Source organism: Haliotis cracherodii, unplaced genomic scaffold (genome assembly GCF_022045235.1).
Source record: "Haliotis cracherodii isolate W230 unplaced genomic scaffold, xgHalCrac1.p SCAF_11, whole genome shotgun sequence".
NCBI lineage: Eukaryota > Metazoa > Mollusca > Gastropoda > Lepetellida > Haliotidae > Haliotis > Haliotis cracherodii.
This window is the reverse complement of record NW_027266266.1, coordinates 15,078,775-15,310,051: the sequence shown is the minus strand read 5'-3', so window position 1 is coordinate 15,310,051 and position 231,277 is coordinate 15,078,775. Positions and strand designations below refer to the sequence as shown.

At 41.3% G+C, this 231,277-nt stretch overlaps 8 protein-coding genes across 10 annotated transcripts; 2 read left to right on the top strand and 6 right to left on the bottom strand.

Moving 5' to 3' along the window:
• Positions 1 to 10,391: 10,391 nt before the first annotated feature.
• Positions 10,392 to 21,853, bottom strand: LOC139456251 (tripartite motif-containing protein 2-like). Of its 2 annotated transcripts, XR_011652515.1 has the most exons (3): positions 21,797 to 21,853; positions 12,890 to 16,968; positions 10,392 to 10,502 (listed from the first exon to the last, which is right to left on the bottom strand). XR_011652515.1 is itself a non-coding variant. In XM_071237868.1 (2 exons), exon 2 carries the CDS (start codon positions 16,944 to 16,946, stop codon positions 14,781 to 14,783), a length of 2,166 nt encoding a protein of 721 aa, XP_071093969.1. In that variant the 5' UTR covers positions 16,947 to 16,968; positions 21,797 to 21,853; the 3' UTR covers positions 10,392 to 14,780. The 2 variants fall into 2 exon arrangements, 1 of the variants encoding a protein (XP_071093969.1); XM_071237868.1 differs by having other exon boundaries at positions 10,392 to 16,968.
• Positions 21,854 to 29,049: 7,196 nt separating this feature from the next.
• Positions 29,050 to 56,152, bottom strand: LOC139456250 (histone-lysine N-methyltransferase SETD1B-A-like). The gene is made up of 15 exons (XM_071237867.1): positions 55,955 to 56,152; positions 55,694 to 55,830; positions 53,748 to 53,843; positions 52,492 to 52,662; positions 51,642 to 51,741; positions 47,677 to 49,532; positions 46,752 to 46,982; positions 44,686 to 44,761; positions 43,903 to 44,007; positions 43,359 to 43,524; positions 41,652 to 42,808; positions 37,887 to 38,005; positions 37,174 to 37,305; positions 35,079 to 35,336; positions 29,050 to 33,866 (listed from the first exon to the last, which is right to left on the bottom strand). The coding sequence occupies exons 1-15, from the start codon at positions 55,983 to 55,985 to the stop codon at positions 33,693 to 33,695; spliced, it is 4,809 nt and encodes a 1,602-aa protein (XP_071093968.1). The 5' UTR covers positions 55,986 to 56,152; the 3' UTR covers positions 29,050 to 33,692.
• A 287-nt stretch (positions 56,153 to 56,439) lies between these two features.
• Positions 56,440 to 81,910, top strand: LOC139455442 (nucleolar protein dao-5-like). Its single transcript, XM_071236993.1, has 15 exons — positions 56,440 to 56,523; positions 59,498 to 59,618; positions 60,269 to 60,387; positions 61,919 to 61,989; positions 63,317 to 63,435; positions 64,722 to 64,766; positions 66,522 to 66,585; positions 67,825 to 67,919; positions 69,223 to 69,363; positions 72,290 to 72,392; positions 73,877 to 74,041; positions 74,655 to 74,795; positions 75,668 to 78,196; positions 78,979 to 79,010; positions 81,390 to 81,910. The coding sequence occupies exons 1-15, from the start codon at positions 56,469 to 56,471 to the stop codon at positions 81,415 to 81,417; spliced, it is 3,828 nt and encodes a 1,275-aa protein (XP_071093094.1). The 5' UTR covers positions 56,440 to 56,468; the 3' UTR covers positions 81,418 to 81,910.
• Positions 81,911 to 93,252: 11,342 nt separating this feature from the next.
• On the top strand, positions 93,253 to 133,757 carry LOC139456249 (protein HIRA-like). Of its 2 annotated transcripts, none has more exons than XM_071237866.1 (27): positions 93,253 to 93,384; positions 95,107 to 95,169; positions 96,964 to 97,074; positions 97,724 to 97,814; positions 98,495 to 98,583; positions 99,655 to 99,750; positions 100,695 to 100,777; positions 101,170 to 101,247; positions 103,169 to 103,336; positions 104,270 to 104,320; positions 105,160 to 105,216; positions 105,857 to 105,927; positions 107,263 to 107,368; positions 107,922 to 108,116; positions 114,447 to 114,538; positions 114,992 to 115,244; positions 116,806 to 116,897; positions 118,089 to 118,266; positions 118,871 to 118,963; positions 119,532 to 119,692; positions 120,923 to 121,084; positions 121,767 to 121,825; positions 122,401 to 122,503; positions 124,828 to 124,950; positions 126,675 to 126,838; positions 128,766 to 128,857; positions 129,561 to 133,757. In XM_071237866.1, the coding sequence occupies exons 1-27, from the start codon at positions 93,348 to 93,350 to the stop codon at positions 129,666 to 129,668; spliced, it is 2,976 nt and encodes a 991-aa protein (XP_071093967.1). In that variant the 5' UTR covers positions 93,253 to 93,347; the 3' UTR covers positions 129,669 to 133,757. The 2 variants fall into 2 exon arrangements, with proteins under 2 accessions (XP_071093967.1, XP_071093966.1); XM_071237865.1 differs by having other exon boundaries at positions 107,922 to 108,140.
• A 4,598-nt stretch (positions 133,758 to 138,355) lies between these two features.
• Positions 138,356 to 151,395, bottom strand: LOC139455441 (uncharacterized). Its single transcript, XM_071236992.1, has 9 exons — positions 151,358 to 151,395; positions 150,445 to 150,522; positions 147,527 to 147,768; positions 145,877 to 145,977; positions 144,380 to 144,559; positions 142,708 to 142,994; positions 141,777 to 141,921; positions 139,351 to 139,978; positions 138,356 to 138,678 (listed from the first exon to the last, which is right to left on the bottom strand). Exons 1-9 carry the CDS (start codon positions 151,393 to 151,395, stop codon positions 138,356 to 138,358), a joined length of 2,022 nt encoding a protein of 673 aa, XP_071093093.1.
• A 7,188-nt stretch (positions 151,396 to 158,583) lies between these two features.
• On the bottom strand, positions 158,584 to 169,181 carry LOC139455440 (uncharacterized). Its single transcript, XM_071236991.1, has 8 exons — positions 169,147 to 169,181; positions 167,427 to 167,537; positions 163,752 to 163,917; positions 162,771 to 162,965; positions 162,042 to 162,221; positions 161,233 to 161,528; positions 159,433 to 160,205; positions 158,584 to 158,909 (listed from the first exon to the last, which is right to left on the bottom strand). The coding sequence occupies exons 1-8, from the start codon at positions 169,179 to 169,181 to the stop codon at positions 158,584 to 158,586; spliced, it is 2,082 nt and encodes a 693-aa protein (XP_071093092.1).
• A 46,820-nt stretch (positions 169,182 to 216,001) lies between these two features.
• LOC139454875 (acetylcholine receptor subunit beta-like) lies at positions 216,002 to 216,898 on the bottom strand. Its single transcript, XM_071236490.1, has one exon. It carries the CDS (start codon positions 216,896 to 216,898, stop codon positions 216,002 to 216,004), a length of 897 nt encoding a protein of 298 aa, XP_071092591.1.
• An 11,803-nt stretch (positions 216,899 to 228,701) lies between these two features.
• Positions 228,702 to 229,796, bottom strand: LOC139454874 (neuronal acetylcholine receptor subunit alpha-2-like). The gene has a single exon (XM_071236489.1). It carries the CDS (start codon positions 229,794 to 229,796, stop codon positions 228,702 to 228,704), a length of 1,095 nt encoding a protein of 364 aa, XP_071092590.1.
• Positions 229,797 to 231,277: the final 1,481 nt, after the last annotated feature.

The window sequence follows — 231,277 nt, the reverse complement described above, 5'->3', positions numbered from 1 at the left end:
GTAGAGAACAGTCAAGTACATCTTCACAAGGTAAAGCAACTAAGGGCAGACAACCATCATCAACTGCATTTGCTACTTCAGTTAATTCCAGTTCCTCAACTGATAAACCAAGAAGACCACTGTCATGTTACTTCTGTTCAAAGCCGCATTATATTGATGACTGTTTAGAATTTGCTAAAAAGACACTCATTGAGAAACGAAGCTTAATGATGGAGAAGAAAATGTGCTTTTGATGTTTTGCTTACAACCACACTGTTTAAGGATGTTTGAAGAAAAGACTCTGTAAGAAATCCGAGAAGCGTCATCCAACTTCACTTCATGATGACAACTTCACCATGAAATCAACACCGCAGTCAACAGACACTCAAGCCAAACAAGTATAAAGGTCAAATGATGGTGTAACCACGTCCTGCAGTGCAGCAACATCAGATTCCATGGAAACAGTTCTCCAGTGAATTCTTCCAGTTACAGTGCATCTTGAAGACAGTGGTGTGAACATAAAGACATATGCTCTCCGGGATAATGGGAGCTTAGGGTGTTTATGACTGAAGATCTTCAGTGTCAGTTTGGAGCTCCATCAACACAGACAACTTTAAAGCTTCCACAATGCATGGTATTGACATTGTGCCGACCTCAGTGGTGACTGGTCTTGTGGCTATGGACATTGATTGTGCTAATCCTATTCCAAAGACATTTGTGAAAAATGATATCCCTGTCAACCGTAATCAAATTCCTGATCCAGAATTCTTGACAAAATGGCCTCATCTTCGTGACATGGCAAACAAGCTTCCAAGAGTGTATCCCGATGGACTGTAAATGGGCTTCCGCATGTGAAATATACATAAAGAAAAAAGGTTAAGCACACCCCTATTTCTTAACCATGACAAATGGCAAAATCATGGCATGGGATAACTGACCACAAGAGCTGGGTGATACCAATGTCATCGGATAGAACAAACATTTGACAAAAAAAGAAGAAGATATTGGTGACTTATGATTGAACTTTACTGACAAAAACATCATGGTAACACAGGTACTGTTTTTGACCTAAAAAAAGTAATGAAGGTACAGGATTGAGTAAACGAGTAACGTTTGATGTTTCATTTGAAAAATTTCCTTGAAGCCTCTATTTGACATGACACGTGAAACAGATCAGTAGCGGGTATAACCGCCACATGCCCGGATGACGCATTCAACCCCAGGTCTCATGCCTCCAGTCAGACGTTGGATCTGTTGATGGGTCAACAACAACCACTCCTGATGCAATGCTGCTTCCAATTGGAAGCCTGTACGCGCTGCCCCTCCAAACTCGCTTTCTTCACTGGTGGAAGAACTTTCGTCTGACCAATGGATCGGTCTCCAAGTTCTAAGGTTCCAGTTCTGCCGCGCAATACACCATGCTAAACGTGCAATTTTATGGTGATCTCTCGACAAGTGACGCTTTATGACTCGTCTAGCCCTCAGTTCTGCTGCCTTCAGCCGGTTCCTGACAGTTCTGGTCCTGAAATGACGATTGGGCAACCACAGCTGTTCCAGACGAGTACTTGTTAAAACTGGTCCTCGGCGTATGAGACGAAGAAGGTACTTGTCTTTGCGATGTGTCGTCACAGGAGGTCTTCCGGATCTGGGACGGTCCTGTACATCAACGGTCTGAGCATGTTTCTCAACTAAACGGCTTACGACAGTGTGATGATACCCCAAATTCCGACCAATGGCATTACAAGACATTCCTGCGTTATGCATGCCGATTATTTGCCATCTTGTGGCGTTTGATAATCGCCTTCGTGCCATGGTTACACAATGTCATGGAATAACTGTTTAAAACCGAGCTTAAGAAAGCAATTGTAACGTTTGGATATACTGCTTTGAAAGGTACTCGAGAGTAGCATGCTTTGGTTACATCATCTCGAGAAAACATAATTCTTCCCGTAATTATATCTTTCATGACTGTTACAAATATTGGGACCAAATGATAATGAAATAAATTAGGGTGTTCGTAACTTTTTTCTTTGTGTATATGATCATGTTTAGAACTCTCTTTACTGCAACAGAGTGATCTTCACTGACTCAACGGCCGTAAAAGAATGTTTAACACCGGACACTAATGAAACCCCTGGAGACGGACTTCAGCGAACAAGACATTGGTGATCTTCGTGGTCAACGTGGCTATTCCAGAGAAGACAAGCTGCTTACGGATATAGCTAAACAGTATTCCAGTTATATCACGGCATGCCAGTTTAATGTGGTAGGAAAGCTCGAAGTGATGCAGGTCTCAGACGTTTACCACTTCGGTGAAACCCACGAGCACGGGTATGGTGCTGATAAACCTAGAAACATAATCGGAGCGAACCGGGAATCGAACCCACAATCATAGGTTTCTGGCGCGCCAAAGGGACGCAACTCTGCACAGCGAATTGCGGCGCCTTAGAGGACTGGGCCACCCGTGCCCCCTTATATATTTTGAATAGAGAAGGGATTTTTGTGCAGTGAGTTGTATGGTAACAGTCATTCAAACACCTTGTAGGATGACTTGCCAACTGTAAAATCGAAATCATTGAGTGAATCCGTCATCACATCACTGTCATGCAATGCAGAAGCTTGGATGTCATCTGAAATCTTTCTACAAATGTCCAACCGTTGGTAGTTATCAAAACGAAATTGCAGAAAAACAATAAAGTTCACTTGATATTCCTTGAAAGCCACTTTATCATTATTTACTGACAATTATGATCATATTTGTTTCTTCTCTTTGACATGATTGTTCCTTTTTTAAAAAAAATCCATTTTAGATTTGATGTTCCATCTTCTTTGGTATCAAAACAACCCAAGGGGTGTTTACTTCCTATATTTTGCTGATCTATTGCAAATTAAGAACACAAAACAAAACAATAGTCCTGATATACACTATACTACAACCATATTATAAATAGGTTGTTGATGAGGGTTTTTTTAATAAAAAAATTGTTCATAATTACAGTTGTTATGATATACTGAACCGCAAAACAAACGTCACCCCAAGTAACATTGCATGAAAAGTTGTCATTTAAATATCTGGGTAACTTTTGTCAAAGTTTCGAAAATTACACGTTACCTTGTCCGGACAAATAAAATTTGATGATAAAAAACAAAGCAGATGACAATAAAACCGATCGCCCAAAAGCATCACGGCAACGGCCATGGTAACTCGATGCACGTGAGTTCCATGCAAATTGAAATGCACATGCGTTCCCCAATTGTTTGCCCTATAAAAACTCCAAATCCAGATTGACATGAAATCAGCGACACCAAGCCCTTGGACGATTGCAAGCTGGACAAACCACCCGGCAAGTAGCCAATCCACGTAAGGACCATATACAGGCTCCAGCAACGGTACCAGGCCACCAACACTACAGATGACCGACCACGCAGTGGAAGGCCAAAGGTCACCACCCGACGTCAGGATCGTCAGATTGTGCGACAGCACCTTCAAGATTGCTTTGTTACTGCTGCGGAAACTGCCTGACAGACCATGGGGACACACCAGCGACACATTAGTGCGGACATCGTGCGTCGACGATTGACGAGCCGACACCTCCACTGTCACAGGCCACACCGAGGACCCATTCTGACACCACGTCATCGCCGGGACCGTCTTCAGTGGGCAACACAGCACTAGCATTTGCGTCACCAGCAGGGGAGAAGAGCCGTTACTGTATCTCAACAGCAGATGGCAGAGAGAGAGAGTCTGGCGACGCAGTGGGGAACATTATTCGGATGCATGTGTTGTTGAGAGAGACTCGTGGGGTGGTCCGAGCATCATGGTGTGGGGTGGAATTCCAGAACATCGGTCCAGGGGAGGCAACGGTGTCACAGCAGCTCGGTATATTGATCAAGTCTTGAGACCACACACCATGCCTCATTTGGCACATCGCCGCAACCACGAGTTTCAGCGTGATAACGCCCGTGCCCACACTGCGACTTCCTCCAGCAGAATAGCATCAGAACAATGCAGCGACCTGCCCTCAGTCCCGATTTAAATCCCATTGAGTACCCGTGGGACCAGATCCAAAGACGACTGAATGACGTCCGACCAAGGCCGACAACTGCAGCTGAACTGCGTCTGGCGTTCGTCAGAATGTGGGTTTAAGTGCCTATGGCCTTCATCAACCGCCTCATCCATTCCGTTTATCCACGTTGTACGGCAGTCATCAATGCACATGGCGGACACACGAGATACTGACTTGTGATGTCATTTTCTCAGAGACTAGTGTTGTGTTTCACTTTAAGAACATTAATTTGACAATTTCATTTCAACCTTGTTGATCAGTTTTGCTAAGTTTCATCTTTTTAATATGTCTCAAAGTATGTTTTACAGTGTTTGGACAAATAAGGGCTTTCATATATCTATCCATTGTGACGTTTCTTTTGCGGTTACATACAACCCTTGATCTTGATTTTTCGCATCGAAATACGTTTAAATACGGATCTGAAATATTATTATCGAATTCTTTAAACATTTAGGCATAGAATAACTTAAAAAGACTCGCTCCTCGTATATGCGACCACAGACGTAGAAACTACACAGCACGTTTCTAGGTCACAAATGGGTGCGATTTGAAGTTAAATTACTGAAATAGTATCGAAACAATAAATATATTAAGGATTGTTTATGACCACTATTAGGTTTTTTAAATATTGAATCAGTGAACCAAATATGATTTTATTTGCTTCTCACATACCAAGCTGTAGAGTTCTCGTTATCCTCTAAATACAGCCTCATGTGCGTACTGTTCACAACACGCGAGTACCTTCTTCTATTAGATAGGTACCCTCCTCGATGTAAGTTTTTGGTATTGGTAAATTACGAGTGAGTGGGAGTGAGTTGGGTTTAACGCCGCTTTTAACAGTATTCCAGTTATATCACGGCATGTCAGCCTAATGAGGGAGGAAAGCTCGAAGTGATGCAGGTCTCAGACGTTTACCACTTCGATGAAACCAACGAGCACGGGTAGGGTGCTGACAAACCAAGAAATATAATCGGGGCGAACCGGGATTCGAACCCACAATCATAGGTTTCTAGCGTGCCCAAGGGACGCAACTCTGCACGGCGAAGGTAAATTACGAAACTATCTTAGTCAATCTGCTGCATCCACTTTGGTCCTGTCCCTTGTTATGTCCCGGATAGACTACTGCAATAGCCTTCTCTCTAACATCAGTCAACAACAAGTAAACCGACTTCAACTATTACAGAATGCTGCTGCAAGAATCGTCACAAGAACCCGCAAATTTGAACATATAACCCCGATTCTAGAGAGCCTACACTGGCTGCCGATACCTGCACGACTTGACTACAAACTTCTCCTCTTTGCCTACAAATGTGTCAACCATCTAGCTCCAGCCTACTTGAAAGAACTGATTCCACCTTACAAGACTGTGCGCTCTCTGCGGTCCCAAAACCAGCTCCTTCTAACAGTGCCACCTGTGAAGACATCATCATTCGGCAAGCGATCCTTCGCCTACACAGCAAGCTCCAAGTGGAATGAACATCCTCTCTCCATAAAGACTTCCTCATTACTCTCCTGCTTCAAAAGTACCATCAAGACCCACCTGTTCAAAAAACACTCTCACTGACTATAAGTTTCATTGCAGAGCACTTATGCACGGTGAATGCTGCGCTATACAAATCCATATATTATTATTATTAAGTTATAGTGGGGACATGGTATCCTAGTAGTTAAAGTGTTCACTCGTCACGCCGATGTTCTGTGTTCGATTCGCCACATGGGTACGATATCTAGAGCCAATTTCTGGTTTGGGGCGTGACAAGCGAACCACAAGGTTACCCAGACTGCATGTTATTGCACTCTGGTGGCCTCGAACGTTGCTCATACTATCCATCACTGGTTTGCCTTTCCATGGTACTGCTTGACTCCTGCTTGACATATACTAAGTATTTTTGTTTATACAGCCTTACCAATATCATCAGCCTTTAAGAGAAACTCCACATTCTCTGGATACAACGTAGGTGTTGACCGACCATGCTGCTACGGTTGTTCCTGTGTGTGAATGTTGTTGCCTCACAAGATACACACAATAAGTACATGTAGCCTTGGGTTAAAACCTCTGGACAGCAGACAGACCTATTTCAGTTTAAGCGGATTTCTACTGATCCCCGAGTAGAATGCTTGGCAAAGAAAAGTGAGAAGATAGGTGTGTGTCTTCGTGTGAATGATCCTGATATTAAAGCTGTAACTTCAGCAACTGCTGAAGCAACATGGCCTAATCCACATTCAGACCACTCACCATCAACTGATAAGGTAATATGTGTCCAAGAAGATGAAGAAGAAGGACTATATACACTGGACTTGGTCCAACGTAAATTCGTGAAAACAATACATATTAAGCTTCCCACAAATCCTGGTTTCTTGTGTATTTCAAACGCTGTCATATTATCTTTATCCAAACCGACGAAAACGGCTTCACTAAGGTAGACATGTATAGTCTTAATACTGGCAAATTTCTTTATAGGATATTTGAGGCCTCCTAAAAAGTGTTTGTTTCTCATTATGATAGAAATACAAAGAATACAAGTATACAAATACTTAAGTATACTTATGTGATCTACAACATGTCTGACAAAGTCAAACCACACGCCTCTTTACAAAGGTGAAAATCAGGGTTAGACCCGTGAAGATCCGGGATAGAATAGGTCTTCAGCAACCCATGCTTGACGTAAAAGGCGGCTATACTTGTCGTAGGAGGCGACTAACGGGATCGGGTGGTCAGGCTCGCTGACTTGGTTGATGCATGTCATCGTATCCCAATTGCGTGGATCGATGCTTATGGTGCCAATCACTGGATTGTCTGGTCCAGACTTGATTATTTACATACTGCTGTTTTATAGCTGGAATATGAGTTCGGCGTTAAACAACAAACAAACAAACAAACAAACAAACAAACAACAATGAGTTGACATTTGCTTTTGTCGTTTCAAATGGGTCAGTTTTTCTTGGGGACTACGCAGCAATAAGTGTCGTTCCTGACTTATCCGACCCGTGAAGATTCCGGGGTAGAATAGGTCTTCAGCAACCCATGCTTGCCCTAAAAGGCGACTATGCCTGTCGTAAAAGGCGACTTACGGGATCGGGTGGTCAGGCTCGCTGACTTGGTTGATGCATGTCATCGATCCCAATTGCGTGGATCGATTCTCATGATTTTAATCACTGGGTTGTCTAGTCCAGACTTGATTATTTACAGACCGCCGTCATATAGCTGGATTATTGCTGAGTGCGGCGTAAAACAACAAACCAACCAACCTGACTCATCCTCTGGGGTGACACAGTTTCTACGTAGCTGCAGTGAGGATGAAGAAGATTTTGCAGATATTGGTGTTTTAGGATCATTTCTGTACATGACGTATGTGGACGACAGTGCCGATGGTCATGTCGATATTTTGGATGTTAATAGTAGGATCATACTCTCAATTACTGACCATATCGGATTGGTTATTTTCAACAGTTGGATGGTGGTTTTCCTCTCAATTCAACAGTAATAGTTTTTCTAATGTACTCTTAGCTCATGATAATTAGACCAACGTGCCTGCAGTAAATACACTCTTCAACAAAAAGAAACGCACATGTAGATTGTTAGGAAATTTATTGTACCTAATATAGTCGATATATTTAATTTAATATCATAAATACAAATATGAAATTTTGGAGCTCGATAGTCACATGTTGTACAAAGGCATTGAAAACTGTTCATTGTCATGTCACGTAAGGCCACAAGGTGGCGCTGAACTCAGCATCTCGTGTGACCGCCCCGGGCAGCAATCACGGCTCTGCATCTCCTCGGCACTGACTGGATAAGTGTACGAATTCTGTCCTGTGGAATTCTGCGCCATTCTGCTGGTAACGCGTTAGCCAGTTGTGGGAGTGTCTGCGGCGTGTTCTGACGTTGACGTACACGTCGAACGAGTTAAACCCAGAGGTGTTCGATTGGTCAAGACGTTCATGTTGCCATTATGAAGGTAGTCTACCGTGACACGAGCGTCGCTGTCGATGGATCTGTTGCGAAACAGGGACGATAACTGGTCTTCTGGGTCGGATTCCAGCCTCGCGAAGATGGTTCCTGACAGTCTGGTCCGATATCCTGCTCAAACCAGGGATGCGTCCTGCAGACTCCGTAGCTGTGGCATTGCGATGACGTAGGTGGAACAGTCGAATGTAGCGATCCTATGCAGGAGTGGTAACTCTTGGTCGGCCGGTTCTCGGACGGTCTGCAGTGGAGTTGAACTGTGTGTATCGGTCACAAAGGCAGCAAATGGTTCTGTGGTCGACGTTGAAGTGGCGTGCAACAGAAAACTGCGATTCTCCTCCTTGGATACTTACTATGGCGATGTTCCGATCGGCATTTTCGAACTTGAAAACTGTTGACAATTGAATGACACATTATTGGCTTATGCTTGCCTTTTAATAGCCACTATCACGAGTTACGAATGCCATAACTTGCACGTGCATTTTGCTTTCAAGTTTTGCTCCATGACATTTTTTAACAAGTGTGAAAACAATGCCGTTTAAGACATTGCAAATCGACAATAGCTGCGTTTTGACGCTCTGTTTGTCGAATATGAGGCTACTAACATTTTTTAAGAGTGTACATTGTATGTATCCGAAAATATTGTATACATTCATGAACAAATAAGCCATTTATATCTCCATTTACTGTCATTCGTAGATCTTGACCTCTATTTAATTGTCATTTACTAAATAGTCAAATTGAAATAATTGCCTAGTTACTCTTTTCATAAAGTTTATTCCGCTATATTAAATACATATTTATTTATTGGGTATTACAAACTTTTAAGCACGCTGAGTTCAAAGGCTTCTGGCCAGAAACCATCTAGATTCATCATCTCTCGTGCGAATATACGTCTTTTTTAATTTGACCAGGCTGATTTTTTAAAAGTGATTTGCAACCATTGATACATCTTGGGCTCACTACTATCAGCCAGTATCTAAACAAAAGTCAAAGCAGTGGGACATCTGACGTACCCTCCTCCGAACAAGGGAAAGTTTGTCAGCAGCAGGCTAGGCGATGGCTTCGGTTTTCTGATTTTGTAAGATTTTTCCAAGGAGTCCTACTTGCTGGCCACATTCCCCTCGAAAGGTAGGATCCTTAATGTCTAGTAGTATGCAAATCTGCTTAAATCTACTGCACGAGGCTGAGGCTAAACGTGGAAAACTCACTAAATGTGTTTTGTTTCACCGGGACAATGCACCTGTACAAAAGTCTGTTGTCGTGGCTGCAATGCATGGCGGTGGTTTGAGCTCATTGAAAATCCATCGTATTCACCAGATCAGGCACCGTCAGATTTCACCATTTCCTAAAGAACTGGCAAACATTATGCAAATGATGACGACGTCATTTCTGTTGCGGGGGTATTTTCACAAAAGTGGGGTCAGACACACCAGCATCGTTGTCATAAGTTTGTGGACCTCGGAGGGGATATGTTGAAAAATAATTGGTAACCAACTCCATCAACGAAATCCATCCCAGTTATGCTCAGAACGTTTAAGCCACCCCTCGCATGTTAGAACTTGGAAAGACTTCTAGTTTTATGTCACATTTAGCAATACTTTAGCAATATCGCGACGGGGAACACCTGACAAGGTGATAGTAACCACGTTTTCGGAATGTCGGACATGTAAATGCTTAACAGGTCTTATTTTTAAGGGACCGCCAGGATAAACCTATTACGATATGCTGACTGCGATGTTTGTTTGTTTGTTGTTTAACGCCGCACTCAGCAATATTCCGGCTATATGACGGTGGTCTGTAAATAATCGAGTCTGGACCAGATAGACCAGTGATTGATGTCATGAGCATCGAGCCACGCAATTGGGATATGTTGACATGCATCAACCAAGTCAGCAAGCCTGACTACCCGTTTCCGTAAGTCACCTCTTACGACAGGCATAATCGCCTTTTACATCAAGCAAGCTGAAGACCTTTTCTACCCCGGATCTTGATGGGGCACAAACATGGGTTGCTGATGCTGAAGACCTATTCTACCCCGGATCTTCATGGGGGACAAGCATGGGGTGCTGAAGACCTATTCTCCTCCGGGTCTTCATGGGGGACAAACATGGATTGCTGAAGACCTATTCTACCCGGGGTCTTCATGGGGGACAAGCATGGGTTGCTGAAGACCTATTCTACCCCGGATCTCCAGATGTACGACTGCGTTGTGTAAAAACATTCCCTCACTCACAGACAACACTCAGTGACAATGTGGAGGCCTGTCAGTGAGAGGCACACCAGACAGTATATTCGAACACCTCAACATGGCATCATTAATTCCACTGTAAAAAAAATCCAAACAGTTTTGTCAGCACTTGTTTAATGGCAGTACTGGTGAAAGAATATGGCAATGAATACACACATATCACAGTTCGATCTCTTCTGGCTTCTTCTTCGATGACTGGTTCAGCTGATTCCAAGCACATGCCCATATGTCATGTCTGCAGAGAGATGTCTAGTCCATGATTAACAGCAAAATTCAATTCATTCAACTTATTATACACGCGTACATGTAGATGCTAAACAATATTTCGAGATAATCTCAGTATCTACATGTATAAATCTATGGTCTCTATATCAGGGGTTGCATACATATATTTCCCTATGATGAAGATCGGAATGTGGGGATGGCACGTATACTTTGTAATAACAGTTGTATTGCTATAATGGGATGTTCTGCTACTTTCGAATTCTTCGAAACATTATGTAAAATATAATAAAAATATGATTCCATCTACATATTTATTTGCAGGTAATGTGTGTTGATTGTCAAAAAGTGAAAGAGAATCACTTTAATTTCAGTATCGTGGATGAGGTGTCTGGAAATTAGGGCTGGGTCGAGTCCAAATTTTACTACCCGGGTACCCGACCCCCCTATAACCGGACCCAACCCGGGTACTCACTGCAAATCTCAAGAGTAGGGAACAAAATGTCTGATTACTGCAGCCCTGGCTTAAACTAATTAGATCATGCATTCACTGAAGATGACTGAAGATTTATCTTTACTCAAACATATACAAGTCAAAAGGAATGTGTGCATCGTCAGAAAGGAACAAGTCAAAAGGAATGTGTGCATCGTCAGAAAGAAATGCAAACATCAACATGAGCTTTTGTCATTAAACAATATATCACGTGACTAACCACGGGTCCGGGTAGTCCTGTCGGTACCCGGGTCCTACTCAGGACCCACCCGACCCGAGTAATCTCTATGATGATCTGTTCGTCACGGGTGGAACGAGCATTCATTGTAACAGCCATCTGCATAATGCTACCCCTTCGATCACAGGGCCATATGACACAGCTGTTTCAATGAACGCTCGTTCCACCCGTGACGAACAGGTCTGGTTGTTGATGAAATATAGTGATAGCTAAATAGACAGATTTTATATTCATTCACCGATTGTCTTTAAATGTAATATCCAGTTATGACTGTTTAATAATCTCATACCAACTTTGACTGGAGTAGGTCCAATAGTTTTTCAGATATTGTAGTAAACGTCGGTACCTTGAATTACCTTCCAGACTATAGTATGAGTGTGGCAGAGTTTAATGTCACGAGGTCACTTGTTGCAAGGCAATATGATAGCACAATAGACAGCAACATACGTTAAAAACACTTAATACTTAGGATTTATATGACCATACTTTATACTGAAAATGCATTAGCTATTCAAGGTCCAAAACCCGGGGACCAAAACGACATTTTAAAGGTCCCCTTTTGTCCACTGGAAATGTCACATTTACAGACATAACATATATAGGTATGACTTTTATCAAATATGTTCAAATGGTTTGAAAGCTTGCTTTTGGGCATCTTGTCAACTGACATAATCAAGTACACACAAATGGCAAAAATGAGCGAGAACGGCAAATGTTTCCAACTTCAGGGGGCAGTCTAAAAGATCAAGTCCTTGACTTTATTTACATATCAAATTAACTTTGGTCAAGGTATCACCCTGTCCAAGTATTCAACAAGTGCTTCCGGAAACCCTCCAAACCTGGCCATTTTGAAACTTTTTAGCTACACTGTTAAAAGCAAAAAGTCCTACAAATGCAAATTTGGAAAGTCTAATTGTCACCTCAATAAAAACAACTGACAAATTTAATAAGTATTACCCAAACCTTGTTCATTCTGCGGATTCTTCGTGAGAAAAGGTCCCTTACAATACTTCCTTTCATATGTACAAAGATTACAGGTAAGAATGTTTAATGTAAAACAATCAGCTCCGAAACTGATAAATATGTAAATACAATGTCATATAAAGTCCTCTACAATGAAACCTCATTACATCGAAATCCTAGTGACATCTGAAAATACTTGGTGATATAAATGTTTTGAGACATGCAGACTGTCGATATTAAACAATCATGCAAATACAACCTCGATTGTCCAGTGTTTTATATCTCATTTTCTATTATACGTTCCCTGGATCCGTTCGCTACATCAGCCTCGCTTCTAGCCGAATAAAAAGATTGATGATAAAAATAGCAGTCCAATCAAATTGCACTCACGAGAAACAGGAATTGCTAAACTTGTGACGAGAGAGATTGACATGGTGACGTTCATTCCAAAACGAAGCTTTGATGATGAATAGGTTAAAGGTATTTATTACACCAAGGTATAATACCCTGGAGAATCGAAGATGTCTGCGAATAAGGATTTTGCCGAAACATTGTCTTTATGGACCTTACCTTTGACACTTCATCAACTATTGTCACCTATTTCGACTAATCCCAATATTTGGATTGGTCTCCGTTGTCATTTATACAAAACCTACTTTGCCTGTCTGCTATTTCATTAAATATATTCGTAAAAGTAAATGATTACCCTTAAAAACAAAGACACGGGGCTCTGACTGCAAGGTCTTGGGCGGAACAACTCGGCGTTTCATTAAATGGGTTCAAAAGCTAAAAGGCTCCAAGCTTGCTGCGCGAACCAACAGTTGAACCAGTTTTCATTTTGCAGTGACACTGTAGTTCTCAGCGAAGCAATGGAGTAGTGAGACTGCACGCTTGCACTGTAACTTGTGAACAAAAGATTATGGCAGCAATATATTAAGAAAGCTTTTTCATGGTATGAAAAACTAGGTATACAAATATATTTCAAGCAAACATTAATATAAAGTCACGACTGTAACCAGAATGTGTAATGTAAATTTCACGTAAACTAGTGAAACTAAAAATCCAGTTTTACGTGAAGACCGTTGAGCACAACCCCTTTCATTGCAGTGTTATACACAAAACGTATGTCCATGTGGGCTTTGAATTAGCGAGGAGGTAAGCCACTTTTTTCTGCGTTTTACTCATATCACACGTAGGAGGAAAATCGAAAGTGGCGCAGACATTATACCTCACGCGAGACAGCCCAGAACGAGTTAGATCACGAATTCTGGGCGAATCTGTGAATCTTAGAATTTGGGAATTGAGTGCCCATGACGATCAGAATTGAAAGGTTGACAAACTATCGTTGTTTCATCATCACCTCCATATACTACTGAAGTCTACACCAAATGAGTTGTACCCTTTCATCATCATAATCACGGCTACTGTGTAATGCTGACTATAGGAATAGTTATCAATAGTATTTATCACTTTCACAAATATCCTCTCAGGGGGACAATAATTTTATATTACTTCAACCCCCGTCCCGGGCACATCCACAAACAAAGCTCAGTTAATAATTACCCAGAGCATTGTAACTGTATTCTAACCCCGCCCCTCGCTTGAACCAGGCCTTGGCTTGATCTGTTGTTTTACAATAGTAAGAATATTCTTCACAGAATACCAGACGTATGTATTCACAGGCGATGGATTAACGTGGTGCATACACACCTGTCATGTACTGACGAAAGTGCCTAACAACGCAAGCTTTTCTCTCTTACCTCATGTAATCCGACACATATATAGCGAGCATAGACTTACGTTTCTGTTCATACAGAATAATAAGGCACATATCACAGTTGTCAAGTCCGGAATGTCAGCCATTACTTCACCTACAACACGTGGCTTTCTACAAAACAGGAACACGTGCCAAATTCTTGAACTGGATCCCAAGTCCAATGTTTCAGGAAGCATGTATATACAGTGGTTCATCCTTCTACCCCAAGAAAGTTGGAACAGTGAACATCGCTCAACACATGTACCGGTTTTTCACATACAAGACAAAAACCAAGATCCATCTAAGCCGTGACAATATTATTGTGGACAGATCAGTCAGTCATGTCTTGGCCCCAAAACCAAATCTTGTTTCTCATTTGTTTATCATACGGGTTGGTCTATCGATGTCCCATCCACTCGCAAATTCACAATGGTAACTTAACGCCCTCCAAGGCTTCAACACATCGCAGCCATTCCTGATTTTCAAAATCCTGCCTCTCAACATACGTCATGTTTCCGAAGGTGAGAGTGTTGACAATCTTCCCCTTGATATTGATCACTTTGATGCTGTTATTGAATCTATCCGACACAGCACACATGTTCCTTGACATCGTAATACCTACGAGTCCACCTCGCCTCTCAACATACGTCATGTTTCCGAAAAAAGACAGTGATCGCCACAGAGTCATGTCGAAATCATCGGTTGTTCGAGACTGAATGTCCCTCGATAGAGCAGTCGAACTTACGGGCTGACTGGAAGGACTGGTGTAATTTGATGACCGTTGGGGTTGATATTGTCGTCGAGGATGTTGTCTGCTCATGCAACAGTGGACATACGCAACTCACACATGAGTTGGGCTACGCGCATTTTCAACAGAATACACGTGGACACCGTTCTGAGAGTCCACGACCACAAGAGCCTGTCCAGTCCGACTCGATTCAACCATTGAGATGGTCCTTGGATCCGGAACACCATCCAGCGGTACCACTGTTCGGCACTCACCTGTCTGTCCATGCAGGATGTGGATTTTGCGGGTCTTGTGATCCAGAATGTACACATTCCCATTGGTATCCTTAGTAATTGCATTGGGTTCCTTCAGTTCATCGCCTCGGACCCCATGGTAGGAGTGTAGCACGGCGCCATTCGTCCCAACCATCACCACAGTCTTATTTTTCCAGTCGCAGATGACCAGCTTCCCGTCACTCAACGCCTCCACTGACCGCGGGTACTGACACTGAACGTCGACGTAGGAGAGGACGTCTCCGAGGTTGTTAATGACGTCAACTCTCGGGTTGCCGTGAGGTCGACACATGCCTACTACATACGTGTCATTTCTCAAGCTTGAGATTGAGGAATAGGGCCTGGTTTGTACGGTTTGGCGGATGTAGTAACTGTTGTTGTCGGCGTCATCTGCTACAAAAACCAAAAAAGACTGGTTAGGACAGGTTACAACCAGTTGTCTGATGGAATGTGCATAAGTTATATCCCAAGGATCCATGTTTCCGAAGGTGAGAGTGTTGACAATCTTCCCCTTGATATTGAACACTTTGATGCTGTTATTGAATCTATCCGACACAGCACACATGTTCCTTGACATAGCCGTGATACCTACGAGTCCACCTCGCCTCTCAACATACGTCATGTTTCCAAAGAAAGACAGTGATCGCCACAGAGTCATGTCGAAATCATCGGTTGTTCGAGACTGAATGTCCCTCGATAGAGCAGTCGAACATACGGGCTGACTGGACGGACTGATGTAATTTGATGACCGTTGGGGTTGATATTGTCGTCGAGGATATTGTCTGCTGGACGAATATGATTCCCCTGGGCGTGGTCTGAGGGACGCTGAAGAGAATCCCTGGAGACAATATGGCCGCTCTTCAGGTTGTTGTGGTTTTGGTGGTGGTGGAGCGGAAGGTTCTACTGGAGCTGAAGCTTGAAGCCTTTCTTCCTTTGCCTCTTGATGTGTCTCAACCTCCTCCTCCTCCTCTTCCTCAGCTATTTTCACATCAACATTCTCGACCCGCAATTTGATCTCTCCTATCTTGACTCCAGCCATTACCTCCTCTACCTCATTAACGAGAGGCTCAAACTCAATGGGACTCTTCTCGCTGGAGGACTGAAGTGTCTCCACAGCGGTGGTGTAGTTGGATATCTGCTCTTCAATGTTGTACAATGCTGTGAGTGCGTTTATGGACGAACTGCTCATGAGCTTGTCAAAGAGGTCCACCGTATCGTGGAACGACTTTATCAACGAGGAACATTCGTTCACTGAGTCAGGGATTGCTTTCTTCTCCTTCTCTATAATATCCGCCAGTTGTTCGGCTACCTCCTTTTCCTTCTGAATGAGACATTTTACAAACTTACTTTTCAAGTCTGAAAAATGTTCTGATATCTTTAAAGCAAGTTCTTCTTTCTGTAACCGGAGTTCCCTTGGTTTAGAGAGCTCAAATTTTTCTCTTGCTCTCTCCACGTCATCTTTGAAGGTCTCCATTTTTGTTTTAAAATCTTTCAACTTCGAGGCTGCGACGTCTGCAGCATCGTTAGTGTTAAGGTGATGGTTTCCACAATCCTTGTGTTCCGCCAAACAACACTGTCCGCACACACCAACACGTTTCAGAGTACAGTAAGCTTCACACTTGTTTGAAGGGTGTTTAGTACACTTCTCAGACACTGTGTTCAGGGTCTTTTGTATGGTGAGGACTGCCGATTTTGAACTTCGCGTATTTAACGTCTCCATCAATCCCAGAATAAAGAAATTGTCTGGGAAAGCGTCTGCCCATTCTTTCAATCTGTTTCCATCCGGATTGGCGGGTTTTGTGACCTTTCGACACACGGGGCACGTGAAGGACAGTGTTCGACCACGTGGGACGTTGTTGGCGATGTGGTCTCCCAAACACTTCCTGCAGAAGCTGTGAAGGCATGGCAGTTGCTTTGGCTCCTGGTACGGATCCAGGCAAATACTACAGGTCAAATACTCGTCCGAGATCTCGTCAGCCAGATCCATCCTGGCGACAGGGATACTTCAACTGAAAGAAGACACATTGCATGAGTGAGATTAACTGTAACATCGCATCATCACTGAGGCTGACCACCCGAATCCGTTAGTTGCCACCTACGACAAGCATGGGTTGCTGAAGAGCAATTCTTACCTGGATCGAGGGCCGCCAGTATATACGATAGCACACTTCCCCGTGCATCTTTCCAGTAACATGGGATGATGCATGGATGAGTGAGCGAGTTAGGTTTAACGTGGTATTGAATCGTATTTCAGTCATATCACGATATGTCAGCTTAATGTTTTAGTATTGTACTGACAAACCTGGAACATAAAAAGGACGAATGTGGAATTCGAATCCACGATAATGGTGTTCTGTCGCAAATCTGCACAGCGAGCTACGACACTTTAGACAACTGGGGGGCACGGGTGGCCCAGTCGTCTAAGGCGCCGCGATTCGTTGTGCAGAGTTGCGTCCCTCGGTTCGCCCCGATTAAGTTTCTAGGTTTGTCAGCACCATACCCGTGCCCGTGGGTTTCACCGAAGTGGTAAACGTCCGAGACCTGCATCACTTCGGGCTTACCTCACACATTAAGCTGACACGCCGTGATATAACTGGAATACTGTTAAACCCAACTCACTCACTCACTTCAGACAACTGGGCCACCGTGTCCGAAATCGTACATGAGATACGTAGATTTATGTGGAACAGTTTGTAATAGTGTATCATGTCGTCCTAAAGTGTATAATGTCGTGTGTGCGGTGACAAGCGGGGCTGGGTGGGATGGATGTAGGGTCTTGCAATTATTAAATAACCAACGAAGTACGAGTGATTACTGAAATTAAGTTGACACGCAGTGATATAGCTAAAAAGATTGCCGAAGACGTTTTCCACTTAAACACTACGAGCAAGGGTATGGTGCCGACAGCCCAAGGTTCATAACTGGGGCTAATATGGTAAACGAACCAACGGCACGACTAAGATCCGACCAGTCCTTGTTTTTGCCCCTTAATGCCGATCGAACCCCGGATCTTGCTCTACAGGCGGACGCTCTACCACGGAGGCATATTATTTTTTCAAAAGGAGCATATTTAAGTTATTGTTTATATGAGTTTTTTTCCCTGCGACACAGTTTTCAGGAACGATGCTGCAAGCTACTTTACTTTTTCTACAAATTTTAGAAATAGTTGACTGGACGCATGTAAATTAAATATATGTTCACCACAACTAACATTTAACTTGTCCTAATAATAAAAGCCCTTTGTTCTGTAGCCATTACGTCATGAGAAGGCGACTTGGCTCTGTCTAGTTTTACGTCATCTTCCCTCGGTAAGCGTGTACACTAGCCTATCATTCGTGACCAACTCGTGTTATTCCGGGACAAGCCGAATAGCGACTCGTGCCCCTCTCATGGCAATTTTTGCGACTGGGTTCCGTCTTAGCGCAAACGGGCATACCTAAAACAATTGTCAACTCGTTGCGTAATGGTTCACATATATTTCCCCATATGTTATATATATTTCAGATGCAATTTAAAGCACACAGGGAGGTGCGGAATTATAAAGTATGATTGAACACATTTAACTGTGTCTTGTGTATATCTTTAGATGCAAGACATATGTAAAATCAAAAAATATTTATGAGGGATTATTTGACAAAGAACTCGAAATCATACGCCCATTCTGATTGGTTTGTCGTATTTTCGCACAAACAGTCATCGATTGGGGGACGAGTCTTCTTGCAGGTTACGGAAAGGGGCGAGTGGTGACGAATGACTAGCCTATATCAAAGCCTGGTGAAAAGTAGGCTTGACATAGGCTTGTGGATTCTCTTGCAACAGGAAGATGGTCTTAATTGATGAATCATTTCTCAACCGATATTTTTCAGAACTATTCTCGAAAACCAATTCTTCCTGGTTGAGCAGATAACATCTAATCAGCAGTTTTCAGCGTCCCAAGAAGGAAGTAGCCCTCATGGAGTGTTTTCAAACAACCATGAATTCACTTTTAAATAATTATATTTATAATGTACTGAGTGATGAAATACTATTTTTATAAAACACTTAAATACATATTATTTACTGGATAATTTCCAACATAGTTTTTCACTCAAACGACGTAACACTCGATGATGCTTTGATAGTTTGTGGTTAAACGACGTAGCCGGCAATATTCCAGCTATATGAACGCGGTAAATAAAGTCAGGACCAGACAATCCAGTGACTGACATCATGAGCGTCGATCTTCGCAATTGGGATACGATGACATGCATCAACCACACCAGCTAGCCTGACCACTCAATCCGGTTGGTCGCCTCTTAGAACAAGTATGGGTTGCTGAAGACCAAGTCTAACCTGAATTTTCAGGGGAGAAAGTACCTTTTATACATCATAAAACAGAAAATTTGACTTAAAGAAAACCCATCATTGACACAGTTTGTGTCGGTGCCACTTATGAACCATAAATATTGTGAGATGACCCCATGAGATAAACATGTTATTTGACATCAGTGAGTGTGTATGGTTTTAACAATATTTTTATATCGCTACCGCTAAACAAAGGCCTAAGAGCAACCCATTACGGGTCACGTCAGACCAACCTTTCACGAACTTTGACCGACCAATGACTGACAAGAAGACGACATTAACCAACCAGAAGGCAGCTTTCTCGTGCTTTACGGCACTAATTTCAATTGGCGACTACGCTTCGAAACATATTTTGACAAATTCTCGATTACAAATTTGAAACCTGAACAAAAGGATATTCTGGAATGGCTAATAGATGGTCCAGATTTATAGATTCAGTCGTTAAGCCCGCAACTATCGTTCGTAATACCCCGTGTAAACGTTTTTGAGGTTGCATGATTAGAAATCACATTTCGACTGTGACTTTCATAATCTGGTAAACGACGCTCTGATTGGTCGGATAAAAGGTCGTTCTGACGTGACCCCTAATGGTATGTTCAGAGATCTTTGTTTAGCGGTAGCGAGAACTAAGATCTGATTTTAATGAGATTGATATTTTGCCCACAATATGTGCAAATAGGTGAGTAGTCATTATTCTGATAGGTCTCGATACAAGGAGTGAGTTGGGTTTAACGCCGCTTTAAACAGTATTCCAGTTATATCACGGCGTGTCACTTTAATGTGTGAGGAAAGGTCTACTACTTTGGTGAAATCCGTGCTTCAATGGATTTGTTTGTTTGTTTAACGCCGCACTCAGCAATATTCCAGCTATATGATGGCGGTCTGTAAATAATCGAGTATGGACCCCGACAATCCAGTGATTGATATCATGAGCATCGGTCCACGCAACTTGGATACGAGGACATGCATCAACCAAGTCAGCGAGCCTGACCACCCGATCTCGTTAGTCGCCTCTTTTGACAAGCATGGGTTGCTGAAGATCAATTCTAACCGGATCTTCACGGGTTCTTTCATATAGTACTGACACCTGTGACCATAAATCTTGTAGCAGCTATTTTTTTGCGTTACAAACCCTAGGATATATCCATGACAATATTAAAACTAGTTGTTGAAATCGATACTACGCCATATTTCGAATAGTTTCGATGGGTATAATTATTATTTACTAGCAAAATATTAATTATGAACATTTTTGGTATTTAATACACTCCCCCTCCCCCGACCCCAATAAAAACAACAACACAAAACACCTGGTTTGAAGACATACATGTGTATCCTTTCAGTACATTCAGATGTCAACCGAACATTGGAATGGTAGACGAGTCAGAAATTCTGCATTGACAGACGTCACAAAGCAACTCAGTATTCAGATAATCTTACAATTAATTTCATTCGCAGTCGAGAATACGCATTATATATCAATAAAAAATAGTCCCTGTTTCGTCAATTAACGTTTGCATGAAGCTGCATGCGGAAGCATGTCAAAGGATGAGCGAGACAGCGAAACCAAATGGGCCAGGTTCGTTAAAGAAACGACTGTTCCAAGGGACGCAACTGCGCATACAACTGCTGAGTTTTCGCAGTTGGCAATCGTCAGTTGCCAAAGTATGCAGGCAAAAATACAATGTGTATGCATATCACATTTCCACACACAAACTGTCGTATTTCATTATAATTACATGAGATGTAGGTCTACAACTATTACAAATTTTAGCTGAAAACGCTTTTTCGTAGCATTGGATTTGAACTATTCAAAATAATTAACACATGTTGTTATAAGATGCCATGTACCGCAAGTTTTAAACAGTATTTCGTGTTTGACAAATACTACAATATCGATAAGTCAATATCAATTCATAGCGTTGTGTATAAACATGAACGCCCCCTACCGAGGGAAAGGGCTATACATACTGCAGTAGTCTATCCAGCTCCGTAAGAAAATTTTACCATTTGAAAAAGCTGAGTTGAAACATGACAAACAAACTCGGTTTATTCCATGTAAATGATCGGCAAAACTCGGGTCGGCTGGTCTGATATTTGCCAACCGCCAGCAGCCAGTCACGCTTTCCTCGACTTCGTGGCTGACCTAATTTACCCGTCCAGCAAGGGCAAATAATATTTGGCTTATATCCGTTGACACGGTGCAATATACAATCAGCTTTGATTACATGGTGTCACCTTGATTGTCACGTGGAATGAAAATGACGTCACTTGACCTTTCGATCCCCGACATCGGGTATATGTGATAAGCAAGGTACTCTAAACATGCCTTATCGCAGATCAAATTACACATCAATCGCTTGTTGAAATCACCCCAAGGATTTCAGGTATCGTTAAAATGGATCAATGGAGATGTGATACGAACTGGTTGTCAGTGTGAGTAGCTAATGCGACCCGATGCTACCGCTACGAACTGTGGAATAAATCATTTACCTGGTTTTGTTCCGTGTTTACGAAAGGCTTTGTCGGTCGCCTTCTCCTAGAGTTACTTCCCTTAGATATGTTTCCTGTGTGGGATATATCAGTTGAATCTCTGGCCACGCCTATGTCATGTGCTTTTCGGCATTCAAGTGTCGTGTGTGTGCCAAAACGTTACATTTACAAGTATTAAATTTAGTGTGTGTGCGTTTTGCTATTTTTATAATGCAAATATTTAAGGAGTAGTTTACAAAAGAGATATTATTAAAATGTTAAGAAACGTATTTATATTATCAGTCTGTTAAGAGATTCAATAATAATAAAATTAGAAATATGAGACATAGGATAGGATATTAAATCGATGACCAAGGTATTGATTTAACAAAATCGATTTTAGATGTACAAAATACATTTATTGATAAAAATAAGTGAATGAATTATTGATATTACAAATTCGTTTTTTCATATCACTGAAAACAAGTTCGAAATGTATTCATTGATATATTAGAGTCGAATTTATGATATCTATCATTCACATCTTGGTTCCTGAAAATAATGAATTCTCCATGAAATGTCATTCCGCAGTTGGGGGCACGGGTGGCCCAGTCTAAGGCGCCGCGATTCGCTCTGCAGAGTTGCGTCCCCTGGTCAAGCCAGAAGTCTATGAATGTGGGTTCGAATCCCGGTTCGCCCCGATTATGTTCCTACGTTTGTCAGTACCATACCCGTGCTCGTGGATGTAATCTGAATGGAAAACGTCTGAGACTTGCAACACCTCGGGCTTAGTCTCCTCATCAAGCTGACACTCCTAGTGAATTTAGGCCTGGAATACTGTTCAAAGCGGCGTTAATCCAAACTAACTCACTCATACCGCAGTTGACAGTATAGTACGAACACGCCAGCTAGATTCCCCACACGGGTATAATATGTGAAACCCATTTCTGATGTCCCCCGCCATGATATCGCTGGAATATTGCTAAAAGCGGCGTAAAACCATTTATCATCCCAAACTGGCTCCCACAGGAGATATCGCTTGGATCAGATCAAGCGATATCTACACTGTAGATATCGCCTATAATGAAATTACATCACAATGCTTTGCAGACCATTGTGACGTCACTGGTGACCATAACGTCACAATCAAATGACATCACTAATGGCTCTGCTACTGAAGCTGTTAGCAGTACTCTTTACACTGCAGACGCTGCTAATTACTGTCTACAAATTGAAAAAGTTGGAAGAATGATGGATGATAAATAAAATCTCACCCTCGTGTCTTTTGATATCAAATATATCAACACTCTTTGATAAAAGTGGCAAAAATCCTCGGCAAGCCTCGGAATTTTTCCACTTTTATCAACTCGTGTTGATATATTTGATATCAAAAGACACTCGGGTGAGATTCTCTATACACACTCCATCGTCACATTGAGGATCCACGCCTCCCCAGCTCACACGCCGTAAACATCCAGGTTAGAGTTGCTCTTCAACAATCCATGCTTGTTAGAGGCGACTAACGGGATCGGGTGGTCAGGCTCGCTGACTTGGTCGATGCATGTCATCGTATCCCAATTGCGTAGATCGATGGTGATGCTGTCAATGACTGGATTGTCTGGTTCAGACTCGATTATTTACAGACCACCGTCATATAGCTGGAGTATTGCTGAGTGCAGCGAGCCTGACCACCCGATCCCGTTAGTCGCCTTTACGACAAGCATAGTCACCTTTTACGGCAACCATGGGTTGCTGAGGACCTATTCTACCCCGGATCCCATGCTGACGGGAGTAATAGGACAGATATACAGCCCTGAACAAGGTCACACATGCTTGTCTGTTAATTTTTCGCATTTTCTAAAGTGTTATCGAATAATTGCAGTATAGTTTGTTTGTTTGTTTGTTTGCTGTTTAACGCCACACAGCTATATGACGTCGGTCTGTAAATATTCGAGTCTGGATCAGACAATCTAGCGATCGATATCATGATATATCATCGATCCACGCAGTGGAGATACGATGACATTCATCAACCAAGTCACCGAGCCTGACCAGCCGATACCGTTAGTTGCCTCTTACGACAAGCATGGGTTGCAGAAGACCTATTCTCACCCGGATCTTTAGGGTAAATTTTAATATGGGACAACATAATGTAACACAACAATATGCTTTATTTTCTAAGATTTCAAAGATCATACAACTATTTGAAAGTATTTGATAGTGGGTTTCACACTGTTCTGTATCATGTTGCGCTGTAGCCGGGATCGGTTACGACATGCCCTCCCTATTGGCAAAGCACTATCGGGAACCCCGTGAAGATCCGGTCACAATGCATGTGTCGCCGCGAGTCATAATGTTAGCTCCCTGGTAAGGGATGAGATCAACAAGTTTTTTTTGCTCTTTATTGTGTAATAATGTTTCCCTATGCTTCTAAAAAAAGTATATTCTCAAGGCAAGGAAGTTAACCGACTATTAAAGTCCGGTTTCCACCCTTACCGAACTAGACTGGAATTTCTGGGCTCGGTCGCAGCGCCACCAGGTTATTACGAGTAGTGTCCCTTCTATGCCTCTCCTATGGTCCAATAAGATTCCACCTCTTGCGTCATACAAAATGGCGGCGCCCAGTCTAGACGATGTGATCAATAATCAAGATATATATTGTGATAAAACGGGTCATACAACGCAAAGTGCATCAAATCACGTGAGCACATTGATTAAAAACATGAAAAGATTTGAAAAATACCTGCTTACGCTGAGTTGGTGGTGCACATCCTTTGCAAATCCTGCAATCGACCGAAATCTGCACGACTGTTTTCAAACCGGATTTCGACTTGGTTACGCGATTTTGATTGGTCTATGCAAAGACTTGTTAGTCCATGCAAAAACTTGTTAGTCCAGCCAAAATATAACTCCATAATACCAGCCTAGTTCGGCAAGGGTGGAAACTGGACTTTTATAGTCAGTTAACTCACTCGCCTCGGGAAGATGGTGAAAGGTGACTAACCGGATCAGGTGGTCAGGCGCGCTGGTTTGGTTGATGCATGTTTTAGAAAATCAATGATCATGTCAAGACAGGTTTGAATTGTCTAGACTTGATTATTAGTAGACCTCTGTCATGTGACTCGAATACTGCCCAGTGCCGTGTTTAACAAACAAAACTGCCTGGTTACTTAGGTGCTTCAAACATGCCTTTCATTACATTTTTATTACCAACAAAATACTCATGACCTTCCCTCATATAGTAGGGACCTCTTTCAGTTTTAGAAGCATGCATTACCAAAACATCTAAAATGTGCAAAATTTGCATTACCTGAGTGCAGTCATAAGGGATTGAATTGTTTTCACCTAAAAGAGCCCCCATATCAAGGCTCGGGGTAGAATAGTTCTTCAGCAGCCCATGCTTGCCATAAAAGGCAACTATGCTTGTCGTAAGAGGCGACTAACAGAATCTGGTGGTCAGGCTTGCTGACTTGGTTGATGCATGTCATGGCATCCAAATTGTGTGTCAATCACAGGATTATCCAGACTCGATTATATACAGACCGCCATCATATAGCTGGAATATTGCTAAGTGGGAGACCACATGGTGTACCCATGTGGAGGAGGAGTGAGTGAGTAAGTTGGGTTATACGCCGCTTTTAACAGTATTCCAGTTATATCGCGGTGTGTCAGCTTAATGTTGGAAGAAAGCCCGAAGTGATGCAGGTCTCAGATGTTTACAGCTTCGGTGAAACCCACGAGCACGGGTATGGTGCGCACAAATCTAGAAACATAATCGGGGCAAACCCGGGATTCGAACCCACAATCATAGGTTTCTGGCGTGACCAAGGGATGCAACTCTGCATGGTGAATCGCAGCACCTTAGACGACTGGGCCACCCGTGCCCCCCATATGTGCTTCACACAGTGTACCCATGTGGAGGATCAGCTGGAGTCTTGGTGAGACAAGCCTTTGCTTTAACCACTAGGTTGTCATGGTTACCCAACATCCCCTTCCTCATACACAGAAAACAAAAGATTTACACAAGAAATATTATGAATTTTATTTAAAAATAATTCTTATGAATACACTGTACTACAGGTCTCTTTGAGTGTGGCCCTAAATGAGGGATGTTAATTTACAATGAAGCACTTTGTGTAAAACATGACTTTGTGTGAGATAACACCATACAGGGAGGTGTGTACATATAGATGCTCAAATAAATCACTCGCTGTACAAGAAGTATACAGTAACTTTCCAGAAGGATGAAGTGGGAATTTAAATACATGTAGTTGGTGAGACTGAGCGAGCGAGCGAATGGTCTTACCCTGTTTTACTTTTTGAATACGGTATGTCTTTTGTTCTCACCACTCAGCAATATTCCAGCTATATCACTGCAGTCAAAATAACAGTGTGTCAGATGAACCAGTGATTGATATCATGAGCAACACCCACACCCTCAGCTTCGATGACACATCATCCACCTGATCCATGACAGTTGCCCCTTCTGATCAACATGGGTTGCTGGGGTCCAATTCTAACCAGGAATCTAAGTTGTAGCACTATAGAAGTTTTAGCACATTTTTTTTTATGCCAGGTTTTTCCCACTTATGTCTGCGTAAATGTGGAAAGACAGCCAAAAGTTATTCTGGTCATTGACACATACCACTCAAGTGAAACAAGAGCTAGTGACCCCCAGCAGACCGGACATAGAGCATGAAGAGGATGTGCTCTTAACTCAAATCATCTCCTCTGGTCCTTGGAGACATAACATGTTTTCTTTCATTTTTCCTCCTTTATTTATTTGGAGCGATAACATGATAATTGTCACATTCTTCAAACAGTGCACTGGGAATCCACATAGAGAAGCGATGATGAATGCATTTTCAAACTCACAAACCCATGCAATTGCAGCTGCTACAAAGGCCAAAATCAATCAGTTCTTTGATTTTCAACTGAGTTGTGTGCTGCTTGACGCCACACTATTCCAAATATTTGACAAAGACTTGTAAATAAGCGAGTCTGAACCAGATGATCTAGTGATCGGCGCCATTGGTTACAATGACATGCAATCGACCAAGTCACCAAGTTGACCACACAAACCATTAGTTGATTCTTAGGACAAGCATGTGTTGGTGGGGAGCAACTCAAAACCAGCATCCCCTTGAGGGGCATCAAACCTGTGAGGCAGGGGCCAGTCAATTTTCTACTGTTCATATTTTGAAATAAACTGTACATTTATTGTCGACTGATGTTTAAATGATGCATAAGTGTTTTTTGTAAGTCAGTGAATATGGTGTATTTCATCACTCAAAGACAGGAGTGAAAAACACAAGTAGTGTTTTTCGTTCGTGAAGTGAGGTGAAATGGGGTTTAAGGTTGCGTACAAGATTATTGCACTGATATATTGACGTACATGCACGTGTGTGTGTGTGTGTCTGCTTGTACTAGTCTTGACTAATGCTGATTTTATATTGCAGGTCTACTTAGACCAAGCCACAGTTTAACATAAAAAAAACCACTCAGATACAGTATACTGACTCCAGGCCGACCAGTCCTTGTTTTAGCCCCTTAATGCAGAGCACCAGACAGGGTAACAACAAGTACCATCTTTTAACATCTTTTAGTATAATATGGCCAGGGATCGAACCCCTGACTTTCCGCTCACCAGGGGGACGCTCTACCACTAGACCACAGAGGCAGAATGCAGAATAATGCATAGCAAGATACCAAGGGTTGTTCAAAGGAGGTTGGTGTGTCACATTGTGAATTATTGTGTGTGGTGATGTCACGTTTAAACTCTTGTGGGCGGTGATGGTGGTGGTAGTGTCACATTTACAATTCTTGTGGGTTGTGGTGGTGGTGCCACATAATAAATTCTTGTGGGTGTTTGTGACGTCACATTTTGAATTCTTGTGGGGTGGTGGTGGTGTCACATTTTTAAATATTGTGGTGGTGTCCCATTTTAAATTATGTTTGGTGTTTGTTGCATCCCATTTTGGTGATGGTGGTGTCCCATTTTGAATTATTGGGGATGCTTGTAAAAGAGTCACATTTTAAATTCAGGTGGATGGTGCTGTCCCATTTTGAATTCTTGTGGGTGTTTGTGGTCGTCCCATTTTAAACTCTTGTGGGTGCTGCCATATTTTGAATTCTTGTGGGTGTCGTTTGTATTCCAATCATACAAAGGTATTACATCTTGGTTCAAGTCATTGGTGTCTACATACAAATTACTGAGTTCGATCCCCATAAATCCCTTAGACGCACTACTGGTAACGTAGAGGGGTACTCCCTGTACACAACTCCCTGTACACAAGCACAGGTCCATGTCCGTCTATGTATAACAGCACACAGCAACACCACCCTTCCGTCAACACTATGTACATGGCCATAACTTGAACCTTATGTACACAACAGGGGAAACCTACCTAAATGCAGAACTAAATGTTTCCAGAATGTCCACTTGCTAAATGCTGTAAATACTTGGCGGCAATGGTAAAGACATATGTTGAATGAAATGAAAACAGGAACATATTCAGGCACATGTTAGAGGTAAAAATAAATGTACCTGAACAATATGAAGAAAATAGCTACAGAAATAACTGTTGGAATACCATTAACGCCATTCTGAAAATATTCAAGAACATAGTTTTGACAAAAGGAGATCAAACCCTCTGCAATGCTTTGCACACAAGCTTCATTTTATTTGTGAATTACTGGGATGAGAAATGTTGAAATGAAGAAGGGACATAACTCTCGATGAACATATTCTGTACACAGTCAGACTCTATATACAAAGCTAAAAATGTGAGCATTTCAACTAGTGTGTGTACCATGCACAATGAAAAATGAGTGACACTTACACTAACAATGGATTAGATTGTAACAAATTTGTACAACTGTGCAAAAATATACAGTCATTTACAATTAAATTAAATCCGTATTTAAAACCATTCTTATTCACAATGTTTATTTACAATACAAGGGCACAACCTGCATTGTAAGTGTGGTGGCTGTTTGTCTACTTGTCTATTTCACTCAATTTGTACAGCACTACAATAACTGCAGAAAGAAGCACCTAGCCTGTCTTGTTTAAAGCATCCCAAATTGATAACCAAGGTAACCTCTTTGTAAATAACTACAAACAAATTATTTCATGAATTCACATAAATTAATTTGCCTGTAGCATCTATATGGTCAAAATAACCAAGTTGAATAAAAAAAGACCCCAAAAGAAACACCCATGTAATTATCAATATTTTCTTAAATTTATATGTTAAACTTTAGATTCCTTAGATACTAAGTTGATATAGCAATCACATAACATGGTAATGCATAACCTGATACATGATAAGATAATGTAATTGTTTCTACTTCAAAATAAATGATAATCAATGGTTATCAGCATTGGATTTCAAAGCTACAGGGATTTATTCAGGATTCTAAACTAAGTGCCCTTGGCAGGCAATTTGGGGAAAAGATAATCATTTTGCTCAAATTGGTCTGTAAAATGCAGGTTTCCTCTATTAAGCCATAGCATTAGTTATTACTATGTAACATGAATTGAGAAATTTTAATTCTAATTTGGGAATTCTTACAGACATTGCTGCAGACTTGAGGCCAAATATCACCTCTGAGCACGTCAAAATAAATCCCTGAGCCAACAAAAAGATGATGTCAAAGTCATCCCAGATGATTACAAGATGAGGAAACCTTCGAAAAGTACACAAATCGGGGTGCTAAACTCAGGACCAAGTCCTACAATGACAATTGCAATACAATCATATACAATGTGCGTTTCCACTGAACACGTCTGGTTCAACCTTTGAGGACAATTTGGAATGAGAACACTAACTCATTCTGGTTACATTGTCATATCATGGACAATACCTGCAGCAATGTGCATTCAGCTTTAACAGTTCAGGATTCAGATCACCATCATCTGAATCATGACAGCATCTTTACATTTTGAAACATTAATGTTTGATAAATGGGCTGTGGACAATACCATGCAAGATATGATGAATGAAAGGACCCTGGGCCCCGTTCCACAAAGTGATCTTAGCGCTACGATCATCGTAAGTCTATGTTAAGGTATGAGAGATATGATTGCCTTTGTGCTAAGATTGCTTTGGGGAACGAGACTCCGATCATGAAATAAGGATTAGTGAGAGATTGAGTTGGGTTTCTTCACCTTGTTTGTTTCAGGACACATTCAGTAATTCCAGCCATATGATGGCGGTCTGTGAAAAGTTGAGTTTGGGCCAGACAATCCACTGACTGACATCATGAACATCGATCTACGTAATTGTGATACGATGACATGCATGAACCAAGTCCGCAAGCATGACCAATGTCAGTCGCCTCTTACAGCAAGCATGGGTTGCTGAAGTCTTTACATATTATTTCTGTCACATCACAATGTGTTGTAGCTGTATACCATGCCAGTGAAATCCATGGTCATGGTTATAGGACAGACAAAGGATCATAAACAGGGTGAATCCAGTATTTTCACCACAATCAGCGGATACTGGCATGACTAAGGGAAGCAACTGCACAAAACATTGCAATGCCTCAGACCAAGTCCACCTATGTCCTCCAGTAATTATTTGCAGTTGTGGTAATGATTGGAGAAAAAATTCCAAAGAGAGAAAAAACGCAATGATTCCAATGACAACATTATAAATGGAAGAAAGTGGTTCATGCACTAATTCCAGAATGCTTTTTTTTATATTATTGTTCTAATGCATCTGCAACATTGTCTAATTTTCTCACTTGATATTGTTACCATGGTAACAGAAATAAGTTACACATATATCATAAATATAACAATAACCAACAATTAGAGTAGCACTTTTGAAGCATAATTGAGATGAAGATCTCCAGATAAAGTTTAGGCAATGACATGGGCGTGGCTTCATCTGAGTGAAAATATGTTACCAATTCACAGCATGCATCGGATTTCATTGCACAGGTTTAAATATAATTCAAATCAAAATAAGAAACTGAAGACTGTCCCAATTCCACACGGGACGTTCAGAGAACACTTCATCAATATCATAAAAGATTTGTGTGAATGAGTAAGTGAGTGAGTTGGGTTTAACGACGCTTTTAACAGTATTCAAGTTATATCGTGGCGTGTCAGCTTAATGTGGGAGGAAAGCCCGAAGTGATGCAGGTCTCAGACGTTTACCACTTAGGTGAAACCCACGAGCACGGGTATGGTGCTAACAAACCTAGAACCATAATCAGGGCAAACTGGGATTCGAACCCACAATCATAGGTTTCTGGCGTGCCCAAGGGACGCAACTCTGCTCTCAAAAGATTTGAACAATTTACAATTAATTTTAGTTAGAAGCGTGTTCAAAGATCAATATCGTGTGAACTGTGATTAGAGAAAAACTTGACCATGTTGACCATTTTGACATACACTTGTTGCATGTAGACAAGTAAGGCTGCAATTTTCAATAATAGATTGCACTTGTGCATGTCTTTTATAGCTAATCAAGCCCTGATATACTTTGTTTTGCCAGGCAGTTCGTAAGGGGGGGACTAGACTCATTGGCAGGCCCAACAAACTTAACACAGAATCTCCCAACCAATACTTCCTTGGACTGCTAGTTCAAATATACGGTGTATATCAACCCAGCTGTTACTGATTACCCTACACAAGACAATATCCCAAAATCAAATCTGGACTTAACATTGAGAATCTCACCTGAGTGTCTTTTAATATCAAATATATCAACACGAGTTGAAAAAAGTGGAAGAACTCTGAGGCTTGCAAAGGATTTTTTCCACTTTTGTCAACGAGTGTTGATATATTTGATATCAAAAGACATGAGGGTGAGATTTTATTTATCATCTAACATCATTCTTCCATCTGTTTCAGTTTGTAGACAGTAATAAGCAGTGTCTTAAGTGTAAAAAGTACTGCTAACGGCTTCAGTCTCAGAGCCATTAGTGATGTCATTTGATTGTGACATCATGGTAACCAATGATGTCACAATAGTCTGCAAAGCATAGAGATGCAATTTTTTGGCAGCGATATATATACAATCTACATGAGGATTGATCTACACGATTAGGATATAATGACATGCAACAAACAAGTTAGCGAGTGTGACCACCAGATCCTGTTGATACATACCCTTTGCCTATCAAAGCAGAAGTTACAGACTTGGTATAAGGTAGGAAACTGTCATGACACTGAATATATGGATGATGCTATTGAAGGTATTGACTAGACTATGCCATGAATTTCCCTTAGCATGTTTAGACAGTGAGTGAGTGAGTTATATCACGGTGTCAGCTTAATGTGGGAGGAAAGCCGGAGTGATGCAGGTCTCAGACATTTACCACTTCAGTGAAACCCGATAGCATGGGTATGGTGCTGAGAAACCTAGAAACATAATCAGGGTGAACCGGGATTCGAACCCACAATTATAGGTTTCTGGCGTGCCCAAGGGACGCAACTCTACACAGCGAATCGCGACGCCTGAGACGACTGGGCCACCCGTGCCCCCTGTTTAGACAGTACATAATATCAGCATAGGGTGATAGGAATGATAGGATAAGCTGTGGTTTTTTCATCTTCCTGACATGAAAACTACGTAGTTCGAAAAGCAAAAGTTGTGAATGATTACAAAGGTTCATCTTTCACCTTACCATAAAGAAATAAAGTACCATATAGGATTTCTGAATCAAGAGCCTCTTTCAAAATATTTCCTTAAAAAAATAATAAACCAAAAATCTTTAAAATCTAAAATATATGGTCACAGTGATTGAGAGAAAGGGGTCCATGTCGTTAAACAATTCAGGCTGAGTGAGTGAGTTTGGCTTTATGGCGCTTTTAGCAATATTCCAGCAATAGCATGGCGGGGGACACCAGAAATGGGCTTCACACATTGTAACCAGTCAAGAATCGAACCCGTGTCTTCGGCGTGACTAGCAACGCTTCAACTACAAGGCTACCGAACCACCCCTAAACATAATAGAACTGGGGGGCTATAGAATTAAATACTACAGCAACAAACCTCAAGGACACCAGGGCCCCCTTAATTAAGAACACTGTTGCCGTGTTGTTTAATGTCTCAACCTCTGAACCTTCTTACTTCTCAACAACACGAGTCAAAGATATTGACCATGAAACAATCCGTGCATCGCTCAAGTATCTTCACTATGGATGTTTTGGTTATAAAATAATGGATTTGTTTGTGAAAGGATTTATGAATTTCATCACAATAATCTTGACATGCGTTGATGTTGTTTCAGGAAAATGTTTGGAGCCATCACTACAATTGTTCTTGTTACCATGGTAACTAACTGAACACAAGGCCATGTTGAGGGGTGAGCTCCGTCACCATGCTAACCATGCCTCAGTTGATTCATCATCTTGACTGATTGGAGCAACTTTAAAGTTAATATACTCGCTGAAGCCATTTGAAATGCTACCCTGACCTTGACCTTGAACTTTGACCTCAAGATTTCATGTTGTTGACACATTTTTTTACAGGATTCATGAGTACACAAGTTCCAATTACACATAAGCCATTCTTTTTTTAACCACTATGCTCTTTCTCAGCAGTCTGCAGAGTCAAGTAGTGTCTGCGTGCTCGACACACAGACCAAGCATCAAGAGGGCTGACTGTATGGTATCTTGGCCAGTGGCTATCCCTGCTTCTTTCTGCATATCCAACCTTCACCTTGCACAACCTGTTGTTCTGCCATCACACACAGCAGGCCGACCCACGAAGCACAATTGAGAGGCAATTGAAGCACATGGGGAAAGACCCTTTTAGCACATGGGAAAGGCCACCATGAGAAGCCATGTTTTCCTTTTTGGTCAAACCCCAGCATATGCCATATCACAGATCAATCGTTTCGATATAAGGCTGTACCACCTATTGAACACATCCCAGAATACCTGGCTGTTCCATCAGTTGAGAGTGCCCCTACAGCCAACAGCGCCACAGAGACAGGGAATTTTCTCATCCTCAATGGGAAACTTGTAGTCATATGTGATTTCCTCATTCACGTCAATGTCTCTTTTAGAATAGATTACAATTTTCTTTTGAGTATCTACAGTGATGATCTTTGCATAGCAGTTGGGCTGAAAAGAAAAAAAATATGTTATAGTGGTTTGGGGTCAGTATCATGGAATTCGCATTGCAATACAGCAAGAATGTTTTCAGTACTTAAGTAAGATTTAACGCCGATTTGCAGTTATATCACGACGTGTCAGCTTAAAGTGGGAGGAAAGCCCAAAGGGATGCAGGTCTCAGATGTTTATCACTTTGGTGAAACCCACAAGCACTGGTTTTGTGCTGACATTTACTTACACCTGATTAATTAAGCAAACTAAACACAATTTATGGAATACTTCTTTCTGGAACAATTATACCAACATTTTGGTTCAGATCCTTACTCTGTTGTCAAGCAAGGCAATGGTATAAGGACCTGTACCAAAATGTCACTATGATAGTACAATAAAGAAGTTGTTATCCATATATTTTGTCTACTTTGACGTGTCAAGTTCTAAGAAATACCTATCAAACAATTCTGAAAATATAAGTTCTGAACTCAACAATGGTTCATATACCTTAGAGGCCAAACTGGCCAGTTCACAGCAAGGCCATGATACGATACATATCATGATACCTAGGTCATGATACGATACGTATCGCAATATGTATATTTACGTCAAATCCCGTTGAAACTTATTAGCAATATTAGCTAGATCACATTGTGACCATAAAGCCCTCATTTGAAGCAGTTCTCTGTTAAGCATGGGGTGTTGGGAACCTCTTCTGCCAAGGAATGTCCAATACTACAGAAACCATCATTGTCCTAACTGTGACTTGTACATAGCTGCCATCTTCCCCAAAATACAAGTAGTATCATGGTATGTTCGGGACACAAAAGCCAATAACAATGAAACGTCTACAGTACAAGACAGCCATGTGATTCTGAAACTCAGCTGATAATTTTAATTCCTTGACTGTGGTAACTTCTGATCATATGAGAGGAGTGTCACAACAGTTGATAAACAACACACGCTCCCGTTGAGGCCAAATAATGATCCTCTCTCACTAGCATCTATGAAAACTTAGTCCTTGTGATGTTCTTTTTGTAGAATGGCATAAAAAACTATATTTGAGTTGCAAATTCGTAACAACTACGAAATACTTTGGACAACTGGCAGTTATGTATATAAGTTTGTATGTTTGTTGTTGAATGCCGCACTCAACAATATTCAAAACATCAAACAACGACATGGAAATGTCCAGACAATTCGGGGTAAAGTTATCCGAAAATTGCTTACATTGCAGCTGTGATTGATGAATCTGGCGAGGTTGCCGCACTTGGTGGCGTCAATAATGGTCTCTCCATCGACCCGGAACAAATAGCTGCTGCCGATACCGATGTTCTCATACTGCTTCTCGCGTAGGTCGGCCATCGACTGACGAACAACCTGCCCCACATATTCGATAACCATTTCGTCAGCTGCAATAGGCTCCAGTGCAAACAGTCCCCAGTCGTGAATGGAGCTCTTTGCAAACCTCAGATGCTTCTTTCGGAACTGGAATAGATAGTTAGACAATTACCACCTAGATCATACAAGGAAAGGGGTGGAATACTGGGGGCCTTTTCTGCCTGGAATTCTAGTGTGTTTTTGCTTAAAGACCCTTTGAACAGTATTCAACAGCTGTGTCACTGCTGTCAGTGTGAAGTGATGCAGTCATTTGTGATGGGTATTTACTTTTACTTTTGTATTGCAATGTATTGCAATAATCATCCATACATATCAGAATAAACTGCATGGGTTCTTTCATCTGTTATTTGTTATGAATCTAAATAAAAATAACCCATGTGACATCTTCACAGTCGTCTGCCATTTTGTTGGATGTTGCTGTGGTCAAAACACATCCATAATAGTACATTATACACAGGAAGCTGTTCGCTAATGGTTTTGCTTTTTCGATCACAGGAATCAGTTGCTAATTTCTGAATTACTTAAGTTCACATCTACTTGTTACTTATGTAAACTTTGCCAACAAGAAGTATTGCATGATTTTGACAAATGCAAAATACTTGTATTTTCCAAACATATTTATTTTTGAATGAGGGAATACCGGAATACCACTGACCTCTAAAGGTCATAGATGTTTACTACATTAGTGAAACACAAGCACAAGTATGGTGCTGACAAACCTTGATACAATCAGGGCAAACCAGGATTTAAACTCACGATCAGAGGTTTCTGGCACACCAAAGAGAGGTAACTCTGCACAGCAAATTCCAGCACCTTAGAGGACTGGGGCCCCTATGCCCCCTTTTGAATTATAAGTAGGTTAGTGAGATCAGAATCATACCCCCTTTTCTCAGATACCTAATGTCAACCTGTATCAGACCATCTATCATGGGTTCATGACTTCACGACTTCGAGTCTACAACCCTCCAGGATCTGTACTTACAAGAGTCTGAGACACTCTGCCTTCTCTGTTTGTATTGTTTGTTGTTTAACGCCGCACTCAGCAATATTCCAGCTATATGACGGTGGTCTGTACATAGTCTGGACCAAACAATCCAGTGATTGACAACATTAGCAACAATCCACGCAATTGGGATCGATGACATACATCAACCAAGTCGGAGAGCCTGACCACCGAATCCCGTTAGTCGCCTCTTACGACAAGCATAGTCGCCTTTTACGGCAAGCATGGATTGCTGAAGATCTATTCTACCCCAGATCTTCATGGGTCTTCTCCAGAAAGGGTTAGGTTCTATTCTGGTGCCTACATCTCACTACATTTTGGACATTACCAAGTTCTGATAGTTCTCCCAAAACATCAGCGGTTTACTCAACTGGATTTTCAACAGAACAGAACATGGGCCAACAACATATACCACTCAAAAAAATCAAAGGACCACTTGATTCTTTTATATTACCATACATCACGGCATGACAGTTTAACTGTAGTAATAGGAAAGAATCGATTGGTCTTTCACTTTTTTTAGCAGTATACATGGTATATACAGTGTTTGCATTTACGGCATCCGGTATACAAATATATGCACTGAAAAAACTGGGACACAAGAAAAGAAAAAGTTTACTTTACGCATAACTTTTGCTGTTCCGTTTATAGTTTGTCTTGCCTCCCAAAATCTGTGTGATATGCACATAAAAACAGACACTGAAACATTTCAGGTCTATATTTGAAGGAATTACATGGGTGGGGGGATGCACCCAAATTCCCAAAGGTAGCTTCGAGTCTGCGCCCCTTGCGGCTTACCCGTCCAAGGGGACCCCATTATTTTTCAGACGCAAACACTGATCATGCTGATATATATTCTCATTACAAGCTTAAACATGTTAAATGAACGTAGTCCATAAAATGTGAGTATTGAGTACAAACCTTAAGTTGGTTGAATTTAAACAAGTCCGACATTCCCATCTGGTCGGAGAAATCAGAGAGAGCTGTCTGTAACCTTCTGTTTTCACTCCTTGCTTCCCGAGACGACACCATGTTCTTCTTAGCCTGCTCAGCCTGCGCACAAATGACAGAGAGTGAGCATGTGAGGTGAAATGGGGTATAACGCTGCATTGCAGATTATTGCAGATTATTGTATGAATACTTATCTTGATCATGTTGACAAGAATCTTTAGTTTTCTCAGTCTTAAATTGGGCAAAAATGAGAATAGATATCACTAAAAGATATTAAATATGATCAATGTTTCTCATAAACATGATATTACCCTACTATTACCCTACCCTACTCTACCCTACCCGGGTACCTGCTGTAGGTCTCAAAGAGATAAAATCAGAAATGATATGGTCATGCATACACTGAAATTGACTGAAGTTTTATCTTTATTCAAACATATGAAAGTCAGAAAGCAATGCGAACATAATTGACTTGTAATGTAACCAACTGAGTTCTAGATTTTTGTCATTAAACAATATGTCACGAGACTGACAACAGGTCCAGGTTGTCCCGTGGGTACCCGGGTCCTGCTGAGTACCCACCCAACCGGAGTACCCGAGTTACCCGTTCCAGCCCTACTGGGGACCAATACTAACCCGACATGTGGCCCATTTGCAAGTGTGTGTCTGTCATCATTACTCACCAGTGTCTGGTTGATGCTGTCGGCCACCTTCTGCTGCATCTTGGCATTAGGACCATGCAACAGGTACTGAGCCTTCTCCTCCATCGACAACTTGTAGTAGCCATCTGTCCTGGCACAGCCTAAACACAGGGAACACAGGAATATCAAGACAGAGCTGACAGAGTGACACCTGTTTACTGTGTACTATGAAGCACATCAATGCCAGTACTTGGCTGTGAAACCCCATTACTGCATACCATGAAGCACATCAATGCCAGTACTTGGCTGTGAAACCCCATTACTTCATACCATGAAGCACATCAATACCAGTACTTGGCTGTGAAACCCCATTACTGCATACCATGAAGCGCATCAATGCCAGTACTTGGCTGTGAAACCCATTACTGCATACCATGAAGCGCATCAATGCCAGTACTTGGCTGTGAAACCCCATTACTGCATACCATGAAGCGCATCAATGCCAGTACTTGGCTGTGAAACCCCATTACTTCATACCATGAAGCACATCAATACCAGTACTTGGCTGTGAAACCCCATTACTTCATACCATGAAGCACATCAATGCCAGTACTTGGCTGTGAAACCCCATTACTGCATACCATGAAGCACATCAATACCAGTACTTGGCTGTGAAACCCCATTACTACATACCATGAAGCGCATCAATGCCAGTACTTGGCTGTGAAACCCCATTACTGCATACCATGAAGCGCATCAATGCCAGTACTTGGCTGTGAAACCCCATTACTGCATACCATGAAGCACATCAATGCCAGTACTTGGCTGTGAAACCCCTTTACTTCATACTATGAAGTGCATCAATGCCAGTACTTGGCTGTGAAACCCCATTACTACATACCATGAAGCGCATCAATGCCAGTACTTGGCTGTGAAACCCCATTACTGCATACCATGAAGCACATCAATGCCAGTACTTGGCTGTGAAACCCCTTTACTTCATACCATGAAGCACATCAATGCCAGTACTTGGCTGTGAAACCCCTTTACTTCATACTATGAAGTGCATCAATGCCAGTACTTGGCTGTGAAACCCCATTACTTCATACCATGAAGCGCATCAATGCCAGTACTTGGCTGTGAAACCCCATTACTTCATACCATGAAGCGCATCAATGCCAGTACTTGGCTGTGAAACCCCATTACTTCATACCATGAAGCGCATCAATACCAGTACTTGGCTGTTAAACCCCATTACTTCATACCATGAAGCACATCAATGCCAGTACTTGGCTGTTAAACCCCATTACTTCATACCATGAAGCACATCAATACCAGTACTTGGCTGTTAAACCCCATTACTGCATACCATGAAGCGCATCAATGCCAGTACTTGGCTGTTAAACCCCATTACTTCATACCATGAAGCACATCAATGCCAGTACTTGGCTGTGAAACCCCATTACTGCATACCATGAAGCGCATCAATGCCAGTACTTGGCTGTTAAACCCCATTACTGCATACCATGAAGCGCATCAATGCCAGTACTTGGCTGTGAAACCCCATTACTTCATACCATGAAGCGCATCAATGCCAGTACTTGGCTGTTAAACCCCATTACTGCATACCATGAAGCGCATCAATGCCAGTACTTGGCTGTGAAACCCCATTACTGCATACCATGAAGCACATCAATGCCAGTACTTGGCTGTGAAACCCCATTACTGCATACCATGAAGCACATCAATGCCAGTACTTGGCTGTGAAACCCCATTACTGCATACCATGAAGCACATCAATGCCAGTACTTGGCTGTGAAACCCCATTACTGCATACCATGAAGCGCATCAATACCAGTACTTGGCTGTGAAACCCCATTACTGCATACCATGAAGCACATCAATACCAGTACTTGGCTGTGAAACCCCATTACTGCATACCATGAAGCACATCAATGCCAGTACTTGGCTGTGAAACCCCATTACTGCATACCATGAAGCACATCAATGCCAGTACTTGGCTGTGAAACCCCATTACTGCATACCATGAAGCGCATCAATACCAGTACTTGGCTGTTAAACATGTTAAACCCCATTACTGCATACCATGAAGCGTATAAATGCCAGTACTTGGCTGTTAAACCCCATTTCTGCATACCATGAAGCGCATCAATGCCAGTACTTGGCTGTTAAACCCCATTACTTCATACCATGAAGCGCATCAATGCCAGTACTTGGCTGTGAAACCCCTTTACTTTCTACCATGAAACTCATTAATAGGTTGCACTGGTGCATGGTAGAGCCAAATGTCATATGTGGATCAAAAATCAAAATATGCCCCCCCAAAACTGCATATCAAATTTCCCAATGACAGTTATGGCTGAAAAAAACTATTTCAATGTGGCTGCCATGGCGACCAGTGTTTAAAAATCAGATTTCAATTCTGGGAGCACTTTTCGGAGACCCCATAGCTAGGATCACTTGCACAATGTTTCACTTCCATGGGCCTTGTAGTTTCAGTGATGATGTCGAACACTGAGTAAAACCAGAGTGAGTGAGTGAGTTGGGTTTAGCGTCGCTTTTAACAGTATTCCAGTTATATTGCGGCGTGTCAGCTTAATGTGGGAGGAAAGCCCCAAGTGATGCAGGTCTCAGACGTTTACCACTTCGGTGAAACCCACGACCACGGGTATGGCGCTGACAAACCTAGAAACATAATCGGGGCGAACGGGGATTCGAACCCACAATCATAGGTTTCTGGCGTGCCCAAGGGACGCAACTCTGATACGACTGGGCCACCCGTGCCCCCGAATAAAACCAGAAAAACTGGGGTATGTAAAAGGTCATAGCTGGATAAAAAATAACAAGAGTTTGCCACTAACGTGGCTATATGCATGATATGCCCCGCCCCTGTTGCAGAATTAATGACATAACCTTTTTTAACCGAGGTGGAACTTGTCTTGGAAATTGTAAAAAAAAGAAGAGTTTGGAACCTAAGTCCATCTTGTTGCCATGGAAACGTAAAAATTAAAAATGTCTAAATTTTATAAATAGCAAAAGGCACCAGTTCAGCATGTACCTGTCAAACCTGCAAAGTTTCATGAAAAAATTTGAACAGTTTATGAGTTATGCTCTGGAAACGAACCCTACCCTCACAGAACCTAAGCACATCTTGATGCCATGGAAACATAAAAAATAAAAATTTCTAAAATTTCTAAATAGCAAAAGGCACCAGTTCAGCATGTACCTGACAGACCTACAAAGTTTCATGCAAAATTATTGAACGGTTTCTGAGTTATGCTTCGGAAACGAAATGTGACGGACGGACGTATGCATGGACGTATGCACGGACGTTTCTATATCCCCTGCCAACCCCGCCAACTTCGTTGGGCGGGAGATAAAAACATGCCAATCTGAAAATCACACACAAAACTGAAAATATGTTACCACTTGTATTTGTACATGAATAATATCCATCAAAATACTAATTTAGCGGGAATGTGGGGGTCGTTGTGATACTGCATGAATCCCACATCGTCCATCTAACTTTTACATCTGCACTGTGTTTGCAACTTTGCAAGTCTTCCTATTGGAAATCATTCTGGGTTTAATCTTGGATTTCAAACAGAGTGACTGTGGCATTCAACATGTTCAAATTATGGAAAATATCAACATACATAATTAATTCAATTTTGAGAATATTACAGACTTTTGTGCCGACTTTTGGGTCGAAAATGAGCCTCGGGGCAGGCCTAAAGGAATCTCTGTCATACCTGTTCGTATATTTGAAACTAGTTTCCTTCTTACCTGATATTTTTGTTTTGTATTGTGCTTCGTCTGTTTTCCGCCGTTTCTTTGACGGTGATGGATCTGGAATATTTGTGACGGGATGATCAACCCACAAAATGTCGTTAATCCAGTAAAACATGGGATCATCGGATGACATCAAGTCTTCATATGTCCGTTTCAAATACTGAATGTCTTCTTCATCCATACCGTTATGGTACATTTCGAAAAACTTTTGCCTTTCATCTTCATAAGACCTAGGACTAAATGACACTTTTGGTTTGGGAGGTGGTAAAATACTGGATAATTCACGACTCCCTCGACTGTTGAGGGTTGCTGTAATGTCTGCCAATGCATCTTTCTTTTTCGAACGCTTTTTTGGCTCTTTTTGTTTGCTTTTCTTCTTTGCCGGAGAATCGGACGAAATGTCGGATTCACCGGCATCTGACACACTTTTGTCTTTGACTTTTGACACTTTAGACACAGCACTAGTCCTTTCATCACTCTCTCTACCCTCCGGGACATCTATCTCCGGCAATTCAAACTTGGCTGGGGGGAGACAGTAACTGTGGTCCATCCACACTTCACGGGACAGACCGGCAGATTCCTCATCAGCAGAGGCTGTGGCATCTGAATCGGCCTCATCTGCCACGGGTGGGGGAGCTGCAAAATAGTCATGTTCTGCAATAGCAGGATTGATGTAAGGACGCCGATCTCCATCGTCCTCAGACCGAGGGAGTGAGAGCGTTTCCTCATTGCCGACTGGAGGAGGAATATCTTCCTCCTTCTCAGCCACATCATTCTTCCCCTCTAGCACCTTGGAATCAGGACTTAATGTCTTCTGAATTAGCTTGGCTAACTCAGGCGCCTCTGCTGATGGTTTGGATGGTTTGGATGGCTTTGTGATGGGCAGAGGAGTCGGAACCTTCTTTGGAGAAGAGGGATGCGGTGGAGAAGAGGGTTTGACCTCGGACACCTTCTCTTCTTCCTTGGCATTTGTGGCGGTTGGTTTCTGTAGAGGTTCTCCGGCTTCCATCGTTTCCTCTTCCTCCTCCTCCTTATCACTAACTTCTCCTTCTTCTTTCTCTTCATCTTCCTTTTCTTCCCTGATTGGAGACAGAGGCCGAGCGTCTTCCTTTGCTTTCAGCTCCACCTCTTCAGTGCTGCTTACCGAGGGCCTGGGAGATTCACAAAGAAAATACACATTATTATCATCAATGCTCATGTTTGTTTGTTGTCTAACGTTGCACTTAACGTTCCAGCTACTTGATAGCGGTCTGGAATTAATCTAGTCTAGACCTCACAATCCAGTGACTGACGTGAGCATCGATCTACGCCATTGGGATACAATGCCATACATCAAGCAGGTCAGATATTCATGGGCCTGAAAGATCATGCCAAAGCATATGGTTACACAAGGCCTAAACCTGCTTAGAACAGTTTTTCAGCAACACAGCATAATAATCGTGAGTCATACACATTACCATCTCAGTGAAACCCACAATCATTGTAAACCGAGGTTTGGTCCTGGTCGCTAAGGAGTAACATTGAATGAATTGCTGCGCCTTAAGTGTTAACAACAAGGGGGAAAAACTAATAATTAAGCAATCTCACCCATAATTTATTTTTCAGCAACAGGTGATCATTGGACTCTGTCCTTAAATGTCATACATACATTGGAACTGTCAAGACTATGAAATTATTTATGTCTCACAAAGCCAAACTTACTTGTCTTTCTTGAGGAGGTCAATGTCTGACTCAGTCTCAATATCAACATCCTCCTCTTCGCTTTCACTCTCCTCGTCCTCATCGTCATCACTATCGTCATCTTCATCCTCATCACTGTCTTCCTCGTCACTGCTGTCCCCACTCTCTTCTTCATCTTCATCCTCATCTGAAATAATATGATCAAACCTTTTCTTTAAATGTCGTGACAACATACTTGAAACAAACTATTCAAAGAAAAACGTAGTGAATTCCAACATTTCTATGAAATATATTCTGGCCTAACACATTTCTTGTCATAACTTGTATCCCAGGCAAAGTAGGATCCTACTCACTCTTGCATATATGCTGAAGCAGTTAGGGATTCAGTTCAGTTCAGTTATCTCCCTGAAACTAGTCAGAATGTTATGATAAAGAACCCTAAAATTTCTAAATGAATGAATGAATGAATGAATGAATGAATGAATGAATGAATGAATATGACAACATTGGTGAAGTCCATTTACCTCCAAATAAATAAATAAATAAATAAATAAAGTACACTGACCTCCAGATTGAGTCTTGTCTGCCTCTTCATCATCTGATTCATCCTCGCTATCACTGACCACTGGCTTCCGTGACGTCCGTGTTGGAGACTGACTTGCTTCTCCATCTGAATACATATCACATTTCCTTTAGCTTACCAATAAAAGATAACTCACAAGTTTTTGTTCTGGATACACATTTGAAAACTGTGGCGACAATAATACATGTAATATTCAAAATAACAGCCTGGCATACACGAAGGGGAGACAAGTGAATTGAAAGTTATCTCCCCTTAGGTGTTAACTGACAGAAGGTTGCATGAGAAGTAGTCAGATCAGGATATGGTAACAGCAGAAGTAAATGTCAATGGATAATGTACATATGTTAATTATATCTGTCATAACATATTACATTACAAGTTGTAGCAGGATCACCAGGGGTACATTGGATTTTATGCGTCCTGTGTTTGGTTTATACCACGAGCATTGTAGATGACATTGGAAAATAATTAAAACAAATACAAAGTTGATAGAAAACAGCTGTTCAATTGTGTGGAGGTTAGCTTGCGCTCTGTCGCGTGACTTTCATTAACTCTGAAAAAGCGTGTGTCTTTTTGCATCAAAACGGGGCATAAGAGATTTCTTCGGCCTCTCAGAAATCCACATGCAGCATGTCTTGCTCATGGCGGGGTATAAGAGATTTATTTACCTGCTGAGAAATATAGTATTTTATGAAGGTCACATGGACCAATCAGACCTCATTATTTTGACATGGAGGAAGGATAATACTGATTATGACACCCTACCTGACCACGCCTCTTCCTCTTCATGTTTCGAGGTATGGCCTTCTTCTGGTGGAGGGGAGGGAGGACGGAACTTTTTCTGCAGAGATAGAAACATGTTACAGTCACAACGCATCCAGGGACATACCTGGATCTTTCGTTTTGGGGGGATCCCATGCATAAAAACAAGAGATACAGTTTTATCACTGTGACTACTTGATGTCAACCTGTGGCACACCACACATAAAATAACGTCATATAAATAGCACTAAAGTCCGGCACTGGCTATGAATCCCTGCACTGGCTATGAAAGCTGCTTATTTTGTTTCAAACAAAACTCAGTGAACGAGTGAAGAAAATCAAAAATGGAAAGTCTGAACTTCCCTATTTTTTTTAGTATTGTGCACACGCAAATATAATGCGCCCAACTCTCTAGCGGATTCAGTATTTGGGATTTTCTTTTTAGGATATTATTCGCAGAAAAAAATTACACCGTATACCTTCAGCGAATTCAGGTAAACAAACGGCTGATAAGAAACTTAGTCAGTACAAATTTGAAATTTGAGATACAAAATCACCAGACATGTTGATTTACCGTTGTATTTTTTGTTCTGCTTGACATTGTTTTACATCCAGGGATTAAGATTACTTTGTGTATTTTCTTGTAAACTAAGCCAGAAACGGCAATCAGCTAGACACACATTATCTTGGAATCTACTGGTGTTTCAGTTAAAATTTACCCAATGATATAACCAATGATATAACCAATGATGCAAGGATTGGAAAAAATTGTATCTGAAACTGTTTTTTTATCAGGGATAATATATTCCAATATCATGTTATTTTAGTTGCAGCTTTTACTGAATATATTTAAAATAATAATAACCCTAAGCGTAGCACTACGGAGCAGCTGATTGCCGGTTTGTTTTTTCACATGGAACAATTTGACCAGTCACAGTCGAGGCTCCTGTGATTGCGAGAACTACATGTTGACAGAGAATCGTCAAACTACAACAAATATGACTTTTAATGAGTCAATGTATGGCATTTATGATATATGTATCCATTCTCTGTCAACTAAAGTTTGTTTCAAGGCGTCAATAGCGGTAATCTGACAATGGTGGTTATTAATAACGGTGAGTTGTGCGATCTTCTGATTGCTCCACACATGATTTCACTGAAATTAATTAAAACAATATAAAAAGGAATTTTGAATAATATTAATGAAACAAGTTACAAACGGAAGTCAAGACACACAATGAACACTTTTTTATAACCAGACAGTGAACCAAAGAAACTACACCAGAGATTAGTAAAAAAGCGTGGTAAAAAAAGCTTAGAGGTACTGAATGCGTTGATAGATCAATGTTGTGTGGACAAGCAAGGATAAGTCACACTGAAATTTGAAATTCCTTTTACATGCACTTGGTGCATGAAGGCTAAAGAAACATAAGGTTGAAGTTTTCAATAAATGGTTGCTTTTACCGAGCTAAATCTAGGCCTATTACCAATTGTCCGAAACCAAACCGTAACCCAAAAAACTACACCAGGGATTCATCATTCATTCCAGACTTGGCGGGCAAACTTGGTAAAACCTCTCAATCTTTTCAAAATTGGAATTTTTGTTAAATTTCTCATTTTCTCTGCTAAGGTATTTTAACACTGCATTCAATGCAATAGTGTTAAACTAAGCACTAAATTTGTTCCTCTTTCTTGGAGCTGTTCTGAGTGGAACACAAAGTCATAACATCTCTGATAGAAATTGGAATCGTCCTATAGTCCTTGCCAAACTACCCAATAGTTCAGGTATCATAAGGACTAGTAGAAATTTGCCCTTTTGATAGGTTCTGCTAAATGTTTTCATAACAGGACTAGAGGACTAAAAATGTTAGTTTTGATCACAGAACATTGGTTATCATTGGTTAAAACTGTAACTACATGAAATGGCAATTTGTAATTCTAACGTGGGAATTTGTACTGACATCGGCCTCTGAGCTGATCTAGTTACATCCCTGCTACATTGACCACAGATAAGCAACTTCATCTCCTACACATGATAGTTCCTGTGACAAGCAGAAAGAAGAACTAACCTTGAATGATGGCATCTTAGGCATTCCTCCTCGAATACCAAGAAGCCCTCCGCTGCCGAAGCTGCGATTAAACCCACCAAAACCACTGTCCATGCCTCCATCTCGAGACCAAGAAGGTTTGGACTCGAAGAGTGAGGCTATTGTTGAACTCATGGCATTCTGACTTGTAGTTGGTGCTGGAGCTGGCGTTGGCTTAATTGTCTTCTCAACACTTGGTAAAGACTTTGTAGGCTGGAAAAAAAGACATCGTTTTTGTCATGATTGTCACACCTAGTGAAAAATGATTCAGGCCAACATTTCCAGAGCTCCAGATAAGCTTTTGGTATTGTGGGTATTTTACCCATTCATTTTAAAATCATTGGGTATCAGTAATTCTATCTGGGTATTCAAATTTCTGTTACCCACTAGTATTTACACCTGTGGGTATTTAAGGTAAATATTTAAAAACACTATTCATCTAGTCCCTGCAACTGGTGTCGTGTGGGTTCGAGAGCTTTATCGGACTCAAAACCCCACGATTCTTCCACAAGAAAGTGTGATGGCAAATGATCATGATGTAACTGACATCGTGGAGTTAGGCAAGGTTGACGGAATGCCCGTTTATAATTTCAAAAAAGATTTCTGATTTGCTAATCGAATACACAGGGTTACTTCACAATATTTTGATGATATGATTTTGATAGTCTAGGCCAAGTTTATGAGTGAGAGAGTGGCTGTGTTTAATGCCACTTTTAACAGTATTCCAGTTAGTTGAGTTACATCATGGCGCGTCAGCTCCATGTGGGATGAAAGCCTGAATTGACGCAGGTCCCAGGCATTTACCACTTTGATAAAAACACTTAACTTAATTGGAGCGAACCAGGATTCATGATACCAAGATTAACAGATCGGTTTATCAAACTGTCCATGTTCTGAAATTCCTCACCTTCGTTTTCTCTGTTTCCTTGTCCCACCATGTTTCGAAGGACTTGAACGCTGAGCTGACAACCATCTTTTTACACAAGTCTTTTTGCATCACCTCTTTCAGTTCCTTCACAAAACTATTGAGCACCTTGGCAAACATGGTCTCATCAACAGGCAGCTTGTCCGCACTTTCTATAAAGTCTGAAGTGCCACTCACACCATTCTGATAACCATAGTAGCTCTGATTGTATGTTGGATTAAACATATTGTTCGCATTGGGTGGGTAGGTGGCATAACCTGGCCACGGATTCATATTGGACAGACCCTGACCATACACAGATGCTGTTGGGTTGAAAGATGACAATGTGGATGCTGATTGCATGAAAGATGTGGAAGACCCTTGCTGGGCCTGGGTAGAGTTCGTTTGTGGGTTGATTTCAAGCTTCTGTTCACCACTGCTGATGGAGGAGAGAGACATTTTGTCATCGTCATCATCATCAACCTCCATATCACTTGTCTCTCCTGCAGGAGATGCCTGTTTCGCAGAATCTGCATTGACTTCTTTGGAAGCCGGGAACTTTCCTTGGGCGTCATTGTTTCGGAAGTTGTGATTTCCCAACGGCCATGCATCTTGGTGAGCACCAGGTTTCGGCCATGTTCCTTCTGCAGGGGTTTGCTGATGTGAGTGGGGCGTTGACCAAGAGTTGTCTCCTGGGGTGTGATGGCTTGGTGTGGGCCATGAGTTGGTGTCTTGCGTTGATGCACCAGGAGTACCAGAGGAGGGATCCCAGCTGCGGTCACTAACTGGTGACAACTCACTTTTCTTAGTCTTTGCTGGTTCCGGTGGGGGCTCCTCGTCTACAAACCCTGTAAGAAGTTTCTGGATGCGAGAATCAAGACTCATTGTTCTCGGTTCCTCTTCAGCTTCTGGTGTCTTTGGTCTTACTGGTTTTTCTATTCTTTCTTTCGGCTTCTTTTCCTCTCTCTCCCTACCCTTGGCCCTTCTCTCATGGTCTCTCTCCCTCTCATAATCTCTATCATGGTCTCTCTGGTCTCTCTCATAATCCCGGTCATAGTCTCTATGCCGGTCTCGGTCCCTATCACGCCCTCTATGATGATCCCTATCCCTGTCCCGCTCACGATTCCGATCACGGTCTCTGTGATCCCGATCCCTGTCACGTTTCCAGTCTCTGTTTTTGTCCCGATCTCGATCTCGATCCCGATCCCGATCCCGATCTTTGTCTCTCTCCCACTTTTTATCTTCCCCTCTCGGCTTCCCCCAACTCCTGCTGTTCTTATCATGGTAATCTGTTGAACTATGTGAAGGGAACGATTCCTCCTGAATCGGAGGCTGGGCTGTATGCAAAGGAGGCGGAGGTCTAGTCGGATCAAAATGAGGGATGCCTGGAAATCCATCTTGAACTGGTGGATGAGCTGGTGGATGAGCTGGTGGATGAGCTGGTGGATGAACTGGCGGATGATGATTCCCAAACGGAGGCTGAATGCCATAGTTAAAGTCCCCAGTCTGTGGAACATTGAAATGCTGAATGTCATACTTATTCCCAGTTGGGAAAGGGGTATGGTTATAAGCATCTCCATAGTTTACTGAAGATGTGCCCGAAGCATAACCCAGGTCTGAATGGCTGGAGTAACTAACATCAGACTTAGGAACAGAGTGTCCGCCTTCACTGAACAGCGGATGGTCGTACGGTGGCGGAGGTGGGTGGCGTGGAGGGAACTCGTTATCGCCTGGGTCATATGCGTCATGCTTCTTCGGGAAGTCATTTCGGAAGGGTTTATGACCATGACTCATCTGTTTATCCAGGCGTTGCTTGGGTTCCGCCAGCATCTCTTCAATGATCCGAGATCGCTCCCGCCCTGAAGAAAAGAAATAAAGTTTACAGAAACATTTTTTCAGGCAACTAGTCACAAACTCGACTCTAAGCATAATTTCAGTCGATTTTAGTGTTATTAGGACTAATATTTCTCAGCTGATTAGACGAAACAGAATGTTACTAGACTTATGCTTCAGACTAGTGGCTAAAATCACAGTCTGTGAACATATTCATACATCCTACATTTTCACTTACAGAATAAAGTCCTGTATTCACAAGATCAATTAAAAGAAACTATGCAAAACAACTGTAAAAAAATAATTGACAGGACCAATTTTCATACACAGTCTTGACAAGTATCTCATAGATTAGTATGCTAAGTTTCATTCATGTAACTTCGGTAGTTTCTGAGAACACTTGTCCCCATTTCACAACAGGGGCCATAACTCTGTAATAATTAAATTCACAACATCAATTTTTCAATCTCATTAAAATCACATCTAAGTTCTCACTACTGCTAAACAAAGATCTGAAGACATCCCATTACGGGTCACGTCAGAACGACCTCTCGCGAACTTTGACCAAACACTGAAATGACTAACAAGAAGTCGACATTAGCCAATTAGAAAGCAGCTTTCTCGAGCTTTACGGCACTTGTTTCAACATGGCCACTTCTATTTCAGACGATGCTTAAAAAATATATTGACAAGTTCTCGATTAATATTTTGAAAACTGAGCAAACGAACATTCCGGAATGTCTAAATATATGGCTGAGATTGTATGGCAGTGCTTCCCATGTACTGTGCAACGCCTCCTCCGTTCAAATGTTTATTCCACGGAAGCGAGAGATAGACGATAATTTTGACGGAATCAGTTGTACGGGCTGTAACTGTCATTCGGAATAGCACGTGTTAACGTTTTCAAGGTTGCATGATTAGAAAACACATTCCGACTGTCACTTTCATGATCTGGTAAGCGACGCTTTGTTTGTTCGGATGAAAGGTCGTTCTGACGTGACCCGTAATGGGATGTCCTCAGATCTTTGTTTGGCGATAGCAAGAACTAAGATCTGACTTTAATGAGATTGTCAATTTTTTAATTCATTGAGATTATGACCAGTAAGACCAGAGTGCAAAATTTCATTCCTCTGACTTAAATAGTTTTTGAGAAAATTTGTTACCCTTGAGAACCTGACGGACGAGCTCCATCCAATATCCGCCGCCCCACTTTGTGGCGGGGGATAATAACAAGGAGGTTCGGGGTCTAAAATACTAATTTTCCAGCAACAAAAGCCAATAACTAAAAGCATGTTACTGCATGTTTTTTTCATAATAATGAATCATCTTTTACTCTCAATCTGACTATCCATAGTCTTCACAGCATTAGAAATTGGCACTTGTCTTGTAGTCCTTGAGAAACTGCCCAATAGATAAGGTATCATAAGGACTGGTAGAAATTTTCCCTTTTTAAGGGTTTTGCTATATGTTATCATTATAAGGACCAGTGGACTAAAACTATTAGTTTCCACTGCTGATTTAACATCTGAAAACCTTTCTATCACATGCTGCTAAGTGATTATCAATTGATAATTAACTGCCTGCATCTGTTACACGTCAAATTACTGATGTCATGTCTGAAATGCAAGCTCTCTGTAAAGACACTTCAGCTACTTTTCAGTTTGAGCGGATTGCTTCAAACAAGGAGTAAATTTCAATAATATGAGTTATCTCCCTTGGGTTGAATGCTTGATTGAGTTAGCAATATCTGTCTCAGCTCAACCCTTAACAGTGTTTAAAGTGAGTGAGTGAGTATGGTTTTAGGCCGCTTTTAGCATTATTCCAGCAATATCACGACGGGGGACACCAGAAATGGGCTTCACACATTGTACCTATGTCGGGAATCGAACCCGGGTCTTCTGCGTGACGATCGAACGCTTTAACCACGAGGCTACCCGACCGCGCCCCAGTGTTTAAAGTTCACAGTAAGAGACATCTCAGTCAACATAATATCAGCTCTTCTCTTTGCAAGAAGTCAATACAGATTCTTCAATGCAGGCATCTCCTGCGGGAGACAAGTGATATGGAGGTTGACAATGATGATGACAAAGTCTTCTGTACTACAGATACTGTAAACTGTTACCATGGTTACTCACCCATGGTGTCTATGACAACCGTGATGATGTTGCCCATTTGAGATGTCTGGTTCAGCTTCTCTGCACACGTGCGAGCTGCTTTGGAAGATGTAAACATGACCTGAAATGGGGAACTGCATTGTTCACATATGTCATCACCCATCCTCATTTGTGACGCATCTTGCGACAAGCATTAGGGTTGAGGAAGTTTTTATCAACAAAAAATATACACCGAACGTCAGTCGGGGGTCTTGGAAACTATATCATTTTAAATGATATAAACACAACCTACGACTTAGGGCTGGGACGGGTAACTCTGGTACCCGGGTCAGGTGGGTACAAAGTAGGACCCGGGTCCGGTGGGTACTGAGTAGGACCCAGGTACCCACAGGACTACCCGGACCCGTGGTTAGTCACGTGATTATATTGTTTAATGGCAAAAACTATCTAAAACTCTATGGTTACACTTAAAGCGATAAATGTTCACATTTCTTTCTGTCTTTGCACACATTCCTTCTGACTTTATATGTTTGCATAATGATAAAACATCAGTCAACTTCAGTGTATGCATGACCAGATCGGTTTATACATGTATCTAAATTTCTCTTGACAGGAGTACTGTCCATCTATTCCGAATTGGACATGTTTTACCTATCTCTTGAGACCTACAGCGGGTACCCGTGTAGTGTCGGGTAATAGGGAGGTGGGTACCCGGGTAGTGTCGGGTAATAGGGAGGTGGGTACCCGGGTAGTAAATTTGGCCTCGTCCTAGCCCTACTACGACTTGTACATCAGGTCATGTTATTGGAAACTTAAGTTTTATTTGTGTCATAAGCATGTTAAGTAACATATTTCTGTTTGAATACATCACCTTGCCAATGCCCATGTGCTTTTTTGTCTTGGGGTGGTAGTAGATTTTGCATTCTTCAATCTTCCCAAAGGTTTTGCACATGTTTTCCAGGAAGTCCTTATTGATGTTATCATTAAGATTTCTGAAAGTGATTTCCTTAGCAGGCGGCGTTCCAACATAGTAGCAGTCATACTGAAAAATACATTGTTATACGAGTGAGTGAGTTGTGTTGAATTCAGTATTCCAGTTATCTGGAAGGGAAGCCTGAAGTGATGCAGGTCTCACACATTTACTATTTTGGTGAAATCAACAAGCACAGGTATGGTGCTGACAAACCAAGTAACAATGTGGGCGAACCAGGATTCAAACCCACTGTCATAGTTTTCTGGCGTGGCCAAGAGAGAACTCTGCAGTCAAATACGGCATCACAGACGATGTTGTTATATGAGAGTTCAGCACAAAATAGTACCTATCTAAAATTATATTCCATTCGCAAGCTTACATCTTCAAGAAGATGTTCAGTACAATATTAACAACCGAAAAGTTTCCATAAATAGTATGGATCTTGTCATATATATTTGTAATATCGCAATGATAAAACAGTGTTATTTTTGGATCTGTCAAACAAGTAATCGTTTCATGTGTGAAACTGTCTGTCCCAATACAGATCATCACCTGCTAGATTGATATATACAACTCAAAAGAAGTTAAAGAACATGACAGACTAAATATAGTCCTATAAAAAATTGGGTGTTGTGTAACTTCTTTGAGCAGTATACATCACAGTATTTTGAGTGTGTAGACAAGTTAGGCGGGTTTTGAAAGGATCAAATCAAATTAGCTGGTACATCCGACTCCAGCCAAGTTGCCCTCTAACGAGAGAGTAAAATCCAAACAAAAAGCTGGGAGGTAGATGCTGGGATGAGAATGGATATTTTCCTTCTACAGCTGAAATTTCTTTGAAACAAATTTGTGGTCACTAAAATATGCAGATCGGATCCGAGGAAGATTCTAACCCTTGAAGATGTTCTTATCTTTGTGAAACCTACAAGCACAGTGCTTACAGAGAATCATAATCTTGGCAAATCTCAGATATGAAACCAAGATCAGCAGGTCCTCAAATGACTAAGGGAAGTAACTCACACAGCATATTATGACACCTAGGACGATTTGGCCAACTGTACTCCCACCATAGTACAGTATGCAAATGAAAACAGATCAATCATTAAATAGAAAGCATCTTCAGGCATTCTAAATTATGTTCAGAAGATTAATACCTTGAACCTTGGTATTGGCAAATCTGCCACTTCCTTCCTACTCCATATCCTCTGGAATCGGGATCGGGGATCACGGAGCTCAATCGTCCGATTTTCCTGGAATAAGATATAGGTCATAGTTATAAATGAATAAGATAACTTTAAGCTTTGACACTAAAATATCCATAGCAGGGTTCAAACATAAAAAGTAACATAAATATACAACTTCATATGGCAATGAGAGCAAACAGAATTTGTGAAACTGAAAAAGTTAAAATTGTCAACCAGTATTTTTTGTGTGGTTATATTCCAATTGGTTAGATAGATGTTGATATCACATGGAATAACAATGATAAACATAAACCAACCTTGCCAGTGATGTGGATGACTATTACTCAAAGTATCAGCAACCTTTATTTTAATGATGGTGAATAAACCTATGATGACCGTCAAATATTAAAGGCAGTAACAAGGTTATGAAACATCTAATGTGTTAAGGTGTATTCATTAATTCAAAGAAATGGAGATTCATAACAGCATCTGAAATATTGCATCATCTTCTTCACGGTGACAGACAACATGATGTACTTTTGTTTTCCTCTGTAGTTATAAACATAGTTTACAAATTCCATATTTCAAGCATGAATCTAGCAAATAAGGAAGAACATTAAACCTACTCATTGAAGCATAAATCTTTTACCAATATGTAATATGAAAGATTAACTTTAGTAAAATAAAGGAATTGGGTGCTCTTTACTTCTTTTGCGTAGTATATTTCATGTTGATCATATCTGGATAAATTTAGAAATGTTTTCAAAATGATGAATACATGAATCATGCTAAAGTAGCAATATTCACAAACTTCCACATTTAGAAAAAATTTTCAATCACATTGGATACAACTAAGCTTGAAAAAATTAAATGCTTAAATTTGCTCAAAACCAGGGTTTTCGATTGGTTCATTATCTGGGACACTGACAAATTGTTTTCTAAATTGTCTTAAAGATATTTTGAACATACTGTGATGATATAGCCAAAAAAGCCCTGTCCCAAGTTGACAAAATCATGAAATTGTCCTCATACCATGGCTCAAGCAAAATCACTGCAGAAATCAAGCAAACCTCATTATGATAGACGCATACAAAGGTTCTATGTAAATGGAATCATTATTCTTGAAAAGCAAGTACTGACAGTTGAAACAGATCCCTTAATCACATGTGCATAAAGAATGCTTAATGATGCTTCAGTAATTCTTAAACGTATCATTAGATGTTGGTTATCATTTGGTATTGTGCACAAGCAGGAAAACATTCTTCAGGCATATGAGGTAAGGCGAAATGGGGCTTAACGTCACACAGGCCACATAAACATGATGAAATAATGTTTCACGGTTCAGAAATATATCTGCAGGTTTACTCATATACAAAACTCTGAGGCTGTGAACAGTTAATTTATTGATCAATGTATACCCTGAACAACTTGAACTTGTTAGAGTTGGTACACATGTGACCTTAATAAAACTTTCAGCCAAATAGATAGTTTGATGTAGAGAATATATATGAGTGAGTATGGTTTTACGCCGCTTTTAGCAATATTCCAGCAATATCATGGTGGGGGACACCAGAAATGGGCTTCACACATTGTACCCATGTGGGGAATCGAACCCGGGTCTTTGGCGTGACGAGCGAACACTTTAACCACTAGGCTACCCGACCTCCCCCGAATATATATGACAGATTGGTTATGTTAAAGTAAATCTGACAAACATCTGCGAGATCAATGATCATATGGTTTGATTAATAGTCTAACTGAACACATTGGAGACGTTACAGGTTTTAACAACCAAGACATGATGCATAAAAACATCATCAGCCGATTGCGCACAAAACCATCTTGATTCGCTGAGCGTAAGGTCTAAATCTGCAGTCTCGTCTGCTAGAGATGAGGGTTCCCTTAGACATTCTCACCCCAGGAATCACGCCATCAATTCTGTAGACTTTCTGTTGCTGACCTCGATGGAGAAAGGGGTCAATAACAAGTTTATAGTTTCTTTTCTTCTTGTCCAACTGATCGACTGGAAGCCCCCTCTGCAAGCCATTAAGGTCTGAAATGAGAAAGAGTTGAATTCATTAAGGAGATGCTGACATAACTCTACCAAATCGAACGCGATAACTGAGATACCGGCTTCTGTTCGTTTTCTTCACACACAAAATAGTGTTTTCTCTCACATGGATCTGGAGGTCTTCTGTCATGTTCCATTGTGTCCCGTGCCAATCTAAGAAGATTGGAATACAAAGTACGGTGGAAGATTCACTTGCATACAATTGTCGATCATTATATGTTACTAACTACTCGTCTAGACAGTTTGGAGCCAAAATATATCAATGACCAAACAACAACACATCCCTCTGTGTTGTATCAAAATTCCCTGCTATCCCACAATTCAACAGGCGGATGTAGTGGAAACCAAAAAAACGATAGTTTCGTTTTATTTATATGTTGTTCTCCATGTAGATTATGTTTCAGGTGTACGATATACAGAACATATCTAAGATAGTAATTCAAAATAATAAAATGATTATTTTAGAATTAGTATCAAACGAAATACGAAACTAATCTTGCATTTGACTATATGTTTCGTTGTTAAATGATCACCCATTCGTTATATTCTTGCTGGAATCAACCAATCAGCTCCAATTTTACACCCGCGTGTTGGACGCACGTGTGTAAGTTTTCATAGGGATGGATAAGAAGGCTAAATTGTTCACCAAACGTTTTGCCGAAAGATTGGCAAAAGGTAAAGAATGAATCGCACCATTAAACGAAAACAGTTCCAGCGTCTATATTATTTTCCTGACTGGTAGTGTCTTTGCAACTGAATATTTAACTCATTTTCACGTGGTGAGCCTTTCAGCAATTCGTCAATTTCTGTCCTCGTCAAAATACGTGCACTAAGCCTAACTTGGCCGCTGAAGGTAGGCTGGTAGTAGCCGACGACATGAGCCTTGTCAGATCTGAAACCTGCATCACTTCGGTCACATCAGGGTGACACACCGTGATAGAACTAAATATTTTTCCAATCCTACTCCTTTACTTTATCACTTTCAGTTTCACAACGTAAAACTGGAGTACGACATGGGACTAGATATCTTAATATCTTTTAACACAAATGAATACATGACACATTTTTATGAAGAGCAACTTCTTTTATTCTTTGTACGACGTTTCAGAGCTATTTCTTTCTCCTTCGTCAGGTGAATGCCAAGTAAGTGCATAGAGTATTTTTATTTGTAAATCATGATGTTTACATAACATAAGGTGGGATGAATGTACAACGATAATAACATAATGAAAAAGCCAATGACATAAGATTAATGTACAACGATAACAATGTAATTATAAAGCCAATTGGGATAGGATTAAAAACAAACAATTCATGCTTTTTCCCAATTCTACCATTCCCAAAATAAATAATGGTCTCAGTTCTAATTCATTAGTCGTAACATAATATATTTGACAAATGAAATTTTTTTATGAAGTCCTACCCTCAAATACTTGTCTCACTGATTAAAGGGAAACAGCACTCCAATTTTGAAAGTATTAATGTGGATCAGCTTTTTATTCACAGATTCAAAATTTGCTTTTCATGGACTATTAAGTGACTCCTATCGGAGGGTTGGAGAATGAAAAGCTGTATGTCATAACAAAAGATGTACAATAAACGTCTGAAGCCAACTGACTTGTGATTTTGTTGTTGATTGATTGATGCAAGACCCAGTTTATTGGGTCACTGATGCTAATTATCATCTGCTGATTACTCAAGTTAATTAAAACGGCGCCGACTAGACAATTGAGAATTTGAGTGTTTCCTTTAAAGGTAAACAGTAAAATACCTTGAGAGGTACCTATCTATGATAAGCTGTATGTCTATATGACTTCATTCTCATCCATGTGAATGAAGAAATATGAAGACATTAATTGTTATATTATAAATAAACAATTGATGCCAAGCAAATGCATGTTGGAAGTTAAAACATTTGATGAGAGTGGCGTTTTAGCATTGTGAACAAAATTTTCACCCCATGAAAGTGGAAACTTTACGAGTAACAATGACACAAAGATACAGGGGACCTAAACGTAATCATTCACACTGTCATTGTCAAAACACATGTGTAACAACAGACTTGTACATCAATGCAAAGTCATAAGTCACTGGTTTAATACTAAGTATGTCCACATCATGCATCAATGCAGGCAACAAAACGTCACCGCTCTCATGCTGTCAGCAGGAATCATGCCTTGCCTGTCAAATAATCCTACAAGTTTTTTATAGGGTTTATGTCAGGAGAACATGCAGGCTATGACTAAACAAGGGGGCATGGGTGGCACAGTCGTCTAACGCGCCGCGATTCACTGTGCAAAGTTGCGTCCCTTGGGCACCCCAGAAACCTATGATGGTTCGAATCCCAGTTTGCCACGATTATGTTTCTAGGTTTGTCAGCACCATACCCGTGCTCGTGGGTTTCACTGAAGTGGTAAACGTCTGAGACCTGCATCACTTCGGGCTTTCCTCCCACATTAAGCTGACACGCCGCGATATAACTGGAATACTTTTTAAAACGGCGTTAAACCCAACTCACTCACTCACTCACTCACTCACCATGGCAAAACTTTACTGTTCATGTTGGTAAGGAAGTATAATACATGTCAGTCTTGCAGTTATATTGCTGGTAGACTACTCTGTGTGGTTGTAAAACTCCATCCTGATACCTCTGTGCAGTAATCCTTGAATGCTAACCAGCCTCTTCTTCAAGTTTCCACAGATTCTTCTCCAGACTATACGCCATCATTTCATTTCGGAGATATGGCGACTATGCTCATCACAAGAGGCCACTAACGGGATTGGGTGGTCAGGCTCACTGACTTGGTTGATGCATGTCATCGTATCCAAATTGCATGGACTGATGCTCATGATATCAACCGCTGAATTGTCTGGTCCAGACTCGATTATTAAAAAATGCTGTCAGATAGCCGAATTATTGCTGAATGCGGCGTTAAACAAAAACAAACAAATATTTCGGAGATGAAGTCCACGGATGTAACAGTCCTCAACGGTCACACAGGGTCTCCCACTCTCAGGCCTGTCTTTTGTCAGACCTGTCTGTCATTAAAGTCGCATGAACCTGGTTATGCAAACACAGATGCAGCTGAATGTTCTTGCCATGTCGGCATGTGTTGCTTCGTCCGGGGCCATACCACCGCATCTCCCTGGATTTGCTGTGAAACAAGGCATATCTTCTGTGCCCTTATTGAAAATGTTCTGAACATGTGCTGTCAGCAGCTGTTTATACCTGTTTTGCACAACAACATTTTTGCAAAATGCACTTTTTAAAAAAAAATGCTTTCAATGCTTTATTTCATCAAATACATTTGATTGTATTTCACCATGATTTCATCTCTATGGTTTACTTTTTGATGTAATAAAACAAAACAAAAAGGTCTTTTTTACTTTCTTTTGGACATCAGTTTAGATAAACAAGAAGTTACAATTTCTTGCTACCACCTTATAACGTTTTCATGACTTTTAATTAATCTATTAATTCATATTTAAAACAAATGTAACTAAGAATAAGTGAATATGAATAAATTCTTGAAGTTGACTGAAGAGTTAAAATATGCATATGAATTGTAAATAACAATAACCTTTCAACCATTTGTAACCATGGTAACAATGATTCGGAAAGGTATCTTATCCTGAATTTCTATTTCAGGAAAGCCAAAGGAGGTCAAGAAAAAGTCTCTTCTTCTGAAGAGTATACAGAATATTTCAAAAGAATCTTTGAAAAGAGAACTAAAAGATAACATTGATTTGTATCTGAAATACTTGAACAAGTAAGTAAACCCAAAATAAGAATCCATAATCAAATTTGTTATTGCTGCACATTTTTCACATTTGAGCAAGACCCGTGAAGATCCGGGATAGAATAGGTCTTCAGCAACCCATGCTTGCCATAAAAGGTGACTATGCTTGTCGTAAGAGGCGACTAACAGGATCGGGTGGTCAGGCTTGCTGACTTTGTTGAAACGTGTCATCGATCCCAATTGTGTGGATCAATGCTCATGATGTCAATTACTGCTTTGTCTGGTCCAGTCTCGATTATTTACAGACCGCCGTCACATAGCTGGAATAGAGCTGAGTGCGGCGTTAAACAACAAACAAACAACTTTCAGCTTCCGTGCCAATGTAAACTTATCAGAGGGGTAATCAAAGTGATCTAGACTACCAGTTTCTGACTCCATTGTTTGTGGAAACCTCGGTGGCTGAGTAGATAAGATCCCTGACTTTGTGTGCGGGTTTTTAGGTGCCTCACTCTGGGAGTGTGGGTTAGAATCCCAGATGGGACTCAATCCAAAAAGTACTAGAATTGGTACTTTGCTAAGAAAGTGTTATCCAAAATAGAATATTTGTAAGATAATTTGTAGACGCATAATGACTTAAAAATACAGATTTTCTTGTTTTTATTTAATCTATGACATTGCAGATGTTTGAAACGGTTGTCTGTGGATACACCAAGATGCAGCCAGGACTTCCAGCTGATTCAGACATGGGAAGACTGCCAGAGTGTTGTTGGTCTCACCAAGGAGGCCAGCAGGCATCTGTGTAACTATCATACTTTTTATTTGATTTACTTCCGAACGTTTGTCACTTGTCCTAGGAACCCATGGGGATTCTTGGTAAAAATAGACCGCCTCCCAGGTCTAGTGGTAGATCGTCTGCCCGGAGAGCTGAAAGGTCCGGGGTTTGATCCCCATTCGCGTCATACCAAAAGACGTTAAAAGATGGTACTTGTTGTTACCCTGTCTGGCACTCGGCATTAAGGGGCTAAAACAAGGACTGGTCGGCGTGGAGTCAGTATACTGTGTCTGAGTGGGGTGTTCATGTTAAACTACGGCATGGGTACAGTGTGTGAAGCCCATTTCTGGTGTGCCCCGTCGTGATATTGCTGGAATATTGCTAAAAGCGGCGTAAAAAAAACCTCACTCACACACTCATTCAGTGAGCTATCATCGTATCACTTTAAGTTGGCATCAGTCCGGACTAATACAAGCAGTTGCACACACGTACACACATGCACATGCATGCACATCGCTATATAAGTGCAATAATCTTGGACGCGATGTTAAACCCAAATTCACCTCATGTCACCACACCTTGGTAAAAATATATGTCCCTGGCAACCTTGGCTTCTTGTAAGAGGCGACTTGATGCATCTGGTTACCTGTTAGGATCCGGGTTAGAATTGGTCTTATTCAACCCGAGCTTGTCATAAGTGGCGACTAACGGGTTCAGGTGGTCAGACTCGCTGACTTGGTTGATGCATGTCATCATATCCCAACTGCGTAGAGACCAATAAGCTTGATGTCAATCACTGGATTGTCGGGTCCAGACTCAATTATTATCCGACTGCCATCATATAGCTGGAATATGAGTGTGGCGTAAGTCAACAAATACCAAATGGATCGGGTGGTCAGGCTTGCTGACTTGGTTGATGCATGTCATCGTATCCCAATTGCATAAATCGATACTCATGATGTCATTCATAGGACCCGTGAGGATCCAGGGTAGAATAGGTCTTGAGTAACCAAAGGTTGCCGTAAAGGGCGACTATGCCTGTCGTAAGTGGTGACTAACGGGATCGGGATGCTTGATGTATGTCATCGATCTCAATTGCGTGGATCGATGCTCATGATGTCTATCACTGGATTGTCTGGTCCAGACTCGATTATTTACAGACCTCCGTCATATAGCTGGAATATTGCTGAGTATGGTGTTAAACAACAGACACACACTTATCCTGGGGCTAATTTTGCATGTGTTCTAGCTCCGTGGAATCCCTGGCTTGAATTGGTCCACAGCAGTATATGATTGTTGTAAGAGGTGACACTATAGATCTGGTAGGCTCAATAACTTGGAAGATTGTGTTTTGGTTTGGAACATTGCTTATGATGTTAATCATAGGTTTGTCTGGTCCACTTCAGTTATTTACAATTTGTCTTATTGTTGGAATGTTTGCAGACTGCAGCGTTAAACAAGCCAATAGAGTGTAAAAGGTTCTTTTTGTTTCCTTGTGTATGACATGACTGTGTTTTGCCTTAAACTACCATGATATTAACTGATATTCTATGATCAGGTACACAAGTGACTCTCAAGGAACTTGGAAGTGACCAGAAGGATTTTGTAACAACTTTACAGAAATATGAGGTAAGTTTTCTTATTTTACAATGATGAAACATTTGACTTGTAAAGAAGTTCAGATTGATACGACCAGCAATTTGAAAATGATGAGCCAAAGGATCATTTTATTGTAATGGATGAAGAACGAGAATCTGTTGAATCTGTAGGAGAATCTGCAAGCTTCAAAGGGGAATAGTTTGAGAAAATAGAAAATTATATTGTTTTGCAGTCATGAGAAAAATGGTAATTTGATACGAGGAGGTTGAATTCTGACATGATATATACCTGTTTTTAGATTTTGCCCTGAAGAACTGGGACCATATAAGTTGTAGCCGCATGACGAGGGGTACAAGTGCTTTTATGATCCCGCGTTAGGTTTTATACCATGAGCACACAACTTTATCTTACAAACATGTTTAAATCTGCTTTTGTGAAAGATAAAATACAAATTCAAAATTGATAGAAAACAGCTGTTCGATTGAGCTGAGGTTAACTTGTGCAATGTCACGTGACTTTTATTGACTCGGAAAAAGCCTGTGTCTCTTTGCTTCGAAGCGGGGTATAAGGGATTTATTCTCCCGCTGATAAATCCACGTGCAGCCTGTTTTCTTTGTGGCGGGGTGAAAGGGACTTACACTCCCTGTCAGAAATTTATTTCTCTCGCATGCGGGATACATCATATTTTATCATAACCACCAATGAGATCTCGACATTCTGACATGGAAGTATAATGGAACTTGTTCTTTTTTATTTTGACTAAGTGAAAAGATACAACCCATTTATTCTGCATATTACTTTTAATTGCATTTTAAAATACAAGTTGATGTGAGAAATGCGAGTTTTGATGGCAATGTTGTTTCGTTACTGTGTTGAAAGATTCTAGAAAAATATTTGCTCTTCCTTTTTGGGTTGGCTCTGATAAAATATTGTAAATATCTTTACTGTTGTTTTTATTTCTCCTCTGGGTCTGAGGTTTCGTAAACCAACTTAAGAAAAAGTCTAATATCATGGAAAATTGTATTATACCCTGGAAAAGATATGGAAATTTGTCAGGTGAATGGTGAATGAACCCTGATCTGGAAATACTCTTTTAAGTAAGGATAAGATGTATCAACTTCTTTATTACAGTTAGTAGCGACGTTGATAACGGTGTTAGAACCTACACTGAAACGTCGCTCCTTATTCATGTTATTGTAATAAAGGAGTTGTTCATCCATATATCTTATCCTTACTTTCTCCAACCTCCAAATGCCTCTCAAAGAAGTTATGGAATAACTCTATAACTGTTTTTCAATCATTCATGTGTTACCATGGTTACCAGATGATTTGAGCTATGTTTCTGCATGACTGTCAGGATAAATGTGACATCAAGTCGAAGGAGATGGTACCAGCCTGGATGGCAACCACCAAGCACCTGCTGGCATCAACCCGGAACACTACCATCATCACCAAACTCATGATGTACTATCTCAGGTACTTGGGCACACTCATTATTTTTCTAGGGATGAGACGAGTCCAAATTTACTACCATGGTACCCAACCCCCTATTACCCGACCCTACCCGGGTACCCACTGCAAGTCTCAAGAGATGGGTACAAAAGGTCTGATTGGTAATTGTTTTACTGCAGCACTGGCTAAAACTGATTAGATCATGCGTTCACTGAAGTTGAATGAAGATTTATCTTTACTCAAACATATACAAGTCAAAAGGAATGTGTGCATCGTCAGAAAGAAATGCAAACATTAGCGATTTGTAGCGTAACCACCGAGCTATGGGGAGCTTTTGTCATTTAACAATATATCACGTGACTAACCACAGGTCCGGGTAGTCCTGTGGGTACCCGGGTCCTACGCAGGACCCACCCGACCCGAGTACCCGAGTTACCAGTCCCAGCCCTAACACAAAGTTATGTAAAAGGTGAAATATGAATAATTCCATGTTACATGGAGTCTTGCCGACAAAGTCATCACGTGGTTGTGTAAGTGCAATAATCTGCAGCGAGATGTTGAGGACCATTTCACCTTACAACTAACTGAAGAAGGGCCAAACTGCTCACTTCGTCCTGATCAGGAGCATGGGTGGCCCAGTCGTCTAAGGCGTCGCAGGACTGTGCAGAGTTGCTTCCCTTGGGCACACCAGTAACCTATGATTGTGGGTTCGAATCCTGGTTTGCCCCGATTATGTTTCTAGGCTTGTCAGCACCATACCCGTGCTCATGGGTTTCACCAAAGTGGTAAACGTCTGAGACCTGCAACACAGTGGGCTTTCCTCCCACATTAAGCTGACACGCCGTGATATAACTGGAATACTGTTAAAAGCGGCGTTAAACCCATCTCACTCACTCACAATTGTCCTGAGCAACGTTACTGCTACATATATGTCAATTTGTCCTTGACTGTTTGTAAAAACACATCATTATAGTGGTTGTTGACTATTAATGGTTGGGGGTGAAATTATAAGGCAAGGTCGCTATACGCATATTTATGTCAAATCGTGTGGAAACTTCTTGACAGCCTCTAAAGGAATAGCTAGCTGTAGACACATGATTGTAGCAGCTGTTTTTTAATAGTGAATAGAAACACTGATACGACTCCTTTTGTGACATTTGACTGACAAAAGTGCTGTGGTCTTTAAACAAGTAAGTAATTTATCTATGCAAGTGTATCCTCTTGTATCTATACAGAAAAGACTTTACATGTATCGTATCGACACTTGAAAACTCACAATGCATTAATGGTCTCTCTGATTACAATTTCAGCAAACTACAGAGTGTTGCAGAAGACAGCATAGCTAATGGAGAAGAGTGAGTGAAAAGCTGTTTTTTTGTGTGTAAATTGTATTGTACCAGTACCTGTTTAAGTGTTCAACAGTCCTGACAGTAGTCATTATAACATTGTTATCACATGGTGTCTCACTAAAGTACAGGGGCGGTCGGGTAGCCTAGTGGTTACACCGTACGCTCGTCACGCTGAAGACCCGGGTTCAATTCCCGACGTGGGTACAATGTGTGAAGCCCATTTCTGGTGTCCCCCACAGTGATTTTGCTGGAATATTGCTAAAATATTGTTTCCATGGCAACGACTTTGATTTAGACAGAAAATGGCGGTAGTCCTCGTTTCCAGAGCAGATCTTGAAAACTGTACCATATTTCTTCACCAAACTTGGCACATAGATAGATCTAGTGGTGAACTGGCACCTTTTGATAGTTTTGGATTTTTCAAAAATTATTTTTCAAGATTCCATGGCAACGACTTTGATTTAGACTAAAAATGGCGGTAGTCCTCGTTTCCGGAGCAGATCTTGAAAACCGTACTATATTTCTTTACCAAACTTGGCACATATTGTCATCTCACAGTATTGAATACATTTCCATTCTTGTTGGTAAGTTCTGCATTGTTTGAGTGTATGTTCCTCCAAAAGTGTCATGGACACAGTTGTTGCATTCACTGACTAACTTCATGCAGAAACACAACTCATTACAAATACAACAGTGTAACTGATCTTAAACCTACTCAACTGTATAAACACTATATATTCTTGTCAACCATACTCTGTACTTCACTTGCTTGATAACGGTGTCAGAACCTTCACCGAAACCATCTTTCCTAATTGTAATAGAAGTTGTTCGTCCATATGTCTCATCCTTACTCATTACAAATTCAGCTACATATTCTATCATAAACTGCAGATGGAAAAACAACACCAGTAATAACTTATTTTAGTGCTGCAATTAGGCCATTTACATTGCACACAACCCGACATGTCATATTGGCGGGGGATGTGAGTATTTCATGCTTGTTTTATTTGACATACATATTTCACATTTTACTTTGACATACATATTAACTTTGACAACTTACATATTTCACTTTGACTTACTTGTTTCACTTTGACTTGCATATTTCACTTTGACTTACATATTTCACTTTGACTTACTTGTTTCACTTTGACTTACATATTTCACTTTGACTTACTTGTTTCACTTTGACTTACATATTTCACTTTGACTTACTTGTTTCACTTTGACTTACTTGTTTCACTTTGACTTACTTGTTTCACTTTGACTTACTTGTTTCACTTTGACTTGCATATTTCACTTTGACTTGCATATTTCACTTTGACTTACTTGTTTCACTTTGACTTACATATTTCACTTTGACTTACTTGTTTCACTTTGACTTACTTGTTTCACTTTGACTTGCATATTTCACTTTGACTTGCATATTTCACTTTGACTTGCATATTTCACTTTGACTTGCATATTTCACTTTGACTTACTTGTTTCACTTTGACTTACTTGTTTCACTTTGACTTACTTGTTTCACTTTGACTTACATATTTCACTTTGACTTACTTGTTTCACTTTGACTTACTTGTTTCACTTTGACTTACATATTTCACTTTGACTTACTTGTTTCACTTTGACTTACTTGTTTCACTTTGACTTACTTGTTTCACTTTGACTTACATATTTCACTTTGACTTCCATATTTCACTTTGACTTGCATATTTCACTTTGACTTACATATTTCACTTTGACATTTTTCTATTATTTCAGTGTTGAAAGCATCACCAGTAATCTGAAGCAGTTCCTCCTAATGGCCTACTTGAGGTCAGGCAAGGTATGAAACATTTAAACACAGACGGGAATTTGTCTGGCCCTGCTGAGAGGCCAATAATCAGCCCCAATTCTTCAGCAAATGGCAGTAAATATTCCGACTTTATTGACCTCAACGCACTTATCCCACTGCTTGTTATTGATGATAACATACTTATCCCACTTCTTGTTATTGATGATAACATACTTATCCCACTGCTTGTTATTGATGATAACATACTTATCCCACTTCTTGTTATTGATGAGAGTGTACTTATCCCACTGCTTGTTATTGATGATAACATACTTATCCCACTGCTTGTTATCGATGAGAACATACTTATCCCACTGCTTGTGATAGATGATATAAAGAATACTACACGAGCTCCTGTGTAATACCAATTTTATGAAACTCGTGAATATGTGTGGTATCTGACGAGCGAAAGCGAGTCAGATACACAACTATTCACGAGTTTCATAAAATTGATTTTACATGGGAGCGAGTTTAGTATTTTATTTATTACTGGCCATTTATAACGTTTTTAGAATTATACTGATGAGTATGAATAGGCTGACACCTACACGATCCATGGCATAGTCCAATTGAGTTTAACAGAATAATACTTCAAACACGTCAAAAGTTGAAACGTATGAATTTAATACCATACAATGGACCACCTTTAGAATTCAGGCGTCCGTTCCACAAAATTGTAGTAGGGCTAATCGCAGCTCACATACTTTAACTTAGACTAACGACTGTCGTTGCGCTACAATACGATCGCCTTGTGAAACGGGCCTTGCACCTGAAAGTTTACAATCACGTCACAATACCCGTTGATGTAAATTGTGGAATTTTGTTGCAAGATCCAACGGCGAAACAATGCCATGTGACGTCAGCCTAGCAACAAGGTTGCTGGGGTCATCGAGTGTGCATAAGCTCATCTCAGTGATCTATTATCTCAATGTCGTTGAATAAGCCAAGGGATGTTGAGAGCTTTCAATATTTGTTCGTGAAACGTGTTCCGAGAGTACATTAGCACGCGTTTTGGTATTACACAATGTGTAATACAGCTGTATGTTTATTAAACAGGTGATCTCTTCACGGGCAAGTAATAAAACATACTTATCCCACTTCTTGTTATTGATGAGAGTGTACTTATCCCAATGCTTGTTATTGATGAGCACATTCCTATCCAGCTGCTTGTTATTCATGAGAACGTACTTATCCCAGTGCTTGTGATTTATGAGAACATACTTATCCCAGGTGCAAGCAGATGAACAAGAAGAATCTCCCAAGAGACAAGATGTCCTTGCATCTCTCCTGTCCATCTACATTGACCTGCTCGTGTACTTAAACCGGTGAGTTCACCATGTTGACTTGCTCGTGTACTTAAACAGGTGAGATCATCATGTTGACCTGCTCGTGTACTTAAACCGGTGAGTTCACCATGTTGACCTGCTCGTGTACTTAAACCGGTGAGTTCACCATGTTGACCTGCTCGTGTACTTAAACAGGTGAGTTCACCATGTTGACCTGCTCGTGTACTTAAACAGGTGAGTTCATCATGTTGACCTGCCCGTGTACTTAAACCGGTGAGTTCACCATGTTGACCTGCTTGTGTACTTAAACCGGTGAGATCATCATGTTGACCTGCTCGTGTACTTACACAGGTGAGATCATCATGTTGACCTGCTCGTGTACTTAAACAGGTGAGATCATCGTGTTGACCTGCTCGTGTACTTAAACCGGTGAGTTCACCATGTTGACCTGCTCGTGTACTCAAACCGGTGAGTTCACCATGTTGACCTGCTCGTGTACTTAAACAGGTGAGATCATCATATTGACCTGCTCGTGTACTCAAACAGGTGAGTTCACCATGTTGACCTGCTTGTGTACTTAAACCGGTGAGTTCATCATGTTGACCTGCTTGTGTACTTAAACAGGTGAGTTCACCATGTTGACCTGCTCGTGTACTTAAACAGGTGAGTTCACCATGTTGACCTGCTCGTGTACTTAAACAGGTGAGTTCACCATGTTGACCTGCTCGTGTACTTAAACAGGTGAGATCATCATGTTGACCTGCTCGTGTACTTAAACAGGTGAGTTCACCATGTTGACCTGCCTGTGTACTTAAACCGGTGAGATCATCATGTTGACCTGCGCGTGTACTTAAACCGTTGAGTTCACCATGTTGACCTGCTCGTGTACTTAAACCGGCTAAGCTTGTCGTAAGAGGTGACTCATGAGATCGCGTGGTTAGGCTCACTGACTTGGTTGATGCATGTCATTGTATCCCCATTGCGTAGATCGATTGCATAGATCGATGCTCATAATGTCAGTCACTGCATTGTCTGGTACAGACTCAATTATTTACAGACTGCTGTCATATAGCTGAAATATTGCTGAGTGCCGCGTTAAACAACAAACAAACAATCATTGATCTTGGTGTTGGGAGCCTGAAGCCCAAAATTCAATTTACTTCATGGGTAAAGAATCTTTTATTTAAGAGAGAACTGCTCACTAACAGGTATTAATAATGTTTCATATTTTAATCTCGTTTTTGTTCTCTGTAAAGTTCATCTCTTGACACAATGGCTGTGTTCCTGGAAGTAATACAAAGGATGTGACCATGTTTTGAAGGGCTGACATTATCACCTGCAGGAATAATGAGAAGAAAAAGGTGTCAAGGGAGATAACTGGCTTGACGTCCTACCTACTTGGAGGAGATTTGCCTATGAGGCTTGACGTTCTAATCCAGGTGTGCTCTCCAGTTGACTCAACCCATGTCCTATCATTAGCCAGGTGAGAACTTGAACAGTTGGCAGATTATATGTCTGTGGTACTGTCTGCAGAACATTGGCTTAAGTTTGCTTGGTTGAGAAAGGATGAGGAACATTTCCTGTGCAGAGCTGCGTCCCTTGGCCATGCCAGGATCCATTGATAAATTCTCCCTTATCTATGTCTTTTAACACTGTACCCATGATCATATGTTTCACTGTAGTTTTGAAGTGGAAGGGACTGTGTTACTTTGATGTTTACTTCCTCAACTTCAGGCATGATTGTGATGAATGGAGGGTGTTTCCATGAGCTCTCCTTGTTGTCTCCACGAGCTGTCCTTGTTGTTTCCATGACCTGTCCTTGTCTCCATGAGCAGTCCTTGTTGTCTCCATGAGCTGTCCTTGTTGTCTCCATGAGCTCTCCTTGTTGTTTCCATGAGCTGTCCTTGTTGTCTCCATGAGCTGTCCTTGTTGTCTCCATGAGCAGTCCTTGTTGTTTCCATGAGCTCTCCTTGTTGTTTCCATGAGCTGTCCTGGTTGTCGCCATGAGCAGTCCTTGTTGTCGCCATGAGCAGTCCTTGATGTCTCCATGAGCTGTCCTTGTCTCCATGAGCTGTGCCTGTCTCCATGAGCTGCCCTTGTTGTCTCCATGAGCTGTCCTTGTTGTCTCCATGAGCTGTCCTTGTTGTCTCCATGAGCAGTCCTTGTTGTCTCCATGAGCTGTCCTTTTTTCCATGAGCTGTCCTTGTTTCCATGAGCTGTCCTTGTTGTCTCCATGAGCTGTCCTTGTTGTCTCCATGAGCTGCCCTTGTCTCCAAGAGCTGTCCTTGTTGTTTCCATGAGCTGTCCTTGTCTCCATGAGCAGTCCTTGTTGTCTCCATGAGCTGTCCTTGTCTCCATGAGCTGTGCCTGTCTCCATAAGCTGCCCTTGTCTCCATGAGCTGTCCTTGTCTCCATAAGCTGTCCTTGTCTCCATGAGCTGCCTTTGTCTCCATGAGCTGTCCTTGTCTCCATGAGCTGTCCTTGTTGTCTCCATGAGCTGCCCTTGTCTCCATGAGCTGTCCTTGTCTCCATGAGCTGCCCTTGTCTCCATGAGCTGCCCTTGTCTCCATGAGCTGTCCTTGTTGTCTCCATGAGCTGTCCTTGTCTCCATGAGCTGTCCTTGTCTCCATGAGCTGCCCTTGTCTCCATGAGCTGTCCTTGTCTCCATAAGCTGCCCTTGTCTCCATGAGCAATCCTTGTTGTCTCCATGAGCTGTCCGTGTCTCCATGAGCTGTCCTTGTTGTCTCCATAAGCTGTCCTTGTCTCCATAAGCTGCCCTTGTCTCCATGAGCTGTCCTTGTCTCCATGAGCTGCCCTTGTCTCCATGAGCTGTCCTTGTCTCCATGAGCTGCCCTTGTTGTCTCCATGAGCTGCCCTTGTCTCCATGAGCTGTGCCTGTCTCCATAAGCTGTCCTTGTCTCCATGAGCTGCCCTTGTTGTTTCCATGAGCTGTCCTTGTCTCCATGAGCTGTCCTTGTCTCCATGAGCTGTCCTTGTCTCCATAAGCTGTCATTGTCTCCATGAGCAGTCCTTGTTGTCTCCATGAGCTGTCCTTGTCTCCATAAGCTGTCCTTGTCTCCATAAGCTGCCCTTGTCTCCATGAGCTGCCCTTGTCTCCATGAGCTGTCCTTGTCTCCATAAGCTGTCCTTGTTGTCTCCATGAGCAGTCCTTGTTGTCTCCATGAGCTGTCCTTTTTTCCATGAGCTGTCCTTGTTTCCATGAGCTGTCCTTGTTGTCTCCATGAGCTGTCCTTGTTGTCTCCATGAGCTGCCCTTGTCTCCAAGAGCTGTCCTTGTTGTTTCCATGAGCTGTCCTTGTCTCCATGAGCAGTCCTTGTTGTCTCCATGAGCTGTCCTTGTCTCCATGAGCTGTGCCTGTCTCCATAAGCTGCCCTTGTCTCCATGAGCTGTCCTTGTCTCCATAAGCTGTCCTTGTCTCCATGAGCTGCCTTTGTCTCCATGAGCTGTCCTTGTCTCCATGAGCTGTCCTTGTTGTCTCCATGAGCTGCCCTTGTCTCCATGAGCTGTCCTTGTCTCCATGAGCTGCCCTTGTCTCCATGAGCTGCCCTTGTCTCCATGAGCTGTCCTTGTTGTCTCCATGAGCTGTCCTTGTCTCCATGAGCTGTCCTTGTCTCCATGAGCTGCCCTTGTCTCCATGAGCTGTCCTTGTCTCCATAAGCTGCCCTTGTCTCCATGAGCAATCCTTGTTGTCTCCATGAGCTGTCCGTGTCTCCATGAGCTGTCCTTGTTGTCTCCATAAGCTGTCCTTGTCTCCATAAGCTGCCCTTGTCTCCATGAGCTGTCCTTGTCTCCATGAGCTGCCCTTGTCTCCATGAGCTGTCCTTGTCTCCATGAGCTGCCCTTGTTGTCTCCATGAGCTGCCCTTGTCTCCATGAGCTGTGCCTGTCTCCATAAGCTGTCCTTGTCTCCATGAGCTGCCCTTGTTGTTTCCATGAGCTGTCCTTGTCTCCATGAGCTGTCCTTGTCTCCATGAGCTGTCCTTGTCTCCATAAGCTGTCATTGTCTCCATGAGCAGTCCTTGTTGTCTCCATGAGCTGTCCTTGTCTCCATAAGCTGTCCTTGTCTCCATAAGCTGCCCTTGTCTCCATGAGCTGCCCTTGTCTCCATGAGCTGTCCTTGTCTCCATAAGCTGTCCTTGTCTCCATGAGCTGCCCTTGTTGTCTCCATAAGCTGTCCTTGTTTCCATGAGCTGTCCTTGTCTCCATGAGCTGTCCTTGTCTCCATAAGCTGTCCTTGTCTCCATAAGCTGTCCTTGTCTCCATGAGCAGTCCTTGTTGTCTCCATGAGCTGTCCTTGTCTCCATAAGCTGTCCTTGTCTCCATGAGCTGCCCTTGTTGTCTCCATGAGCTGTCCTTGTTGTCTCCATGAGCTGTCCTTGTTGTTTCCAGGTCATGTTTAGAGAAGATTCCAGAAATGATGGACCATGCCACATACCTCAGGGTCCTGCTCTGTCTCAGGAAGTTCCATGACAGCATCCCAGATATAATTGAGGTACGTATGGAGCCATTGTTGAAAACAGATCTTCAGATCACTCATGACTTCGGTGCTCTTGCTGCCAAAGAAGAGAGTTATTTGCTTTGATCCCCCATTTGTTTTCATGCATATGTGGGGCCGGTTGGGTAGCCTAGTGGTTAAAGTGTTCACTCATCACACAGAAGACCCGGGTTCGATTCCCGACATGGGTACTATGTGTGAAGCCGATTCCTGGTGTCCCCCCGCCGTGATATTGCTGGAATTCTGCTACAGGGCAGCGTAAAACCATACTCACTCACTCATGCATATGCAGTATATTTGCGAACCGGGTTCTATGAAAGCAGAGGGCGGTCGGGTAGCCTTGTGGTTAAAGCAATCGCTCTTTACGCCGAAGACCCAGGTTCGATTCCCGATATGGGTACAATGTGTGAAGCCAATTCCTGGTGTCCCCCTGCCGTGATTTTGCTGGAATATTGCTAAAAGCGTCATAAAACCATACTCACTCAATCACTCACTCTTTGAAAGCAGAAGGACTGAACACTCTTTTAGCCAATGTATTCAGCCCAGGATAACTAGGTTGTAAGTAGACATGGGAAATACCTGTACATTGTGAAATGTGTGCTTTCTTGACCCCAGTAATGCTTTTATCTGGGGGGTGACTTAATGGATCAGTTGGTCAGACTCTGTGACTCGGTTGATAGCTTGTCATCTTGTCATCAATGATATGGATTGTTGCTCATATCAATCACTGAATTGTCTGGTCCAGTCACATTGCTGGAATATTGCTAAGGGTGGTGTTAAAGAAGAAAGCTTTTTTATTTTACTTGACGTTATAAGAACACTCAAATATTTTGTGTTCCCTGTGACCAACAGGATCTAATTCCGTGATGAAAAGATCATATTTATCGATCAAAAGACCAGATTTACTAGTCAGGCGATCCACTGTAGTTGCTGTAAGAGCAGTCGAATATGCAGTCTGACGTTTCCAGTTCTGTAGTATTGAGACCATCTCCGTCGTTGTGTGCTGGCTCAGAGAGTGGGATGTAGATGGTTTGATCCCCGACCTTATGATACCTAAAGGTGTTAAAAGTCGATGCTTGTTGTTACCCTGCCTCTGTGACATGGCATCTCAGTGTTATAGCTCTATAAAACTGGCATTAGTCTGGTTTAGTATAAGCAGCCACCATTCACACTCACACTCACTCACTCACTCGCTCACGTCACAAGAAAGTGCCATAATCTCGAACGTGACTTTAAACCCCATTTCGCCCCATCTCACTTGTATTATTTGACTAAACACAGTTTTGACTAATTCTGAAAGAGATCAATTTCATGCTGTTCAGCATATTCTCATAGCAACAGCACAGATAGTTATTTGACTCCAGTGTTTTCGTTCTGATGGGCTGCCTGTGTTTATTGTTCAGCTCCGTCAACCATACTTTTGTACTTGTTTTCGAAATAAAATCTTTTATCTGCCTTACCCTCTTTTCTAAATGCTACAGAACAGCTGGAAGCTAAGAGCTCCCCTTGGCTTCATTGACTGGCTGCGAGACAAGAGTCCCGAGGCCATGACACAGATCCCAGATGACATCCGCTTCAAGGGGAGACAGATCACTCGCTTCCTTCTCACAAACCTCTCAGAAGACCTGCAGACTGTTCTTGAAGATGTAAGGATGTGTCTTCTTGCTAAATATCCACCCAAACAAATCATGTTTACCACAAGGGGGTCCCAAGTGCCCAATTCTTGTGTTAACGACCTGAAAGGTGGACCTAGTGAGCACAATGGCTGCTTGTTGTGGATAGTGTTTGGATTGGGTTACTACTTTGCCTTACCAACAATTTGTAAAACTATGAGCCTAATTATACTTGAAACAATGTATTTTTTGTTGCAGACAATGTTGATATTTGTTGCAGAGTTGCGTCCCTTGATTGTGGGTTCGAATCCCGGTTCGCCCCGATTATTTTTCTAGGTTTGTCAGCACCATACCCGTGCTGGTGGGTTTCACCAAAGTGGTAAACGTCTGAGACCTGCATCACTTCAGGCTTTCCTCCCACATTAAGCTGACACGCCGTGATATAACTTGAATAATGTAAAAAGCAGCAGCATTAAACCCAACTCACTCACTCACTAAATGGCATTGTGTGTTCAAATATGTTTTTGGTAAAATAGCAGGCTCTCCTTTGTACATTGTCTTGGCGTGCACCAGAAAAGGAAATTGGGCTTATGTTTTGTATGAACCAAGTCAAACCCTTATCTCACGTATTATGTCCATTCTCCAGGTACTGACAGACAGGCAGGCTGTCAGTGCATTGATGCCTGGGGATGACCTACTGGATGAGGATGGTGGTGGGGACCAGTGTGAGACTGAGGCGAAGCAGCAACTCTTTGTCATGGACAGAGGGAGGACAACTGATGATCGGGTGAGCTTCAGACTTCATGCAGGGAGTGGGGTCGAGTGGTTAATGGGCTCACTTGCCCTGCAGGAATTCCGGGTCAGAATATGTCCCAGAATCACATGCTTGTCTCTTTATGCAGGGGGTGGGGGTCGAGTGGTTAATGGCCTTCAGGAACCCATGCTTGCCATAAAGGGTGACTCTGCTTATCGTAAGAGGCAACTGATGGGATCTGGCTCACTGACTTGGTTAATGCATGTTATCTGATCCCAATGGCGTGGATCGATGCTCATGAAGTTAATCACTTGTCTGGTCCATACTTGATTATTTACAGACCGCCATCATATAGCTGGAATATTGCTGAGTGCGGCATTAACAACAAACAAAGAAACATTTGTCCTGTGGGAATTCTTGATCAGAATATATCCCCAGAAACTCATCCTTGTCATATCAGGTGATGGATGGTCAGACTCTGATGGCTGCCCCAATAGAGTTGAGGCTGGAAATATAACAACAGACATTATTACATTACATGATATATTTACCCAGCAGTAAATGGGTACCAAGTAGGATGAGATTGTATTGTGACTGCCAACTTTCAAGCTCCCCACCAACAGCTTGGGTTGTATACTCCCCAGGGAGCTGAGAATGTAAATCAAGTGCACATTGATCCATTGCCAGGTGTAATAATGTTGGGCTTTATGCAAGCTTTTTGGTGTGGATTTGGAACATTATAAATATGCAAGTTATTAATGTTATTATGTAAATTAGATAATTCAGTGGGGGCGGTACAACTGAGATAAATGGTTTTTTTTGTTTTTATTGGCTCTGATTTTATTGATGGGCATAACCTCAATTTATTCATTTACTTTATAGGAATCTATCAATTTATCTTCCAGAAGTTAAAACAGAAGTCGGATGGGAAGCATGAAAAAAATTCAAAATCATCCACTGACCTTGACCTTGAAGAAATGGATGTTGAGACTGAAGATCTCGAAACTTCGCAAACTGTTGACAATACAGCTGAAGTTGAAGTCATAGATCTGTCAAATGTCCTCAGTGCTATATACGACAGCAAACCAGACCAGTGTATCGGAACAGAATATGTGTCCACTTCGTCACAAGATTCCCCAAGGAAGAAGTCAGTGCCAGGGTTTAGACTGCCGTCTGCTAAGGCAAGGAAGGGCTCCAAGCCCGAAAAGTTGAACCAAGTTGATGAGATTGTACTGGACACATCTGATGCTGATGAAGCAAAGGATGTGATAGTCCCCAACCTTGCTGCTCACATCAAGCATGCCGAGCAGGTAGTTCCTGATATTTTCATTGTGGATGATGCAGAGGTTGAGAAAGCAGAATCTTTCACACAGATGAAAACGAAGGGAAAGAAAGGCATGAAAATGTCAAACACTTCACCAGAAATTATTGAAAGCGAATCAGACGATTTCACTTTGGTCCAGATGTTATCTCCTCCCAGAATGTCCAAGGTTGATAATTTAACTAACAGTGAGGTTAAGAAGAAGAATGTAGAACAGGTTCCTGGGAAAGGAAAAAAGCGTTTGAATTCAAATTCATCTCTTGAAGATAATGTCTTTTCTCCAAAGAGAAGTCCTGGTGCTAAAGTCAACGGAAAATCTCCCAGTATGTCGAAAGGGAACAGTAGAGGACTTCAGTCCCCAGGCTCTGTGATCGAGATAGAAGATACAGATTCAGCAGTTGACACTGATAAAGATAAGGATCTGCTAGGCAGTCCAAAATCCAGCTTGTCTCGCCGCACAGCTCCTGGTCCCATAACAAGGCATGTTCTGAAGGAGACCATTGACTCTGATAAGGAACAAATGAGGATGAAGACAAGAGATTCTGGTTTGAGAAAACCAACGCCTGATGTCTTAGAGCAGGATGGGAATGCTAGTGGTGTGGGGTTGAGATCTCGCAGACGTTCGGCTTCTGAGTCTGAGTTGGCTAGTTGGTCATCAGAGCAGCAGATGTCTTCCCCCAAACGTGATAAACCAAACTCCCCAATCAAAGGTTCTGTCTCTAGTCCAAGTTGGGGTTCGAAGAAAGTTCCAGAGTCAAAGATTCTTTCCCCGTTCATTAAACCAAGCTCAACTGTCCGTGATGCAATGGCCAGTGCTAGGAGTTCAAAGAAAACTTCTGATGAGGATGATGCAAGTCCATTAAGAAGTCCTCGGGGATCCAAGAAGAATTCTGATAAGGATATTGCAAGTCCACAGAGAAGCCCAAATTGCTCAAAGAAGAATTCTGATGAGGATGTTGCAAGTCCTCTGAGAAGTCCTCAGGGATCCAAGAAGAATTCAGATACAGGAGATGCAAATCGATTGAGAAGCCCACAGCGTCTAATAAAGGATTCAAGTGAGAAGGTTGCTAGTCCAGTGAGAAGCCCGAGGCGACGTAGCTCAACGTCGCTGTCAGTTGAGGAAACTGAAGAGTTGACAGAGACCCCAAAAAGTCCAAGAAAGAAACATGGACGTGAATCGTCTGCTATTCCCAGAGATCAAACTCCCTGTTTAGAAAGAAATATTCCCATGTCCCCTGGAAAATCTGAAGGTAGTAAAAGTCCAGCAAAACCACAATTAATGAGTCCTGTGAAAGAATCATCACCTGTAAAGAAGAAGGCAGCACCTGTAGATGAGTCTGTCATCCTGAAAACCCCAAGTCGTACACCACGTAGGAAGAGTGCCATGTCTGCTCAGCAGATGTCAAGTGTTGCCAAGGAGGCCAAAGTTCTGGACGCTAGCGCCACACAAGATGAGGATGATATGCGTAAATCTTCCCGGAAAAGGAGATCATCGCGATTTGGAACTGATGACGAAGATGCTGCTCCAAAAGTCAAAACTCCAAGGAGAGGAAAGAAAGGATCAAAATCAGATGAGAGTCATGGCTCGGAGTCTGGTGACGTATTATCCTCCCCTGAAAGAGGGAGTGGTAAAGCATCTTCTACTTCACTAGACCGGAGGACAGATGGCGGCTCAAAGACAAAAGTTAAGGAAAACACACAGGCCACGCCAGGCAGAGTTACTAAACTTAAATCTTCGTCTGACCAGGACATTGAAGCGAGATCTCCGAAGAGTGGGAAAAAACTGAAGAAGTCAGTGTCTGCTTCAGATGGTAGTGAGACAAATGCCCCAGAGTTATCGGCCAGTATAAAGGACAAGACCAGCTCGAGTGCTACACCTGGTAAGAACACTGTGAGACAGACCTCCACAAAAGAGGATGCTAAAACTCCAAGGAGAAGTTCAAGGTCAGCATTTGTAGACTCCCCTATGGTCACAAGGTCAGGGAGGAAGGTGAAGATGCCCAAGAAAGGGAAGAGAACTCCAGATACCACCCCTTCATCAAAGCTAATGACAACTATTAGGGAGGATGGGGAAGATGGAGAGGTGGTCTTCAACATGACGCCATCAAAACAGGTAATCAGCAACCTTCTAATAATGTGTTTGAATTTATAGACTCGGGTTTGAAAAGCTAAGACATGTGTTTGAAATGGTTATTTGCTTATAACAAGCCATGTTTGAGTAGCACTGCAATATCATGGCCAGTTGTATCACTCGGGCGGTCGGGTAGCCGAGTGGTCAAAGCGTTCACTCGCTACGCCAAAGACACAGGTTCAATTCCAGACATGGGTACAATGTGTGAAGCCCGTTTCTGGTGTCCCCCACCATGATATTGCTGGAATATTGCTAAAAGCGGCCTAAAACCATTCTCACCCACTCACTCACTCACTCACTCACTCGCTCACTCACTAACTCCTGTATCACTAATGGGAGCTAAGGTGCCTCCTTGGACTAGTGGACAGAGCATCTGCTGGAAAGCTGAAGGTGGGTTGGATCCCCTGGCCACGTCATGCCAAAAGACGTTGAATGATGCTCCTACTTGTTACCCTGCCTGAAGCCTGGCGCTCGGCATTAAGGGGGAAAAACAAGTACAGGTTGGCTCATTATACTGTTGTTGGTTGATGCATGTCATCGTATCCCAATTGCATGGATCGATGCTCATGTCAATCACTGGATTGTCTGGTCCAGACTTGAATATTTCCAGACCGCCATCATTTAGCTGCAACATTGCTGAGTGCGGCGTTAAACAACAAACAACCAAACTGTTGTGGTTAGAAATGTTGTCTGTTCTAAAGGTTCGCATAGCCAAGTGAAACAGTCACCACCCCATGTTCTTAAATGCCACTTTATGTTTACAGAGGAAAGGTGGAAGTGTGTCCACACCGTTTCAGTGAGTACAGTATTTATACCACAGGGTTGCACAGGCTTTGAAGGCCTAAATATGGTAGTCCGACCTCGAAAAGGCCTTCCATTTGGCAAGCTTTATTAACTCTGGTGTTAAATAACATCACTATTTTTTTCTCTCATGTGTGACATCAGGAGTTACTGATCGTAATAGTCCCGTTTCCACCTTCATGATCAAAATTGCATAACAGAATGGACATTCGGTTCGTGAACATGACAACTGTTGTGTATATTTCGGTCGATTACAGAATTTGCAAAGCATAACAACCATAAACTTGGTGTCGACATATATTTACAACTTACTGAAGTGATTTGATGCACTTCACAAGGTAAAACCCATTTATTTACAATAGCGATCTTGATTATCGATCAGATCATCTTGACTGGGCGCTGCCATTTGTTTGAAGCAAATGCAAGTGATATGAGAGGTTTAATATGATCTGTCACTGTGGACCTGTGAAGATTCCGGGGTAGAATAGGTCTATGCTTGTCGTAAAAGGCAACTAACAGGATCGGGTGGTCAGGCTCGCTGACTTGGTTGATGCATGTCATCGATCCCAATTGCGTGGATCGATGCTCATGATGTCAATCACTGGATTGTCTGGTCCAGACTCGATTATTTACAGACCACTGTCACATAGCTGGAATATTGCTGAGTGCGGCGTTAAACAACAAACGAACAAACAAAACAAACTGAGAGGGAGATGGAAGGGACAAAACTCGTTAAAGCCACTGGTGGCCCCAAGCCATGACATTCCAGCCTGGACTTTTATAGTCGGGTAACTCCCTTGTCTTGGGAAGATAGATATGATGTAGCCAAATATTGGTCTATAAGTTTGTGGATAAGTAATATTGAAATACTGGTGTGAGGATGTGAATATTTATGTAGATAAGTGTAATTGGCAATGAAAGAAAGTAGGCACACAGTCCTGTTAAGCCTTGAAAAGCATGATCTTTGCCTATGAAAGGTAAATGGATTCAGGACTTTTTTATGAGCAATGTACTTGAATATTCTAATTAACACACTAAGCTTATAACGGCAGTACATGACACTGTGGACTCTGCCAGAATGAAGAGTTTCATAAATACTAAGATCAGTACGAAATTGCAGAAATAACTTAAGTTGTAATCACAACATTCATGTCTCAATACCCAGGGCCCTAAAACCATTTTTAATTACTCCATGGCACTGGAACCATTTTTAATTACCCATGGCACTGAACCATTTTTAATTACCCATGGCACTGGAACCATTTTTAATTACCCAGGGCACTGGAACCATTTTTAATTACCCAGGGCACTGGAACCATTTTTAATTACCCATGGCACTGGAACCATTTTTAATTACCCAGGGCACTGGAACCATTTTTAATTACCCAGGGCACTGAACCATTTTTAATTACCCCAGGGCACTGAACCATTTTTAATTACCCAGGGCACTGAACCATTTTTAATTACCCATGGCACTGGAACCATTTTTAATTACCCATGGCACTGGAACCATTTTTAATTACCCAGGGCACTGAACCATTTTTAATTACCCCAGGGCACTGAACCATTTTTAATTACCCAGGGCACTGAACCATTTTTAATTACCCAGGGCACTGAACCATTTTTAATTACCCCAGGGCACTGAACCATTTTTAATTACCCAGGGCACTGAACCATTTTTAATTACCCAGGGCACTGGAACCATTTTTAATTACCCCAGGGCACTGAACCATTTTTAATAACCCCATGGCATTGGAGCCATTTTAATTACCCAGGGCACTGAACCATTTTTAATTACCCCATGGCATTGGAGCCATTTTAATTACCCCGGGGCACTGGAACCATTTTTAACTACCCCATGGCATTGGAGCCATTTTAATTACCCCGGGGCACTGGAACCATTTTTAATTACCCCATGGCATTGGAGCCATTTTAATTACCCCAGGGCACTGGAACCATTTTAATTACCCCAGGGCACTGGAACCATTTTAAGTTACCCCATGGCATTGGAACCATTTTTAATTATCCTGGGCATTGGAACTATTTTTAATTACCCCAGGGCATAGGAACTATTTTTATGGGCGCCTTTGGCATGTAACTGTACAGAGTGGTCTGTGTTATGACTAAAATACTTGCAAAAATGTTTTTCGAAACTCACTCACTCCAAATATCTTGATCACATTTATTTTGGGGGTGGTCAGGTAGCCTAGACCCAGGTTCGATTCCCGACATGGGTACAATGTGTGAAGCCCATTTCTGGTGTCCCCCACCGTGATATTGCTGGAATATTGCTTAAAACGGCGTAAAACCATTCTCACTCTCACTCACTCACTCACATTTATTTCGGTTAATAAGTTATTGCTTCTATTTTCAGCTCTGGTCGCAAGAAGACTGATGCATGAGTGATAACTCTACCAAGTCAGCATCCCAGGGTCTTTCATTACATAAAATACAGCTTGTCTCTTTTGTTTAGAAATATTTAAGAGTAACTTATAATGTCAATTTAGTCACGAATAATCAGTTACCTGTGTAATGTAATTGCAGATGTTTTGTCTCTTGGTTAACTGGTTTACTAATGGGACCAGGGGTCAGGCACGGGGTCTTGGTTGATGCGTGTCATCGTATCCAAATTTCATAGATTGGTTCTTTTAATGTCAATCACTGGATTGTCTGGTCCATTCGATTATTTACAGCTGTTGTCATTCAACTGGAATATTGCTGACTGCTCAGTTAAACAAACCCAAAGAGATTTCCGATATGTTTTATCTTGCAACAAGTTGTCTGAAAATGTTGCCATGTTAGTAAAGCAGCTCTTCCAGTCTACCAGTTTCAGCTTCATATGCATAATACATGTCCCATATTTGCTGTAATAAGCAACCCCTGGTGCTTAGAAAATTGACGCAGAATGGTGCTTATTAAAATCACACACAACAAGTTAAAATTGCTTTTAGAGATCGAGGGGTTTAGTTGAGAAGACGAAGCTAAAACCGTTTTATAATAGTTACTAAAGACGATTATATTCCCTTCTGCTGGTGGTGTATGTATAAATAATGTGTGATAAACGCAAGTCATCTACAAATTTTGGTCTTTTACGGAGGCGCTTATATGGATTACTAACAGATTTATCTAAAAGTTTGCCGGGGGCGTTTACTGGAGCAGGGCATGGATTATCTTGAATATGGTAATTTGTGTAAGTTTGAGATGTAGAATTACAACCCTTTCCTTAATGAAGTAAGGAGCTTGAAGATGGAATAAAAAATAAAAAACAGGAATGTGTTTGATATCCAATATTTGTATTATTCGGCTAATCTTCAAAACATATGATGTTTGGATTCAGCTGTTAAGAACAAAAATACATTTGATCTGTAAACCAGTTAAGAATCACCAGAGTCTGTAACTGGTCAACATTTATGGTAAATATCAAGTTCAGTGTCCGGTCTGTGTATGTGTTGATGATCAATATTATCCAGGGTTTTTGCAACTTTTTTCCAGTTATATTTGCAATTGTCTGTGCAATGATGTGTTGTATTATGAAACGTGTAAAACAAAGGTTTACAGTTTCAACGATAAGTAATTGTGATACAGGGTTGGACATAAATCACATAGACAGTCAACATTTGAACTGCGCCGAATCTGATCCATGATAATAGGGCTACATGTGTTAACACCCTGAACAATGGATATGTATGCACCCAAATTTCTTTCTCAGAGCTGCCTGTGAGGCAGGGGCACACCAGAAACCTATAATTGTGGGTTTGAATCCCAGTTCGCACCGATTACGTTTCCAGGTTTGTCAGCACCATACCCGTGATGCGGTATACGTCTAAAGGCTCTCCTCCCACATTAAGCTGACGCGCCATGATATAACTGGAATACTGTCACTCGCTCACTCTCTCACTCACTCACTCACTGTGAGGCGCCTGAAGGTTTACAATCACATTATCATATCATCCTACCAGGTACCCATTAACTGCTAGGTTGACTGAGACTTATTTCATTTGCCTTGGGAGACCCACATGTAATATATACACAACAGTGTTGTTAGGGTTGTTTGAAGTGTGAAATCAATTATGTGCACCAGACTCTTATATAGTACTTGTCATCGATGAGGACCGCCTCCATGCTCTGCCCGGAGAGCCGATGGTCCGGGGTTCGATCCCCGGCCGCGTCATACCAAAAGACGTTAAAAGATGGTACTTGTTGTTACCCTGTCTGGCGCTCGGCGTAAAGGGGCTAAAACAAGGACTGATCGGCTCGGATCCAGTATACTGTGTCTTTTGGGTATTTATGTTTAACTGTGGCATGGTATCTCGGTGAGCTAGCACTATAAATCGGCATCAGTCCAGACTAGTAAAAGCAGCCACACAAACACACACACGTAAATGCACGTCACTATATAAGTGCAATAATCTTGGACGCGACGTTAAACCCTATTTCACCTCACATGTCATCAATGACCTAACCTTTTTCCATGTAGCATTTTCAAGAATTTCCTGACATCACTGTGGTCCAAGTACACGACTCCCATCCTTTCCATTCATTATCTCTGCCTTTAAAGAACCAACTGGCAGCAATTTTGTACTATATTTTTACACATAAAACTCAAGGGACCCTTTTCATAAACCTTAGGCTGAAAAAATTAAAGAATTGGTTCACAGGCAATGAGAGCACGGGTGGCATAGTCGTCTTAAGGCGCCGCGATCCGCTGTGCAGAGCTGCCTCCCTTGGGCACCCCAGAAACCTCTGATTGTGGGTTCGAATCCCGGTTCACCCCGAATATGTTTCTTGGTTTGTCAGCACCATACCCGTGCTGGAGGGTTTCACTGAAGTGGTAAACGTCTGAGACCTGCATCACTTCAGGCTTTTCTCCCACATTAAGCTGAAACGCCGCGATACAACTGGAATACTGTTAAAGCAGCGTTTAACCCAACTCACTAACTCACTCAGTGACTCATTAAACTGACATGCAGTGTCATTACTGAAATGCTGTTCAAGGTGGGGATGAAGGCATCTTGACTTGTTATGGTCCAGCGAGCTAGAGTCCCTTTACATCCATATACACTTCCTTGACTTGTACTTGACTAGAAATTGACTAGCTGGCTAGTGGGCTTCTGTAACTTGTCCTTGACCAGATTTGAGTTGTACTAATGTTGTTTTATGTTGAAATTGATGTAAACTTGAAGGAAATATATTGTTCATATCAACCAGTTGTTTGTCTTTTCATGAGGATTTGTGGTACAAGGACTTGGTGCAGTTCATGGGTAGCCTAGTGGTTAAGGCATTCTCTTGTCGCTCCGAAGACCTGGGTTCGATTCCCGACATGGGTATGATGTGTGAAGCCTGTTTCTGGTGTACACTGGGGCAGTTGTGTTGTCGAGTGGTAGCGTTCACTCGTCTCACCAAAGACCCGGGTTGGCTTACCACTTGCGTACAATGTGTGAAACCAATTTCTGGTGTCCTCTGTCGTGATATTGCTGGAATATGCTAAAAGCGGCATGAATTCAACTCCCTGACTCACTCTTGACTCTCTTGTGGGATGAGGCGGTCGGGTAGCCTAGTGGTTAAAGCGTTGGCTCGTCACGCCAAAGACCCGGGTTCGATTCCTGACATGGGTACAATGTGTGAAGCCCATTTCTGCTGTCCCCCGCCGTGATATTGCTGAAATATTGCCAAAAGGGGTGTAAAATCATACTCACTCACTCACTCTTCTGAGATGTCTCGGGACATTGTCCAGTGACATGAATGGTTAGGGCAAAGAGTAAAAGCTGTTTTACCAAGTGTTCAGCAATATTTTAGCTTTGGTACTTGGACCAGTGTTCTCTGAAAGTGTGAGTGCTTGCCTGGTGCCAGGGTGCAACAGCTGTGTTGGGATAAGAGGTGAGTTGAAATTAGATAATGGTGGTTCAAGATTGTTGCACTTGCCTAGTAAAGTCCATGCATGTGAGTGTGTGGAAGCTTGTACTCTTCCATACATATGCTGGTTTTATAGTGCCAGCCCACTGAGATATGGTGCTGCAGTTTATACTGACTCCAGGCACCAGGCATGGTAACAACAAGTACCATCTTTTAATTTCTTCTGTTATGACATGGCTTGGATCGAACCCTCAACCTTTGGCTTTCTGGGCAGAATCTCTTTCCCCTTGACCACGTGGGTGAGACTTTGTTTTAAGAAGTTTTGACAAAGCTCCTAAAGGTTGACCATTGCATTTCATACCAAGGTCATGGTCTAGTGGTAGACCGTCTGCCCGGAGAGCGGATGGTCCGGGGTTCGATCCCCGGTCGCGACATACCAAAAGACGTTAAAAGATGGTACTTGTTGTTACCCTGTCTGGTGCTCGGCATTAAGGGGCTAAAACAAGGACTGGTCGGCTCGGAGTCAGTATACTGTGTCTGAATGGGGTATTCATGTGAAAGTGCGGCATGGTATCTCAGTGGGCTAGCACTATAAATCGGCATCAGTCCGGACTAGTACAAGCAGACACACAAACAAACACGTACATGCACATCGCTATATAAGTGCAATAATCTTGGACGCGACGTTAAACCCTATTTCACCTCACCTCACCTCACCTCACCTCACCTCACCTCACCTCATCACCTCACCTCACCTCAGCAACCCATGCATGTCGTAAGAGGCAACTAGCGGGATCGGATGGCCAGGCTTGCTAACTTGGTAGATACATGTCATCGTATCCCAAATTCGTGGATTGATGCTCATAATGTCAATCACAGGCTTGTCTGAATCGATTATTTACAGACCGCCGTCAAACAGCTAGAATGTTGCTGAGTGCGGGGTTAACCAACCAACCAACAAACAAGTGAACCCCCAACATTGATACATTGACATTCGCACTTCAAACAATAAAATAAAGATCAAATTGCGAACTTATTTTTCACATATTTTAAAGAATACAAAACGTAAGACTTGTATTCTCAAAATTATTTTTTTTCTATTTACTCTTTTTCGCCGGATCAGAACCCCATCATGGAGATGAGAAACATACAAAATACACTGACAAAAACAAAAACTATACCAAAATAAAATTTATGAGAACTTGTATTCGAACACGAAATAATGTTCCCTATATCGATCGCAGACATACAGCAGACACGCATGAATTATGTTGAGAATGACTTTATTCTCTTTAATTAGAAATGCACGTGCAGCACGATCACGGGAAGCACGTGGGCGTGAAAACGACTCAAAATGTTCGTCAGTGAGGAAAACCGTAACATGTCACGTTTATCGGCAAAAAGAGTCGTTGATATGCTGCAGTTGAGAGCCAGACACCCTAGAATCCATTGATCTCGGTGATAAAAACAATAATACCACAGCTGTCGTCTGCTGACAGCGAATGGATTCCCCTGGGAAATAATGACGTCACTGGGTTCCCCCCACCCCACCCCACCCCACCCCACCTATTATATGATCATAAGACAATTAATTAACGAACCGATTAAGAACGCTTTGTGTAAAACCATTTTAATTTCGATCGTAAATTTTAACAATATGTGTAAATTACGAACGCTTTCAGTTTGTGGACGAGTGAAGATCCGGGGTAGAATAGGTCTTCAGCAACCCATGCTTGCCGTGTAAAGGCGCCTTTGTTTGTCGTAAGAGGCGATTAACGGGATCGGGTGGTCAGGCTCGCTGACTTGGTTCATGCATGTCATCGTATCCCAATAAGGTGGATCTATGCTCATGATGTCAATCACTGGTTTGTCTTGTCCAGACTCGATTATTTACAGCCCGCCGTCATATAGCTGGGATATTGCTGAGTGCGGTGTAAAACAACAAATAAACAAACAAACGAACGCTTTGGGGATCGGGCCCTTGGGCACTCTGGTTGCACTCGTGCAACTACCATCATGCTGTTAGGGATGCTGATCCAGGGGAAGCAGACAACGTGTTGCCACATCTTCACACCCGGGGAGGTCGCGTATCCTAGTGGTTAAAGCGTTCGCTCGTCACGCCGAAGACCCGGGTTCGATTCTCGACATGGGTACAATGTGTGAAGCCCATTTCTGGTGTCCTCCGCCGTGATATTACTGGAATATTGCTAAAAGCGGTGTAAAACCCCACTCACTCACTCACTCACTCTTCACACCCCAGACATGGCCTCATCAGTATCATGAATAAAGATTGATTGACATGTCACCAATTGAGCACATCTGGGAACACCTTGATCGACAGATTGGAACACGGCCTAACCCAGTTTAAGGGGCGCAACCCTGCCGAGCGAATTGCGGCGTCTTAGAAAACGACTTGGCGTGTCCCCTCTTGCGCTTTAAATGTTCGATGACCCGTGAAGATCCGGGGTAGAATAGGTCTTCAGCAACCCATGCTTGCCGTAAAAGGCGACTATGCTTGTTGTAAGAGGCGTCTAACTAGATCGGGTGGTCAGGCTCGCTGACTTGGTTGATGCATGTCATCGATCCCAATTGTGTAGATCGATGCTTGTGATATCAGTCACTGGATTGTCTGGTCCAGACTCGAATATTAACAGACCGCCGTCATATAGCTGCAATATTGCTGAGTGCAGCGTTAAACAAAGAAACAAACGATAAGTTGTGAAACTCACAGAAGACTAGACCTAAATACATTGAAATGATTATTTTTCAACATTATCCCCTTCCACATTGATACACCTTTGACAACAACGTTGGAAGGAGATTATCCCAGTGTTGGAGAAGTCCTTCTCTCGGCTGTCCTCAAAGTTCTCTGCAGTTGCTATGACGTCATCATCGAGTCGAAATCGGTTCCGGTTGAACTTTCTTGATGTTTGGGAACAGATGGAAGGTTTGCGGAGCCTGATCAGGAGAAAGCCACACTCGTAAACATGTCAGTGACGGATTTGTGCACTGGAGCATTGTCGTGAGAGCACACATTTTCACATCTTCCCACGTCTCGCCGTCGTAATTCCATTCTGAAATTGCCTCAAAAGTTTAGCATAATATGCTCCGTTTATTGTCTGGTATTTCCGAAGATAGCCCCCAACGATGACACCCTCGACTAGAGTCATAAATTTATTGCAAGAACCCTTCTGGATTAGCTGCAAACAGAGTTAGATTATCAGAGACAGTTTGTGCCTGGTTCGTTTTTTTATCAGACGTAAGAAACTTTGCAACCAAACGAGCTGATACTTTCTTCACTGTCAAGGGACGCAACTCTGCACAGCGAAACACGGCGCCTCGGACGGCTGGGCCACCTGTCCCCACTATCGTCTTCAAGACTCTCCTTGCCATGCTAAAACTCTTCTGCCCACCTCTTCACGGTGGCATAGGAAGGGGCATCTATTCATATCTTCATAGACGGCTTTTGGTGTTAAGGCCTTTTTTTTGCATGTAGTATATTGCTGCACGTTACTTAAGTTTGTTCATTTTCCAAAGGTCACAGATCCCTGCTCATTTTACAGCGAAACAATCTGTTCAATTGACTAACCACACCATGTAACGTCCTCAAACGTCCACAAACCCTACCACACCATATAACGTCCACAACCCCTGCCACACCATGTAACGTCCACAACCCCTACCACACCATGTAACGTCCACAAACCCTACCACACCATATAACGTCCACAACCCCTACCACACCATGTAACGTCCACAAACCCTACCACACCATGTAACGTCCACAACCCCTACCACACCATGTAACGTCCACAACCCCTACCACACCATGTAACGTCCACAACCCCTACCACACCATGTAACGTCCACAGCCCCTACCACACCATGTAACGTCCACACCCCCTACCACACCATGTAACGTCAACAACCCCTACCACACCATGTAACGTCCACAACCTCTACCACACCATGTAACGTCCACAACCCCTACCACACCATGTAACGTCCACAACCTCTACCACACCATGTAACGTCCACAGCCCCTACCACACCATGTAACGTCCATAACCCCTACCACACCATGTAACGTCCACAACCCCCACCACACCATATAACGTCCACAACCCCTACCACACCATGTAACGTCCACAACCCCTACAACACCATGTAACGTCCACAACCCCTACCACACCATGTAACGTCCACAACCCCTACCACACCATGTAACGTCCACAGCCCCTACCACACCATGTAACGTCCACAACCCCCACCACACCATGTAACGTCCACAACCCCCACCACACCATGTAACGTCCACAACCCCTACCACACCATGTAACGTCCACAACCCCTACCACACCCTGTAACGTCCACAACCCCTACCACAACATGTAACACCCACAACCTCTACCACACCATGTAACGTCCACAACCCCTACCACACCATGTAACGTCCACAACCCCTACCACACCATGTAACGCCCACAACCTCTATCACATCATGTAACGTCCACAACCCCTACCACACCATTTAACGTTCACAACCCCTACCATACCCTATAACGTCCACAGCCCCAAACACACCATGTAACGTCCACAACCCCTACCACACCCTGTAACGTCCACAACCCCTACCACACCATATAACGTCCACAACCCCTACCACACCATATAACGTCCACAACCCCTACCACACCATGTAACGTCCACAACCCCTGCCACACCATGTAACGTCCACTGCCCCTACCACACCATGTAACGTCCACAAACCCTACCACACCATATAACGTCCACAACCTCTACCACACCATGTAACGTCCACAAACCCTACCACACCATGTAACGTCCACAACCTCTACCACACCCTGTAACGCCCACAACCTCTACCACACCATGTAACGTCCACAACCTCTTCCACACCATGTAACGTCCACAGACCCCTACCACACCATGTAACGTCCACAACCCCTACCATACCCTATAACGTCCACAGCCCCAACCACACCATGTAACGTCCACAACCCCTACCACACCCTGTAACGTCCACAACCCCTACCACACCATGTAACGTCTACAGCCCCTACCACACCATGTAACGTCCACAACCCCTACCACACATGTAACGTCCACAACCCCTACCACACCATGTAACGTCCACAGCCCCTACCACACCATGTAACGTCCACAACCCCCACCACACATTTAACGTCCACAACCCCTACCACACCATGTAACGTCCACAACCCCCACCACACATTTAACGTCCACAGCCCCTACCACGCCATGTAACGTCCACAACCCCTACAACACAATGTAACGTCCACAACCCTACCACACCCTGTAACGTCCACAACCCCCACCACACATTTAACGTCCACAGCCCCTACCACACCATGTAACGTCCACAACACCTACCACACATGTAACGTCCACAACCCCTACCACACCATGTAACGTCCACAACCCTACCACACCATGTAACGTCCACAACCCCCACCAGACATTTAACGTCCACAGCCCCTACCAAGCCATGTAACGTCCACAACCCCTACCACACCATGTAACGTCGACAACCCCTACCACACCATGTAACGTCCACAGACCCTACCACACCATGTAACGTCCACAACCCCTACCACACCATGTAACGTCCACAACCCCCACCACACCATGTAACGTCCATAACCCCTACCACACCATGTAACGTCCACAACCCCTACAACACCATGTAACGTCCACACCCCCTACCACACCATGTAACGTCAACAACCCCTACCACACCATGTAACGTCCACAACCCCTACCACACCATGTAACGTCCACAACCCCCACCACACCATGTAACGTCCACAACCCCTACCAAACCATGTAACGTCCACAACCCCTACAACACCATGTAACGTCCACAACCCGTACCACACCATGTAACGTCCACAACCCCTACCACACCATGTAACGTCCACAGCCCCTACCACACCATGTAACGTCCACAACCCCCACCACACCATGTAACGTCCACAACCCCTACCACACCATGTAACGTCCACAACCCCTTCCACACCCTGTAACGTCCACAACCCCTACCACACCATGTAACGTCCACAACCCCTACCACACCATGTAACGTCCACAGCCCCTACCACACCATGTAACGTCCACAACCCCTACCACACCATGTAACGTCCACAACCCCTACCACAACATGTAACGCCCACAACCTCTACCACACCATGTAACGTCCACAACCCCTACCACACCATGTAACGTCCACAACCCCTACCACAACATGTAACGCCCACAACCTCTATCACATCATGTAACGTCCACAACCCCTACCACACCATGTAACGTTCACAACCCCTACCATACCCTATAACGTCCACAGCCCCAACCACACCATGTAACGTCCACAACCCCTACCACACCCTGTAACGTCCACAACCCCTACCACACCATATAACGTCCACAACCCCTACCACACCATATAACGTCCACAACCCCTACCACACCATGTAACGTCCACAACCCCTGCCACACCATGTAACGTCCACAGCCCCTACCACACCATGTAACGTCCACAGCCCCTATCACACCCTGTAACGTTCACAACCCCTACCACACCATGTAACGTCCACAACCCCTACCACACCATGTAACGTCCACAACCCCTACCACACATGTAACGTCCACAACCCCTACCACACCATGTAACGTCCACAACCCCTACCACACCATGTAACGTCCACAGCCCCCACCACACATTTAACGTCCACAGCCCCTACCACACCATGTAACGTCCACAGCCCCTATCACACCCTGTAACGTTCACAACCCCTACCACACCATGTAACGTCCACAACCCCAACCACACCATATAACGTCCACAGCACCTACCACTCCATGTAACGTCCACAGCCACTACCACACCATGTAACGTCCACAACCCCTACCACACCATGTAACGTCCACAACAAATCAAACCAATGCTTGTCGTAAGAGGCGACTAACGGGATCGGGTGGTCAGGCTCGCTGACTTGGTTGAACCATGTCATCGATCCCAGTTGCGTGGATCGATGCTCATAATGTCAATCATTGGATTGTCTGGTCCAGACTCGATTATTTACAGACCGCCGCCATAGAGCTGGAATATTGCTGTGTGCGGCGTTAAACAACAAACCAACCAACCAACTAATTTGGAAACACGTTTTGCCTTTTTCAAAGAGAGATTGTCAAACTAACGCGAATCAGCGTACGTCAGCTTCAAACATTAATCAGATAATGTTAGGTTGGGTTGTTGTTGTTTTTTTAAAAAAAGGGTGTGTGTGAACTTAAAATTAAGAAAATGCTAGATGACCTTCAAACATTAGTTAAATAATTGTTGAAAACATATTAATGATTCAGTTTTATGAGAGAGAGAGAGAGAGAGAGAGAGAGAGAGAGAGAGAGAGAGAGAGAGAGAGAGAGAGAGAGAGAGAGAGAGAGAGAGCTTGTATTAGTCCAGACTATTGCTGGTATTTTAGTTCTAGTCCAATGAGATACCATACTGCAATTTAACATAGATCGACTCTCAGGCACAGTATAGTGATCGAACCGACCAGTGTTTTTTTTATATATTTGTATCCCTGTCGCACTCCAGACAGAGTAACAAAAAGTACCATCTTTGATTGAACGTCTGTTAGTATGAAGCGGACAGGGATCGAACCCCCTGACCTTTCCCTTACTGGGCAGACGCTCTATCTACTCACAGGACCATGCAAATAATAATAATAATAATAATAATAATAATAATAATAATAATCATCATCATCATCATCATCATAAGCAAATTCGCAAAAAAAAACTCGTAGACGAGGCGTAGTCTGTTGGTTTGTTTGTTATTATTATTAGTTACATGGTCCTGTGATCTACTGCACGGAAGCAGTAGCTAAATGTGAGCTTTTAATATTGAACAAATCATTGTAGGGCAAAGAAAAACGATTTTTGAAGGTTTCTGAGGAAAACAATTGGTGTGAAGGCTTTATGAGTTTGGCATTATTTTCTGTTGTGATTTCCATTTTTGAATGCTTTGTGTTTTAAAAAGCATGTTATTATATATATGCGCAGATGTTTGGGAGAAGAGGTTTTGAAAAATTCAGTTGAACGGAAATTATAAACGGATAATTGAGAACTTGTTATTTTCCTATTTCCCTTCTTTGAATTTGTATTTTCTTCTTTACAACGGATGGCGAATCTGGAGATTATGATGAAAAAACCCAACAACGTATGCAAACGTTGTCGTAGTAGTCCAGGGGAAGTAACTCGATGTCAAGACGGGCACCTGTCCCTTGATAATGACCTTCACCTTTGACAGCTGAACCTCGCGCGGCCCGAGATTTCAGTGTAAACTTCAAACATGGCGGGACCCATTGCAGAGCGTGACAAATGATTTTGTAGAAAATACACAAACCGAAAATATTTTCGGGAAGTTTCATGTGCAAGAATGCGTTTGCTGAAGCCAAACTGGGTATCCCACGAGGGTAAATATGCATATATGTATTATCTATAGTTCAATGAAATGTCTTTTTTGAGGAATTTCGAAATTGTCAAATTTATGCAAATTGAGCGTAATTGCACAATGCGTAACAGTGACAAAGAAACGCAGATGGTTATGACAACATTGTTACTAGACCAAATAAACATGGCCACAACAGATTACGCATGGAACAAATGTTACATTATTATTTTTATTGTTGACGATGTAGAAATGTTGTGTTGACATTGAAATATTATGTTTTGAATAAGATTTTCTAAAATCACAAATATGTTGTTTAGGAGATGACATTTGTAATAAGAGATTTAGACACCCCAAACATTAAACCTTATATCCCAAGATTAACCTTATCACAAATCGATTTGTGCCTCAATGTTTTTGTACCTATACATAGCCCAGAAATGATCCGTGGTCACATTAGAGATCAACATAGCATGTGATGGGTAGTATTCTGCTATTCAGGTTAATGATTTATGTCAGAAAAGACCTGCTGACTGGACGAGTCGATCTGTATTGCCAACCTCTGCATTAAACAAGTATTTTGTGCCCAGAAGCCATACATGATATTTGTCTCTAAGCATCCTAATTACGAGACGCACCTCGTTTTCAGCCCTGCCTTAGAAGTTTTTTTGTTGATTCTGAATTTATTCCAGATGATACTGCATGGGTTTATGGAAACGTTGCTGTTGGTTTTAGAACAGGGACCTTCTTTAGAAGGAACGACGTCATTATTTTACATCTTTTGTAAAACTGCTCATTCGAAATTTGGGATTGTTGTATTATTCCTGTTCATGTTAAGTTTTCTAGGAAAGTTGTAATGAGAATGGGCACATGATCAGATACAGTATTTATTTTGAAGGGGAGGTGGGGTAGCTTTGTGGTTGAAGTGTTTGTTCGTCATGCCCAAGACCCGGGTCTGATTACCCACATGGTACATTGTGTGAAGCTCATTTCTGGTGTCCCCCTTCCTTGATATTGCAGGAATATTGCTAAGAGCAGCGTAAAACCATTACCCACTCCCTTACTCTCTCACATGATATTGAAAGTTTATAATAGAAACAGTGTAAATAGATATACAGGATTCGATTGTTTTAAGCCAACATTTACTGACGAAAGCTTCGTATCATGTAATGATGTAAACTATCTTCTTATATGTTTATGGCACACACCAAAAAATCGTAAGTAAACTTTTTATCGTGTTAAAAAAATAATATTTTGATTGATGCCAAAATTCTAAGTTTCCACTGTCACTGTGTCAGGCACTGACCGACTTATTTTCTTCAAAACTTGTATTTCATTTTGGCTGGAAAAGTATGTCAGATACCATTTATCAAACGACTCGTTTCACAACGTATCTAACAAGTAAAGACAAATGGTGCTTGAAAACATCTCACGTTGTAATCTCATTTAAAACATTTTGATAAATGTTCTCTCAATATGTCATAATCGTGCCAATACTGTCATCTTAGCACTGCTTACAAAGCAGTCATGTAAAACAAAGTATCAATGCTGTTTTCTCTTTCTTGGCCCTGTTATCAGTGATATAAACAAGTCAAATTTACATAGGTAAACATAGGTCCTCATAATAATAACCTGAAATCAATCACAAGTTGTAATACCAATTGGGGAATGGTTACATTATTGACCTTTGACAATACTTAGACAAGTCCCTGGTCCTGTATAACATGACATGTTTTTTTCATTCCAGGCAAACCAATTTTCTCAATTGACATTCACCCAGATGGCTCAAGATTTGCAACGGGAGGTCAGAGTAAGTGGAATCTTAAATATGTTTGCCAAATATTTCTCTTGTTTAGTTGGGGTTGTTGGGTGGCTTAGTGGTTGAAATGTTTGCTCGTCACGCCGAAGGTCCGAGGTTGATTCCCCCAATCCTGAAACCAATTTCTACTTTCCACCGCCGCTATGCAGCTGGAATATTGCTAAAAGCCACATAAGATCCATCTCACTCTTGTTCAGTCATATTAATTCTTCTTTTTCAAAATTATTTTTTGTTTACAAATATAGATATTTTTTCCTCAAAACCAAAAGGATGTGGTTATAACTGTTATATAACCTGTTATTTACAGGTGCATAAATACAATTATGATGCAGGTAATGTGTGATATTACAGGTGATGATGCAGGCAATGTGGTGTGTGATATTACAGGTGATGATGCAGGCAATATGGTGTGTGATATTACAGGTGATGATGCAGGCAATGTGGTGTGTGATATTACAGGTGATGATGCAGGCAATATGGTGTGTGATATTACAGGTGATGATGCAGGCAATGTGGTGTGTGATATTACAGGTGATGATGCAGGCAATGTGGTGTGTGATATTACAGGTGATGATGCAGGCAATGTGGTGTGTGATATTACAGGTGATGATGCAGGCAATGTGGTGTGTGATATTACAGGTGATGATGCAGGCAATGTGGTGTGTGATATTATAGGTGATGATGTAGGCAATGTGGTGTGTGATATTACAGGTGATGATGCAGGCAATGTTGTTTGTGATATTACAGGTGATGATGTAGACAATGTGGTGTGTGATATTACAGGTGATGATGCAGACAATGTGGTGTTTGATATTACAGGTGATGATGTAGGCAATGTGGTGTGTGATATTACAGGTGATGATGTAGACAATGTGGTGTTTGATATTACAGGTGATGATGTAGACAATGTGGTGTGTGATATTACAGGTGATGATGTAGGCAATGTGGTGTGTGATATTACAGGTGATGATGCAGACAATGTGGTGTGTGGTATTACAGGTGATGATGCAGGCAGTGTGGTGTGTGATATTACAGTTGATGATGTAGGCAATGTGGTGTGTGATATTACAGGTGATGATGCAGGCAATGTGGTGTGTGATATTACAGGTGATGATGTAGGCAATGTGGTGTGTGATATTACAGGTGATGATGCAGGCAATGTGGTGTGTGATATTACAGGTGATGATGCAGGCAGTGTGGTGTGTGATATTACAGGTGATGATGCAGGCAGTGTGGTGTGTGATATTACAGGTGATGATGCAGGCAATGTGGTGTGTGATATTACAGGTGATGATGCAGGCAGTGTGGTGTGTGATATTACAGGTGATGATGCAGGCAGTGTGGTGTGTGATATTACAGGTGATGATGCAGGCAATGTGGTGTGTGATATTACAGGTGATGATGCAGGCAGTGTGGTGTGTGATATTACAGGTGATGATGCAGGCAGTGTGTGTAATATTACAGGTGATGATGCAGGCAATGTGGTTTGTGATATTACAGGTGATGATGCAGGCAATGTGGTGTGTGATATTACAGGTGATGATGCAGGCAATGTGGTGTGTGATATTACAGGTGATGATGCAGGCAGTGTGGTATGTGATATTACAGGTGATGATGCAGGCAGTGTGGTGTGTAATATTACAGGTGATAATGCAGGCAATGTGGTTTGTGATATTACAGGTGATAATGCAGGCAATGTGGTGTGTGATATTACAAGTGAGGATGCAGGCAATGTGGTGTGTGGTATTACAGGTGATGATGCAGGCAATGTGTGTAATATTACAGGTGATGATGCAGGCAATGTGGTCATCTGGAACATGGGCCCGGTCCAGGATGAAGAGGTGGAGAAGGATGAGAATGTCCCAAAAGTACTGTGTCAGATGGACGACCATTTAGGTAGGGTTCTTGAATGTTTCCATTAGTTCAATCAATGTAACATTTCCTCTCAATGTAGCTCTGAAAGTAAAGTGAAAATTGTCATCTTTAGAACGGATTTTTGGGTTCTCGAGTGTTTATCTGAAATTGTACGAAAAGAATCGTGAGAACATTTACTTTCAGTTTTTTCCCTACAGTAGAACATAGTTATAAAGCCTTATTATGCCCATTACCAAGTATTTTTAAATTATAATGGGGCTTATAATTATGATAATGCGGGTTATGAAGTATTTAAGAATAGAAGGGCCTTATGACACAGGTTATGAAGTATTTAAGAACAAAAAGGCCCTCTGAAGCAGGGTATGAAGTATTTAAGAATAGAAAGGCCTTTCAATGCAGGTTATGAAGTATTTAAGAATAGAAAGGCCTTATGACGCAGGTTGTGAAGTATTTAACAATAGAAAGGCCTTTCAATGCAGGTTATCAAGTATTTAAGAATAGAAAGGCCTTATACAGGTTATGAACTATTTATGAATAGAAAGGCCATATGACGCAGGTTACAAAGTATTTAAGAATAGAAAGGCCTTATGACGCAGGTTACAGTGCTAATACCTATGATGTTGTCCACATATTGTCTTGGAAGTAACGTGACGTTGTTTGGTGGTTCCAGCTTGTGTGAACTGTGTTCGCTGGTCTCACAGTGGCAAATTCCTTGCTTCGGGAGGTGATGACAAGCTTATCATGATCTGGCAGCACAGCAAGTAAGAGACAGCTTAAAGCCCGTCTTATCCCTTCTTAATGAAGAAAGGGTGTCACCAGTGAACTATTCAACTTTCTCATGTGATTGTTCCTGCCATAGTGTTTCAGGCACAGGTTACATGTACTCCTAGTGAAAAAGAGACCCGTGAAGATCCGGGGTAGAATCGGTCTTCAGCAACCCATGCTTGCCGTAAAAGATGATTATGCTTGTCGTAAGAGGCGACTAAAGGGGTCGTGTGGTCAGGCTCGCTGACTTTGTTGATGCATGTCATCAATCCCAATTCCGTGGATCAATGCTCATGATATTAATCACTGGATTGTTTGGTTCAAACTCGAATATTTACAGACCGCTGTCATATAGCTGGAATATTCCTGAGTGCGGCGTTAAACAACAAACCAACCCACCTAGTAAAAGATGACTTACCATATTCACCAGAATAAGCGCCCTGGCAGCTTAGAAAACATACATAGGGACACGTATTCAAGCCATGTGTAGATCAAAGCTCATGATGTCAATCACTGGATTGTCTGGTCCAGACTCCATTATTTTCAAACCACCGTCCTGTGGCTGAAATATTGTGCGACGTTAACAACAAATAAAATAGAAACAGTGACTACATTACGGATGTTTAATCGGACTTAAGCATAGTAAGAGTGTATTATTCTGTTCCACTGCTTGTAGGTTTGCCCGGCCGTCATCAGTGTTCGGGTCAAACGTTGTGAATGTCGAATCATGGAGGCCTGCATCTACACTGCGGGGGCATCTCGGAGGTATGGCGTTCTTCTTTCTCATGTATTGTGTGTCTCACAACCCTTGCTATCCCTGTTATTGGAAGGAAATTTATCCATATTTGCATAAACCAGTCGTAACAAAGTTTATCCAACAGCATGTTTCACATGTCAAGTATTGCATGCAATAGTACTAACATGCTTAAGCTCCTGACAGGGATATCTCAGGATGTGATTCTGATAAATGCTCATTTAAAATTCTCATTTAAAATGACGAGATGTTTGTAGTCTCTATGTATATTTAATGGTGTCTCTGAATCTTTGTTAGTCTGTCTGACTCTTTACTTGTGTTTCTGAATATTTTCTGGTCTCTCTGAATTCTTCTTGGTCATGGAATTTTTACTTGTCTCTCTAATTATTTACTGGTCTCTCTGAATATTTACTAGTCCCTCTGAATTATTACTAATATTTTACATACACAAGTGCATCTAAGATAATTGTACTTATATAGCAATGTTAAACCCAATTTCACCTCATATATTCATACAAGGAAATCGCCATCACTATTAGACTCTCTGTGTCACTGTGTGTTCATCTTTGCTCTGGATATTTCTTTTATTTGCTGTTGGTATGTTGGTCACCCAGGGACCCAATTGCCTGCCTAGGACCTCCACAAATTATTACTGAAAACTCCCTGGACTCAAAATAGTTCCCTGAGTGATCATAGTGATGTGATGTGATGTACTGTTTCAGATATTGTAGTGACCTGTGAAGATCTCGGTGGAGAATAAATCTTTAGTATCCATGCTTGCCGTAAGAGGCGACTATGCTTGTCGTAAGAGGCGACTAACGGGATCGGGTGGTCAGGCTTGCTGACTTAGTTGATGCATGTCATGTATCCCAATTGTGTAGATAGATGTTCATGATGTCAATCACTGAATTGTCCTGTCCAGACTTGATTATTTACAGACCACCGTCATATAGATGGAATATTGCTGAGTGCGGCGTTAAACAACAAACAAACAGATATTGTAGACTTGTCGGGGCTTCCCAAGCACTCATAAATAGATAGTCCCTGAGACAATGAGCTGTACAAGTGATGCTCTGTTTCAGATGTGCTAGACTTGGCGTGGTCCCCCCAGGACATCTGGCTGGCTTCCTGCAGTGTGGACAATACCATCATCGTGTGGAACGTGCACAAGTTCCCTGGTGAGTTAACCTGTTCTGAGGTAGTCATTATACAGGGATTTGTCTTGACATGCTCACATTAATTTAAATAAGAACTTTGCCAAAATCTCAATTTCAAGCAAAATAACCCAAGTTTTTTTTTAAAAAATTGCCTGCCATTTTACAAGGATTCATGTAGGATTACAAACTAAGTGGCTTAGCAGGAAAATAGGGGGAAAAAGAAATATTTTGTTCAATATATTTTTTTTTTCATTGCAATGTGCATGATAATTTCAAATCCGCTTTGAGCCTCTTCCTCTTTATTGGTGCAGTTAGACTGCCTCCGTGGTCTAGTGGTAGAGCGTCCCCCTGGAGAGCGGAAGGTCCGGGGTTCGATCCCCGGCCACGTCATACCACAAGACGTTAAAAGATGGTACTTGTTGTTACCCTGTCTGGCACTCGGCATTAAGGGGCTAAAACAAGGACTGGTCGGATCGGAGTCAGTATACTGTGTCTGAGTGGGATATTCATGTTAAACTGCGGCATGGTATCTCGGTGAGCTAGCACTATAAATCAGCATCAGTCCGGACTAGTACAAGCAGCCACACAAACACACACACGTAAATGCACGTCGCTATATAAGTGCAATAATCTTGGACGCGATGTTAAACCCCATTTCACCTCACATGTCATCGATGACCTAACCATGCATTTCTTTTTCCATGTAGCATTTTCAAGAATTTCCTGACATCACTGTGGTCCAAGTACACGACTGCCATCCATTCCATTCATTATCTATGCCTTAAAAGAACCAACTGGCAGCAACAGTGCAATAATCTTGGATGCGACGTTAAACCCTATTTCACCTCACCTGTTGGTGCAGTTACCAGTGAAATGCAAGTCTCCTCTACCTGCATCACTGCGGGCTTTCCTCCCACATTAAACTGACACGCCATGATATGACTGGGATACTGGTTCTATTTCAGAGCAAGTTGCAACGTTGAAGGGTCACTCAGGCCTTGTGAAAGGGGTTACTTGGGATCCAGTTGGAAAGTACTTAGCCTCACAGGTAATGCTGCTTTCCTTGACACTAATTTAATGACAGTGAATTACTGATGAGATTATCAAGATTAAATATGTAAACGAGTGTTTGCGGTGTATTCTGTGATATTGCTAGAGATGGCTTTGGGACATTCTCATTGTTTTTTTCTTTTGATAGGACTTTCTTCTATATCATTACCAACATTTAAAACATCTTTTGGACAAAATGGATGTCAATCAGTGTCCCAGAACATGTAGAACCTGTGTGTAACAATAATACACCAGTGCTTGAAACGTCTTGGTTCTGATGCTTCAGCAAAAGCCTTTTGAAAGCATTTTGTTCTGGTATTAAGGCAAGGGGGGAGTAGTAGAGGTGTACTAGGGGGTTGTGACTGTACGGCATTGATCCACGTGTTACAGTCAGATGACAAGACACTGAAGGTGTGGAGGACGTTAGACTGGCAGCAGGAGACTTGCGTGGCAGAGCCTTTTAAAGAGGTGAGTTGTCAGTCACAGCTTGTGACCAAAAACAATGCAGGTGTGCAATACAGACACACAACTCAGCTGTGCAATACAACTGTGCAATACAGCCACACAATGCTGCTATGCAATACAACTGTGCAATACAGCCACACAATGCTGCTATGCAATACAACTGTGCAATACAGCCACACAATGCAGCTATGCAATACAACTGTGCAATACAGCCACACAATGCAGCTGTGCAATACAACTGTGCAATACAGCCACGCAATGCTGCTATGCAATACAACTGTGCAATACAGCCACACAATGCAGCCGTGCAATACAACTGTGCAATACAGCCACACAATGCAGCTGTGCAATACAACTGTGCAATACAGCCACACAATGCAGCTGTGCAATACAACTGTGCAATACAGCCACACAATGCGGCTGTGCAATACAACTATGCAATACAGCCACACAATGCAGCTGTGCAATACAACTGTGTAATACAGCCACACAATGCTGCTATGCAATACAGCCACACAATGCAGCTGTGCAATACAGCCACACAATGCAGCTGTGCAATACAGCCACACAATACAGCTGTGCAATACAGACACACAATGCCGCTATGCAATACAGACACACAATACAGCTGTGCAATACAGCCACACAACCCCGCTGTGCAATACAGCCACACAATACAGCTGTGCAATACAGACACACAACTCAGCTGTGCAATACAGCCACACAATGCTGCTATGCAATACAGCCACACAATGCTGCTATGCAATACAGCCACACAATGCAGCTGTGCAATACAGCCACACAATGCAGCTGTGCAATACAGCCACACAATGCTGCTGTGCAATACAGCCACACAATTCAGCTGTGCAATACAGCCACACAATTCAGCTGTGCAATACAGCCAAAAAAACTCAGCTGTGCAATACAGACACAAAACTCAGCTGTGCAATACAGACACACAACTCAGCTGTGCAATACAGACACATAATGCAGCTGTGCAATACAGCCACACAATACAGCTGTGCAATACAGCCACACAATACAGCTGTGCAATACAGACACACAACTCAGCTGTGCAATACAGCCACACAATGCTGCTATGCAATACAGCCACACAATGCAGCTGTGCAATACAGCCACACAATACAACTGTGCAATACAGCCACACAATACAGCTGTGCAATACACCCACACAATACAACTGTGCAATACAGCCACACAATACAGCTGTGCAATACAGCCACACAATACAGCTGTGCAATACAGCCACACAATACAGCTGTGCAATACACACATACAACTCAGCTGTGCAATACAGACACACAACTTAGCTGTGCAACACAGCCACACAATGCTGCTATGCAATACAGCCACACAATGCAGCTGTGCAATACAGCCACACAACCCCGCTGTGCAATACAGTCACATAATACGGCTGTGCAATACAGCCACATAATACAGCTGTGCAATACAGCCACAAAACTGAGCTGTGCAATACAGCCACACAACGCAGCTGTACAATTCGAACAACAAATACACAATTCAACAATTCAGGTGCACAATAAGGGCACACAATAGGCTGCACAATACAGGTGCACAATAAGGGCACACAACAGGCTGCACAATACAGGTGTACAATAAAGTCACACAATAGGCTGCACAACACAGGTGTACAAGGTAGCTGACATAAGTTGGGTCTGAACATCAAAGGGTCGGAAATAAAGGATGATATATGAATGGTGTGACATCGAACACTGCCGGCTCAGGAGTTGCTCATAATATCAATCACTTGTTCAACTGGTCCAGACTTCATTATTTACAGAATATTTGTGACTGTTAGGCTACACAACAAATAGGACACAAGAAGCTGTTGCTCTACTTTGCCAATTGTTGCTTGTTGGTACACGATTGTCTGTCTATTCAGTGTGGCGGTACGACCCATGTACTTCGTCTCAACTGGTCGCCAGATGGCCACTACATCGTCTCAGCACATGCCATGAACAACTCCGGTCCCACGGCGCAGATCATCGAGAGAGATGGTTGGAAGGCAACGCTCGACTTTGTTGGACATCGGAAAGCTATTACTGTTGTTGTGAGTCATCACTGCCTCATGAACTCATTTGTAAACTCAAACATGAATCTTCAGCTTGCGATTTAGCTATGCTTATAATTGAGCAGTCTGGTATTTTGAGATGGTTTATGCAATAATTACAGCTTGGTCCTTCAAAGAAATGTGTTTCAAGAATGACAATGATCAACAGGGCTTGATTTTGCTCTATTAAACATGCACTAGTCCACCCTTTTATTGAAAAATGCAACTTATATTTATGTCTACGTGCACCAACTGCTTGTCTAAAAAGTTTGAATTTAAATTTGACTAACCCTTATCATGCCTTATTGTTCAAACATCAGTCTTTGAACATATTCATGTCTCTAAACTTCATTCACCACACTATATCACTAATCACAATGTTATTTATGATTCACGACACATGACACAGTCATCAGAGTTCCAGGATTTTACTTATTTAGACTAGCTTATGCATGTGTTTCAGTTTTGAAATAATTATGAAACCAGGGTGCAACCTGGTTCAGTTTGGTGCAACTAGCTATTCATGTCAACTTGCACCTAAGCAGGCTAAATCAAATTGCTTGAATCGAGCCCTGGTTGATATCTGATTCATTCATTATGAAAGTATTACTTAATAATAACACTACTTTGTTTCCTTTTCATTACTTCTTAGAATAGGTCTTCAGAAACCCATGCTTGCCGTAAAAGGTGACTCTGCTTGTCGTAAGAGGCAACTTACAGGATTGGATCAGGCTCGCTGACTTGGTTGATGCATGCCATCGAATGGATCGATGCTTATGATGTCAATCACTGGATTGTCTGGTCCCCACTTGATTATTTCCAGACCGCCGTCATACAGCTGGAATATTGCTGAGTGTGGCGTTAAACAACAATTCTACCATAACAAACAAACTTAGACCATATGTTTACATTAACACTTTATTTTTCTTCCAGAGATTTAACCCTCAAATTTTGACCAAAAAGATAAAGAAAGATTCAGGAAAGGTAATTTGGATTAGGTTCCTTAGTATTACCAATTATGAAACATTATCTTTGCAACAAATAAGATGATTTCATGTCATTGTATCCCACTTGTGTGGATTGATGCTTATGTCAATCTTTGGATTGTCTGGTCCAGACTCAATTATTAGAATAGGTCTACAGCAACCCATGCTTGCCGTAAAGGGCAACTCTGCTTGTGGTAAGGCGAGGCGACTAACGGGATCGGGTGGTCAGGCTCGCTGACTTGGTTGATGCATGTCATCGATCCCAATCGCGTTGATCGATGCTCATGATATTAATCACTGGATTGTCTGGTCTAGGCACGATTATTTACAGACCGCCGTCACATAGCTGGAATATTGCTGAGTGCGGCGTTTAACAACAAACCAATCAGTACAGTAACCAGCTGGCTACAGCATGGCCCCCAGGGCGGTCAGGTGGCCTTGTGGTTAAGCGTTTGCTCGTCATGCCGAGGGCCTGGGTTCAAGTCCCGACATGGGTACAATCTGTGAATGCCCATATCTGGTGTCCCCTGCCGTTATATTGCTGGAATATTGCTAAAAGCGGCGTCAAACCAAACTCACTCACTCACTACTGCATAGCCCACATCAAATGCACTGCGGATGATCCATGCTACAAGACTGTAGTGATGTGAGAGACGTGGCTGTGTGTGTCACCGTACCTTTGTGATGTTTTCGACTACTGGTCTTTATGACACAAGATTATTCACTGGACACAATATATGAATGGGCTGTTACGTAAAACACTTTCTCATGCAATGATGATGCTTCAAATGGACTCAAGACCTGTATCATGAAATGTTTTGTTTTTTCTTTTTGTAGAGTCAGCAATATTCATGTTGTGCTATTGGAAGTAAAGACAGATCTCTCTCTATATGGGTAGGTACCCTGTCAATACCTGTACATGTTGTTGAACCCGTGAAGATCAGGGTAGAATAGGTCTTCAGCAAACATTGATGACATGTTGATGACAGTGATTAGTTAGGCTCATTGGAAATTGTATTGATTATAGAAGGCTCTGGAGACAGTTTGGGATTCCCAGTTAGAAGAGGTCCCATACAACCCTAAGCTGATTGTAAGAGGCGACTTAATGGATCAGGTTGTCACGCATGGATTGTTGCTCATAATATTAAGTTACAGATTTGCCTAGCCAAGACTCAGACTGCCATGGAATATGGAATAGTATGGTGTTAAACAACAAACAACAGCAGTACAATCTATAACTACCAAAACTTGATCAACATGATCAATGCCATTTGATTTGGATGGGTTTTGGGTTGATAAATTTACTTAATACCCAATGAATGCTACCGCCTCTGTGGTCTAGTGGTAGGGTGTTTGCCCGGAGAGCAGAAGGTCCAAGGTTTGATCCCGAAAGACGTTAAACGATAGTACTTGTTGTTACCCTCCTTGGCGTTTGTTTTTAAGGGGATAAAACAAGGACTGGCATGTATATACATGTATATAGATGGAATAATTTTGATTTTACAACATCTGACCCATATATTCTTTATTACAGTTGACTGCCTTGCGACGACCACTGGTTGTCACACATGATTTGTTCAACAGCTCAATCATGGATATATCATGGTGAGTAGTGCAGCAAGTAGTATCAAACAGATACTGTGATACTGAAAACTATTTACAATTGTGACTTCTTCATCCCTTTTCAGATTTGCTTTCAGCATTTGAGTTCTTCACATTACACTGCCAGCAAGTTCTTAACATGCTTCATTTCTTAAATTTAGAGGTATTTTAATTTAGTATTTTGAGATTGTATAAAACCTAACATTAAAACCTCTACCAATGTGCTGATCCTATTATCAGTGAAAAGCAGGTCCGGTCTACAATACCATAAAATTAGTTATCATTTATATATACTGTCAAATTAAAAACTTCACATTTTTAAACGTAATCCCATATATGATATACAACGGACAAATATATCAGAGAAGGTAATTTTTAATCATTAATGTCCAAAGAAGGATTTTAATTAACGGTGGTAACCATAATTTGTTCCAAGCACCTACGGTATTCGGTAATAACATCAACAGTTTAAATCATAAGTCCCAAGTCTGATGGCACACAAGTTCAGTAGCGTGTATGGCCATCATGTGCGTTGACAACTGCCACACAACGCCTCCGCATGGACCTTGTGATGCTTGTGAACACATGATTGGGAAGACGACGCCATTGTTGCTGCCAAATGGTGCCAAGATCTTGCAAATTCTGAAGTCGGTTCTGGAGAGTTCGCAGACTTCTGCCAAGAGCATCCCAGACGTGTTTGATGGGATTAAGGACGGGAGACCTTGACGGCCAGTCCATGACATTGACTCCCGCATTCTGAAGGAAATTCCCTGTCAAAATTGCTGTGTGGGGTCTGGCTTTGTCGTGTTGGAAGATCAAACCGGGTCCATTTGCTGCCATAAAAGGCAGAAGTTCTGAAGTTTTTACTAACATTTGGAGTAGACTTTGGCCTGAATATCAGCCCCTGAGCAGGTGTAAATACATCCCAAATACTGGTCAAAGCTGCATTACTTGTGTCTTGAGTCCCGTGAAGATCCGGGGTAGAATGGGTCTCCAGCAACCCATGCTTGCCGTAAAAGGTGACTGTACTTGTCAAAAGAGGCGACTAACGGGATCGGGTGGTCAGGCTCACTGACTTGGTTGATGCATGTCATTGTATTCCAATTGCGTGGATCGATGCTCATGATATCAATCACTGGATTGTCTGGTTCAGACTCGATTATAGACAGCCCGACGTCAAATTGCTGGAATATTGCTGAGAGTGGCGTTAAACAACAAGCCAACCAACATGTTGATGACATCCCCTGACTGTGTCGTACCAAGACATTGCGGTGTCAAACAACAAATAAGCAAACAAACAAACTTGTGACTTGACTCTCCTTTCTGTCTACTTCCCAGGAGTCAAAACGGCCTGGAGCTGATGTGTTGCTCTATAGATGGTTCCGTAGCCTATGTCAACTTTACACAAGAAGAAATTGGTCATGCTTTGTCAAAACAGGAAGTGGTGAGTGATTTTGTTTCATAAATATCATGTGGATTGTCGCTAATAATATCAATCCGGGAAGATCTTGGTTTGAATAGGTCTTCCGCAACCCATGAATGTCGTAAGAGGCGACTAACAGGGTTGGGTGGGCAGGCTTGCTGACTACGTTGATGCATGTCATCGTTTCCCAAATGCGTAGATCGATGCTTTTGACGACAAGCACTGGATTGTCTGGTCAAGACTCGTTTATTTACAGACTGCCGCCATATTGCTGAATGCAGTGTTGAACTACAAACAAACAAGCAATCACTGCATAGTCTAGTCCAGATTTGATTATCTGCGGGCTGCCGTCGTAAACCTGGAATATTCCTGAGTGAAGTCTTAAGCAACAAAACAAACATGAGCATTGATGATAATGTGTATATTCTTCGTGAATCTCTGAAAAGGTGGAGCTGAAAACAAAGGATGACACTCAGCCTCTGTCTGTTAAACAACAAACACAAACACAAACAATTCTGTATTAAGTCCATACTTGTTTGGTTGTCGGGTTTATGAACAGTTGTTTTTCTTTCAGCAAACACTATTAGAGAAGATTTACGGCAAGAGTCTACCTCTGCAGTCCAACCTGGCCGCCAATGCGGCGAGTCAGATAATCGAGTCTGCAGCACTTTTCAATCTTCAGCTACAACAGAAAGAGAAGGAAAAATTCAACGACCTTGAGAACAAGAGCAACTCGTCCATGAAGGTCAACGGGGAGACGCCATTCAAGGTGTCACAAAAACCCAACACTGATGTAACGAGAACCTTGCTTATACACTACATAAGTCTGTCGCTAACATGACTGTCACTCTTACTAACAGTCTGCGTCTGTCTAGATTTGTCTCAACAGTTGTCCAAATTCAGAGGAATGTTAAGCTAAATTTCTGAGGCTACAACAGATACTCATGTTAAAAAAAGAGAAAATTACATATATATTTTTTATTATTGGTTTATTTCCTGTTGAAATGAGAATTATTTTGTTGTGATCTTAAAGAATAACTGTGATTTTTATGATGAGCTCTTATGAGTTTTTTGGCAGGAACATATTTCCACCAAAGTCCTGAAAATGACCCCAGAAAAAAAGTCCTGTTGCTAAGTGGGTAATGCTTTGTGAATTCTTGGTCAATAAATAGCAGTTAGCAACTATGAGAAAAATTGAATTAAATATATAATTTCATGTCATTTCAATTTCGACAACAGAAATATTGATACCCACTGTCATCAAAAATCATACATATTATTAATCAATTTGTTTTGGCCTGAGGAATAGTTTCAACTTCAGTTTTTAACTGTTGATAGACCGCTGATTTCAGTTCTGAAGATTGGCTATGAAGAGTTATTAATAATGAAATCTGCTACAATGACTTTTCATTTGCTTAGTACCACTCTTTGGACAATAATTGTAATGGAATTTCTTGTACAGTCAGTAATTACAAGTTTCGTTGTAGCCAGACTTATGATGTATGTAATTGTTAAAAGGAAAGAAATTTGTTAGATTTTACCCTCTTTCTACTCTCGCTTTATTAGTGCATTACTAAACAGTCATTACCATTGTTAGACATCGTCAGTGCTTCACAAGCTTGTATACACTACACACCTCCCATCACCTGTCAGAAGGCCTGTCAAGTGACGGGGTAGAATTGGTCTTCAACAAACTATGCTTGTCTTGTGGTAGAGTGTCCGCCCCGAGAGCGGAAGGTCCGGGGTTCGATCTCCAGCCGCGTCAATACCAAAAGACATTAAAATATGGTACTTGTTGTTACCCAGTCTGGCGCTCGACATTAAGAGGCTTAAACAAGGACTGGTTGTCTCGGAGCCAGTATACTGTGTCTGAGTGGAGTATTCATGTTAAACTGCGCCGTGGTATCTCATTGGGCTAGCACTATTAATGGGCATCAGTCCGGACTAGTACAAGCAGCCACACAAACACACACACGTACATGCATGTCACTGTATGAGTGCAATAATCTTGGACATGACTTTAAACCCCATTTCACCTCTCCTCACCTTAAGATGCGACTAATGGGATCGGGTGGTCAGGCTCAGTGACTTGGTTAAAGCATGTCATTGTATCCCACGGCTTCTGAGCAGTGTCATATTAGTCAAGGGGGCACAGGTAGCCCAGTCTTCTGTGGTGCTGCAATCTGATTTGCAAAGTTGCATCTTGGGCAGGCCAGAATAATGATCAGAGTTTGAATCCAGGTTTGTCCCGATTTTGTTTCTGGGTTTGTCTGCACCATACCCGTGCTCGGGGGTCTCACCAAAACGGTAACGGTCTGACAGCTGCCTCACTTCATTGTCCTGACTCTTTAAGCTAATGCACCTTGATGTAACTGAAAAGGCATTAAACCCCACCTACTCACTCACTTAGATCAGATCTTATTGCTCGCTTCACAAAGTTCTCAGGAAATCCCATTACAGATCACATCAGGAAGACATTGCGAACTTTGACCGACCAGTGAAATGACAAACAAGAAGTCAATGTTAACCAATCAGAAAGCTTTATGGCACTAGCTTCAAACTGGCGACTTCCATTCCATACTACACTTTGTAGACTGTTTGGACAAAGTTCTCAATTCAAAATTTAGAAAAGGCGACTATGTTTGTCGTAAGAAGCGACTAACGGGATCAGGTGGTCAGGCCGGCTGACTTGGTTGATGCATGTCATTGTATCCCAATTGCGTTGATTGATGCTCATGATGTCAGTCACTGGATTGTCTGGTCCAGACTCGATTATTTACAGACTGATGTCATATAGCTGGAATGTTGCTGAGTGCGACGTTAAACAACAAACAAACAAACAAAATTTAAACAGTGAACAAAAGAACATTCTTGAATGTTGATGGCTGAATAGCTCGGCAGTAATACCTACGGGCTGTGGAAAGTCTCTTTCAGATCAAATATTTATCCGATTGAAGTGAGAAATGGACAATGATTTTGATTGAATAAGCTGCAGAGGTCGTAACTGTAGTTTAGAATACTTGAATGGCTTGATTCGTAGGTCGAAAATAGCAACTACACAGAGAGACGGAGAAACATAGACAGGTGACGGAGGAACGTAGACAGGTGATGGAGGAACGTAGTATATGGAGCCAATGAAGCACTGACAATGTCGTTAGATTCCTTGGTCATTTGTGTCTGCGATGTTTGTTGGTGGAGTAGTGGTATGTACAAGTGGTTGTTGGGGAGGATCTAGGTTCAACTCCAAACAGGTACCGCATGTGAAGAAAAATATCCTGCACAAAAAAAGTTAAAAATACACCCGATATTTTTCACATGACTATAGTTAATCTTTTAAGTATTATACATTGAATATCTAACATGAGTTCTAAGTCACCCCTGCTGTGATATGGGTGGATCATTCTAAAATATACAGGGGGTGGTCGGGTAGGCTAGTGGTTAAGGCGTTCGCTCATCACTCCTAAGACCCGGGTTCAGTTCCCGACATGGGTACAATGTGTAAAGCCCATTTCTGGTGTTCCCCGCGGTGAAGCGTGAAACCAAATTCACTCACTCACTCATTCACTAAAAAGTACAGAGATCTTCCTCGTATGCATTGTGTTGATCATTGTGTAGAGTGTGTTTCAAGGTGTTTTCAGAATTTAAACACTAAGGTTGACCCAGAAATAGCTACATACAGAATTAAATTGTGAAATCAGTAAATAACTACACAGGGTCAATGAGTAATCAATAAATTATATTGAAACACACAATTTTGGGTTTACTGACCTTTACAATAAAAGTAAGTACAATTTTTAAATAAGTGGCAGAAGCGAGAGGAAAGGCCCCCAGAAGTAATGTTAGTGTGTTCATGAATGTTCAGAATTATGTCACTCTCAAGTGTCTTGAGACCAGCCTTTCTCAGCTCTTGAATCCTGAATATTGTTGGAAGCTGGCATGAATTTGCGGTTTACAGACACCAATCCAATCCACACATGACAAGTGGGTAAAAAGGCCTTCAATGGCTTTGGAACTCATCTGCTGGTGCAGCTGTCCTAGAAACTGTCCAGAAGCCTGCCATGTTCTTGTTTACTCTAAGTCTTGACTATAACTCTTCATTCCTCGCTGCCGCAGGGCGGTCGGGTAGCCTTGTGGTTAAAGCGTTCGCTCGTCACGCCAAAGACCCGGGTTCGATTCCCGACATGGGTACAATGTGTGAAGCCCATTTCTGGTGTCCCCCGCCGTGACATTGCTGGAATATTGCTTAAAGCGGCGTAAAACCATACTCACTCACTCACTCACTCCTCGCTGCCGCCATCTGCTATTAAAATCTGCCACAACAGCACACAAGGTTGTACTGGCACTTCAATCATTGCTGCCACCGATGATTTCAACAAATGTTTCTTAATTTCAACAAATATGTTTGAAACAGTCCCTAACCCCAGATTCTGTATCAGAATAGGCCCTCAGCAACCTATGCTGGTCGTCAGGGGTGACCAAATGGATAGCGTGTTCAGACTCAGTGACTGGTGATAGCGGTCAACATATCCTGACAACATGGAATGTTGCTCACAATATCGATCACTGGTTTGTCGGGTCTAAACTCGATTTGTTCAGGTCATGACTTAATTATTACAGGTCACTGTCATACAGAAAGAGATATTGCTCAGTGCAGCATTAAACAGCAAAAGAAAAATGTTATAAACTTGGCATGATGTTTCGGTCATTTGGTTCAGTTGAAAAAATACATGTCAAATGTTATTATTGTACAGTATGGTCAGTACTCTAAACAAGTTCTGGCAGTTCGTTGATTTGGTCGATTGCGTAAACCAATAAATATTTTAAGACGTAACAGTATCACGAGGGATATATGTGGTTTTATGCATCCTGCGTTAAGTTTTACTCCATGCTGGAGAGGCTCTTGTGATCTGTCACGTGACTTTCATTGACTAGTGGTCAACGTGCAGCTTCTTTGCTTTGTAGCGGGATGCAAGATATTTATTCTCCCGCTAGGAAATCCACATGCGGCCTGTTTTCTGGGTGGCGGGTAAAAGAGATTTATTCTCCTGCTCAGAAATTTATTTCCCTCCCAGACGGGATGCGTAGTAGTTTATCAAGATCACGTGAACCATTCAGATCTCAACATTCTGACAGGGAGGTTAGATAAACTCTGTTTGACCATACTCCCTCACTTGAAAGTACCACAGCCAATACAGAGTACAGACCATTGCAGACATGACTGTCCATTGAATCCACGAGGCCACCCTGCCTTATCTAGAAAAACTCATCAAAGAACTCACACAAGATGTCGCCACTGGATTAGCACAGTGTCAGAGATTTTGTTCTCGTGAATTTTTGAAATTCCTATGGAGTTACTTTTGGATGATTATTTTATCAGGCAGACTGATTTTTATAGCTGAGTCAGCAAAAATGACGAGTTGTTTCAAACATGTTTTGATTGGACATGTTTGGAACACCTTTTTTCCTCAACACCATTTTTGATCCATGTGCAAAAGTTGTTTAATTTGTGTGAAGAACATGAATGTTTGCCTATTATACCCTACTCTAGCTTGCTTCCTATTGCATTGTATACTGGCCATATATCGGGGAAATTAAGAACGCTACGTTCCCACGTCTACTTTATATTCATGTTAGTTAATATTTACCAGAATAATTGATTGTGGTAAAATATCCAACCAAATCATGGCCACGTGTTCATCTTTATACAAATTTGTGGTTACCATGGTTACCTGGTTATGTTCCTGCAGTCAGTAATACAGTTGTCTTGTTTATTAGTAACTGTGTTTGACTTTTCCCTTATTTCGATTCACTTTGATGTACAATCTTTGATTTTTTTATGTTGGTTGTATGTTGCTAAGAGCTGTGATGTAGGTGGTATGTTGCTAAGAGCTGTGATTTAGGTGGTGTGTTGCGAAGAGCTGCAATGTAGGTGGTATGTTGCTGAGAGCTGTGATAAAGGTGGTATGTTGCTAAGAGCTGCAATGTAGGTGGTATGTTGCTAAGAGCTGTGATTTAGGTGGTGTGTTGCGAAGAGCTGCAATGTAGGTGGTATGTTGCTGAGAGCTGTGATGTAGGTGGTATGTTGCTAAGAGCTGCAATGTAGGTGGTATGTTGCTAAGAGCTGTGATGTAGGTGGTATGTTGCTAAGAGCTGTGATGAAGGTGGTGTGTTGCTAAGAGCTGCGATGTAGGTGGTGTGTTGCTAAGAGCTGTGATGTAGGTGGTGTGTTGCTAAGAGCTGTGATGAAGGTGGTATGTTGCTAAGAGCTGCGATGTAGGTGGTGTGTTGCTAAGAGCTGTGATGTAGGTGGTGTGTTGCTAAGAGCTCTGATGAAGGTGGTGTGTTGCTTAGAGCTGTGGTGAGGGTGGTATCTTGCTAAGAGCTGTGATGTGGGTGGTATGTTGCTAAGAGCCGTCATGTAGGTGGTATGTTGCTAAGAGCTCTGATGAAGGTGGTATGTTGCTAAGAGCTGCGATGTAGGTGGTGTGTTGCTAAGAGCTGTGATGTAGGTGGTATGTTGCGAAGAGTTGTGATGTGGGTGGTATGTTGCTAAGAGCTGTGATGTGGGTGGTATGTTGCTAAGAGCTGTGATGTAGGTGGTATGTTGCTAAGAGCTGTGGTGTTGGTGGTATGTTGCTAAGAGCTGTGATGAAGGTGGTATGTTGCTAAGAGCTGTGATGAAGGTGGTATGTTGCTAAGAGCTGTGATGAAGGTGGTATGTTGCTAAGAGCTGTGAGGTAGGTGGTATGTTGCTAAGAGCTGTGAGGTAGGTGGTATGTTGCTAAGAGCTATGATGTGGGTGGTATGTTGCTAAGAGCTGTGATGTAGCTGGTATTTTGGGGGAATGGTTCAATGGCTGAAAGTCTACTAGAAGATGATGAAAGTACCATGGGATTTCCACATCATTTCTGATTTTCTTGACAAAAAGACGCTTTTAACAAGAAGCAAGTAATAAAGTTTCCATCGTTTTTGCTGATTCACAAATGACAATTCTGTGTGTAGAGTCATTCAGATCTCCCTGTTCCCGATCCAGTCTTTGATGAGGAGTTCACAGGCACCCAGTCTCACCATGTACTATTGTTAGTGTTTTCTGTTACAGCCGAGAGATAAACAGATTGAGACGAAGACGGCTGATGGAAGGAGGAGAATCACGCCTATCTTCCTTGCTCCTCAGCCAGAGATCGGATTTGAGTAAGTTCCGGGGGGATCCTGAGGGGATTCTACGCCAGATCCCCATTAATGTGTTTGTTGTGTCGCTGCATTCAGCGATAATCCAGCCTTATGATGGTGGCCAGTGGTAGATGCTCTCAGCAAAGTCCTAACTGTTCGGTACAAAGAGACACCATGCCTCCTGCCACCATCATAGACAGCGACTAAGGGGTGGTCAGAATCGCTGGCTTGGTTGAGGCATGTCATCATATCACAATTGCGTAGATCAAGTTCAAGATGTCAATCCCTGGATTGTTTGGTCCAGATTCGAATATTCAGATACCAATGTTTTACAGCTGGAATATTTCTGAGTGCAGCTTTATCTTCACGGTTCAAAGGCCTTCACACAAGTAAACTGGGATCTTTGACTTTGCCTGAACTGAAATTCCTCTCTCTCCATCGTTTACTCATCATGAATCTCTTCATCCCACGCAGGGAGGCTCCTCTACCCTTCACAAGCAAAAAAATAGAATTTGCTTCGTCTGAGAGACAGAGCTCCATACAGATAGAGAAGCAGGATCGAGTGACGGGCCCGGGGATACAGTCCTCTCCCTCCCAGTCCCTCCAGTCCCCACCCCCGGGCAGCAGCCTAGGCTCCCAGGACTGTAAGACCCCCTCCACCAGTGACCCACACAAGGCCACAGACGCCAAGACACCTGCCTCTTCTGCCTCCACTGCTGTGTTTCAGGTACGGGAGTCTTAGGCTGGTAATTTTAGCATTGATATATGAACCAACAGTATCACAATATATCAAGTCTTTTTGAAATTCACAAATTCAGAAATTACGGTTATCAACAAAGCAAAACTAATTGCGACCGGCTTGCTGTATATATAGTGTCTGTTACACATGCTTTGTGATCTTAGCAACATCCAATAAAATGACGGATAATTAGGAAGTGGAAAATATTGTGTGGGGATAATCCGATATATGGGTCCATTGGGCACCAAGACATTTGGGTTATTTTGTTTCAGGTTCATAACAAATTACAGATAAAAGAATGAATGCAGTATAGTGTGGTTCATATCGCAATACATAAATTATTGGACCCGTGACGATTCCGGGGTAGAATAGGTCTTCAGCAACCCATGCTTGCCGTAAAAGGTGACTATGCTTGTCGTAAAAGGTGACTAATGGGATGGGGTGGTCAGGCTCGCTGACTTGGTTGATGCATGTCATCAATCCCAATTGGGTAGATCGATGCTCATGATATTAATCACTGGATTGTCTGGTCCAGACTAGATTATTTACAGACCGCCGTCATATAGCTGGAATATTGCTGAGTGCGGCATTAAACAACAAACCAAACCAAAACATAAATTACTGAATACAAAAGTCAGGCCATCACTGTTTTAAAGTGATAATCTTCTTTGTTCTGGTTCACATAACTAACACATTACTCCAAGCAGTGCTAGACTCACTCTCTCAATCTACATCAAGGTTCGCACAGGCTTGAATAGACTTGAATTTGACAGTCCAGGGTGGTTTTCAATCCTGCCGTGAAACTGCCTTATGTTGTAATCTGCCTCCCTAAAAATTCAGTCAAATGCATCAAACAGACCTTGTATTTGGCTACTGTGGCTAATTCTGTCATAAGCTAAATAAAGTTCAACCATATTTTTCGCTAATAATGCGACATGGCATTTAGCAATAGTTTGAGTATCGATGAAACACTGGCCTGTGACTCGAGGAATCTAATGGTGTAGTTGGTCGTACATGTTGAGCCATTCCAACAATGAGTGAGTGAGTGAGTAAGTTTGGTTTTACGCTGCTTATAGCAATATTCCAGCAATATCACGGCGGGGGACACCAGAAATGGGCATCACACATTGTACCCATGTCGGGAATCAAACCCGGGTCTTCGGCGTGACGAGCGAACGCTTTAACCACTAGGCTACCCGACCGCCCCTCCAACAATGAAATACATACATGAAATCTGTTTGAAAGCACATTTGGGGATTACTTTTTCACCTTGAAGAATGTGATGATTGCCTTGAAAAGTTTTAGCTTTGATGCCTCAAGTTTGTATGTGGTCGGGTAGCCTCGTGGTTAAAGCGTTCGCTCGTCACGCCGAAGACACGGGTTCGATTCCCGACATGGGTACAATGTGTGAAGCCCATTTGTGTTGGCCCCCGCCGTGATATTGCTGGAAAATTGCTAAAAGCGGCATAAAACCATACTCACTCACTCACTCACTCACTCACTCAAGTTTGTATGTATCCTTTTTATCAGTGAATTCTCTGTATTTCAGCCGATGAAAGCCCTTGAGAAGACGCCCACTAAATCAGAAAAGTCGAAGTCTGTCCCAGCCCCAAGCACTACCACCACCACCCCAGCAGAGAAGTAAGTGTTTAATGTCCTGCCTTCAGGTTCAGTTCCTGCCTCTGTGGACCAGTGGTTAGAGTGTCTGCCTGGAGGGGCTTGTGGTTGGATCCTCTGTCCCAGATCTGTTTATTGAATGGCCACAGTGATATACAGTCGAACCCCCTTATCTCAAACCCAACAGGGGCGGTGGGGTAGCCTAGTGTTTAAAGCGTTTGCCTTGTCACGCCAAAGATCCGGGTTCGATTCCCCACATGGGTACAATGTGTGAAGCCCATTTCTGGTGTCCCCCGCCATGATGTAGTTGGAATATTGCATAAAGCGGCGTAAAACCATATTCACTCACTCACTCAGTCAAACCCAACAGAACCGTGTTTTAACTTGTCGTCGTGATTCTGCAATACCGGGGCCATTTGAAGCAGAAATATCTTTGGCATTATCAGAACTTGACTACCATATTTGCAAAAAAAAGTGAAAGCTTGATTCTTATTGGACCATTTGTGACTTTCAGCCAATGAACTGATAGTAAATTTAGACATATTAGGCAATGAGAATTAGGATGTTTACATGCAATAATAGAGGCAGCTTTCCGAGTGATGTAAAAAAAAATTGAGACAGCTAGTGACTACCATAATAGTAGTCATCTACAAGGATGGGTCAGATGTCCCACTGAGGGTAAATATAATGCTCCTATCAATAGATTATTGCAAGAATCCCACAAGGCTGCGCCCTTGGCAGAATACTGATGTGGCTAATGCCAGCTTCGAGATAAAGGTACAAAATTCTATAGCAAAGTCAAAGTTGGGACCTAGTCCAAGGTTTGAGAAAGCAGTATATATATTTATCTCGAATTCAAAGGAAGCAATCAAATTTATATGTATTAATATATTGGTGACGTCAGGACCGGAGAGCTGGTTTATTGGAGATAACCAGATTCGAGATAAAGAGGATCGACTGTTGCTGGAATATTAGGGATTTATCGAGACCTGTTTAGAGGCTGATAGTTTAGCATTGAATTCAGTGTTAAAATTCAATGTTAAAATATCTCTGTATGTAGGAAAATAATTTTTTGAGATAATTCCAATTTTGAATAACAAGTATTCCCATTTTACCTGACAAGGGTACTTTACATAAAGACAAAGGGTAGATTAGAATCCAAGATGAATCCCTGAATAGTGCTGACTGGCTTGACAAGCATCTCTCACTGTACAGGTCAGTCGAGGACAAACAGAAGGAATATCATCGTGCAAAACTGGCCTCTGGGCTGTCACTAAAACGGAAGATCGATGACCGGCGGCCAGGGAAAGTGGGACGACCCCGGAAGGCTGATAGGGAGGCAAGGGAGGCAGAGAGAGCAGCTATGAGCATATCCCAGTCAATCTCTACCCCGGTGAGACTTAGTACATTTTTATGTGGGGGACCAACTTCATAGCATGGGTTCAATTCCCTGAGATGACAACCATTACGATTTTGGCAAAATCACGACAATGTTATGAACCAATTATTGCCAGTAGGATTCAATGAAATAATGTTATGAATTTTGTCAAAAACTTAATTATTTCATTAGATATTAACCTAGCGACAATGGATTATTATGAATTATTAATAATCACTTCTTGTAGCTTTTGAAGGGATGTTGACAGATTTTGAGCTGTTTGGTGATAAAATATAATGCAAAGGATATATTTTCATCAGACATACATAAAATGATTACTAATGTTTTTTGTAACTTACTAACTTTAGAATCCAATTGTCTCAGATATTCCTGACTGCCTCTCTTTCAGATTGGCATTTCTAAGTTGCCCACATTGGCGTGTGTGGTGGCTGTACTTTGTCTCCCTGCAGTGACAGGTCTGAAATATCACTGACAACAGGACACAAAACATTCACTCACTCGCTCACGAAGGGGCCAAACTTCATCATATTCATTAGTAGTTAGTGTATTTTGTTTAGTAAATGTGTCATTTTCTAGCAAGATATGTTTATAATTGCAGCTTGCCCCTGACCGAGAAATTGTACGTCATGTGCCGGTGCCTAGTGACCTTCACCTTCCCGTGCCAACCATTGAAAAGGCATCGAACAAACAGGTGAGGAAACTGTAAATCTTTTTCTTTGTTTGTGAAATGAAATATTTTGAAAAGGGCGTGGGGTTTGAACTCCTTCATTTTCAAAATAACAAATCATGGAACCCAATCACCCATAAAAAAATAATTCAAAATTTGAAATAAAAACGTTATATTGGATATAACAAATCTACACACAAATTCATTTACAAATGATGTGGGGGGGTCGGGTAGCCTAGTGGTTAAAGCGTTCGCTCGTCACGCCGAATACCCGGGTCGATCCCGACATGGGTACAATGTGTGAAGGCCATTTCTGGTGTCCCCCGCCATGATATTGCTGGAATATTGCTAAAAGCGACGTAAAACCATACACACTCACTCACTACAAATGAGGTTTCCTGAAATTTATTGATGACATGATGGAAATGCAGAAGTGTCCAACACTTTAGCTTCCAATATGTCACAATCCAAACTTTCTGCCAAGACACAGCCCAACTCACTAAGCGTCAAATAAAGAGGATCTCCCTCCGACCATTGTAGCTTGAAAACTCCCGTGCTCCTCACTAGTAACACATATATGCTGATGTTGCAGATTCTAGGCAAGGCAGGCGACCCTGGCTCTGTAGCTCTTGAGGTGGAGAACTGCGTGGGCGGCGGCTCTCACAAGCTGCACAAGGTCAGGTGTGTCAAGGATGGAAATGTCACATGGGAGCAGGTCATGACCTCCAAGGTCAATGCTGTAACAGGGTCAAGGTCAGGTCATTTTCTGTAATGTTTATTGACAGTTGCCCTTACACTGATGACATTTATGTGTCTTCATCGCCATGTAGTTATTTGTCTCATCACCAAGATTTGCACAGGCTGGAAAGGGCCTTGAATTTGACGTGTTGGAAAATCGTAACATTTCGGAGGTACGGATGGCCCAGTCATCTAAGGCACTGCAAGTTGCTGTGCAGAGTTGCCTCCTTTAGGCATGCCAGAAATCTATGATCGTGGGTTCAAATTCCAGTGCGTTGCGATTATGTTTCTTGGTCTGTCAGCACCATACCCGTGCTTGTGGGTTTCACCAAAGTGGTGAACATCCGAGACCTGCATCCCTTTGGGCTTTCCTCCCAACATTATACCCACATGCCTTAATATAACTAGAATACTGTCCCAAGTGGTGTAAAACTCAACTCACTCCTGGGATTTCGATAAAAAGCCTTGAATGTGGAAACCAGGGTTGACTGTGTTGTTAGATTGATATAGTACAATTATGTTTTCTCAAATAAGCCTTAATGACTTCATGTCAAAAGAATAATAGTGTAATTGGACAAGCATTCTCACAATTGATATAGTACAATTATGTTTTCTCAAATAAGCCTTAATGACTTCATGTCAAAAGAATAATAGTGTAATTGGACAAGCATTCTCACAATAAAATCAAGTAGAATGTCCAAAACAAATCTGATTCAGAGCACACTTGGGTCTTACCTTTGGCCTTATTATAATTGCCTTGAAAAGGTCACAAAAAGGCCACAAAAAGGCCTTGAATTTGTTGGCTTATATTTTGTATCAACAGACAAGCTTTATGATAATATTTTAAGGACAATCAATGTTAAAGTTCTCACCAATTCACACCCTCACCCCCTCTCCCACCCACAAACCCTCACTCACTCACTCACTCACTCACTCACTCACGTGGGGGCACGGGTGGCCCAGTCGTCTGAGGCGCCACAATTTGCTGCAAAGTATTGCGCCAGAAACCAATGATTGTGGGTTCGAATCCTGGTTCGCCCCATTTATATTTCTAGGTTTGTCAGCACCATACCCGTGCTTGTGGGTAAACGTGAGACCTGCATCACTTCGGGCTTTCCTCCCACATTTAGCTGACACATCTTGATATAACTGTAATACTGTTAAAATCGGCGTTAAATCCCACTCACTCACTCACTCTCACTCACTCACTCACTCACTCACTCACGCCGGTACTTCCTGTTTCAGCCATGTGTATGGAGTTAGCTGTGAGAATCATTCCGTGTCCTTCTTCAGCGAGGGAGGGAGAAAAACCCTCCCAACCATCGTGCTGAACTCCAATGTCTCAATACTCAAGTGTACCAACTACCATGTCATGGCAATAACTCGCAAAGGGAGTCTCTATGTCTGGTGAGTCATCTTGTCATTTGCACTTTACAGATTCCTAGAATGTACAGAATGAGCTTTTAAAGTGAAATAAGTTTTTTTAGTAAGTGTAAAGCTATTACTCATCTTGTTATTATCTCCTGAGATCAGAGTTACTCTATTCATCATATTTGATTCATGTTTTGTGATTTAAATTTTCGTTATGGATACCTTCATAGAATTAAATTTCTGGGGGAAAAAACTCTGCATATTTAGGCTAGTTAAATTTGAAATTGGCTGGTAACTTTTAGATTAAGGTTAAAACATGACTCCTAAGGGTTTGGCTAAAAATGTAGCACCATATGCAAGGGAGATTTTCCCTGGCTCGAAGTTTTACATAATCAACCAAAACCGAGGAGGAGTGTTTCATCCAACTTATGAACCGTCTACATGCAAGACATGCATGAAAGAAATAGAAAACATAGGTTTATATACCTTATGGTGAAAGAATAGTATTAAAGGAATTCGATCAAAGCATTCTAGAGAAAGGCCATGTGCACATAACTGAAGTCATGACATGTAAAATTGAACAACCTTTCATCACCTGCCCCGAAACCTTAGTGGTTTTGTCTGTCAGCTGTCTGTGGCTATTCACATGTAGCTGGAATATTGCTGAGTGCAGCTTAACTAACCAAAAATATAACACTTTCTCCTTTTCATGATCCAGGAATCTACAATCTCGGTGTGCTGTTATAAAGAATGAATGTCTGGCATCAATCATGACAGGTAAGCAGCTCTTTCTACAGAATGGGTCCCCAGCACTCTAAGGGAGAAGGGGCGGTTGGGTAGCATAGTGGTTAAAGCGTTCGCTCGTCACGCCGAAGACCCGAGTTCGATTCCCGACATGGGTACAATATGTGAAGCCCATTTCTGGTGTCCCCTACCGTGATATTGCTGGAATATTGCTAAAAGCGGCGTAAAACCATACACACTCACTCACTCTAAGGGAGTAAGAACTGATGTCCTCAGTACTGAGAGGCAACTAATTGGGAACCAGTGGGCATTCTTAGGACCAGGAAACTTAATGGATTGGGTGGTCAGATTTGGTTCTTATCTCAAAAGGACCACCTCCTAGGTCCAGTGGATAGAGCGGCTGCCTTGGAAGCTGAAGATCTGTACTTCAATCCTTGGCCGTGTTGTACGAAAAGACATTAAAAGATGGTAATTGTTATTAACCTGCCAGTCACTCTGCAAACGAGGATGACACAAGGACTGGATTATTTTCAGACCAGGGTTGGTAATGAGTTGGTCAATGTTTGTGAATGTTTGTGAATTTTTGTGAATGCTCTCCTGTTGTGCAGGCTCTGACAAGGTGGAGAAGACTGCTCTGACAACTGATGGGATACCAGTCATTTCCCTCTCCAACAAAAAGTCCTACACATTTGCCGTGGACCTGGGAACATGGTATGTACATATCAGACAGTCCCTTGAAGATTCCAGCAGAGAATTTGTCTTCAGAAACCCATGCTTGTCGTAGGAGGTGACAAGTGGGATCGGGTGCTCAGGCTGGCTTACTTGGTTGATGCATGTCATTGTATCCCAATTGCGTAGATCAATGCCCATGATGTCAATCACCGGAATGTCTGGTCCAGATTCGTTTATATATATTTTATAGCTTGAATTGTGCTGAGTTTGCAGCGTTAAACAACAATCAAGCAAAAACATTTCCTGTACCTATCTCAAAAGTGGTTCACTTTTTCTTCACAATCTTTACAAATGTTAACACTGTGATTTAGGAGTGGGTTTTCAACGGAATCCAGCTGGACTGGTTTGGCATTTCCCATGGTTCCCACTGCCACTGGAAAACCTGGAAATGTGTTGGAAAAAATTCCAGTCAGGGAATTTTTCGGAAGGAAAAAAGAGGGAACCATGTTTCCATATGTCATTTCCAGTTGAAACTACTAATTCTTTGAAATGTGAACTCATTAGACCTGACATCATGTCGAACAAAGCCTGGAATATATACAAAGTGTACTCATCTGATCATACTATCTTGCTACTGCAAAAATAAGTAGGCACCAAAGTGAAAAGGGGAGATTGAACAGGGAAGGGAGATTGTATTGGGAAGGGGAGATTGAGCTATTGGGCACTCAGCAATATTACCAGACATAGAGACTTCCTTTGCGAGTTATTGAGCCGGGAAGGGGAGATGGGCCGGGATGGCAAGATTGAGCATGGAAGGGGAGATTGGGCTAGGGAGGGGAGATTGGGCCGGGAAGGGGAGATTGAGCAGGGAAGGGGAGATTGGGCTGGGAAGGGGAGATTGAGCAGGGAACGGAATGTTGAGCAGGGAAGGGGAGATTGGGCCGGGAATGGAAGATTGAGCAGGGAAGGGAAGATTGAGCAGGGAAGGGGAGATTGGGCCAGGAAGGGAAGATTGTGCAGGGAAGGGGAGATTGGGCCAGGAAGGGAAGATTGAGCAGGGAAGGGGAGATTGGGCCAGGAAGGGAAGATTGAGCAGGGAAGGGGAGATTGAGCAGGAAAGGGTAGATTGAGCAGGGAAGGGGAGATTGGGCCAGGAAGGGAAGATTGAGCAGGGAAGTGGAGATTGGGCAAGGAAGGGGAGATTGGGCCGGGAAGGGAAGATTGAGCAGGGAAGGGGATGTTGAGCAGGGAAGGGGAGATTGGGCCAGGAAGGGAAGATTGGGCCAGGAAGGGAAGATTGAGCAGGAAGGGGAGATTGAGCAGGAAAGGGGAGATTGGGCAAGGAAGGGAAGATTGGGCCAGGAAGGGAAGATTGAGCAGGGAAGGGGAGATTGGGCAGGAAAGGGGAGATTGGGCAAGGAAGGGAAGATTTGGCCAGGAAGGGAAGATTGTGCAGGGAAGGGGAGATTGGGCCAGGAAGGGAAGATTGAGCAAGGAAGGGAAGATTTGGCCAGGAAGGGAAGATTGTGCAGGGAAGGGGAGATTGGGCCAGGAAGGGAAGATTGAGCAGGGAAGGGGAGATTGGGCCAGGAAGGGAAGATTGAGCAGGGAAGGGGAAATTGAGCAGGAAAGGGGAGATTGAGCAGGGAAGGGGAGATTGGGCCAGGAAGGGAAGATTGAGCAGGAAAGGGGAGATTGGGCAAGGAAGGGGAGATTGGGCCGGGAAGGGAAGATTGAGCAGGGAAGGGGATGTTGAGCAGGGAAGGGGAGATTGGGCCAGGAAGGGAAGATTGGGCCAGGAAGGGAAGATTGAGCAGGAAAGGGGAGATTGGGCAAGGAAGGGAAGATTGGGCCAGGAAGGGAAGATTGAGCAGGGAAGGGGAGATTGGGCAGGAAAGGGGAGATTGGGCAAGGAAGGGAAGATTGGGCCAGGAAGGGAAGATTGAGCAGGAAAGGGGAGATTGGGCCGGGAAGGGGAGATTGGGCAAGGAAGGGAAGATTTGGCCAGGAAGGGAAGATTGAGCAGGGAAGGGGAGATTGGGCTCGGAAGGGAAGATTTGGCCAGGAAGGGAAGATTGAGCAAGGAAGGGGAGATTGGGCCGGGAAGGGGAGATTGGGCAAGGAAGGGAAGATTTGGCCAGGAAGGGAAGATTGAGCAGGGAAGGGGAGATTGGGCTCGGAAGGGAAGATTGAGCAGGGAAGGGGAGATTGAGCAGGGAACGGGATGTTGAGCAGGGGAGATTGGGCCGGGAAGGGTAGGGAACACAAGATGATATTAATGTTTGAATCTTACTTTTTGTGTCCCCTGCTGAAGAGTTCCTGGAGCATTGAAACTCTCACTCACTCACTCACTCACTCCACAGGGTTCTTGTCAACGACAGAGAAGACACTCTACATCTGTGTTCCAACCATCATGGCTGCCTGCCGTCTGGGAGCGTCAACATGATAGCCGGACCCCTCACATCACTACAGGCCAACCCGGACAGGTGAGAACTACTACTGTCATGCAGGTTTAGGGTGGCCTACCCAGAACTTAGTGGCCTACCCAGAACTTAGTGGCCTACCCAGTACGAAGTGGCCTACCCAGTAATTAGTGGCCTACCCAGTAATTAGTGGCCTAACCAGAACTTAGTGGCCTACCCAGAACTTAGTGGCCTACCCAGAACTTAGTGGCCTACACAGGACCTAGTGGCCTACCCAGTACGAAGTGGCCTACCCAGTAATTAGTGGCCTACACAGAACTTAGTGGCCTACCCAGTAATTAGTGGCCTACCCAGTAATTAGTGGCCTACTCAGGACTTAGTGGCCTACCCAGAACTTAGTGGCCTACCCAGAACTTTGTGGCCTACCCAGTACTTAGTGGCCTACTCAGAACTTAGTGGCCTACACAGGACCTAGTGGCCTACCCAGTACTTAGTGGCCTACCCAGTAATTAGTGGCCTTCCCAGTAATTAGTGGCCTACACAGGACTTAGTGGCCTACCCAGAACTTAGTGGCCTACCCAGTACGAAGTGGCCTACCCAGTACTTAGTGGCCTACCCAGAACCTAGTGGCCTACCCAGAACTTTGTGGCCTACCCAGAACTTAGTGGCCTACCCAGAACTTAGTGGCCTACACAGGACCTAGTGGCCTACCCAGTACTTAGTGGCCTACCCAGAACTTAGTGGCCTACACAGGACTTAGTGGCCTACCCAGAACTTAGTGGCCTACCCAGTACGAAGTGGCCTACCCAGTAATTAGTGGCCTACCCAGAACTTAGTGGCCTACCCAGAACTTTGTGGCCTACCCAGAACTTAGTGGCCTACCCAGAACTTAGTGGCCTACACAGGACCTAGTGGCCTATCCAGTACGAAGTGGCCTACCCAGTACTTAGTGGCCTACCCAGTAATTAGTGGCCTACACAGAACTTAGTGGCCTACCCAGTAATTAGTGGCCTACCCAGTAATTAGTGGCCTACACAGGACTTAGTGGCCTACCCAGAACTTAGTGGCCTACACAGGACCTAGTGGCCTACCCAGTAATTAGTGGCCTACCCAGTACGAAGTGGCCTACCCAGTAATTAGTGGCCTACACAGAACTTAGTGGCCTACCCAGTAATTAGTGGCCTACACAGGACTTAGTGGCCTACCCAGTAATTAGTGGCCTACCCAGTAATTAGTGGCCTACACAGGACTTAGTGGTCTACCCAGTAATTAGTGGCCTACCCAGTACTTAGTGGCGTACCCAGTACTTTGCGGCGTACTCAGAACTTATTTGCCTACCCAGTACTTAGTAAACAAGGGGAATTAATTTGTATTTTTTGAAGGGCGGTGGGACAGATGATCCCAATTATAAGTTCCCTTTAGGTTATTCTGTTATTTACCTGTCAACCTTTTTGTAAGGAATGGATGATGTCATCTTCAAATATTTGCCTGAATACACTGATCTGACCCTTGCTGTGAGTGACCCATGAAGATCCGGGGTAGAATAGGTCTTCAGCAACCCATGCTTGCCTTAAAAGGTGACTATGCTTGTCGGAAGAGGTGACTAACGGGATCAGGTGGTCAGGCTTGCTGACTCGATTTTTTACAGACCGTCGTCATGTCACTGGAATATTGCTGAGTGCGGCGTTAAACAACAAACAAACAAACAAACAAACACTAAAGAAACCTGCTTGCACATACATGGAAATGTTCTGAAGATCCCAGTAGAACCCTAGGTGTTGTTTCAGACCCGGCCACAAGGCAGCAGGCATGCTTGGCTCCTCATCAGAACTGAAGCAGACGGCCACCCTCAGCCACCTGGAGTCACAAGTTGCCGTCTGCCTCAACCTCAAGTCGACATCGGAGTACAAGTTCTGGCTGCTTACTTATGTCCGATATCTAGTCCAGGAAGGTGAGACTTACTTATGTCGGATGTCTAGTCCAGGGAGGTGAGACTTACTCATGTCGGATGTCTAGTCCAGAAAGGTGAGACTTACTTATGTCAGATATCTAGTCCAGGAAGGTGAGACTTACACATGTCAGATATCTAGTCCAGGAAGGTGAGACTTACTAATGTCAGATGTCTAGTCCAGGAAGGTGAGACTTACTAATGTCAGATATCTAGTCCAGGAAGGTGAGACTTACACATGTCAGATGTCTAGTCCAGGAAGGTGAGACTTACTTATGTCAGATATCTAGTCCAGGAAGGTGAAACTTACTTATGTCAGATATCTAGTCCAGGAAGGTGAAACTTACTTATGTCAGATGTCTAGTCCAGGAAGGTGAGACTTACACATGTCAGATATCTAGTCCAGGAAGGTGAGACTTACTTATGTCGGATGTCTAGTCCAGGAAGGTGAGACTTACTTATGTCAGATATTTAATCCAGGAAGGTGAGACTTAATTATGTCGGATATCTAGTCCAGAAGGTGAAACTTACTTATGTCAGATATTTAGTCCAGGAAGGTGAGACTTACTTATGTCAGATATTTAGTCCAGGAAGGGGAGACTTAATTATGTCGGATGTCTAGTCCACGAAGGTGAGACTTACTTATGTCAGATATCTAATCCAGGAAGGTGAGACTTACTAATTTATCTAGTCCAGGAAGGTGAGACTTTCTAATGTCAGATATTTAGTCAAGGAAGGTGAGACTTACTAATGTCAGATATCTAGTCCAGGAAGGTGAGACTTAATTATGTCGGATGTCTAGTCCAGGAAGGTGAAACTTACTTATGTCAGATATTTAGTCCAGGAAGGTGAGACTTACTAATGTCAGATATCTAGTCCAGGAAGGTGAGACTTACTTATGTCGGATGTCTAGTCCAGGAAGGTCAGACTTACTTATGTCAGATATGTAGTCCAGGAAGGTCAGACTTACTTATGTCAGATATGTAGTCCAGGGAGGTGAGACTTACTTATGTCAGATATCTAGTCCAGTAGGTGAAACTTACTTATGTCAGATGTCTGGTCCAGGAAGGTGAGACTTACTTATGTCTGATGTGAGACTTGTTTTCTTCTGTATTATTGCCTTCAACTTGTCAGTAGTTAAACTAAAAGTCAGTTGAGATTATGTTGTGCCGCATTGTTTATCTGTCGTTAAGTTTTAATTTTCCGACATCTCCTTTGAAACTACAAAGCCCATGGAGCTGCTTTTTTTTTATTAATGATTCCGGCTTTAGTATCTCTAAACAATGCTCACAGAATTCCAAATTGACTGTGAACATGGCTGCGATTATTTGTGCATAATTCAGGTGAGCTACAGAGCCTTATGGCCCTATTTATATATTCGGTGATCCTCTGTGACTTGCAGTTTTCAGAGGATAGGTGAAACTCATGGGTAACAAATATCAGTCATATAGCTGGAATATTGCTGATGGTGGTGTTACACAACAAGCAGAACAAGCTAACAAATATATCAGAAATATCTGGAGCTGGTTCCAATTCATTCCATGTCCAGGGATACAAGAACTGAGAATAGAGGGAAAGTTGTCTTGTTGATCTTGATCTCAAGAACTGAGATTATAAACCTACTGGCTGTTTGTGTAACTCGATATGGAGTTTTGAAATTGTGATAACACCTCGTAGGAGGTATTACAACGATTGTAACATCTCACAGGGAGGCTTACAATCATTGTAAACCCTTGATAAAACAAAAACTACGAACAGCCTACGAGACGCATGTGCAGATTTCACACCTTTGCGAAACCCGCTTGCTGAGGTCTCTAGTAATCCCTCGGAGACATGGGGTCTCCTACACATAGAGAGGGAAAGTGATCTTGTTGAGAACATAAAGGGAAAGTGAGTTTGTTCTGTTGAAGCAGGCATGTTTCTGCTCCAGGTTTTGAAACCCAGCTACGGGAAGTGTGTAACGATCTTCTTGGGCCGCTCTACAAGTCCAAGAAGTCCTCCTCATGGCAGGAACAAGTGCTGGTAGGTTGGATGTGTGTCTTTACACCAGCATACAGTGTTCAGTCTTAGACAAAGACCGACATTCTATCTCCTATGTTAGAGATTACAGATGTTGTTGTGTTAAGGCAAGACTTCAAAAGAAAATTGTTTAAGGATTCTGCCGACCCTACAATCAAAAACACTATTTCCTCCTTGATTTGTATGAATACTCTGTCAATCTAGGAAAATATACTAACAAGGACTACATTTTTGTGGATGCTGGTAAAGAGAGGGTCATTATTTACCTCTGTCTGCTACTTGCCTTTTGAATCGATTTGTATGACTTGTGTTAACAGTGTTGCAATTGAGACACCCAACTTGTGCTCCCACGGTGCTTTTTTTTTAATTGTGTTCCCAAGTATATACCAGTTGGCCATTAAGTTTCATGAAGATCCGGGGTAGAATAGATCCGGGGTCTTCAGTAACCCATGCTTGAAGTGAAAAGTGACTATGCCCGTCGTAAGAGGTGACTAACAGAGTGGTTGGGCTAGCTGACTTGGTTCATGCATGTCATCGAATCCTAATTGCGTGGATCGATGCTCATGGTATCAATCACTGGATTGTCTCGTCCAGGCTTGATCATTTACATCATATAGCTGGAATATTGCTGAGTGGGGTTTAAAACAACAAACAAACAAACATTAAATTTCAGAAGTACATTTGTAAAGTGACTTGTCTTTTACAGGGTCTCAACAAAAGAGATGTTTTACGAGAAATCCTCCCAATAATTGGCAGCAATCTCCGATGGCAGCGCCTCTACACAGAATATCATGAGCAGCTAGAGTCAGTCTGAGTCGGCCTACCTCCTGGTTTCATCTTCTTGCTTCTCTTCCTTCATCAGCGGGGGCACGAGTGGCCCAGTCGTCTAAGGCGCGGGGATTCGCAGTGCAGAGTTGCGTCCCTTGGGCACGCCAGAAACCTATGATTGTGGGTTCGAATCCCGGTTCGCCCCGATCATGTTTCTAGGTTTCTCAGCACCATACCCGTGCTCGTGGGTTTCACTGAAGTGCATCACTTCGGGCTTTCCTGACATGCCGTGATATAATTGGAATACTGTTAAAAGCGGCGTAAAACCATATTCACTCACTCACTCACTAACTCCTTCATCTGTAGCCTGGAGCGTGGAGGAAGGTCAGCCAGGCGCAGCTCATGGAATCATTGTACATATTCATGGGATGAAAGGACCACCGTGAAACGATCAATACTTAAATGTTGTGCTGTAAAAATTGTAATCTAAGATGCCAAACCCATTGTTGAGATCTTTATGAATTCATCTTCTGATGATCATGTATTTGGTATATATTGCTTCCCCACCCTTACCTTGCAATGATATCATGAAATATTGCAACCAGGTTCTCACCTTGCAATGATATCATGAAATATTGCAACCAGGTTCTCACCTTGCAATAATATCATGAAATATTGCAACCAGGTTCTCACCTTGCAATGATATCATGAAATATTGCAACCAGGTTCTCACCTTGCAATAATATCATGAAACATTGCAACAAGATTTGTATACCTTGCTATAATATCATGATATCTTGCAAACTGATTCTAACTTTGCAAGACATATATCATGAAATATTGCAACCTAATTTTTACCTTGCAATAATATCATATCTTGCAAACTGATTCTTACTTTGCAAGACATATATCATGAAATATTGCAACCTGAGTTTAACTCTATGATATATATATATCATGATATATTGCAAATTGACCTGTAGCTTGCAATGTATATATCATATATTGCAACCTGAGCCTTTTGCCTTCTGCTGTCAACATTCATCATGATATATTTAAACTGATCTGCAGCTATATATATATGATTCACAGTCTGGTCTAAGATCCTGTGATTCAATGTGCAGGGTTGCATCTCTTGTTATGCCAGGATCCGCTGATCATTCGCCTTGGTTACGATCCTTGTTTTGTCAGCACCATACCAGCATCATCTCCAAAGTGGTAAACGTCTAAGACATGCATCACTCCCACTATAGACTGACACCCTGTGATACAATTGAGATGTTGTTCACATATTGAACTCCAACTGACTTTTGTGACTGAGGTTGATTCACTGCCAGACCTTGAGAGGGTCATAAGAGGAAATGTGAGGAATAAAATACATAACAGTTTACTGCAATGAGACATAAGGATATTGATCGCCAATCACTATGTAAATACATCAGCATTCCGCAATGCAATTCATCGATGCTGTTTCAGCAGTGGTCTCTAACATACCATATATCGCCATCTATATTGCGAGGTTTGGGACCCTAGAATGACGGGGGTATGAAAGGGGTATGAAAGGGGTATAAGATCTAACATTGTTTTCCAGCTACTTCAGCAGTGGTCTCTAACATACCGTATATCGCCATCTATATTGCGAGGTTTTGGCCCCTAGAATGACGGGGTGATGAAAGGGGTAGAAGATTTCACATTGTTTTCCATCTGCTTCAGCATCCATTGGAAATCGGAATCTTTGCACACACAAATGAAGATGTAAATACATCGAAATATATAATATCGATTCATTTTAATGTTCAGATTTCATTTGTCATTATAGATGTTTGATGAATGAAAGTCGACGTTGGGGGGAAACATATATATATATTACAAATAAAACATTATAAATAAATTACCAATATTTGTTACAAATAAAATCTAACATAAACAGTCCCCAAATGCAGGAAATAGGGTTAAAGAGAATCTAATTTAAAAACATTTTTGGGGAGTTTGCCTCTAGCGTTGCATTTGTAAAGTATATTTTGCTTACAGTTAAAATTAGCCAAGTTGCTCCCCTGATTATAGACAGCAAAATATGGTATGTCTCCATGGCAGCATCTTGACCAGTTATTGGTTCATCTCATCAAAGGTCAGGGAAGAGCACAGTCAAGGTTATTCTCATCTATTGTCTCAGGGGATTTTGTATCCAGTCCCAACACTGGTTAAAGCAGCATGTAATTTTTTTTAATTTGACAATCAGCCTTTATTTTCTGGAGGAATCAGTTTAAATTTGTGCGACTCAATGGATTGGTTGGTCAGACTCAGTGGATTGGTTGGTCAGACTTAGTGGATGGGTTGGTCAGACTCAGTGGATGGGTTGGACAGACTCAGTGGATTGGTTGGTCAGGCTCAGTGGATTGGTTGGTCAGACTCAGTGGATTGGTTGGTCAGACTCAGTGGATTGGTTGGACAGACTCAGTGGATGGGTTGGTCAGACTCAGTTGATTGGTTGGACAGACTCAGTGGATTGGTTGGTCAGACTCAGTGGATTGGTTGGTCAGACTTAGTGGATGGGTTGGTCAGACTCAGTGGATGGGTTGGACAGACTCAGTGGATTGGTTGGTCAGGCTCAGTGGATTGGTTGGTCAGACTCAGTGGATTGGTTGGTCAGACTCAGTGGATTGGTTGGACAGACTCAGTGGATGGGTTGGTCAGACTCAGTGGATTGGTTGGTCAGACTCAGTGGATTGGTTGGTCAGACTCAGTGGATTGGTTGGACAGACTCAGTGGATGGGTTGGTCAGACTCAGTGGATGGGTTGGTCAGACTCAGTGGATGGGTTTGTCAGACTTAGTGGATGGGTTGGTCAGACTCAATGGATTGGTTGGTCAGACTCAGTGGATTGGTTGGACAGACTCAGTGGATGGGTTGGACAGACTCAGTGGATGGGTTGGTCAGACTCAGTTGATGGGTTGGTCAGACTCAGTGGATAGGTTGGTCAGGCTCAGTGGATTGGTTGGACAGACTCAGTGGATGGGTTGGACAGACTCAGTGGATGGGTTGGACAGACTCAGTGGATTGGTTGGACAGACTCAGTGGATGGGTTGGACAGACTCAGTGGATGGGTTGGACAGACTCAGTGGATGGGTTGGACAGACTCAGTGGATTGGTTGGACAGACTCACAGGATTGGTTTGGTAGACACTGATTTGGTTGGTAGCACGCATTGTACCCCAATGGTGTGGATTATTGCTCATTATATCAATCACTAGTTTGTCTGCTGCAGTCTTGATTATTTACAGGCTGCTATCATATAGCTGGAATATTGCTGAGTGCAGTTTTCAAGTCACAAAGAAACATAGTTGAATAATAAATGAGTGGGTTTCAATGCCTGATTCTTTGGTTTGTCAGGACTACACCCATACTATACCCTCCAGACCCGTGAAGATTCCGGGGTAGAATAGGTCTTCAGCAACCCATGCTTGCCGTAAAAGGTGACTCCTTGTTGTAAAAGGCGACTAACGGGATCCGGTGGTCAGGCTCACTGACTTGGTTGATGCATGTCATCGATCCCAGTTGTGTAGATCAATGCTCATGATGTCAATCACTGAATTGTCTGGTCCAGACTCGATTATATTCAGACCGCTGTCATATAGCTGGAATATTGCTGAGTGCGGCGATAAAGAACAAAGCAACCAACCAACTATACCCTCCAAAAACTAGTTTTGCTGTGCTCATATCTGGTCTGAACTGACCTAATTCATCTGAATAAAAAAACAAGTGGTCAGGTTCTTCTTTCCCACCTGAGTCCTATGAACCATTGTAGCAGCCAGGTTGTTCATACGTCAAGGGAGGTATGCTGTTTATGCAATGGAATAGAAGGCTGGAGTGAGCTTGTCTCATGACTATAAAATGGCATTAATAATGCACTTTTGCACTTAGTTATGTTCACACCCCAAGGACATAGTGAACACCATCACTTTAGAAATACTTTAAACGCTAATTCATCGCCCGGGCCATCATTTTAGAACATTTTTCTGAATGAGGTGTGGAGTGATATCAATTCAATAGCTTGCAGAACAGAAAGCAGGAATGGTGACTATTGGAAACAGTCACTTCCTCATACATGCACTGTCATTCAGTGACGAATCAGACCAAAACCAAAAATATCTATTGAATAAGGCTTTAGGAAATAAAAGAATTGGTTCTCGGGCAATGGCTTTAGTAAATATAGTGCGGGCAGGCGGTGTTTTTTTTTTTTTTTTAAGGTTGTTCAAACAGGTATGTAACCAAATAAAAAGTTGTGTACAATCAACCTGGGAAAGGGCCTCCCTACATATATGTATTCCTTGATGAGTAAAATACTGGAATACAGTATTTGACTACCATTGGACTTGGATTTCTTTTTTCTTCAAAAATGGAAATAAAAACGAAACGTGGGGCTGACTTCATGATCATGTGGGCAGTGCCTGAGAACCAAGACTATTATTTCTTTCAGCCTAATATCCTTATTTGTTTTAACACCAATTAACTTTGGTCTGCAGTCACTTAGGTGTATGAAGGAACCTGCCATGTGTATTTTGATGTGGAGCAGGAGCTATACTTGGGAATGGCATCAACTATAAATCCCCATCACAGATTCACAACCTCATGACAGTCTCAAAGCAGGGTTAAAAGTACCTGAGAAATTCTTGAATTTATGAAACTTGTAGGCATTCTATTCATGTCTGCCAGGTTAAGCTTGTTTAAAAAAGTTTCAGGCTCCTAATATTTTTATCTCATCTGCCTAAGGGTCATGTGACTTGCCAAGGTTCGATCCCTAACAGGAGAACTGTGTGAGAGGCCTTGTGGGAGCCCTGCAGTGTTAATGTCTTAGTAGGGGCGGTCGGGTAGCCTAGTGGTTAAAGCGTTAGCTCATCATGCCAAAGACCCGGGTTTCGATTCCCGACATGGGTACAATGTGTGAAGCCCATTTCTGGTGTCCCCCGACGTGATATTGCTGGACTATTGCTAAAAGCGGCGTAAAACCATACTCACCCACTCACTAATGTCTTAGTAATACATTCAGATAGACAACAATAGTGTTGGTTTCCACATGCAGTTCGATCCCAGTATCTTGAACCAAGCGAGCGTGTTGTAGCTTTGAGATACCTGCATCTGGACAATTGAGACCCTGTTATATAGGGTAGTGTGATTATGTTTGTCGATGACACTTAGTGCTGTATTGCTATGTTTTATACCTTACAATACCATTTTGCCATATTTCTACACTATGGATGTGAACTTGTTGAAATGTTTTTTTCATATGTTGTATATACGAATTGTATATATTTTGCAGTTGGCGAGATTGTTGCAAGATCAGTGATAGTTGTTGGTACAGTGACTCCTCTCCTCTAAAAAAAAAGCCTCTGTGGGGGTTCTGGGTTAGAATTGGTCCCCAGTAAACCCTGCTTGTCGTTAGGCGACGAAATGGAGATCGACCGGTCAAATTTAGTGACTTGGTTGATTTGCTTATATCAGTCACTTATTTGCCTGGTCCGGATTTGATATTTTCAGGCCACCATCATAGTGATGAGTGTGGCTTTAAAGGACAAGACAAGGAAAAGAAACGTCTCCAGTGTCCTAAGTTTTGAAAGCATATTCCTGGGGTCAAATGAATTCTTCAGAAAAACAGGTAGTGGTCATGATGATAGTGAAATAAATTAAAAATAAGATTTTCTAATGGGCTATTCATGTTACGTTTGTCTGTTACATGATCAACTAGTTGGTCTCCTTTAGATATTGACTTCCCAAATAGAATGTATCATGTAGTTGCGTGCCAGATGGACATTTTGTACTGATTGCCCTCACCAAAGGTATCTCTTCACCAGTTGTAACAGGCGCTGTACCAGCATTCGTATGTGGACATGATTGGAAGTGTTTGATCCCTCACAGGAGAACTACGTGAGATACCTTGTGGGTCTCCCGCTGTGTTAATGTCTTAGTAATACATTTATAGAGAAAACAATGGTGTTGGTTTCCACATGCAGTCCGACCTTAGTATCTTGAACCTTGCGAGCGTGTTGTAACTTTGCATGGTTCAACTTCACATGTGTATGTGGACATAATTGGTGGTGTCACGTGTGTGTATTGACCAAGCATCAATGCCTGTCTCGGTATTATTACATCTCTTGAGTTGAGTGTACCAAGTGCTATGCAAAGAGTTGTCGTGGTTCTTCTCCATCTACATATCTTGGTGGATTCTAACCGATTATCCTGTTTGAAGTAATAAGATAGGTATGCTATTTTTAGTGGCCCCATTCCATGAACACGTTTAGACTTTATTATGTTTCTTTTCAAGTTTTTTTATTAAACAAATTTGTGTTCTCCTTGAAGGATATGCTAGCTGCAAATGTTCAGGAGGGCTTTCCAGGTCAAGGGCAAATTATGAAATGTTCTCCCCCACCAAACTGTTGAGATCGTGGGAAACCGTGAAGGGATTTGTTTGTCTGATATGAGTTGATGAAATGAAATTGTACAAGTCAAATATACTTGTTTGTTATTTTTTATTACCATTATGTAGCGAGTCACACTGTGGACAAACATTGGACGACAAGGTTGGATCTGAACAGTGTATTTGAATCCATATTTTTGTTTTGTTTGTTTTGCACTCATCAGTATTCCAGCTATATGACGGCGGTCTGCAAATAATCGAGTCTGGACCAGACAATCCAGTGATTCACATGACCATCGATCTACGCAATGGGGATACGATGACATGCATCAACCAAGTCAGCGAGCCTAACCACCCGATCCCGTTAGTCGCCTTTTACGCCAAGCATAGGTTGCCGGAGAGCGTAAGAGCCGCCTGTGATAAGGATCGGGCGGGTCAGTGCTTGACCAAGACGCGTTCCTCCGAAAGACCCACAGTCGTTAGTCTATGTAGACAACGCAAGTTGCGACTCTCGTATAACTAGGAAGTCTTTGTGGAACGGTGCCTGGCACATGGTGTGGATCGAGGGGTCAAACGATACAGCAAGGCCACGATACGATGCATATGATACCTAGGTCACGATACGATACTTATATACGTCAAATCACGCGACAAAAACGCTGGGTTGGGCGTCAGTAAATGAGTGGTAGGTAATTAACTTTAGCAATTGTATCGATACAGAAAAAGCGTATCGTGTACCGTATCGTCGCAGGAAATATTGAGCTGCGTGACGGGGCACTGGTGTATCGTTTCCCCCCTATGAAGTGGCATCGCACCCCGACAGCGTGAATCGGTGCTGGTTCCGTCGACCACTGATTTACCTATTCTATGTCCGATTATTCTCAGGCTGCCCTGAGACTGGAATTGTGAAAAGGGCGAGGTTATAATTCATTCCCTCGTGTATTTATGAAGCGTGTCAAGCATGCGCAAATTGACTGTATGGTAATAGCAAGGCTCGCTGCCAACCAAACAGACTGTCAAAGTTAATCATATTTTGATGTCCAGGCACGAAGTAAGTTTTAAATATTTAGGTCATTGTCAAGATGTTTTATTAAATAATTTTGTCAATCCGTTGATCTGGAAGTACACATACACTGTATGGTGCTCATATGCTTCAAATAAAGAAAAAAGAGAAAATACCCCATATGGTTTATGCTTAAAGCCAAACACATTGCCTCATTTCCAAACATGTATCTTCGATGTTTCAGCCAGTTCAATTAGATTCATTCCTATGTATAACATTCAAACGACTTCAGCTGCTATCACACAATACAGGGTTATATAACGGGTAAATGCCAGATAATTTGATCACTAAAACAAAAAATTTCTGCTCTATTCACGTTCCCAGTGGAGAATCCGGGTCAGAATAGGTCCCCAGCAACCTTTGCAGGTTGTAGGAGGCGACCGAATGGATCAGGGCTTGGTGTGTTGGTTGAAAATGTGGATCGTTAAGTGACAGTGTGGATCGTTGCTCACTATATCACTGGATTATTTACGGGTTGCGGTCATATGGCTTCAGTATTCCAGCGTTTAACAACCGACAAACAGGCATACACCTGCGTTCATCTGTAGATGCTATGTGTCAACACAGAAGCCCAGTGTGGATTCAGAAGAAAAACGCACGTAGGTCCTTAGTGCCGTGCACTGAAACTGAAATAAGGGAAGGGTCTGTCAAGTTGTGACCTACCTGACTTTGTGTCATGTTCCCCCCAATGTCCTGGATTGTTGCTCGTGTTCTCAGGCACTGGTACGTCTGGTCTAGACTTAATTACTTATGAGCCGCAGTGATATAGCTGGAGTATTGCTGACTTTAGTGAAACAGCACCGACCCACCCACCCACCCCTGAGCTTATGGCCTAAGCATGACACCGATAGTGTTGGTCCACTTCGGCAGATCATGAGCAAACTGAAGATTTTAGCCACTTGCTTTGGTCAAGCTGAACATGCTTTCATGCGGTATGTCTGTCTTCACACAAACGGCCATTAATTGGTTTAACAGTATGTCTGCCGTATTAGGGATGTCCTTAAAGTGGGATGAAGGTCCAACTTGAGGCCGATTCAAACCATAATTGTCGGATCTACGCAAGGCTCAGAAAGTTTCTGCGCCGTAAACTGCTTTGCAATCTATGCCCGAAAATATCTCGATGATAATCAGCGTATCCTGTCACGACTAACGTAGTAACTCGACTATTGCGCTACCCTTCAAGGTGGAGTAGGTATCCGCCACTGTATAAGGTGTCTTGTTAAATCTTCTTGTGGCTTCTGATATGGTTGATGCAGGATCTCAGTTATGGAAGTCCCTTCTCCTAAGCGGTAGTCGATCTTTTTCAGCCGCAATTAAAACATCCGCCAGATCGTTTCGGGAGAACTCGCGAAAGGCACAAGCGAGGTCATTGATGAGGTCACAGTCGGATTTGCCGCTGTTGGTAGCTATCCACTTGTGAAACATTCTGAAGGCAGGGCTGATGTGACGTCCACTGGCCTCTTCTGAGATTCTCTCCACTTGGGTCAAGGTCATCCCGAGTTCAATGGCCGTCTTCTGCCACTCAGACCAAGGCAGCTGCTCACTTAGAACCAGAAGGCTCTTCTCGCACAGAGCTGGGTGCCCTGCGATACAAGGAGAAACAGAACATCTCTTATACTGAAACACTGCAAAGATACACGTTATTCTACATGTAATTATGTCTATGTCTGTAGAATATTGAAATGTGAGATAGCTACGTAAGAGCAAGCGCAGATAGAGCCGCTTGGAAAAAGGGAGGTGGTGGCGTTTTGGGATCTCAAGTTCCATATAAGTGTTGACGACATGCAATTGTGTCGCGAAGAAATTTGCGTTTTTATTTATTCACAGTTGAAAACGTATCACCAAATGATTCAGGAAGCATCCACTTGATTTTTAAGGAGGCGTGTTCACTATCAACACATAAAAGCTATGGTAATTTTCATTGAAACAAACTATTCATTTTAGGCATATTGTTTAACAAGCTATTCATTTGCAACACACACACACACACACACACACACACACACACACACACACACACACACACACACACACACACACACACACACAGAGAGAGAGAGAGAGACACACACACACACACACTGAAATCAAATAGATTCTCATTAAGTCGATGTTAAAAAACGTTTAACTATGTGTAACATGCTTTCTAAAATGGGTGAGGGGTCACTACAACCCGGGGTACTGAGAAGATATTCCCTCCCGTAATATCAATGTTTATAAAATATTGATCGTAAAAGTATAAAGAAACAACCTACTTTTCTCCTCGAACACTCCATCTTCGGAAATTGACGACAGTGAAGCTAGAGATGACATCATCGAAGCCGTTTCAGCGGATGATACACTGCTACAGCTGACCAATCGCTGACGTCTGTCCGGAACATCCGGCCTACCTACCATTGTATTGGTCGGTCTTCTCTTGCCTTCGGACTGAACCGACCCCGTTGCAGAGCCTGAACGAGACTGGCTTGAGCCAGAACGAGGCAGTGCTGAGCCAGAGCGAGACAGGGCTGACCCTAACCTTTGCCGAGGCTGACTGAGCAGATTCTTGGAACTCTTTGTTCCTCGATTAACATTGAAGTGCACCCTGTGCGTCCACTGTGATCGGTTACCAATAAACGTAATGATGCTGAAAGGTGTTGATGACACTTTGACTTTCATTGGAAAGGTAACGTGGTTTTTCTTGGCAGCTTTAACGAACACCAGTGCGTACGCTTGTCTTGGGATACCGGGCGCGTATGTAATATCTCCACTCAATTCGATCCGGATCCTCTCCCTGTCGGCTACAGGGATGTCACGTGACCGACTCATGCTGATCTCCTCAAGCCCGGCACGTTTGTGTTCCTCCGCCACGACATCTGCTCGACACGACTCAACTACGTCGACCTGAGAGCAAACGACGAGTTAGATGTGCTACCCGCATGAATCATTAGTGAGTGAGTGAATTGGGTTAAACGCCGCTTTTAACAGTATTCAAGTTACATCACGGCGTGTCAGCTTAATGTGGGAGGAAAGCCCGATGTGATGCAGGTCTCAGACGTTTACCACCTCGGTGAAACCCACGAGCACGGGTATGGTGCTGACAAACCTAGAAAAATAATCGGGGCGAACCGGGATTCGAACCCACAATCATAGGTTTCTGGCGTGCCCAAGGGACGCAACTCTGCACAGCGAATAACGGCGCCTTACACCACTGGGCCACCCGTGCCCCCCATGAATCATTAAATTAATGTACTAACAAGGGAAGTGCTTATGTGCTTATGTGCTAAACTCTGAAAACGCACAAGGGTCATGACAACTCACCAATGATACACAATGAAACTAGTTTTTGTATGTTTAATATTTCAAGTTATTTTTGGAATTCTTATTCCATACGTCCCTCGGGCGTAGAAGGATCTTTTGATTGTGGGTTAGAATCCCAGATTCGACCTGAATATGATCCTTTGTTTTGCGGCACCACTTGTTGGTGTCACCAAGTGAAAGAAGTCAAAATTTGAAATCACTTTTTGGATTCAGGAAGAGAATTTATGGATGTCAACTTCTTTATAATGAGGAACACAACGTTTCGGAGTATTTGCTTACTCCTTCATCAGGTGCATTAATGCTATGATGCAGAGAGCATATACATGTACATTTAAGAATAACAAAACTAATACGATAACAAAAGGTGGAAAGTTAACAAGGGAAGCCAACACTTCACAGTAATTGGCGCCGATAGTTATGGACAGCAGGATTTTCTTCCACATCCGACACGCCGTGATATGACTGGAATAATGTTCAAAGCAGCGCTCTTGGCAGGCAGAAACGTGTAAAGGATCCATGTAAGCACGCGTGCTTCAGGGGAGTGCCCAGGACATGGGCATGTGTATCGGAGGGTACCTAGCTTATACAAGGAACCTGCATCACTTCTGCCTTTTCACCGACATGAAGCTGTATAACTGGTTTTACTGTAATACTGCTCAAAGAGGCGTTAAACCAAACTCGCTCAACGACAAGGCACACCACGAGGTTTTAAATCTAAAAACAGTAATTCAGCCTGGCCCAATACGACTCAAAGCTTTAAAGATTATATCACTTTACTTAAAGCGTCGTGCATGCATGTGTGTTTGGCTGCTGGTATTAGTCCAGACTCATGACGGCTTTGCTTTTTTGTGATACCCAACTCTAACAGAGTATACGGATTCAGAGACGGCCACTTCTTGTTAATGCCGAGCACAAGGCAGGGTAACAACAAGTACCATTTCTAGTGCTATCTCGTATGGCCGGGCCAGGGGATGGAATAACCTACCTTCCGCTCTCCGGGCTTTTGTTTGCTTGTTTTTTAACACCGCAATCAGCAATATTCCAGCGATATGACGGCGGTCTGTAAATAATCGAGCCTGGACCGGACAATCCAGTGATTAAGATCATGAGCATCGATCCACGGAATTGGGTTACGATGACATGCATCAAGCAAGTCAGCGAGCCTGACCACCCGATCTCGTTGGTCGCCTCTTACGACATGCATAGTTGCTGAAGACCTATTCTACCCCGGATCTTCAAGGGTTGCTCCCCGGGCAGACGCTCTACCCACTACACCTAGTAAGGATTCTCTCATCACAGGATGTTTGAGATGAGGCTCTCATAGTGTTGGAAATATACCACTGACTGACTGAAGAACTGATGGTGCAACGTTTATATTTACCAGCAGTACTGGCAAGCCGACGAGGGCTTTGTTGTTGATGAAGCAGAGAAGGGTGCACAGGTTTTCCCTCCCCGACAAAAACCGGGCCGCCGTCAGAATCTCCGACCTTGACACCGACGCTGATCTCACTCGCACAGCACTGTATCTGGAAGAACACGTTGTGTATTAGCTGTCTGGTGTACAGGGCACGCATGCATAGTCACCACTGTCCGATTGTCGTGGCTTCGAATATCATTTTCGCCATGATTACGATTCTTGCCTCATGGTTTTGGAAAAATATGAAATATTCGGTCGATGTTCTCTTCGTTTCAGCTTTTTTTAAAAAAAAAATGTCCTCCAGCAAATATCAGAGACCCCCTTTATTCATGACTAATGGGATTGTTTTGGAAGGTTGTACGATTTATTTTTTTTGATTGTTGTTAAACGCCGTACTCAGCAATATTCCAGCTATATGACGGCGGTCAGTAAATAATCGAGTCCAGTGATTGACATCTTGAGCATCACACAATAGAGATACAATGACATGGAATCAATCAGTCACCGAACCTGACCATCCGATCCATTATTCGTTACTTGGGATCTATATTCCCCCTCCCCCGCGAATCCTCAGGGGTAACGAGTTAGTAACATGGGTTAAACGCTGCTTACAACAGTATTCTAGTTATTTCACAGCCTGCCAAATTGATGTAGGAGGAAAGCCCGAAGTGATGCATGCCTCAAACGTATACCACGATGGTGAAACTGAAACCCACGATTATAGTGCAAACTGATCTGGAAACATAGTCGGGACGAACCGGTATTCGAACCCACGATCAAAGGTTTCTGGCGAGCCAAAGGGACGCACCTCTGCACAGGGAATCGCTGCGCCTTAGACTACTAGGTCACCCCTGCCCCAACATATTAGGAGGTTGTTCGAGTAATGTGTACTTACGCAGAGAACCCTTTCACATTGATGCTGTAGCATCCTTCTTCCTTGGTAGGAACGTCGTCTACGATGTCCACTTTACCATCATGCCACCGGAGGAAGACCACGTCTCCATCACCGTCGTCGTCGTCGTTACATTCGTGAATGGGCAGTGTCACCTTTGCCCCTGTCTGTAGCTCTCCTTTAAGGTTGTGTTCGATGTTGACGGTTGTGGAGAATCCCATAATGCTTTGAAATGTGTTGGGGTTGTAGTTCCGGTATTCGAATGACCTTGTTGGATCAACCGTTTCCGTCTGAAATGTATTGGGTGAGTGAGAGAGCTAGTTTGGTTTAACGCCGCTTTTAACAGTATACAGTTATAACGCGGCATGTCAGCTGAACGTGGGTGGAAGGTGACGAAGGTATCAGACGTTTACCGTTTGATTATTGGGAAATAGCCTGTCCGTAAATAACTACACAATGATTAATTGATCCTGACATCGAATAATATTATATACTACTCAAATGAAGTTAATATATATGACTACTTAATCTGTCATGGCTGGTGGGTATTGCAACACACAGCCTTTCAATTGTGGGTGTTTTTTTCTGTTATGAGTAGTATGTACATATGGCGTCCATTTTAACACGTGGCCCGAACGGGATTTAACGAGGTTACCTTTATGACCGAATTTGTACATAAATGTTCAGGGCGAAATCCTTTCCGTACAGCAATTACACCTGAACCGAATTTTAGGGTATTTAAAAAAATGATTTACTGGCTTTATTCGCCATTAATATATCCCTGTTTTAAAGAAATCTTTTAAAAACACAAACATTGATCTGATTCAATTTAATTAGGCTTTTTGGATGCCAGTCGTCGCCATTCATTGTTGAGAGTTGCGTCCCTTAGACGTGCCAGAAACCTATAACCATGGGCCCGAAATCTTGTTACCCTGATTATTTTTCTAGATTTATCGGCACCATAACCGTGCTTGTCAGACAAGATCGTCCGCTAATGTGCCATAGCAAGCCCACCTTTCTATGCTAAATATGATTGGACTATAGCACATATCGATAGTTCAATCAGAAAACGTTTCACAAAATCAACATCTTGGTTCCGAAACCATGACATAGCTTTACGAATTTGCGCTGAACATTTTCAACAATTTAGCAAAGACAAGCATTTTCTAAGTTTTAAATCAAGTTGCCCAATACTGCACTTGTAAGCCGTACGATGATGAGAATAGTCACGATTCCAAGAACTGATGCAAACTGGTATGTAGGGATTACCGCTACCTGCCTTTGGTGACACGAAAATGTCTTTTCGCGAATATTTTCGATGTTTGATGGAGCCTGTCTTCGCCTATGCTTGTCGCCATCTTGAAACCATAGGAGCTAAGAACAGTGATATGATTGGATATCGAATGTTCATTACAAGGGCACAACTATTAATCTACGGGAGGTGGCGCCCCGGTCCAGCCTAGAAAAGTGGGCTTGATGTGGCAAGGGTAGAGACTAGGCTTTGAAATATGCTAGTGGACACGCTTGACTCGGGTAGATGCGTTTAACCAAAGATGCGTTTAACCTGCATCACTGACCTGACACGCCGTGACATAACTACGGTTTAGTGCGGCGGTAAACACAGCCCACTCACTCATTGTTTACGTGTCTGGTTGCCTGGTAACACAATACCCACCACAAACCGGAACTCCGCATCCTCTGCCACGGCTCCTTTTGGGAATTCAATTTTAACATCCGGGTCTTTGTCTGACACAAATTCCACGCCCTCTGGCGTGATTATTGTCCGCTCTGGTTTAAGCCTGGCCACCACTGTCAGCAACTGTAGGCTGTCAAGGTGCGCACGCGCACATCCGTGCTGAAAAGTCACAAATATTGCTTTTTACATAAATGTGTTGAGTTTAGAGGGACTTTGTTGACCCAGTTGGCTGTCCTAGCGAGTTCAAAGCTTGTTAACTTAACATTGCGATGTTGATCGATCTAGCCTTGAATGATAACCTTCCTTAGACAGATGCAATGGTTCAGTTTGATGCGAGACACAAATTAATATTTTTATCTAGACCGGATTTGAGCATCGGCGTAGCCGATCCCTGAAGATTCGGGATAGAATAGGTCTTTAGCAATCCATTCTTGCCTTAAAAGGCGACTCTGCTTGTCGTAAGAGGCGACTAACGGGATCGGATGGTCAGGCGCGCTGACTTGGTTGATGCATGTCATCGGTGCTCATGATGTCGATCACTGGATTGTCTGGTCCAGACTCGATTATTTACAGACCGCCGTCATATAGCTGGAATATTGCTGAGTGTGGCATTAAACAAAAAAACAAAAAAAAAACATTGGCGTAGCCCTCCTCTAATCGAAAAGAGTTTGAAATTATGATCAAGGTAAGAACATTCAAAGCTTTCAAAATGTTTTATGTTGGACATGTGGAGGACATTTGACGCATTCCTATTTTGACTTGTACCATATGTTCCTGTGTTTGTTAAGGTGAACACTTTACCTGCTTTTACGTGTGTTTGTGTTGATAGTGATACATATGCTCATGATTTAGTTAGAATCGTACAATAGACTCTGCTTTCAGCAGAGATTTTTCTGTGGCTATAGGGAGGGTTTTGTCCCTTTTATTTAGACAATAAAAGACGACTTAATACCTGCCAGGTTCAACACCACGACTGTGGAAGTTGTATTGGAGTATCCAAGATATTTTACAGAAATAAGTTAAACTGGAAGCACTGATGCTTATTTAAAATATGCAAACAAAGATTACATTTGATGGGGAAATTAAGATGTTTTAACTGAAACTGAAACTGTTTTAACTTTTTCCCGTCCGTGTTGGTATGGAGCTCTGTCACTTCATAATAAATCACATCTAAACAAAATTGTTTTATTGGCTAACCAAATTGCCGGATAAAGTATTGTCATTATCAGTATGTCGAGCTGTTGTAGTAACTGTGTTTTATAAATAAATACCCATTCATCAGCAGCGTGTTGACATTGACATTGAATTGAAGGATTTGTTTTAATTTTGTAATGACACATTTACCTTCCGGTTAAAAACAATTAAACAAAAAACACGTGATCCGATCTTCTACTGGTACTATCTGCACGAATATCTGCTAGTTGTTACAAGCAGGGCTGAGACGGACATCCACGCCCATCCGTGGCCATGTCTTACCTTGTAAACAGCTGGAACGAAAACCCATTCCCCGTTTTCAATGACCTTGAGGTAGAAGTCGTACATTTCTCCTGGAGGGACGTAGCTCTTGGGTATATTTACTGGAAATACAGCTACGTCTTGGTCATGTTCATAATATAGCAATGCTTTTCAAGCTAGTCCTGGTAGTTGTGAGTTTGGTTTAACGCCGATTTGAACAGTATTTCAGTCAAATCACGGCGTTCCAGCCTAATGTGTGAGGGAAACACGTAGTGAAGACGTTTACCATTTGGTGTGTTTTACCAGGGTGTGGTGACAAATCTAGAGACATAATCAGGGCAAATCTCAATCTCATTAAAATCAGATCTTAGTTCTCGCTACCGCTAGACAATGATTTGAGGACATTCCATTAGGGGTCACGTCAGAACGACCTTTCTCGAATTTTGACCGACTAATTAAATGACTGACAAGAAATCGATATTAGCCAATCAGAAGGCAGCTTTCTTGAGCTTTACGACACTAGTTTCAAACTGGCGACTACGCTTCGAAACATATTTTGACGTATTCTCGATTAAAAAATTCAAAACTGATAAGAAGAACATTCTGGAATAGCTTATAGATGGCCTAGGTTGTATGGATATAATCATAAAACCCGTAACTATCGTTCGGAATACCCCGTGATAAATATTTCGTGGTTGCATGATTAGAAAACACATTCCGACTGTCACTTTCATGATCTGGTAAGCGACGCTCTCATTGGTTGGATGAAAGGTCGTTCTGACGTGACCCTTAATGGGATATCCTCAGATATTTGTTTAGCAATAGCGAGAACTAAGATCTTATTTTAATGAGATTGGGCAAATCTGGGATCCGAACTCACCACGACAGTGTGTTTAAAACCCCTAAGGGACGCAACTCTCCACAAAGAATTGCGGCAGCTGAGTCGACAAGACCGACCACCCGTGCCCCGACCTGGTAAAATAACTGCGCAGGAGTATCTCAGCTATGTATGGCTGATAATAACACCCGGACAAGGTCATTCGTTAATATTAGCTTTGTATTTTAACAGCGTTCGCTTGTCACGAAAGTCCTTGTGAAAACAGTTTTGTTTTATGTTTCAGATGTTTCTTGTTTAAAAAGATAGTTTGGTTCCAAATTTCAGATTTATTTGTGTAAAAATAATTTGCAAGTGATTCAGTGGATTTACAGTTTGTACATCGATGTTTACGATTATACCTCCATAAACACCAAAATGTTCCACTAATTCTTAAGAATTACATTTCTAGGTATAAGCGTAAAATACCGATGTTCTCCATAACTCCATAAACGCAAACATATTGAAATTAATTCTTATAAATATATACGTCAACAATAATAACTTCACAGACTGCCTCTTTTATCACCAACTTACAAATAACGGATGACAACAATACGTTCTGTCCAATGATGCAACACAAACCCCTCCCATTCTGTTGTCAGCCAATCAGGACACAGTAGTCTGTTAGCGGGCGTGGTCTAAATATGTTTCAGTTTTTGGAAACAAACGATAACAAATTGTTTAGCTAGCCAATCAAATGCCACGGACCACTTTATTTATTATGTCTTTCTCCAAATTGATGCAATCACGACTACTGCTACTACTACTACTACTACTACTACTACTACTACTACCTGGGACGTTTATTGTGACGCCATCGTGCAACACGAGAGGCTTTGATCGCACTTCATAGATGTCGCTGCTGAGGATGTCGTCTGCCGAGAGGTCCAACTCTTCCAGTCTCGTGTTTCGCGTCTGCACGTCCCAAACCTCCAGACGACATTGCAAATTCTCATAGTCGTCTGCAGCCGCGCCATCGCCGAGGTTGTCATGGCACCAGTGGTACCCATCACCAGTCAGAACTCCAAATACTTCGCTGTCGGGGTGAAAATGTAGGTTGTTTTACATGCAAATTCACACAAAATGTCAGCATTATCAATCAACAATCTTTATTATTTTTTTATATTATAAATTGTCGTTTAACGTCGCACTCGACAATATTCCAGTTACACAACGGCGGTATTTAAATAATCGAGTCTGGAGCAGACAAGTGATTGATATCAAGAGCATCGATCCACGCAATTGGAATACGATGACCATCTTCCAGAGGCAAGGAAGTTAGCTGACTATAAGAGTCCAGTTTCCACCCTTGCCGAACTAAGCTGGAATTCCGGAGTTACATTTTCGCTGGACGAACGAGTCCTAAGTCCTATCAAAATTGAAAAACGAACTAGACATCCGGTAAGTAAGCAACATGGATTTCAACGTGCAGATTTCAGTCGACAGCAGGATTTGCAAAGCACGTGTACCGTCAACTGGGCGTCGACAGATATTTTCCAAATCTTTTCATGTTTTTAATCAAGGTGCTCAAGTGAACTGATCCACTTCACGAGGTGAGACCCGTTTTATTACAATATAGATGTTGATTATCAATCAGATCTTCTTGACTGAGCACCGCCATTTTGTGTGAAGCAAATGGAATCGGATTGGTCAATAGGGGTGACATAGGAAGGGCCATGACTCGTAAAAGCCACTGGTGGCGCTATGATCGGGCCACAAATTTTCAGCCTAGTTCGGCAAGGGTGGAACTGGACTTTTATCGTCACTTAACGCCCTTGCCTCGGGATCATGTACGATGACATTTATCAGTCTAGTCAGCAGGCCCGACCACCCGATCGCGTCAGTCGCCTCTTACGACAAGCATGGGTTGCTGAAGACCAATTCTCAAGCCAGTCTTAGCGTTAACAGACAAAGCGGAAGATTACCTCGCGTTTACTGCAGTGCTGCGAGTGAGAGAGTTATTGAGTACGGTTTTACGCCGATTTTATTAATATTCCAGCAATTTCCCGGTGGGAACACCAGAAATAGGCTCACACATTGTGCCCATGTGGGGAATCGAACTGGGGCCTTCGTCGTGACAAGCGAACGCTTTAACCACTAGGCTACCCAGTGGGGATCCCGGAAGAAAAAAAGGGTCCCCGGTGCATCATTGTTGTTGCGAGAACCGATTCGGGCGGGACTTCGAGAGAGAGAGAGAGAGAGAGAGAGAGAGAGAGAGAGAGAGAGAGAGAGAGAGAGAGAGAGAGAGAGACAAGATATACTCCGTGGACAAGTCACAGTTGGATAGACCTTTGTTCATTTTGATGCGGTTGTAAAAAATATCGGAGTACAACATGATACGTTATTTAGCTTGGAAAATCAGATCAGACGTCTACTCAAGCAATGCAATAGAACAGGTTATTTTTTATATTCTTATTTTATTTGCATATGAATGCCCTTCAAAGTACTACAGAACCTGGGAAGGTACGTTTAACGGAATAATTACCTTAGCCTAGATCTAACCTGAACTTTAGAGTGAGTGAGTGAGTTGGGTTTAACGCCGCTTTTAACAGTATTCCAGTTATATCGCGGCGTGTCAGCTTAATGTGGGAGGAAAGCCCGAAGTGATGCAGGTATCAGACGTTTACCACTTCGGTGAAACCCACGAGCACGGGTATGGTGCTGACAAACCTTGAAACATAATTGGGGCGAACCTGGATTCGAACTCACAATCATAGGTTTCTGGCGTGCCCAAGGGACGCAACTCTGCACAGCGAATCGCGGCGCCTTAAACTGGGCCACCCGTGCCCCCTGAACTTTAGAGACACCTTTAGAGAATGAGAATGAGGTGTAACTGCACCCGCCAGGGCATTGCTTCGTTCAAGGCTAGACTAGTGCAATATCAAGAAAATCCAAAACACGCATTGTGGCAGGCATTGTCAGAAGATCACACCGAGACTGCCATATAACATATATGCTAAAATCCCTCACTAGCTTCCCGTCAACCCTGCCGATGTGTAAAGAAAACAGCCCCAGCCTACCAGTGTGATATTGTTCACAAGTACGCCCCTTCAAGACCCCAGCTCAATCAAAAAGATGGAAGTTCCATAACCAATCAGAAGACCTTTGGAAATCGACCCTTCACCTATGTAGCAGCTGATCGATGGATTTAAAGCTGACCCTCATTCGCTGCTAAATCACACGCCACCTCAGAGACACTTCAATCCGGATTTATGACTTAAAGCATTAGTACGAAAACGAAATACCATCAGTTCTTGCAAGCGCTCTGAGCATACCTTATTGTGTGGAGTTTAGCGCTACATAAGTAGCATTGTTATTAATATAATACGCACAGCCGTTATGCCATGTAATAATGACGCGTGGCTATTTTTAATCAGGTATTGAAATGAGGCAGTGTTTGGGGAAGTCAAAAGAGCCATACTCCGTGTATAGTCTTTGTGCGATCCCTACCGTTGCCTGAAATTGAAGCAGTGTTTAGAGCAAAGGCAGAAGGCCATAGCACATTTTGCACGAGAATTTTGCCGATGTTATCTGAACGTTCATTGGTCAGAGCACACGCTAGTACACCTCTCGCTGACGGTGGCGTGATTCTTTGGTTCCTATTAGCGAGAAGACCTAACGTCGACTGTTAAAGTATTCACGGGTGAAGGAGAAACGTAGTGTAAACAATGTGGCTGTGTTGACCATGTGGCTGTAGGTATATCTAGCTTACCTGAAATTTTCATCCAAACCTTTCTCCTCGTCATACTTTTCTGTGCAAGATGGCGGCGAATCTTCATTACCCTCGTGTCTGTTTGGGGGAGATCAATTCTCTGGTTAATTTCAGTGGTTCCAGTGTTGTTAATTAAAAATATAAGCCGACTAAACTATAAACACTCTCTGCTTTTAACAGTAATGCCCCAAACTCCTTTCGGCACTTGAAAGTCTGTCTGTTTGTCTGTTTGTTGTTTAACGCCGCACTCAGCAATATTCAAGCTATATGATGGCGGTCTGTATCTAATCGAGTCTGGACCAGACATCCAGTTATTGAAACCATGAGCATCGATCGCCATAATCGCCAGTTACGGTACATTACATTATAATTCAGAATCTTCACGAGAGACAAGTCTAAAGACAAACATGAAAAGCAGAATTATTTGATGTACACAAATGTATATAAAATTTGATTGATTATACATTCGGTTTCTCAGGAAATACTCTGTATCTACATCTATGTAGATGTTGGCCAATGGATGGGAAATTTCTCCATGTGAAAACTTGTTGATAAAAATGTGTGTGGTTTTTCGGTGGGTCAGGTTCGCTAGCTCTGGGTTCGAATCTGCATGTCTAAGACCTGCACTATTTGCTTCACCCAAACGCTCTATCCTTCATGAAGGCGACAGCAGTGGTATAACTGAAATACTGTTTAAAGTCGCGTTAATCGTTATTCACTCACTCAAGTAGTGTTCCACTCCCTACGCCTTTTCCTTTCACGCTGGTAAACATTAATCACGTTACACAAATATTCTGTAAATATAATTCCATTCTCCCGTTGAACAAACTAACATGCTGTTCCAAATGCACAAGGGATATTACTGATTTAAAAACTCATTCAAATCTCGAGCAAAAGGTAACATTGTACTCACGTGTATACGAAGAAAATCTTTCCCTGGATGTCCGCCATTTTGAATCAAGGTCCACATGCCCTGCACTCCCTAAACTGTGGTTATAAATCAGGAATAATAACGTAAATAGTCACTGACAAATAAGAATACAGTAGAAATATCATGTTTTCATCACGATCAGCGCTCATCAAGAAAACAAAATCAACAAACATCAACATGGTACTTAACGTCAACTCAACGTTGACAAAATAAATTTTGATAACTTGGGTTTTTTTACGTCAGGATATATGATATTTACTACGTTCTGGCATATATATTTCTGTTTCACAATAGTGCCGCCATATCCACATGATTGTAAACAAACGGACATGTTTGAGACCTTTAAAACGACCATCTGATAACACTTTCAGTATAGTTGAATGGTTATGTTTTAAACGTACAAGCCAAAAACATGTTTAGCATTACCTGAATTTAGTTTTTTAACGGCAGTATCATCATATACAATCTCTCACCGCTGTGCACCACCTCGTGTCACGTACCAGGTCAGACTTACCAGATCTCGCGTGAAAACCTACCTAATGCGAAATATTAAGTAGAAGCCAGCATACAAGCGGTTTATAGCGCTACAGCGCGTACTTGATCGGATTACGCTAATACGCACATACAGCGTATCGGATTAGTGGTGTCGTACATCGGCCGCAACGCATTTCCAGTCCTACCTTTCGTACAGCAAAGGGTATAAAGTGACAATCAACGCAGTCGTGTAATCTGGTAAAATGTTATAAGTCACTACTTATACCTTTTACACTCACTCACCCAAAACCCTCTCACTGACTCACTCACTGACTCACTCACTCACTTAAACCCCACTCACTCACCCAAAACTCACTCACTCACTCAAACCCCACTCACTCACTCACTCGCCCAGCCACTCACTCACTCACTCGCCCAGCCACTCACTCACTCACTCGCCCCGCCACTCACTCACTCAACCAAAACTCACTCAAACCCCACTCACTCACTCATTCGCCCAGCCACTCGCTAACTTACTCACTCACTCACCCAAACCCCACTCACTCACTCACTCAATCACCCAAAACCCACTCACTCACTCACTCAAAACCCACTCACTCACCCAAAACTCACTCACTCACTCACTCAAACCCCACTCACTCGCCCAGCCACTCACTCGCTCACTCACTCACCCAAACCCCACTCACTCACCACTCACTCACCCAAACCCCACTCTTTCACTCACTGGCTCAGCCACTCACTCACTCATTCATAATACAGACATAGTTGATGTTCTTCAGATTTCACACAAAGAACGTTTCCTGAACAATCGATGGAAATGCAGGAACAATCTCGAGTTATTTATTGTTTGTGTCAAGTGGACCGATGTTTTTAATATCACAACGATAATAATTCTGTCAGGACCAACACGTTACATCATGTAAATTAGTATATTCCGTTGAAGTTGTGGACACGGTTTCAGTGTTTATAAAATTGCCTTGTATGAGTATGCTATCAACCCGCTATGACATTTCCGTCCGATTCAGTCTTAATAGACTTGGAGATCATAGTGTCACCACCGTTAACACCCATTACATAAACGGAAGTAACCTTTGTGCTTCGAGTCTAGCACAAAGCATTGCCAAAAATACATTACGTCAGCAATTTGGTAACACCCCACTGTGCTGTTTTATTACTTAATGGTAGGTAGGGAGATAGAAGGGTACAGTCCAATTACTTTACGTCTTCGTTTTCTGAAGAGCCATCTACTTCTGACGTAGCCGTGGATATAGTTGCGGATTCATACAGTTTGCACATCGGTTTATCGATTCATACCTCAATGAACCGAAAAAATACACAGTCAATCCTTAAATGAACATTATAGAAACCTGCTTGTAATGAATTTGGTCCATCTGCGGTCCTGGTTTCTTCACCCAGAACTGCATGTTGTGTGCATCATTTGAAACAAGAAATACACACAGGAACACTGGAAGTTTGTTAGTCTGCTTGTTGTTTAACGCCATACTCAGCAATATTCCAGCGACATGACAGCGGTCTGGACCAGACAATCCAGTGATTGACACCATGAGCATCGATCCACGCAATTGGGATCGATGACATGCATCAACCAAGTAAGCGAGCCTGACCACCCGATCCCGGTAGGCGCCTCTTACGACAAGCATAGTCGCCTGTTACGGCAAGAAAGGGTTCCCGAAGACCTATAATTCTACCCAACATCTTCACGGGTAGAACACTGGAAGTAGCAAGGTGACTGTTTTTTAAAACGTGGAACGTCACCGTCCCTTTACAAACTACATGAAGAAGGTATATGGTATTGGAAATGTACCGAGTTCTTTAACGGCTGTCTTTCGAAGTAAGGGAAATATGGAATACACATTAGTGGGCGTTTGTCTATAGTCGTGGAACAACCCACAACCACGCATCTATGCTATACATTTTGTCATCTGTAATGAATTGTTCTGGCCAGTTATGGGCGGTGGGGTAGCCAAGTGGTTAAAGCGTTCGCTCGTCGGAGCGCCCTTGTCGGTACAACGTGTCAACCCCGTTTCTGGTGTCCCCCGCCGTGATATTTGCTAGAACATTGCTAAAAGCGGCGTACAACCATACTCACTCATTATGACCATTTAGCCGTGTTTTCGGTTTATGGAACATGAAGTTGGAGAGAGATTTTATATTTTCAGCTGCTGCATCAAGACGTAACTTTGCATCTCTGGAAAGAGGAGCCGGACCCTTTACGGTTGCTTTCACTGCACAAGTTTCACGACATTCAACAGCGAATAGTTGTTTCTTTTTTTAAAATCTGAGGCAAAATAATAAGTTTTCCTTTTTTTCTCGTACAAATTTTGTCCTCTAAAAAGTCCCACATAGGTGGTATTCAAGGGGAACGAGTACTTAGATGTGTTCCAGGAAAAAAAAGAACTGTTACGAGTGGAATGGAACACAACAACGCAGGTCAAGTTGGTGCCAAAGGTTATATGATGTTGATTACTACACAATCAGATGATATGAAGCAACTCTATTTTATTTCAAATTACATATACTTATGATTTTGATTTTACAACAGAAGATGCAGGTGTCACAAGAAACATAATGTTATGTCACACAAGGTAATACATTATGTGATGTAGGTAACTGTTGCAAGAACTAACGTATGCTGTGTCACACAATGTAATAAATTATGTCAATCAATCTTTATTCACGCTCCAGGCCTATAGTACAGGTGACAGAGATGCTGCACACAATTGTAACTATTATTTACAAATTTGGTTCTTTATGACAGTGCACGGATAATATGCATGGCTAAATATTGTATTATTTATTTATATAGACTGTTTTTAACTATTGTCGGAATTTCACAATATTTGGATCATCAGAAGTAGTATACAGGAATATTTGTTTTCTCACAGTGGAGTACAATGGACATACAAGTAAAAAGTGATGTTCATCCTCTATATCTTGCCTATTACACATTTTACATAATCAGTCTGACCTTGGAGTTTTTGTGTATCTCCCACTCTCGATGCATAAATCATGGGATGAAAATCGAAATCTTGCCAATGAATTGCGGTATTTCTTTATTTTTACATAAAACAGATACTGTTCAGTGTATACATGAGTTTACAACATTCTATAATATAAAACATTATTCGATAATATCAACGAGAATGACCACGATTGCAAATAAATATATTTTAGCCTCTGTAGAAAAGAATTGGTACATACACATTCAGATTGTACAAATTGATCATACCAAACATTTCCAAAACCAGTATTGAATAACAAGTTTTTCACATCAGTTACCCAATTAGTCTTTCCATTCGTATGGTATAACATCATCATATTGTAACATTTCTGAGGGTATCTCGATGAATTCACTTTTTGAGGAGTTTCAGTCGGTACCTTATGACTTTCAGCTGTGAATATATAATGGAGGAAATCTACCACATTCTCCATAAACCATTGCGCTAGATGTGTTGGGTTTTACACCAAGACATTTACATGAAAATAAGTGTACCTTTTCGATATCATTAAATTGTTTTAATCCCCATATTTCATCAGATGTTAATTTTAACATCAAAGTTTTTAAAGAATGACTTTTAACATATATCACCAAGGATATGTATATTCTTAAATATACAAAATAAAACCTGAAAGCCTGAACCGATGCTTCTCCTAGATGAATAGACCAATTGAGACTGCTGCTGAATAAACACCCAAATATTTATAGTGTGTAGTCACATTCAAACTTTCACCTTTAAAGGGCCATTTTTCATTTTTGGCAAGTTTGCAACCATTTTTGAAAACAATAATCTTAGTTTGACTGTTAACAGTGAGTTTCCATTTATCATTTATATATATCATTCATCACTAGAAGCACCTGCTTCAAGAAGCGGAATTAATATACCAATAGACCCTGTTTCACGGGAAGTATCCCTCTTCAACATCACATTAAAGATAAATAATGTGATGTTTGTCAGTGTCACGAGAACCCATGTACTCTGTCATACATTGTTACAAATAATGTTATATTGGCTACAGTCACAAGAAGCCATGTACTATGTCACACAGTGTTACAATTAACCTATTTGCTATGTCACACAATGTTACAAATACCTTATTTGCTATGTAATACAATGTTACAAATAATGTGATGTTGGTCAGTGTCACAAGAGCCCATTTGCTATTTCACATAATGTTACAAATCATATTTTATTGGCTACAGTCACAAGAATCTATTTCCTATGTCACACAATGTTACAAATATCTTATTTGCTATGTAATACAATGTTACAAATAATGTGATGTTGGTCAATGTCACAAGAGCCAATGTGCTATGTCACACAACAATATTACAAATAATGTGATGTTGGTCAATGTCACAAGAACCTATTTGCTATTTCACATAATGTTACAAATGATATTTTATTGGCTACAGTCACAAGAACCTATGTCCTATGTCACACAATGTTACAAATAATGTGATATTGGTCAATGTCACAAGAACCTATTTGCTATTTCACATAATGTTACAAATGATATTTTATTGGCTACAGTCACAAGAACCTATGTCCTATGTCACACAATGTTACAAATAATGTGATATTGGTCAATGTCACAAGAACCTATTTGCTATTTCACATAATGTTACAAATGATATTTTATTGGCTACAGTCACAAGAACCTATGTCCTATGTCACACAATGTTACAAATAATGTGATATTGGTCAATGTCACAAGAACCTATTTGCTATTTCACATAATGTTACAAATACTATTTTATTGGCTACAGTCACAAGAACCTATGTCCTATGTCACACAATGTTACAAATAATGTGATGTTGGTCAGTGTCACAAGAACCTATTTGCTATTTCACACAATTTTACAAATAATGTTTTATTGGCTACAGTCACAAGAACCTATGTCCTATGTCACACAATGTTACACATAATGTGATGGTGATCAAAGTCACAAGATCGTATATGCCATTTTAAACAATGTGATGTTGATGACTGTCACAATAATCTGTATGTACAGCAGAAAATAAAAATATAATGTTACATTGGTGACAGTCACAAGAAGCTATAAGGTGTGTCACACAATGTTATAAATAATGTGAAGTTGGTCAATGTTACTCGATTCTCACGCATCGTAACAACTGATTATAAATTGATAGTAATCATAAGAACCAGTACGCTATGTCACACAATGCTACAGAAATGTTAGATTGGCTACAGTCATATAAAAAAACCGGAATGCCGTGTCAGACAATGTAACAAATGATGTGATATCCATTAGTTACAATAATATGTTACAATGTTACACTACATAACAGACCGCCTCCATGGTCTTGTGGTAGAGCGTCCGCCCGGAGAGCGGAAGGTCCAGGGTTCGATCCCGGGCCGCGTCATACGAAAAGACGTTAAAAGATTGTACTTGTTGTTACGCTGTCTAATGCTCTGCATTAAGGGGCTAAAACAAGGACTGGTCGGCTCGGAGTCAGTATACTGTGTCTGAGTGGGGTATTCGTGTTAAACTGCGGCATGGTATCTCAGTGAGCTAGCACTATAAATCGGCATCAGTCCGGACTAGTACAAGCAGCCACACACACACATACACGTGCATGCACGTCGCTATATAAGTGCAATAATCTTGGACGCGACGTTAAACCCAATTTCACCTCACCTCACTACATAACAAATAATGTTTTTGGAAGACCACCCTTGTAGGACATCCGACACTGACCTATACCTCAACCCTGATAATGCTGAGTGGTCAGAAAAGACATATTTGTAGGGCAAAGGAGGAAGTTATTATTTGGATTTCTAGGCCTGACCACCAACATCAAAATGGGATATGCGTTTTGCAACTATTTCACAATTAATGATCGGGTATGTATAAAAGCCTTTTTTATATTTGACACATGGAAACCGCTGAAATATACCTTTCAGTAATTCACTTAGGAGACAATTACAGGGGATGGTTGGCCCAATCTGTGGCTGTTAGCGTTAGATCCCTTAGTCGTACCGGAATCGGATGCAGGAATCCTAGGGTCCTCCTGACTCTTGGTTAATCAGCATTTTATCCATGGTCCTGGGCTTCCTTAAAGTCCGAATGGTCTATGGTTTTCTTGCTACATTTACCCAATCTCATTCAAATCAAATCTTAGTTCTCGCTACCGCTAAACAAAGATCTAAGGACATCCCATTAGGGATCACGCCAGAACGACCTTACATCCGTCCAATCAGAACGTCGCTTACCAGATCATGAACGTGACAGTCGGAATGTGATTTCTAATCATGCAACCTCAAAAACTTTAATATGGGGTATTCCGAACGATAGTAACGGGCTTAAAGACTGAATCCATACAGATTTAGATAATCGATTAGTCATTCCAGAATGTTCTTTTGTTCAGGTTCCAAATTTTTAATCGAGAATTTTTCAAAATATGTTTCCAGGCGTAGTCGCCAATTTGAAATTAGTGCCGTAAAGCACGAGAAAGTTGCCATCTGATCGGCCAATGTCGACTTCTTGTCAGTCATTCCATTGGTCGGTCAAAGTTCGCGCAAGGTCGGTCTGACGTGACCCCTAATGGGGTGCCCTCAGATCTTTGTTTAGCGGTATCGAGAACTAAGATCTGATTTTAATGAGATTGACATTTACCTGACACGCTGACTTGTGATAAACTGAAATACTGTCAACAGCGACTCTAAACTCACATTTTCTTAAAATCACTCCGTTTCAAATGTCTGTGCGTCCTTCCGGCTTTCCGAATGACTTCCGCCATATCAATTCTACATAGTTCAACAAAGGCTGCAACCAGAATGTTGATGAGATCCCTGTCAGACTTGCCTCTGTTGGTCTGTATCCAAAACACAAGTAGTTTGAAAGCTTGACTAAAATTTTGTCGAGTTGCTTCTTCACAGACCCGGGCTATATCAGAACTGCCAATATTCAGCTCCACCAACACTCGGTTCCATTCAGTCATGGAAAGTTGCTCGCTCAGGGCCAGTAGGCTTTTCTCGCTCAACACAGGGTGCCCTAATCAAGGATAATAAATAAAAATAGTAAAACCATCCCCATATAATTCTGATGATTGTTGATGTACTTTTAGACTATGTCCAATGCGTGAGTGAGCTGGGTTTAACGCCGCTTTTAACAGTATTCCAGTTATATCGCGGCGTGTCAGCTAAATGTGGGAGGAAAGCCTGAAGTGATGCAGGTCTCAGACGTTTACCACTTCGGTGAAACTCACGAGCACAGGTATGGTGCTGACAAACCTAGAAACATAATCGCAGAAATTAGAATAATCAATAAAATTAAACATAGACATAGAGTTATGTGTGAATGACTTGAATCAAACTGCCAATAAGCTCGAGCCAAATCCCCTCTATACATCTTCCATATGCATAGGAAGGAAAAAAGTCCCAAAATTAATAAACGTGTTATGTCATTTCATTAAAAATATATACAATAATCAAACATCAGAGTGTAGAGCTATATGGACAAATCATACATTTTTCATTTGTGACAAAATGATAAAATTTTGGTATAATATTCTTACTTTTTTCGATTACTGATGCAGTGGATGAGGCAACGGTTGACTCTGACTTCATTGACGCTGCACGATTAACTGGCCTGTCAAACATTACATTCATTTCAGAGTCCGCCTCCACAGACTGCATTGTACTTGTTGATTGGCGGGTTACTGGCCTGCTGTCATCCCATTGGCTGTCGGGGGTATCTAACCCTTTGAAGACCACTCTTGTTACTGGGACATCCGACACTGGCCTATACTTCAGCTCGGTCTGGTAATGCTGAAAGGTCGGGAAACAGACACTGGTGGGACAAAGAAGGGTGTTCTTTGGGTTTCTGGTTCCAAGGCCAAGATCGAAATGGATAGAGTGAACCCACCGTCCTCTTCCTCCTCTGAAGTTGATGATGCTGTAAGTTGATGACGAGACCCTTGTCTGTAGAGGGAAGCTGACGTTATTGGTCGCAGCTGCTTTCACGAACGTGAGGTTATAGACATCACGTGGGACACATGAGACAGGGGCGAGATTTCCTCCAAGCTCGATCTTGATCCTTTCTCTGTCCGACACTGGAATGTCACGGGATCTGCTCATCTCGATCTCCTTCATGCCTGCTCTACGATGTATCCGGAGGACCTTCTCTACCTTACAGGACTCCACGACGTCCAGGAGGACTGTAGGTCCTATAGCACGCACCTTGATGAGGGATAGAAGGGTACAGAGGTTCTCCTTTCCGGCCAAGATGCGGGCAGCTGTCAAGACATCTTGGTTGGAGGCAGATTTGTCTTTACGGACGGCACTGTAGCTTAGTACATAAAAAAGTAAACGTGAGTGGGGTTTTAATCTATTTTAACAACACTAATGGGCTTCACATACCTAACCCCTGTGGTAATTGAACCATGTCTTCAATGATCCTTGTCTACTCTTTAACCGGTAGTTGTCTTAACGCCCGGAAACAAGAACAGACATATCACAATATCAGCTCAATGTCATGTTTCCATGTGTTCTGTTAATGGTCAGATGTCAGACGTATGTCAGCAACGTTTGTTTGTCTGTTTTTATTTTAACGCCGCACTCAGCAATATTCCTGCTATAGGACGGCGGTCTGTTAATAATCGAGTCTGGACCAGACAATCCGGTGATTGATTACATCGATCCATGCATCAACCAAGTCAGTGAGCCTGTACCTTGTTTAATATACATCTCAAACAGTTCACAAAAATGGTCATTATCATATGAACAATCTTCTTTGTATTTACGCCTTTAAAATTGTTGTTTAACGACGCAACAGGCAATATTCTAGCTATATCACGGCGATGAAAAACATCATGAACATAGATCTATGCAATTGGGACATGCATCAACCACTTCCCGTTACGCCTCTTACGACAGGTATGGGTTGCTGAAGATCAATTCTAATCCGGATCTTCACGGATGATCAGCAAATGCAAAATGTCAACGCCAGAGAACAATAAATGTCGATTATTCGCCGGAACAGAATGTACTGGGCGGAAAGAAAGAAAGACAGGGGTCAGAAAATGATAAAATGTTACAAAGAAACCCCGTCATTTCGGAGCATGGAAGTTCAATTGCAGATTGAAAAATTAACCCAAATGCACCAAAGAAGAACTCTGTATCCATCATATGATTGTCAGGAATTAATGTTATTAATGAGTTCAATTTGAACGCCGAGATAAATGGATTCACTGCAGTTATGTAAAACGTTAATTAAACCCTAATGTTTCTGGAAAGACAAAAAAGGATAACCGACAACATCAATCAACCAGATGGGAAAGTGGTTTGAATGTATGTGAAGATGAAACGGATCATACCCTGAGAAATGTTTGACAGGAATGCTGTAAGAGCTCTCCTCCCTTGTCGGTTCATCCTGAACGATTTCTACTTCATCGCCCTCCCATCTGAGGAACACCACTTCCCCTTCCACCTCTTCTTCCTCTTTCTCATCCTCTGACTTGTGTATGGGAAGACAGACCTCCACGAGATGCTTGAGGCACGTGTCATGCACGTGTTGCACGTGCAGTATTGTGGTGAAGCCAAGGATGCAGTTAAAGGTGGAGGGATTGTAGGTCTTGTATTTCATACTCCTCTTGGGGTCAACTGTCTCCACCTTGACGGATGAAAAATGGATGGTTTACGTGGCATGTTTGTTATAATAATAATAACAATGATAATGATAATGATAATGATAATAATAAAAATAATAATACGAAATGTCACGCCAGGAATACAGCCCTTCTTACAATCTGGGTAATACAGAGTTGGGGAGTCTTCACATTTTCCGAAAAATATTTTTTCGGTGGGCCGACATGCCTTCCTGGAAGAAGTCCCATTCGCTGTCTGGGCTGCGCGTAGAGGGGGCAAGGGTCCTCAGCTGAGCTGATGATGAGCCTAACCAGTCTGACTGTGCCAGGATCACACAAACCCTATTTTCTACATGTACTTATTTTAATCTGTATACTACTACTACTACTACTACTACTACTACTACTACTACTACTACTACTACTACCACTGTCACTACCACTACCACTACCACTACCACTACCACCACTACTATTTAATTTTGATTCCCACTGTGATAGCAATACCATAACGAATCCTTTTGAAATGGTATACATACTATGAACTTAAAATTTGTATCTTTCTCCACGGTGCCTTCTGGGAAATTGACTGTGACGTGTTGATCTTTATCAGAGACAAAATTGAAGCCCTTAGGAGTGATAACATGCTCTTCTGGCTTGAGTCGCGCAATCACGCACAGAGACTTGAACTCCTTGATACTTGCCTTGACGTTGCGGTTCTATATTAAAACAGGAACACCTTACAACATCATCAATCAAACGAATTCTATTTTGTTTCATGTATTATGTCTTGCTCAAAGACGACAACATATTGTTCGAACTCTTTGTAGACAGAAATTTCTCGTGAGCAATTAATATTTGAGTTTTTAAACTTGGAACCCATTGTCAACGATTCGAATGATGCTAGTTTTTGACGAAAACGAAATGCCATCATGATAGTGAGTGAGTGAGTGAGTATGGTTTTACGCCGCTTTTAGCAATATTCCAGCAATATCACGGCGGGGGGCACCGGAAATGGGCTTCACAAATTGTACCCATGTCGGGAATCGAACCCGGGTCCTCGGCGTGACGAGCGAACACTTTAACCACTAGGCTACCCGAGCCCCTCCATCATGATACTGCCATCATGATCCCTGTTAATATAGATTTGTTACTTTAATGACATTTGATTCTTTTACACTATTCTAACATTTATTCTGATTTAACCCTTTCTGTAAGTGTATTGAAATTCCATAAGTATGGTTTATGAAGTCAGGGTAATGTCCAACCTTGTATTCAGCTGGGCGGCGTGACCAGACCCCCGCATTCTCCACCATGAAAAAGAAGTCGTACATTTTCTCTGGTCGCACCTTGCTGCGTGGAATCAGCACCGGGATGTTGATGATGACGTCATCAGGCATACGTACATTGTCTATCCCATCTGTTTCAAAGATGAGGCTCACCAGACGCTCGCTGGAACTCAGCTGTGCACAAATTTAACAAGAAAAGGTTGACTTTAAAAATCAATGTTAACCCGTAAACAGTCATTTAATGCAACCATGTGTAAGACACGTACAGGCAACGTACGTGCAACGTCCATGCCACATACATGCAAAAACAAACAACATACCTGCAACATTCCTGCAACAAACTTGCAACATTCCTGCAACGCCCATGCAACATAATTGCAACGTCCATGCAACATACCTGCAAAAACAGACAACATACCTACAACGCCCATGCAACACACCTGCAACCTACCAGCAACATTCATGCAACATACCTGCAACGTCCATTCAACATACCTGCAAAAACAGACAATATACCTGCAACATCTATTCAACATACCTGCAACATTCATGCAACATACCTACAAAAACAGACAACATACCTGCAACGTCCATGCAACATACCTGCAACATTCATGCAACACACCTGCAAAAACAGACAACATACTTGCAACGTCCATGCAATATACCTGCAAAAACAGACAACATACCTGCTAAAACAGACAACATACCTCTAACATATACATGCAAAATACGTGAAAAAACAGACAACATACCTGCAATGTGCAACAAAAATATAAAACATATAGGCGACATACATGCAGAATATGTACAGGAGCATGCCAACTCTATATATCAGCAAACACCGGCATCGTACAGACATAAATATTGCAAGAATTACTATGCAGCTTGTGGGACACAATCCAGTGAAGCAGCATTTAGCTGCAGCTCATGACCTATGGACAATAAATAGTTTCTGACCCGCATCTGTACGAGCTGCCAGTTTCTCCTCAGTACATCCAGTTCTACCAGCTTACACTTCACATCTTCATGCTTCAAAGGGACATCTGCGAGCACGCCGTGGCCCAGTGGCTTGATCGCTCGCTCCATAGCATTGGGACTGCTTTCGCGGGCAACAAATATATCCCTGATAAACAAAAGATACGACTAAATGAATTCTTAAATTGGTGGTCATGTTCAATACGCATCTATTTGGGGACCTTTTAGTAAAATGTCAACAATATCCTACATGTATACGTTTTGCAGAAAGAGGTATGTGTGTGTGTGTGTGCGTGCGTGCATGTGTGTGTGTGTGTGTGTGTGTGTGTGTGTGTAAGGAATGCATGGGAAGAACATAAGAAAAAAAAAGATATTTCGAGAAAGCAGTTATTTAATAAATATTCACTGGGTGTTTATTATATTATTTGACAATATAACATTGATACTTATTCTTAAAAAATATTGACATTTGCGATTACGTTAAAATACACAAGTTATAAATGTCTCATAATGCGTATGTCCTTGTTTAATGAATACTTGTATTTATTTAAACTTGATATATTACATCCTCGTCCCACATTTTAGAAAGGAGGAGTAAGAATATGTATGACTTTGCACTTCAACTTCAAATTAGTTTAATGATAAACGAAAGACAAAATCACTGACACGAGTGTGACCCAAACGAGTGAGTGAGTATGGTTTTACACCGCTTTTAGCAATATTCCAGCAATATCACGGCGGGGGACACCAGAAACGGGCTTCACACATTGTACCCAACCCATGTCGGGAATCGAACCCGGGTCATCGGCGTGACGAGCGAACGCTTTAACCACTAGGCCACCCGACCGCCCATCTAAGATTAGTATAGGTCATTTGTCAGAATTTGGAGCTACTCAACAATGTGATATAACACAACCACTGCGGGGGAACCTGCCTTGATGTTACAGACTGACTGATACACGAGGCCCGAGTTAGCACTGCAGGCATGTTACCGAGCGAATCAGATATGTAACCCTGAGTAGAATTTACACAAGTGATAAGACTATCGCAAATGACGCCAAGCTCGCTTCGTGAATTGAGTCCTTGCCATTGACATATCGATATTTTACTGTTACTGATTACTGTTATCAACCATGGCCAGGACTAACTGCATATGCCATGGGTGAGTGAGTGGATTGTTCTTAAAGGGCAGTGGACATGTAAGTGAAGCCAGTGTGACCCGCTCATAATTGCAGACTGAGGAAATAATTAAGGAATCAATTAACCTTTAAGGAAATTTATGGGGTTGAACATTCCAAAGAAGTCAATGAAGCGTTCTTGCAAAATTCCGAATGGGTCGTTACAACACTCAGCACTCTCTCATCGAGTTTATCCCTTTTGAATGAATGGCTGAATGAATGAATGAATATTGTTTTACGACACATTAGCAATTTTACACTTGTTAACAGAGACATCTTCCCTTTGAAGTTGAGGATGATAAACACGTTTTATTAAATAACCTGTATGAGTGAGTAGTATGTTTTTTGGTCGCTTTTAGCAATATTCCAGCAGGGGACGCCAGAAATCGCCTTTACACATTGTGCCCATGTGGGGAATTGAACCCAGGTCTTCGGCGTGACGAGCGATCGCTTTAACCACGAGGCTACCGACCCCCATTTACATGTTTGAAGTGGAAAGATAATGTTTTGCAGAAGCGTGTGTAATTGTACCGCCATTAGGAAGGTAGGTTTTATACACTCAAGCCCTGATGTACTTTTAGTATCTGCCAAGGCCTGCCAGTGTCGCCCTAAAATCGAAAGTTTTATACGGGTAGATGTTAGTGTGATCCTCAATATATTGTAAATGTTGTTATTGTATATATCGTTTATGGCCTCTCGTAACTAGTGGGGTGGCTCCTTATATTTTGCTGTGTATGATTTAAGATGTTATGATCGAGTAGGGTGTGACAATGGAGCCAGTAGAATACCGAGCAGTGATTAGGTTTTTATATTTGAAAGGTCGCACACCAAAAGAAACCTTCGATGAAATGAAAGCAACTTATGGGGAAGATGCCCTATCATATGACGTTGTTAAACACTGGCATCGCCAGTTCATGTGTGGTCGGACATCTGTGGAAAACAGCTGCCATTCCTGGTCGCCCCCATTCAGCCATTGATGAGGACACTATCCATCAAGTGGAGACCGCCATTTTGGCAGACCGACGTATAACTGCTCGCCAGATAGCACAAGATGTCAAGATCAGTGTAAGGTCTGTGGAAAAAAAATCATCCATGGCAATTTGAACATGCATAAGGTGTCTGCACGATGGATTCCCAGGTTGCTCACACCTTTCCAAAAGCAGGAACGAGTCAATTGCTCAAAGGATCTTTGGACATGTGCCAAAAAAAACAACAGGCAAACCTTTATGACAGACGTATCACACAGGATGAAACATGGGTCCATCACTATGATCCTGAGACTAAAGTTCAGTCGATGCAATGGAAGCATGTGTAGTCACCACCCCCAAAGAAGGCACGTGTCCAACCCTCTGCAGGCAAGGTCATGCTCACGGTGTTTTGGGACCAGCACGGAGTAGTGATGGTGGATTTCTTGGCAAAGGGTGCCACAATTACAGGAGCTTATCATGCTTCACTGCTGCGGAAATTGCGGGACGCCATCAAGCTTAAGAGGCGTGGCATGCTGACCAAGGGTGTCCGTCTCCTGCAAGACAATGCTCCAGTACACAACTCTCATGTTGCCCAGACAGAAGCGCGGTCCTGTGGCTATGAAAGTCCTGGTTTGAGACGCAAAATGAGGGCTTTTACAAGCGAGGTCTCCATAGTTGCATGAAACGATGGGAGAAGTGTGTAACTCTTGGTGGTTCCTATGTGGAGAAAGACTAATACCTATGCCAAGTTTCATTCCACTAGGTACATCGGAAGTAGGTCAGTTGAAATCTTTAATGAACACCCCTCGTACTATTCATAAACTCGTCAGTCCAGACAAAATGTAACTCCGGAATTTCAGCCTAGTTCGGCAAGGGAGGAAACTGGACCTATATAGTCAGTTAACGCCCTTGCCTCTAGAAGATGTGATATGGCGGGTGAAATATCATTCACTCACTCACTTCACTCATAGATATTATGTATTAATTATGTGGATGGATGGATAGAGGTTGAAGTGATGATTGTCATGCCGTAGGCTCGCGTTCGGTTCTTCCTGTGATTTAAGTGAACCATCACCACTGTTCATTGGGTTTGAGGTGAGGTGATATGGGGTTTAGCGACGTACATGCACGTGTGTGTGTGGCTGCTTGTACTAATCCGGACTAATGCATATTAATATCATGCTAGCCCACTGAGATACCATGCCGCAGTTTAACATGAATACACAACCAGACAGTATACTGTCTCCGAGCCGACCAGTCATTGTTTTAGCCCCTTAATGCCGAACGCAAGACAGGGTAGCAAGTACCATCTTTTAACGTCTTTTGGTATGACGCGGCCGGGAATCGAACCCCGGACCTTTCCCTTTCCGGGCGGCCGCTCTACTATTAGACCACGGAGGCGGTCGGCATTAAACGTCATCAGTCAAACGCCGTCAATTCTACATAGTCCTGCACAGACAATATGTTCATCTCCCGATGTAAATACCACAACTAAAACATGGATTTCCTACCCAGCTTCCTCCTCTTCCTCTTCATCTGAGGAGGAGGATACATCCTCGTTTTCATCCTCTCCCGCCATGTTGGTGTCTGGAGCTGATGTGATGCCGACATCAGAAGATTTCCTGAACAAATTAAATACACGCCTGAAAGACTAAATCGTCATACTGTAAACTGACATACGGCGCATGCTCGCAATGATATTTTACGGGACATTAATGAGTGAGTGAGTGAGTATGGTTTTACCCCGCTTTTAGCAATATTCCAGCAATATCACGGCGGGGGACACCACAATTGGGCTTCACACATTGTACCCATGTCGGGAATCGAACCCGGGTCTTCGGCATGACGAGGGAACGCTTTAACCACTAGGCTACCCGACCGCCCCACGGGACATTAATATTCGAGGGAGCAGGTGCCTTGGACTTTTGTAAACAATATCGTTTTCGGTCACTGCTGGCTTTTGACGAACTTTACCGAACCCTTCGCGAACTCCTTTAATGATATCACGAACACCTGGTGTCAGCACTGACTTTCAGAGATTCATTCATGATCTCTTCATAAGCAAGTGCCCAACAACCTTGCAGGGTATGTAGTTGAGTTTATGAAAATACCTTCCATTTCTTTTTCATGTTCCAAAAGATGTTTTTGTTTTGTTTGTTGTTTAACGCCGTACTCAGCAACATTCCAGGTATATGATGGCGGTCTGGAAATAATCTAGTCTGGACCAGTAATCCAGTGATTGATATCATGAGCACTGATATGGATACGATTACATACATCAACCAAGTCAGCGAGCATGACCACTCTACCCCGTTAGTCGCTTCTAACGACAAGCACCGTCACCTTTTACGGCAAGCATGGGTTGCTGAAGACCTATTCTTCACCGGATCTTCACGGGTCGCCAAAAATATGACATAAATGTGAATCGTCAACGACAGAGTATAACCAGTCTCGATTATCCGACGAAATGGATCCCTTTGCGCGCAAAAGGCAAATAAGGGGTGTAAATTATATGAATGGATCACTGAAAATAAGTGATTTCATCAGGAGTTCGCGAACATGTCCGTTCACTTTTTGAAAGTTAACCCTTAACACGTTGCTGTGCGGCAGCGTGGACGAACAATGACAACACGCGTGGAGGACTGTGATAGGTTTCATAGCTCACTCCAATATACTACTTTTCATTTGCAGACTATAGTTTCTTCTCTTGATTTTTTGTCTAAGATAATTATGTCGATTGTTGATATCTAACCACAGACCACAAACGATACATTAGAAACAATGAATTATGAATGTGTTTGAACGCCACTTTTTATGTTGTTTCAACTTACCAAGTGAAACATGACACCGTCGATGACGTTTCCATGTACAAGCGATGACAGACTAAGATCATAATGAGGGCTAATCTTGGATTCGAACCCACGACAAGCGCGCCCTGGTTTAGCAAAGTGACCACCGACCACATATCTCCGGCCACGTGGTACAGCAAGATATCATCTGAGCTCACCTCGGAACCCATCTGCAACACTGACTATAGCCAACAGATACGTTTTGTTTTGTTTGTTTGTTGTTTAACGCCGCTCTCAGCAATATTCCAGCTATATGACGTCGGTCTGTAAATAATCGAGTCGGGACCAGACGATCCAGTTGCATAGTCACCTGTTACGGCACGCATTGGTTTCTGAAGACCTATTCTACCCCGCATCTTCACAGGTCCCAACAGATACGTACCCATAGAGGACTTCTCCGATTTCACAACGGTCCATGTTTGTAATCCACTCACAACCTATAGCTAGACCAGTTTGTGTACATATTGATATGGGATCTGGCTGTACACAGGTCAGGCATTGATTGAACGTTCTTAAATCAGTGTTGATAAGTATTGGTAACACAACAACGTGTGTCTCCAAAAGACGAAGTGTTGTGAGTGAGTGAGTGAGTGAGTGAGTGAGTGAGTGAGTGGGTGGGTGGGTGGGTGGGTGGATGAGTGAGTGAGTGAGTGAGTGACCAGACTTGGTCATGCACACGTTGGCTGTCTGCTTCAAGATTCATGTAAATGTTTCCGGTATGTACAGTGAACCTGACTATCCAAATTACTGTAAGATCATAGTATGGAATCCTGGAAGAAGTAATGTCGCATTGTCGCTTTGTCGCCTTCTCGCCCTTTTACAAAGCATGCAGAAAGTGTCAAAATTAATCAAAGCGCGACAATGCGACAATGCGACAACGCAACATTTATATTTTTGCCATTTGTCGAATGGTCACACTTTAAATAATATTTTATTATTTTTCCAAAGGGCAACAATGCGACGACGCGACAATGCGACAAATGGTCAAAATGTCGCATTGTCGCGCTTTGGTTAATTTTGCCACTTTACACTTGTTTTTGTAAGGGCAAAAATGCGATAATGGCACAACGCGACATATCCCTTCTAGGATTCCATACAATAACGATGACTTCAACTTTCTCTTCATGTTGAGCAATATTTTCAAAAGTTTCAGACTTTGGAGTCTACATTTCACAACTTTTGAGGTACAACCGAGCGTGCTCTGTTTCCGAAGATTTCAAAGAGCTTCAAACGACTCTAACTCCAAAGGCCTTTGTAAACTTCCAAATGTTCCATGGAAGACATGTGGAAGACATTTCGACATTTCACGCATCAGTGATGCACCACGTCTGATGCAATTCCCTATTTGGAATTGTACCATATGTTCCCATGTCTGATGCAATTAACTCTATTGAATTGTACCATATGTTCCCGAGTTTATTCCAGGTGTACAGTTGACTAGCCTTTGCATGTGTTTGTGACGGGTACCACCGGTGGGCAGGATACGCTCTCCTTTTGCTGAACACCTGGTATCATCACTATTTGATAGTGATAAACAAACGCATACTTATGATGATGCCAGAATCATATTATTGATTCTGCTTTTCGCAGAAATTCCTTGTGAATATGGAAAGGGTTTTGGAGCTTTCATTTGTTGCTTGATGACGCACAGCTATACTCCTGCCGTACGACGGCAAATCATAAACACTCGAGTCTTCACAAGACGATCAAGTGATCTATCATAACAACCCACAAAACACACGCGATGAGAATGAAAAAAATAAGGTAATCAATAGCTGTACTATAAATTTATAAATACATGAATAATTAATTAAGTGGTTGTTATGGCGCTGTAAAGCATCGTGATATCTTTTGATAGTTTGCCTACATGATGGTATTGTATGAAGATACAAGGATATGGATGGATTTTATAGATATTTAAAATAACAATCTTCGCAAGTCCCTATGTTGGATTCTGATTAATTGTTTGGGTTAATTTTATATTTCAGCGGGCTTCATTTAAGTTGTAAAGGGAAGTAACTCTTTTTTGTTGTCGGTATCACTGGTATCGGTTGGGACCGCAGAGGTTATAAAAAGCCATCAAGCCGACAGCGCTACCCCAGTATTTTGTGGCAACGGCACCCTTCAACTGGAACAAGATTCTCTTAGAATATGAAAGTAAGAATTAGACATCCTCAATTCTCGAAACCCACAACCTAAATATAGTAGTTATCAATATATATATATATACATACATACATACATATATATATATATATATATACTCATCTTCAGCAAAAAGTACAATTTCTAATTTACTGAATGACAGTATCTAGCATTATGTATATCTATATATATATATATATAATGCTAGATACTGTCATTCAGTAAATTAGAAATTGTACTTTTTGCTGAAGATGAGTATATATATATATATATATGTATGTATGTATGTATGTATATATATATATATATATATATATATATATATATATATATATATATATATATATATATATATATATATATATATATATATATATATATAGATAACTACTATATTTAGGTTGTGGGTTATATATATATATACTCATCTTCAGCAAAAAGTACAATTTCTAATTTACTGAATGACAGTATCTACCATTCCTTTCAATTCATAACCACCTACCTGTTTCTATCTATATTTACACTCCAAGAAAAGCAGGAGATCATAGAAAATATATGTAAATCGGTCATCAGAAGAAAGATCAGTTTCGAACAATAGCTGCCAGAGATAGAATAGTTCTGGAACCAAAACCTAACGCCCCCAAAACACCCGAAACATCTTACCTTTGATACTTTTGTGAAAAGTCTGAGCCATCAATATTGCTAATTTTCATTATCCACGTAGTCTCCCAACTCTCGCTTAATGCAGTACAGTAAGCTACGTTTATAACGAACGCGCTTATGACGTACTGACGGATGTAACGAACTGGCCACTTGCTGAATAGTTGTATACGATTAATAAACACAGGACATATCGAAATGCTTATAACGGACTACAGTTATAAGGAACTTAACTTAGTGGTCCCTTTGTGTTAGTTATAACCGTAGTTTACTGTCAGATTGGGGATGTGTCGTTTACACCCCTACAATACACTGCCAATTGAGATTTAGAATTGCAATACATTGAACGTTATGACAAAGTTTCGTCCATCATATTGCCCATCTTGCCAGTTAACATTAAGTATATATACTCGTGTAAAACCATAAGCACCGCTAACCACATAGTTCCAAACATAGGAAATCGCCTATCGTGTCATTTGTTTACAAAGTGACATGCAGAAACCGATATAAATTATCTAAAGACATGTTTTGTAACTAACTTCTTTAACTCACTCACTCACTTGTCGGCCATCTTGAAATTGGCGGCCATCTTGAATTTGTGAAAATTTGTTGAAAACATTTAGTAGGGTATGAATAGCTGAATATCTTTTTAGAAACATAGTATTGCTAATTTGCAATGTCTTTTTTTCATCAATAGCTCTTTTGAAAAACGGAAGATTGTTTGATAATTTAGGGGTCATTATGGATTATCCAAATTAAACATATTTCCATCACTAGGATTGCTTGGGTCTTTTAGTATGTTGTTCTAGGGACCTTAAAGAAATGCATTGTGGTAAAATAAATTCTGTTGCAATTTGTTCCAAGTGAAACCTTATTTTGCCTGGACTATGAAGTGACATTTCGAAGTTGGCATAATGAAAAAGGGAGATAGTTCTATGGAAATATAACTTCTTAATTACAACCAATGCGACGTTTCGTTATAGGTACTAACAAGGTTATCAAGCAAGTGATGTGACAAAGACATGCTTACAACGTTTCCAGATGTATACACATGTAATTGAGCAAAAGTGTGGGAAATATTTCCATTTTCCGTCTCTCCGTTGTGTTATATATCGAGCGAGGAAATGCGAAAATTGTAATATTTAAAGATTAACAATGCTATTACTTCATATCTTGATATTCATATCATATCATCGGCATCGACATCGACATCGACATCGACATCGGCATCGGCATCGGCATCAGCAACGACATCGGCATCAGCATCCGCATCGACATCGGCATCGGCTTGGCGTCGGCATCGGCATCGGCATCGGCATCGGCATCCACATACATAAACTTTACATTATTATACGAACAGTTGGATATGACCTCAGCTGATCTAGTGTCAGTTTCAACCCTTGAGGTGTAAGCATGTGTTAAGCAGTTGCGCATGGCAGCCAAAGGTTTTAATTGTAAAGTGAGACACTAACCATTTTGGTTTTTTGTCGCTTCTGAAATGAAAGTGTTTTGTCCCTGAGGTACCATTGTCACACAAATGGCATATGCCAGTGTTATATGGCGGTGTATTCTATTGGTTAACAGTGAGTGTAACTATGTTGCATTCTTTGTGTTGAGATTCGTTAGACGCTCATTGCATTTTGGGTGGATATTGATCAGTGATGAGGAAGTTACTATATTTAGATGCCATTGTGGTGTGTAAACATCCGGTCCGGTATACCACGGACGGTGATAGTATAACAGGAAACCTCTTTAATGTTCTAGTGCCGATGCACTGGTGAGGGCACGGTGTGAAATTTTCCAGTGGCTGTTTAGATTGTATGTATGGGGACAATAGCGTCTTTACGTCTCTCTCAAGCATTTCATCACATCGGAACCAGCTTTCATGTAAAGATCGCTCGTTATCCCTGATTTCCTGCCTAGCCAATCTCTGGAGCTTGAACACAGTCCCCGCTAGGTGACTATATACTGACCCGTGTTGAATATGCACCAACACGAATCCATGAAAATATGATGATAGTTGGCAAAGAACAGGGAAAATATCCCCTGTTAGGACTTAAGGAAGCTCCAAAACCTTTGTCAAGTTTGATAGCCGTTGTTAGTCGTCGCCAAAAGGCAAAAGAGAACAGTACTCAAAAACACGAACACTGCAAAGTGCCATTACCTTTTCATGCAGAAATGGGGTATAAAGGATGGTATTCTAAGGCTACCCGCATAATCGCTGTAGCCGCGGAATAGCACTGAGGACGCAATGCCGAGATTGACACTTGAGGAACGTGAACGTGCCGTCATCCTTTCCTAAGCCCGACTCCGACCCTCAGGCACCGAAATGGACGTCTACACGGCAGAGACAATGGATACTTCGACGCTGGCATGGCGTTCTCTTCTCTGACGAATCCAGATTTCATCTCAGGAACGCCGACGGACGTATACGGGTATGGCGCCGCCGTGGTGAACGTTGTCACGATGATCGTGTTGTGCTGTTGATCGATGGGGCGGCGGAAGTGTGTTGGTTTGATGCGATATCAGTTTTCGGCACAGAACGCAGCTCTATGGTTGCATAGATCGTGTTAATACAGTTTACTACAGGGACGCCATTTTTAAAACGTCACATTGTCCTCTGACACAAAGAGCTGCATGCATTCCAACAGGAAGCCGGAGCACATACAGCAGGTGCTTCTATGGACTTCCTGGCACAGAATAACGTACCTGTTATGCCATGGCCTGCATTATCTCCCGATCTATCGCCAATGGAGCACTTGCGGGACTACCTGGGACAGTGCATTGCACGTCAACCGCAAATCGCCAACGTAAGGGAGCTCGCACTTGTCCTGCAACGTGAGTTGCGTAGGACCACAAGCTGATACTGTCCATGAGAGGGCATTGTGAGTCAATTTCACTTTTCTCCTCTGGTGCGTTTTTAATCCGTTTCAGTACATATTATTTGATACTGACCACTGCCTTCATATTATATATTGCCATTGCATATTGTACTACCACACTATTGTTTACCACTCATTGTAATTGCTGCGCAGTATTTCGTATTCTACCATGAATTTGGAAATTACTCGATTCTGATTGGTCAATCAGAGGCTATCAAATCACAATAAACCCCCTCTGATTGAAACAGCTGGTATTCAATTTGGGAATCGACACTAACAATAATTACAGGAGATACATCTTAAATAAGAGAAAAACCTTTAATGCAGATTACATTTGGCAATTGTTAAAAATGACCAATAATGTAATTCTACTTCCATGAGCTCATACAAAGTTAGCAGATTTGAAAGTTAAAGAGGGGTATGTTCTCTGGATTTGACATACAGGAGGTATTCCGAACTACCATTCGGAAATACAGTCAAATCTCGTAACCTCGAATACCCGATTACCATCCAATAATGAATAGTTTCTGTCAAGTGGAGTGTCAGTAGTAAATGCCAATACGATAATGATGCTGTGAGGACCAAAACACTATATTATCTTGATGTATTGTTTTGAAGGTTTCGGTGTTTATCAACACTTTGATATACTTATACTATCAACCCACTATGACATCTGACCATTCAAAATCAAGAGGAACGGAGATCATAGGGTTACCTCCGTTAACACCCATAACATAAAAATGAGTAACTTCATCGTCACAAATCATGTACAAATAATTACCTAAAGCACCCAACTCGTCAACTGAAAGGTTCGACAGCACTTTAGTCGTCCCAGTGGATAAATCAGTTACAACCTCGATACCGACCATTTTATCTAAAACCAATGCTCCTCTCACAATACTCATACCATCTAGATATTCAACTATAATCTGTGTAAGGGGGAGTGGCTCTACGTCCACAGACATATTGTAAATGACATAACTTATTTCATGACGATCCTCCTCCTCTTCACTGCACCACGCTATCATGTGGCTTTCAGAATCACCAGTAATTAATAAATCATCATCCACAAAAATAACGTTTTTCGCGATTACATTTGATTTGAAAGTTTGTACATTGAGGGCAATCATCCACCACTTCCGAGTGCTCTTTTTCACTAAATAGTACAAGTATTTCGAATTCTTATCATAATGAGCAACTTGAATATTAGAGGGAGTTTGCATTACTTTTGTAATGTGTTCACCAGTGTTAAGGCAATATGAATCTACGTCAGTCACGTCTGTATCCTTGTTGACAATGATAAAATGGCAGTCGTTGGAATCCACATGGATCCAGTCATACATGGGAATTTCATACTCCCTGAGCATGATGAAAGCCTGTTTTGTAAAGTCAAGTATATAAATTCCCTTTTTTGGCTGCACGGCAAATGCTGTTTCATTTCTTGATGGTAAATATGGAGATAGAAGGGTACAGTCACATTGCTTTACATCTTCATTTTCTAAAGAGCCATCTACTTCTGACGTAGTCGTGGATATAGTTGTGGTCTCAGGATCATCCTCGCCGTCAAGACACGCATCTACATCCTCACCATCCTTTTTAAAACATTCCATTATGAACATTAAAGAAACCTGCTTGTAATTGCTTTTGTCCATCTGCAGTCCTGGTTTCTTCACCCAGAACTGCATGTTGTGTGCATCATTTGAAACAATAAATACACACAGGCACACTGGAAGTAGCATGCTGACTACTGGACCTATACCAGTCTGTTGAAATGAAATAATCTGGGAATGTCAGAGGCTAGGAATGTCTTCTCTGTCCCTTTCCAACTACGTAAACAATTTGTATGGCATATGGAAAGTATCTCCTTGTTGTCTGTAGACATGTATATGCAGCACCCAACAGCCATGTTTCGAATATATATACGTCTGTGATCTAATATGTATGTATGAATAATGAATGTGGAGCAGGTAAGTGATATAATCGTTCACGTGGTGATACAAGCAATGAAAATTCTTATCGATCATCAGGGATCTGTGTCCCTCATTCAATGCATGCCGGATATAAAATACGCGTGTCTGCCTCTTCACGGCTATACGGGGCTACTGGATCCACTTTAACAGCTGGCTGCTAAATACGAACCCCCGCCCCCTTTTCGCCACAATGACTGTATTGGTTGTACGCATTTCCGTAACATCAGCGATGCAACTGAATTCCCACTTGTTGTTTTCTTCTTGTAGGAAACTTTGCCAGTTCGATGGCGTTTTGCTTGTGCCTGTCACTTTCCTCCTTGTTGCTTTCCCCCATTTAGACCTTGTCTCAGACTTGAGACTTGACTGCCAGTAAACATCAAACATCCTTCTGTATGTATCGCTGTATGTCTCTATTCTTGGAAGTATGTCCTTTTATGCATATTCGTCAAAAGCTTTTGGTGATAGTGGCGGCTGTGTATTCAACACAGCTGATCCATCCACGATGTGAACGTCTGATTCTGGCTTTTGTCAGGCAATGTCTCTTGACTTGTAGTATATCAGACAAATGTGATTTGGTACACGGGCAGAATTTCCCTCTATCACTGAGAGACGCGGGAACTGATTAGTTCTTATGTTTAAAGAACTTTTGCAAATCACATTGCCCGTACTGGCAGGAGATGAATAGTTGCTAGTCATCCTTTCGCACCTTCATCTTGGGAGTTTGATCCACTAACAGCTGGATTGTGTTTGAAGAAAGTTATCATATTCTTTTTAATCGGCTTGAAGAAAGAGCACTGCCTGTCGGGTTCCGAAAATCTGTCATAAATGACTTGAACTGCTCTTTGTCTCGTTCGTGATGTACCGCAATCAGGCCAGCTGCTCTAGAATCAACAACATCCTTCCTGTCCAAGACAAATAGATCATCTGATTCTTCCATGAAAGGGTTGCCCATTTCCCGCATCACCGACATAAGTCGTTTCACTTTCTCAAAAAACATGAATTTTAAGCAGCCTCTGTTTGTTCTTGGTGACGATTACCTTTCTTCACATCTTTGGCACCTGACGTAGCATCATAACTTGCAACATCTGGACCTGCTACAGTCCATCTTCTCAGTGCTGATGGGTCCTTTGTCTGATGCTGCTCCATTATCATTGACGACAGCATTGTTTCGCTAATGACGTTGATCAATTGCGACTACAGAGAAATCTCTGTCTGACGTGTGAACAGCAACGTTCCCCTACTGAACCTTGCTAGCCATTTCTGGTGCTCCTCAATGCACATCATGTCTCAGAGATGGATTTGTTACTCACGGTGCAGTCTGAAGTTAGCTTCTCGAAATTATCAGAACTGGGAATGGTCAGCTCCATCCTATTAATGAGAAACCAGAAATTGAATTTTGGGCTCTTCTGTTCCGTGCACCGCCATTTTGAAATTTCAAGTGACCCATGTAGGCTGCTCATGAGAATTTTCATGTTTGTATCATCAACTGAACGATTCTGCCCAAAACTCACTCTTGTCCGCTCCACTCCACAATGAAAATGTACAACGTCAAACGCCAGATAACAACCAGTCTCGATCAACTGCCGGGACACATTCCACTGGGCATAAGGGCAAAATAGCAGTGACAAATGTATGAATGGATCATGTCATACAGGTAAAGCTCACACGAACATGTATGCTGTGTCACTCAATGTAAAGAATAATGGCATGTCACAAAGGCCTAAATGCGTGTGTGTGTGTAGTTTAACACCGCACTCAGCAATATTCCAACTATTTGAAAGCGGCCTGTAAATACTGGAGTCCAAACAGACAACACAGGGATCGCTGTACAAGCGAATGACTAATTCAGAAAAGTATGTCTAATTTCACTATCTCGAAAACGAACGTAAAAGCGTAGTCCCTAATGGAGACAAATAATGACCTCCCACTGTTGTAGATACTTGATTCCCTGTGGTTCAGAGTACCATGGCATCAACACTAAAAAGGCTGTACTATCAAGGAGATATTGCCCGCATGTTATCGTGTCTCGTATCGTGTTTTCTGGTTACTAACTTAAAAATTGATTGTCTGGTTTGTTTACATACCGCCGTCAGATGGCAGGATTTCTGCTGGTGAACTGAAGTCCCCGAGTTTCATAATAAGCTCAGTAGCATATGTATGTAGATCGAGTCAACTGCAAAATAAATGTTCCGACCAAGACATTAAAAACTTCGGGGATACAGGTAGTCTGGGACATGCTTTACCTTTTCGCGATAATCGAGGGGTGTCAAACAATTTACAAATCAGAAACTGACCGACAACGAAAAAAAAGTGAATAGCTGAAACAATGCACGATCCCTAATTTCCGATCAAAAATCGCTCAAGGTTTCATCTGACGTGATATTTTATGGAAGATTTGTCAGAACTTGACAGAGAGAAGTATCGACTTGCAAATAGATTATTTACGTGACACTTGGTGACATCTTGAAATTTATCAGCCAAAAGGAATGCCAATGTGGATGATCATGTTTGTATCACCATTTTAACAATGTTGTACCGTTCTGTTTCAATACACACGAAATGTTTATTTTCAAGTTGTTGAAACAATTTGCCTAGCTTTGAACAAAAATATTTAATCTTCAATAGTGTAACAATGTTAATTTGTGTTGAACGTCTTTTCAGGTTTCAGTAAAACCAAACACAACTTCAAGTAATAGATACAAAATTTAACTATGTCACCTACTACAAGATTTAGAACGATATATCTTGTCTGCAAGTGGTAGCTGATATTTGTTTCTTAATCACTGTAGTAATTCATCTCATATGTCATTAAACTGCATTCCAATCAGACAAACCTGCTATTTGCCTATGTTTGTGGGATGATCATGCCCTTCCCTGTTTCTAAACAAATAGCGCCAACATGAGTTACTCAGCAGTTGTTTCCTTATCTAGGAGGCTCAAGAAATCAGTAAATGCCATCATTGCAAGTTTACCTTCGATTTGATGAAATGAATGCCAAATGCAATCTCATATCACATTATCAACCTAAAGTAAGGAACAAAACCTAAAGACATTTCACCATCAAGAAATCTCAAACTTCGATGTAACGACTAGGCTATCCCGACCGCCCCACCCTGATGATGATACGTACTTCGTTTTGCACATGAAAGCTATTACAGTGAATATTTTATAACTCATTAAGGTAATTTGCCCTGTTTTGATATACCAATCCGAACAGAAATTCCGATTCATATGCATACAGACACAGATCAGCAAGAAGGGGAGCACACTGGGCATGTTCACTGTGGATGCCTACTTCTTGCCTAAATGTCCATTCCCCATATTTCACATTGATGTCATCTATGAGGAAGTCCAGCATTTCACATATTGTTTTCTCAGAAAACTTCACATGTCATTTGCTTTCATTTTTGATAAATCCTCCTGAACTTTTGAAAACATATATTTAACTATACATATGGTCACCACGATTTGTAACATAAGCCCCATGGATCAAGGAATGTTTTTGCTTAAGTTCGTCACGTGGGGTAGTGGTGTACACATTTGAAACCCCCCAAATGTTTTGCTACAGTGCGACAGTGGTCAAATTCAGGCAACACCTCAATGCATAATTCCCTGTTTACACAGGAATGCTTAATTACACACAAATAAGCTGGACTCTTCAGATTAACAAAGCTACACAAATATTAACAAAGTCACTAAAAAGGTTTCACAGTGACTTTGACAGTCGTTCGAAGTCCTATAATATAATCATATAGTCCTATAATATAATCATATAGTCTTATAATATAATCATATAGTCCTATAATATCATCATATATTCCTATAATATAATCATATAGTCCTAGAATATAATCATTTAGTCCTAGACGATAATTATATAGTCCTAGAATATAATCATATAGTCTTATAATATAATCATATAGTCCTATAATATCATCATATATTCCTATAATATAATCATATAGTCCTAGAATATCATTTAGTCCTAGAATATAATAATATAGTCCTATAATATAATCATATAGTCTTATAATATAATCATATAGTCCTATAATATCATCATATATTCCAATAATATAATCATATAGTCCTATAATATAATCATTTAGTCCTAGAATATAATTATATAGTCCTATAATATCATCATTTATTCCTATAATATAATCATATAGTCCTAGAATATCATTTAGTCCTAGAATATAATCATATAGTCATAGAATATAATCATATAGTCATAGAATATAATCATATAGTCATAGAATAAAAACATATAGTCATAGAATATAATCATATAGTCAGTCCTATTATATAATCATATAGTCCTATAATAGTTCAATGTGTAATCATAAGAATAAAGCGTACCTGTATGAAATATGCGAGGTAACAAAATGAGTAAGGCATAGCATATGAAATCCTCTAAATGGGCTTCTGTTACATCGGCGTTGATGCACCATTGACAATTTGCCCAGAATGCCTTAAAAGGCAGCATCTACCAAGAGTCTCGTTAAGTTTCACCATACCGTTTACAGAAACATTCGTTAAAAAATATGCCACCGACCTTTGATAGGAGAGGGGGCGACTTTTTAAACTATTGTGGACATTCAACACGACACCATGCCCTTTAATAGTTGTATTGACAGGTTTACGTTCACTCAAATAAATATTTACAATATTGAACATATCACAGTAGAGGAAGTGTGTGAATATTGCACAGAAACACCGCTCAGCTTCCAATATTATATCGACTCTTGACCAGGCACACCAATCACTTAAAGCATGAGCGGCGATCCACACCATGAGGCTTGATTAAAAATATCATCCAAAGTCAAAAACACCCGGGGTAGAATAGGTCCTCAGCAACCCATGCTTGCCGTAAAAGGTGACTATGCTTGTCGTAAAGGCGACTAACGGGATCGGGTGGTCAGGCTCGCTGACTTGGTTGAAGCATGTCATCGATCCCAATTGCGCGGATCGATGCTCATGATATCAATCACTGGATTGTCTGGTCCAGACTCGATTATTTATAGACCGCCGTCATAAAGCTGGAATATTGCTGAGTGCGGCGTTAAACAACAAACCAACCAACCAACCACAAAGAACCTGACCTACTTGATCCTCATTTTATTCAGATAGTTATATGAACCCACAATACCTTTTCCGTGACAAAACCAATCCAATCAAAAACACACAGGCAAAATAAATGTAAAAGTAATCGATGGGGAATTCTGTGGTACAATGACTTTTGATTGGCTGCCTACATTAGTAAAATATACTTTTTCACCTTGTGACGAAACATTTCAGCTTGTGCAAAATCTATTATTGTATAGTTTAGGTCAAGATCTTTCAAAACAAGAACCTTTAATGTATAGCCAAGCCACTTCAAACATGTCAAACATGTCATACAATTATAACATCAATACATAGAATCCGGGTGACTTATCTGATTTGCCAGAGTTGAATTGTCAGTGATATTAGATGTAATGTTAAGAATCAACACATGAGCTTCTTATCCAACATTCATCATTTGAACTGCCGTCACATACAGGTATAATATAATAAGCAACACTGTTGAATCTTGGTTTGGGATTCCAGGTTAGAACTGGCCCCAAGACATCGATGTGTGTCGCACCACGTGACTTAATGAATCGGGTGACTTTGCTGATTGCGTCTCCTCGTACCCCAACGACATGGATCGTTGCTGATATCATTCACTGGTTTGTCTGGTCCAGAGTCGATTGTTTATAGACTGCCGCAACAAGCTAATGAAGTAGGCAGTCCTCACTGGTGCATCAGTATCAGAATTGTCCCACACAGAAAAAGTCCAGTTACTCCAAACACTGAAAATAATATCATTTCAACATGTTTACATTTTGTCTCTAATTTGTGATCATCCCTTGACCCTTCAGTCGTTGCCGTCTTCATCATATCCCTGTGTCTTGCTTTCTGGAGGAGTACGGTGCATACAAGGGAAAGAGCAGCTAGTACCATTTGTGCCCCTATAAACACACCAAAGATAGGCATTGTATAGGAGTTTGAAGGGATGCTATCAAAGATGTGGTTCAGCATGACGGAGTAGAAGAGCAGCAATGTTGTGGCTAAACCAACCTTCTCCCCACTATCAGCTGGCAATAGGAACACCACAGGGTTCAAGCAGGACGCAACAACGGTTGGGAGCACAATGCTGAATAGGTAATATTGCTTCCGGCGACGTAAATTCATTGTAATGTTAACAACATTGGTTTGTCTTTCATCTGAATAAAGGCTGCATGAAGATGACATCAATTCCCATTGTCCATTTAAAAACGATGAAGGGTTCAAACCAAGACCTGCTTCAACAATCCGAACATGGTTTCCCAAATGTATCCAAGGCTCAAGGAATATATAACAGGTCTGACTGTCAAAAGGGAATGTTGTCATGTCTAAATGACAGTGGGTTTCTCCAATATAGTCGCTTACCCAGATGACAGTTCCATTAGATCTAACTATAACAATCTGATCATCGCTCACTAGTCGACGCTTGGATGTCATCGCATTCCGTATTGCAATATCAGGTGTCCACACATACCCCACAGGGACAGCAGTGTCTTTAATCCCAGGAAAGTCTGTTTCATTCCAAGAGAGGCCACCATCCAACCATGTAGCCTGTACATACATATCTGATGTTAACATTTGCTTCTTGTCGTCAAGTCCCAGAAAGAGGTTCATAAAACATGTGAGAGAGACATTTACAACCTCACCTGATGCTCCAGGAAAGACATGTTTGTTGTAGTTTTTGAAGATGTATTCATGTAAAGATGCCTCGACCGTATCCCCTTGTGCAAATACAATGCAACTGCAAATTCCTATTGCCACCGCCAACGTAGTGATGGACCCAAGAGACATGATCATGCAACCTCTTGTGAGACAGAAAGCTGTAGTTTGACGATCAGATAGAAACACACACACACATACATATATATTCTTGTTGTCACAGTGACGATGATTTCGCAACACCATGTGATTATGCATGTATACGATTGTGCAATTCTGTCATCTGTGCTTATTGGGGCATTGTGTGAGCACAAAGTCTGTTTATGTAAAGGGTTTTAACTCATTAACTACTCAGGAATAAATTGTGTGGCATTGGGATAAAGTATTTCTGTGATATTAACGCGTAGATTAAAAGGTGTGTCAGACATATCAATATCTTTCATTTGTAAGCAGTGCTCATGTTGACCATCTGCTTGTTTATGATAACATTAGCATGACTTCATATTCTATTCAAGCCAATCAATGCACATTGTTAATAACTGAACAATACTCGGACCCAGCAGTGGTTTTAGCGACCCGTAAAGGTCCAGGTTAGAATAGATCTTCAGCAACCCATGCTTGCCGTAAAAGGCGATTAACGGGATCGGGTGGTCAGACTCGCTGCTTTTGTTGATGCATGTCATCGTATCCCAATTGCGTGGATCGATGCTCATGATGCCAAACACTGGATTCTTATTCTTATTTACAGACCGTCGTCATATAGCTGGAATATTGCGGCGTTAAACAACAAACATACAAACAAAACAACCAGTGGTTTTAGCATGATAACGTCCCACGTGGTCGCTGTATGATCAGTGACGTTGGTTTACCGCTGCTTTGAACAGTATTTAGGTTATATCACGGCGTTTCGGTTTCATGTAGTAGGGAAGACCGAAGTGATGCACGTCTTAGGCGTTTTCCACTTTCGTTAAACCTATTGTCAGATTTATGGTGCTGACAAATCCAGAAACATGGTGCGAATGTGTTATTCGGACCCGTGTTTCTGGCACACCAACTGGACGCTGCCTTGCCGAGGGACAGGGACGGCCTTCTGAAGTCTTCTGAAAGATGATGGAATACAATCACCATTTCACAAAGAACAGACCCGTGAAGATCCGGGGTAGAATAGGTTTTCAGCAACTTATTCTTGCCGTAAAAGGCGACTACGCTTGACGTCAGAGGCGACTAACGGGATCGGGTGGTCAGGCTCGCTGACTTGGTGGATGCATGTCATCGTATCCCAATTGCGTGGATCGATGCTCAGGATATCAATCACTGGATTGTCTGGCCAAGACTCGATTATCTACAGACCGCCAATATAAAGCTGGAATATCGCTGAGTGCGGCGTAAAACAACCAACCAACCAACCAACCACAAAGAACCTGACCTTGATCCTCATTTTATTCAGATAGTTATATGAACCCACAATACCTTTTCCGTGACAAATTGTGAAAATAAAAGACTTTCCCACACAGAAGGTGATCGAACAAGTTGTGGGAGCGATAGAAAACGTTTGTATAATCCATTTGATTTATTGGCGAAATATGTCCAAATCTACATCAAGTTCTGTGGTGGAAAAGGTCAGGTTGTATTACAAGCTTAATTCGGCAGGACCACTCATCTGTAGGCAATCAATCGTAAAAAACATCAGTGATGTAAACAAAGGATGCTTTAGCAATACATGATATCAAAGCTAACTTTATTCGTAAAATAATTGCCGTTACGTAGAGCACATAAAATCTTTTCAAATTTATAAAGGATAAATTGGTGTTTGCAGAGGACTTTAGTCGTATGTTATATAAAAGGAAATCGTAAAAGCTATTGATTGGTCACGTACAGGCATAGCGTTGTCCTAATAAATTATGTAATACACAAATGTATGTTCTCTGAGTAGAAACATCTCGTCCAAACAGCCTTACACAAAATGCTGTCTGTCAGTATTGACATATCAGTTTGTGTTTTCTGCGTACAAGAAAACAACATCAAATCATTCTTACATCAGCATACTTTACGACAAGAATGTCCTTCCACGAAACTCTAGTGTTGTGGTGAGCATGTCCATCCACGTTCAGGTACATAATATATAATGTTTTTGAGGAGAAGGATCACATGCTATCCTATTTGGCGTTCATTACTGTGAAATAGATGGACAATTCCGTATCATGAAATGACTTTCAGGAACCTTTGTCTGGTTGGTATAGTATGAACCTCTGATCTGGCTATACCTAATTCAATACCAACTCAATCTGGTCTTAGAGATAAGTAGATGTATTTCTGTTTGGTCCAAGGGGAAGGTATATTGTGTTCAGCTTAATCCTCCCAACCATAGCTGCATCGTTTTTATACGCCATCGTGTTTCTGTTGCCAAATAGGGGGCACGGGAGTTTCGTCCCTTGGGCATGCCAGAAACCTATGATTGTGGGTTCGAATCCCGGTTCGCCCCGATTATGTTTCTAGGTTTGTCAGAACCATACCCGTGCTCGTGGGTTTCACCGAAGTGGTAAACGTCTGAGACCTGCATCACTTCGGGCTTTCCTCCCACATTAAGCTGACACGCCTTGGTATAACTGGAATACTGTTAAAAGCGGCGTTAAACCAAACTCACTCACTCACTCTGTTGCCAAATGAAAGCCAAAACATTGGTGATTTAAAAAATGAAGATTCAAGGAGTTGTGAACTTTTGACCCATTATTTTTGCAGGTTTGACACACGAGTAAACATATGTGGCCTGAATGTATTCTACCCATCTTTTGAGAGATAGCTACCTACCTACAGGTGAAGGGAACACTTGAAATGAAGCTATATTGTGTCAGTTCGATGGTAAAACTGTTTGGCAAGGACCCTGTATATTTCAATACCCACCTTGTCCTCTGGTGCATGCAGGTATATATTATAGCCTGACATACAACTGATCTGAAATGCCTGAAGATGAGGTGAGGTCAGATACATATTGTGAACCAATGCTACTCTTGCGTAGGATCAAGGTGTCACTGCACAGGGCTTAGGACTGTGCCTGTGATTGAAATAGATTTGTGAAAGGTCCATCTAGGCCGGAAAATGGAAAATACATGCACTGGCATATACTATCATGAATAAATTTGTGTGAAGGGTGGGTATTTATAAGAGATAGCAAGTGTAGTTTTAAGAAGCTTTGAATTCCTTCATAGACTGGCGCTAAGATCGGCAAACGTTATTTTTGATTCTGTATCCAAACTCTACTTGGTAAGTAAATTTGAAATAGGTCGAAAGAGGCCCCGAATCGCCCTCTTATCACTCTGAAATATACGCATAGCTAGGCTTTTAGAAACTGTCCCATCCATAATTTTCCAGAACGATCAAGAAGGCAATGTCCATGTACGCATCGAGGGGAGATAACTCTAGTACAAGACCACGTGGAACGTTTCACTCGATGCTGTTGGCTGCTGTTCACATTTGGCCACGACAGAACTTGGAATTGTTCCCTAGTAAATACGTCGACAAAAACCTTTCGATAGTCTTCAGAAAATGCGAAGCAGTCAGGAACCTCAAGACGTATTTTTATAACAAACGGGATACCCGTTTGATGGTTTGTACCCGAATGCGAATGTTTTAGGAGGTTTCGCGTAACGTGCTCTAGAGTGCTTAATCTCAGTTCTTGTTACTGGCTGTTGAAGAGTGAGGGTCCTTTAATGTAATGCACACATTATGTCCTGAACATATGTACATGTGTGAAGCTTAACATAATGGTGATTGTATATCTAGCTGTTTTTTAAAGTAATAGGTACGTGCGTGAGTGAATTTGTGAGTGAGTGAAGAGTGACTTTTATAAATATGTACAAGTTAAATACGCAATGTTATCCAAATGTATTCACTACGTCTGCTGTGATTATACTGGACGTGTATACAGTATTGGAATGTGCAGTTGTTTTCCTGCAATGAAAAGACTATTTGATAAGGTTGGCAAGTAGTTGTTGGTTGGTTTGTCGTTTAACGCCGCACTCAGCAATATTCCAGCTATGTGACGGCGGTCTGTAAATAATCGAGTCCAGTGATTGACATCATGAGCATCAATCCACGCAATTGGGATTGATGACGTGCATCAACCAAGTCAGCGAGCCTGACCACCCGATCCCGTGAGTCGCCTTTTACGACAAGCACACTCGCCTTTTACGGCAAGCATGGGTTACTGAAGACCTATTCTACCCCGGATCTTCACGGGTCTGGCAAGAAGTACAACGCCGTCACACACGATGGGTGAATGTTGTAACCGCTTAGCCTACATATGTAAACCAATAGTGACCAGACTTGACATGTTCTTACATAGATTTATAGCTTCCTGTATTTCCTGACTGTGCACAAGACTGTCATTTCTACGAAGATTTCAAGGACCTTCTTAGGACACTTGGCCTAAACGTCCTCGACACCGGAAATAAATCACGAAATATCGCGATGATTACTGAAGTTAGCTGTATGTGTGCTAAACATACAAAGTGAAAACAAGGATAAGGCGATAAGGATTATTACTTACAATAATAAAAAAACAAAACATTAACAAGTCATTCAAGTCTAAACGACCGCCTCCGTGGTTCAGTGGTAGAGCATCCGTCCGGAGAGCGGAAGGTCCGGGATTCGATCCCCGGCCGCGTCATACCAAAAGACGTCAAAACATTGTACTTGTTGTTACCCTGCCTGGCGCTCGGTATTAAGGGTCTATGAGGCTCGGAGTCAGTATTCTGTGTCTGAATGGGATATTTATGTTAAACTGCGGCATGGAAACTCAGTGGGCTAGCACTATAAAATTGGCATACATCCGGGCTTGTACAAACAGCCACACCCACGTGCCTGCAAGTGGCTCATACAGAGTGCTTTGATAAATCAGTGACTTTATAAAATTAGATTAATGAACAAAAATACAATGCTGAAATCATTAGATTCATTTGCATTGGCGAAAATATCATGAACACGCTTGAGAGAGTGAGCAATGCCACTCGAACACGGAAACACGATATATCTTTAACAAGACCTTGAAGCTGTCTTAGTCGGGCGTCACTGATCTGGAAGCTTGTACATTGTGCAGTTCTTGACAAACGATTCCCAATGTAGTCACTTTCGACGACGGGCACATTTCTTTTCCAAATTCTAACTACAGCGTTCAACACAAACTTCCTCATCATGAACTTATCAGTATATACATAACTATCAGTTAGAATGAGTGCATTTGCATATCATTTGTTTAGGGCTTAGGCAAATAACGGCGACCAGGCAAACCAGTGACAATCACAGACTGCTGAGGGCCCATTCTTATCTGCAATCCCCACAGGTGGACATTCCATATCAAACAGGGGGGCACGGATGGCCCAGTCGTCTAAGGCGCCGCGATTCGCTGTGCAGAGTTGCGTCCCTTGGACACGCCAGAAACCTATGATTGTGGGTTCGAGTCCCGGTTCGCCCTGATTATGTTTATAGGTTTGTCAGAACCATACCCGTGCTCGTGGGTTTCACCGAAGTGGTAAACGTCTGTTACGACGTAAATTGTAATAACGCGGTAAATTGTAATAAACTGCGGTAAAATGTAATAACACTGCGGTAAAATGTAATTCTGCGGTAAATTGTAATACATACTGCGGTAAATTGTAATAACTTCACTGCGGTAAATTGTAATAAAAACTGCGGCAAATTGTAATAACTTAAACTGCGGTAAATTGTAATAAAACTGCGGTAAATTGTAATAACCACTGCGGTAAATTGTAATAACTTCACTGCGGTAAATTGTAATAAAAACTGCGGCAAATTGTAATAACCACTGCGGTAAATTGTAATAAAGATTATTGATTTGCAAATATACAAAGAAACTTGCATGAAGTATAAAATGTGCGACCAAGCTGTTTGGAAATCCCGTGCGCGAAATACCCATCAGTCGGAAAGCGCACGTTAAATCTCCAAATTAAGTAAGTAAGTAAGTAATGTTTGGAAATCACATTCCGGACTTTGAAATGATTGATTGATAAACACTAATGAACATTAAATTCTGGATATTTGCGTTTACTATGAACCAAATTCAAATTCCATGAACAATTCCAACCTCCAGCATGTTCAAGAAGGAAATTAAAAAAAAGCGATTTTGTTTCAATTTGTATCATGTTTATTGAAACACAGGTTCGTCAAATTGTAACAAACTGCGGCAAATTGTAATACCAAGTGCGGTAAATTGTAATAACATCTCCTAATCCTTCCTATTTCAAACTGAATTCAAGTTCCAGTGTTTGTTGGAACTTAACAAGATCAATTCCAACCTCCAGCATGTTTAAGAAAATATAAAAAAAGCGATTTTGTTTCAATTTCTATCATTTCTATTGAAACACAGGTGCGGCAAATTATAACAAACTGCGGCAAATTGTAATACCAAATGCGGTAAATTGTAATAACATCTCCTAATCCTTCCTATTTCAAACTGAATTCAAGTTCCACTGTTTGTTGGACCTTAACAAGATCAATTCCAATTTCCAGCATGTTTAAGAAAATATAAAAAAAGCGATTTTGTTTCAATTTCTATCATTTCTATTGAAACACAGGTGTGGCAAATTGTAACAAACTGCGGCAAATTGTAATACCAAGTGCGGTAAATTGTAATAACATCTCCTAATCCTTCCTTTTTCAAACTGAATTCAAGTTCCAGTGTTTGTTGGAACTTAACAAGATCAATTCCAACCTCCAGCATGTTTAAATAAATAAAAAAAGCGATTTTGTTTCAATTTCTATTATGTTTATTGAAACACAGGTTCGGCAAATTGTAACAAACTGCGGCAAATTGTAATACCAAGTGCGGTAAATTGTAATAACATCTCCTAATCCTTCCGATTTCAAAGTGAATTCAAGTTCAAGTGTTTGTTGGAACTTAACAAGATCAATTCCAACCTCCAGCATGTTTAAGAAAATAAAAAAAAAGCCATTTTGTTTCAATTTCTATCATTTCTATTGAAACACAGGTGCGACAAATAATAACAAACTGCGGCAAATTGTAATACCAAGTGCGGTAAATTGTAATAACATCTCCTAATCCTTCCGATTTCAAACTGAATTCAAGTTCCAGTGTTTGTTGGACCTTAACATGATCAATTCCAAACTCCAGCATGTTTAAGAAAATAAAAAAAAAGCGATTTTGTTTCGATTTCTATCATTTCTATTGAAACACAGGTGTGGCAAATTGTAACAAACTGCGGCAAATTGTAATACCAAGTGCGGTAAATTGTAATAACATCTCCTAATCCTTCCAATTTCAAACTGAATTCAAGTTCCAGTGTTTGTTGGACCTTAACAAGATCAATTCCAACCTCCAGCATGTTTAAATAAATAAAAAAAGCGATTTTGTTTCAATTTCTATTATGTTTATTGAAACACAGGTTCGGCAAATTGTAACAAACTGCGGCAAATTGTAATACCAAGTGCGGTAAATTGTAATAACATCTCCTAATCCTTCCGATTTCAAACTGAATTCAAGTTCCAGTGTTTGTTGCAACTAAACATGATCAATTCCAACCTCTTGCATGTTTAAATAAATAAAAAAAGCGATTTTGTTTCAATTTCTATTATGTTTATTGAAACACAGGTTCGGCAAATTGTAACAAACTGCGGCAAATTGTAATACCAAGTGCGGTAAATTGTAATAACATCTCCTAATCCTTCCTATTCAAACTGAATTCAAGTTCCAGTGTTTGTTGGACCTTAACATGATCAATTCCAACCTCCAGCATGTTTAAGAAAATATAAAAAAAGCGATTTTGTTTCAATTTCTATCATTTCTATTGAAACACAGGTGCGGCAAATTGTAGTGAGTGAGTGAGTGAGTATGGTTTTACGCCGCTTTTAGCAATATTCCAGCAATATCACGGCGGGGGGACACCAGAAATGGGCTTCACACATTGTACCCATGTCGGGAATCGAACCCGGGTCTTCAGCGTGACGAGCGAACGCTTTAACCACTAGGCTACCCGACCGCCCCGCGGCAAATTGTAACAAACTGCGGCAAATTGTAATACCAAGTGCGGTAAATTGGAATAACATCTCCTAATCCTTCCGATTTCAAACTGAATTCAAGTTCCAGTGTTTGTTGGACCTTAACAAGATCAATTCCAACCTCCAGCATGTTTAAGAAAATATAAAAAAAGCGATTTTGTTTCAATTTCTATCATTTCTATTGAAACACAGGTGCGGCAAATTGTAACAAACTGCGGCAAATTGTAATACCAAGTGCGGTAAATTGTAATAACATCTCCTAATCCTTCCTTTTTCAAACTGAATTCAAGTTCCAGTGTTTGTTGGACCTTAACATGATCAATGACAACATCCAGCATGTTTTAGAAAAAGAAGACAAAGCGATTTTGCTTCAATTTCTATTATTCTAATCAGATGCGGGAAAAGTTTACAAACTGCAAAAAACTGCTGCGAATTGAACGGAAGGAATATATGTGCGTTGAAAATGTACAAGTATTCTACATGGAAGTCGAACCCTGACATTCCTATACTTCACACTGGTACCACCATCGAAAATATATAAGATTACATGTTTTGACATGAAACACGATCCTTCAAATATCCCATACATTTATAATGTCCCCATTTAATTTAATTTTGAACAGCCCTCCCTGAAAAGACTAAAATGACACATGTCCAGACATTAAACTCACATATGAACTGTTCAAAAAGAGGCAATGAAATTGTTGATATCCAAATATTCGATAACGGAAAAGAGAGAGATACAGAATGATGGACAAAATGAACGATGAACCAACCATGTGACAACGATGCCAGAGATGTCAATTCGACGAACCCTGGTGTTTCAAAATCGTCAGTCTCGCTCAATATATGATGGCAATGTCTTTTTAAAACTACTTTTTCCAAAATATGTCTATTATTGCATACCATTCGAACGCATTCTCTTCTAGAAGTAGCCATGCGTTGATCCACTTTCTATGGCTAATTATTCTTTTGAGTTCTATTGCAACACCGCTACTTTTTCCATAGTGCATTATGATTCTACGCACACTAACGGTTCTTGAAATAGTAATGTGTGGGCAATAAATGCGTGGTCGCAGATGGAGAAATGATCTTGTGTGTTGATGGAACTGATGGGACACTTGCAGGAAAGATGTAACAGTCTTGCACAATAATCTGTCAGACGACTGCTGGGCTAGCTGTAAAGATACTTCAATGATTAGAAGCACCACCTCGTTTGGCAGATCAGTGAATGCAACCTGCGTATCATATTGTGGCATCTTGTCTTTTCGACATGAGAGGAATACTTCTTCATCGCTGCTGTTGGTACTGTAAAAGCCTTCATTTAGGTCCCCCTGCATGTCCAATGGCTCTCGATCCTTACTCGGAGAATGACCTTGTTCTTCATCGCTGCTGTTGGTTCTGTTGAAGCCTTCATTTATGTTCCCTTGCATGTCTAAAAACTCATCATCATCACATTGCGAATGATGCTGTCGAGATAAGTTGTGTTCTTCGTCGCCGCTATTTGCGCTGTCAAAGACTTGTCTTGGCAAGTTTCTGTTTCCTTCCCCGTCTCGTGGCTGATCTTCACTTTGGGTTTCATGTAGTTGTAGAGCAACATAGTGTTCCCCTTCTTCTTCAGCAAAATGGCCAAGACTGATTGTTTGGGTTGCTACACTGTATGTAGGAACGATGTTTACAGTAGCATCACCGCCAAGCGATGAGTGCACGATAATATCAACATTAAACATATCTGAGACTGCTTGCAGTGTTATGTGATCTCCGTGGGTACCTTCCTCTAACATACCGGATATGTATGTATCCCAGTCTTCGCCCACGAAAAGTTCCAAGGGGGATCCATCTGAAGTGTAGGGATGTTCAAGGAGGTAACTGACAACCTGTTCTCGAAGTGTCCTGGGCGATCTGAATATACCAATTTTAGATAAAAGATGGCACAAGGCTGCAAACTGACAGTTACCGTTTCCCGGAGGGTCATACACGATGTCACCTTGTAATGCAAATGGCCTGTCTGTGTCCAATAATGGTATTTGATACTTTGCTCGATGATGTCTGCGCTGTAGTCTCGAGGAAGCCCTCTGTTTTCGTTTTACCTCTTCATCAATTGTGGTACTTGACAACCTATCAACTGAAATCCATTCAGGCGTGTCCTCTTTTCCTGTAATAGGATTTGTGAATGAAATCTTATACATAGACGATTTCAACCTGCGTGCAAGAATCCTTCCTTTTACAACGTACTGTTTTTTAGGGGCGAGTTTTCCCTTCTTGGAACCATATTTGCATAAAACATCATCGCCTACATTGTACACCGAGGGCGGATGCAGTCTTCGTTGTCTTTGTATACTGAGTCTGTCGGTTTTCTTTGTAGCAACTTCAGCCCGATGTCTAGTCCGAGTAACATACTTACTCTGCTTCAACCTGTCCTTTGCGTTAGGCTCATGAATATTTTCAATCATCATATCAGCATTGAAATCATCTGAATCAACGTCTAAAGCCGTGTTAGATTTTCTTCCGAAATACACTTCAAAGGAACTCTGCCATCCTAAACATTCTTTCTTTTCGTTATTCAGTATTGAGGCATATCTTCGCAAATGTGACGCCCAGTTGACGCCCTTGGCGCCCATAGTTACAAAATCATACATTATTTTCTTTTTCAATTGTCTATGGGATCTCTCCACCTTTCCTTGAGATTGAGGGTGGTAAGGTCTACTGCGTATGGGTTTGATTTTTAGGGTTTTACAAAGTTCATTTACATGTCCTTTAAATTCGACACCCTGGTCCATTTGTAACTTGTTAGGTGGTCCATGTTCTTCGTAGATCACCCGCAGAGCACTGGCTACACCTTTGCTTTTCTTTGTTTGCAATGCCACAAGCCATATATATCTACTGAACACATCTACAAGAGACAGGACGAATTTATATGTTTTCCCTTTCCACCGAACAGCACTTTTGCTAAAATCTACGAGGTCAACTTGGTGGTGTGATTGGACACACTTTGCTCTCACTGGTCTGATGATAGCTTTATTTGTAAACTTGGCAGAGTGAATGGAATATTTCTCTTTCGTGCGTAGTTCGTTCCGTACTGCGGTCTCTGTAAGCCCTGACAAAGAATCAGCTGCCAAATGCCATAACTTTCTGTAGCCTGCTGATTTCTGGTTGTGAAATACATTTTCGACAAGCTTTGCAACTTCCTTTCGTTTTAAGACTGGTTTTCCTCTAAAGTACAATATGTTGCTTGGCTCGGGTCCTGTAGAGAAGTCGTGTTTTCTTCTCCAGTATCTAACAATGGCATTTCGCTGCACTCTTGTCCTTTCGGCGACCGGTGTTTCAAAATTACCTTGCACGAGTAACACAATAGTATCATATGTTTCTTCATCAAAGCTATGCGTATATTTGCGTTTCGTTTCTGCCGCGTTACAGTTAATCAAAGTCAAACAGCACAGAACTGCTACAACGAGTGCATGCATGGTTGAAAATGTACGTGAACGTCCTTTGAACAAAGCCGGGGTCAGTTGGACATCCTTCGCGCACCAATGAGCAACTTTGGCAACACTGGAAGAAAGTAGCAACTTACTTGTGAATTCAAATGGACGCAAATGTATGTAAAAGTAAAGTCATGTTAAATTAGAAGTAAACGTCGAATATTTAATTTAATGTCTAAATTTTACATAAAAAAGCATCAACTTAACAATTTATTGAAACGGAGAAGACAGCGCGTGATTTAGATATTATGTAGGGAATATAATTTATGGGGGAAATAACATGAAAAAACAGGGTGTAAAAATCATCGTCGATTCTGATTTAAAAAGTAACAAAAATAACTTCACAATCTGCTTATTTAATCGTAAACACAAAAACACTTTAGACAACGATACGAAATCAGTGTTTCAGGGCAATGTGACACACGCGTCTAAAGCTCCCCGCTAGAAGGCGTGGTCTGTGTGTTTGTGGATAAATTAATGCAAAAGAAACTGAATGTGTAGCCACTAAAATGACAGAACCTCTCTATATATTGTAAGATGCGTTGCTTTAAATGCAATGTGTAACCTCAGCAACTTTAAGTACATTAAGGTTTTATGGATGGGGGGATGTTTGCAGATTGTAAATTATTGAAAAGCATTTCGATAGAAAATCGGATATATAAGTTTAAGTACATAAGAATTGAGTAAAACAAGACGCTGTAATTCGGATCAGAACCTTGTAGAATTATATAAAACAAGATGGAAACTATGTACAAGAAGTTACTATACTAATAATAGAAGAGATGTAGGCAATATTGTCGTAATGACGTTTACAGATTCCATCATGTGTTCTCTGCCTGCTGTGATGTCTCGCCTACACTCGCTCACCCCAGACAATCCAGTCAATGCCTACCATTGCATCCTGTATTCAATATTTGCTGTCCACTTCTACTTCTAAGTTAATAACTTTACCTTCTGTAATACAATGCAGTAAATGCTTGTTTTCTATATTGGTTGGTGAAGCAGGTTTGGTGACCAATTATTTGGTGACCAAGCTATTTGCTAACACATTTGTTCCATCGGATGTCTATCAACAACTAGTGCCTCACGCCTTGCCCTCTGCTGGGAGCCTAACGATTAAATCAGGTTATATCTGGTCGGATATATTTCAACTGAATTACTGGATTAATATACTACCAACTTCATTCATCTAATAATTATTACATTGATTTCCTTCTGTAGAGAGGTTGAAAGAGAAACAAGCGTATAAATATACACACAATGAAAATTGCAATTCATCATAGTGAATATATAGTGACTGAAGAACTAAAGTAAAGAATAAGTTAATAAAACAGGGGATCAATAGGCAATAATACACAGACTACTTTTGATTGTATTTCAAGAAAGTGTCAGCCTGACAAGCGTGGAAATATTGCGATAGGACAATTCTAGATAATTTCCGATCAGTAAAGTGGATGGGACAGACATTGATATAAATGAAATTTACATTTATCAACTGAGTAAAGTTCAGTAAGTTACAAACACGAAGACAGTCAGCATTGATCTGATTCTATTCTAAATATTTACTGAGTGTTTTCAGAGTCAGACAAAAGCATATACTTTCCAAAATACAGACGGGCGTCTATGCAGAGTACTGTATATATTTCGTTATACATCGGTTCATTGGCATATTCCAATTGGTCAAAACCCCATTTGTCGTCAGATACCCCAGTTGTTAAACAGTGGAGTAGAAATTGCTTTCAAAACTTTTACTTGCTATGGTAATGGACAAGTTCTAGGAGACTTAATAGACTTTAACGCCGTCATATAACTGAAATATTGTTAAAAGTGGCGTTGGGTCTGTATAGACTGACTGTATAAATAATATCAAAGAAAGACGTTCGTTTGATGAAAATAACTTCTCTACTCCGACACAATAGTGTTATATACTGGTATATTTTTTTCTAATAACTAATCAAACATTTTCAATCATAGCATGTTTGCGGAAAGTTGACTTTGTTCTATCACAGAGAACGAAGGCACAGGTTCACTTTCAACATCACCTCATACACCAACATACATCCAGAACAAGATTTGGTGATTCTAAAAAGTGGCAATATTGACACATACTTTAATCACAAATTAAGTAAATCATCTCATTGTTTTTATAACCTTTGTTATTGAACCTTCATATGAAAATACAAGCCGCGAAAATTGCACGATTTTAATTAATAACAAATACTATAAGAAATCAACATTTAATGTCTTGACCAAATACATCTAGCTAATTGTAATTAGTTAGAAATACTCAGAATTAGGCTACAGAAAAAGATATAAATTAAATAAAACCTGTGTTTCAAGCAAAATAAGCTTTGAACTATACTAAACTAGCGGATGTGTTGTATTAGCTACTTTATTTTTCAGTGACATTATTCCCTCAGATAATATCAGAAGACCAATTGTTATGATGTATGGTTATGTGAAATGATTGCAACGTTCGGTTTCATTAAAACATCAATATGAAAAACAAACGTCACATCATTCATATAGCAAAAGGCTGCCGCTGTGCTTGAGGTTAGAGTGAGTGAGTTGGGTATAACGCCGCTTTCAACATTATTACAGTTATAACACGGCGTTTCAGCTCAATGTGGGAGGAAACATTCGAACCCACAATCATAGGTTTCTGATGTGCCCAAGGGACGCAACTCTGCAAAGCGAATCGCGGCGCCTTGGACGACTGGGCCACCCGTGCCCCCGCTAAAGGTTAGAAAGGATTAAAAGCTGAATATTATCCTGATATCATCAGTGATTTGAAGACTTCTATAGCATCATTAAACACAGATATTAGAAAAGCACTATTTCTATAGCGGAAGGCTGCCGCTTAGTTAAAGGTTAGAAACTATCAATATGATTAAACACTGATATTAGAAAAAGCACTATTTCTATAGCGGAAGGCTGCCGTTTTGCTAAAGGTTAGAAACTATCAATATCATTAAACACTGATATTAGAAAAGCACTATTTCTATAGCGGAAGGCTGCCGCTTTGCTAAAGGTTAGAAACTATCAATATCATTAAACACTGATATTAGAAAAGCACTGTTTCTAGAGCGGAAGGCTGCCGCTTTGCTAAAGGTTAGAAACTATCAATATGATTAAACACTGATATTAGAAAAGCACTATTTCTATAGCGGAAGGCTGCCGCTTTGCTAAAGGTTAGAAACTATCAATATGATTAAACACTGATATTAGAAAAGCACTATTTCTATAGCGGAAGGCTGCCGCTTTGCTAAAGGTTAGAAACTATCAATATGATTAAACACTGATATTAGAAAAGCACTATTTCTATAGCGGAAGGCTGCCGCTTTGCTAAAGGTTAGAAACTATCAATATCATTAATCACTGATATTAGAAAAGCACTATTTCTATAGCGGAAGGCTGCCGCTTTGCTAAAGGTTAGAAACTATCAATATCATTAAACATAGATAATAGAAAAGCACTATTTCTATAGCGGAAGGCTGCCGCTTTGCTAAAGGTTAGAAACTATCAATATGATTAAACATTGATATTAGAAAAGCACTATTTCTATAGCGGAAGGCTGCCGCTTTGCTAAAGGTTAGAAACTATCAATATGATTAAACACAGATATTAGAAAAGCACTATTTCTATAGCGGAAGGCTGCGGCTTTGCTAAAGGTTAGAAACTATCAATATCATTAAACACAGATATTAGAAAAAGCACTATTTCTATAGCGGAAGGCTGCCGTTTTGCTAAAGGTTAGAAACTATCAATATCATTAAACACAGATATTAGAAAAGCACTATTTCTATAGCGGAAGGCTGCCGCTTTGCTAAAGGTTAGAAACTATCAATATGATTAAACATAGATATTAGAAAAGCACTATTTCTATAGCGGAAGGCTGCCGCTTTGCTAAAGGTTAGAAACTATCAATATGATTAAACATAGATATTAGAAAAGCACTATTTCTATAGCGGAAGGCTGCCGTTTTGCTAAAGGTTAGAAACTATCAATATCATTAAACACAGATATTAGAAAAGCACTATTTCTATAGCGGAAGGCTGCCGCTTTGCTAAAGGTTAGAAACTATCAATATGATTAAACACAGATATTAGAAAAAGCACTATTTCTATAGCAGAAGGCTGCCGCTTTGCTAAAGGTTAGAAACTATCAATATCATTAAACACAGATATTAGAAAAGCACTATTTCTAGGGCGGAAGGCTGCCGCTTTGCTAAAGGTTAGAAACTATCAATATGATTAAACACTGATATTAGAAAAGCACTATTTCTATAGCGGAAGGCTGCCGCTTTGCTAAAGGTTAGAAACTATCAATATGATTAAACATAGATATTAGAAAAGCACTATTTCTATAGCGGAAGGCTGCCGCTTTGCTAAAGGTTAGAAACTATCAATATCATTAAACACAGATATTAGAAAAGCACTATTTCTATAGCGGAAGGCTGCCGCTTTGCTAAAGGTTAGAAACTATCAATATGATTAAACACTGATATTAGAAAAGCACTATTTCTATAGCGGAAGGCTGCCGCTTTGCTAAAGGTTAGAAACTATCAATATGATTAAACACTGATATTAGAAAAGCACTATTTCTATAGCGGAAGGCTGCCGCTTTGCTAAAGGTTAGAAACTATCAATATCATTAAACATTGATATTAGAAAAGCACTATTTCTATAGCGGAAGGCTGCCGCTTTGCTAAAGGTTAGAAACTATCAATATGATTAAACACTGATATTAGAAAAGCACTGTTTCTAGAGCGGAAGGCTGCCGCTTTGCTAAAGGTTAGAAACTATCAATATGATTAAACACTGATATTAGAAAAGCACTGTTTCTAGAGCGGAAGGCTGCCGCTTTGCTAAAGGTTAGAAACTATCAATATGATTAAACACAGATATTAGAAAAATCACTATTTCTATAGCGGAAGGCTGCCGCTTTGCTAAAGGTTAGAAACTATCAATATGATTAAACACTGATATTAGAAAAGCACTGTTTCTAGAGCGGAAGGCTGCCGTTTTGCTAAAGGTTAGAAACTATCAATATCATTAAACACTGATATTAGAAAAGCACTATTTCTATAGCGGAAGGCTGCCGCTTTGCTAAAGGTTAGAAACTATCAATATGATTAAACACTGATATTAGAAAAGCACTGTTTCTAGAGCGGAAGGCTGCCGCTTTGCTAAAGGTTAGAAACTATCAATATGATTAAACACTGATATTAGAAAAGCACTATTTCTATAGCGGAAGGCTGCCGCTTTGCTAAAGGTTAGAAACTATCAATATGATTAAACACTGATATTAGAAAAGCACTATTTCTATAGCGGAAGGCTGCCGCTTTGCTAAAGGTTAGAAACTATCAATATGATTAAACACTGATATTAGAAAAGCACTGTTTCTATAGCGGAAGGCTGCCGCTTTGCTAAAGGTTAGAAACTATCAATATCATTAATCACTGATATTAGAAAAGCACTATTTCTATAGCGGAAGGCTGCCGCTTTGCTAAAGGTTAGAAACTATCAATATCATTAAACATAGATATTAGAAAAGCACTATTTCTATAGCGGAATGCTGCCGCTTTGCTAAAGGTTAGAAACTATCAATATGATTAAACATTGATATTAGAAAAGCACTATTTCTATAGCGGAAGGCTGCCGCTTTGCTAAAGGTTAGAAACTATCAATATGATTAAACACAGATATTAGAAAAGCACTATTTCTATAGCGGAAGGCTGCGGCTTTGCTAAAGGTTAGAAACTATCAATATCATTAAACACAGATATTAGAAAAAGCACTATTTCTATAGCGGAAGGCTGCCGTTTTGCTAAAGGTTAGAAACTATCAATATCATTAAACACAGATATTAGAAAAGCACTATTTCTATAGCGGAAGGCTGCCGCTTTGCTAAAGGTTAGAAACTATCAATATGATTAAACATAGATATTAGAAAAGCACTATTTCTATAGCGGAAGGCTGCCGCTTTGCTAAAGGTTAGAAACTATCAATATGATTAAACATAGATATTAGAAAAGCACTATTTCTATAGCGGAAGGCTGCCGTTTTGCTAAAGGTTAGAAACTATCAATATCATTAAACACAGATATTAGAAAAGCACTATTTCTATAGCGGAAGGCTGCCGCTTTGCTAAAGGTTAGAAACTATCAATATCATTAAACATAGATATTAGAAAAGCACTATTTCTATAGCGGAAGGCTGCCGCTTTGCTAAAGGTTAGAAACTATCAATATCATTAAACACAGATATTAGAAAAGCACTATTTCTAGAGCGGAAGGCTGCCGCTTTGCTAAAGGTTAGAAACTATCAATATGATTAAACACTGATATTAGAAAAGCACTATTTCTATAGCGGAAGGCTGCCGCTTTGCTAAAGGTTAGAAACTATCAATATGATTAAACACTGATATTAGAAAAGCACTATTTCTATAGCGGAAGGCTGCCGCTTTGCTAAAGGTTAGAAACTATCAATATGATTAAACACAGATATTAGAAAAATCACTATTTCTATAGCGGAAGGCTGCCGCTTTGCGAAAGGTTGCAACCTATCAATATCATTAAACATAGATATTAGAAAACTTTTTCTATAGAGGAAGGCTGCCGCGGATATTTGAAAAGCCTTATATTTAGAGCGGAGATCGGCCACTTTGTTATTAAAGGTTTGAAACAGTATCATCAACATTCAAAGTGCCAGATTATAATCAATCTCCATCCATTTTTCCGAAACAGATTTTTATGTGGCTCACAAAAAGATATTATAAAGATTAGAAACTAGCAGTCAGATTCCACATTAATATTAGAAAAGCATTACTATTAACATTAAGAAAGCTACATTTCTCAAGATACCGAATTATTTGTTTTAAAGTACACTGAAAAGCAAAGTTCGTTACATAGCAATATAATATATATTAAAACTCCATTACATATACAGAAAGATGGCCGACTTACTGCGTGGTGTTGTGCGATGAAGAACTGTTCTGCTAATTGGTAATCCTTTTCTGAAAGTTGCTCACACCTTATGAGGAACTGTTCTGCAAACGGGTAATCTCTTACTGAAAATCCTCACATCCGATGAAGAATGATATCACTGGAGATCAAATTTTCGGCTGACTGGTTGCTGGGTTGTATGCTATGGGAATTGTAAAATCTTCGGCTGACACAATAATGGTGTAGCGAAAGGTGCCCCAAAGAGTTTTACATGTTGCTCTATCCAATCAGCAACAGATTTATGGGATATTGTCACTAATCAGTGTCACTGATCATTGTTTATTCAGGGTTGTCCTTCCAAGTGTATTTAGTGAAGTAATTATGCAGGTGGACTGGGCAAAGGTAAAGGAATGAGACGCAAATTTACCCCAAGCGCACGATCGCACCCCGACGGATTCTTTGATTGTAATTACGATCAAAGGATAAATAATTATCCGACACGACAACCGTCAGACGACATGTGTTTCATGATCTGGTTTTTTTGGCACTTTGGTTTATTTCGTCGATCACATGACAACGACCGTAATGATCCCGCTAATATTACGTTGCAAACAACCAAGTTTGATTTCATTCCAGGTGTCATTTTTCTGACTTTAATTGAAAATTACAGACGTTATCTGTTTTGGAAGAATTAATGAGAGGATGATACCGCTAATAATAAGGTTGTATTGTAAATGAATGTAGACTGCCATGTTGTCAGAATGTAAATAGGATTTGTGTTCTTAACAATCACCAGTCCGGGTGTGACCATGTAGATAGGATCTCATTAGGGTTTTTGACTTTGACAATTGCAACGAGCATATTAAAAATCGATGGCAAAGTGATACAAAATGTAACAGTTTATTATTAACCGCATAAAAATCAGATCTTATTTATCGGTAACGCTCATCAAAGATCTAAGGACATCACATTACGGGTGTCGTCAGAAGGTCCTTTCGCCAACTTTGACCGACCAATGAAACCAATAACAAGAAATCGCCATTTCTCACTCGAGTTTTGTTCAAACTGGTGACTTTCATTTCAGACTACGCTTAAAAAATATTTTGACAAAGTTCTCAACATTAAAAACATTAAAACATTATAAACATTCTGGAATGTTTTAATATGTCGTCGAGACTGAGTCTTTCAATAGAAATGATAGAAATTGAAACAAAATCGCTTTTTTTAATTTTCTTAAACATGCTGGAGGTTGGAATTGATCTTGTTAAGTTCCAACAAACACTGGAACTTGAATTCAGTTTGAAATAGGAAGGATTAGGAGATGTTATTACAATTTACCGCACTTGGTATTACAATTTGCCGCAGTTTGTTACAATTTGCCACACCTGTGTTTCAATAGAAATGATAAAAATTGAAACAAAATCGCTTTTTTTATTTTCTTAAACATGCTGGAGGTTGGAATTGATCTTGTTAAGGTCCAACAAACACTGGAACTTGAATTCAGTTTGAAATCAGAAGGATTAGGAGATGTTATTACAATTTACCGCACTTGGTATTACAATTTGCCACAGCTGTGTTTCAATAGAAATGATAGAATTGACAAAAAATCGCTTTTATTATTTTCTTAAACATGCTGGAGGTTGGAATTGATCTTGTTAAGGTCCAACAAACACTGGAACTTGAATTCAGTTTGAAATCGGAAGGATTAGGAGATGTTATTACAATTTACCGCACTTGGTATTACAATTTGCCGCAGTTTGTTACAATTTGCCGAACCAGTGTTTCAATAGAAATGAAAGAAATTGAAACAAAATGGCTTTTTTGAATTTTCTTAAACATGCTGGAGCTTGGAATTGATCTTGTTAAGGTCCAACAAACACTGGAACTTGAATTCAGTTTGAAATCGGAAGGATTAGGAGATGTTATTACAATTTACCGCACTTTGTATTACAATTTGCCGCAGTTTGTTACAATTTGCCGCACCATTGTTTCAATAGAAATGATAGAAATTGAAACAAAATCGGATTTTTTTATTTTCTTAAACATGCTGGAGGTTGGAATTGATCTTGTTAAGGTCCAACAAACACTGGAACTTGAATTCAGTTTGAAATCGGAAGGATTAGGAGATGTTATTACAATTTACCGCACTTGGTATTACAATTTGCCGCAGTTTGTTACAATTTGCCGCACCTGTGTTTCAATAGAAATGATAAAAATTGAAACAAAATCGGATTTTTTTATTTTCTTAAACATGCTGGAGGTTGGAATTGATCATGTGAAGGTCCAACAAACACTGGAACTTGAATTCAGCTTGAAATCGGAAGGATTAGGAGATGTTATTCCAATTTACCGCACTTGGTATTACAATTTGCCGCAGTTTGTTACAATTTGCCGCACCTGTGTTTCAATAGAAATGATAGAAATTGAAACAAAATCGCTTTTTTTATATTTTCTTAAACATGCTGGAGGTTGGAATTGATCATGTTAAGGTCCAACAAACACTGGAACTTGAATTCAGTTTGAAATCGGAAGCATTAGGAGATGTTATTACAATTTACCGCACTTGGTATTACAATTTGCCGCAGTTTGTTACAATTTGCCGAACCAGTGTTTCAATAGAAATGATAGAAATTGAACCAAAATCGCTTTTTTGAATTTTCTTAAACATGCTGGAGGTTGGAATTGATCTTGTTAAGGTCCAACAAACACTGGAACTTGAATTCAGTTTGAAATCGGAAGGATTAGGAGATGTTATTACAATTTACCGCACTTGGTATTACAATTTGCCACAGTTTGTTACAATTTGCCGCACCTGTGTTTCAATAGAAATGATAGAAATTGAAACAAAATCGCTTTTTTTATATTTTCTTAAACATGCTGGAGGTTGGAATTGATCATGTTAAGGTCCAACAAACACTGGAACTTGAATTCAGTTTGAAATCGGAAGGATTAGGAGATGTTATTACAATTTACCGCAATGGTTATTACAATTTACCGCAGTTTTATTACAATTTACCGCAGTTTAAGTTATTACAATTTGCCGCAGTTTTTATTACAAATTACCGCAGTGAAGTTATTACAATTTACCGCAGTATGTATTACAATTTACCGCAGAATTACATTTTACCGCAGTGTTATTACATTTTACCGCAGTTTATTACAATTTACCGCGTTATTACAATTTACGTCGTAACAACGTCTGAGACCTGCATAACTTAGGGCTTTCCTCCCACATTAAGCTGACACGCCGTGCTATAACTGTAATACTGTTAAAAGCGGCGTTAAACCAAACTCACTCACTCACTCACTCCATATCAAACAGCATTCACTGACAAAAGCTATCTCAAATATCTAAAAACATATACCAGCCATACCCATAAATTATCAAGACAAAAAATGGTTATTATCACAGGAACACCTGGACAAATACTAAATGAAACTAAACACCTAAACCGACTGTACTGGGTGGCCCAGTCGTCTAAGGCGCAGCGATTCGCTATGCAGAGTCCCTTGGACACGCGAGAAACCTATGATTGTGGGTTCGAATCCCGGTTCGCCTCGACAAGGTTTCTAGGTTTCTTAGTACCATATCCGTGCTCGTGGGTTTCACTAAAGTGGTAAACGTCTCAGACCTGCATCACTTCCCGCTTTCCTCCCACATTAAGCTGACACGCCTTGATTTAACTGGAATAATGTTAAAAGCGGTGTTAAACCCAACTCACTCACACACTCACTGCAAAACAGATCAGTTAATATATTTTGGAAAGAAAGAGTCTAACATTTTTCAATAACACATCATTACAGGACATCTAGCTTTCCAGCGAAAAATATACTGCTTTCAGCAAAATATATTTTTTGAGTATTTCTTGAACAAATAATTCTTGTTGAGTGGAGGTGTATGTCCCCAATCCACTCCGATGATTCAAGTGCCAAAGGTTTGGACATGGCTCTAAATCATGTGATAACCCTGTAGTCTGTCAGCGCTGTGGTGGCGGCCATGGCAGCACTGGATGTACAGCTGACATCAAATGCTCAAACTGTAAATGGCAACATCTAGCTTCATCTAAATTGTGTCCAGTTTGGCAAAAGCAATCAAAAATACTTAAGCTGAAACATGAGCAAAACATCTCATTTAACGAGGCTAAGAAGGTTCTTGAAAGTCAGCCAAACTCCAATTACCAGAACCTTCCCCTCCAACTTCTCCTACAGTATCCATTTCTATTCAAACGGAAACTGGAAACTTCCCAAAACATTCCAGAACCCTATTCAGATGTTCTCAGGACAACTGATGAAATCATTCCTAAGTCCTCTGTGAACCCACACATTCGCAAACCATGGTTCGGCGATGACTGCAAACAGGCTAGAAAACGTAGGAAAAAATCAGAAGGTTTTTCCGCCAACACCCTACGGTCCATAATTTGAATATTGTAGAAATAAATAGTACAAAGGCTAGACGAACATTTAAACAAAATAAGCGTCAGTCTTGGAGAAATTATGTATCCAGAATCACGCACACCTATATCAAAGGTGTGGAATATGATTCAAAGAATCAAAGGCAAGGGTTCTAAATCCAGCATGAAACATCTCAAAGATGGTAATGATATGTTAAGAGCTAAATCTGACATCGTAAATAAATTAGGTGAAACTTTAGCCAAGCATTCTTCATCATCCAACTATGATCCTAAATTTCAGAAATTTCAGCAACAACGGGAAAAGAAAAAGGTTAATTTTAATTCTGATAATGGTGAAGACTATAATGAAGTATTTTTACTACATGAGCTCAATACCAGCCTTGGGCAAGCTCATGATACTGCAACTGGAGCAGATAGTATTTATTATCAGTTTTTAAAACACTTGACTGAATCATGTCTCCAAACACTTTTAACTATATTTGATGATATGTGGACATCAGGGATTTTTCCTCCTTCGTGGCGCGATGCGATTGTTGTCCCTTTACCAAAACCAGGACGGGATCATACAGATCCATCAAATTACCGTCCGATATCTCTCACAAGCTGCGTTTGCAAAACTACATGTATGGAACGTATGGTGAATAATCGTTCAGTTTGGTATTTGGAAACCAATCATCTTATTACAGATATACAATGTGGTTTCCGGAAAAACAGAAGTGCCTTTGATCATCTTGTGCGTTTAGAATCGTTCATAAAAAGTCCATTATAAAGAAACAACATGATTTATCTATCTTTTTCGATTTAGAAAAGGCTTACGATACCACATACGATATGGGCTTTTAAAAGATCTTCATGATTTTGGAAAAAGATAGGTAGTTTGCCTAAGTTTATATCCAGTTTTATAACCGACAGACAATTTCAAGTCCGTGTGGGTTCAACCCTTTCTGATCATTACAATCAGGATCAGGGTGCACCACAAGGCAGTATCTTGTCTGTCACATTATTCAGCCTTAAAGTTAACAGCCTCTCCAAGGTATTGAATGTCTCAATTGTAGATGACTTCAACGCAATAGAAAGGCAACTGCACCTTTGCCTAATAAAATCCAAAAGTGGTCGCTTGAAAATAGTTTCAGATTTTCTAAAGCAAAGACAAATTGTATCCATTTTTGTAGAAATTATAGACCACATAAAGACCCGGAACTATTGTCAAGGTTGTTGAGGATACCAAGCTCTTGGGTCTTATTTTTAATCGCCACTTGAGTTTTTACCTCATATAAAATATCTTAAACTAAATGCTTGAAGGCTGAGGATCTGCTAAAAGTTGTTGCAAATACAAAGTGGGGTGGGGATCAGAAAACTTTACTTCACCTGTATAGATCCCTTATCAGAGACTATCTAGACTAGATTATGGTTCAATTGTATATGGTGGAGCTGCCAAAAGTAATTTAGAGAAATTAGATAGCATACATCATCAAGGACTGAGACTCTGTCTTGGATCATTTAGAACCTGTCGTGTAGCTAGTTTGTATGTGGAGGCCGATGAGTTTCGCTTGCACAACGCCGCTTAAAATTATCCCTTCAGTATATAACTAAATTACGTACAAACCAATCAAATCCAGCTTATAACTGCGTCTTTCATCCTCTCAATGAGGAACTGTTTCAGAACAAGCCAAAGCTTATACCGCCACTTGGCATTTGGGTCAAGCCTCACATTGCAAATGCTAGTATTGACTTACATATAATATCTCTATGCTAGCTTTTGTCTACTCCTCCTTGGCAATTAGTCAGGCCTGAAGTAGACCTTTCTCTAACTAATTTTTAAAAAATCTGAAACAAATCAACTAGAATCTGCAAGAATATAATCAATGACGATCCTCATACAATACCCACAAAACTATATTTACAGATGAATTCAAGGATGGTGATGCTGTTGCCAGCGCCACTGACATTAGATCGAGGACTATATCAAACCGAATACCAGATAACTGTTCCATTTTTACGACCGAAGCAAAGGCCATATTCACAGCATTAGAATATATCAATAACCAATCAAAACATAAACAATTTATTACTTACTCTCTTGCCTTCAAGCTATTAAATATCTATCTTGTACACATCCGATTTTAATCAAAATTATTGAATTGTTTTATGATCCTGTTACTGGCCAATCGTTTTTTGTTGGTTAGCGAGCCATGTTGGAATCATTGGTAACACAATGGCTGCTGCTGCTGCTGCTGCTGCAAAAGCTGCACTCAAAACGTCTGTGACACCACTTCTAATTCCATACAGTGATTATAAACCTGTGATCAGATGTTACATCAGGGATCTTATGCAAAAAAGTGGGCCATCCAAGTAGGTATCAAATTACATCAAATAAAGCCAACTATCGGTTACACCTTGGATTGTCATTCCAGATTTGAAGAGGTAATTTTACGACGATGGCTATTCAAGATACACACATGAATATCTCTTAAAAGGCGAGGACCCTCCATTTTGTATCCCTTGTGATGAGAGAATCACAGTCAAGAATGTCCTGCTTGACTGTATTGATTTTTCCATTACAAGGGGTAAGTATTTCAAGTTTCATCCATCAAGGATCTTTTTAGTCAAATAAGAGCTCATTTAATCATCGGTTTTTTAAAAGAAATATACTGAAGAACAAAAGTTCCTGTGACATTGAATAAGATTTAATGCAAAGTTCCTGTAAGTGTTCAAATGGTTTAATTTGCCATTCTGACTTCAAAAACTGCGTGATTTCATAAAAAAACACACGAACATGCCAAAATGTCAATTTACAAATCAATAGCGTGTGTGTCCACCTCTGTTTGCGATGCAAGCAACCCATCTTCTTCTCATGGAATGGACCAGGCGTCGCACAAAGTCCTTGGGATATCCGTCCATATCTGCTGGAGCATGTTTCGAAGTTCCTGAAGTGTCTGTGGTTGACGTCGAAGGTGCCGATCCATCTCATCCCACATGTACTTGATTAGTGAGAGATCAGGGGAGCGAGCCGGCCAGGGGATGACATTCACGTTGTTTTGTTGAAGAGAATCCAGAACAAGTCGAGCAATATGATGCCGGGCATTGTCATGTTGAAAGGTAATGGCGACGCAAAAACGGTAGAACAACAGGGCCGATGATCTCGTTAAAGCTGTCCATTGTGATTTCCCTCTACCACTATCAAACGGGTCCTCTGTCTTGCCGTGATCCAATACCATACCATAACGCTGCCGCCCCCGAAACGATCTTCTTCCATGATACAATGATTGACGAAACGTTCACCTCGATGTCGGTACACTCCGTCCATCGCTGTGGCTGAGGTGAAAACGAGACTCGTCAGTAAATAGAACTTGTCCCCACTGCATGGCCGTCCAGCGTAGACGCTATCTGCACCACTGTAGACGTGCTTGACGGTGGTTTCCTGTCAAAATGGAACGTCTGGCGGGTCCTCTGGCGACAATCCCTGCACATCTTAGGCGACGACGTACGGTTTGTGAAGATATTCTCCGAAGGCAAGGGATGCTTCTTGCAGTCACTGTTGCTGGCTGGAATCGATTTCGTAGGTGTGTTGTTCGAATCCAGTTGTCTTGTCGATTATTGGTTACGCGTGGCCTGCCACTCCGAGGATGGTCTCTGACTGCATTCGTCTGTTGCCAACGTTGCCATCAACACCAAATGGTGTTTCTGTGGACGTTAAATTGTCTTCAAGCATACCAATGGCTCGCAGACGCTTATTTTTGGACAGGCGTGGCATTTCGTAATGTTGAATAATTGCATAATTTTGTTGTTTTTCTGGATGGTTGTTGTCAGCACGATACTAAACAATGCATATGGAATCCTGTTAACGCACATGTTTTTATACCCATTCTTGTGTAGTGAAATGCATGGGGCTTACATAAATTTCATCGTTTGCATGGAATGAAATATTTGTGACTTAATTCAATGCATGTACTACACTATTGAAAACCATACTTTACTTGTTTGAAAAATACACTAAAATATTGGTGTCACAGGAACTTTTGTTGTTGAGTATAGAATTAATAGATATATTTTGATTATAATATATATAGTATAAAGTAAGTGATTTTAATTTGGTAGAATGAATTCATAACTGAGATTGTTAGTGGCTTTATCTTCAAAGGGGGTTGAAGTATCGTAAAACAATTGTCCCCCTCTGAAGGTACATGTATGTAAGTCCGGTATCATTCAAAGTATCTTTTCATTTCTCTGTGATTTTAATCTCAGTATTTTTGTTGATTTTAACTGTTTGGCTAATCTTTCTGATCATTGCCAGTAGCCCGAGGGATGGTGTAAATCCTGCTAGGGTACCATATAGGTAGCATAAGTACCGTGCGTCCCCATGGTCCCTTGTGTGGTGGCCTAACTTTGGTTGCTGGCAATCTACAGCCCGTTTTTATAATTTGTCGTCTGATATAAGTTGATCATTTTATTGTTCTGAAACTAGTTTTACAATTATGATCTGTGATATATTGCTAGTTGTTGTACTGTCCTTCGGCGACAGGTTTTTATATGTAATATAATTGTTTAACATGCTCAATGTCATTTATTATAATATGGACACACTATCAAGTCATCACGCTATAAAAATGCCATTTATTATAATGTGGACACACTATCAAGTCATCATGGTAAAATATATCATGTTGTTATATTGTGGACACACTGTCAAGTCATCATGTCATGATATGTCATGTTATATTGTGGACATACTGTCAAGTAATCGTGCTATAATATGTCATGTTATTATAATGTGGACACACTATCAAGTCATCATGCTATAATATGTCATGATTTCATAATTGTGGACCCACTGTCAAATCATCTTGCAAAGAAAAACTGGACAGAAACTTCACAGCATCCTGTCCATATTGAACGGTGTCTTCTTCATGTGTTACGAATCTACTCAAGTAACAGGCAACCTCTCGAGCAAGGTTCCTACACAGACACCAAGGTCCGGGGTAGAATAGATCTTCAGTAACCCATGCTAGCCTTAAAAGGTGACTATGCTTGCCGTAAAAGGCGACTAACTGGATCATATGGTCAGACTCGCTGACTTGGTTGATGCATGTCATCGTTTCCCAATTGATGTCATGATGTCAATCACTGGATTGTCTGGTCCAGACTCAATTATTTACAGAGCGCCGTCATATAGCTGGAATATTGCCCAGTGCGCCGTGTAACATCAAACAAATCTTTGATGTACCGATTAAAGTCTTTATGAATTATAACCCCAAATATGAAACAATATTTATTCAGGAACACGATATACATTTATACATATATATACATCAATACAAATTCTTGACATGACATTCATTTATACATATAAACATGAATACAAATTCTTGACATACATATAAATCCATTTAATTTATTTCTTCATCATTTAATTCATTAAAATCAGCACACAGTTAAATGTAAGACGGCATGAAGTTACTCTACGATAAAAATCGAAACATCCGATGTGCAAACGATGTGCGGATCAACACAATTTGCATATCAGTTTGTCATACCTCAATGAATCGAAAAAAAGTCAGCCATAAAATAACATTATATATCTCCTTTGCGTCAGAAATGCGTTATTTACCGTTATCACACATTTTTTCAATACATTTTTTTATATGTGCGTGCATGTTTATTATGCAAAGAAAGATATACATTTTATACAGTCAGGCGTTCCCCTTGTGGATTCTGGTTCAGGATATATAGGCCCATGCCGTCCGAAAGATGCGAGTCAAAAATAATCGGTGGTCTCTTTGTAACCCGACTCACTCACGCCTCCCTCGGGACTTACTCACGCCTCCCTCTTGTCTCCCTCGGGACTCACTCACGACTTCCACGGGGCTCACTCACGCCTCCCTAGGGACTCACTCACGCCTCCCTCAAGGCTCAATGACGACTCCCTCGGGACTCACTCAACACTCCCTCGGGGCTCACTCACGCCTCCCTCGGGACTTACTCACGCCTCCCTCATGTCTCCCTCGGGACTCACTCACGAGGCCCTCGAGGCTCACACACGACTCCCTCGTGGCTCAATCACGACTCCCTCGGGACTCACTCACGACTTCCACGGGGCTCACTCACGCCTCCCTAGGGACTCACTCACGCCTCTCTCGAGGCCCAATCACGACTCCCTTAGGACTCTCTAACAATTCCCTCGGGACTCCCTCGGGGCTCACTCACGCCTTCCTCGGGACTTACTCACGACTCACTCACGACTCCCACGGTAGTTGGCTACTCCACCGCTCCCTATATTGCAAGAGATTCCATGGCATGTGGTTGCATAGCCAAACAATTTTTTCAGCGTTCATGCTTCCATGAACCGAAAAGAAATAGGCCACGACCAATAGAAGACAACTGTTTCCTGACTGGGTGATAAATGATATGATTTTAATCTGTTTTTGCGTTTGTGGAGTTGTTAATGTAAATTCCGGTGATTTACACAATATATACCTTAATCATCTTCCCGATGCAAGAAAGTTAACTGACTATAAAAGTCCAGTTTCCACCCTTGCCGAACTAGGCTGGTAGTATGGAGATACATTTTGGCTGGACTAACGAGTCTATGCATAGTTCAATCAAATTCGCGCACCGAAATCGAAATCCAGTTCGTAAACTGTCATGCAGAGTTCGGTCGATTGCAGGATTTTCAAAACATGTGCACTGCCAACTCGTTGTCAGCAGATATTTTTCAAATCTTTTCATGTTTTTAATCAAGGTGCTCACGTGATTTGATGCAATGTAAGATGTAAGTCCCCTTTTATCACAATATGGAACTTTATTATCGATCAGATCGTCTTGACTGGGCGCCACCATTTTGTGTGAAGCAAACGCAAGTAATACGAGAGGTGGAATCTGATTGGTCCATAGGAGAGGCTTAGAAGGGACAAAACTGGTAATAGCCACTGGTGGCGCTACGATTGAGCCCAGCATTTCCAGCCTAGTTTGGCAAGGGTGGAAACTGGACTTTTATAGTCAGTTAACTCTCTTGGCTTGGAAAGATGTACCTTAATATGCTTAAAAATATTGAAGGCAATTCTTAAATATCTGCATTCAAGTTACATACATTTCAATTGCCCAAAGAACTTGGAGTTATCAAATTTTCACTGTACAACTATGAACAAACCACTTCATTTTCAGATTTAAAAAAGATCTAAAATAAATGAAAATAAGTACAACGCAATATGCTGCACGGAATCTTTAACTTCGTGTATCCAACACGAGCGCGTAATATTGTTTCTGCACGTGTATTTTGTGCGATTTAATCGCTGTAGCTAGTATATCCACAATGCATGTGCTTGGAGTTAATGCATAATCTAAAAAATTGCATTGCAGAAAGTAGGTCACTAAACTGTCAATCCGTTACAGATGATCAACAGTTGAAACAATAGTGACGTCACAGCTGTATTTTATTGTTAGCATTGCAATATACAGTATAATGATATCAATCAACAATACTGTCTGTGAAACAACGTGGAACATTCCGACACACTGACCTTCTTAGAAAGTACACTGGTTTTGTCAGTCTCTGCTACTGGTTTCCACTCGAACTCCACGATAACTTTCCTTAACAACCCTGGCAGGTTAAAGCTCCAGTCCTAACAAGTCCTCGCTTTGAAAAGGCAATGTACTCAGTTGGATACCTATATATCAATCTTTCTCATATACAGCCAACACTCGGTCTGTATTTTATTGTTAACTCTGCAATATACAGTATAATGATATCAATCAAAAGCATTGCCTGTGAAACTATGTGGAACATACCAACACACTTACATACTCAGAAAGTACTGGTTTGGTCAGTCTCCTCTACTGGTTTGCACTCGGACTCCACGATAACTTTCCTTATAAACCCTGGCAGGTTGAAATCCGCCTCTACTGAGATAACGAGTCCTTGCTTTGAAAAGGCAATGTACTAAGTTGGATACCTATATATCAATCTTTCTCATATACAGCCAACACTCGGTCACATCGCCTTCATATAGCTGGAGTATTGCTGAGTGTTGTGTAAACCAACCAACAAACAAACAAAACATCAGACATCTTATGGCTCACCTCAACCCCATAGGGGTTATCATAGGTCTCCAGAAACATATCATTTTCGTAAGAGGTGACTTAATGGATCGGGGGATGAGGTTTGATGACTTTGATGATAACGTGTTATCGTACTCCCACGGCCGCATGGGACGTTGCTCTCTGTATGTTGTCTGGTTCAGAGTCGATTATTAATAGGCCACCGTCATAGATGTGAAATATTGCTGAGTGCAGTATTAACAGAAATAAATAATAATATATAAATAATGAATATGGTTTTATTCCGATAACAGGCATTCTCATACAGGCAACAGCCATAATACACCCTAATCAATATTGAGTCCTAATTCTAACAGTGGACATGGAGAGTTAATTTACAAAGACTGAATGTGAAATGTGACAAGAGGAAAGATAATTATGAGGTACCTTTGTTTCGTTTATTTGGCTTAGTGTCCACTGCTTTGGAAAGTTAAATCTTTAACAAAGACAGTTTAATCTCTTATAAATGGATCACATATCCGACCAGTATTCTGAGGTATAATTCAACGTTTTGAGAGTTCATCAAATGACGTTTACTGGGCATAACTCAGTTGTAACAAGCTGATAATATTTCAGTATACAAAACTATTGAATGTTCACTGTTCAATAATGGGACAACCCACGTAACAGATAATCAAGACTGGGTATTCTCTGGCGATAACGTTTTATATTCACATTTATAAGTTACTCCGTACTTGAGGATTGACAATACCTTTAGCATACACGTGTCAGCAAGAATCAATATCTGGCATTGAGAATCATGTATATGCATACAACAGGGTAGAGATTTACTGCGATATGTAACTACTTTAAACAATCGCTAGTTTAAGGTATTTGTGAGCGTTAAATAATTTTGCTTTTCATAATTGGTGAAGGTCGTTTAACACATCCAACACAATACTGGTTTTATCATGGTAAATAATCGAATCTACATCGAAAACATGGGTAACTCCCTCGGGCCATGTTGATCCGCAGTCAGTCAGGTCACATAGTCTGACAACCCGATCTAGTTTGATTGACTCTTAGGAGAAGCAATAGAATACTTGAGATTATGACACCATTTGGGGCTTCTGTGGAGATACATATCAGCAAATCAAGGATTATTATGATTTGATACCTCTGACGGACCAATCACAATAGAGTAATTTTTTAAATTCATGGCTATATCTACGACAATATATATTTACGTTACGATGAAACTGCAGATATACGATTAGACTCATACATGCAAGTGAGCATCACATTTACAGTAATTAAATATGTTGGTCAAAATACTTAAGGTGTCGTATCAAGGATACTATCAAAGATCACACAAGAACAGTTTACCATATATTAGAAAAAATACAAACTATGATATTCTTAGTATCAATGCACAGAACATACAAGAGCACCTTTTAATACCTAATTGCAAACACAAACTTCGCTAATAAAAACACCATCACAGAACACCGACAAAAAACAAAACCACAGAAATACGCCACAAATATTAAGCCCAAAGATATCAGACGCCGATTTAGTGTCTTAATTCTTGGTATGATTTCACAAAACATGAAAGGTCACTTTTCTATACCTTATAAATAGCTGAACCTGTACTTGTTTGTATATGGACACCAATAGTGTACAATGACCACAAAAAATACATCCAAATCCATCTCATTGCTGTATATAATTAGTATGTAGTCGTCATGCTTGCATCAAAACTAAGACAGTTCCACATAACACAATTTCAGTTATTGCAAACACCGAAAATAATATATTATCAATTCGTTTCCAAACGCATTTAATCTGTGTTTTGTTCCCATCCTCGGACCTTTCAGTCTTCGGGTCCACTGCCTTATCTCTGTTGTTTGGCCTCAGCTTCAGAAGAACTACCGTACAGGCGATTGATAGAGCTGACCGCCAATAAACATTCCAAATATGGGCATAGTGAGGGACGTAGCGGGGATGCTCCCAAAGATGTGACTCAGCATGACAGAGTAGAAAAGCATCAGGGTCGTGGCCAATCCCACCTTCTCCCCACTCTCAGCCGGCAACAGGAACACGAAGGGATTCAAACAGGAGGTTACAACAGTAGGTAATATCAAGCTGACAAGGTAATAATCTCGTCGCCGGCGGATTTTCAGAGTCATTGCAGCCTTGTTCTTTTCACCCAATCCCCGAACCAGGTTACTTTCTACAGAAATAACCTCCCATTGTCCATTTTCCTTTACTGAGGATCCAACACGAACTTTCGTCTCAACAATTTGTGTATGTTTGCTCTCATATGTCCAAATCGCAACAGTAATAACACATGTTTGATTGTCAAACGGGAATCTTGTTGTGTCTATTGGGCAATGAGTATTTCCGGTAAAGTCAGGAATCCAGTTTACTGTCCCGTTTGATTTAATGTTAGTAAGGTAGTTCTCCACGGTCAAGTGTCGGTTTGTTCTTAAGGCATTCGGGATGGCGATTTCAGGAATCCATATCTGTGTATCTGGGACAAACGTCTCATACATACCTGGAAATTCGGTTTCATTCCACGATAAGGCTTTATCCACCCAATTAACAGTAAAAAACATTCCTGTTGACAACATCTGATTCTTCTCTTCCAAACCAAAGAGGTACCGTAACCCGACCTCCACAGATACATTCACAGCTTCACCAACATCTCCAGGCAGGACATGCTTATTGTAGTTTGTAAAAATATGCTGGTGTAATGATGCTTCAATGCTGCTTCCTTGAGCATAGTGAAGGCCAAAATAGATTCCAACTATGACCGATAGCATGTTGAAGCGCGGAATAGAAAGCATCACTGACTACACAAATGTGATAGGAATAACGTCACTGAAACCCTCACGGATTAAAATCTTTGCAAATTATGTGTAGTTTGTCGAGTTGTGAGAATATACAGTGACATCGATTTCGCAAGTAACTGATCATGTGATGATGCAGTATTTATTTAAAGGGGAAAATGGAAATGCATCCATTATTCACTCAGGAGTATATTGTGTGGCATGACAATCAAATATATGCCTTTGACATTAACGTGTTGATTGGAAGATTTTACAGAAAAATCCATATGTTTTTTTACTTTAGCAAAAGTAAACCAACTGCTTGTTTCTGACAACATCAGCAGGTTTGCCAAACGTGGTATTTCATGAGGTGAAATGGGGTTTAACGTCGCGTCCAATATTATTTCACTTATATAGCAACATGCATGCACGTGTGTGTGTGTGGCTACTTGTACTAATCCTGACTGATGCCGATTTATAGTGCTAGCCCACTGAGATACCATGCCACGGATTAATAGAATATCCCACTCAGACACAGTATGCTGACTTTGAGCCGACCAGTCCTTGTTTTAGCCCCTTATGCCGAGCGCCAGGCAGGGTAACAACAAGTACCTTTTTTCAACATCTTTTGGTATGATGCGGCCGGACCACGGAGGCGATCGGTATTTAATGAGTAGGATCGTAATAGATGTCCGTTTGTCCGAATGTATAACCAGTTTGTTTGTTATATTTCATATACTATTCCCACCAAAGCAAATATTCAGCCTGTTATGAATCGAATAATAACCTGGCGAAGATGGTGGTTGTAGCTTGATATTGTCCCGCGTCCTCTCGGTTTTATCAGTGCATATGGTTTAACACTGCCTCAAACAGTAATTAGTTATATCAAGGTGTGTCAGCTTCATGTGGTTTGGAAAGCTCGAAGTGATGCACGTCTTAGACATTTACCACTTTTGTGAAACCCACGGGCACGGTTATGGTGCTGAGAAATCTAGAAGCATAGTTACGGTGGAATATTTTATTCGAACACGCTTATTACTTAGTCACTTATTACTACTAAAAAAAACTACAATAATATTTACTTTCTCGTAAGAATACCTCAGTGAAAACAAAAACTGAGCAATAATACCACAAATATCACAAATATAAGGCACAGATATAATTCTCAAAGTGAGCAGACGCTGATGTAGTGTCTTAATGCTTGGCATCATTTCACAAAACATGCAAGGTCACTTTACCATACCTTAATACTAGTGTAGTAGGGGGTATGAGGTAGATGTTGATCGGGCCCTCACAACAAGCTACCTGTCGGTTCAGATGGCAGCCATGTTTATCATAAAGTGTACCATAAACAATGATAATAATAACAAGCTCAATGTGTGTCAATGTGCTCAACTCTAAGCAAGCAGTCACGTTCAAGGGTTTAGGCCATGTTATTCTGGACAATGAAATCATCGAAACACAAACGCCGAGTTCCAAGAATGTACACAGTATTCAACATCCAAAATCAGCAAGGGGTTGATTTTAAGCAAAATGATAAAAGTGACCTCCACAAACATATATGTTAGACTGTCTACTAGATATGCCTGACAGAAACCTTTAAAACTTCCTACACATTAGATACATGTACAGGCAGTAAGCAGACCAGAGAAACTAAAGTTGAAAGAAACTTGTGCAGAGTGCAAGTGCATTGGTCAGAAGCTGACCTGACCAACCCAGTAAGGTGGCTTTTGTTAAATGCAGGGTGCGTGGCTATCTAAAATATCTTGTTTGCTTGTTGTTTAACGCCGCATATGACGTCGGTCTGTAAATAATCGAGTCTGGACCAGACAATCCAGTGACTGAGCATCGATCCAGGCAATTGGGATACGATGACATGCATCACAACAAAGTCATCGAGTCTGACCACCCGATTCCTAAAATATCTAACTGATATGTACAAATACTCAAAACTTGACTTGGCCACAATAGTAGAAGATATACTTTTGTACAGACACCAATACGTTAGACTGACGTTTATGATTAATAGTCATTAAATACCACATTTAGAAAATGTGCTGATGTTATAAGAAACCAGCAGTTACTGATGCTTAAAAATGAAATATATTGACATCTCTGACACACCTTTTAATCTACAAGTTAATCAAAATCATATATAAATGTATTTCTATCAACTCGAAAAACTACACATAATTTGCAAAGATTTTAATCCGGTTTTCGATAACGTTATGTCATTCACATTTGTCGATAACACTGTTTATCCCATGCTTCAACAAGCTATCTATCAGTGTTGGAATCTATTTTGATCTTTACCGTGGAAGCATATATTACACCAGCATATTGTCAAAAACTATAAAAAAACATGTCCTGAGTGTACACCCAAATAGTGTACATTCTGCTCGGAGTCTTCCTTGTGTGTGATCGTGTCGGGTTGGCTCTCAAGGTGTTTCTTCTGCCTCCTCTTCACAACACACACGCAGAGGCCTCCATACCGGGGGAGAGTATGGAAGAGCCAGGGTTGGGGAAGACACTCGTGTCATGGTGTACAGCTCTGTCCAACCCCAAACTCCTCTGTTTAGTCCCATTCTTCCTGTCCTGTGCCATGAGTCAAGGCATTTTATTCACCGATTAACCAAAGGTAGGAGTAAACAATGTATCCCACACTGTGCCTTTAGCACTGTTGCCTTATAAATGACAACAACTTTATTTTACACTAGGCATATTTGGATATTTCCTGAACAAGACCCAAGCACTTCCAAATAATGAAATTTCCATGTGTTTTATTACTTCCGCTAAACAAACTTATAAAAACACGTTTTGGGACAAGAGGCGTTCGGCTGCATTGGACGAATCTATTTCCACTGAGCAGGGGACTGAGGTTGAGTGTGACGAGGTGCACGTGGAAATCATGCACGACGTGTATTCATCATTGCGCTAAGTCGGCTCATTAATAATGTTCCATTTCACTGAACAAAACACAAGCGTGTTAGTTGTGTAGACCTACTGTTGTGTTACTGTCGGGCGGCCTTCGTGGTTAAATACTGAAGCATTATCCAGTTTTCCCTCTTTGTAGTCCTTCTTCAGTTGTTCTCTTGTTGTCTCGATGGTTGGTACTCATGGCTGCGCACGGTGCCATCACTTCGGTGACTGCGATCGTATCCAGTCAAATTGTGAAATACACGACATGGGTTGTTTCTAATTGCTTCCACGTGTAACATAACAAATTGACTTGTTTTAGACATTGACTGTGACATACATCCATATTTGTTCGTAGTGACTCTCCATCTTTCTATTTTCTGTAGCAGGCGTGGTCTGCGTCGCTTAGACGTGCTGGAAACCTACAGTCGCAGGATCGAATCCCAGAATCATCCTGACAACGATTGTCAGCACCATACCCATGCTCGTGGGTTTCTGTTGTGTTTTTCATTCAGGAGCGGAGATATTTTATGCGAGTCAAACACGAGCTTCGCTTCCCAACACATCACGCATCCTGGGGAAACCGCAAATGAGGACGTAAGTTTTTAAGTGACTTTTGTGAAAATATACAAACAATTAACCGAAGATTAAGGAAAGAAGAAGATCTCAAATCAAACACATAAAAATAAATGTTCTTTTCATTATGATTCCTGAATACGGATAAACTGAACAGGTTACTTGTTATTGCATTCACTTCCCAGGTTATAAAAATTTAACCACGCCCACCGATGCGAAATATTTTCATCACTGGGGAATGTTATGGAAATACCACCAACAGTAGAGGAAATGGTCATACCCCATTTCCCAGATACCCCGGTTGTCACAAACATGACAGGTTTCCTGAAAGTTTACTTCCTTACATCGCAGACAGCTACGCCCCAGGTATGCTTTCAACATCACCTTTTCAGTAAGAACAAGATTGGGTGGATCTTCAAAACGTTGACACATACTTTCACCAAAAATTGAGTTGATAGATATACTTATTTTTGCATAATTATTGTTATTTGTATTAATTGACGTTTGTACAATATACTTAGCAGCGAATGAGCATGATATTAATTCATAAAAAAAAAAGAACATACCACATCAATCTTAATTAGTTCGAATTAAACTAAGTGACCCATTTGTTCTGTTTCGTAACAGTTGTAGTTCCTCTTCTCGTCGACCTTGATTGACAGTTCATATGAACTTTGTCTGATTTTACTCTACGTTGGTTGGATACTGTTTTTGTGGGCTTGTTAAATTATGGGCAAAATTAAACAATCACCTGATTCATGTCATGTATTCCTACGCCTGGAACGTTTATCAATCTCATTATATTTGTCTTCTTTGGTTTACATGATTTTTTTGATGAAGCAGTTGTTGATAACAAATGTTTTCGTGGTCGAATTTAGTTATAGGGATCGGCTGTGCATTGTATTTGCTACACTGAGGTGTGAATCGAAGAACCTATGTGCGGATTCATACAGTTTGGACATTGGTTTTTCCTACCCAAATGAACCGAAACAATTTGCGTCAGATAAATTTAACTTTAAAACACCTGTTTACAATACACAGTTTTACACGTGTGTGCGTGTTTATTGTACAAAGCAAGATATGGATTTTATACAGTTTCTCAGGAGCCGGGGATTCTAGTTTAGGATAGGTCCATCTGCGAGTAAATGGATCGGATGGTCAGGCTCTGTAACTTGATTGATTGTGCCACTTTGTACCCGGACGGCTTGGATTGATTCCCCCACGGCTTACTCACGGCTTACTCACGGCTTACTCACGGCTCACTCACGGCTCACTCACGGCTTACTCACGGCCTACTCACGGCTAACTCACGGCTCACTCATGGCTCACTCACGGCCTACTGACGGCTTACTCACGGCCTACTCACGGCTCATTCACGGCCTCCTCACGACTCACTGACGGCTCACTCACGGCCTACTAACGACTCACTGACGGCTCACTGACGGCCTACTGACGGCTCAAACACGGCCTACTGACGGCTCACTGACGGCCTACTCACGGCTCACTCACGGCCTTCTGACGGCTCACTCACGGCTTACTCACGGCCTTCTGACGGCTCACTCACGGCCCACTGACGGCTCACTCACGGCTTACTCAGGGCTTACTGACGGCTCACTCACGGCTTACTCACGGCTCACTCACGGCCTACTGACGGCTTACTCACAGCCTACTGACAGCTTACTCACGGCTTACTCACAGCTTACTCACGGCTCACTCACGGCCTACTGACGGCTTACTCACGGCCTACTCACGGCTCACTCACAGCTTACTCACGGCTTACTCACGGCTCACTCACGGCCTACTGACGGCTTACTCACGGCCTACTGACGGCTTACTCACGGCATACTGACGGCCTACTCACGGCTCATTCACGGCCTACTGACGGCTCACTCACGGCTCACTCATGGCTCACTCTCGGCCTACGGACGGCTTACTCACGGCCTACTCACGGCTCATTCACGGCCTACTCACGACTCACTGACGGCTTAAACACGGCCTACTGACGGCTCAAACACGGCTTACTGACGGCTTACTCACGGCCTACTGACGGCTTACTCACGGCATACTGACGGCCTACTCACGGCTCATTCACGGCCTACTCACGGCTCACTCACGGCTTACTGACGGCTCACTCACGGCCTACTCACGGCCTACTCACGGCTCACTCACGGCTTACTTACGGCTCACTCACGGCCTTTTAACATGCCCACTTCATATTTGAAGAATACTACACTCATTCTTGTTTGAAACCATTTCTACGAAACGAGTGGACTTTCTATGGTATCTGATCGAGCGAAAGGGAGGTCAGATACCATAGAAAGTTCACGAATTTCGTAAAAACGGTATCTAACGAGAATGAGTGTGGTATTTTATTTATTTTCCATGTTAAATCTACATTTAAGTGTGAATACACAACAACTTTCGTTCGTTGACAGACAAAACTGGAACCGGTTGCAAATTCTGGTTGTGCATGAATATCAATATATGCCCAAATATGGGCATTGATGACATTTCTATGCATACGCATTAACAACATGCGCCTGCAGTTGTGTTTGCCAAAATAACAGCAAAGACGCTCAAGATTCTTTTTGAAGATTTTCTTCAACTTATGGTAATTCAAGCGCCATGTTGTTACTACGCAGGACACCTATAAGAAAATTTGAAAAGTCCCATTAGCGCCGCGCTTTGAATATCGTACCAACAGTCGGGAACTCGCACTACCGGGTCCCGGCTGTGCAATCAAAATGGTTCGGTTTCCTTGATCTATCAGCTGAATTTATATCCTGTCCGTACCATTTTGGAAGAGGGAAATCAGAGTGTTCACCAAAGACGTTCATGTTAACTGTACGACCCTCTTCTGAAGACGTGAAAATCAAGTCAACTTGCATTTCAGTGACAGTTTCGAACGAAGGGCAAGGTCACCACCGGAATAAGATCTACTCACAGCGTTTTTCACTAGAGATAGGGAATGTTATTGTTTACATTTGGGATATTCTGGGCCACATAATCAGATGTTAGGCACACTTCTACGGAATGAATTGTATCGGAAATGTTCACTTTGAGGGATCTGGTCGTGCAGTCGTGAACAAACAACTCCCGAAACAGTGCCAAAAATACGCGTCGTAGGCGACACTGATGGCACAACAATAGCATCCTAAGTAAGTCCAGATAGTTTAAACTGACTTCATTTCACCACGCATATCCTTTTACGTTAAATCAAATTAAAAGTTGCGAAAGTGGTCTGGTGCGTCACGCTCATGGGGACCCTCGACATATTGATTGGTAGTAGTGCATTGTAAATGGTTATAGCTCGATTATATAATGTCTGTAGACGCCCTATGCATAACTTATATAGAATGCAAACCGAATTTGATGCGTGTGACGTTCTTGTTTGGTTTAATAAAGTGTTTGTAAATATCTCTCGCTCCCATGAGATTGCTACAGTCCTGCCTTGTACTTGACTGACGTCTCGCGTTTTTTTATGAATGAAAACAGTAGTCCCGTTGTGACAGAGGTCACGGTTATCCAATCAAAACGAATGAAAACAAGCTAAACCTTGTACGACACACTTGTGACGAACGGATTTAGTATCTTACCACCTGAATCTTCACCACGTGGGTAATAAAGATGGAATACGGCTGAGGTTAAAAATAGTCAAGCAATATCGCGGCTAGGGGCACCGGATTGGGCTTCAAAAATTTTACCCATCTGGAGAAAAGAAACCCCCGACTTTTGAGTGACGAGCGAATGCTATAACTACTTGGCTACCCCACCGTCCCTATATTGCAAGCGATTCCATGGGATTTGGTTGGATAGCCAAATAATTATCTTTGCGTTCGTGTTTCCATGAACCGAAAACAAAACAGGCCACGCCCACTAGCAGACTACTGTTTTCTGACTAGATGATAATAGAATGGCCGGATCTTGTTTGCAGTATTTCGTATTGTTGTCTACAGTATTTTGTGCGTTAATGAATAAACAAGCATTCTGTGAAATTATTATTGTTGATGTTTTTATTCATAAGAATAACGTCAACATTTCTTTGCGTTTGTGAAGTTATTAGCGTTAATACCGGTGAATTACACATTATATTCCATAAGATGCAAAAACTATTGAAGTCAATTCTTAAATATCTGCATTCAATTAAGATACATTTCAGAAGTCCCATAAACTTAAAGTTATCAAAGTTTTATTATACAACTATGAAGAAACTACTATATTTTCAGATTAAAAATAAGTCTGAAAGTTAAAAATACATATATAAATAAATGAAAATAAGAACAACACAATATGTTGCACGGAATCTTTAACTTCGGGGATCCAGCACTCGCACGTAATATTTTTACTGCACCTGCATTTTGTGCGATTTAATCGCTGTAGCTAGTGCATCCATAATGCATGTGCTTAGAATTAATGCTTCTTATACAGCTGTGGGTGAAAAACCCATTTGAGGTAACTAGTATCAAGAAACATATGTGTGAGATCACATTCCAGGCTCGTGATTGGCTACTCCATGGTGATGACCTGAGGTCAGACTATGACGGACTACTTTCCTGAACGTAGTCATTCATAAGTTTCGCGTGCTTCAGTCGAATGTTCACCAACGTCTGTGTTGAACCATAGATCGTTAGAATTGACAATAATATAAAAACACTCGTCCTCGTCTGCGAGTTTGTTTGTTATTATTATGAGTTACATTGTCTGTTGTTATGTCAACGTTATGGTTTTTTAGAGTGTAAAACCCTGGATGCCACAGCAACATGTATGTCCCTCCTCTTCAACCCTCACTTCGAAGTCAAATAAAATTCAAAATACATCACGCAAACTAATACATTTCACAGTTTTGACTTCCCTCTTTTGTGATGTCATTCACTGTCTTTTCAGGCAAAAAAATGACTGAAAGTGACTTCTGATAATTAGGTACATCGTAAATCTTGCTAAATCACAATTCACGGCGTTATTTATACTCTGTGTTTGGAAATCTAAATATCGGATATTTACTTGAAGAAATAAATTTCAAAAATAGCAAATTAGTGATCACGTGTATCTGTTTTTCGTCAAATCACTAATGATAATTCTGAAACGTCGCCGATAAGCCTAAAATCGTTTAGAATGTTTTTGAAAATACGCATACACCAACGCCGATGTGTACGTCCCGCCATATTGGATTGTGTTTACAAAATGCCAGTTATGAGACGCCTATTAGGTCACGTTGTTTTCAAACTCAGCTGCGATACATACATCCCTGAATTCCTCATACATTTTAGAGTCAAATGGCAAATGGTTTTTGTCACCAGTGCAAATTATCTGGGCCCCCTAGATGAAATCAAGCGAAATAGATTAGGTGTGGAAACGTACACTGTGCTCGGAAAACTGTACTTGCTGAAATGTAAACAAAGACAAATTCAGATTTCACACAATTTAAGAGGTATTTTCGTCTAATTGTTGCATACATTGGCTCGATCGCGCCTTTGAAAATATTCATTGGAAGATTATCGTTGCACCAATTATGGAATTACACACATATACATTACAATGATGTGGTAAATTCAACAAAAATCGTAAAAGATTCCGTCCTGTGTGACGCCATGACTGACGCAAAGTCACGCACAACGACGGCGGTAGTTATCTGCATTTCTGACTAATTCTCTTGGTTACATTGGAAAACATAAAACAAATAACAGCACGCCGATTGTCAGAATGTTTCTGATTACCTACATGACACATTTATGTATATACAATCCCTCAATCAACGAAAATCCTCATCTGGAAATCCCGCATACTGTCAGTGAACACGCCATTTTGTAAAAGGTCAGTCATCGGTAGTGATCTGATACGGAAGTAAACATTGTTGTACATATTTGGTAATTTTTGGCCCCTCGGTGAAAGCTTTTAACTCGGCATATGTTCATTGTTTTATTCTAGTTTGCATTATCATCGTCGCCTCGATGGTTCACAGATGTGGCGGAAACCTTTTTGTGAAGGGTCAAAATATATGTTCGTCGATCTAGTAAGCAGTACGTCTGATGACGTCACATGTGTGTAAAAAATCGATTACTGCACTCGTGCCTGTCGGATACCATTTATCTTACAACTCTTTCTTGCACGGACACTCGTGTAGTAATCTCTATATCTTAAAATTTGCATTGCAAATTATACGTCAGTAAACCGACAATCCGTTACAGATAAGCTATAGTTGAAACAATAGAGTGACGTCACAGCTGTATTTTATTGTTAGCTCTGCAATATACAGTATAATGATATCAATCAAAAGCATCGCCTGTGAAACAATAAGGAACATACCAACACACTTACATACTCAGAAAGTACTGGTTTGGTCAGTCTCCTCTACTGGTTTGCACTCGGACTCCACGATAACTTTCCTTATCAACCCTGGCAGGTTGAAATCCGCCTCTACTGAGATAACGAGTCCTTGCTTTGAAAAGGCAATGCACTCAGTTGGATACCTATATGTCAATCTTTCTCATATACAGCCAACACTCGGTCACATCGCCTTCATATAGCTGGAATATTCCTGAGTGTTGTGTAAACCAACCAACAAACAAAACATCAATCTATCTTATCCACAGCACCTGGCTCACCTCAACCCCATAGGGGTTATCATAGGTCTCCAGCAACGTATGATTTTTGTAAGAGGTGACTTAATGGATCGGGGGATCAGATTTGATGACTTGGATGATAATGTGTTATCGTACTCCCACGACCGCATGGGACGTTGCTCTCTGTATGTTGTCTGGTTCAGAGTCGATTATTAATAGGCCACCGTCATAGATGTGAAATAGTGCTGAGTGCAGTATTAACAGAAATAAATAATAACATATAAATAATAAATGTGGTTTTATTCAAGTAACAAGCATTTCCATACAGGCAACAGCCATAACACACACTAATCAATATTGAGTCCTAATTATAACAGTGGATACGGAGAGTGCTTAATTTACAACGACTGAATGTGAAATGTGACAAGAGGAAAGATAATTATGAGGTACCTTTGTTTCGTTTGTTTGGCTTAGTGTCCACTGCTTTGGAAAGTTAAATCTTTAACAAAGAAAGCTTAATCTCTTTTAAAGGGGTCACATATCCGACCAGTATTCTGAGGTATAACGCAACGTTTTGAGAGTTCATCAAATGACGTTTACTGGGCATAACTCAGTGGTAACAAGCTGATAATATTTCAGTATACAAAATAAGAATGTTCACTGTTCAATAATGGGACAACCCACGTAACAGATAATCAAGACTGGGTATTCTCTGGCGATAACGTTTTATATTTACATTTATAGCTTACTCTGTACTGGAGGACTGACAATACCTTTAGCATACACGTTTCAGCAAGAATCAATATCTGGCATTGAGAACCATGTATTTGCATACAACAGTTTAGTGATTTACTGCGATATGTAACTACTTTAAACAGTCACTGGTTTAAGGTATTTGTGAGTGTTAAATAATTCTGCTTTTCATAATTGGTGAATGTCGTTTAACACATCCAACACAATACTAGTTTTATCATGGTAAATAATCGAATCTACACCGAAAACATGGGTAACTCCCTCGGGCGATGTTGATCCGCAGTCAGTCAAGTCACATAGTCTGACCATCCGATCTAGTTTGATTGACTCTTACGAGAAGCAATAGAATACTTGAGATTATGACACCATATGTGGCTTCTGTGGAGATGCAACTATCAAATCAGCTGTCTCCATCAAAGATTAGTATGATTTGATACTTCTGACGGACCAATCACAATAGAGTAATTTATTAAATTCATGGCAGAATCTACGACAGTATATATTCACGTTACGATGAAACTGCAGATATACGAGTATACTCATACATGCAAGTGAGCATTACATTTCGATAATAAAATATGTTGGTCGACATACTTAAGGTATCATACTATCAAAGATCACACAAGAACAGTTTACCATATATTAGAAAAAATACAAACTATGATATTCTTAGTATCAATGCACAGATCATACAAGAGCACCTTTTAATACCTAATTGCAAAGACAAACTTCGCTAATAAAAACACCATCACAGAAAATCGAAAAAACCGAAACCACAGAAATATGCCACAAATATTAAGCCCAAAGATATCAGACGCTGATTTAGTGTCTTAATTCTTGGTATCATTTCACAAAACATGAAAGGTCACTTTTCTATACCTTATAAATAGCTGAACCTGTACTTGTTTGTATATGGACATCAATAGTGTACAATGACCACAAATAATGCACCCAAATCCATCTCATTGCTGTGTATAATTAGTATGTAGTCGTCATGCTTGCATCAAAACTAAGACAGTTCCACATAACACAATTTCAGTTATTGCAAACACCGAAAATAATATATTATCAATTCGTTTCAAAACGCATTTAATCTGTGTTTTATTCCCATCCTCTGACCTTTCAGTCTTCGGGTCCACTGCCTTATCTCTGTTGTTTGGTCTCAGCTTCAGAAGAACTACCGTACAGACGATTGATAGAGCTGACAATATGAGCTGTCCGCCAATAAACATCCCAAATATAGGCATGGTGAGGGACGTAGCGGGGATGCTCCCAAAGATGTGACTCAGCATGACAGAGTAGAAAAGCATCAGGGTCATGGCCAATCCCACCTTCTCCCCACTCTCAGCCGGCAACAGGAACACGAAGGGATTCAAACAGGAGGTAACAACAGTAGGTAATATCAAGCTGACCAAGTGATAATCTCGACGCCGGCGGATTTTCAGAGTCATTGCAACCATGTTCATTTCACTCATTCCCCGAACCAGGTTACTTTCTACAGAAATAACCTCCCATTGTCCATTTTCCTTTACTGAGGATCCAACACGAACTTTCGTCTCAACAATTTGTGTATGTTTGCTCTCATATGTCCAAATCACAACAGTAATAACACATGTTTGATTGTCAAATGGGAATCTTGTTGTGTCTATTGGACAATGAGTATTTCCGGTAAAGTCAGGAATCCAGTTTACTGTCCCGTTTGATTTAATGTTAGTAAGGTAGTTCTCCACGGTCAAGTATCGGTTTGTTCTTAGAGCATATGGGATGGCGATTTCAGGAATCCATATCTGTGTATCTGGGACAAAAGTCTCATACATACCTGGAAATTCGGTTTCATTCCACGATAAGGCTTTGTCCACCCACTTAACAATGAAAAACATTCCTGTTGACAGCATCTGATTCTTCTCATCCAAACCAAAGACGTACTCCAACCCCACCTCCACAGATACATTCACAGCTTCACCAACATCTCCAGGCAGGACATGCTTATTATAGTTGTTGAAAATATGCTGGTGTAATGATGCTTCAATGCTGCTTCCTTGAACACAGTAAAGACCAAAATAGATTCCAACTATGACAGATAGCATGTTGAAGCGCGGAATAGAAAGCATCACTGACAAATGTGATAGGAATAACGTCACTGAAATCCTAACGGATTAAAATCTTTGCAATTTATGTGTAGTTTGTCGAGTTGTTTACATATACAGTGACATGTGTTTGCGTTGTCACAACGACAGTGATTTCGCAAGCAACATTATCATGTGATGATGCAGCATTCATTAAAAGCGGAAAATGGAAATGCACCCATTATCCACTCAGGAGTATATTGTATGGCATGACGATCAAATATATACCTGTGACATTAACGTGTTGATTGGAAGATTTTACAGAAAAATCTATATGTTATACTTTAGCAAAAGTAAACCAAGTGCTTGTTTCTGACAACATCAGCAGGTTTGCCAAACGTGGTATTTAATGAGGTGAATTGAAATGGGGTTTAACGTCGCGTAAAAGATTATTTCACTTATATAGCGACGTGCATGCACGTGTGTGTGTGTGTGGCTACTTGTACTAGTCCTGACTGATGCCGATTTATAGTGCTAGCCCACTGAGATACCATGCCACGGATTAATAGAATACCCCACTCAGACACAGTATACTGACTTTGAGCCGACCAGTCCTTGTTTTAGCCCCTTATGCCGAGCACAAGGCAGGGTAACAATAAGTACCTTTTTTCAACATCTTTTGGTATGACGCGGCCGGACCACGGAGGCGGTCGGTATTTAATGAGTAGGATCGTAATAGATGTCCGTTTGTCCGAATGTATAACCAGTTTGTTTGTTATATTTCATATACTATTCCCACCAAAGCAAACATTCAGCCTGTTATGAATCGCATAATAACCTGGCGAAGATGGTGGTTGTAGCCTGATACTGTCCCGCGTCCTCCCGGTTTTATCAGAGCGTATGGTTTAACGCTGCTTTCAACAGTAATTAGTTATATCAAGGTGTGTCAGCTTCATGTGGTGGGAAAGCTCGAAGTGATGCACGTCTTAGACATTTACCACTTTTGTGAAACCCACGGGCACGGTTATGGTGCTGAGAAATCTAGAAACATAGTTACGGTGGAATATTTTATTCGAACTCGCTTATTACTTAGTCACTTATTACTACTAACAAACCCTACAATAATATTTACTTTCTCGTAAGAATACCTCAGTGAAAACAAAAACTGAGCAATAATACCACAAATACCACAAATATAAGGCACAGATATAATTCTCAAAGTGAGCAGACACTGATGTAGTGTCTTAATGCTTGGCATCATTTCACAAAGCATTCAAGGTCACTTTACCATACCTTAATAATAGTGTAGTAGGGGGTATGAGGTAGATGTTGATCGGACCCTCACAACAAGCTACCTGTCGGTTCAGATGACAGCCATGTTTATCATAAAGTGCACCATAAACAATGATAATAATAACAAGCTCAATGTGTGTCAATGTGCTCAACTCTAGGCAAGCAGTCACGATCAAGGGTTAAGGCAACTTTATTCTGGACAATGAAAT

Coding starts and splice junctions, on each gene's coding strand:
- LOC139456251 (XM_071237868.1), bottom strand. CDS start 16,946: ATGGATCTGGCTGACGAGATCTCGGACGAGTATTTGACCTGTAGTATT.
- LOC139456250 (XM_071237867.1), bottom strand. CDS start 55,985: ATGGAACATGACAGAAGACCTCCAGATCCAT. Junction 52,663..53,747: donor TGCCAATACCAAGGTTCAAG/GTATTAATCTTC, acceptor TGTATTTTTCAG/TATGACTGCTACTATGTTGG. Junction 51,742..52,491: donor AGCACATGGGCATTGGCAAG/GTGATGTATTCA, acceptor TCCCCATTTCAG/GTCATGTTTACATCTTCCAA.
- LOC139455442 (XM_071236993.1), top strand. CDS start 56,469: ATGGATAAGAAGGCTAAATTGTTCACCAAACGTTTTGCCGAAAGATTG. Junction 63,436..64,721: donor CTCATGATGTACTATCTCAG/GTACTTGGGCAC, acceptor TTACAATTTCAG/CAAACTACAGAGTGTTGCAG. Junction 78,197..78,978: donor ACATGACGCCATCAAAACAG/GTAATCAGCAAC, acceptor TTATGTTTACAG/AGGAAAGGTGGAAGTGTGTC.
- LOC139456249 (XM_071237865.1), top strand. CDS start 93,348: ATGCGTTTGCTGAAGCCAAACTGGGTATCCCACGAGG. Junction 100,778..101,169: donor GAAAGTACTTAGCCTCACAG/GTAATGCTGCTT, acceptor CACGTGTTACAG/TCAGATGACAAGACACTGAA. Junction 108,141..114,446: donor CACAAAAACCCAACACTGAT/GTAACGAGAACC, acceptor TTTCTGTTACAG/CCGAGAGATAAACAGATTGA.
- LOC139455441 (XM_071236992.1), bottom strand. CDS start 151,395: ATGGCGGACATCCAGGGAAAGATTTTCTTCGTATACAC. Junction 144,560..145,876: donor TCGTTCCAGCTGTTTACAAG/GTAAGACATGGC, acceptor GTGACTTTTCAG/CACGGATGTGCGCGTGCGCA. Junction 139,979..141,776: donor TCGGCTTGCCAGTACTGCTG/GTAAATATAAAC, acceptor GTTTGCTCTCAG/GTCGACGTAGTTGAGTCGTG.
- LOC139455440 (XM_071236991.1), bottom strand. CDS start 169,181: ATGGACCGTTGTGAAATCGGAGAAGTCCTCTATGG. Junction 167,538..169,146: donor ATCGGAGAAGTCCTCTATGG/GTACGTATCTGT, acceptor TAATTTGTTCAG/GAAATCTTCTGATGTCGGCA. Junction 162,222..162,770: donor GCCGCCCAGCTGAATACAAG/GTTGGACATTAC, acceptor GTTTTAATATAG/AACCGCAACGTCAAGGCAAG.
- LOC139454875 (XM_071236490.1), bottom strand. CDS start 216,898: ATGCTATCGGTCATAGTTGGAATCTATTTTGGCCTTCACTATGCTCAA.
- LOC139454874 (XM_071236489.1), bottom strand. CDS start 229,796: ATGCTATCTGTCATAGTTGGAATCTATTTTGGTCTTTACTGTGTTCAA.